The sequence below is a fragment of the Cryptomeria japonica genome, chromosome 10, assembly GCF_030272615.1.
Source record: "Cryptomeria japonica chromosome 10, Sugi_1.0, whole genome shotgun sequence".
In the NCBI taxonomy this organism is placed as follows: Eukaryota; Viridiplantae; Streptophyta; class Pinopsida; order Cupressales; family Cupressaceae; genus Cryptomeria; species Cryptomeria japonica.
Genome location: NC_081414.1, coordinates 311,725,988 through 312,014,345, shown reverse-complemented (window position 1 = coordinate 312,014,345; position 288,358 = coordinate 311,725,988). Strand labels below are relative to the sequence as shown.

Sequence of the window (288,358 nt, the reverse complement as noted above, 5' to 3'; positions counted from 1 at the left end):
AAGCACTGGGTAGAACCATCTCCAAGAAACAGTTAGAAGGCAAGATTTCAGGTTTAAAAGCCGCAGACAATATTCCTTTCGTTACTCACCAACAATTTGCAGACGATACCATTCTTCCTGGTTCCGCCAACTGTAATGAGGCTAAGGCCTACAAAGTAGTTCTAAACACATATAAGAAGGCCTCAGGACAACAAGTTAACCCTCTTAAATCAGAAATCTTCTTTATCAATACGGCCCATGATTTGGAAAAGGATATTTGTGATACCCTTGGTTATCAACGGGGCACTTTTCCGTGTAAATATCTAGGTATAGAATTGGAAAAGGGTCAACACTCTTCCAAACTTTGGAAACAAGTACTATCGAAGGTTCAAGATAAGAAAAGCTCTTGGAAAGGTAAATGGATCACTAAGCCTGGTAGATCCACTATGATTACATCAGTTTTGTCAGCTATCCCTTCTTATCATATGTCCATTCTTCCCCTCCCGACTAACATCAAGCGGGACCTAGATAAGATTATGCGTGACTTCTATTGGCAAGGCTCTACTGAGGATAGGAAATTGGCCCTAATCAAATGGGACAACTTATGCAAACCTATTTCTATGGGGGGTCTGGGGTTTAAAAACCTTACTTGGCAAAATCGTGCCCTAGGCGCTAAGTTAGCTTGGAGACTCTTCAAGGAATACAACTCAAAATGGGCTTCTATTCTATTGCACAAGTATGTTCCCGGGGCTGACCCTATAAATATTTTTAGAGCCCATTCACATGTCAAGGGTTCACGAATTTGGAACTTTATCAAAGACTCTATAGGCATAATCAACAAATTCCTCACTTGGGATGTAGGACTTGGGAATCAAGCTTTATTCTGGGAAGATTCCTGGGCAGGTTTTCCGGCGCTTAACACAGCGGGCTTCTCACCAAATTTCATTGAAATGTGTAAAGACACCATTGGTACTTATCTTAAAGATTATATTAGCCTTAACAACGATTATGATACAAATTTAACCTCAAGAGGAATATTGTTTAATCTAGAAAGTCAAAAGTTATTTAGTATCTTAAAAGATAGGAATATCACTATTAAAAATAGGCCCGACTCCCTTGTATGGGCTGGCTCTAATAATGGAGAATACACAGTTAAAGATGGCTATAAAACCATTATTCGAGACGAGAAAATGGACAATCTAGACATTCCCCTTAATTTATGCTAGAACAAAGCCTGTCTTCCCAAGGCTGGGATGTTCCTGTGGGCTGCTCTGCAGGACAGAATTTTAACATCTGATAGGATTCGTAAGATAGGCTTCGAGGGTCCTACAAGGTGCCCCTTATGTGAAAGTCAGGAGGAGGATGTGAATCATCTGTTGCTTAACTGTCCCTACACTCAAAATTGTTGGATTTGGCTTCAGCAATGTCTAGATTGGAAGACAACCCTTCCGTTTGACCTACTAAGCCTCCTAAAAGCCTGGCCTACTCTTTACAAAGATAATCTTTATAAGGATATCTGGACCATTTCCCCATGTATATTAGCATGGGATATTTGGAAGGAACGTAATCGCATAATTTTTACTAACCAGAAATTAGATTGGAAAAACATAATTAACAAAATTGAGGCCTCAATTACGGAAAACATCAATAGCAAACTCCGGAATATCTTTTGCTATGAGGATTCATTTAGATCTTGGGATAATAAGATTAGACTTAAATGGCCCTCTTTAATCATTCCAAATCTTTTTGGCAGAGGAGGCACAAAGACTCAAGTTGACAGAGCTAACTGCTCCTGGGTTCCCCCCGAAGAAGGTTGGGTAAAACTGAATTTTGATGGAGCATCCAGGGGTAATCCCGGAGTGGCGGGCATCGGTGGGATTATTAGGAACTGGAAGGGAGAATCAATTTCCAAGTATGCCCACCCCATCAAGCCTACTACGAATAACATGGCGGAATGCCTTGCCGCTCTGGAAGGCCTCAAAATCTGTAAAAATCTAAACTTGTCCAAAGTTGTGATTGAAGGAGACTCCCAGATTATCGTTAATGGTATCCGCACAAAGAAGACTCCTAATTGGATTATGAATTCTAAAATTGAGGAAATCAATCTTATCATAGAAACCTTTTCCGAGGTAATTATTAAGCACACTTACCGAGAGGGTAATACTGAAGCTGACTCCTTAGCAAATCTAGGTGCTAACGGCAACCACATTATGGAATGATTGCTTATTAGTTTCTTTTTTAGTTCTAATTCTAGCTTTCAAATATATTAATATATGTCTGATAGGTCTATTAATGTATAGTATAGGTATTTGTATACTTTGAGATATCATTTGGGTATATAGATATACGTCTTTATATATATACATAGAGTGACTTATATATCCTCAGCTATATCCTATTTTATTCTCACATTTGAAACACACATTTGGCTATATATATATATATATATATATATATCTTCTAGCTCTGTCTTTCCAGATTTCTTTTTATCAGACACATATATTTCTATATATATAGCTGAAATATATATACTGATATATGTTTAGAATTTTATCATGTAATCATTCATGCATCCTTCCTTTTACATACACATATGTTTATACAAGATTTATGTGTTTTCTGATCTGTATATTTCCTTACTTATTAGAACAGAGATAGATTTAATCTAGTTGAATGTTTTTTCATTCTAGCTGAGGTAAAGATTATCACTGAGTTCTAATTGGTAGCACATATAAATGTAAGGTAATAATGTTAATTCAGGCCCATTATGGCAAGCCGACTTTCAGAATAAGTATGGAGATCTGTAAAATAGGATTGCTATTATTTAAATTCTATTCTCTACTAACATGGGCAGATAGTGGATAGTTAATTAGAATGGATAAACAATCCATTGCTAATTCAGATATCTTGATGAGGTAATCATTTCTTTATCATTTTTAACTCATTTTTCTTATATGGGCTAATAGTCTCTTTAAATTAATATGCATCACTTTGTTATTGTGATAATGGCTAACTTTTGGAGGAGGAGACTTCTTGTCTGATACTCAAGAACCTTTCTCGACAAAGCAAGAGGATAACATTTATTGAGAATATACGGGACATAGGTATGCCCATGTATGAAAGCACAGATCTTAATGAATATCAAACCGTGGGTATGCCTACGGAAATTTTGTATTTAATAAATCTCGTCATGATACGAGTCATGGGTATGCCCATGTTAATTTTGTATAAGGACAGGACCTATGGTCCCAGGCTAGGCTGGAGGTTTTCTCAACCCCGCTCTTTCCTACCAGCGCCTGCAGCGAGTGGGGTCACACTGTAAAATATTTATTTATATTAATAAAAAAACTCTTCAGGGCTTCGGCCTTTTATCGATCAAAAAAAATAAAAAAATAAAAATGTAGTACCCTTTTCAATTAAAGTTTTTGTGATCATGACATTTTAGTGGGCCTCCATCATGATTTTAACTCTTTTTTTTTTTTTTTTTCTGTTTATAGTAATTCTAGAGTTAATTTTTTCAAAAATCTGCCCGCTGTTCTTATCAACACTAAAATTTCTTATTGAATTCCTTCAAACCCTATTTTACCTTTAATAAAAACAATAAATCTCTTAAATTCTCCCTCCACTCTGTCTACTCTGGCTCTACAGGCATAAGAGATTTTTAAAAAAATCAATTTATAGAGGCAAACTGTAAGAACCCAACTTGGCTCTCCTCTGCTGACTGTTTCTTTTGAATGCAATAGATTTGAATTTGTTTTGGTTTTTGAATGTTTATAGATTTTTTTGTGTTTTTTTTGGTAATAATGAGCAATGAAACAATACTGGAATAAACTCCTATGCTTAAAATAATACTGGAACAATAATATTACTACTGGAATTAATTTACGAAACTATCAAGGGAATGTTTGTTCTGTTTTATGGCCAATATGCCTGGAAAACAAATTCATTACAATGTAAGATAAAAACCTGATTTTTGCTGTCCCAGTAGTTGAAAAAAATCTGCCAACTGCAAATTTTAATTTTTTTGAAAAAATTACTGTTCACGCGGTACTGTAGCAATCCGTACGGCGGCACTATTCATGCGGTACTGTTCACGTGGCACTATAGCAGTCCGTACGGCGGTACTGTAGCAGCAATTGTATTTTGAAATGATTGCTTCAATTCTGATTTTTAATGGCTGCCAAATGAAACTGTAGGTCTGCAATTAATATATATTCGAAAATCTGCATACCCTAGATGTCTTCCCTTCTTTTTAAAGCCCAAATAGAACTCCAGAATGAAGCTCTCCTGAAATGCCAAATTTAGTGGATATTTCACCACCTCAAATGGTTGCAACACTGAAGAATTGTCGCTCTCCAATGGCTGACTGAATCAGAAACCCTTGGCTTCTTCTCCCAAGTTCATAACAAACAAATATCAATTCTCTGGATGGATGATATAAAATGAGCTCTTAAGTCCCCTTCTTATTCTTTCTTATGAGAGCTCGAACACTTTCTTGGCCAATGTGGGATTAAAGACATATTCACACATTATAATATTAAAGTGACTTTATTATTATAAAGTTACTTTATAACTTTATAATAACATTAAAATATTTAAATAAATCACTTAAGTCACTTTTAATTAAATTAATTAAATATAAAGTCACCTTTTTAAATTTTATTTTATTTAATGACTTAATAAGAAATTAATTTAATCAATTTCTCCTTATTTCTCCACTTAGCCTTCGGAGAATGTAAAGGCTAAGAACTCCAATGAGATGCTAAAAAGGTGGGGACATTACAGTCCGCCCTTCTTGAAATTGCTTGTCCTCAAGCAACTTCAACTCCGGATGCTGCAAAATCTCCTCATTCTCCCAAGTAGCATCCTCTACTGGCAAATCCTTCCACTTCACCAAATATTCCCGGATGTTACGTCTCCTCAAGTTCCTTTCTCTGAAATCAATGATAGCCTCCGGTATCAAAACAAGTTTTCCCTCATCATCCAGGGGTGGTAGTACTGTAGAAGGCACAATATGATGTCCTAGCGCCTTCTTGAGGCGTGACATATGAAAAACGTTGTGCACCTTGCTCTCTGCTGGTAAATCTAACTCATAAGCCACCTCTCCCACTTTCCTGATAATCCTAAATGGACCATAGTATCGTGGCTTAAGTTTCTTGGCACCACTCTTCTTGAGAGTGGATTGACGGTAAGGCTGCAACATAAGATACACCATATCTCCAACCTCAAAAGTCCGCTCAGTCCTCTTCTGATCTGCATACTGCTTCTGCTGATTCTGTGCCTTAGTTATATTATCCTTGAGAGTCTTAACAATGTCTTGACTCTCCTGTAACAAATCACCTGCACTGGGCACTCTACCGTCACTCAAAAGCAGATCCATAAAATTGGGTGCCTCATACCCATACAGGGCCATAAAGGGTGACATCTGAATAGACATGTGATAAGTGGTATTGTAGCAATACTCACAGAGATAAATCCACTTTACCCATGCCTTCTGTTGCCCTGCTATATAATTTCTGAGATATCCCTCCACCCATTTGTTCACTATCTCTGTCTGACCATCTGTCTGAGGGTGGTAGCTAGTAGTCGGAGTGAGCTCTGTCGCACACAACCTAAATAGCTCCTGCCAAAAGTGACTCATAAACCTGCTGTCCCTGTCACTCACAATGCTCCGAGGTAAGCCATGTAATCTGAATATCTCCTTGAAGAACAACTCTGCCACCTGTGTAGCAGTGTATGTAGCAGTGATTGGAAAGAAGTGTGCAAACTTCGTAAGGCGATCCACAACCACATATATGCAGTCCCTGCCTTGGGCTCTAGGCAGTCCTGTGATGAAGTCCATAGACAAACACTCCCACTTCCTATCAGGAATCGGAAGTGGCTGAAGTAAACCGGCTGGATAGGAGTGTTCTTGCTTATTCTGCTGGCAGGTGGGACACTCCCTAACATACTGAAGTACCTCTGCTTTGAGCCCTTTCCATGTGAAGCGCTCTCTTATCTGCCGGTATGTCTTGTAGAAACCAGGATGTCCTGCCATAGGTGAATCATGAAAAGATTTCAGAACCATCCTCCTCACTACTGATCCTAGAACCAAAAATATTCGCCCTCTGTAAATGATGAGCTCATTCACAAGGGTGTATCTGCTGTCCTGAATAGTCCCATCTATGAATCTAGCTGCCCAAGTATCCTTTGCATACTCTGCAAGGATCAAGTGTCTCCAATCCTCCGATATGTCTGTCAATAAGCTCAAATGGGGCCGAAGTGATAAGGCATCAACAACTACATTCTGTGTCCCCTTAAAATATGTAATGTCAAAGTCATAGGACTGTAACTTGCTCACCCACTTCTGCTGCCTATCATTGAGATCTCGCTGCCCCAAAAAGTATTTTAGGCTATTATGGTCGGTTTTGATACAAAATTTGCTACCTACCAAATATTGCCTGAATTTAGCCAAAGCATGCATAATAGCTAACATCTCCTTATCATATATGCTGAAGCTCTGCTCTGGCCCTCTCAATTTCCTGCTCTCATAAGCAATAGGGTGCTTCTCCTGCATAAGCACCGCTCCAATGCCCTCCCCGGAAGCATCACAGTGTAGCTCAAAAGGTTTGCTGAAATCTGGTAATGCTAACACTGGACAAGAAGTCATCAACTCCTTAAATTTCTCAAAACACTCCTGTGCCTCAGGAGTCCACAAGAAAGCTCCCTTTCTCATCAAATCTGTCAAGGGTGCTGCATGCCTAGAATATCCATCCACAAACCTCCTGTAGAAACCACATAATCCCAAAAAGCCCCTCAACTGTGTAAGGTTCACCGGTGAAGGCCACTCCACAATGGCACGAATCTTTTCAGGATCCATGCGTACGCCCTCTACACTGATGATGTGACCCAAGTACAACAACTCTGTCATGCCCAAATCACACTTCGACTCCTTTGCATACAAGGACTCTCTGCTCAATATATCCAACACCTTGTCAAAGTGAACCAAATGCTCCTCCCAAGATCTACTGTACACCAAGATATCATCGAAGAAGACAAGTACAAATTTCCTCAACTGAGGATGGAAAACCCGATTCATTGTTGCCTGAAAAGTAACAGGTGCATTAGTTAGCCCAAATGGCATAACTACAAACTCAAAATGGCCACAATGACATCTAAAGGCTGTCTTCTCAATGTCCTACTCTCTAACTCTGATCTGGTGATAACCTGATCTCAAATCTATCTTCGAGAAGAAGCAAGCTCCATGAAGCTCATCTATCAACTCATCAATCCTAGGAATGGGGTACCTATTTTTAATTGTCTTCCTATTAAGCACCCTGTAATCAATGCACATCCTCAATGTCCCATCCTTCTTCTTCACTAAGACCACTGAAGAAGCGAAAGGAGACTTACTTGGTCTAATGTGGCCCATAGCAAGTAACTCCTTTACGGTTTTCTCAATTTCATCCTTCAACCTCTTCGGATGCCTGTAAGGTGTAATCATGATGGGTTTAGCCCCCTCCTCTAACTCATTGATGTGCTCAATACCCCTGTCTGGTGGTCTACCTGGTGGAATGTCACTGAACACCTTAGAGTGTTTAACTCTAAGCTCCTGAATATCAGGAGGATATTCAATCTTCTGCTGTCCCTCCTGTGATGGCATCAACATGCACTCTACTGCCCACTCTACCTGATCATGTCGAATCAATCTAGCCATCCTCCGGAAAGAAACCATCCTGAGATCACTGTCCCTGATTGCCTTAAGAATATGTGTCTTCCCATTCACTTTAAACCTCATCTCCATCTCCTTGAGGTTAAGAGTGAACTCCCCAATATCATGCAACCAACTCATCCCAAGGACTATATCTGTATCTCCCATAGGCACAACATAGAAATCTGCCTTAAAGTCATAATTATTAACTTTCAATGGGAGTCCAGTGATCTTACGATCACATTTGAGGACATAGCCATCAGCTACCCTCACTCTAATTCCCCCAAACTCCTCTGTTTGTATGCCACGCTTCTCCACCATCCTAGCATCAATGAAATTATGAGTGGCACCTGTATCAACCAAAGTTATGACTCGCTGTCCAGCAAGCACTCCTCTCATCCGGAATGACCCTTCTTGCCTAATACTTGTGAGACGAGCTTCCCTAAGTTGCCCATCTCCTTCCCCATCATTGGACTCCATTTTAGACAAGTTTTCAGCCTTGTCTTCCTCTTTTTCACCATCTATTTCCTCTATATCAGACTGCTGGTCTGAGTTATCTGATTTTGATTCCTCATAGTATGCCCACATAACTCTGTTAGCTTTGCCCTTTGGTCTAAGAGGACAATCATGGTTTGCATCATATGGTCCTTTATAGTAGAAACATAATTTTTTCTTCCTCAAATCATTTAATGTTTCCCTGTCAAAAGGTGCTGGAGTTTTATCTTTAGAATCATTTTTAAAATCAGTCCTCTCTGGTTTTTTATAAAATGGTTTGTTATCCTTACTAGAAGATGCTCCTTTGGACTGAAATTTGTTTGTTGGGACTGCATGTTCCATACTTCTTGCCTTTTTCATAGCTTCCTGTAAAGAAATAGGATCAAATGCCTTTATCCAACCTCTCAGTGGTTCGGATAGGCCCTCAATGAAAAGAACTATCAATCTACGCTCTGAAATGTTTGGCACCATGACTGCCAACCGCTGAAATTCACCAATGAAATACTCCAAGTTGCCTGTTTGTTTTAGCTGTGCTAAGTCCCAGAAGTAAACCTCTGGATCTTTCTTGTCAAATCTTTCAACCAACCTATCCATGAAGTCCTGGTACTCTGTCACCTAATTATGTTGAAGTGTTACCAAACCATGGTACCACCAATCATGTGCTACTCCCTCCAAATGCAAAGTGGCGTATTTGATAGCTTCAATCTCTGTCATTGGCCTCAGTGCCAAAAATGTGTCAAGCTTATGAATCCAAGCTTGAGCTGTCATCTTACCACTCCCATCAAATGTAGGCATAGTAAGCTTGCCTGTAACTCTATGCAGCTCACTATTTTGACCTCTAGGCCTCCTATCCTTTCTGAGTGACCTGTAATGCTCTCTCCTCTGATTTACAAACCTCTCAAATGTCATCCTCTCTCGTACCTGTGGAGTTAATAAATCCCATTCGTCATTCGCAGCCATGAGGATATCTGCGAACATCTCCTCTCCTGGTTCTCCTGTAGGTGCTACCTCAGGCTCATCTCTAATGAAGGTAGGACGTGTAGGCCTGTCTGCTGTCCTGGAATGAGTCCTATGAGTTCTAGGTGACCCCACTGCACTCCTGTTATCCCCTTGCTCCTGATTCTGTCTGTCTTGTGGGTTCATGCGCTCAATCATGGTGGTGAGTGCCTGCAAGGCCTGAGCCATCTGCTGCTGTCCTGTAGCCATTACTCTGAAAAATTCCCTTGTTTCTTGCTCCTCATTCCTATCGCCTCTGGGTGGGCTACCCCCTTGCCTGTCACCCATGGTGCCCGGCTGCCTGTCTAATTCTTGTTCCCTGTCAAACAAAGCTCGCCTGCGAGTGTAATATCTGTGAGAGCCAACCTCAGGCGGCTGCATGTGATTGCTAAACGCTCAGGATGGCAGGATTTAGCTCTAATACCAATGTAAGAACCCAACTTGGCTCTCCTCTGCTGACTGTTTCTTTTGAATGCAATAGATTTGAATTTGTTTTGGTTTTTGAATGTTTATAGATTTTTTTGTGTTTTTTTTGGTAATAATGAGCAATGAAACAATACTGGAATAAACTCCTATGCTTAAAATAATACTGGTTCAATAATATTACTACTGGAATTAATTTACGAAACTATCAAGGGAATGTTTGTTCTGTTTTATGGCCAATATGCCTGGAAAACAAATTCATTACAATGTAAGATAAAAACCTGATTTTTGCTGTCCCAGTAGTTGAAAAAAATCTGCCAACTGCAAATTTTAATTTTTTTGAAAAAATTACTGTTCACGCGGTACTGTAGCAATCCGTACGGCGGCACTATTCATGCGGCACTGTTCACGCGGCACTATAGCAGTCCGTACGGCGGTACTGTAGCGTTTACTGTAGCGCAGGTACTGTAGCAGCAATTGTATTTTGAAATGATTGCTTCAATTCTGATTTTTAATGGCTGCCAAATGAAACTGTAGGTCTGCAATTAATATATATTCGAAAATCTGCATACCCTAGATGTCTTCCCTTCTTTTTAAAGCCCAAATAGAACTCCAGAATGAAGCTCTCCTGAAATGCCAAATTTAGTGGATATTTCACCACCTCAAATGGTTGCAACACTGAAGAATTGTCGCTCTCCAATGGCTGACTGAATCAGAAACCCTTGGCTTCTTCTCCCAAGTTCATAACAAACAAATATCAATTCTCTGGATGGATGATATAAAATGAGCTCTTAAGTCCCTTCTTATTCTTTCTTATGAGAGCTCGAACACTTTCTTGGCCAATGTGGGATTAAAGACATATTCACACATTATAATATTAAAGTGACTTTATTATTATAAAGTTACTTTATAACTTTATAATAACATTAAAATATTTAAATAAATCACTTAAGTCACTTTTAATTAAATTAATTAAATATAAAGTCACCTTTTTTAATTTTATTTTATTTAATGACTTAATAAGAAATTAATTTAATCAATTTCTCCTTATTTCTCCACTTAGCCTTCGGAGAATGTAAAGGCTAAGAACTCCAATGAGATGCTAAAAAGGTGGGGACATTACACAAACTCTTTTGAAACTTAGAAAAATATGTTAATCATGACTAAAGTAGAATAGAGGAGCACCAGTAGTCCACATTCAGAGGAGTTCTGATGTCACTGTTATGAATCATACATCAAGAAGGAAGAAACAAAAGAGACCCGTTAATTTTTTTAACTTTTCAACTTGATTGGTCAGAAGTTTTATGAATAACCAGTGAAAAGCAAGAAAACAATTATAGTACCAAAAAGAATCCAGTGTAATCATAGTTACTGAAGTAAAATCTTAACAGTGGTGGCTTCCTGAACTGTATTTAAAACAAGTTCAAAACCCATAAGACCTTTCTATAATTGCTTTGTCTCTTTTTGACTTGTTTCTAGGATTGCTTTGAAGTTTATGATGCTAGTAACTCTCTTTTAATGGCAAGGCCAGAAACAATATTCAACAAAATCCACAAAGCAGAAGCATAGGAAACTACAGTGACACAAATAACCTCTCTGTTTGATCAATGATCTTGAGTTCTACTTCAAGGGAAAAGAATTGAAAGTTAATGATCTTGAGTTCCACTTCAAGGGAAAAGAATTTACAGTTACAGAATAAATGCTGACAATGATCTCTGTGGACACAACATAGGTTCCATATAAGAATTATTCATGAATGAAACCGAACTAGCTCATCTAGAAATATTAAACATGCCTGATTATTGAGTACCAGCTTGATAATTCAAAGAGAGAGAAAGAGAGAGATCATCTGCAGCTCCTCCCTCTCCATGTGGGTCTCCACTTCCACCATCATCCTCTTGTTGCGCTTGAATTTGTGTTCCTATTGTTAGATTTTCAGGCTGTGGATGACAGTCATAGGAGGTTTCAGCAGCTTCTTGATTGAGTGCTCCTCTTTCTTGAGCCATCCCATAACTGGGAAGAGAATCTTGTGCACAACTACTTGATAGAGTGCCATGCTGAATCTCTGAGGCCATCAAATTTGGTGCACCTGTGAAAATTGGTGCACCTATTTGAGTTTGTAGCTGTGCTCCTGATGATTGCCCAGAGAAAATTCCTGGAGTTTGATATTGATATTGATTTTGGGAGCCCATGAAACATGGTGCACTTGCTTGCATTTGTGCTCTTGTCCTTGGCAACATACCAGGATTTGTTTGGGAAACAAACTCAGAGTGACTTGTAATTGTATTCTGACTTGTAATTGGATTCTGACTTGTAATTGGTTTCTCAGTACATATTAGTACAATCTGGTAGCTAAAGTGGGGAAAATGTGGTAAACTGGCAATTAATTGCGCTGAAGTCGGATATTGGCTTTGGGAGGCACCTGCTTGAGTATGTGCTCCTGATGATTCCTCAGAGAGACTTATTGAAGTCTGATATTGTCTTTGGGAGGCCATGAAACTGTTGCTCTTTGGTACTTTTGTCCTCGATGACAAGAAAGAAAAAAGATGATGTGTTGGCATACACGGACATACTGACTTGGCTGACATGTTAAGTGTTTAAAACATGTTCTTTGGAGCCATGTTGGTGACACAATAGCTCTGACTTTACATTAATGTTAATGACATCTTTGGTTAATATGGCTACGGTTTAAAGGGCATATTCCTCATGATACTTATTGTATCGAACAAGTTAATGTTTTTCTTGGAAGTTGCATTTGGCGTTTCATTTGTTTTGTTTTGGAGTCCGTCAAACCCTAACGCCGTGTGAGTCACAGTGCCGCTGGAGCTACAGAGCTCGAATCAGTTACAGAGAATGGTGCGAACAATTGTTTCATTCAAGAGATTAGCGGTTGACTGGTTAGTTTATTTGTTCAGTTTGCATTTAACAGGTATGGTTCTTGAAACACATGATTTAAGAGATTCTGTTTACCTTGGTTCGAATTTTTCAGTTATGCAAAATAAAAATAAGGAAGTGGTTGTGCTTTATTTTTGTTTTTCATGACTGGGAAATTAAAATGTCTTCCGTTGCACAGTTAGAATCAGTTATTTGTTTTTCAGTTTACAAATCTTGTAAGTTAACGGGTTATTTAAGATGAAAACGGGATTCTTTCTGTGTGTGCATAAAAACAGTTTGACAAATCAGTCTGTGAGAAGAAAAACGGAGAAACACAGTGCCATAGTTTGAGTGTGAACAAAGTTCTAACATTAAAACAGAGAAATACAGTGCCGTGTTTTGAGTGTGAACAAAGTGGAAGCGTTAAACAGTGCCGTAGTTTAACAGAACCAGCCGAGGGTTTCTTGAGAATCAATACTCTGTTTTTGTTACAGAGTATATGAGGCTTCATTGAATTGAAACCATATTATTCAGTGTTTATTGATTTGAAATCATACAGTACAGAGTATTTGAGGTTTTATTTGATTTGAAATCGTATTGTTCAGGGTTTGTTGATTTGAAATCATACTGTTCAGAGTATATGAGATTTTATTGATTTGAAACTATATTTTCAGAGATTGGATAGTGTTGAAGAATATTATTGCAAAATTTTCATATGTACAGACTGATAAAAATATTCTCGCTCCAATCCCTGATGGTTTTGTGACTGCAAGAATAAAGTGCATGCATAAAATCCGAGTGGTTGTAGCTCGAGTTGAAATATACATTGATAAGAAGAGGGGTTGGTGCTCCTTGAGGCCTTGTGGTTTCTAAAACATGTGAACTGAGTTGGTGCTCTTTTTTTTGAATTAATATAAGGGATCTTCCGAGTGGTTTTTCTACCCCAAGAGGGTTTTCCACTCATGCAAAATATTGTGTTATGTTGCATTGTCGTGTTTCATTCTGTTTACTAGTGTATGCTCTGATACATCATATTCTAGTCCTCTTTATCTCATACTCTGTTTAGTTGGATATATGTAATGCAATATTGAAAGTATTTTTAATGTTTCATGTTTGTGTAATATTTTAATACCATTTTGTTAAACAAGGTCTGAATCAGATGTTTTAGTTGGTTCAATGGTATACTTTATGCTGCATTAATGTACTCCTTCAAAGTGTTAAGTCTCAGCCATCTGTTCACACTGTGAATTAAAATTGTCAAGGTCCATAAAAGTATAACTCGTTAAAATTTTGTCACACTCTGATTCACCCCCCCCCTCTCAGAGTGTTTTCCACTTCCAACAGAAACTTGGTGCACCTGCTTGAGTTTGTGCTCCTGATGATTGCTCAGAGAGACTTCTTGAAGTCTGATATTGACTCTGGGAGGCCATGAAACTCGGTGCACCTGCTTGAGTTTGTGCTCCTGATGATTGCCCAGAGAGGCTTCTTGAAGTTTGATATTGACTTTGGGAGGCCATGAAACTCGGTGCACTTGCTGGAATTTGGGCTCCTGATGATTGCTCAGAGAGACTTCCCATAGTCAGATTTTGACTTTGGGAGGCCATGATACTTGATACACTTTCTTGAATTTGGGCTCCTATCCATCTCAACACCTCAGGATATTGAAAAACATCCCCACGAAAATGTGTACCTGTTTCCGGCTTATACAAAAATATGTAGGTAACGAAGGGAGAACCGGCAAATTGAAGGACTGGAGTTTGTACTTGAAAAATATGAGGGATATACCCAAAATGACTTCTTGGAGTTTGGATATATGGACTTGGAGTTGGGTAAGCGGGAAAACTTGTCGCACCCACCGCTTGAGCTCTTTCGAAGGGAAGGGCTTGAGTTTGTCGTCCTGTTGATTGAAGCATCTGAAGACTTCTAGGGGATAAATTCCCAGAAGAGCTTGCCGAAGTGGGGCGTGCAATTTGTTGAGATCTCGCTTGATTTAGCCGAAGAATTCTTCTCGCTTCCATCATCCTGCAATTCCCAACCAAATCTTGCCCACACAAATTTCTTGGGATGCGAGGTGGTAAATGGCGTTCCTCAAACTCTATTGGACCCACACTATCATTTGCCCTTTCTTGAAACATCCGATAGATGGCTTCAAAATCTTGCAGAGAAAGAGTTGGGGAAGCCGTGGAACTTGCAGCTCCTCCTTGAATTTGTGAACCTCCACCTCCTGCTTCAAACATCCCATAAATGCAAGCAACATATTCCATTGCACAACGCTCTTGGGCTTCCAAAACTCTAGTGGCCAAGCGTTTCGCTGAATCCACTTGATGGGGGTGAAGTAAAATAGGCTCCCCTGAATTGGACTCAAGCACCTCGAACCTGTTAGCAGATGTCCGCCTAATGGCAATAAAAATGTAGCTCTGATTAAATCGAAAGAAAACGACACAATCTTCAGATTTTAAATCCTTATCTTCAATTACTTGCTGCCATCCTCCTTTCAGGGTGTAATTTGTGGTACGATGCCTCGGACACAATCTATTTTTGTATATGATACGCCATGCATTCATTCTTTCATCCAGAAATACAACTTTCCTGGATTTAGACTCTTCATCAAACGCAGGGAAATGAGTCAATGCCGAATCTTCTGGAATTCTACACTGCTTTTTACTCACATCCGATGTCGTCATGCGTACGAAGAAAAGGAATTGTGGCTCATCGGCTGAATTAGGTGCTTGAAATGCCCTGCCACCTGACATGATGTAATATGTATGGCTCTTCAACTTGTCTGCACTTCACCTCTTTCACTGCCTGCAATATTTTCAGCTGCTGGAAATTCTCGCCCACTGACTCTTCTCAAGATTTCTTGATTCCTCTCTCTTCCTGCAATATGTCCAGCTGCTGGAAATGTCCGCTCACTGATTCTTCCCAAGATTTCTTCAAATTTATATGTACTCCTTGTAACATCCCCCCAGTCTTGATTAAGTTACATTTTGACAAAGACGAGTAACTGCTAACTACTAACTACTTTTTCTTGGTATTGTGAAGGCAACGATCATATTGTTTTTCCCTCCAAGATTCTTGACTGTTTGTACTCTTATTGTGTTGTGTCTACATATAGCTGGAGGTTTCTTTTGCTGCTGTGATTGATGTACAAAATAATAATTAATAAAATCATTTCTTTGCTTAGAAAATGGATGTAACATTTACGGTAAACTATTATAATTTTTTTTATGTAGTCTAGTTTTTGTTTTCTGTTTTATTTAACCTAGCTTTATTTCTGCAAAAACATTATTCCTTCTTTTGCATTTACACTTTTAACCTTTTTGTATTCGTCAAACATATTTTGGCTCAAACCAAACCTCACTCTTGTCTTAAAGAAAGAAATAAAGATTATTTTATAGTCTACGATGGATGCAATCTGTATATGGGTCTACATATGGTTTATAGTAATATGAGATCTTAAATGTGCTACAAATAAAGTCTTTACCTAAAGCAGTTTAAATATAGTATAATGGTACTCAAACCATGTACTCCTTGCAAGGGAAACCTAAATGTGCTACAAACAAGACATACATACCTTTACCTAAATAAAGAAGTGTAAACAAAGTGATATAAGTATTCTAACCAAGGCATTTAACCTTATAAGTATTCTAACCACGACATTTAACCTTGTACAAATTTCTAAGAATGATTTTAGTGAGGTAAGACAATTGTGGAGTGGTGTAGAGATAGAAAACATTTATTTGGCATTTCCTTCTAACATACATTTTTAGTTTATTTGTTTTATATATATTACAATGGTTTGATTTAATTATATAAGAAGGGTAAGGGCCTTGATCCCACAACAAAACATTAGTCCAAATCACAAACCCATTAGAAACAACAATAAAAGCCCAAGAATGGGTGCCAAAAAGAAAGAAAGAAAGAGCGATTTTTTTACAGTTTACAATGTTTGGCAGTCTATAAATGGGTCTACGAATGTTTTATAGCAATATGGGACTACCTTGTACTCCTTGCGAAAGGCACCTAACTGTGCTACAAACGAGGTGTACATAACTTTACCTAAAGGAGTGTAAACATAGTGATATAGGTACTCAAACCAAGACATTTAACCTTACATACAATTTTATGAGAATGATTTTAGTATGCAAGGCAAGAAAGTTGTGGAGTGGCATAGAGAGAGAAAAATAATTATTTGGCATTTCCTTCTAACATTTATTTTTAGTTTATTTGTTTAATAATATTATAATGGTTTGTTATGATTATTTGGTTTGCATATTTTTATAAATTTGCATTTATTTATAACATCTCAATTCTATTTTAATCTTTATTATCCAATCATCTTGGATGCTACTATGCTTGCAAAGATGTCTTTAGGATCGACTCGTGCAATAAACAATGGTCAAAAGTTACTTTTTTTCAATTCCAACACTTGCCTTTTTCACTCTAATTCACATTCCTATCATTTTTCAATGCTTAAACATTCATAAATGGTGATAAAACAATTTGTTTTAGAAATGAATTTGTTGCTTAAACATATACAAGAACCATATAGGAAAATGGTTAACCATGCAACTAGCAATAATTGGCACAACACCACATTAAAGCCATTACTACATATATCTCTAGATATACTAGCACACACTTACATCAAACATTACACATTTCTAAACAAACCACCGTTAGAATATTTTAAATATTTTGTGGGGCTTGATCATTATAAAGGAAGTTTTGTCATCCAATATCCTTAGGACAAGGCCTTAAAAGTGCATATGATGCCACTATTTCCCAAATCATAGGTTGTGATGTTAGAGAGAACAAACTTGTGGATGTATAGAACACTACATAGAAAAAAGAAACTATTGTGATTTTATAAACACCAACACTAGAACTCCAAAAGAGACATAAGCACATGTAATAACATCCTCTTGAAACAAAAGCAAACATTAGAGGAGTAGAAAAGATGATGCAAATTCCTAATGCTAACTCCTAAACCATCATAGTTGAAAGCATAACCATTTCGGTATTATTGTGGTTTAAGTTAATAATTTTTAAGATGTTAAATATTGATTAAATGCTAAGTAAATGTGATTTTGCATTTAAAATGCATTTTAAGATGGATTAATGATTTGAGTTTAATCTACTATGTTTTGAGATATTAATATTGATGTTAGAAGTAAATGATAATATATTTTGAATTAGTTAAATGTAATAAAGATATTTTTTGATGTACTATTTTGTTCAAGAAATTGCATGTGCTTCGATTATTTATATATAGGTGGAGCCGATACCCGATGCCTCTTATTCTTGAGTGAAATCTGCATAATTTCCACAATATGAAATGGCACAATCAATGTAGTAATGCACATGTTTCATTGGGAGACGTGGGTGGTGGTGATGGGAAAGAGAAAGTTTCATGTTCTTCTTGGCCTTGCATATCAATGCCTAGATTCATTGCCCCATTCATCAATGATGGAAATTGATTGGGTATCAAGGGAAGACTAAGATTGTCTTCCATATCCTCAACTTGGCTTTCCACCATGTTATGAGGTGGTTGTTCACATTTCACTTGTTCAATTGAATTAGGGTGACTATTTTGAGCAATGTTTTGTGTGACATCTTTTGTTGAATAAAAAAATCTCGATAGAGTATGTTTTCCACCACTAAAGCATCCTCACCATCATTGATTTAGAATGTGTTGTTGGGATACATGTCATCCACGAGTGCATGAGGATTGAGGGGCCATATCCTTGTCTGTCTAAACCTTGAAACAATGTTAGAAATTGTCAATGCATTGGTCAACAATTTGCTACCTAGTTCTACAATTTCTACCCTCCTGATTTCTATGTTCAGAAACCTTGCCATCCATGATGCTCGTTTGGATTTGAAGTATGTTTTGAAAGGAGAAACACACTCACATCTAGGGGTTGTAGTTTATGTGTGGTGTGAGCTGACAAGGTTAGTAAATTAATACCTAACATCCTTGTCTCCTACATGTTTGTGGGTGAAAAACCCCCAAGAAATATCATGCAAAGTGGTGCAACCAATTCATAAATAGCTCCTTTGCCAGCCATGCATGCGACTGGGTTGTCATTCAAGCACCTAGTTTGCAGTAGGAGATGTAATTCCTTAACTACTTCTTACTCTTAAACAAGTAAAAGCCTAGAATACTCTTCCCAGAAGCATTAACACAACATAGAATGGTAATCCATTCTCAACTCTTAGGAATAATGTACGAGACACTCCTACTTCCTCTTCTAGCTAGCATCCTCATTGCCCCATTTCTGTCCACTTGGACACCAATTTCATTGCAATTCTATATGCAACCAAGACCATATGGATTTGCAACATATGCTTTTGACAATGTCTCGTAGAAAGTAGAGACAACGACTAATTTGAGGTTGAGTGCCTTATCTTTATCAAGGCTTGCAACTGTTCAAAATGTGAGTTCTAGATGTCGACCCTTAAAACCCATCCACCAAGACTGTCGAGGAAGATCATTCTTGAAAGGTTTGGGTCTAGTTTGGAAAATTTAAGTGATATATGCCTTCAAGTTGACAATCTCAAGTCCATGACCAACTGCTACCATCTCTTTGCACCATTTAACAATCATATTTTCTTCATCTTTGGTGAGTATAGTTGGTAGACATTTCTTGGAGGTGGTTGTCAAACCACCTAACCATTTGGAGATTGTGGTTGTTGGGATTACCCATTTTTTGATGCAAGTATTACTAATATGCCATTTTCATCAACATCTTGGAGTGCCCTGTTCATGTCATATGTCGACCATAAATTCTACTACTTTGTTAATTTTGGAACCAACCTCTCAATTGTAGTATCCTCGACAACTGGTGCACGCCCACATTGTCAAATTGAGGTGGGGTTTTAGACTGAGGTGAATCTGACTCCTCTTTTATGAGGAGGCAACCTTGTGGTCCCTCTTTTCTTTGTAAGATGACCCATTATCCAATCTCCCTTCCTCATATGTAAACAATAAGTAGAATAATAATTCTCATATGTAACCTAAACATTAAAGTATGGTAGAATATGGGTAACTATGAAATGGAACAAACTAACCATGTTAAACATGTACAATGATGCTTGATAATGAATTTTAACAATGATGCTTGATGAGTAAGTGTTATCTATTTTCATATTCAATGGAAAAAAAGTGTGTAATATGATAGTGATGCTTGAATAGAAGAATTGCAATTCCCTATACATTATGTTTTTTTTAGTGATGCTTGGACATTATATATGTTAATATTTGTTATTTGTAACTAAGACTAGAAAAAAGTAAGGATGTAAAACAATAAATAAGGGTTTAAGAAACTAAAAGAAGAAGGAGGATGTAAAACAGTAAGGGTTTGGAAAACTAGGAAGGAAATGAACATCAAAGAAACAATAGAGAGAACATTTACTTAAGATAGTAAAATAGTAAGAAATGGTTTAATAAACTAAGCCTCCAAAATAGTAAGTGTTTAAGGAAGTAAAAAAAGGAGGATGTAAAATAGTACGGGTTTAGATATCTAAGGAGGAAATGAACATCAAGGAAACAATGGAAATAACATTTCCTTAAGATCATAAAACTGTAAGAAAGGGTTTAACAAATTAAGATTGGCAAAAAAAAAAAAAAAAAGTTACAAGGATGTAAAACAACGAGGTTTTGAAAACTAGGAAGAAATGAACATCAAGGAAACAACATAAATAACATTTCCTTAGATCGTAACATAGTAAGAAAGGGTTTAAAAAACTAAGATTATAAAATAGTAAGGATGTGAAATAGTACATGTTTAAGAAACTAAATAAAGCATGACGATGTAAAATAATAAGGGTGGGTTTGAAAAATTGAGAGAAGAAAATGAACATCAAGGAAACAATACAAAAAATATTTCCTTAAGAATGTAAAATAGTATGTAATGGTTTAACAAATGAAGACTATAAAATAGTAAGGATGTGAAACAGTAAGTAAGGGTTTAGGAAACTAAATAAATCATTAGGATATAAAACAGTAAGGGTTTAGAAAATTGAGAAGGAAATGAACATCAAGGAAACAGAAGAAAGAACATTCCTTTAAGACCATAGAATAGTAAGAAAGGGTTTAACAAATTTAAGACAGTTAAACGGTAAGGATGTGAAATGGTAAGTAAGGGTTCAATTAACTAAATAAAGAATTAGGATGGAAATAGTAAGGGTTTAGAAAACTTAGGAGGATACAGACATCAAGGAAACAAAATAAAGAACATTTCCTTAAGACCATAAAGCAGTAACACCAGGTTCAACAAACTAACACAATATGAACATGTACATGCACAACAAACTATTAACCGTATCAATTGTGCAACAAATATTCAAAAATGGAACATGAGTAATACCTGAAATAAGTATGTATCTTCTTCCTTCTCTTCAATGGTTGTTGTGTCTTCTTCCTCCTCTTTGATGGGTGATGTGTCTTCTTCTTGATTCGAATGAGATGATTTCATGTCTATTTGAATGTGTCAAACAAATGAGTTGTTGGCATGGCCTATTTAATGTTTGTACTTCTTCCAATTTGAATCTTGAATGGACATTGAATTGCAATGCTAATTTGATCTCACCATTTATTTCTGTGTTGATTCGTTTTCAATGGAAAATGGTGGCCTTGTTGGTATTTTGGATATGTTGATATGGTTTTGTCATTGATGTCAACACCTATTAACAACTTATCAACTCTGGCACTTGGAGAATTGGCAATGTTCACCGGCAAGCAAAGTGACTTATGCACAGTCACCGGTATCTAGTACACCGACAGGATATATTGTTCACCGACACTTGGAATGATATGGAAAATACTTGGTTATCTCGAAGACATCGTTTGGACACTTTGTCTTGGAGATTTATTCATTGGTATATTCGAGTTTGCATATTTGCTGTTACCGGCAAATAGGTCTAGGATAAGCACCGATAGGCTTATCTATTCTAGATCAGCACGACAGGCTATGGAGATGATTTTGTTGTTACTATAAATGCATTGAGCCAACATCATGCATCGGATATTGTTTTATTTGTAATTGATTTTATTGTAATATCTTTTAGAGCCGACCTACTAAAATTGGTCTTAGGTTATGGTATATATGTAAGATCTTATTTGTAAGATCAATAAGGCGAATGTGAGAAGGATTGTAACAAGGTATATGCGAGAATAAGAAGAGCTATACACACAGACATCATTTGAAGGTTGAAGGAAGGTTTTGTCAAGGCATATCAGAACTGAACCGGTACTGAATCCAGCATATGAAGATGCTATTTTGAGCAAACATCATTATTGGATTTAACCATCCAATTGTATTCAGTGTGACTCCTATTTGTGTTTGAGCAGTGAGCTCTAGGCGCTTGGCCTTTCTGCATGTGCAGACCCCATTTGTATACACATACTATCTGCAGTAGTATCATCTGATTGTGGGTAGGGTTTCCCACCATGGCTTTTCCCCTTACAGGGTTTCCACATACAAATATTGGTGTTATGTGTTGTGGATGTTATTGTCTTTCTGTTTCATGCATTAATCTTTACCGGTACTGCAATTAACTGATAAACTATTTACCAACATAAAGTTTGGTTTACCGATATTAAGCATTAAGGTTGGTTAAGTTGTTTTTGGTTTAAATTTATTTGACAACTGAGTCACCCCCCCTCTCAGTTTTCTCTGAGACCTAGCAATTGGTATCAGAGCCTAGTCCTCTTTTTGCAAAAGTTTATCAGCTTGAGGAGATCCAATGTCTACTAACTATTTCAGGAAGGACAGTCCTAAACTTGATGGAACCAACTATGGCATATGGAAGATCAGGATGGAGACACATCTGAATTGCATTGGAAAGGACATCTGGGATGTTACAAAGAATGTCTATACCTCTCCTACTCAAAGTCAACCTAATCCACCTAACTTGGCTAAAGATGAGGAAAATGATTGCAAAGCAAGGGAAGCACTTTTGAGTGCATTATCAAATCAGCAAATCATGGAATTATCAGATAGATCTACTGCTAAAGATATTTGGGACCATTTGGAAACATTGAATGAAGGAGATTCCACAATCAAAATTGCAAAACTTGAAAGCTTTTGGGTCAGGTATGAAAATCTAAAAATGGAAGAAGATGAAAGGATTTCTGCTTTTATGGAAAGAGTTAATGAAATTGTTTTGGGTATTAAATGTTGCAGATGAACCTTAAGTGAAGATGAAATTGTTTCAAAAGTTTTAAGAGGATTGCCATCGGGATACAAAATGAAAGTTATTGCTATAAATGAGTTAAGAACAATGCCTAATACATCAGTAACTAGGGACACATTGATTGGAAAACTTTCAGCTTTTCAAATTGAGGAATTTGGTCATGTTGCTACTATAAAGACAGATTTAGCTTTTAAGGCATCAACATCATCTACATCATCATTTGACAAATTTGATTGGAAAGCCTTTTATGCAAGAGAACTTGAAGAAAGCAGGAGAGAAAATGAAGAACTTGAAGCACTATTTTCAAGGAAAATGCCTAAAGGTCCAGTTGGAAGTAAATATGAAGGTAAAGCACCCTTTAAATGTTTTAACTGTAATAAGATTGGTCATATGGCTTCAAGATGCCCTGATAGACATGATAGATTGAGAGAAGAAGCTAGAAGAACATACAAGCCTAACCCTGAATATCAGAGATATAGATTTAAGAAGAATAAAGACAAGTCTTGTTATCTTGCTGATGAAGGAGTCACTGATGATTATGATGAGGATCCGACAAACAATGGATGGGTTTTTGTTTCTATAACGGAAGATCAACTGACACCTACTGTTCAACCGGTAGAGTAGGCCCTGGCAGCTAAAGTTGAAGTTAAGGATGAATGGATCATTGATTCAAGATGTTCACATCATATGACTGGTGATAAAGGTAAATTCTTGACTTTTAAGGAATATAATGGAGGTATAGTAAGATTTGGAGATGATAAAGCTTGTTTGATCAAAGGGAAAGGTACTATATCTCTTGATGGTAAGCATAATACCGACAATGTTTACTATGTTGAAAGTTTAAAGCATAATCTATTGAGTGTTGGTCAATTAGTTGAAAAAGGATTTCAGTTACAATTCAAGAATGGAAAATGCAAAATTATGAATAGAACTGGTTTGGAAATTGCAACTGGTAATCAAACTAGAGGTAATATCTTTCATTTGAATAACACTGAAAAGACATGCTTGATTGCACATATTGATGAAAGTTGGCTATGGTATAAGAGACTCTGTCAAGTAAATTTTGATTGCATTGTGAAAATCAGTACAACTAAAGCAGTTAGAGATTTACCCAAGATTGTTAAACCTCACAATCCGATATGTAAGGAATGTCAATTTGGAAAACAAGTTAGAGCATCTTTTAAAAGTATTCTAGAAAAATCCAATAATGCTCTTGACTTAATTCATATTGATTTATGTGGTCTGGCTAGATCTAAAAGCTTACAAGGAGATAGATATTTCATGCTAATCATTGATGACTATTCTAGAATGTGTTGGGTTACTTTTCTCAGAGAAAAATCAGAAGCACTTGGGAAATTCAAACTATTCAAGGTGATGGTAGAGAATGAAACCGGTAAGAAAATCAAATATCTGAGATCAGATCAAGGAGGTGAATTTACATCTAAGAAATTTAATACATTCTGTGAAGTGAATAGAATCAGAAGACAATTATCAGCACCCCGGACACCACAACAAAATGGAGTTGTAGAAAGGAAAAATAGAACTATCTTGGATGCAGCTAGAAGTATGTTATCAGAAGCAAATCTACCACATGTATATTGGAGAGAGGCAGTAAGCACATCAGTCTACACATTCAACAAAGTTCACATCAAAGGTGAAACTGGTAAGACTCCTCATGAACTATGGTTTGGTATTACTCCTACTCTTAAATATTTTAGAATATTTGAAAGTAAATGCTGCATTAGAAGAGATGAGTATATTGGCAAATTTGATCCTAGAAGTGATGAAGGAATATTTCTTGGTTATTCATCTAAGAGCAAGGCATGTAGATGTTTTAACAAAAGATTGCCGAAAATTGTTGAGAGTACAAATGTGAAAATTGATGAACAGTTTAGAGGAACTTCAAGGTATATAGACTCTGAACCGGCAACAAAGATACTGACAAATGAACCTACATTGAACACACCAGTACAGAATGAAGATCCAGTTACACCGGTATCATTTGAAAATTCCACTATAACTGAAGAACTGCAGCAAACAAAGACACCCCGATATGTAAGATTGAACCACTCTGAAAATCAGATAATTGGGAACAAATATCAAGGAGTTATGACAAGAGGAAGACTGGCAAATGAAGAGGTATGTCTTATTTCTCCAATTGAACCAGCATCAATTAATGAGGCATGTGAAGATAAACAATGGATCAAAGCTATGGAAGAAGAATTAGAACAAATTGAAAAGAATAACACATGGACATTATTTCCCCGGCCTAAAGACAAAAATGTAATTGGAACAAAATGGGTATTCAGAAACAAAATTAATGAAGATGGTAAGGTAATCAGAAATAAAGCAAGACCAGTGTGTAAGGGATATTCTCAGAAAGAAGGAATTGATTATAATGAAATCTTTGCACCAGTAGCTAGAATTGAGGTAGTCAGATTATTCTTGGCTTTTGCAGCACACAAGAACTACAAAGTATATCAAATGGATAATAAATGTGCATTTATGAATGGAGATCTTGAAGAAGAAGTTTACATTGAGCAACCTGATGGATTTTATTTGACAAATAACAAAGATATGGTTTGCAGGTTAAGGAAAGCTTTGTATGGGTTGAAGCAAGATCCAAGAGCTTGGTATGCTAGATTGGATAAATATCTTTTGAAGATTGGTTTTTCTAAAGGTAATGCTGACAACAATTTATACTATAAAGTGACTAATGATGACATATTGGTTATAGAAGTTTTTGTTGATGATATAATCTTTGGAGGAGGAGATGGATTATGTAAAGACTTTTCTATTGAAATGTAGCAAGAATTTGAAATGTCTATTATTGGAGAGATAAAATTCTTTTTAGGATTGCAGATTTCACAGACTGATAAAGGTATATTCTTGAGTCAATCTAAGTACTTGAAGGAGTTACTAAAGAAATTTGGGATGGAAAACTCTAAACCGGTAAGCACACCTATGGCTACAAATGACAAATTGTCACTAAGGGATGAATCTACACCTGTTAATCCGACTAGGTACAAATCTATGATAGGAGGTTTACTGTATTTAACACAAACAAGACCTAATATTATGAATGCAGTATGTATTATTTCAAGATTTCAGAGTAATCCTAGAGAAAATCATGAATCAGTAGTAAAAAGGATTTTCCGGTACTTACAAGGCACTATAAATCTTGGCTTATGGTATCCTAGAGATGAAAACTTTGAATTATGTGCATACACAGATGCAAATTGGGCAGGAGATGTAGATGACAGAAAAAGCACCACCGACGAAGCATTTTTTCTTGGAAGCAGATTAATTTCTTGGTTGAGTAAGAAACAAAGTTTCACATCTTTATCAGCAGTAGAATCAGAATATGTTGCAGCAACAACTAACTGTACATAGGTATTATGGCTTAAGCAAATGTTGAAGGACATAAAGGTAAAATGCAAGGAACCTATAACTATCTATTGTGATAACACTGCAACAATTGATATATCGAAGAATCCTGTACTACATTCTAAAATTAAACATGTTTCTATCAAACTGAATTTTCTAAAGGAGAATGTTGAAGCAAAAGAAGTAAAACTGGTTTATGTGAATACTAAAGAGAAGATTGCAGATATTTTCACTAAGCCTTTGCCTAAGGAGAGTTTTGAATATCTCAGAGATCAGCTTGGGGTCATACCCCCACCGATAAAGACTTAGACAGTTGATGTTTGTCATCAACCGACAGAACTAACAGAGAAATCTTTTATTCCGGCCTTGATGAGGAGAGCTACTTCTCAGGGGGAGTAGTTGGTATTTTGTATTTGAACTTGGTTTTTGTATTGCTTTGGCATTTAATGTCAAAGGGGGAGAGATTGATATGGAAAAACACATGTTACTCCTAGGGGGAGAGATTGATTACTGTTTGTACCTTAATTTTGATTTCTGGTTTTGATCTCTTTTTGGGAGATTGTTGGTTTTTGGTATTTGGCATTTCTGTTTTGGCACTTTGATGGTTTTTCCATCTTGTGTTGCCATCAATGCCAAGGGGGGAGATTGTTGGTATTTTGGATATGTTGATATGGTTTTGTCATTGATGTCAACACCTATTAACAACTTATCAGTTCTGGCACTTGGAGAATTGGCAATGTTCATCGACAAGCAAAGTGACTTATGCACAGTCACCGGTATCTAGTACACCGACAGGATATATTGTTCACCAGCACTTGGAATGATATGAAAAACCATTGGTTATGTCGAAGACATCATTTGGACACTTTGTCTTGGAGATTTATTCATTGGTATCGAGTTTGCATATTTGTTGTTACCAGCAAATAGGTCTAGGATAAGCACCGACAGGCTTATCTATTCCAGATCAACATGACATGCTATGGAGATGATTTTGTTGTTATTGTAAATGCATTGAGCCGACATCATGCATCAGATATTGTTTTATTTGTAATTGATTTTATTGTAATATCTTTTAGAGCCGACCTACTAAAATTGGTCTTAGGTTATGGTATATATGTAAGATCTTATTTGTAAGATCAATAAGGTGAATGTGAGAAGGATTGTAACAAGGTATATGCAAGAATAAGCAAAGCTATACACACAAACATCATTTGAAGGTTGAAGGAAGGTTTTTTGAAGGCATATCAGAACTGAACTGGTACTGAATCCAACATATGAAGATGCTATTTTGAGCAGTACATCATTATTGGATTTAACCATCCAATTATAGTCAGTGTGACTCCTATTTGTGTTTGAGCAGTGAGCTCTAGGCACTTGGCCTTTCTGCATGTGCAAACCCCATTTGTATACACATAATATCTGCAGTAGTATCATATGATTGTGGGTAGGGTTTCCCACCGTGGTTTTTCCCCTTACAGGGTTTCCACGTACAAATATTGGTGTTATGTGTTGTGGATGTTATTGTCTTTATGTTTCATGCATTAATCTTTACCGGTACTGCAATTAACTGATTTACTGTTTACTGACATAAAGTTTGGTTTACCAGTATTAAGCATTAAGGTTGGTTAAGTTGTTTTTGGTTTAAATTTATTTGACAACTGATTCACCCCCCCTCTCAGTTGTCTCCGGGACCTAACAAGCCTTACAAGATTTTTGCAGTGGATGTAGGTGGGAATGGTGGTGATATGACCAGTAGGTGTATGATGAAGTGACCAATACCTTTGTAGTAGAGTTGGACAAATGGGACAAAGGGTGCAATAATGTGTTAACTTAAGCGTGTCTTAGTAGGCACACGTAGTCTATGGAGCTATATGTAGTTAACTATGATAGGACTGATTTGAGTCGATGGACTTTCATGTGGCAGTATATTTTTGTTGTTGTGGTTTATAAGTAGGCTAGCAAGCCTTATATGACAATCAATATTTTGGTCTCATTTTGTCTATATGGATACGTTTAGTTTGATCATATGACCTAGTAATGGGTATGATAGATTGTGTTAGTGATATGGAAAAGTGTTGAATGATTTCATCCCCACTTGTTTGACAATTTACTTTTGTACTCAAATTATATGTATATGTATTTGTGTATGTGTGTATACACACATGCAAATACACATACATATACATACACACACAAACACATGTATGTTTGTATGTATATAAAACAAGTATTTACCGAAGTGTGTGGAATTTTTATCTGATTTTTAACTAGGTAAAAATTAGTAACTTTTCAATAAAAAACTTGACACATGAGCTGGGGGTTCAAGTGCACCACCGTGGCCCCCTCATCGCCCCAATACAATTGCTAGGACCCTACGCATGTATTGGCTCCTCTCCCCTAGTCTCATTATATTTGTAATGAAAAATCATAGAATATTGTTTAAATACCAATACCATATAAATATTTTAACTCACCATTTTATTCCTTTTATATTTGTCATGAAAAGAAATAAACTCAACCCAAAAGTTGTGATTCTAAAGGCACGACCTCCTTTGCATCAAGCTCTCACAAGGTGAAGTAAGGAGAACATAGCTACTTTTGCATGCTTATTTATTGTGTTTTAAATCCTTTAATAAGCTTCTCGTTAATCTTTATGCCCCCATGTTCATGCTTAGTTTTAATATTTTATTTTCTTGATTTTCTTGTTTCTTTTTCTTTTTTCTCCTTCTACTTGGTTTTATGTACAACCTCTCCTCTCTGGCCCTTCCCTCCCATCATACAAGGGATCTATCCCTCTCAAACATAGATGTATATTGTAATTTCATATTTATATCTCCATTTGTTGGGACATTTGTCACTACCCATTGAGCAAGTCACTTTGAAATCTACAATGAAAAAATTGTTTGTCAACAACTAGGAAGGATCTATGATTTTGAATATTATTAAAAAAAGGAAATATCTCTTGTCAAGAAGGTTTTTTTTTAGATCATTGATTTAAGACCCCTTGGGATCTTCATCCTTCGATTGTCACTTCCTATCCCTATCTTCTTGTCTTGAGTAAGGTTTTCTTGGAGGTAGGTAGGTATAAAAAAAACCATTTCAAGAAATCTTAGCTAGTGGGGAAAACTCATCTATACTTTAAGAAGCATTTGAGCTATTGGCTAGTGGAGGGTGATTTAAATGATTGGGCTATTCTTTATTCTATTTTAACAAATTGTTCTTGTTGTTCTTTGAAGAAGGATGATGCCCTTACTTGGGGATATAATCTAAAGGGAGTTTATGTGTTGTCCAATGGATATTGATTGTTAGAACATGACATAAATGGGTATTATATTTTTCATTGGTGGCAAAAAATATGGAATAATTACTATTGGCCAAAGTGTGACTTTTTTTTTTTTGCTTTTTTGTCAATGTGAATGTCTCACTTGGGGCAACAAAAGAAAAGAGGTTTCCAAGGTCCTTCCACACATGTTTTTTGTGAGGTTAGTGAGGAGTGTGCTTCTCATTTTTTCCTCTAGTGTTCATCTTTTTGAAGGCCTTTTGAGACAAAGGTGGTTATTTGGAATCAATCTTTTATTTGTGCTACTTCTCTACCTGAATTATGGGCTAATTTGAGTGACTTCCTACTTTGGCTTCAATTTTGCTAGATACTTAGGGTATATGTCCTTTTTTCATTCTTTAGCCAATTTGGTTGGAAAGAAATTGTCAAGTCTTCAAAGATTATTATAGTTTTATTGGGTATATTTGGCAAAAGGTTTAGGATTTAGTTAAATAAACTTTATTGGCTAAATGCTCTATGGAGGTTATCCTATCTACTTTTGATAATTTAATTTTAAAGAAGTTAGATTTGGGGTATTATAATATTCCTACTAATATTAGTTTTAGGATTAAATCTTCAAATAAGGTGAATACAAATAGTAAGTAGTCTCCTCCTCCATTGGGATTTTTAAAATTTATATTGATGGTTCTTCACAAGGTGATGTAGGTGTTGTAGGAATTGATGGAGTTTGGAGATATAATGTTGAGTCAGTTCACTTCTTTTTCTCTTCAACTATGGGCACTAATACTAATTATATAATGGAGGCTTGTGTTGTCCATTTGGCTATGGAGAAAGCTTGTGAACTAGGTTAGAAAAATGTTAGATGCGAGATAGATTCCATGATCTTGGCTTTCCTTTTAAATAATGAATATTTTTAATGTCCTCTTGAAGGTTGGCTTTGCATGCACGGATATAATTCTTTGCCTTTCACAAATTTTGATTCGATCTCTTTGATTCATAATCCTAGAGAGTGGAATGTTGTTATTGATTATTTGTTTAAATGGGTACCTGATGTTAATTGTAACTAGGATGTTGTGGAAAAGAGATCCCTATCTTCATATCAATCTCTTCAACTTTTAAAACTCCTTCAAAATGATTTGGGTTGATGGTTTATGTTTTAATTTGGTTGACTAAGCCTTTCTAATTTTGTGAATTCCTTTGAGTTCTTGCGGTGGTGGGTTTGTAGTATTTAAATTCCTCGGATTTTTCTCTATGAGCTTTAATAACAATAATTGTTGTTTGGAAATATTTTATGTTTTTGTTTATTAAATTTAAAAATCAATATATTTATCTTTTTTTCATTAAAAGAGAAAGACAATTGGATAGCAATATCTATGGAAACAAAGAACGTCTAGACATAAAAGATGAAATAAATACCAGGTGTATACAATGTATGAGAAAATGGATAAATTATGGTTGGGTATGTAGAAATATGTGTAAATGAGGATGAGTAAAAGTTGGGGATTAAGCCAAATTGTATACATGATTATATCATTTATTGATATGTGATTGTATTTAAATACTCTCTTAAAATAATCACAAAACCAAATAAAAATTAACATAGATATATAAATTTGACCATCACAACTATACATGATCACACCATCAATCAACTTATATATTTCTTATATGAAAAATAAACATTATATATAATATAAAATTTTTAATCTCATATGAAGATTTTAATCTCCCTCTATTGTAGAATTAAACCTAAAAGAACTATAAATAAATAACATATAATTTTTTTACTGAAATGGATAAAAAGAGTAACATTACATTGAAATGAAAGAGAATCCAAGAAGTTACCAGACAAATATATTAATTGGAAAGTCAAATCTCTCCCTATATAGTAACTAGAAAGTCAAAATTCTCTTGCATATAGTAATTGGAAAGTCAAATTTCTCGATCAAGAACATCATTAAGATTGACCAAATCTTAGGGAAAAGTAAATGGAGATTGATGACAATTTTGTCAAACCCATATATCTACATTTTATTTGCATACAATATCAGATGTTTCTACCTATTTGTAGTCCTTTTTCAACATTTTAACATTATATCTCATGCTTTTCAAAATATGACTCTCCAAAGATCATTTAGTATTTACATTTAGTTGTAGAATTGTTAAGCAATTTAAACTAAACTAAAATATTTGAACAATCACAAAAAAAGTGCAGTATAAAAAACTGAATAATCAATTAGCCACATAAATACTTGAAAAAAACACACATTCTTCAACTAGAATGACAACATATTCTCCTACTACATTAATTAGAAAGTCAGATTTCTCCAAAAAAAAATTGCCTGCTATCCTTATCAACAATAAAATTTCCTTCTACTCTCTCTGCTCCCAAAGAATCTACTCTGTCAATGCAGGCATAAGAGACTTGCAAAAAAAAGATCATTTTGTGAGGCAAACTCCAAAAAAATGTTAATATTACTTTAACTAAGCTTGAACCATGACTAAAGTTTTCCACGACTGAAGAGCACCAATAGTCTACATTCACATTATGTAAAAGAGGAGTTACATTATCACTGTTATCAATCATACATCAAGAAGGAAGAAATACAAGAAATCTTTTAAATTTTTTAATTTTTCAATTTGATTGGTTTAGTTTGATGATTTGGATCTGGCAGTGTTAGATTTTTTCATTAACGTTTTCGATTTATCTTGATTGGTGAACTAAATTGTCATGAACTGTGGAAACTTCATACATTTAACTTGATTGATGAAAAATTTCAGGCATTTAACTTGATTGGTGAGAAGTTTTATCAAGAAAACGATTATAATACCCAAAAGAATCCAGTGTGATTATAGATACCACCACAGTAGATATACTGAGCCAAATAGACAGGATCACCTATAAGAAGGGGACAAATTGTAAAGCCAAATCTTAACAGTGGTGGCTTCCTGAACTATATTTAAACAAGTTCAAAACCCATAAGTCCTTTCTATAATTGCTTTGTCTCTTTTTGTCTTGTTTCTAGGATTGCTTTGAAGCTTATGATGCTAGTAACTCTCTTTTAATGGCAAGACCAGAAACAATATTCAACAAGCCTTACAAAGCTCTGCATAGGAAACTACAATGACACAAATAACCTCTCTGTTTGATCAATGATCTTGAGTGCCACTTGAGGGGAAAAGAATTCACAGTTACGAAATAAATGCTGACAATGATCAATCTGGACACAACATAGGTTCCATATAAGAATCACCCATGAATGAAACATAACCTGGAGCTCATCTTGAAACATTAAACATGCCTGATTATTGATTACCAGCTTGATAATTCAAAGAGAGAGAAAGAGAGATATCCTCAAGTAATCTGTGATGTGATTTTTTAGGCAATGGCGTTTCATTCCTCTGCAGTTCCTCCTTCTCCATGTGGGTCGCCACTTCCACCATGATCCTCTTGTTGTGCTTGAATTTGTGTTCCTATTGTTACATAGCAAGTTTTAGCAGCTTCTTGATTGGGTGCTCCTCTTTCTTGAACCATCCCATAACTGGGAAGATAAAATTGTCCAGAACTACTTGATAAAGTGCCATGTTGAATCTGTGAGGCCATCAAACTTGGTGCACCTACTTGAGTTTGTGCTCCTGATAATTGCCCAGAAAAACTTCTTGGAGTTTGATACTGATTTTGGGAGGCCAAGAAACTTGGTGCACTCACTTGAATTTGTGCTCCTGTTGATTGAAACATCTGAGGGTCATACCCAAAATGATTTCTTGGAATTTGGATATATGGACTTGGACGTAATTGGGAAACACGCCCAGAATGATTTGTTGAACTTTGATTATATGAAACTGGGTAGGCGGGAAAACTTGGTTCACCCATTGCTTGAGTTTGTATTCGACTTAACTGAAAATTGCTTTGGGAGAGATGCCCAGAAGAGCTTGTTGAAGTGGGGCATGAAATTTGTGGGGCCAAATGCTCAGAAGAGTTTATTGAAGTGGGGTGTGGAATTTGTAGGGCCATGGAGGTTGCAGATCCCGCTCGATTTAGCCGAGGTTTTCTTCTTTCTTCCATCATACTGTAAGTTCTGTAAAAATCTTGCCCAGAAAAATTTCTTGGAATGCGAGGTGGTAAATGGTATTCCTCAAACTCTGTTGGACCCGCATTATATTCTGCTCTTTCTTTTAAAATCCGATAGATGGCTTCAAAATCTTGCAAAGAAAGAGTTGGGGAAGCCGTGGAACTTGCAGCTTCTTGTTGAATTTGTGAAGCTCCTGCTTCAAACATCCCATAAATGCAAGCAATATATTCCATTGCAAACCGCTCTTTGGCTTTTGAAACTCTGGAGGCCAAGAGTTTCGCTGAATTCACTTGATTGGGGTGAAGTAAAATAAGCCTCCGTGATTTGGACTCAAGCAGCTCGAAAGTTTTATCAGTTGTCTGCCTAATGAAAATAAAGATGTGGCTCTGCTTAAATCGAAAGAAACAGACACAATCTTTAGATTTTACTTCCTTATCTTCAAATACTTGCTGCCATCCTCCTCTCAGGGTGTAACTTGTGGAACCATTCCGACACAATCTACGTGTGTATGTGAAACGCCATGCATTCATTCTTTCATCCAGAAATACAACTTCCTTGGCTCTAATCCTCTCAGTTTCAAACGCAGGGAAATGAGTCAATGCCAAATATTCTGGAATTTTACAAATACGCTTACTCAACTCCGAACCGTTTATGTGTTTGCAGAAAAGGAATTCTGGCTCATCAGCTTGAAATTCTCTGCCCCCGGACATGCTGTAATTTTTTCTGGTTCTTCAACTCGTCTGCACTTCACCTCACTCTTCCTGCAATATTTCCAGCTGCTGGAAATGCTCGCCCACTAATTCTTGCCAAGATTTCTCAAAATTTTATGTACTCCTGGTAACATCCCCAAGTCTTGATTACGTACCATTTTGACAAGACGAGTAACTACTAACTACTATTTTTATTTTATTCTACTTAATTTTTTTATTTTTTTTATTGGTTAAACATCTTTTTGGCCCCAAGGTGCCCAATGGGACCCCAATCTCATCCTAAAAAGAAGGAAAAAAAGATTTTTTTTTTAGTTTATAATGTTGGGCGGGTGGATGACTTATAGCAATATGGGACTACCCCATACTCCTTGTGGGAGGCACCTAACTATGCTACAAATGAGGCATACATACCTTTATCTAAAGGTAAAGGGGTGCGATATAGGTACTCAAACTAGGACATTTAATCTTAGATACAAATTTCTAAGAATGTTTTTAGTATGTGAGGTAAGAAAGATTATTTTGATGGTGAAAACAAGCACCTACTATTGCGCTTTCATTTCAACACATAATATAATGTCGAGTGTATCCTATTCTCTCTTGAATAAGGATTAGTGTTTAGAGATACTAAGGATAATGACTGTAACGATTGGTGTTGTAGGTGGACAAATTTCAAATAAACTAGTTCTTGCTTAGGCAAATATGAACTCACAACTCTACAAGAATATTGCAAGCTCTAAGGGGAAGTAAAAGATTTTTAGACCATGAACATTCATTTGGATAGCCAATTTTTGCGCAATCCAAAAACAAACATTCACAATTGAACTAAGAGCAACAATAGGCTTAGACTAACCATACACAAAGACTGACAATCAGCAAGTCTCTGATGGTATGAACCTGAAATTAAATCAAATACCCTCAAACTTCACAATTAAGATCATTGAAATTTAGCTAGCTAAATGGAGAGAAACCATGTAAACAAGTTAGGACAAATGGCAAAACACCATATTTTAATGCTTTATTCATCTACTCCAACTATCATTACAATAATTTATTTTCAACAATCCTACTCTATTCTACCTCTAACTACTACTCCTTCTAAAATTCTAGTGTCTAACTACCATAATTCTAACCTTCTAACCCCTTTACAATGAGAGAGGCATTGGCCTTTTATAGACTTTACATTCTAAATCAATGGTCAGGATTTCATCCATCTAATGGCCTTGGTTCGCCCTCTAGAAGCTTTGACAACTATCTAGTTAATGATCTCAACAACCATCAACCACCTTTTTAGTTACCTGAACCTGTTTTCAATTAATCTCGCTAGAAGACAAAATTTCATTGGGCTCGAGGCACAAAAAGGTGAATCTGGTAGCTGGGAAATAACTAACTTGTGGCCTCCTTTTGGATTACATTAAATTGGGCCCACAAGTAGTCATTTTACAATAAAGCAATTACTTTTACAATAAATTTCCTTTTTGTTATTTCTAGTTGTTCATTCTCTATTTTTGCATGTCATGTATCATTCTATGTAAGCATTTGCCTTCAATCTTGTATCTTGGCTTTCAACTTATTGTCGGTGATGGTAGGGGTCCTTACTCGTCTAAACCCTCTTGCTTTTTCCTTGGGTCTACTCACTGACATCTTCAGGGTGCTGGCATGACATTCTCTCTCTGGCCTTATCTTGGGAATCCTCTGGCTCAATCAGTGCTCTAGATGGTAGTGCTCTATCCCAAGTATCTTCACATAGCCTCTTATGAGTCCTCCACCCTGCATGAATACACGGGTCTAAGATCAATCATCATTTCATTAGCTAGTAATTATCATCATCACACTTTCCCTATGCGCTTCACCTTAGTTCTTACTCATCCCTCGAAGGATTTGAGCATCACTCTGCTCTTGCATCCACTAGGGTCCTTTGGCCTTGAGGAAGAGATGGACTATATGAGCTTGGGATGAACACTTTGGAGGGCGAAGGCTTTTCCTAATTTCAAGTCTCCATCAACACTAGACTTTGGTTGGTCGAGGAAAGGCCTTTGATGCCTCCCAATATCACCTTTGTGATTTCAAACCCAATTTCGGGACAACCTTGGGAAAGAAGACTTGACATTCTAAGGATCACTTAGGACATCACTAAATCCTAATACTCAATGAGTAAGTCAAGCCTTTTCCTTGGCATAGGAAGGGCCATTAGAAACAAAGGCTTACTCTCACCCCCCTAAACACCGAAGTTTGAATGATATGCACAAAACTTGTCAAAAAGTTCAGTATTTCCTATGGAATTTGAAGACCAGAAGTTCAGAAAACATCAAAATCTTTATGTCTTGGAGGAACTTCGATGTATTTTTTGGGATTAGCAGGCATAAAGGCATGCAAATATTGATTTTTTTTCAAACATTGACCAACTTTGGTATTTATCTTGGGGTTAGCAAGTTGGAATTTTTGTTAATGCTGAACTTTTCTCTAGGGAAACCTCCAAACTTTCCTTAAGTTAGGCATGAACTTTGGTTGGCTAATGGGAAGAAGATGATCTTATTGAGGCCTGGTGTGCATTTGGCTTATGCCTTGTTTCTTTTTCATTTCCTCAATCCACATTCTTCGCAAACTCATAGATTTAATGGTTCAAACCTTTGTTCATACTTGCGAGGGGGGTCTTTGATGTCTTTTGCTTGATTCATCCTTTTAAACTACAAAGGCATGATTCTTGGAGAAAAACATGACTTTAGCCCAAACTTCAGACTGTTCTCACCTAAGACTCTACAAACACCGAAGTCTTGTCATGAATAATGAACTTCGGTGAAAATTTTGGGCTTTTCAAGGGGATTAGTAGGCGGAAAGGTTTGTAAATGCCAAATAATCTAAACTTCTTCAAACAAAACTCTGAATTCCCTTCAATTTTTAACCCCAAACTTAGGTTCTTTCCTAGGCCCCTTGCCAAGCAATTTGGCACATGCTTTTTAGCAAAATTTTGCAAGACAATCAAGCATTTCAGCCCAAAGCTCGACCCCCTTTTAATGGGATAAGGAAACAGAAAGGTCTGATTTTGATGCACATGTCCCAAAGCTCTCTCTCTCTCTCACGTGGATAACATATCAAAACAATGGGGGTCCTTGTTAGAGATGGGGAATGTGGGGCACATCACAACAAATGTCGACTTGGCTAGGAAATGTTCCTAAACATTCCAAGGATGACTATTAAGATCAAACCCAAAATCTCTTATTAACTCCCCACATACCAAACCAAATAACAAAAAGACAGATTCAAGGTAAAAATGAGGTTACAAACTGAGTCAAGTCACTGATCTTGGGAGTCAAGTGTGTGCAGTGAAGTTCATTCCAACTTAAAGAAAATTGAGACAACATTGTTCAATTATGGTAAGCTACATAGGACAAATCTAACTCCAAAAGCAACCCAGATATTGCTTCGCTATCAACAAGCGTTCATAGCCTCGATGAGGTTATCGCCCATAAGCTCATAGAGATAGCTCTATTTCTGGTAAATTTTCTTTTTGAGTACTGATAGAGGTATCCACACTCCCAAAGCTAAGAATTTTGATATTTCTATTTTTTTTCTTTCTTTTGATTTTTCTATTTTCCTTTTCATTTTCACATTTATTTTGGCCTACAAGCAATGAAGCCTACATGGGTTTGAGTGTGTAGTGGTCGCTGAAGTAGAGCTTCAAATTTATCACTTGTAATGACTTCCCTTTGACAAAACATCATGCTTAAGTAAGATTAAGCATAAGATGTGCAATGATCGCAATGTTGGTGAAAGGACACAAGAAGCAACGAAATTTTTAAAATGAATAAGCTTTAAACCAAATGATTTGACTACTGGGCAACCATCAATTAAGTACTCTACCAAAGTCGACATCCAAGAAACAAATTGAAATACATCCTAACTTCATACACCAAAGTTGGGCAAAGCATACATACCCTTGCAAAATGACGAAGAGACAACCCCTTCAAAATTAAACCTACACTAAAGTAAACACAACAAACCTAGCCTAAAGTGGAAAACAAGAAATCTAAGCTAGGAACAGAAAAGAAAACTACTCTAAAATGGAAAAAGAAAACTAAACTAACTATGTACGATGAGAGACTAATAGTACAAAATGCAAACTATTCGCATGAATCCCTGAACCAGGATGACTTCTTAGCACATACAATAATAATAGGGAAAAGGGCACAGTCGTAAGTTTGGCTAACTTGTCTTTGTATGGCGTGTGCAAATCAACATCCAATTCAATAGTAGGTTGTACAAGCTAAAAATCAATCCTGAAGTCAAACTCAGGAACATGGGGTATCATGCCTATCAGTATATCTTCATGTTGTATAAACCATGCAACCTTATGTGTTTCTTTCAGCATATCCTCAAATACCAAGGACTCTTTTGATAGCTTGATCCTCAACAACATCACCAATGAGAAACTGGAATGCATCCTCCATTTGTGGGGCTTTCACAAACTGTTCTTTTGCCATTGGTTATTCCACTACACTCTTGATCACTCTTTTCAAAATTTTCCTTCTTAGGTGCAAGACCCACAAGGCAATCCATTGTCATACTCTAATTGGTGGATTCATCTTGGCCAACAACTATTTAATCCTCTTTTTCATCCTGAGAGAGTGTGGCGTTGCAATGGTATTGCATTCTTTTGTACTTGTCAACAACGAGGTATGTGCTCCATAATTTATTTGTAATGCATTTATTTGGTGATTCTGACAGTCCCAACTAGTATCTGACTTGATTAACTACCTCCAAACATAGTGAACAAGAAAACTCAGGATGAGGAGTGTGATGATTTCTACACCACTAAGGCAACAACATGCTTTCCAAGCACATCTCTTCATTGAGACCAAACTGGTTCTCAATCAGACCCCTAAATTGGGTAAAATAATCAATGCATGATGGAGGGTTGGGACTATCTATTTGTATGAACACCTCTTATTTGGGAATATCCTAGAAAAAGATCTTTCTCTGCAACGCTACCTCCACTCTTGACAAAAAAAGTCAACCAGTTCAGCTCATCATGTTCAACTGTGTCGTGGATCTTGTAGTGCCCTTCAGATGCAAATTCAAATAACTGCCTAGGATACAACTATGCACCCAATCTCTCATGAAGTTGAGAAATGTTAGCCTGAGGGCTATCTCTATGAAGTGGCTACTCACACATCTCAACTCAATTTTTTATTTTTTATTTTCCAATTTTTTGCTTTTTTAGGCATTTTTTGGTCTTTTAATTTTTTGGGATTTTTCAATATAATAGAGATCTAAAATATCTCAGATATAGTATTCAAAAGGGCATAATAGACTCATCTTACTACAAAATCCTAAGCCCTCCTTCTAGTGCGAATTTTGTTGATAGTTAAAATAAGCACCTGTTGTTGCACTTTCGTTCAACACAAAATAGAATGTCAATTGTATCCTATTCTCTCTTGAATAAGGAAATACATAATGTTGTTTGGATTGATTAATTAACCCCAACCTATTCGATTGGGCTATTGCTTCTCTATAGGGTGTTCATGCATGTGTGGGGGACTCAAGAATTGTTTACCCCCCTCTTGCCCCCCCCAATATAGTAGTTCGGCTATTTTAGTGTGTGTGTGTGGGGGGGGGGCTAATATTCTAAGGGTAGTATGGGTAATGAACCCTATGATTCCCTCCCACCCATAAGGTCTAACTAAACTCCCACCCTAGGGTTCCAAAAGTGTCATAACTCGGTAAGGGGTTGGCTAGAACCCCAATGAATCAATTGTTTAATTGGGAGGGAGGGCCTTGGGAGTTTCTATAGTTTTTGTGAGGACTATACTATTCCAATAGGTGCTATTCCTCATGCAAGGTGGGGGGGACTCGATAACCTCAAGGTTCCAACTGTTAGGTCTTGACTTGCTAAGGATAACTCAACGGTTGATGTGTATTGCTAGTGAACACGAGGGGACTTATGCATTTCACAAGTTATCTTACATCTAGTATGGCTATCTAGTGATGCTTTGATTCTTAAAGTCAGGAAAATAAGTAACAAAAGGATTAGGGTTTAGAGATCCTAAGGGTAATTACAGTAATGGTTGGTGTTGTAGGAAGACAAACTTCGAATAAATTAGTTCATGCTCACCAAAGATAAACTCACAACTCTACAAGAATAGTGCAAGCTCCAAGGGGAAGTAAAATATTTTCAGACCATGAGCATTCATCTGGATACCCAATTCTGGTGTAATCCAAAACAAACATTCACAATTGAACTAAGAGAAACAATAGGCTCATACTAACCATATACAAAGACTTAGAATAAAGAAGCCTCCAATGGTATGAACCTGAAATCAAATCAAATACCCTCACACTTCACCATTAAGATCATTGAACTTTAACTAGCTATATGGAGAGAAAGCATGCAAACAAGTTATGATAAATGGAAAAATACCATATTTCAATGCTTTATTCATATGCTCCAATCGCCATTACAAAAATTTATTTCTATCAATCCTACTCTATTCTACCTCTAACTACTGCTACTTCTAAAATTGTAGTTGCCTAACTTTTTAACTCTAACCTTCTAACCCCTTTACAATGAGAGAGATGTTGGCCTTTTATATACTTGACATTTTGAATCAATGGCTAGGATTTCATCCATCTAATGGCCCTAATTTGCCTTCTAGAAGCTTTGATAGCTTTCTAGTTAATGATCTCAACAACCATCAACCACGTTTTTAGCTACCTGCAACTGTTTTCAATTAATCTCACTAGAAGAAAAAATTTCATTGGGCTCGGGGCACAAAAAGGTGAATCTGGTAGCTAGGAAATAAATAACTTCTAGCCCCCTTTTGTATTGCATTAAATTGGGCCCACAAGTAGTCATTTTACAATAAAGCAATTACTTTTACAATTTATTTACTTTCTGTTATTTCCAATTGTTCATTCTCTGTTTTTACATGTCCTATAGCATTCTATGTAAGCACCTTCCTTCAATCTCGTACCTTGGGTTTCAACTTATTGGAGGTGGTAGTGGTAGGGGTCCTTTCTCATTTGAACCCTCTTACTTTGTCCTTAGGTCTGCTTCTTGACATCTTCAAGGTGTTGGCATGGTATTCTCTCTTTGGCCTTATCCTGGGAATCCTCCAGCACAATCGATGCTCTAGATGATAGTGCTTTATCCCAAGTATCTCTACATGGCCTCCTATGAATCCTCCAACCTACATGAATATACAGGTCTAATATTAATTGTCATTTCACTAGCTAGTCATTCTCATCATCACTCTTTTACTATGCCCTTCACCTTAGTTCTTACTCATCCCCTGAATGATTTGAGCATCACTCTGCCCTTGCATCCACTAGGGTCATTTGGCCTTGAGGAAGTGATTTACTACATGATCTTGAGATGGACACCTTGGAGGGTGAAGAATTTTCTTAATTTCAAGTCCCCATCAACACTAGTCTTTGGTTGGTCTAGGAAAGGCCTTTGATGCCTCCCAATATCACCATTGTGATTGCAAACCCAATTCTGTGACAACCTTGGGAAAGAAGACTTGACATTTTAAGGATCACTAAGGACATCTCTAAATCCTAATACTCAATGATGAATTCAAGCATTTACCTCAGCATAGGAAGGGCCATTAGAAACAAAGGCTTACTTTCACCCCATTAAACACCAAAGTTTGAATGATTTGCACAAAACTTGTTATAAAGTTTAACATTTCCTATGGGATTTGAAGACCAAAAGTTTAGAAAACATCAAAATCTTTGTCTTGGAGGAACTTCTGTGTATTTTTTGAGATTAGCAAAGGGATTAGCAAACAGAAAGGCCTGAAAATGCCAAAAAAAATTCTAACATTGACCAACTTCAGTATTTTTCTTTGGGTTAGCAAGTTGAAAGTTCTGCTAATGCCAAAATTTTCTCTTGGGAAAACTTTGAACTTAAGTTAGGCATGAACTTTGGTTGGATAATGGGGTGAATTTGATCATATTGAGGCCTAGTTTGCATTTGGCTTATGCCTTGTTTCTTTTTCACTTTCTTTGTCCACATTATTGTTAAACACATAGATTTAATGATGCACTCCTTTGTTCATGCTTGTGAAGGGGGTCTTTGATTTTTTTTCTTGAAGCATGGTGGCACCCAATGAGGAAGACTCATCCCTTTAAACTAAAAACACATGATTCTATGAGAAAAAAATGACTTTGGCCTAAACTTCTGACATTTCTTCAAACTTTTCTCACCTAAGACTCTGCAAACACCAAAATTTTATCATGAATAGTGAACTTTGGTAAAAAATTTGGGATTTTCAAGGGGATTAGTAGGTGGAAAGGTCTACAAATTCTCTCTCTCTCTCTCTCTCTCTCTCTCTCTCTCTCTCTCTCTCATAGATACAAAATCAAAACAATGGGGGTCCCTGTCAAAGACAAGGAATGTGGGGTAGAGCACAACAATAAGAAATTTGTGGAGTGGTGTAGAGATAGAAAACTATTTATTTCGCATTTCCTTCTAACATTTATTTTTAGTTTATTTATTTAATAAATATTATAATGGTTTGTTATAATTATTTGAATTGCATATTTTAATAATTTTGCATTTATTCTTAACATCTCAATTATATTTTAATCTCTATCATCCAACCACCTTGGATGCTACTATGCTTGCAAATATGTCTTTGGGATTGACTCTTGTGCAATAACATCCACAATGGTCGAAAGTTACTTTTTACCAATTCCAACACTTGCCTTTTTCACTCTAATTCATATTCTTATCATTTTCAATGCTCAAGCATTCATAAATAGTCACTAAACTTTTTGTTTAATGAATGAATTTTAAAAAAAAACCATACAAGAACCATATATGAAAATGAAAGCAACAATAAGAAACCATGCAACAAGCAATAATAGGCACAACACCACACATTAAATCCATTACTACATATATCTAGATATACTAACACACAATCACATCAACCATTACACATTTCTAAACAAATCACCATTAGAAGATTTCAAATCTTTTGTGGGGCTTGATCATTATCAAGGATGTTTTGTCATTTAATCTCCTCAGGGCAAGGCCTCAAAAGTTCATATGATGCCACTATTTCCCGAATCACAGGGTGCAATGTTACATAATACAAACCTCTTGTGATCCTATAAACACTAGAATGCCAAAAGGGACATAAGCATGTGTGATAACATCATCTTGAAACAAAAACAACCATTAGAGGAGTAGAAAAGATTATGCAAATTCCTAATACTAACTCCTAATCCATCATAGTTGAAAGAACAACCATTTCAACGTTAATTGTGATTTAAGTTAGCGATTTTTAATATGTTAAATACTGATTAAATGTTAAGTAAATGTAATTTTGGCATTTAAAATGCATTTTAAGATGAATTAATGATTTGAGTTTAATTTACTATGCTTTGAGATATTAATATTGATGTTAGAAGTAAATGAAAATGTATTTTAAATTAGTTAAATGTAATAAAATTATAATATATTATTTCATTCATGATATTGTATGTGCTTCGGCTATTTATATATATGCACATGTATCATTTATGTTTGTTGAGTAGTTGCAAGTATTGAGTATCAACTCCACCTAGCTTCACAAGTCTAATCATACCCTCCTTAGCGGTGGTTAAATCAGAGATAGTACATTGGTCAAATTGTCTTTGAACTTTACCCATTGTACTTATTTGAGTGCAATTCCCCATTTGTATATGAGTATAAACTCGAATACCATGTTGGTAATGTTTGGAATACCCTATTCCTCTTTGTGGTCAACTAGTAAAGAGTGTATGTGTATTTGTGTTTATTTGTATATTATCGTCAATTTTAATTGGGGTAATGTATTTGTATGATTTTAAAAAATACTTCAAAAATAAATATGCCTTATGTGTATTCATTTTATTGGCATTTGCATAATTGGGGCATATGTGATTTTGGGAGAAATTAAATGTTATTTCCTTTATTTATTTTTATTATATTGTTCTTTTCTAGAAGATGTGAAAGGTGATCAATTTGTTTCTTTAAAAACTTATGCTCATCATGGGCGGGCCTCTTGCAGTAAGAACGATTGACCTTCTCTTTCTTAGATTGTTCACCTTTTGATGAAGAGTTCTGATTATCTGCTTTTGAAGTGGCCAGTTTATGATCTTTTTTCTTCTCTCCTTGGTTGTTTTGTTTCTTATTTTACTTACTAAACCCTTTATGTTCTTTTGTGCTTTGATTTACAACTAACGCATGTGACTTAGAGGTTTTGATTGTACCCATTTGAACCAATGTTTTTCTCCCTAGTGAGCTCTACAACAAATTTATCTAGAGAAGGCATTTTGAATGTGGCACCTAGGGCAAATTGTGTAGTATAAAATGTAGAAACAAACACTAAATACTTAGGACTAAGATTAGAAAGAATACTCAGGGTCAATTGCTTATCATTCTTCTTAACTCCACACTATTCCAACTGCAATCTTACAAATTTTCGTTTTGCAAAGAAGTATTTTGTAGTGTCAAAAAATTTTGGACTCAACCCTATGAGTTCATTCTCCAATTGATGACCTCTTAACTCATCTTGCTTACCAAAGAGGTCTTCTAAAGTGGCCCACACTCCATTTGGTGTAGTAGAAGATTTAATGTGAAAAAGAACCTTAGGGGAGACTAACATACATAGAGTACCAAAGGCTTCATCACATTTATCAAACCATTTTATCTTTTCAACATCATCTTGAGGTTCAACTTTGAGTCTCATTGTAACACGATGATATCTATGTCTTTTTAGATATATTATCATCTTAGATTTCCATTCAAAATAATTATATGGTGCTAAAAGAGGAGCTGTAGATGCATCCATGATAGCAAAAAAGAAGATTGCAAACAATATTAAGGAAAAGTTCAAGAAAGAAGACACACAAGACACCCCCCCTTTCCAGTAGTCTCAAAAATCACCCCCCAATTTTTACAAGGTTGACACTTTATAATTAGTGCATTTACAAGGCCTTTTATCAAATTACAATGCTTTATAGGGCTCCAATGGCCAATAATAGAAATTTTTAATACAAATAAATTTGATACAAACTCTAAAAAAAAACCTTATAGCTGTGTAATACTCTTAAATACCTTTCCAACGCTTATTGTTTTTTGAAAAATGAAGTTTTAAGGCGAAAGATATGGCCTAATGAAGAGAAAAACATGCAGTTGATTCAACCTGCAATATTAGATGGAAAAATGATAGATTTTTTTAATAAAAACTATAGTCACACAAATCTGTCCAGCTTAATTAAATAAATATTCACTATTTATTTGATTAAAAATCCACTAGCCATCAGCTAATTAAATTAATATTTAATTAATTCATCCCCAAACATTCTTCTATTAATTAAATAAATTATTCAATTTATTTTAATTAATTCATTAAACCAAATACAAATCAATTAAATAAATAAAATCTATTTATTTAATTAAATCCCCCTATTCCTCTTTTAAATAAATTAAATAAAACATTTATTTAAATCATTATCTCCCCCCCACTTGCATTTTCCTACAAATGCAACTTGCACACATTTATTGAAATAAATTAATTTATTTTAATAAAATCCTATTTTCCCTCACCCACCAAATCCACTTGCAAAATCTAATCCCCTTCTAGATTCTTCTAACCCCTTCCTAATTAGCCTAATCCATCCCCTAATTATTGTCACATTCCTAAGCAAAATGGAGTCACTTCTCAAAGACTCCAAAGTCTTTGAAAAGCATTTAATGCTTTGTGTGTTCAACAAATTAACCCCCAAAGTCTTCAAAGACCACTAAAGGCTCTTACATGACCATTTATGGCTCTTACATAACCATTTATGGTTATTTCAAACTTGTCTCCCCAAACATTTATTGTTTTGACCATATCCATCCATTTCACATTTGCACAAGAGTTTATCCATTGGATAAAAGCTTTATTCTTTGAATAAAGAGTTTATTCATTCAACCAACCTTGACTCTAAATCCCAAGGTCATATCAAGCATTTAATGCTTATTCCCTCCCCTCTCAACCTATCTCACATTGACACTTGTCATCCTGGGATTGGGTTGAAAGCCCTCACATGGATTTGAAATCATTCAATCCTGACCCTTGTTGAGATTGTTCAATCTCAACCATCCATTGCTCCATTTTTCCTATAAATAGAGCCCATTTCTTCATAATCCAGATCCTGAAAACTTGTATGCATTTAAGTTATAGACATTTTAAGAGAGCATTTTAGCATAGACAATCTAATATCTTGTTATTTTGGTTAAAATATATCATTTTAGCATCAATAGCACAGCATTAGCTTTTTATTTCACATTTAGAGCTCAATACTACAATCTCAATCCTCCATAAGCATCCATAGTGCAAAAAGCTGCTGAGAGCTACACTATTTTGGAACTTGGAGAGGAGAGGAACAAGGGAGAAAGGAACTAAGACCATGCTAAGAGGCATTTGGAGATGTCTCATTATCTTTGCTTCTTTAGTTAGATATATTAGCATGTTTTTAGTATCTCTCTTGATATGCCTTTTTAGATTAGTTTTTGATTGACTAACACTAACAATCTAATGGTTTTGTGTCTTTTTGTGTTGTTGATCATTTACTAACCTTGTGCCATTTAGGAGGGCGTCATTTGGTGAACCCGACGTGAATCAAACACTCAAAAATGCCATTTTTCATTTGCTAACATGTCTGATTATTGAAATTGCCACACAGGTTGCGCTTCGGTGCTATTGAACACGTTCTAGCGCTACCGACAGTTTCCATTTTAGCGCTATTGTCACTACAATAGCACTATTGTTAAACTTTCTGCGCTGTTGTATTTGTTTTGGCGCATTTGTTGTTCTTTTGGCGCTATTAAAACTCTTTAAGCGCTTTTGCCTCTCGGGCTTTATCCTTCTTTCATCGCTTCTGTTTAAACGCAGACTAGCGCTATTGCAACAGAATGTTGTAAAACTCACCTTGTAACCGAAAAATTGAAAATCTTAGGCTTGTGGAAGCCCCCCCTTGGACATAGATTGTACTAACTATTTATTGTTTTTGCAGGTTTAAAAACTCATCACTAAAATCACAAATTCTCCTTTGGTGCTCTTAAAACACTTTAAAACAAACATTTACTTCCATAGCAAGCTAGGATTCATCTTCATTTTGGTGCTTAAAATCAACACACAAATTTGCTTTTATTGCATCAAACTTAAAAATCACAAGCCACACTTCAATTTTTGAGCAAATAAAAAGAACAATCAACTTGTCTCAATTTTGCAAAAACAAATTTTACTTCAAGCAAACATGTATTTCATTAAGTTGACCCGGATTTTCGAATTCTAGATTACAAAACACATTGCCTTTGAAGTTAAAATGAACACCATGGCTGTTGGAGCAACATCTCCAAATAGTTAGATCACATTTGCGAATACTGGATTAAAAAGAACAAGTGTTTTACGTGTTTGGCACGCTTGTGCAAAAAGTCAGTCGAGTGGTCCTACCTCTAACACACACTATCCTCTCCCTTGGCTCTCGTGGTCCTAGGTGCAAGAGAAAAGTGTTAGTAATGCTCAAAATATTTAGCTTTTTAAGAGAGGCCTGCCAAGGGATCGATACTCTTGGGAACGACCTCGAGCGGTAAATCCTTCGAGTCGCTATAGAAATCAGGTGAGAGCGAAAGCTGTAGCCTTGGGTATAGTTGTTCCTACAGTGTAACTGGCTGAAAGGACAAATGGGCCCCACCACCAGTTACAAGGCTCTTAAGTGAGTCACTGCAAAATGAACTTATGTCCAAAAACATTGAACATGACTAAACACCTTTAAGTAGTAGCCCACCCATTCTATTGATTGAGAATATTTGCGATATAATTTAGTGCAAGAGCATAGATGGTTTTGCTCCCAAGATACTCACCATACATATTTCCTTGAGTAGAAACATAGCTTTTTGAAAAGTCACTTGTGGCTTGATAAAAGTGGTGACTCCCCCATCATAGGGATCATCTATTTGTTATGCTCGTGCAAGACTTAGTATATCACATCCTTACCTGCCACGGCGGGATTCATAAGGTGTGTAGTACCAAAGTCGAAGAAATATCAAGATGTGGGCTAAATTTATCACAACTGGCCATTTGACCTTAGGGATAAAAAGTGTTTGAAGTGTGTTCGTTTTAAAGACCAAGTGCAAATTGAGCCGACTTCAGGCTTTGGAAATACACCTTAAAACACATCTAAAGGAAGGGTCATATAAAAGTCCAAGGATTGGGTTGATCTAGACCCATACTCATTTGTGCCTTTTAGGCAACATTCTTGTGTTTGTGTGCTTGCTTTGTTTTCTTGTCAAAGAAAAATCAGAAAGTCAATCCCAAAAACAAAGTATTCATCCAACCAAACATCTGTCAAAACAACCCCAAAACATCAAAAACAAGGTACAAACAACAAAGAGTCAAAATTTTATGACCATTCTTCACATCTTGCGAAAGAAGAAGTGTCATCAGAATATCAACTTGAAAAGAAGACCATTGAGCTCAAAGGCTTTGATAAAAAAAAGGAAATTCTTCTATATCAATCGACAACTCTTTGTCTCCCATAGAGTCTTTCTACATCGCATGCATCTATACCTTCAAGGCAAAACAAACGAATTTGATTCCGAATCATTGAACCGCAGAGCTTTTATGCAATATAGAGCTCTGAGTTATCACAAAAATCAAGGAGGAAATATTAATCCCAATTTCTTCCCAAGCGTCTGCATCACCTACAACACAGCTCGAGAAATACCTCCAACACCTAAAAGGGAAGAGGTAGAGTTTGTCCCATTTGTGACACAGAGTTTTTATTGAAGTTGAAAAAATTTTCATCCATCATCTCACTCATACATCATTTCATCATCAATCCGTCCCAACTCTCAGAACATTAAGAGGTTATTGTTCCAAGTTCTCTTTTAGATATTGCTTGAAATCAAACACTTCACATCACTTTTTAGATTGTTTCTACATCTAGGATAAGCTCATCCTAAGAGACACATCTACGCAGGTTAAAACTAGTTCATGAGTGAATCCTCTCATTACTAGGTAGTTAAATCTGTAACACATCTCAGATTTCTCTACACCTTATCACATCAAATCTTCTCAAACAGACAAGCAATTCAAAAAAAGGAATTTCGGTAACATCTACCTTAAAAGTGCTAGAGATCCACGTGCAACACAATTCACCAACCATCAATCTCTCATTTCAACAAAAACTCATCATCATTTTCACACAACTTCAACAAAGACTCATAAAGCAAAAATGGCTCAAACCCGATCACAGTCGAGGCAACGAGAAATAGAAAGAGATGAAGAAGAAGAGGAAAATCTCAATGAATTTCAAGAAGCACTTGGAGGAAATGCAGATGACGAAAACCCAAGTACTCCCACTCCTGCAACAATAGAAAGGGCTCAACATAACCCTCTCTTTAACAGATTGTTTGACGAAATACTCAGGAGCAATGCGGATGCTCACTTCTTAAGACTCGCTCAAGAAGGAGCAAAACTCCCCTCTGACTTTGATCTTGCCCAATTAAGACAAGCATCAGAAAGACAAAGTCGCCATGAAGAGGAAAGAGGTAGAGATCCCATCAGATATAACATTCCTCGAGGCAACCCACCACCACCTCCTCCAAATGAAATGGAGATGTTGCGGCAACAAGTCGAGAATCTCGCCCAACAGCTTCATAGTGGTGTCAAGACTAACCAATTCTCCCTCAATGACATCTGTCCCCATCCTTTTGATAGGAATCTTTACATGCCACCATTTCCACACGGATTCGAAACACCCAAATTTGAAAAATATAGAGGAAAGGGGGATCCCCGCGATCATGTCCGAGAATTTCATTCCGCTTGTCTTGAAGTGGCATATGAAGACACCTACCTAATGCGCCTTTTTCCCCAAAGCTTGGGAGGAACAACCACATCATGGTTTTCCCGACTACCAGGAGGCATTAGAACATTTGAGGAACTCATCCAGAAGTTCCTAGCTCATTACTCTCATAACATTGAACGCGACATCACCATGGCTGATCTGTGCAACACCAAACAAAAACCAGGTGAACAATTCTTAGTATTCTTGCAACGATGGCGTCAAATGTCCAACAAACGTTCTCTTCAGTTACTTGAACGAGAACTAGTGGAAATATTCATTTCCAACTTAAACGAAGAAATGGAATTTCACCTGGATGTCAAAGACACAGACTCTTTTAATGATATGATCACCAAGGGTTTAAAATGTGAATGAGCACTCATCAAGAAAGGACTCATCAAAATCTTTAACGAACCAAAAGATGGTCCTCGCCCACGCTTCAACAGCGATAAACCAAACTTCTGGAATAAAAACAAGAATATTGTCAATGACGGGGTTGTGGATGCCAGGACTATCCAAAATGCACAACTTGTGGTTCGGTTTGTAGGACAAAATCCTCCACCTCAGAATAACACAAATGTTCCTTCCAATCAAGGTCGCATCACATCTCATGATGAACCTAGACCTCGTCAACAAAAACTGAAACGCACATACACTCCCTTAGGGGGACCCATTGAAACAGTGTTGCGACAACTCCTCTCTCAAAATTTGGTCACTCTACCTAAGCTATCAAACTATGAGCCTCAGGTCAAACCGGCATGGTGGAGAGATACTGAACACTGTGAATTCCATCAAGGAAGAGGGCACAAGACAAGTAATTTTCATCGATTAAAAGATCTTATTCAGGATCTTATTGACCGAGGAAAAATTGAAATTGAAGGACATGACCCAAAAACAACCAATAATGATCATCTGATGTTCAAAAATCCACTTCCATCACAAGATCAAAGGGATCCTTCCACTTCCAGGTGAGGCACTGATACCACTGATTATACGCAGGCTACATATAATTACACTGTAAATCATCTGTATGATGCCAATGAACAAGTTGCAACCATAACCTTCAAAAATCCCAACTCAAATTGCAATGTTGTTACACGTCACGGAAAAGTTACCATAAAGGCAGCTCCACAAGGCACCACCTCCATCCCAAAGCAGTACAATCTTGTGGAACAATTAGACAAAACCCCTGTGCTTATATCCATTTTAGAGCTTTTGCGTCTATCACCCTCTCATAAAACTATCTTGGATCAAGCACTCCAAGAGGTGTCAGTCCCTGCAAACCTGAATACAGACCAATTTCAAGCAATGGTTGGAAGTCTAAAGTCATCACCTCGTCTCACTTTTTCCGAAAGTGACAACTCTTCCTTCCAGCAACCTCATAACGCTTCGCTACACATTGAAGGCTTTATCAACCAACACAGGATCAAGCGAGTCTTGATCGATAATGGAGCAGGCATGAACATTTGTACACTACAGTTGGTCACAGCATTGGGCTATGCGATAGAATCAGTGGATCCTCGTAAGAAGATCACAATCAAAGCCTATGACGATGCAGAGCGTTCATCCAAAGGAGTTGTGGTACTACCAATCCGAGTGGGCCCCGTGGTAAAGCACATCATTTGTCAGGTTCTGGACCTTCCTCTACCATACAATCTATTATTAGGGAGACCTTGGATACATGCCATGCAAGCCGTTCCATCTACCTACCATCAATGTATCAAGTTCCCACATAACGGTGTAGAGATCACAATTCTGGGTGATGCAAATCCCTTTGCATATTGCCATAATATCAACCATCAACCAGAGATTACCGTTCCTAATAATAGAGAAGCCATTTCTTCCACATCGTATATAAGTCCCGCCTCTCTTGCCCGTTCAAACACCACTATACCCAAGCAAGAAAAGCTTAAGATGAAGATCACAGAGGAAGGTCCTGGGGAATACAACCTGAGTCAACTCTTTTGTGTGGGACAAATGCCCGCTTCTCCTAGAACTCATCGTAAACCACAACAGGTACTCTAGCAACCACTAAACATACCAGCATGTGCTTTGACGCCTTTCGTTCTTGGAAAGAGTCAAGAGGAAGAAACACAAGATGAGGACCTGGTGGAATGGATCTATAAGGATCCCATCACCACTGACATACCGCGAGTTACACTTCCTACGGACTAGTATGGCAAAGGCCTCCTCATTATGCAAAGAATGGGGTATGATGGTCAGAGTGCTTTGGGATATTGCAAACAAGGACGACATGAACCTCTGCTGCCGGAATTCAAGCCCAAAGGAAATACAGGCTTGGCTTTGAAAAAGAGATCTTCCCTAAATTAAAATTCAAAGGGAAACCCAGCAAACCCTTTTGTCAGCCTACTGCCAAAAGGCCACCTTTCATTATCAAAGTGGCATCAAGCACTATCCCGACTGCCCCACTGAGGCTCACAACCCCAACACAACTATCTCCAATGCCACTCATCCCATCAAACGAACTCGTCATCCCATCAGCCACACCATTAGTAGCAACAATTGTATCAGAACCCGCAGCAACATCTATGGCACCCGCAGTTCCAGCAAAAACCACTGAGTCAATACTACCAATACTTCCCGTATCAGATTCTTTAATCTCCATCAACCACCCTACAGCACCGATCATTACCAAGGTACATCAACCAATCACACCTGCAGTATTTAACTCAAAGGACATCCCAGTATGGTATAGTAATCGGATGCTGGAAAGTGATTCAGAGACCGACTCACATGAATGGGAATTTGATTCGGTACAGCTTAACACTTCAGATGAGGAAGACACATCACCGCCTCCACCATGCAAAGACATCCCTGTTTATGAAGAAGCACAGATAAAGACCACTTGGGTTCCTGAACTGGAAACGTCTTCCACAGACCCTACGTCTCATCCTACGCCTGATTCTTACAGGGAGAGTACCATTAATGACCTTCACCATAATGTCTTAACCCTCACTGATACATCTAATGCACTTAACCTAATCGATGAAGTAATGCCCATTATCCACCCTGAACTCATCGAATGGAACCAACCAAATCCCCCATGTCTTGACTTCTTCCAAAACGATGAGGCTATCATTGACTTTTTGGAATTAAGGGATAACCTACCAAGTGGGGATCACAAAGCTGGATTCGCCATTGAACTTAATAGCGCAGCATACTTCGGGGTGGATGCCAAACCTTTCAGCTGTAAAAATATAACAATAAAACATGGATCTTCTAGTGAAAACCACACTGTGGCACTGTTTGATCCGACAAAAGTAAAAAGAAAGAGCGTATCCAATGGTGAAAACCTCTCTGAGGCACCTGAGGATGAAGGGTTTGACATTCTCCCTGATAATACACAACAGGAACGATCAACAATTCTCATCGAGGAAACCAAAGAGTACAATGTGGGGACTCTTGAAAATCCTCATATCATACATCTGGCATCTCTTCTCACTCCAGAGGAACAACCTAAATTTATCGAGTTCTTCTAGAAGCGTCAGATCAACTTCGCATGGTCATATGCAGACATGCCTGGGCTTGATCCTGATTTAGTCATGCATCACCTCACCGTAGCAGAAGGAGCCAAACCTGTCAAGCAGAAGCTTCGTAAGATGCATCCTCAGATTGCAGTGCTAGTCAAAACAGAACTCAAGAAACTCCTAGACGTTGGTTTCATTAGACCAATTGATTACGCAGAGTGGATCTCCAATATTGTGCCTGTCGGCAAACCAAAAGGGGGCATCCGCATTTGTACTGACTTCAGAGATCTGAATAAGGCATGTCCTAAGGATGACTTCCCCCTTCCAAATATCGACATCATAGTGGATCTGACAGCAGGACATGCCATGCTTTCACTCATGGATGGCTTTTCAGGATACAATCAGATAAAAATCGCACCAGAAGATCAACATAAGACCGCCTTCACCATTCCATGGGGCACATATTGCTAGAATGTGATGCCTTTCAGTCTCAAGAATGCAGGAGCAACCTATCAAAGAGCAATGACCACCATCTTCCATGACATGATGCATACTATGATGGAAGATTATGTGGATGACTTACTAGCAAAATCACTCACCAGAGAATGACATCTCCACATCTTAGATAAAATCTTTGATAGACTGGAACAATATCATGTTCGACTCAACCCAAAGAAATGTGTCTTTGGAGTAACCTCCGGGAAACTTCTAGGATACATTGTCTCAAGCAAAGGTATTGAGGTCGATCCAGAAAAGTTAAGGCAATCATGGATATGCCACCACCAAAGAATATCAGCCAACTAAGGACATTACAAGGCCAACTTCAATCCATCCGAAGATTCATTGCACAATTGGCTGATAAGTGTCACCCATTTACACATCTGCTACACAAGAACATCCGCTTTCAGTGGGATGCCCGATGCCAGCAAGCATTTCAGACGCTTAAAGACTATCTCATGAATCCACCATTGTTGATGCCACCAGATCCAAGTAGACCATTGTTACTCTATATCTCGGCAACAAGTACAGCATTAGGTGTATTACTGGCACAACATAATGCAAAAGGCAAAGAGTGTGTTGTATACTACATCTCTCGCACACTGGTGGGCTATGAACTCAATTACACACCTATTGAGCAAGCTTGCCTAGCAGTAATCCTGGCAGCCACTAAATTGAGGCACTATCTGTTAACACACAAGGTACAACTCATTGCAAAGATTGATCCACTCAAGTATTTACTCAGCAAAGCAGCATTGACAGGCCGCTTGGCCAAATGGGTGATGATTCTGAGTGAATTTGACATCGAGTACGTGGACCGTAAAGCTATCAAAGGTTAAGTTATTGTAGATCAGTTGGCCGATGCACCCCTCACAGATGATCATCCTCTTATTTCCAATTTTCCAGATGAAGAGATATTCATGATCACAACAGCACATCCATGGAAATTATACTTTGATGGTTCATACACTAGGCATGGCTCGGGGGCAGGCATTCTGTTTATCACACCCCAAGGTGATAGCATCCCGAAGTCTTACAGGATCACATTTCCATGCACCAACAACATAGCAGAGTATGAGGCCTTGATCACAGGACTCAGGCTAGCTGTACAATGGAAATTACAAGAACTGCAAGTATATGGTGACTCACAACTGGTCATTCGACAAGCAACCGATGAATATCAGACTAAAGATGATAAACTCATGCCATATAAGCAAATGGTGGACAACCTAAAGACATCATTTACTACTATCACTTTTGAGCAGATACCAAGAGATCATAATCGAGCCACTGACGCTATGGCTACCATCGTATCTCTCCTAGATCTTCCACAGAATTCAACACGCTACGAGTTCTTGGTCGAACAGCTTTGGATCCCCGCTTATGATATCCCTGAATTCGAGATGATATGTCGCCTTGTCGGTTCCGAATCCACATGGTACGGTGAGTTCTACACCTATCTCCGTGATCACACCCTTCCCCCCAACCAATCAAATAACCAATGTAAAACCTTCATTCGCCAAACTGCTCGATATACCATTATTGCCGACACCCTATACCGATGCGGTCTTGATGGTACTCTCCTTCGATGTCTGGAACAAGATGAGATAACAAAGGCTTTGGAAGAGGTACATGAAGGAATTTGCAGGACTCATTCAAGTGGTCCATCACTAGCCAAGAAACTCCTGCGAGCTGGATATTATTGGCCATCTATAGAAAAAGATTCCTACTACTTTGTCAGGAAGTGCAAGAAATGCCAAGTTCATGGCGACCTGATACATGCACCCGCGCAGGAACTACAACCAATCACGACACCATGGCCTTTCTGTCAATGGGGCCTTGACCTTGTGGGTAAAATCCATCCATCTTCATCCAATGGCCATAAATTCATTGTTACTGCCACCGAATATTTCACAAAGTGGATCGAAGCTATTCCACTTACCCAAGTCACCGACAAGCAGATTGCCTCATTCATCCTCAACTACATCATCTGCCGGTATGGTGTACCCATGTCCATCATCACAGATAATGGTCTTCCTTTCAAAAATCAGGATGTTCGTGAACTTTGTGAGAAATTTCATATCCAACACCGCTTTTCCACCCCCTATTACCCACAAGGCAATGGTCAGGCCGAAGCATCAAATAAGAACATATTAAGAATCCTTAAGAAGACAGTCAATGATGCTGGTCGTGATTGGCATGTTCAACTAAATCCAGCGCTATGGGCATATCGAACTAGCATTCGAACCCCTACAGGTGCAACTCCTTATTCATTGGTCTATGGTGCAGAAGCTATCTTTCCTATTGAGGTCGAGATACCATCATTACGGGTTTCCTTGCATAATCTGATAGATGACAAAGCATATAGAGTGTCCCGTCTTCAGGACTTAGAGTTACTTGATGAAAAGCGACAAGCTGCATACAACCATCTCAAAGCCTATCAGTAGCGCATGAGCAGAAGCTACAATCACCAAGTTAGACCTCGTACATTTGAGGTAGGTGATCTTGTTCTATGAGAGAATCCTCGCAATCAACCAAACAGAGAACATCAGGGCAAGTTTGAATCAAACTGGCTAGGCCCATATGTTGTCACTGCTGTATTTGGGTCCGGGGCATATCAGTTGGCTACATCAGAAGGAGAACCGCTTGCAGATCCAATCAACAGCATGCACCTCAAACGATTTTATACCTAAGGTGTACAGAGCATCAGGCTCCCCTGCATACCAGAAAATACCAAAAACATTCAGAAAAATGTCCTGAAGAAATGCAAAAACAAAAACAAAAAAAAAAAGTAAAGAAAAATCATGCATCCAAACGGTGAACAACCACTCCGGTGGCACCTTGGGTAAGTGCGATGGTAAAAACCTGGCAAATAGGTGCCACTCGTAAAGGCTCTGACTCCATTGTCTTTCAGACTTGTTGCGATTACATCTACTTCATCCATACATCCATCTGTCCAAAACCATGGCTTGTTATTTTTCTACAAATATGATAAATACTTCATGCGTCTAAGCATCCCACTTTTTCATAGTCATGTCTAAAACTAGGGGCAATGCCCTTAACCTATTGATGGAAGTGGATTCTACATTGTATTATGATTCATTCAAGCTCTTCATTCAAAACAATCATCAAAATACCAAAACCATTCATAAATGTCTCAACACAAAATAAAAATAAAAACAAAAACAAAACAAAACAAAATTCAAAAACATCAGAAAACATCGAAAATCACACAAAAACATGGCAACACCTTGTACATACTCATCCGTAGATACCAAGATAAACATTGACAAAATACTCACACAAATGACCATTTATCAATCGACCACACAATCCACATCAACACTCAAAACTGTCTTCAACAAGGATGCATCCTTCCTTACCAGAACAAAGACAAAAGTGACATTTTCTTTGACAAGAAAATTATGTTAAGCTATCAAATACTTGGTTGATTTGTGAGTACAATCATTTGTTTATCTATATCGGGATCTTTTCAGCATTGTTTTGTTTTGTTTGTGCATTATTTCCGATGAAGTTCTAGGGCATGTACTAATGGTGTCTACGTGGGAAGTCCACTAAGCTATGTGATCATAGGCAAAAATACAGTCATAGATCACTACGGCTTGCTGACTACAGCATATACCTCGACCATATGGGCATGAACCATTACCAAGGATCCTTATTCTTTATTCTTTATGTATATACTGTTTGTTTGCAGGTACAATGCTCTTCCTTTGGTTCCTCCTACCTCATCCAAACTGGATAAAGGTTTTATCTCTTAGTACGGTATGCATTTGTCTCAGGATATGATCAGCCTAAGATCAAGGAGGATGATCCAAGTCATGCATGAACGAAGATAATCCTTGTCTGTTCCGCAAGCAATACTCTGGTCGACTTGACCCTTATATCAAGTCGCTTGTATTAACTTGCTATATAAAATCCATCTCAGGTCATCTTGAATCATTATGTCAAGATGCTTGTATTCTCTTCCAACATTTTAAAGCTCAATGATGAAAATAGAGCACTATGGATCGTCATCTCATCTCATCTGTATATATTGCATTTCATTGCATTCCACCCATCCATACATTCATAATAGCTACATATCATGCATACATAGTCATAATAATGCATACTCTATTTTCCTCTTCTTCCATAGGAATGAGTCATAGTTTCTCCATTTCTTCTATCTAACATTGAACCCCCCCCCTCACCCTCCCCATCTCGATAATCAGCATCACATACCCTACATCGTTTCTCAATCAACCCAATCAAGCCACGTTCATCACCATCCATCTCTAAATAGGAGGGATTGTGTTTCCTATGCTAAGTCATCCAATAAGCCAGGCAAGTTACTCTCTCTGCACAGGTACCTCGACTCACACACACCTAGACTATCAGCAGATACTCTGATCAAGTATCTTCGGGTCTCAACAGGTAATCGATCATGGTAATCCTAGACTACATCAGGCATTTATCATAATGGCCTAGTCTCAACGAGGCTGCCATGATTCCCCACAACCATCCATCACATGCACACACTATCAATTGATCAACCAATCAGACACAATCACATCAGACAATTGCATCAATTGTCTACGTCTCAACGAGTATTTTGCTTCATATACCTTGACTTCATCGGGCAATTACATCAATTGCCTAAGTCTCGTCAGGTCACTTTGATTCACTTACTCAGATTTTATCTTGTCCAAGCAAACAACTGACATCAACTGTCACGCTTTGACTTGACCGGGGCAATTAAACCGATTGCACCAGATTGTCCAACCAATTTTGATCAATTGTATAGCATCAATCCAAACCCCACACTACATCTACTATGTATCTCTTGCATGACCTTAGGGTACTCGCTGGCTTGTTGTTTCTCCGTATTTACTCTATTTTTCTTCCATTCTTTCACTATTGTGGCTAACTTCTTCTCTTCTACCACCCTGCCAATTTTCGTTCTTTTTCGAGAGATCGCCCGATTTTTCAAAAAAATTCGGCCCATCTCTCGAGGGGGCATACCACCCATTAAATTAACATTTTATGGGGCATTTCTTCACACCTATTTTTCTTTCTTTGAAACGACGCGATAAACCGCACCGTCTCAAAGAGGGGCAAATGTAGTCACACAAATCTGTCCAGCTTAATTAAATAAATATTCACTATTTATTTGATTAAAAATCCACTAGCCATCAGTTAATTAAATTAATATTTAATCAATTCATCCCCAAACATTCTTCTATTAATTAAATAAATTATTCAATTTATTTTAATTAATTCATTAAACCAAATACAAATCAATTAAATAAATAAAATCTATTTATTTAATTAAATCCCCCTATTCCTCTTTTAAATAAATTAAATAAAACATTTATTTAAATCATTATCTCCCCCCCACTTGCATTTTCCTACAAATGCAACTTGCACAGATTTATTGAAATAAATTAATTTATTTTAATAAAATCCTATTTTCCCTCACCCACCAAATCCACTTGCAAAATCTAATCCCCTTCTAGATTCTTCTAACCCCTTCCTAATTAGCCTAATCCATCCCCTAATTATTGTCACATTCCTAAGCAAAATGGAGTCACTTCTCAAAAACTCCAAAGTCTTTGAAAAGCATTTAATGCTTTGTGTGTTCAACAAATTAACCCCCAAAGTCTTCAAAGACCACTAAAGGCTCTTACATGACCATTTATGGCTCTTACATAACCATTTATGGTTATTTCAAACTTGTCTCCCCAAACATTTATTGTTTTGACCATATCCATCCATTTCACATTTGCACAAGAGTTTATCCATTGGATAAAAGCTTTATTCTTTGAATAAAGAGTTTATTCATTCAACCAACCTTGACTCTAAATCCCAAGGTCATATCAGGCATTTAATGCTTATTCCCTCCCCTCTCAACCTATCTCACATTGACACTTGTCATCCTGGGATTGGGTTGAAAGCCCTCACATGGATTTGAAATCATTCAATCCTGACCCTTGTTGAGATTGTTCAATCTCAACCATCCATTGCTCCATTTTTCCTATAAATAGAGCCCATTTCTTCATAATCCAGATCCTGAAAACTTGTATGCATTTAAGTTATAGACATTTTAAGAGAGCATTTTAGCATAGACAATCTAATATCTTGTTATTTTGGTTAAAATATATCATTTTAGCATCAATAGCATAGCATTAGCTTTTTATTTCACATTTAGAGCTCAATACTACAATCTCAATCCTCCATAAGCATCCATAGTGCAAAAAGCTGCTGAGAGCTACACTATTTTGGAACTTGGAGAGGAGAGGAACAAGGGAGAAAGGAACTAAGACCATGCTAAGAGGCATTTGGAGATGTCTCATCATCTTTGCTTCTTTAGTTAGATATATTAGCATGTTTTTAGTATCTCTCTTGATATGCCTTTTTAGATTAGTTTTTGATTGACTAACACTAACAATCTAACGGTTTTGTGTCTTTTTGTGTTGTTGATCATTTACTAACCTTGTGCCATTTAGGAGGGCGTCAAAAACATCATGGATGGAAATTGCTCATTTATAGCTTTCATCAAGTACTCATTTTCAAAAAAATGACATTCATGGAAAACGTTATGCAATTTTTTAAAAAGTTGCTAAATCTATCAGTCAAAAATAGCTCACGCCCTATTCAAACTCATTTTAAGCAAAATTTATTAATTTTATGGAAAAAAGAGGAGATACCTAAATGGTTTTTTATGTTGGGAAGTAGACCCAAAAATCATTTTTCCTGTAAATGAGTGGAAGCTAAAATTATAAAGCCAAAATAAAAACTCTAGTTAAAAAAAAAGAAATTTTATTCACTCTGATTTTTACTGTGTCCTCCAAACTCTAATTTTGGTGAATAAAAGTCACTTTTGACTTTCTCAAGACTTTTGGACCATCTAGAAATGCTTAAAATAGCCTTTGATATTACCAAAATGTTACAGTCACTCAGATCTCAAAGGAACACACACACACACACACACACACACACACACATGTCAACTAGATTAGCTAGAAGCTTATTTTTCTCTAAATTGTTATGATTCTTCGAGTCACACAAGAATTTAGGAGAATAGCATACTTGCTTTTTAAGGAAATTATTAGCTATTTAGTTATCTCAAATCTCTCTAAATTTTTTTAGAAAAACAATGAGCTATACCAGACAACATGGCTCTAATACCATGTTAGATCTCGCAAGAATCAAGAACCAAGCTAGGATCTAATGTGAGTCGTAGATCACATGCAACTTTAAGAAACAGATGATTGAAGATCAAAATAACTGAATGAAGATAAATTTGAAATGAGAGAATAATAGAGACAAAGAAAGAGAATTTTGAGAAGACTCTCAATACTCTCATGAGTTATCACTGAACTAGTGAAGGTGAGAGTATAGTGCTTATTATATAGAAAAATAATAGCATATTCATCCAAGAGGTGCATTAACTCACACTCCCCATTAAAAGTGAGAGGTTTTACCTACTTGGTAAATGTCAAACTATGTGACATAACCTCCTTACATAAAAACAAAAAAGGAGTTATAAAGGTGGCACATAAAGCTGAAAAAGGGTGAGAAACCCAACTATCCCATAACCCACTTAGAAAATGACAAAACCAAGGATATGAGAGGTGGCACAACAAGCCAAAAGAGAGTGTGTAACTCAACCACCCATGAGTAGGTTGGAGTTACACATGTAGATGAAGTATTTTGCCATGTGTCCTCATATTAACCACTCCTAATAACCTAAGCAAGCTTAAATAATATGTGTAGGAAATTAAATACCCCCTAGCATAAGGAAAAATAAAAAACCTACACTAACAAAAGACCCTCATAAATAATTGGAGATCGATTACACTAATGAATGTTTCATACAAGATCATTGCAAAAATTATTGCTCTGAGATTGGTTGAAAATCTACTAAATTTTGTAAGCAATAAACAAATAGGGTTTGTAAAGGGAAGATATATCTTGGAGAACCTATTGACAAGTTGTGAGGTAATGAGTTGGGTCAAGGCCTCTAATCAAAATGTTGTAATATTTTATTTTATTTTGAACAAAGCATATGATGGGGTAGAATGGTCCTTCTTGATCATGACCTTAGAAGATTTTTATTTCCTGCCAATTTTTATCACCTGGTTTGAACTCTAATGAAAGATGCATCTACTCAATTGGATTCCAATGGCTCCTTAATTGAGTTTTTTAATCTTTAAAAATATATTAGGCAGTGCTACCTCCTAGCCCCTTATCTTGTTCATAATTGCATCTGATGTTATATAGTATTTGTTCAAAGAAACATCCCTTTCACCCAAAGTCAAGGGCATTTTCCTCCCCAACATGGAGGATCTCTTAAACATTGAATTTGTAGATGATATTGATTTATTCCTTGAACTCAAGGAAAAAAATTGGAATCTCTCATGAAGAAGCTCAATATCTTATGTGATACATCTGGCCAAAAATATCTAATGCCAAGTAAATAATTCTAAGATGGATTGAATAACCCCCTTTGTGGTTTAAAAAATACAACTTCAAGTGGGGTGAACCCACCAAAAAACTGAGATACGTGGGTATCCTTTTCGCAATTAATCCATGCCTAAAAGACATGTGGTTGTGGATCAAAGAGAAAATTGACAAGCAGCTAGGAAGATGGAACGAACCATTCCTCTCATTAGCTAGCAAAATATAGGTTTGTAAAAACTTATTGTGTTCCCATAATTCTGCTACTCCTCAATTTGGTTCTTTATCAGTTATCAAGTTAACAATATTCAAAAGCATATAAGAAGGTTTTTGTGGTCTAGTGGAAAAGGTAAGAACAAGAAACACTTCATGAAGTGGCAATGGTGTTGTTTGGATAAGAGGTGTGGGGTATGCTTAAAAGATCTTAAGATCTAAAGGATTGCACTTATAGTCAAATGGATCTTCAAATCCCTAAAAGGGTATGAACCTTGAAAGGTGCTTGTTAGAAACAACATTAGCCTATCTGTCCCCAAGCAATCCAAGACTTGGAAGCTTATTTCTCTCAATGATTTATTACCTGGCAACATTCTAGTAGCTTTTGTTGGATCCACAATGTTTGAAACCATTTGGAAAGCTTGGGAGAATGTCAAAAGCCTTATTAACCATAATGGGATGATTGTAGATAATAATAGTATCAATGGAGAGAGATCCATATGGTGGACCCTTCTTCACAAGGATAAACCGCTTGCCCTCCTTTAAGGTTTCTTTGCTAGGAAATGGTACCTTAAGGGTATTAAGTGCTTTAGTGGCATTCTACAAGAAGGACAAATAAAATATCGGGCCTCATTGAGCCAAGAATTTAATCTTCCCCCCTCTAATTGGAGAACATATTTTATCCTTAGAGAAGCCTGTGCTCATCTTCTCCTTCCCACGTTTTTTATATTGGCAAGGATAGATTTAAAAATTATAGGTGGTTTGACGTGACTGCTTTGATGAAAATGAATACTAAGATAATTTATAATTTTCTTTGTAACAATGTTGATTTAGTTGATTATCTTAACCAAACTTGGTAGGTGAAATTATCTAACAAAATTTGGCATGATATTTTTGATAGATTCTAGAATAATATCATTGAGCCTAAAAATGCTTATTTTAAATGGTTTCTATTATTACAATTTTTTTAATTATAAATTATTCAATAATGATAATGTATTATGCAATGTTTAGGAATCCTGAAACTATTAAACATATCTTGTTTGAATGTTTTATAGCCAATTAGATATAGAATCATTTTTGTTATAATTTGGAAGGATGGAAAAATAATATTGTCCGTTCAATAATCTTGTTTGATATAGTACCTAGATTGAAGAAAGAATGTAACTTATTTTGGCTAATTTTATCTATTGAAATATTATGGCATAATTGGATATTAAGGAATGACATTAAAGAATGAGGAAAAGTTTCAGGAAATCAAAAGGGCACTTACTAAGCCTTGTAGAAGACTCATATATCTATCAATGTTGTTATGCAAGTTTTTGTAACCCTGAATATATCAAGATTCAAGTTTGAGAAACTAATGGAGGATGACACACATAGATTTAACTCTGCGGAAATATTATATGGACATGTCTGGGTGTACACTAAGGAGGATTACAAGCCCTTTGTGTGTGGGATACAAGACTATGTCAAGAAATACAATGAGCACAAGTGGGCATAAGAGAAACTCAAAGAGAAACTCAAAGAGAAACAACCCAAAGAAGCTAAAACAAAGAACAAAAAGAAGGGAAACAAATTTCACATAAACCAAGGAGAATGATCAGCCATTGAACTTGTGAAGTCAAATGAAAAAATCTCCAACTTGGACCCCCCCATTAGACAAAGCGATCTGGATCAGTATAATGAAAGCAAGAATTTCTAATGGCTATGGTGATCATGATACCCTTTTGCATCTTATTTTGATATATCTACCACAATTTGTATCTCTATATATGAAACAAGTTGGGTCTAGATGCTTGGACTAGACAAGCTACTAGTTGATAGATTGCATAACAATGTTGATAATGAAAGAAATGAATACTCAGAGGAGCATCATTTTAGTATACTAAATTTTGAATATATGCATAGGATAGAGCAAATTTAGTCTGATCTAAAGCCCTACGTGGCTTCCTTAGTGATATGGTTTTTTAATTCTTTTTGTGACAACCAAAAGTTGTCTTGATACTCAAAATGGATATTATGTTAATATTAGCTGATGACTAAGAAGGGGGGGTGAATTATCACTATATCGATTTGTTTCAGATTTTAACCTTAATAAAAAATCTTATTCAAACTTTAACACTTATCAGTATAAGAAGCATCAATAAGAAACATGCACACACAAAATTAAACACACATGACAGTCAAGATTTATCACGTGGAAACCCTAATGGGAGAAAACCGCGGTGTGAGTAGAAACTCACAAAATCTGTACTATTCTTAAGTACGCCCGATGAGGAGCCATCCTTCTTAGGAGATTACAAAGACATTGTTAGGTACCACCTGGTTAAGGGATTTTCTTCAAGGCCTGTTAGAAACTTTACCCTGTTAGAGGTAGCCTTGTTAAAGGACTTAGGATCATCATTTAGAATGTCACTTGTTAAAGTCCACCCGGTTAAGGGATTTTACTGTGTTGCAATTATTAAAGAGAAACAAGTCATTGATCTAATGATGACACTTTTCTGTCATATAGATCCATTCTATATCTGCTTCAAACTCTACTCGGTGATGGCTTCACCGATTCATGAGGAACCCTTCTGCACTTCGCTTATTCTGCACCTTTGCTCTAACTTGCAACCTCAATCCACTCACTACTCCATCAACTTGCAAATTCAACATGAAAAATATGTATATAGTTGTCTTCAATCTTGGCGCTACCTTTCACGAACTCAAAAAATCATTCTATGTGCTAATCTGTTCGTTCCTCAAATCTTGTTGATTATACTGGTGGGACTAGTTGTTCATGCCACAAGTCTCGCCAATTCTCTAACAAGCACTCCGATTTCAAATGACACTTTCTAATTTGAACATATCTAAACTTCACCATTGTGATATGTTGCCGATTGTTTTCTTTATATCGGTGAACCTTCTTTACTTAGCCTAATCTATCAGTTACTTCCTGTAAACCAATCTCTTCTCACCGGTGGAAGTCTTTAGTCCCCTGTTCCTTACCAATCCACTATAATCATTTTTTGATCGTTTATGATGACATCTGAATTGGTATTGCCATCAATGACAAATTATTAAGTACTCCAAACTTCATGATGCCAACAATCTCCCCCCTTTGGGATTGGGGCAAAAGATCTAGGCTGGATTGGACTGGATCTCCCCCTGTTCTCTACCTTCTCTACCTCTACCGGCTTGCCTTCTTTGCCTCTACCGGTACTACTAGTAATACTCTTCCTTCTCATATGTACAATCCACTATACATTCATTCTCCCCCTTTTTGCAACAATGACAAAGAATAAAGGAATCAAAGTATACAAAATAATTTATGAGAGTAAGTCAAAAATTTCTTTGAAATTGACCTTAGCATCCTCCAAAGAAGATTCCCATGTGGGCTTTACTTATTTCATGGTGATGATTTATCCAAGCAGGTGTGTGACCAAATATGTCATCCACTATCTTGCAGTCAAGTCTACTGACGAGACCTTCTGCTTGTTTCACATTGCCTTGTAATAGATCAATGAAAGGGGCAAGATAGCATTGCATCTCTAGCAGATTTAGAGCTCGTTTGTCTTGTTCCTCTTTCAACTGGTTGATTTCATGAGTCAACTGTTTGACTTTTCCACTGAAAGTTGCTACTGAGCTTGTAATACGATCAAAGGAACCTAGCAGATCTTGAATTTCCTATTGAGTCTTTACTCTTTTGACTTCAAGATCTTTGATGAATTTAGGGAAGTTTGAGAATCTCACCAATAATTGGCCAACTTCCTTTAAGATTGATTTCACCTCTTCAGTGCTGGTAGAAAGAGCAACTTTTTCAACAGTATCATTCCATTAAGTGCTCACCTCTTCTGGTTTCATACTGCCTTGCAACAACCTTCTCCAGATCGGTTGCCTCTAAACCAATTGCTTTGACAAGAGTACCCAATTGATCGATGATAGGTGCATTCTCATCAACAAGAATATCAAGAATGAGATCAGATAAGATTATCTTTGCAGTATTAAGAATTCTTGCCTTCTTTTTCTTTTCTTTAAGTTTGGCCTTTTCAGCTTGAATTCTCAATTTTTTTGAAACTTTTATTAGTTGTTTGGGGATCATCTTCTTGATATCAATTACTGAGTCTTCCCCTTCGTCCTCCTCTGTTTCTTCTTCTTCTTCAGCTTCTACCTCAGAGTTGGTTGAGATGGGAAGTTTAATTTTCTTTTTCTCAGTTTCCTTTTCTAAAACTAACTTCCTCTTTACCAGAGGAGTGTCCACAACTGGTTTCCGACCACCTTCAAGTTGACCAGATGAAGAATCTTCTATCTTCTTCTCTTATTCTGGTTCCTTGGTCTCCCCTAGACTAATATCGATTGTTCATGTTTCCTTCAACTCTTCGTTCTTCTTTTATGTTTCCTTCTTTTCTTGTTCCTTCTCCTCTGTTCCATCAACAAATGGTATTGATGAGTTTATCATCTTGGGGTTTTCTTCCTCTGCACCTTTTTCTGGCAAACGAGGTTTGTTGCGAGTAGAGTATATTGTGGGAATATTTATTGTCATTGGATGCCTTTGAGGTTTTTCCTCATAAGGGATGTCCTCAATTGTAACTTCATCATCTATGGGATGCTTGGTTTGATCGGTTCCCTTTGCCGGTGTATCATCAATATCAATAGTTTCAACAGTTGATTTTTTCTCAACCGGTGGCTTTGCATCCTTTGTCAGATTAGGAATATCTAACACAAAATCACCTATGATATCTTCAACTGAAAATTCATCAAACCCATCAGTGGTGTCCTTGTCTTTCCTTTGATCTTTTCTTGAGTAGTTGTATCTTGTCCTTGTTTCACTTCTTTTTCTATTTCCTCCTCAACTTCCTTTTGCTGGCTCATAATTATTTTCCACATGTCAACACCCTTGTCATGCACACCTTGCATGTCTCCTATGGCCACTCTCCCTTTTCTGTTCCTTATTTTGAAGCATTGTATACATGCTTTAGCCACTAAAGTTGCTTGATTATAATCCAAATCATGTTTCACTTCCATGAGTGCCTTTATTATGTGTTCCTTTTCAATTGCCAAGGCAGTTTTCCATCTCTCTTCAATGAGATTTTGTAAATCTAATGGAATTAATCCATGTAGTTCACTGGTGGTTCTGTAGAAATTATGTAGGTTCCAAATGAGTGCATCTTCAATTTTTCTTTTGTCTTCCTCATTGCAGAGGGGATACTTTCTCCCAACACCCGCTAAACCTCCATATTCTTTGATCCCATGGACCAATTCATGAATAGTTGGAGCTACACTCCTACCACTTCTTCTAACCTCTTTAATTACCACATCAGATTGAGTGTCAGAGTTATCATCCCCTTTTTTGTCCTTCTTGGGCTTCTTCTTAGCCTTTGTGTCAATTGACCTTTCACTCTTTTTCTTTCTTGCATATGTGACTCCTATTGGTCCACTTCTACCTTGGGAGGATGTAGGAGAATCTGAGTCCTTTTCTTTCATATATGCCATCGGTTTGCTGGATGCAGCACCCTTCGATCTTGTCTTGGGCATTTTCTTCTTTTCATCTGTTTGCTCTTCATTTTTGCTTGGTTTTGCCCCTGTTTTCTCAATTGCACTAGTGGAAGAAGTGGCACCGGATGCTTCACCTCCATATTTCTTGTCTAAGCTATCAATCATTTTCCTAACTTTCTTTTGAATGATAGGCTCTTTGAGTTCCTTCTTAATTTTGGATCTTGCCTCCTCATACGTTCCAAATCTCTTAGCTTTTCTGTCTATCGGTTTAAACAATAACATGTTTGCATATATTTTGGAAATTTATGCCCCAATCTCATAACCCATAGCGGGTACCCAGAAAGTTCTAGGTTCAACTGCTTGAATGATGCAACAATCAGTATCAACAAGAAAGCAAATAGTGTCCTTGTATTTTTTAACTATACCGGCCGGGATTATTTTTTTTGATGCATTCTAGTTTGGAATTCTTTAAAGCAACCCCACACTATCTCTCCAAACTTATCACCTAAGTCTATAATCATTTCATCTATCTAAACTATGATAGGTTTATCTGTAGACCACACTACATTTCCCTTACTGGGAAATAAATTTTGCACATAGAAGAAGATACATACCAATATTGAACCATACTTGAATGATTGCTTTTTGTCCTTCTTAATCGGTCCATGTTCACCAAGAATTGACTCTTTATCATGTCACAGATGTCGTATGTTTCATCCTCTTTGATGATCTGATGGGCTGCATGGATAGCACCTCTTGGCACACCGTTCATGCGGTTTGATTGGTACACTCTATAAGCTATTACTGCATATGCAAATCTTACTTTTGTATCCTCAATGTGAGTGACTGTCATTTCTCTCTTGTCATATTGGGATTGAGTCAACTGAGTGACCTCATTGGATGATATTGTCCTTAGGGTTAGTACTTCACCTATTTCGCTGAACCCTATTACTCTTTGGATCACATCCTTTGTGATTTTGATTGGAGCTTCAACTTCCAACCATAGAAATTGGTTATGTACTCTACTTAGCACATATCTGATCCAATCAACATGGAATTGGTTTGGAATATCAATAACATACAACAAACCCTTTGTATTCAGATGCATATGTTCTGCCTTCAATAAACCATTGTCGCACAAACCTTTGAATTCATCTTGAATAAATTTGTCTCCAAGATCTTCAAGCTTGCAGTGGATGAAGGAATGAACATCTTCAATCAGTAACACGCCGGAGCGCATAGATGATAGGGTATCAGATTTATCGACTTCTCCAGCATTCATAGGATCTAGCTTGAACTAAGGTTGTGGTTCCTCAACAACATGAACAAACATAGGGGTCAACACGGAAGTTGCCATGATGACTTAGAATAGAATTCACAGATTAGTTTCCTCTACTATTTCTGCTAGAGCTTCCGATCACCAAAACTTCACTGCTTGGTCTCTAAACTAACTTTGCATGTAATGCACTTAACAGGTTTAGAAAGCCTTAGATCGCACTAGGAGCTCTCAAATGCACAGATGAAAGCAAGGTAAACAAAATGAGCTTTCATTTCCTTATTTATAAGTTAAGTTGTTCAATACACTTTTACAACGATTAAGTTGTACAACCTCAAACGGTAACATTTTATAATTTACCGGTGTAACTTCCCTACTGGTAACAATACAATACTCTTAACATTTCACTGATGGATAATTACAAACAATATGTCAACTCGAATAAGTAATGCAAATAAGAATTACGTCACTTTGGTTACAGGGAATCAACTATGATTTTTCAATAAGTGCTCCCCCTGAGCATCAGTTTTTTTAGTTTGAAGAAGAACATTCATCACCGATGGATGATGACTTAGTTTTAGACTGCTTCTCTTCTTCTTTGCTTTCTTCCTTTTTAGTCCACATCCTTTTCATTTCATTATTTACCTCTTCAACTATCTTCTTTCCTTTTAAATCATTTGCCCCTTTATTCTTGCAAAACTGGTTTTTGTCTTCAGACCAGTTGTAGGATCGGTTCCTGCATTCTCTGGCCAAATGACCGATCTCATGGTAGTTGAAACATGCCATACCAGTTGTCTTCCATGGTCCTCCATTGTTTCTTTGACCCATTCTCATCCTGTAGTTTGCTACAACATGACCAAAGTTGCCACAAGTAGAACATATGGCATTGAGCTGATTACCCTATCTGTTAGGGATAATCGGTTTGGATGGAGATCTTGATGCATTTTTCTTGAACATGCATTCTTCAGCTTTGTGTCAAAATTTATTGCACGTGAAGCAATATCCATTAAAGATTATTTTATTGGACATGCTACTTGATCAAGGTCTACACTCATAAGTAGTGTGTCCATACTTGTGATAGTTATAGCAATAACCATCAAAAGTGAATGGCATCTTGTGACTGACCGGTGGATTTCTATAGACATCAGACTTATGACCCAATTTACCACAATAGTTGCAAGATGATTTAGAAAACTTCATATCTTTCATTCCTGAGTTTTTCCTTTTATCATCCTTCATCCTCTTGGGATTAGATGATTCTCTAGTTTCCATTGGACCTGTACCAAAGTAGCCAAGACCAGTTGTCTCCTTTGTTGTCCTCTGAGATTTTAATTGATCATCTATCTTCTCCGAGCTTTCATTAATTTTTCTCAACTTTTCATTTCTCTCATCTGCAGCTTTCAACTCATTTTTGAGTTGTTCAATCTCCTTCACCATCTTCTCATTTTCCTCTGTTTTGCCATGTAGATGCTCATACATAATTGTATTCTCTTGAGTAAGAATTCGGATGTATTCATCCTTTTCAATGATGATTGCATCATTCTCTCTTAGGGATTCTTCAACAAGCCTTTTGGCTCTTTTAGCTTTTGGCAATGCTTCATCTGCATATCTCTTTCTTTCTTATGATATCCTGCTGGTTTCTAGTATTTCAGTCATTCTCAAGGCCTGACTTCCATGCTCTCTTTTTAGATTTGTGATTTCTTCAACCAGCTTCTTGTTCTTTTCCATTAGCTCTGAGACTACCTCTTCTTCTTCTTTAGATCCACTCTGATCAGGGAGTTGATCTATGATATCTTGACTTTCATTAAGTTGTAGAACGATTTCCTTCCTTTTAGCAAGTATTTTTTTCAATCTCTCCTTCAGTTGAGCAATCATCTCATTAGCTTCATCAAGTTGCTTCTGATATCGGTATTCTTCCATGATCTTTTCCTCAAGTTGTTAAACTTTTATTCAGAGGACCTCAGCTCTGATACCAATTGTTAATATTAACTGGTGACTTAGAGGGGGGTGAATCAGCACTATACCAGTTTGTTTTAGGTTCTAACCTTAATCAAAACTCTTATTCAAACTTTAACACTTATCAGTATAAGAAACATCAACAAGAAACATGCACACACAGAATTAAACACACACGACAATCAAGATTTATCACGTGGAAACCCAAATGGGAGAATACCATGGTGTGAGTAGAAACTCACAAAATCTTTATTATTCTTAAGTACGCCCGATGAGGATCCATCCATGTTAGAAGATTACAAAGACACTGTTAGGTGCCACCCGGTTAAGGGATTTTCTTCAAGGCCTGTTAGAAACTTTACCCTATTAGAGGTAGCCTTGTTGAAGGACTTAGGATCATCATTTAGAATGTCACCCGGTTAAGGGATTTTACAAAGGGACCTGTTAAAGTCTATCCGGTTAAGGGATTTTACTGTGCTGCAGTTATTAAAGAGCAACAAGTCATTGATCTGATGATGACACTTTTCTATCATATAGATCCGTTCTATATCTACTTCAAACTCTTCTCGGTGATGGCTTCACCGATTCATGAGGAACCCTTCTGCACTTCGCTTATTCTACACCTTTGCTCTAGCTTGCAACCTCAATCCACTCACTACTCCATCAACTCGCAATTTCAAGATGAAAAATATGTATACAATTGTCTTCAATCTTGGCGCTAACTTTCCCTCTAAAACACGAACTCAATAAATCATTCTATGCACCAATCTATTCGTTCCTCAAATCTCGTCGATTATACTAGTGGGACTAGCCGTTCATGCCACAAGTCTCATCAGTTCTCTAACAAGCACTTCGACTTCAACTGACACTTTCTAATTTGAACTAATCTACATTTCACCGTTGTGATCTGTTGTCGGTTGTTTTCTTTATATCGATGAACCTACATTACTCAGCTTAATCTATTGTTTTCTTCATGTAAACCAGTCTTTGCTCATCGGTGAAAGTCTTTAGTTCCATGTTCCTTACCAATCCACTATAATCCTTTTCTGATCGGTTATGATGACATCTATATCAGTATTTCCATCAATGACAACTTATTAAGTACTCCAAACTTCATGATGCCAACATATTATATGTATGTTTAAAATACATCTATAATTAAAAAAACCTCAACTTGTTGGAGTTCAAGAAAAGATTAATGGATTTTAATTAGGAATAAACTAGGCCACATTTTTAGATTAAATTGCATGTATGAATAAGCAAGACAAGTTTTCTAGTTTGAGTAAAATAATTTTGTTTCAATAGGGAAAAATGATTTATAAGCAAAATGAACATGCAAATGATAGTACATGACAAATGTAAAACATAAAGGACACATGGTGGATTCTAATAGGTCGATGCATGGCACCTTATCTTGGCACCTTACCTTGGAGATTTCAATTGAATATCATAGTTTTTACAATTTATACCTTATAGGTTTATTTGTTGGATCTTTAGTCGTCACTAAACTTGTTAGATAAACTTGTACACTGAACTAACATGTACCTACCAAAATATTGTACTCGATATTATTAGAATACTTAAACACAAGTATATGTAATTATTTAGTATATGTTGTTCACCCATCCACTATTCTTGCAACCCCTTATTGTCTTATTTGAGTGTTTTTGCAACCAATTGAACAAACCAACTAATTTAGCTATCAACTATTAACATCTTACCAATGACAATTTAAATATTAACCTCTCACTTACTACCCTTTTATTGATCACTGACTATATTAATCATGAATTTATATATTTTAAACCTATTCAATCACTATGATTTAATCATTCTTAACACACTAGACTTCAAATCAACCTAAGTTTGTAAGTGAAATGATGCTAGAGATGAATACAAAAAAATTATATTTGCCATTTAACATCATTAATAAAAGTAAAATTACATACTATCAATCCAATACAAGAGAATATAAGATAACAATAGTTTTATTATATTAGATAATGTACAAAAGAATTTTTGATAAATGAAGCTTATGTGGCATCAATAGTTTTATGCTAAAATTTAACCTACTTTATAAAACCAAAAAATTATAACTAAATAGTTAAGATATTAAAGTTGCCCAAATGCCCTTAGTAAAATATTTTATAATGTACAACCAAAATTTATAATGCATTATTTAACAATACAATTAAATCAACTACATAAAATAGTTATTTCATTCATATCTTATAATAAAAATTAATGATAATCTTTCTATAAATTCTATAATAGTCCCTTCAATCCACATGAATGCAAAATGTCAATTGACATTTAACACTACTTGTAAAATAGAATCATACCATGAATATAGTTCAAAAGAAAATATAACGGAACAATAATTTTTTTGTACTAGGCAATGTGCAAAATAATTTTTGATACATCAAAGATATGAGATAAACACCTTCCCAAAATTCAACTTACTTTATGGGACCAAAAAATTATAACTTAACAATTAAGGCACACCCAAGAATCCTTTATAAGCAATTTTAACAAGATACAACTAATGTTTGCAATATAATAATTAACAAAACCATGACAAGTACACACATTTGTTTCATTTAAATGACACAATAGTAAATTATAACATTCTCATAACTTTTACAATAGTCCTCTATATTTTCAAGTAGAAATATAAGAAGAGGTTATGTTAGAGGCTGAGAAAGATGCAAGAGTAGTGGCTAAAAACACAACCCAACTTGGAGGTCACATAAAGCATTGTAAAAATCATTCAAATGCAATCAAATTTGGTTAGTTGTGAAGATCTTAGATTGTGCTTAGGCATCATATCATATAAGGAAACTTGACATAATGAAAAAATAATTTATGGAAAGATTTCTCAAGAAGATTATTATGTAGAAACAAAAAAACGTTTCATGTTAAATAGAAAAAAATGGGATAATAAAAGAAAAACTAAAAAGAAGGAATTAAAACTTAGAGATCTCAATAAGCACGTATGATTGCAATTAGAATATGAATTTATCACCTTAACCATGTTAGCAACTCCAAAACCATATCCTAAACATGAAGGCATCAAAGAATCAAATCAATACCTAACATAACAAAAATTTAAGGTGAAGGATGCAAGAACTAAGAACAAGGAAAAATATACAAAAGAGGTCCAAGTGAGGCATGAACAAGTAGTAATACATCAAAGTGAAAAGTTTACACTAATGGTGATTGGGTCACACTATGTAGGTACTTATCTACTTAAGAAGTGTTCAATGTCTTAGTGAAAACAAATAATATGAAGGATAAATATTTTGGGCCAACATAAGCACACAGTAACATAGTAAAGGTCTAAAGTATGATGCTAAATATCAAGCTTTTATTGAGCATGTAAAGCACACACTTGTAAAGGATTTTACTATAGATAACTTAAGCAAGATTGCACCCAAATTGGTCACTCCCCTCTATTGACACCCTAGAACGTGACTTACCAAACACAACACACTTGATTGAGTCTACAAAGCTATTAACATGTTTTAGTCTAATTACAATTCATTCATAAAATTGTAACAATGTTACACTCCCAAAACTTACAATTACCCATAGGTAGTCGCCCATCACCTAATTTGTCATGTTATTTACTATGTCATTATTGTCTATCATGGTCGAGTATATATGACAACTAACTACGTGCTACAAAATCCTCAATTGATTCTAGTATGAGTTCATAAGTACAATTGCAATATGTTAAGTTAGCCTCATTGGGATTAGGATACTAGAATATTTCAATGATGTCTTCTATAAGAGGTAGTGATTAGTTATTAATCATTATATTGTGAATCATATTTTTATTATCAAGTATTTGTGCAAATTTTTCTATTATATTATTCTTGTTCAAGTTATTTTATTACAAGTGGTAGTAGAGCATGATCCTAATATCCAAAAGATAATAAACTACAAAAAAAAACTATTCAACATATCAAATTGTAAAAGCATTTCTCTTTCAATTTGTATTGTTTTATACGATTTAGAGGGTTGGTCATAGACATATTAAAGTTGGCATAGTCTATGCTTGAGATAATTTTTTAAATAATTTTGAATAATTTCTTGCAAAATTGTTGTTTCTACAAAATATTCTCCCAAGGCCTCAAATTGATAAATTTCATGGAGATTTTTTCTAAAGAATGAGATATAAGCCTAGGTAAGTTATAACAAAAAAATTATATTATTTGGATTTTTTATGTAATTTATTAAAAAATCATTTTTCCTCATCATGATGGGGATGTCAACAAGAGGCAAAGGAAGGAATCCAATCACAATGATAAAACTCCTAACAAAGATTATGCTATAGTAGAGGAGATGCATACCATAACCATTATAAATGATGCAACCACTAAGTTTAAGGAGGAAAACAAGTTGTAAATGGCAGAGCATATGCAAGGGATCACTAAAGAAATAGCTTCCCTCAAGAACTTATTAGGACATGAAGCTTCACTCAATAAGACGAGATATTTATTTCCTACATGATTTGAAGCTTATTAGTTTGATATAGATTTGAAGAAAGATCATCAAAAAAATGATTCTATCACCAAATCTAAGTAATTCATTCTAGGGATGGAGATGTGCAAGTTGGATGGCAAGGATCCAAGGAAATAGCTATGCCAAATGATATTTTTATTTTATCTTCATCATGTTCTATGTCAACAAAAGGTTGCAATAGAACCATTATATTTAGAACCAAATCAATTCATCTATCATTGGTTATGTGACAAGAAGAAAAAGAATGGATGTGTTGTACATGTTCGGTTTTTCAAGAACTCACAAATCATTATGATAATAGTTTCATGGATAGTTACTTCAACTACATTGCTAAATTACGACAAATGAGAATAATTAAGGACTATGCTCAATAACTCCAATTTTGTATTCAAGACTGGAGCATGTTATAAAAGAAAATTTGAAGGAATTATATTTAGGAAGTCTAAAGGACCACATCAAATATGAGGTACAGATGTTAGATCCAAGCTTTGTCTTCCAATCAATGTTGTTCGAAAGGCAAGTAGAGAAAATATTTTTAGCTAAAAAAAAGAAGGAATACCTAGTAACAAATATTCAAGGGTCACTGCATCATTCCTTCAACCTATTAGATTGACACCTCAAAAATTAAAGAAAAAATAGCCAAAGGGTTATGGTTTAATTATAATATCAAATACAATAGAGGACATAAATGTGTTGATAAGAAATTTTTCTATATTGAGTGATCTAATGGTGAAGAAAAAGATGAATAGGAAGCATTTATGTTTGTGAAAGACTCAAAAGATCCCCCACCAATAATTTCTTGCTAATCATTATCAAGTATTAATGTCCCATAAACCCTCAAGCTACTAGATTTACTCAAACAAGACAAAGTGATGATACCGACTGGCTTAAAGAGTACTCACAACTCTTTTTTTATTAATAAAACATCATTAACTAGGGTGCCAACCCTTTACATAGTTGGAAACTATCAACAACTCAAATACAAAAACAAAGACCTTAGAAACTATCAACAACCCAGGCCCAGCTCAAGAGGGGTAGGAAGATCCGAGTCTTGACAAGGAGGGGTCTGGGGGCGGGGAAAACTTCCCCTTCTGCCTGTGACAAACAATCGTCCAGGCGATACTGTCATTGGGACCGTCAAGAGAGTGGTCAAGGGGTAAGGTCCCCGCTTGGGTACCAATAATAGATTTAGGAGAGTGCATCTGTAAGGCAGAAATGGTCTGTTGCAGAACAATAAGAGGTTGTTGTAGTCAACAACAGGCCACTGCAGAGAGGTGGCATCATGAGCAAAAGCAGAATGTGTAGAACGGAGTTGCAATCTGAAGGCGACAGGACTAGAATCCAAATCAGGAGCCACAAAGGTTGATTCCTCACAGGTAGTAGTAACATCAGTAGCAGCATCATCAATGGAGGGCGGCTCAACAACCAAGTCAATAGCATAAATATTCAAATGATCCAGGGTGGCATCCTTCCACCAAGTAGCCACCCCCTTGTGATGCGGGAGGGAGAAGTCCGACACTAAATGACCCATGGCGAAACATTTTTGCAGCGAAAGGGGAGGCCCCCAAAATCAAGTTGTTGGGTCCAAGGCCTGTCCCCAACTATAAGGACCACATCCCCATGGAGGGGGGAGGAAATCTCAATATCCACTAAGATTTGAGCAAAGGTGGAATGACCCATAGAAGTCGTGGCGTCATCAACCATCAAAAAACGGCCAATAGAGTTTCCAATGGCCTCATAGAAAGATTGTTCCCAAAAGTGGAGAGGAAGATTTGGAAAATTGTTCCCAAAACTGGAGAGGAAGATTGGAATGACCCATAGAAGTACTCAAAATTTTGTTAACAATAAGTTGGGAATAACATAAATTAATTTTTTTTACCCAACCCCAAAGTTTTAGGTTATAATTTGAAATGGGGGTACAATCAACTGTTTAAGGAAATACCACATAATTAAACTCATTATGGGATACCACATGTTGGATTGTTCTATGCATCTATTATTCAATGGTTAGATAAAACACTATTTTTTTAGTCCAATGGCTCAATATCCTAGTAATAATTGAGGTGAACATCAAGAATATGTTCTTGCATTTTCACTATGAGGGTAGAACATTTGAACTAAGAAGATTGTGTGCAAATTTTCTACAACTATTAAGCTTCACCAAATGTAAAAGATGTTTAATAAGGTTTCAAACAAGGGTATGACTCAATTATTTTTATTAAAAGTGTAATAGTCAAAGATTCCTACATCACTAGATCCACAATAATTTATATATAAACACTCAATAAATTTTGGGGTATAAGCTAAAAGATTTATCTCCTTAAATATATCATAACCTTGTACTAATTTATCATCAACCACCTCTTCCTTAAAGCCACACCAAAATTTAAATCAACAGAAGAACATATTCAACACCAATAAAAGGTACTCTCAAGTCTCAAGGAGAAAAAAAAATTGACATATAATAAAATTAAAAATCAAGTTAATTGAAAGAAATTTTCAACCCAAACTAAGTTAATAGAGATTGATGTTGAAGGAAAAATCATTTTGGAACTATTAGATTCCCCATATCAGGTACTTCCATGACAGAATGTATATTATATGGTGAATGCATGAATACCTAGAGAGAAGAATTACCTCTAATCAACCATTACTAAGGCATGGATTCCCTTTCCCTCTCCTCATTATCACATCTTTGAGATAAGTTGATAGAGGTATGGACATTCATCAAAGCATATGGATAAAATAAATTCATCGGATGAAAAAGAGGGTCATTTCAATTGCCCTTGGAGACATTTATGCAAAATGTGGAAGCATGGAGAAGGAACAACAATTATTATGATAAAATTCCTTAAATAAATTTATTTTAATGGAATACCATTATTATTGAATACCCACTAACCAATTTTTGAAAAAATTTAAAACTTTTAAGAAAACATAACTGGCAAGTGTAAAGCTAGATTCCACCCTTCATTGGCATCCTCCTTGTCTACATCAAAATGAGTGCTTGGGAATAGGTTATGTGTGCCCTATGAGAAGGATGTGTAAGGGCGTAAAAAATAATGTATATTGGAAATACAAGAACAAAAGGAGAAGCAAAATGTAAGTTAAACTAACTCAGTACAAAATAAATGTCTTTTTAGAACTTTAATTGTTAAGTGGAAGTGTAGTAAGCATTAATATTATCTAAATTGAGATGGTATATTTGGCATCATCCAAAGATGGGCATAGGAATGTCTTGGGTGGTGGTTTTGTTATCCATTCAACGAGTTGGTTTAGAAATAATACCTTGCATTTGATTTTCCGCTCATGTTTCTTGATGAGAATGTATTTGGCATCTAGTATGAAAACATTTTGGTAAATAGGCCTCTTGTTTGGATGGCTAATAGGTATGTGCATGTTAAAAATTCATTTCTTTCATTTGTTCCTTTCAAACATTTTTGTTGTGATGATAATATGGTTCAACCATCTTAAATCTCAAGAAGAAAGAATGAATAAAAGAAGTTTGTATGTAAGGGAAAAAGGGAGAATGAAGTACGTTATTTTCCAATTTGAATACACTAAATGGTCTTGAGCTTTGGTGGTTGTCACTATCTTTTTTCACATTTGTAATATCTGAATTCAATGATAAACATATTGCATATTCTATTAAAATTGTACTTATAAAGTAATCTGAAGAATTACTTAACATAAATTATTACAAGGTATTGTATGGGATTTATCTACTAATATAATAATAGGAACGAAACCTCCAACGCTACTTGTTTGTTTTTATTCTTATTGAATTTAAGATAAGCATATAGATACTCCACTTTGGTAGCCTCAAATGTTGGTGATAAGCTCCAATAATATTCATTTAAATACATGTTGTAGAAACAAATACTAGGGTTGATTCATTATAGTACAAAAATTCAAACCCAGAAACATATCAATCATACATGGGATCTTTGATGACCAAGATAGGGTATAACGAGTTTCAAGGAAAACTTTATCATTTTCATCTTAAAGATTGCTCATCAATATTCTATGTAAAATCAATATTATTATACCTTAAGGCATGAATGCATATGTGCAATCATGCATATAGGTAGGGAACATGATGTCATTGTCTAATGATAGTGTGTTGTTTGAAGTGTTTGAGAGCAATGAATGCTTAGTTTGCATAATTCTTTTCCAAGGGATATAAGATAGAGTTGTACTTATATAAATCTCGTTGATGTTCTCTTCATTTTTAGTTCATCAAAATAGTGATTAGCCAATATTTGGGTCATTCAATAGGTAGCATCATAAAAAAAAATTATTATTATAGTGTTAGTGAAGGGAAATGTTTATTTTGTTGTCATTTCAAAGTGAGTTATACTTATAGAATAGTGATGTTATGTGGCAATAAAATTTTACTTTTCCCTAATGCTAAATAATGAAAACATTGCCTTTATAGTAAAAACATTACATCTAATAGTAATAAAACCCTCACTTCTCATAGCAAGAAATTTATAGTTGGGAAGCATTGCCTACATGCCTAGTTTTAGCCTATTAATTGTTGTAGTTATATCTACTAGTGACCTATCCAAAAGCATCTATCAAATCATTAAGGGCCTAAATATTGTATTTATTCCTTCCTATTTTATGAGTTTAATATGTATTGGAACTAATGTTTTTGGTGACTTTTGTTTCAAGAAAGTCTTATGTAACATGCAATGTTTTAACATTGAGAAGAGTGAAATAAAAATTGTTATTTTGTAGAATCCTTTATTAAAAGATTATAGTCATGTTATGTCAACCATTTCATTTTAGAATTTGGTACTTAACAAATTGTTTACAAGTAATGATGCTAGATGTGGCTTATTGGGCCCTTATCTAACCCCTCATGTTCCTAATAATACTTCATGTACCTCAAAAATCATAATTATGTTGGATTATGTAGAGGGAGAATTTATTGGTTAGGGTTATGAAGTAGTCTTCTTGAACAACTCAAAGTTTTAGGTGAGTTTTGCTTCTATTCCCTATGTATAGTTCTATTCCCTTTGTATAGTTGTAAGGTACCTATAGGTGTAGGTGAGTGGAGCCATATTGGGGTTTTAGCATAATTGCTATATTGTGAAGATATTTGGCTATTGGTATCCTATGCTCTTTTATGATAGATTATTTTGTATCGACTATGTCGTTGTGCATAAATTTTGCCTATGGATTTCATCTAGACAACTTGTACTTATCACACTATTGATATCTAAGGTGTTTCATTTACAATGGATGGTATTTCAATACTCATTTAAGTATAAATATGGTCAATGATTTGGATCATTATAGGTAGAGGTGGTTCAAGAACCTTGTTCTAAGTAATATGTCATCTTAACATGTCGAAGTGGTGCATTTGGGTAAAATATTATATGGTTGTGATTTTTTTCATCTGCATGACCTTCCTTGGTTAAGCTAGTCTTCAACTTCTTTACAAAACTTATACATCAAGTTCAAAAATATTAGAGCTACTATACTTTGCTAATATGAGAACTCTATGGGACTTCAATCCCTTTGGGAAGTATGTAGGTATCCTTGGGTGAAGGATTCCTATATGACCCCAAGTCCACAAGGAGAGTTTAGGAGATAACTCTTGGGTGTGGGCTTGTTCTTAAAATTTATTATCTCACCATTTTTAGTATAATTTATCTATGGCAATGAACTCATCCTTCCAATTCATTAATCCCCACTACATATGTTTGACCAAATGAAAGGCAGTTGATCTTAATCAAGTCTATATACTCTAAGGTTTGCAGTATTCAAGTTTCCAGCCTTCGATGGACTTGTATAGTCATTATCATTGGGATTTTCTTCATGTGAATATATGATAATTCTTTTGGACTTTATTGAACTAAAATAATCAACACTTGTGTGCTAAAAACTACAACTTTTTTTTTTTACTCAAGGATATGTATAGAACGTATAAGTAGCCTCTACACACTAGGTAGGCATATCCTTCCAAGAAATAAGGACATGATAAACTTTTGCATTGACATGGCCATAAATGAGTTAGGAAACACTGCTAAAATGTATTTAATAATGATGTTGACAAGCCATTATAATTCCACTGTGTGAATATTTCTTATTATGCATGATCCACTTCCTCTAAATGTGTACTCGATTTTATATTGAGTTTAGGATGGAGTTCCTTAGGATGGGTTTACCAACTATGTGCAATTACTAGTATTATTGAATGTAGATTGTTTTTTTGTCTTTATATCTATTTGGTAGAAAATTATATGTTGATCTTTATGATTGGTGTTGTTAAAAAAATGTTAAGTACTAAAAAGTAGGATATTATTTAATATTACTATTGTGAGTTAATTTATTTCTAATAAGTGATGTGTTTTCAAATAGCAATTGAACAAAGAAAATAGACTAGATTACTATGAGTTCATATATGTTTATGTTTAGGTGTTTGAATATAGGTCAACCCATGTGGGCCCAATGTGTTTCTTAGCTATTGATAATTTGACCTCAAGGCCTATAGGATTCGATGTATAGGATTAGGGATGACTTTATGTAACCAAGTCAACTAAGTGACCAATATTTGTGAGTGCTTTTGGTAAATGGATTATGTGTACTTGACTATAAGATGACCCCACGTGTCAAAATTGAGTATGATTTAGTTGTGGATAGTTAATTACACCATAAATACCATATAAGTGATGGATGTCAAGTGTTATCCATCATATCCCAAGGATTACTTGGCTTTCACCAATAGCATGGAGATGAAGAGTGCCGAGAGCTATCCATGATATGATGCAAGAATGGTTTAGCTAGTTGCCATGAATATTGTACAAGTGACTAATGCCAAGAGCTAACTATTGCATATTGACATCTAGTCAACTATCTCCAATAGAATAGAAGTGAAAAATGGTAGGAGATACTCATGGTATGATAGGGCTTAGTTGGCTTTCACCATTACCTTGCAAATGATAGATTTCAAAATCTACCCCACACCAAGTTGGACTAACTTTTTCCAATGGCATGGAGGTAATCAATATCAGTATCCACCAACTTGAAAGTTTCAATAACCTATGAAAGTCTTATCAATTTCCTTATGTGATGTGTTTTGTTACACTTACACCTTATCTAGTGATGATTGCAAGTAGTATGTGATGTTTGTCCATCATAATAGTTGGCGTAGAGAACCAAGGAAGAGATTGGGACCCATAGTCAAATGTGGAATGCACGTAAAAGGTAAGTGTTAGTCAACTAGATAATGGAATATGCATGCATGCAATAGTGTCACATCCACTTCCTATTGTTTGTTGTTCACCATGTATATTATGTGTACTTAAGTAAAATGGTCTTGAAATTATCAATGTTGTTATACTTATGTCCTTGTCAATAATGACAACTAATAGTATGGGATGCTTGATCATAAGTGAAAGTGGAATAGGAAATATGGTGGGGCCCATGATGTAGTATGAAATGCATGGGCATTCTTTCTTCAAATGGGATGTACTTATGATCTTATGTGTTGGTCAACCAGGAGAAGAAAACATGATTGTGATAACATTGCAACTGCTTCCTTTTTGCTAGCTAATCACTATGTGAACTTGTGAGGTTGTTAAGTTTTTAATATTGTATTTATGTAGTGATTTCTTGAGCTAATCATGTTATGCATATGTGATGTGTGCACAAGTTACTATATTATATATATGTAATGTGTGTGTTTCATACACATTGTATATGTGGCATATGCTTAAGCTAGTCACTATTTATACATGTGATGTGTGTAGGAGCTAGTCACCCTATATGTAGGTGGAATACTTACGTTAATACCCATGTATACCTATGAGGTGTATAATAGCCAAACACCTATGTGTGTGTGACACAACAAGACTAACCATATCCATAAATGATGTATGCTTGATCCAATCACTAATAAACATGGGATGTTGAAATGATATGGTCCCTATGTAGTTTTGTGTGTTTTCGTACACTAATGGTTGGCATGAAACCAACACTTAATTGAAATGTATTTGTTATCAATTTATTGTAATTGGATTAATTTGAAAACATCAATTCAAAGAATATTTATGTTTTGAAATTGAGACCAAAGATCTCATCATATAAGACAATAGGATGAATTCTCTCTATCATTGATGTACAAATTATAGAGCCTCTAATTCACAAAAGGGATACATAGGTAGGTTCATCACAAATAAACCCTCAAGCATTAGATTTGGGTCTAGGAAAGACATTGACATTGAGAGTTTCCCACATTCTTGTGTGAAAATATGAGTGATGGAGTAGAGTTTTCACCACAATTATGGTTGAAAAGGTTATGAAGTTGGCACTTATAGATCAAATATGCTTGGTTGATTAAGTTAGTACTTACTGAGAGTTTTTTAAAATAGTAGTAACCAAGAGGAAATTATTATATGAACTTGAGGGAATAATTATAACACAAATGAAGTGATTGTGAACAAAGGAAATTATTATCTAAATCAAGTGGAATAATCTAGCTAGCAAAGATGCAACATGGAAGAATGAAGCATCCCTACAAAGGAATCCATAGATCATCAACATTAAGGGTAATGTTTCTTTTAAGGGGAGGGACATGCTACACCCTTAGCCTATAGCATATATCAAGATATGTGATAACCTACTATGGACCACATACACCTTAATTAATTCTATTAATGAGTCCAGGAACATAAATATAATATGCTAAATCAACCTCATTTGGGATTGGGACACTAAAAAATTCCAATGATGATCATATTGTGAATTTTATTCATATAAAATATTCTTGAGTTTTCCCCTTGAAGTTGCTTATTACTATCAAATATTTGCAACATGTTCTTATTTTGTGCAAATTATTTAATTTGCATTGTTTCTCTTTTTTTTCATACAATGGTACACCCAAATCGGTCAATCCCCTCCAATGGCACCCTAGAACATGATTTCCTAAACACAATATACTTCATTGAGTATAGGGATCCACTAACATATTTTAGTCTAAGTGATCAAGCCATTTATAGAAACATAATAGCAATACACTTCCAAAACTTGCGAGTAACCCAATGTAAACACTATACACCTAACTTATCATGTGATTTTTCAAGTGATTCATAAAGTGGTTATAATATTTATTTGTCTAGCTTTCTTTTTTTTACTCATTTTTAAAATAACTCAAGAAAAGAAATAATAAGAACACATGGAGACTATAATCTTTTACATTAGGGTAAGACTAGGACATTCTAACCTTACATTGATTAATTTTTAGTTAAAATTTTAAACACGAAAGGTTTTTCTTTTAATTTTATCCTAATAAGAATCTGATATAAAATATTGGATTGCCCCTATAATAGTAGGTTGTGTTAGTTGATGATAACAATGTGTTAGTTGATGATAACACTTGTATCCAATCATATATTTTTTACATAAACACTCTTAACTATGCGTACAACAATTATTTTAAAAAAAACTCTTTTTATAATTGAAAATATGTATTATATTTATTTTGAATCCCTATATACAAATTTTTACATGAATAACAAAATAAAAAATTCTCTATTTTTACAAATATAACTTAATTTTTATTTACCTAATTTTTTACCAAATTTTCCATGTTTTAAAATTGAGGAGTTGAATTTTACTCCATGGAATTGGAATACCATGCATAAAACAAAGAAGACAAAAATTGATCACCTCATTTCAAAGACTTTAAAACTACACTTAAAGTAGCCCACCAAGCAATCCTAATGACCCTCACATTGCAAAATAAATTATTACTTATGAACTACGGAAACCCTTTTTAGATTCAAGAAGTGTACAGTCTTTTATGGTCTCATGTAAAGACCTCATTAGTATCCATACCATAAAATCAAATATCTTCTATTATCTGATATAATCTTCAACTTTAATTATTTTAAATCTACATACTAAATATTTACTATAAACAATTTAATGTAATCAAAATGGATTTTGACATCCCTCCCCTCTAGGAAGACATCATCTTGATGTCTATCTAAGCAAACCAAAACTAAAATATAAATTCTGAAAATAATTGAGGAATAATTGTTGTATATCTTTAGTTTTCTCCTGTGTAGCACTTTCTACAAAATATTGATCCCATTGAACCTTGTTGGTTGGCTTCTCTATCACATAATGATTTTCAATTGAATTACTTTCAAATTCATACATAAGTAAAGAATCATTAGGCTAAATCATGGCTTGGTCATTAATGAAATACACATATTACAATTTAATATCTTTGCACAACACTTTGCAGTCATTATCTAGGAGTAAAGCTCAACATAATATAATATACTTATTCATACCATGTAAAGAGAACCTTTAAGATGTACCTTAATTTCAAATTTCAAGATCCCAACTTTCTTATCTCTTATCATGGTTTATACAACTAGTTTATCATGTCAACCTATACCTTTTCATTTAACAATAGATTGAAATATTGCATTTATCTTTTAATGGATGAGAATATAACTATCTTATTAAAATTTCATGCAATCTCACATTAAGAATAAGTTCTTATCAAGCACACCTTTTCATATGACACTATAAGTGTATCCATTTATCACTCACGACCACTCTTATGTGGCCTGAAGAGTCAATAAGTTCATCTCATTAATTATGTGACCTAGACAATATGTTCATATTGTCATTCATGCCTACTCTCATGTGACCTAAAACATATGTCCATCTCATCACAACATGCTTTATAGCATCTATAAATTGACCTTATATTCATGAAATGACTCAAGCTTGATCAAGAAAACATCAATGCACTAAAGCGAAGATACAATCAAATGTCACTCATCATCAAACACAAAGGGCATCCACACCAACTCACAATTAAAAGATTCACATGCATGTAATGGATCTCACAACTTCCAACACACTAGTCAATATCAATATTCACATCAATATAGGCCACTTGTAGCAAGCATTTCTTAATTTTTCAAAATCAATCCACAATATCCTCTAATACTCACAAGAAGCGGGAGATTTATTTCAATCACAATCCTAATACAAATCTAGGATTAGCACATTATCATCTATCTACTCCCTCATACATTTTATCAATGTTCATCATGAATGTGATAAAGAACAACATTAACACATCACAAGACCAACAATATAAAACACAAGCTAGCCACCACAAGGATTGAAATAAATCCCAAAGGGGGGAATAATAAATTTCAACTAAAATTCATAAAATGCATGCAAATTCAATAATAAGCAATGTGACCAAGTTCACAAAATAGGTAGATAAACAAGCTTGGTGACTAGACTAACATAAGAAAATTAAAAAATTTCAATGCCAACCCTTATAACAATTAAAAATTTCATTAATAACCAAAATAAACTAACAAACTTGAAAAAAACATTTTCATGAACTAAGTGACCAATGTTGGCCACATTTGAGGGAGTAAACGCTACATAACACCTTGGAATACAACATACAAAGTGTGTTGGAAAACATTCCCAAGCACACTACAAAAGTGAGTCTTCTAAGACTCTAACACAATGCAAACACAAACATCAATTTTCCTTAATCATGCAACCACACTCAACTTGCAAGCACTTACAAATTCAATGCAACACATTCACATCACTATGCAAGGAGGTATATGCAAGGGTTGTACAACATACACATGTTTTTTTTTCCCACACTAGGATTGGGCTCAATTGAAGCACTACATTCACAAGGAAAATTAAATTGCAAAGCCATGATGCACATGATCACCTTCAACAAACATTCACAAAACAAAGCTAAATTAAGGCATGTTCAAACTCAAAGCCAACAACACTTTACATAGTCACTCATGCAAGGAACAACCAGCATTCAATCATGCAAAGATTCATCATGATAAGGGACATGCACTTGCTTCATGCAACACTTTCACCTTGAATCCATCACTCATAAACTATAGTTCATAATGTTCAATTAGAAGTTTGATCATTCACGTACAATTCCAAGCAAGAGAATCTACAATCACACCATCCAAATAGAGCACAAAAGCACAACCAAGACCACTCAAGGATCCCTTCACTTTACACTTAATAGAAAATGAGACATCATGAAGGCCATTGCATATGAAAACACTTCTTGGCACACGAGGGTCTAACAAACATATCACACAGTGGAAAACAAAAAGTAGGAAACTAGAATCACTACCAATAACACACACATATGCACAAAGACCCAACACAAAGAGCAACATATTGGAGAGTGATCATTTTCATCTTTAAGGGACTCTCAACCAGAGGTATCTTCCTTTCCTTGATAGATGCAATAAGGTCTAGGAGGCACTCTTCCTCCTCTCACACTACTCGAGTTGATTCACATTGAAGCTTTTAAATTGACACCCAAGAAATCCAAGCAACAAGCCTAAACCCCTAACTCACAACAAGCACTTACACAAGCATGCACTGAGTGCCACTCAAAGGGTCCTATGAACGAAGAGTCGCAACTTAGCATAATAGACACAAGGCCCTAGTGTTGAACCCAGAGCTCTGATACCATATGTAAAAGCTTCATTAGTATTCGTTCCATAAACTCAAAATCAAATGTCCATAATATTCCATTGTTTGATATAATCTTCAATTTTAATTATTTTAAATCTACATTATAAATATTTAATGAGTGATTTAATGTAAACAAAATGGGTTGTGACACCTTACATGCCCTTAATACATAGCTTACTCAATACACATATTTGTTGATATCACTAATTAGAAGGAAATATTGATGTTATAAAGACAAACATGCTATTCACAATAAAAAATACATGAATATGGTTTATTGCGTCTTTTGCACTTTGATATGTCATGTTTTATTTTGCCTTCTCTTATATCATCATGGAATGTTCATGCTGCTATTGCTGAATTTCCTTAAAACATTGAAGTATGGCAAGCATGTGTGCATTCCTCCATGCTGTTCTGATATTAGTGATGTCTAAGTAGATCGTGCACAATGTGTGGCTGTCCAAGGGTAGATTTAAGCTATAACTTGAGTGTTGGATAATGGGTTTTATACAAAGACAAATTTGACAATGTGTTAAAAAACATTGAACCCTCAATAAATTGATATCAAGACCATGACATAATTGAATTTGATTGCAATTTAATGAAAAATAAATCCATTGTCCCGAACAAATGTATCACACAAATCATTTTAAAAGAATAGGAAGTCCCAAAAGTCAACTTAAGTGATCCTAAACTAGTGCTGACATCATGTGAACTAAGTTTCTTCAATCTTGCATATAGATGTTCAGCATTCAAATTCACCCAAAACCATTCAATGTCATTCAAAGGTTTGGTGCAAATCAATTTCTAAGTGTTGGAACTGAAACTACCCCACTAACATGAATATATGCTTATTACACATAAGCAAAAACTCTCTAAACTTAGAAGCAATGGTGTCAAAACCATTCCAATAGTTGTTATACTTCCCCTGCTTTTGATTTACTTTTTCTGACTGTAACATTAGTTCCCATTATGACTTCATTGGGCATTGCAATTTATTGACATTGATTCAATGGTGTACAGTCCATATTTTTACTTTTTAGTTCATAAAATTAAGATGGGGTACTATAATTCACTCCCAAGGATCCAATAAACTATGTTACATAATTTTTGTTTTTTAGTTAGGAAAATAAATCAGATCTCCTACTTATAATACATATTTACAAATCAATTACAGTTCTATTCTAGTTCAAGTGATATTATTGCATCGAGCCTTTTATAAACATCTTTTACATATTTAGTTTCATAAATCTCCAGACCTTGCCCATTGTCTCTACATAAACAACAGATTAAATACTAAAATAATATATTAATTCCTCCATGCTTCTTTTAGGGATCCCGTTTCCTCCGAAAAGATCCAGTAGCAAAAAAGGAAACACGGTGTAAAAACAAAAACACCCTCCACCATAATACCAATTAGTCAGCCAAAACAATTCTTAAGTTTCAGACTGCAAAGAAGACCCTGTAACACCCAGAAAGTCCCATTGAACATTAGGAGGTTAAAAAACCAAGAGACTTGAGAATAAAACAAACAGAGAGAATAAAGTTATACCTCAACATGCAAGTCATAATGAGAATGCACTACACTATAGCGATTTCATGCTCTGGGATGCTTGTTGAAGAGTTCCATTGCATTCTTTCAACTGCAAGAAACCATAAATGGAAAAACACAAAAGAAATTGGTAAGGAAGCCCATAGTTGTGTCCTATAAATGCAAAAACAAGACAATGAAAAAGTACGTGCCTTGGAAACAGCACTATTAGCATTGGGTAGATCATCTACTGACTTCCGCAATACTTCTAAATATTTTTCGTCCTTTTCATTTTGTTCCTGCACCTGGAGCACCCAAAACACCATATCTAAGTGGTACAAAATTTTGTTTGGAGGAAAATAAAGCAGTAAAGTCTTATGACTTGGCACTTTCATATAAAGAAATACAGCAAACTCATTAGCACTCTTAGAACCAATTACCTTCTCTAACATATTTTTCAAGTAATGTATCTCACAGAGTTTTCTCTTGGCAATCTCTTGTTTCACATCATTAACCGAAGTACTGTATTCCATAGCAACAAATAATTGATCAACTCTCCTGTTGTAAAAAGGATACATGTGCCTTGATATCTAATAACTAAGTTGAAGATATTAAACCTTTAATGACAGATTTGAAAATCATTAGAGAACCTTTCAAGAATGAGTCTCTTTTGACTAGAATTATGGGAATGAATCAAACCCAGATGAAGCAATTTGTATCCATAAAATTAAAATCTGATTTTCTACTTCATACGCTTCCCATACCTCCTACTACTTATCATAAAAAACCATCCCTTTCTTTGTAAACTAAATATGCATGGAACAAGAGATGCATCGAGGCATAATTCCAAAAGCAATTACAAGAACGAAAATATTCTTGAAAGGAGAACAATAAAGGAAGATACAAACATACTTATCTTCATGTAGAACATCAAACTTTTTGTTTTCAATCAGCTGCTCAATAGTTCCTAGTGCAGCCATTACCTACATGTTAACAAGTAAAACTAATGAAAAATCCATGATAATTTCTAGCAAACTATACGTTTTAAGAAATAATGAACAAAAACTTTTATTAAATTCTGGAGTGTCACGTGAGCGACAGTCTAGACATCCAAATGACATCATTAGTTCATACCCCATAGTCAACATACAACTTAGATGTTATAAATCTCAATCATTGCATGATTCTAGTCTTCAATGCGACAACCTTAATACAGTGAGATTGGCAGCGTACATGATTTCATCATCAAAAAAGTTTATTTATACAACTAGAAGACCATGTATGAAGACCAAAACACAATATCTGGTTTTCTACAGTTATTCCAAATTACCAATCATAAGATCAACAAACTAAAGGTACATTGATGTGTTTGATGTTGGAGTAATTAAGACACTTTATCTAATTATTTATAAAATTAGATCCTTTAATTACTTTTTCACTTAAGCTAACTTAGGTGTTTTTTGTTAATCTAGATTTTGCTTATCTAGATGTAGTTGAACTTAATTTAGCTCCTACCATGCATTGCTTTAGTTCTCCTAATTTTAGCATTAGGGTTTGCACCTACAATTTCATTCATCCTTTATAAGAATCATTCATTCACTATAATTGTATCTCCAATATTGTTTTGTGAAATAATAGAGAATTCTCTAGTTACAATCTTTGCTTGATCTCTTTTGTGTGATAGGTGTTTTGCTTGCAAATGATTCTTGACTCTTGTGGTTGATCATCAACTCCTACATCTGAGACTATAAAATATAGACCAGAAAAAGAACCCAAAACCCGAATAAAACAATAACTAGACTACAAGAGTAAATGTGAAAAGTGAACAAACACTAAGCCAACAAAAAGGTGACTTGTTTTTAATTAATATGGAGAAAGCAGCATTATATTTTGAAAAGGATGTTAGTAATCATATTTCTTTTTTTTCTTTTTCTTTTTTGAAAAAACTTAATAGTTCTTCCACCTGCTTTTCCATGTCACGAACTTCCATTGATCTTGTATTTACCAGGGCCAACTGGATGAAGTTCAAGAAGTGCAGTTAAGACTGATAGATGGATTGATGCAGAAAGAAGACGTTATCATGTTGGTGCATTATTTTATTTTCTTATATTTAGTTTATTTGATTTATCATACGCCTAGGATAGCATAAGCTAACTTAGATAGGTTATATTTGCATCATGTGACTTATACTTTCCCTATTTAGTGGAGATGTGCACACGTGACTACATCTTGTTTATGCCACATTGGTTTTACATTCACATCTCTTGTAATCTTTTGGACCATACCCACAATACATTTTTATGGGAGGGTGGGCAAAAGTTGCAGTAGGACATACCAAAAGTTGGAGAACAAAAAAAGTCTACCGTGCAGGAGTTACATGGAAAAAGGTCATGGGACATGTGAGAGTCTATTGAACAACTACAATATGAGATTCAACACCTCTTTCATTATGCATTTGAAGGACAGCAATATCAATCCAAAAACATATCAATGATCCAAAACTTACCCAAAGAGGGATATCAAAGGATACTTTGTTAAAAGCAAAAAGTCAAGCATAGTTGTATCCAGATATATGTCCTTGAAATATGAGGATTGCATTATGCAGAAGCAGCTACACATTAAAGATTAGAAACAAAATTTGGAAAGGCATTATAGGGAGGATAGAAACTGCCTGTAATATGTTTGATTGGAATATTCTCATCCAAGTTTCATACCAGAGCTGATCTTGAAGCACTTTTGGAATCATGTTAGCCAAACCATGAGCCCAATTTAACACACAAGGTATCTACTTTATCATATAACCAGGATTGTGTTCAACATAAGTACAAAAAGCTATATTCCGCTAGGTCTCTTTTGGAAAGGAGTGGGTTGTGATTGAGGAAAAGGAAACATAAGAATGCAAAAAAGGGACAACTAGATGAACCCCCAAAATACTATTTCAAACATTTCATGATGTTTTAAGACTTTGCTTTAATATTCCCAAGAGTATATACTTTGTGATAATGTCTTTTTGAGTTATAATGCTGAACATACTGTTTATATCCTAAAACTCTTATGGTGATGCTATAACAAGTTAATGGATGCAATATAAGTATATCTTTATCTTTGGATGATATTAAATCTTGTGTTTTAAATAATCATGAATGTGTTAGATTTTTGGTACGTTAACCTTGGTGATGCAACTGGTTGAAACACTCTAATGTTGCCGAGATGGGATCAAAGGCGATCAACAGGATGTGGCAGAATTTTGAAAGAGTCCTGAACAGCAAAGCAAAGAAGAGATCAAGACTATTATGATGCGGCCACCAGCTGTTAGTGTCACTTGAAGACTTCAAGGACCAGTCAAGGAGCAGTTTTAGTCTCGTTTGCTTCTTAGATTTTATGTTTCAATAAAAGCCCTCCTCCTAGATATTAGGAGTGGGGCAGCTAATATGGTAGATAGTTAGAGTTTAGTCATTCTATAAATTCTCTCTGTTCTTCTTGAGAAAGTTGAAAAAGTTGTGTTTTATCTTTATTGTACTGTTTAAACATATGATGTGGTTGTGAGAAATTAACAATCTAATTTTGTTGTTACTTGTTCAGATGACTTGTCCAAGGGGGCCCACTTGGTCAAGATTCTACATGTTTATTTTCTGCGCGTTCATTTTCTAAGTTAGCTTCATTCTATTTCTAGTAGACTTTCTGTTCCCGCAGCCACTAAACTGCAATTCTGTGACTATTCCTGCAGCCAAAGCAGAACAAAGTAGTTGTTTATGTCGAGCTAAGAAATTTATATTTCAAAATAAGGCATAAATAGAATTTCTTTGTATTAGGATATAGTTAGAAGTATTTCCTTTGTGAGAATTCATTTCAGCATTTCATATGTTCAAAGTTAGGATGAAAGTAATTCCTAAAAGCTCTTAGTGCACAAACTGTGCTGTCCCATTTCAAGTTAAACGTCCTTGGGTTGATAAGATATATGAACCTTAAAGATGGACTCTGATGGCTGCCCAGTAAAAAAATTCATGTATCTGAGTTATGGTGTAGTACCTAGTTATTTATCCATTGTTTAGGACCAACATTTTTGAAATCGTTGTCGGGGATGGTGTCAAGCTAGGAGTTTGTAGGGAGAGAATAATTTTTATTGCACTTCTGTAGAAATAAAACTTTTTGTTTTCATAAGCAGCGGAGTTAGACAGGAAGAAATTAAAACCATTATATTAATTCTTAGCAAGCACAATAGAAATTGAATTAAAATTTGCATGCATAGGAGAAGGAGAACGGATACTTATGGGAGATTCCTTCCGAATGAACCTAATCTTGAAGATCAACCAACAGACCACGAATTTGATCCTTTTGTTGCATATGAAATAAATCCTTTTGCTGACCTTTTTCGGGATTTGGGACTGCTTGAAACACCTCCTCAAGGGCCACTAGTTGAGCAATCCCTTGAAAATCCTTGGCCCCTTGTTGTCTATCAAGTGAATATGGCTGCCCAAGCTAATAATGCTCAACCTACTTTTGAGTTTCCTATTCCTGACCAGAATTGGCTTCTGAATCTCAAGAATATTCCTACTTCAGCGCTTCCCAAATTTTATGGTTTGGTAACAGAGGACCCAAATACCTTTCTGTTTGAATTTGATATCCTATGTAGGAACTATGACTACACTACTAATGCTCACAAGCTCAAACTGTTTCCTGCAACATTGAAAGAATTTGCTCTCAGGTGGTTCATGAGTCTAGGTGTTGATACCATGACAAGTTGGGATGTGATGAAGGAGAAATTCCTTGAGAAATGCAAAGATTAATGTAGAGGCAATGATATGTGTGGGGATGACATTTTTAGGATGTCTCAGAAGGAAGATGAAAGTCTAGAAGATTATGTTGAAAGGTTTTTGTTTGGTTTCAAGAAATCTAAGCATAATGCATTGAATGAAGAATCGCAAAAGTTGGTCTTTTTGAAAGAAATTAATGATGAATGCATGGATGCATTGGACCTTATGGGGGGAGAAGACATCACCCAAGCTGATTGGAGTGATATAAAGAAGATTTTTCAAAATTATTCCAGAGCTGCTCATAAGAAGACTAGAGGTTACCAACTCTCATCAAGTAAATCTAACTCAAGGGTATCAAAGATGGAATTGAGCAATTTACTGGAGAATTTCAAACAAAATATTATCCACATTATGGCTACACATATAGACACTCTCCAAACAAAGCAAAAGCATGAGGAAGCAAAGGCAATGATGGCTGAATTTTGTCCTCATTGTAGACAAAGGAAAAAGGATTGCAGATGCAAGAAGCTAGCAAGCATAGAAAGTAAATCTATGCAACTAGAATTTCGTCCATTGGAAGATAATGAAGGCCAAATTTTCTATGTAGCACAAGGGAGGCCATGGGATCCAAGACAAGGTATGCCTCAAGATCCTTTATCCTTCACTAGTCCATATTCCAATCCTTATGCACCTAATAATCACTGGCAATCCCAATACCCTCAAAATTTTGGTAACTATGGCACACAACCATGGAATAACCAGCAAAATCCCTGGCCTAATCCTCAAACCCAGTGGCAACCACCACCAACAAATTGGCAACAACCACAAGCACCGCCTAATCAACCAACCATTATGCCTCCTGCAACCACAAATGCTACTACACCTCGACCTACTCAAATACCAACTCAACCTGCTCCTAATCCCAATAATAAGCCACAACAACAATAGCAGCAACAAGTTTATTCTGCAGATTTCAACCAATATACTGCACATGTTGTGAGCTTAAGTAACATACACCTCCGTTCAAGAACAACTTTGCCATCACCTACTTATCTTGTTATCACAGAACTGCCTATTGAAGAAAAAGATCAAGTAGATACCAATTTAAACTCAAATGATTTTCCTATCCAACAAAATCAACCAAAATCCAACCAAAGTTTCAAAACCCCCATTCCCACAAAGGTTAGTATCAACAGAAACTAGATCAGAGCCAGCCTTTGATTTTTTGGATCAGCTTAAACATATATGTGTCAAAATTCCTTTATTCCAAGCTATTAAAGATGTTCCAATTTATGGTAAAGCTATTAGGGATGCATGTCTTAAGAAGCCGAGTAGGAAAAAGAAAGACCCAACAACACTTCATGTGATGAGTAAATTGGCTGATATAATGTTAGGCAAAGTAATAATGCCCAAATATTAGGACACCGGTAGTCTAGTAGTTGATAACCATAAATGGAATAGCAGTCCAGAATGCCCTCATTGTCTAGAAGCTGCTATTAATGTGATGACTAAAGACGTCATGCAACACCTCTTACAAACAAATTGTTGGTGTAAATAATTATTCATCTTGGATATTATTACACCTTACTTAAGTTTACTTAGGTACATGCATTTCATAGTAGTTTGGGTATGAGACACTTGGGTGTTTGTGCCACATTGGGATAGTGTGTGTAGGAGAATTTCCACCTTTTATGGTGTGATCTTGTTGTTACACTCCACATTCAGTGGGTGATCCACCTCATGTGGAATATTATATTGTTTCTCCTACCTACCCACACCTATTTCCTACCTACCCTTGTTTCTTATTGAGCCACATGTCATGTTTGTGTGCTTACATATCCATATAGCCTTGCCTATATAAGCAGGCTCATATTCATTGTATAAACAACAACGATTGATGATCCAGTTGATCAGTATTTTCATCTTGATAGAATACAGTTTATTTCTATCATATATTTTGTCTCTCTTATTTGTGCTTTCCATTGCCTCTTGATCTTGGCAAAATCTCACATGGTATCAGAGCTGGTTCATGTCTCACATGGTATTAGAGCCATTAGAGTGTCATTGGTTTGCTAATTGAGAGAAATTTGATGCTATTTGGGGTTGTGTATTTTGGAGTTTTCTATTGCAGGTTATTATTGAAGCTTGATGGGTCAAATCTGAGGATACCATAGAATTAAGGAGGTCCAAGAAAGTCAGTTTTGCCTTTTGTTTCATCCAAATCGGACTTCAGAGGCCAAATCTAAAGGCATTTGAATTTTGACGCTACGGCGAAAATTTTTCAGAAATTATAATTTTGCAGGCAATTTTCAAATAACGATATCTCACTCATCCGGACTCGTTTTTTCGAGCAATTTTTTTTGTTTTGGGGTAGAATTTCGTGATCGGTACAGTGGTGCAGAATTTTTCTGATTTTCGGATATAGGTTTTTTGGAAATCGTGAAATCCCGATTTTTACAACTTTGGAGGCTTCGTTTGGGTTCATATGGACTCCTTTTCAAGTGCCGTTTTTTTTGAAAGTGCATATTTTTTCATCTACTTTCATAATCTGTCATTTGTTTGAATTGATTTTAAGTAGAAATTGTACTTTCAGTATTTGGCCATTTTTGACATATTTGGTACTTGCATTTTGCTTGGATCTCAGTTTAGATCACTAGCAGTATTCGTTGAAGTCTCTTAGATCTCATTTTGAGAATTTGTAAATTGAAATCAGAAGTCCACTTTGCCTTGTTTTGCAAGTGGCCCATTGTATATGCACTAAGTATAAAGTGCCAAAATCACCATTTTGGGGGGGGATTTCTTGATTGAGTATTTTGGGGGGGTGTCTTGTGTGATTGTGCCTCTCTTTATCTTGTGTTTTTTCATTTTAGTGCTATGGGCTCTCCTAAATTTCCACTTTTAACTCCTCATAATTATGCATCATGGAAGATTAAGGCATGGAGTAAACTAATGGAAAAAGGACTCATTCATTATGTAAATGAAACTATTACAGCACCTCCTAATCCTAAGGCTGATCCTAATGCTCAAATTGAATGGCTTACTAAGAATGCTATGGCACTTGGAACTCTTAGAAAGTATGTATCAGATGACCTCATTTTTCACATTGATAAGTGTACAACAATTAAAGAGGCTTGTGATATTTTTAAGAAATTGTATGGTCAAGTTGATGAGATTAAGGGCTACAAGCTTGATAGTGAACTCACAACTTTGGATCCCAAGGATTTTGATACAATCCAAGATTATGTCACAAAAGCAACTGAGCTAAGAGCAAAGCTAAAGGATTGTGGAATTGACAAAAAGGATGCTCAATTGGTTTATAACTTGTTGGAAAAGCTTCCTTTAGAGTATGCAGCCTTTGTATCTAGCTTTCACACCCATAGGTTAGCTCAAGGTTCCTCATACACTTCTCCCTCATTTGATTCATTCACGGAGATGTTGATACTTGAGCAATCTAAGTTGACCACGATGGGGATTCTCAAATCTTCAAAGTCACAAGCTTTGGTGGCTAATAAAAGGAATCAAAGCAATCAAGGAAAAGGCAAAAATCAAAAGAAATTTAAGTCAAAACCACATCAAGATGGAGCACAATCTTCCTCTCCACAAGGTGATTCACCATTCTCACCTAAGAGGAAATCATATAAGGACAATCTATTTTGTGGATATTGCAAGAAGTCAGGACATGATGAACATCATTGTTATAAGAAGGATATTGATGAGTTGAAGAATCTTCTTGAGAAGAATAGAATCAACCTACCTTCTAGAATGTCTACATCGGATTCTTCTTCCAAGGATAAAGGAAAGGATCACTCTTTTGGGATAGATAAAGGAAAGGGACAAGCTCTTTGTGCTACTACAAGTCATGATTCGGGGAGATGGCTTCTAGATTCAGGAGCTTCTCATCATAAGACATCTTCGCAGTCTATGTTTTCTACATTTGAGCCTTGCCGCATGCCGCAGATTTTGATGGGCAATCATATATACATGGATGTGATTGGGAAAGGATCTATTGCCATTGGGGATAACTCCTTCGATGATGTGTTGTGTGTACCCCACTTGACAAATAATCTTCTTTCCATCTATCAAATCACACATGGGGCAACTAGGAAAACTGTGGAGTTCACACCTAATTCAGTTATCATTAGAGACTCAGAGAGTGGAGCTATCATTGCGACTGGGGTGGTTGATCATGCATCTCGGTTGTACTCTTTTTCAGATTTTGGTCCTATTGATAAGGTTGGTTCTTCCTATGTTGATGATTCATATTTTGAGGAGAACTTTGGGCATTTGAACTTGGGGATTCTCACATGTGAACCCATTCTTGAGCCTTGCATTTCATCTCCTTCTATTGATATCACACCACCTATTGCACCTGATGATGCAACTAGTGCGACAATTTTGCCTTCTTATGATTTAGTGCAGCAGGATATTTCATGTCTTCCAGCTTCAGTTGATTGGGATGCCTACTTGACAAACATTGCAAATTTGGGAGATACCATTGATGACATTCATCTTCTCTTTGATGAAGATGATCCTTCTTTGATTGTTGCGAGGGATCACTCTGACCCTCTTGTGCATTCTCTACATGATCAATCTTTAGAGGTTGACATGATTGTGGATACTTTTGTACAACACTTGGAGGAGGTCTCTTTATCTTTTGAGGAGACATATGAGTCTTTGGATATTGTTCTACATTCATCTCAATTAGCTCCCCCTCAATCTCTGGAATTCCTTTTGACTTCAGTTCTTGTCATTTTCCCTTGGTCGGTTTACCGCCAAGAGTTTGGTTTCTATCCTGCTGGATAAGCAAAAGGGGCTGGCTTGCCGCCCAGGCATTGTAATTTTAGTTTGATTATTGTTGCTAACGATCCCCGGAACACCGTATGCTCTCACCCTCCCAGTCTGGGCTCTCGGTGAACAAAAGGTGGAAGGGTTCCCTTTCAGTAGTTTGGATTATTCCTCTAACCTTAACAAGTTATTTGTTGTGGATGAATTGTTATTGGCCTAAAAAACAAAAAAAAAATTACTGGGATATTACACATCTTGTATTTGCAGAAAAGGACTCTTATCAATCATCATTAACTTTACCTCAAAATTCACCTCCTCCCGTTCTTCACCTATGTCTAGCCAAATTAGCTAATTTGATTCTTCATGTGGTTGAACGGGAGGATACAGGACAAGTTTCTTAGTACTATCTCCATTGGAAATGATCATATCTCCTGATTTGGATCCTATATAGGCATTTACTATGGCCAGCTATGGTCTCCCCAAGATTATTGGATATCCTCCTAAGGTAGCTTTACGAGATAAGATCATGAAGTCAGCTAGATACTCCCAAGAATCTAGAGTTACAACAATATCTTCTATAATCCCATCTGGCTTGATAGTTGAGCTTTTTGCTAATTGAAGGATAGTAGGGGTAGCTCACCACTGAAGTCAAAAGGAATTCCCACATCAAACTTGAAAAGTGGATTAAGAAATGTCCAATCAGCATCTGTATCAAACAACGGACTATCAACCTGTTGATTACTATCAAAGTCAGGTTCCACCCAAACATTCTTTTGCTCCAAAATCACTTTTTCAGATCTTTGGGGACAAAGAACAAGATCATACTCCTCCTGAATGCAATCAAGCTCCTCCATTATCTGATTGATCTCCTTGGCCATTTCTCTATTCTCTTTCTCTCTTAAATGTTTGAAATCAGCAAACTAATCTTCTACCTCCATTAGAACCAACTGAGTATTTTCTAACATGTCCTTTGTTGACTCAAGCTCAAGAGTAAGCTCTTCAACTTTCCTCTCTTTTCCTTGGAAATCACTAAGGATCTTCTTTGCTGATTCGATGGCATAATCAGAATATGTGATCAATTGTATGCACTCTGATTTCAATGTCTCCAAAGAGTCTTTGATGAGTTGCAGATTAGGGAGAGCAACTTCATCCTTAACTCCCTTCCGTCTCTCTTCCATTCGAGCCTTCCAATAGAGTTTTTCTATCAAACTATGTGTATGGTCAAACCCAGATAGAACTCGCACCTCATTCTCAAAGGACCTCATGAATTTATCCTTCCACTCGTGAACATTTAATGCTGGTGTACTAGTCATTGGCTGCAACTGAAAATCAGAACTTTGTTTCTTGTCTTTGCTGCCCATGAAGTTGCTCCAAGACTCCTTTTCTTCACCACCCACTAGCTGCAATTGCTCAATATCATGAAGAGGATCAGATTCTACTAAATCTTCAACTTTTTGCTTACTACCAACTTCATGAATGGGTGAATCAGATTTGCATTTTAGAACCTCTTTAAACTTTCCATCATCAAAAACCATATGGTCCTCTAACTCTACAACACAATCTGCTTTTTGAGCTTCATCAGGATCAAAGGGAAATTCATCCCACACAGGTTCCTTGTCATCACTAGGTGCCATCATACCCGGATCCCAAGTGCTAAAGGGCTGATTACTTTGTTTAGTTAAAAAGTGCTCACCATAGCTCCAAGTATCATCCAACTTAGATCTTGAATCTTCTCTTAATTTCCACACATTGTTATTCTCACCAAGAGCAATGCTAGAACCACGTGATGTTTCATCTTCCCACTCAAACAGTGGATTGTCATATGTTTTCACTTTACCCATCTCAAACAATGGGTTATCAACGATCTGGGAAGTATTTCCTTTTTCCAACTTAGACCAACAATCATGCTGTCTTAAATCTGAAAATTCCAATTTAGGACATTGCTCAAAGACTTTTAGAATTTGGTCAAGCTCATTCTTCAAACTACGAGTCTCAACCCCATTATTTTGAAATGCAATTTTTGATTGGTCCTCTAAATCTGCCCCTTGAATGTCATCATTTTGGTATTTTTTAAACTCCCAAAATAGGACAGCCTCTTGGTCACTAGGAACTTCATCATTAGCTGCAATATTTTCAGCTTCATAACATGAATCTCCATCCAACAATCTGTTAATCTTTCCCTCTTGTTTAACATCTTCAATTTTCATCTGCTCTTCCTTTAGAAGCACATGAGTGTATTCAAAACTATCACTATCTCCATAAGAAACATTAAGAGATTCATCATGCACAACCTCAAATATTGTTTCTTCTTCTTGAATGACAACCTCATCAATGGTAGGTGCATGCATCACCACAAAGTTTTCATGAAGCACTGTCTCAAAGTTAGGTGTCAAAACACCAACTCCATCATTTGTCTTTGTATTAAAGATATTGTTTTCAGACTCTTCCTTATGTTTGGATTTTGCAAGAACCTTTACAAACCCCATTTTAATATCTGGATCCTTCATCAAATTAATCAATCCTTGCATTAACTCACAAATAGACTTATCTATAGTAGACATCTTCCAAACTCTGATATGCAACCAAACAACCACGACCCAACAGGATGGAAGGGACAACTTGTGCTTTGATCAATTTGAACACACAGGCTGGCAGGAAAACCAGCTCTGATACCACTATAATATCCCAGTTATTTTTTTTTTGTTTTTAGGCCAATAACAATCATCCACAACAAATAACCCGTTAAGGTTAGAGAAATAATCCAAACTGCTGAAAGGGAACCCTTCCACCTTTTGTTCACTGAGAGCCCAAGCTGGGAAGGTGAGAGCATACGGTGTTCCGGGGATCGTTAGCAACAACAATCAACTGAAATTACAATGCCTAGGCGGCAAGCCGGCCCCTTCTACTTATCCAGCAGGATAGAAACCAAACTCTTGGCGGTAAACCGACCAAGGGAAAAATGACAAGAAACTGAGATTCAATCACTCTACCGCATATTTCAACAGGAGGACATTACATTAAGACATCACTCAACCGCATATTTTAGCGGGAGGACAATTGCATTAACTTATCACTCGACCACTTATTCAGTGGGAGGACTAAAAATTACAAATTTGCTGAATACTAGGCGGCAAGCCAGCCTCTTCCACTTATTCAGTGGGATGAGAGTTACAAAGATAGAACTAGTTAGTAGTACTACTACCTAACCTTACAATAATAGAGATGAAAGAAGGAGAGTAATGCAGATTTCTACAATAAGGATATAAATTTCTGTTACAACCAATCTGTAGGCTAAAAGTACAAACCAGTAGCCTATAGAAATACCAAAATACTCATAACTCTCTCATTTTACATCCAAATCAACTCAAACCAGTCCCAAACCCATCGTACATCATCAGCAATGACAACCAATCAAAACCACACCCCAAACAAACCCTTATTTATTTTGCACGCATCCCAATGCAAAACAAAAAACCCACGCCTAGCTTAAGAATTTTGATTTGGCATAATAAACTCAAAACTCAAACAAACGTGCTATAAACTTACAAATTTTATCGCCAGTGCTGGGAAGGAAGATAGAGCTGATACCCATAACCGTTAGTCGCTTCAGCAAAGAGGTGTGATCGAAAATATGCTTCAGCCATAGGCAAAACCAGCGAGCCTCCAGAATCAATTCAACACCAAAAATGTCTATGGTAAACTCTAAGAATGTAGGAGAATACAATGCACAACTAGCGACTGTATTTCAAGTACGAAACCGGGTAGCACTAGGGAGACAACTCCGAAGCCTCAAGTTCTGTCGCCAAACCGACAGCATAACATTACAAATTTTCAAGATACCAAAATGAGAGCCCAAGTCACTTATAACTTTATGCCAACCAAATTCAAATTCAAATGCACTTGAAATACGCCCAAACCAAATGCCATTCCATTTCATCCACATTTAGCATTGCATTTCATTTCATTTCCTTGCACAAGTTCGCCCTTTTTAATAAATATAAGTGTCATAAAATAAAGGGTAAAGTGGGCGCCCAACTATGACTTCCAAATAAAAAATATTACTAAGGCAATATACTTAGAAAATCGCTCATTTGCCTTCGAGTTATAATTTACTTATTAACACCATGACAACCCCCTTGAAGTCATATGCAAATTTCGCCCAAATAGACTTAGGATAAAATTAATATTTTCTCCCTTCCTAAGTCGTCCATCCATAAAATAATCAAATATTAATACGTCATGCCTAAGGTATTAATATATTAAAATACCTTCTCCTCAAATATTGATTATTGCCAAATTGAGCCGGAGACTGAAGTGCTGGAAATCACCAAAACTGAACTGAGTTGGGGCTCTGAACTGAACTGCCAAAAATAGTCATCTGAGCTGAGCCGCAGAATCCTTGCCAAGAATAGCACCAAAAAATGTTGGAAGACCAATTGCTCAAACTGACCTGCCGGAAATAGCCATTTGAACAGACCAGCTGACATCCTGCTAAAAATAGCATACTACTAAAAATAGTAAGTGTTTCCAAAGTGATTTTAACCACATTCTGAGTAGCCATCGCACTTACTAAAAATAGTGAGTCAGGAAAAAGTCACCCGATGCAGATGCATGTCAAACCATCTTGAAGCTCTCTGAAAACCCAGAAGGAATCCAGAATCCAAACTGTCAAACTCCCACATATACGCCCTGAAAACACCAAAGAATCCTCCTTGAAAATAGGAAACCCTAATTCTCCTTTCCAAATAGCCTACGAGTCTCCGGAATAGGCCAATGGACCACTGAATGCACATCACTGAGAAGGGGACATTACACACAATAGCAAGCCCATTGTATGGGTTGTTACTAAATGATACAAATTTCAATAGACAACAGAATGTGAAAAAGTATTCCAGGATTTTAAGATTGTTCTAACTCAAACACCGTTCTTAAGGGACCCAAATGGGCTCCTCCATTTCACATACATACAAATGCTTTTGATCACGTAGTTGGAACAATTTTGGGACAAAAAGATGGAAGTATTGAAAATGCAGTCTACTACATCAGCAAAAATCTTCAAGGTGCAGAATTCAATTATATTGTCACAGAAAAGCAAATGTTAGTTGTCATCTATACACTCAATAAATTCAGGCATTATATCACAAGATATCAGGTATTTGTTCATACTGAACATACAACAATCAAGTACCTAATGAACAAACCAGTTGTCTCAGGCAGACTTGCTAGATGGTTACTACTAATGCAAGAATTTGATATTACAAGCCTAGGAAAGCAAATGTAGTAGCAAATTTTTTATCTAGGCTAACAAATCAACCTGAAGAACCTGCAATTGATGACTCATTTCCAAATGAGCATTTGTTTTCCATCACCATTCATACACCATGGTATGCAAAAATAGCAAATTACTTGGTGGCAGGAAAAGTTCCATCATATTTTTCACCAAAGGAAAAGAGGATACTGATAGAAAAGAGTTTTCCATTTACATGGCTATCGGGATGTTTGTTTTACATAGGGCCAGATAATGTAATGAGAAGGTGCATTAGAGAAGATGAAACATATGACATCCTACATGCTTGCCATGATGAGCCTTGTTGGGGCCATTTTGCTGCTAAAAGGGCAGCTATGAAAATCCTCAATACAGGATACTATTAGCCTAGTCTTCATAAGGATGCTATGAAATATACCAGAAAATGTGATAGATGTCAAAGAATGGGATGGTCAACAAGGTCTGATGAAATGCCTCTACAACCTCACCTTGTTGTTACCCCTTTTGATAAATGGGGTATGGATTTTATATGTCCAATTGACCCACCTTCTAATGGCAAATCATATATATTAGTGTGCACTGATTATCTGACAAAATGGGTTGAAGTAAGAGCAATAAAACAAGCCAGAGACAATAAAGTTGTAGAGTTTTTGTATGAGGAAATTTTTACCCAATATGGGGTACCTAGAGCAATTGTTACAGACCAGGGGGCATAGTTCACATCAAATTTCATAGCAGCATTGGTGGAGTATAATATCCGGCATAAAAAATCTACACCCTATCACCCACAAGCAAATGGGCAAGCAGAGGTTACTAACAAAGAAATTGAGGCCATTCTAACAAAGATAGTAGCAATGCATAAAAGGGATTGGGCAAACCGCCTACCTGAAGCAGTTTGGGCCTATAGGACATCATGGAAAACCACTACAGGCTTTACTCCTTTTGAGCTAGTCTATGGCAAAACAACAATGATGCCGGTGGAATTTGAACATAAAACACTCAGAATTGCATTGGAGCTAGGGATGGATTTGTCACAAGCACAACGAGAAAGGATACTATGACTTAAGGCATTGGATAAATTGAGACAGACAGCTCTCCAACACACTACCTTACTCCAACAACAATGTACAAAGTGGCATGATAAGTATATCAAAACTAAAACATTTCATGCAAGTGATTGGGCCTTGTTGTATGACTCAAGGTATAAAGATAATCTGTGCAAGCTGCAAACCAAATGGCTAGGTCCATACAAAATTGAGGAAGTTTATTCTAATGGAGCCATCAAATTAGCCACTATAAACAATGTCAATTTGAAGCTATTGGTGAATGGACATCATCTACACCTTTACCACAAGCGAACAACCAAAGAGGAGTTCATGCAACAGTTTGCAGAATTCAAAACTCCCACTCTTCTTGCAGCAACACATGGTGATCCTCTAGATTCACCACGTGTTTAAATTGCATGCACTAAATCTCATAATAAAGATTCCACATTCGCGTGGAGTCCCTCTACCCATTTTCATTTCACGTCACTTCCACTTCATCTTCAACTGTCATATCACACATCGTTTTGCGGCAATGCAACTTTTTCAAATCTTCAACTCGCACATACCATACAACAACAACAACATGATGCACTATGTATTGTCTTTTAATAATGATATATTTAATATTACATTCATCAACCTACTCTCCCGCATGTGTGGACACCTGCGTCTCTTTAAGTTGGCGGGGGGAGGTAGTCTAAGGTAGTGATAGTCTAATTTGATAGAAATTTGCCACATGTTACTATGGGTCAGTTTCCATTAAGTCTAAAACATCAAATCAGGAAATCAAAATTTGAAATAAGGCTACGTGATTTGAGTATCATTCTTTTTTTCATATTTGGTTCCTTGTTTTTCTCGTTGTACTTTGGTGTTGTGTAAAACTTGCAACATAAGCCAATTCAAGTTAATATCTCTTCCACGAATTGAGCTCAAAAGGAGGGATTGTGTGATGAACCCTTGCTGGTTCAACTCTTCAACCTGCTGTAATTTGTAGATCTTCTTTCTAATTTTTTATTATTAAGATGGTCTTTCAGAAATAGACAGAAGTTGCAAAAGAGGGTTTCTTTAATTTGCAACACATATTGAATAATACATGAATTTAATCAACTGAAACAATGAATTGGAGAATTTAGAAGTATACCCGTAGGTCCTTAGCCAATTTATTGAAAAGAAAGAATAAATCAGCAACTTACAAAGTTCTGATTTTTATTCTGGAACAATTTAGATCTGCTCTTATTTAAATACTAAGACACCCAAATAGTGAAAGATGGTGCCAATAAATGAGCAAGCTGTGTGTTTGGGAAAAGAAGCCTCCAAACCACAGAAGAATCAACAACAAAACAGTAAATAGGAAAAACCCTACAACAAATCTGCCTTGTAAGAAGCCAAATCTACCCCAATTCAATTCAATTTGACTTTTGAATGAAGCCAACCAAGCTACAACAATTCGATTGATCTTTCACAATCTCAAAGCTACTGAATTCTGAAGAATGCACGCTCTCCAAAACAGGTCCAAACCCTAGCTGCCATAGCCAAGTGCTCAGAAGAAAATGTCAAATGCTCAATATCAAGAATGAGGTTTAATTTCCATCTTGGCTGCCTAAATACCCAAAAGGTGCGATTTTTGGCAATTAGGGATTAAAAAATAATAACTTGCTTTTAGGGTTCCCAACTTAACCCTAAAAGCAATGCCTAGCTTAGGAGATAATAAATTTTCACTTAAATAAATTTAAGTGATGCACTTTATGATTTTATATTGATATTTCATTAAAATATTAATTGCCTGTGGAACAACTTAAAAATTCATATCTCTCATTATTGCTCTGAAACTGAATCTGTCAAAAGCTAGGGCCACAATTTGCCATGCCAATGAAAATAGGACCATGTCTATTTTTAGCAATTTTTCCCTAAAAAATAGGAAATCCTCATAAAGTGTCAGAAACTGATGAAACGAAGACCAGAACTGAACTCAACACTGAACTAGAACAAATAGACAGACCACTCCTCAAGATATTGCATTACTGACCCCTTTATCCATACTTTGTTAGCCTACAAGGGTCCAAAAATAGGCTAACTCCTCAATCCCAAGTCCCTGACTAGGATGGGGACATTACAGATTGTGAAACTACAGAGGATTCAAGAGGTGCTTCTTGTAAGGTTGGGAATTTGTGTTTACAAAGGAGATAAGTTTACAGAGATGGGAGGTCCCCCAATTCGCCATGAACCAGTGGATCATACTCTTATTTTGCAAGATAGAGATTGTGAACCTCTGTATAGAAATTGTGGATGGATAGACTACTTTTTGAAGTTGCTTTGACAAAGGAGTAGCTCTTGAGTTTGCTCAAACCTTGAAAAATGAGCAAGCAGTGGTCAAGGGTTTAAGAGTGGTTGTTATAGAGGAGAGAATTTCACAAGCCATAGGGTTGCCTATGACAAGGAGCTGTATCTAAAAAGTTGGGATGCTAGGACAGCTAGGGCTCAATTCACAAAGCATGATGATCCCCCATTAGATGTTACCCATTAGGAGACACGACGATTATCTTTGCCAGAGGCATGGGCTCATAGAGTAACATATATAATAATGTATCTAACCTACGAAGGATGCCAATCCTAGCTACACTTTGTTCATTTCAAGTTGTTAGGTAATCTGAGACAAGGACGACTAATGAATGTTCCCAATTATATTTACCAAATGTTAAATCAAATGGCAGCAAAGGTGCAAAGAGGTAATATTTTGTTTCTTGCCACTGTTTAATTCAGTTGCTAATTGAGAGAACTTTAGAAGAAACAAACCCTAGAGTGACATGGGGTGACTTCCTGAACATAACTAGGGCTCAGCCAATAAACCAAAGACCTAGGGTTATGGGAACAGAGGGTGCCTCTACCTTCAAAAAAGTGCCTATTAATTCCTCTAGTGAAAGTCCTTCTAGACAAGCTAAGGACCCTAGTCCATCTACTGAAGAAACCCCTACATCAGCAACACCTTCGGGAAAAAGGGGTAAAAAGTGTAATATCGTTGAAAAGGAAAAAGCAAGAGGGAAAAAGAAAGCTAAAACCTCAGGTCTTGTTTAGGAGAAGTCCATACCAAAGAAACGGAAAACTAGGACACCTGAACAACCTGCAACAATGCAAAAATTGAAAGAAGTTGCTAAATCAACAAGCAAACCTACAAAAAAGGTGAAGAAGGTTATTAAGAAAACTCCGAGGAATCCTAGATTGAAGAAGGTATTTAAAAGCAAGAGTACAGCAGGCGACAAGATTATCATTCAAAGTTCTATTACAAAAAAAGAGGAGGAATAGTTTCTTGAAAGAAACTCCCGTCTTGCGAATGCCTTCTCCTCCATTTTCAAACTGAAGAAAATCAAAATGCAGAGAGAACCTCTTCAAAAGAAGATGAGGAGGAAATGTCAGTTCACTCTGATGAAATTCAAGTTGAACTGATCTTGAACCAAATGTTGTAAATATACAGAGCAAGAAACAACCATTTGATGAGGGATCATCTGCCACCAATTTTGATAAACAATCATTTCAGAAGGACCATATTGTTACAAGATTAGAAAATTTGGCAGAGGCAGTAGAGCAAGTCAACAATGCAAATAGAAAAGACAAGGCTACAGTAAGTATGCATGACCCACCTCTATTTTCATGGGCTGCATTTGCATTAGAATTATGGAAATCAATGGAAAATAAAGAAAAGGAGTGGAAAGCAGAGAGAGAGCAATTACAACAAAAATTAAGAGAAAAGGACGCATAAATTAATAGATTGGAGGATAGATTAGATAGTGTGGCCACTCTGGTACCACAAATCATTGAGTGCAGACCACCTCCAAGGGTATATGCTCTGCATCTAAAAGAGCTATATTTTTCCTATAAATTGTCTAAGGAATTGTCTTGTTTAAGCTCATCCCTCATAAGTCCTGAAGACTCTATGCATGCCTACAATACATCTACTCCTCAATTGAAAAAATTTCTATGCATGCCTACAATACATCTACTCCTCAATAGAAAAAATTTCTATGTGAAATTCTATCTCCACAACTATGCTATTCCTTGTAATTTACAGTGGAATCCATTACTATCGATTGGGGATATCCACCTTAGGTCATTCATGTCCTTTATTAAGAATGAGAACCATAGGGATGAACAAACCCATGAATACCAAGACATGGAGAAAATCATTCCATTGCCTCTTCGAGCAAAAGTAGAAGATCTTGATAGAATTTTCTACCACTAGAATCAATTCACATATTAACCTAATCGAAGGGAGAAAATGATGTCATTAAGGGAAGACGCTTACAAAGAATATGAAGAAGTGGTAGATACTTCAGCTAGAACAGTGTATGACTATCTTGCTCACAGGTGGAATTGGTTACCAAAGGATCTAAAGAGGGCATAATCCCACTTATTATGAAATTACCATGCAGCACTCAGGAGAGCAACCACATGCATACACATGAGAAGATCACAGCAAGAAAAATGAATACCTTTAATCTTTCAACCATAGTTGGAATACTCGCTGAGTTTTAAAAACCTTTAATCTTTCAACCATAGTTGGAATACTCGCCGAGTTTTAAAAAACTCACGAGTATTTTTCCCTAGCAAGTTTTTAAGACTTTCACTTGCCAGAAAAACTCACCGAAGTTTTTGCCAAAAACTCGGTGAGTCGGTGAAAAAAACTCACCAGCTTGTGAATAAAGGCAAAAAACAGCAAAAAATGAGTTTTATTTCATCATTTTTTGTCTTGTATTTTGCTGAGAAGGGGAAAAACACACTCCCAAACACTTGCAAACTGATTTCCATTGATTGTTTTTCAAGTCAGTCTCATTCTCTTCATTAGAACATATACATGAAATATAACATTTAGGTATTTAGGGAAAAGATACTGTAAGTTATATTTCATGTATATATTGGCAAGATGTTTGAGAGTGGTTTCAAATCTTTAGGAGTTATAATGCAAATTCTAGATTTTAGAAGATCTTTTAAATTTTCAGACAGTCAAATTTCAATAATCAGTATGCTCCTATCAACATTCTCTCGCTCTCTCTATCTCACTCACTTTATCTGCCCCGAATTTTAGACCTATCTATCTCCCTATCACTCTCCATCTATCCCCCTCTCTACCACTCTCCATCTCACTCTCCCCTCTCTCCCTCAAGATCTAGACCTATCTCTCTACCCGTCTCTTTCTCACCCTCAGACCCCTACGAGGGGTGCTACCCTCAACCTAATTTTATTTTGCAAATTCTTGGTGACGAAGTTGGGGTGGAAATACCCAAAATCTCAAAAAATTTGCCCTCAAAATCTTATGTCAGCCTTGTAGTTCATCCAACTGTGAGCGCAATTGGAGCTTGTTTGAGGCCAAGTTAGCTCAAAAACGCCTCAATGACCTTGTCTTTGTGCAATATAATCTTTGGTTGCGCATAAGGTAGGTAGAGGAAGCACTAGCTGGTCCAATTGATTTGGATGATATAGATCCGTACAATGATTGGACATCGCAGGGGCAGCCTCCATTGTTTACAGAGGATGACATCAATGATTTGAAGAGGCAGGCTATGAAGGAGGGGGGTGGATTTGGTTTCACACTGGATGACATTGAGAAGGATGAGGAGTCATTGTCAATGCAAGGTGCAGCTAGAGGCAAAGCTACACCCAAGATGGAGGACGATCCATAGCCTCAGCCATTCATACCGAGCGAGGAGGCACAATCATGCCCACAACAGACTTCAAGGACTAGATCTTCTAGTTCTACCTCTCCCCTAGTTTTTACTAGAGCTGGGAAGAGGATGTAATTATATGTATTTATTTACTTTTAGTTCTACAAAAAACTATTTACTATTTTTCTTTCAGCCATTAGCATTCCTCATGAGGATGCGGTTTTGCACCCACTTTGCATTTATATATATCTAGACTCAGCTTGTTTCTTTTGTATTCTCATTTATTGACTCATGTGATGCATCTTCTGATTGAATTTTGCAAAAAAAATGCATTTCTAATTAAATTTAAGCAATGTTTTTGCCAAGTATTAGCCAAGTTTCTCTCGAGTTTGTTTTTCGGGCCTTGGCGAGTTTTTGGTTTTGGCAAGTAGTTCAACTATGCTTTCAACCACCAATATTATGGTGGCCTATTCCACGCTAGGAAGAACTCACTTATTATGATGTTGAACAAGAAAGGACCAAGTGGGAAAATCTCGGTAAAGAACAAGGGTTTTATTGGAGTCCAATCGCAAAAACCAAAGGAGAAACTACTATAGGAGACTTTAGATTATTAGCATGGAAGGAAAACTCTTATGGTGTATTTTTGAGTTATAATGCTGAACATACCGTTTATATCCTAAAAGTCTTATGGTGATGCTATAACAAGTAAAAGGATGCAATATAAGTATATCTTTATCTTTAAATGATGTTAAATGTTGTGTTTTAAATAATCATGAATGTGTTATATTTCTAGTACGTTAATCTTGGTGATGCAGTTGGTTGAAAGAGTCCAATGTTGTTGAGATGGGATCAAAGGCAATCAGCAAGATGTGGCAGAACTTTGAAAGAGTCTTGGAAAGCAAACAAAGAAGAGGTCAAGACTGTTATGATGCGGCCACCAGCTGTTAGTATCACTTGAAGACTTCAAGGACCAGTCAGGGAGCAGTTATTCTTCCATTTATTTCCCATGTCTTCTGATGGAGCAGATTTAGGAAAAGATTGTAATCCAAGCAAGTTCGGAACAGAGTTCTATTCAGTTTCAGTCTCCTTTGTTTCTTAGATTTTATGTTTCAATAAAAGCCCTCCTCCTAGATATTAGAAGTGGAGCGGCTACTATGGTAGAAAGTTAGAGTTCAGTCATTCTATAAATTCTCTTCGTTCGTCTTGATAAAGAGTTGAAAAAGTTATGTTTTATCTTGATTGTACTATTGAATTATCTCTAAGAAAAGAATAAAGTTCAGCTTCATGCGTTTTAGCATATGATGTGATTGTGAGAGCTTAACAATCTAATTTTGTAGTTACTAGTTCAGAAGACTCATCCAAGGGGGCCCACTTGGTGAGGATTCCGCATGTTTATTTTCTGCACGTTCATTTTCTATGTTATCTTCATTCCATTTCTAGTAGACTATCCGTTGTCTGTTCCTACAAGCACTGAAGTACAATTTTGTGACTGTTCCTACAGCCAAGGCAAAACAGAGTGTTGTTTATGTTGAGCTAAGAAATTTCTATTTCAAAATAAGGCATAAATAGAATTTCTTTTTATTAGGATATAGTTAGAAGTATTTCCTTTGTGAGAATTCATTTCAGCATTTCATATATTCAAAGTTAGGATGAAAGTAATTCCTAAAAGCTCTTAGTGTACAAATTGCGTTGTCCCATTTGAAGTTAAACGTACTCAGGTTGATAAGATAAATGAATCTTAATGATGGAATCTAATGGCTGCTCAGTAAAAGAATTCATGTCTCTGAGTTATGGTGTGGTACCTAGTTATTTATCCATTGTTTAGGACCAACACTAGGAACAATATTTCAAAATAAAAATAATGTTGCAACGGGTAATGGAGGGTCAAGGATGCACCTCTATGGAACTTACACTATCATACATGAAAACATGAATCTAAAAGACCTCAAAATCATCAAACAGGTGTTTTTCTTATACCAACCAAAACTTCAGCGACATTCATGACATATAGTTAACAATCATCCTACCTACTCTGAGCAATTATTCATCCAACCAGCCACTAGTTATTAAAAAATTATATTCTTATCATAATAATCAATTGAGGAATAAAGAAAACCCATCCATGTGAAACAGAAAACTAAGATAAGTACACCCCAAGCTAGCTTTGATAAGAGGAAAACCGTATGAGAAATATTTGAGTATCACATTGAGAGAAAACAAGATTAGATGGATGGCTCCTACACATGGCATTTGCTTCTCAAGGACTATCTTTTACAACTATATCAAGAAGATAAGTAGATTCTATTTCATCAAAATATAGGAAAGAGTTTAGCATCTAGGAGAAGCAGAGTTGGTCTTGTGAGGCATAGTTTCTAAGATCTAACAAATATATTATTGTGATATGTTTTTATTCTCTTCATTTGAAAAGGACTCTCCCAGCCTTTGATGCAACATATAAGCAAAATGATTTATTCAATATCTACAAAAAAGATGATAATTTATTTGACATAGTTGCAATGTGTCGGAATATTTTCCATCATCTCATTCACAAACAACTTAAAATATTTGTCGATTATATAATTTTCCCAATTCTCCCCAGGGACTGTAATGTCCCCTACCTGATTAACATTATTAATCTATTTCAATATACTAAAATTGATTGAGAGACTAATCATGAAGCCAATCATTGATATTCTTCAACTTATTAGTTATTAACTAGTGCTTATTTATTTTCCTCATTAGATGATTAATTTAATTATTCATAGTTCTTAATATAGTTATCACACCCTACTACTACTTCAGATTTAAGGCAGAAGGGTCTATGTATGTTACCAAAACACTTAGAGACCAAATACAATAGGTTCTCTCAAAGTTTACAAATCCAAGCCCTTACCTATCTTGGGTCTTCTTGTGACCTATTTCACAAATAGCCTCATCACTGATGGGGACCCCCCTATTTTTTGCTTTTTAAGGTTTTGTCCTAGCTTTGCAATTCATAAGTCCATTGAGAGTTTTGAGTTAGAGTTTTGAAGTCATCCTGAGCCAAATAGAGGAATCAAGCTCAAAATCATGTTTGAACGTTGTCAAAATGCTTAGAAGGTCTGAAGGACGAGGATCACAATTGCTTTGAGTCATTTCTGACAACTTTATATTTTTAGGAATTTCTATTTTTTTACTTTTTTTTGCTTTTGCTTTTCTTTTGCATTTTTTTCAAAAAATAGAAAGTTTGATTTTTTGGCACTTCGGACACAACCCGAGAAGTAGCTTTTTGTCTTGCTTTTTGGTTTTTTGGTTTTTTCTGCTTTTTTGAAAGTACAACCTAGGTTTTGTTCCTCAGGTCATTTGGTCAGTGCCCATGTCTTCAAATTCGAAAATTTTTGCCTCTAAGTATAAAATGCAGGATTATGTTTTTTCTGCTTTCTTCTAAATTAGGGTTTTGATCCTCAGGGCATATCATTATTGCCCATGTTGTCAAAATTGGAAAATTTGGTCTCTAAGTGTAAAAAGTAGAGTGGAAACCCTAATTAGAGATTTGTTCTATAAGATTAGCCATATGATCAGTACCTATGTCCTCAGATTTGAAAAATTATGCCTTCTAAGTGCAAAAAGCAAGATTAGGGTTTTTGTTTCAGATGATCGAGGTATGAACATGGCCGGTCAAAGATGAACATGACAATTTGAATGAAGATGTTTGGGAGAAAAGTGGCATGCATATGAAAATTCGTCCAAGGGAAGACCAAGTTTGACAAGCCAAGCACATGAAAGAATGGCAGACAGAAGACAAAGTTCGTCTATGGTAGAGAAGAATGGCAGGACATCCATGAAGTCCGCCCAAGACAAGTGGCTAGTAAACATGGCATGACTTCTTCAAAGTCTGCCCAAGGTATGAGGAGAATTGTCCAAGGAGCCTCCAAGTCCTCCCTTGACAAAGACCCTCCAAAGTCCACCCAAGCAAGCATCATACCAACCCTGTCTTGTCCAAGCATGTCTAAAGTCCACCCTGCATTGGCACATGAAAGGTAGCACAAGGAAGATGAAGTCCGCCCTTGGATCAATCTAAAGAAGCATGAAGTCCGCCCTATGCATAATATCCAAGACCCCTTGAAGTCCGCCCATGCTAGTGTGGAAAGGGATAAAGGCAATGCAAAGTAGAAGCATGTCCAAGCTTCCTTGAACTCCGCTCTATCAAGTGTGTGGCACAAGCAACCCAAACCCCACCCAGCCATGAAGGGTGTCCAAACTCTTATGAAGTCCGCCATCTAGAAAAGAAAACACAAGTTGGCACAAAGCATTCCAAGTCTGCCTTGTCTAAGGAGACTCCAAGTCCGCCACAAGGAGGAGGATAAAAGCAGATTAAAGCATAATGACATGGCAAGCAAAGTTCGCATAACATAGGAGAAGAACAAGACATAATTGCAAGTAAAAAAAGAATGCCTAATACACTTCAAAGTTTGCCTAACCCAATATGCAAGATGGCAAGGTAGACATGAACTCCACCTAAGACAAAGATAGAAAAGTATGATGGAATGAAGCAACATGTCTAAGATCAAGAGAAGTCCGCCCTGAAAGAGATAAGGGAGAAAAGCAAAATAAAGAAGATTGTCCAAATTCCTTCCAAGTCCGCCATGAGGAAGTGTGTCTAAGAGAGTTCAAAGTCCGCCCAATTAAAGTAATGAAGGTGGCAAAGACTAAGCAAAGTCCGCCTTAGCCTATGAAGTTCAAAGTTCACCTAGACATGATAGGATGAAAACATGAAGAATTTGCCCAAAGGAAAATTAAAATTCCCCAAAGAAGATTGTCCAAACATCTTGGAAATTTGATCAAGACTTAGACATTCAACATTCAACCTAGGCATAAATGGAATATGTGAAGATCCCTAAGCCAGATGAAAATTTGCCCATGACCTGTGTGTAAAACATGAAGACAATCAACTTGCTATGATGAAAGACAAAAATTGGCTAAAGGAAAAATAATTTTGACAAAAATTTGCACATGAAATCAAGGGTCAATAAACGAATGGGTTGGAAAATAAAATTTGTCACATGAATATTTTCAATTATTTTCCAATGCTTAGAAATATTTTTGAAAAAATCAAGAAGTTTGGAAATTCAAAGAAAGATCTAGAAGATTCCTTAGCTAAGGATGAAATTTTGAGAGAGAAATAAACCTTTCCATTTTGGAAAGATTTAAAACATTAAAACACAAAAAAATAATAAAAAATTAGGAAAAAAAAACACAAAGAAGAAGCTTCTAAGTTTAAAAACCTTAAACTATATATTTTCAACTAATCACTTTCAAATTCATTATTCAGGTTGAGAATTTGGAGAGCAATTGAGAAGAAGTTTTCTCTCAAATTTTGTGAAAATTAATTTCTTGAAGAGAAAGTTTGAAGAAGTAAAATTCTTTTAAGTGTTGAAAGTCAAGAAATTAAGTGCTTTTTTTCTGATTTTCAGACAAATTTTTAGAATTGAAGGTGAATTTCAGTCACAAAGATCAATTTCCAAGACACAAAATCTGAAATTGACTGAAATTTTCTATTATCCTGTCTTATTTCTCTCAAATTCTTCACTTTCAGTCCGCTTTTTCGCAGAAATTTAACCTTTTTAACAAGCTGAAAGTGAAAATTCCAAGAAAAAGAATAAAAAATCAGAATTAAAACCTTAGAAATAATATTGAATTTTCATGTGTTTTGCAGGTTGATGACCACCAAAGAAACACCTTCTAGAAAAGTACCAATGAAGTTCACTAGTAAGGGAGTGCAGCCAAAATCCAAGATCAAATCTAAATGGAAGAACGTCACGAACACTGACCTTGGACATGTTGATTTGGAAGAATTCAAAAAGAGAATGTATGGGCATGATGGATACCTGCCGACACCCATTGCTTGCCGGATGATGAGAAATGGCATCATCCAAGCAGTTGGATTTCCTCCGACTAAGGAGTGTGCTAAGATGATAGTCGAGTGTGCTATTCACTACAATGCACCATCAAGAGAGATCATTGCGCCTGATGGAAGGGTTTTAGCTAATCTTTCAGAGTTAGCCATTCAAGAGACGTTTGGAATTCCAAACTACAATAAAACCTCCTACTAGACCAAAGAAGATACCCAAAGGATCTATGATAACCAGTCTGAACTTTGTGCAGCAAATATTAACAAGTCCTGGTCGGAAAAGAAAAGACCCCAAGGAAAAGTGCCAAAGTATCTGTTGCATCCATACTTCAAAGAAGAATATGGTGATATCATCCTAATACTGAATAGAGTAATGGGCTGCCCTCAGGGTGCACCATTCAAGACATGGATGTACTACTTCATAGATGAAATTACCTCGGGAGTCAAAATGTTCAATTGGTCCCGCATAATCAACAACAATTTTCATGAACTATTGATAAATTTGGAGAAGACAAAGTCATTCTACATGAGCTCCTACATTATCTACTCATTGGCCAGAAATTTTAGATATTCCGGACTGATCTGCAGAGGCATAGTTGGCAATGGAGAAAATGAATTCAAGTCTTATGACTGTTATTCTCAGCTACAACTTAAGGAGAAAACCCACTTCAAGCGAGTGAATGATGCATTCCTAATGTACATCACAAGGACATTACAAGGAGGAACTCACCTAAGGTTATCTCTTGAAGCCAAAAGTTTAATCAGCAAGTATGGATCCTGATTTATCCAATTTCCGAAATTTACATACATAAGAGTCCAAGGTTTTGACGGTCGTCCTTACCAACTTCCAATCTATCCAACCAACAGGATGGTCCTACTTGAAGTTCGCAGACAACTTAAAACATATCAAAGCTTCAAAAGAATAAGGCAGAAGGCAGCAATTACCTTTCCATTCTTTATTGGAAATATGGAGGAGTCTTGTCCGACAGCACAGGCAACTGAAAGTGTCAGGCTAGAGATGTAGTGGTATCCCTTTACATTCTACTGGTCCAGAGTTAACTATGATCCTCTCAGCAATATTGGATCAGTGAATGGAGAAAGGTTCAGACATAGAGTGGACATAGAAGATTATTGGGCAAATGTTGCAGATGAATTTGACATCAGGAAAAGACTATGTTCCAGACTGCCAGTAAGCTTGATCAGAACGACTGAACCTTTCCATGTACCGGATCAGATGGAAGATAATGCAGAATATACTCAACCAGGCTTTGATGAGCATGCACCTCTTTCTCCTATCAAATGGTCAGAACCAGAGCATGCAGACTTGATGACCTTGATGCAGCCAATTATGAAATATTCCAAGTGGTGGCTTGATCAGCAGTGTCAGATTAAGACGGAGAAATATAATCTTGACTTATGACCTGATGGGTGAAGCAGAAGGATATTCTTTAAATGAGGAAGCAACTCAAAGTGCCAAACCAATTGAAAGTGCTAAAAAGAAAGGGAAGGTAGTTGTGAATGAAGGGCCTACTCAAAAGAAACAAAGGCTAGAACCATCTCGTTCTACCACATTAGCGAACATAAATGATATATTGGCCATGGATAAGTCATTGGCAGAGATGGAAATTCCCTCCCCAGTTCATGAAGAAAACGTAGAGTCAATCCATCAAGAAGATGATCAGCCTTCGTCTCCAACCAACACAGAAGTATTGGAGTCGAACAATGAAATAAATGTTGAGGAAGGTGAATTCCAAGAACGAATGATTTCCGCCCTTCGGGATATCATGTGTGAAAAAAGTTGAAGCCGGCTGTAGGATAGTGCAAATTGTTGTGCCAAAAGTGGACAAGGAGAAGGGAGATATTGGTCCGCATGAATATGATGTCACTAAAATCAGTTTAGGACCAACTACCAAGAAGCGGGAAGTTGAAGACTTGGATAATACAGTCGCTTCCATGAAGGCAAGAGTGGACAAGGAAGTAGAAAAGAAGGAATATAAGAAAGAAGTTGAGCGCCTGAGAGAATACATTCAACACTTGACTAAGCCACTTAACCAAGCCACTCCAGAAGCTCCTCCACTCCCGAATCCACAAGAAACAGTCAGAAGTTCTGAGCAACAAGCAGTAACAGCCAAAGAGACCAAGTCATGGATGGAAAGCACAAGTAATGAGGCTGCCACATTTGTGGAAAGGTTAGCACTAACATATGGACAAACCTCCTCTTTACTCTCCAAAACTACAAGCATGGTAGAAGCATGGACTAACCTTCAAGACATCCAAGAAAGAATTATTCCATGCCTTAGAGTATTGAAAAGAGTTTCGAAGCAAGAACTAATTGATGGAAATGTAATAGAAGCAAGAGCTGCATATGACTTTAGCAGTTGGCACTGGACATTGGTTGCACACAGTGAATTTTTGGAGAAAGTAAAGGCAGATGCTGACAGGGCTGAGGAGATGATAAAAGAAATTCAAGACAAGGTTTACCTTGTAGCTGTAGAGATACTTGAAAAGGAAACTATCTGAGAGAAAGATATGAAGTTAGAAAACCTGAAAGACAAGACACAGGAAATGTTCTCTACTGGACCAGTCCTGAAGAAGAATCTGGCTAAGGCATCGAACCTTATATCCATCAGAGATGCTTTCCAAAAACAGGAATTAGATTGGGAAATCACTTTTGCTGTATGTGCAGATGATTTGGAAGGATTAGAATTCAGAGTCAGCGTACTGCCACATGTCACGATGGAAGAGGTTGATCAAATTGTGTCCAAGTTCATTGAACTTTCTGCTTCTCAATAGAAGGGGGTGAAATCCTAAAAAATAGCACCTTGTGCCATTTGTCTTGCGTGCACTGGATATTAATTTTATTTTGGGAAACCCTAATTAGGGTTAGGTTGTCTTAATCTCAACCATTGATCTTAGATTGATCTTGGCCTTTCATTTGTTTTCAGAAACTCTATATAAACGCATTCTCTCATTTCATTTAGTGTGGAGAGATTTATGAAATTGTTGCGTAGAGCTACTTGGATAATAAAAAGTTCATTATCAGTATTGTTTTGAAGTCTTATTGTTATCAAGTGGTTGCATGGTTGCATATTTTCTTCAGAATAGATTTGCTTTAAGTAATTTGCTTTGAAGTTGTTAGATGAATGTAGGATTGATAGTTTAGATTGGTGAAATTTTGCTCATACTTTTGTTGGATGGATGATTTTCATTCAACGTGTAAAGTTAGCCTGAGCTTTTGATGTGGATTCTTAACTTCTACTATGAGTAATATTGTTCAATTGTTGGTGTTATTCATGAGTGTGAAAATCTTAAGCACAACCCTAGAAGATTGCACCCACTTTGCGTAGTTGTCCAAGTATGGCGAAACAAAGTGTCGTTACCAATTTCACCCAATCTTTACCGTCTCTTGAGTTCATAAGAATAGCTTAGAAGTAGCATAGAATTCCTAAACCCTTATCCTTTTATCCTTTTTTGAAATCCCAAATTAGAAAATCCAAAAACAAAGAGCATTTATTGATAAATTCGCTTAAGTCCAGCTTGTGAATGATACTAGTTGTCAAGCGTAAGTCCCACTTGTATTTCAGCACACACTACCCAAGAAGCTATCCACATAAAGTCGCCCATTCGCACATATAGACCTTGGAGTCGCCTTGTGGTCTTTCTTGCAATCTTGGCACAAGTAGTGATTTTGTTCAGGAGAGGATAGAAAATAGTATCCTTGGATATTGTATTCTAATGTTTGGTATATGATAAAACGTACACCAACATGTCTATACCCTCAAGGCTTATGGGTCGTTGATCCCCACCCTATCTTGGAACTTAATGTATTGCTTGGATTTAGACTGCCCCTCTTTGGAACATCTCATTCCAATCTACTTATATACTGAAAGTAATAACATGATTTAGACTGTTTGTATACTAATTTCTTATGTATTATGAATATATATGAAATTGGAGGACTGTCATACATATTGCAGTCCAGATTAATATTACTATTTATTCTGGATGCGAACATTATCGGGCTTCATATATTAAGCATACTTATTAAACACATCTCCATGCATACCACCAATAACAAGGATGTTACCGGCTGTAACTTAATAACAGTTCTGATCTGATCTGATCCATGGTGCTGTCACTGGATGCTTTTGATTCCTTTCCTTTATATCTCTCAAAATGAGGGAGAGGTCACACCTCTTCATCATGTATGCCCTTTGGCAAGAGACACACCCTTTGAAAGAGTGCAACTCTTCATTATTTCTGCCCTTTGAAAGCGACACAACCTTTCACAATCAGACCTGCACTTCTTATTTAAATCAGATCCGCACTTCTCATTCCCAAATTATCTCCTTGTCAAATGAGTTCTCTCCTCCCTTTTATACCTCATATTTGGGGGAGTCACAACTTATCATTTCATGCCTTTTGATCATTCATTATCTTTAATCAAATCTTAATTATATTTAATTATATTCTTCTATATTTTATTTTTATTTTTATTATTTTGTATTTTAATTTTATTATTAAATTATATTTCAAAGTAGGGACACATCTCCTGCCCTGTCCCCGAAGCATTTTAGGGACTCAGAGATGCCTTAGAAACATCCTGGGGACATTCTTGAAACACCCCAAAAATGACAAAGGCTGGCTAGCCATCCCTAGGACAGCCAAGGGATGTTCAAGAATACGTCAACCATCTTGGGGACAGCTTGTTGTCGGGTAATTAAGCAATAAGACATTTAATGTAATTAGAGTTAATGACAGCAGTTAACCCGTCCGTTGTCAACAGTTCACACTGGGTAACTGACCAGTCACCTTTATATATTAGCGAGTCCTTGGTCATGGGGACGGAGTTAGTATGGTCATTGTCATTGTACTGACATTATTATGAATCAAGGAAGATCTGAGTTTCTTTATATTCTGTCATGTCTATTATTTCTGCAATGCATTGAATTACACTTTATTGGCAAAACATTTGGCATCGTTGCCTAGACAGACTCGGGAAAAGGAGCGGATGGCGTACGGACAAGATGGGCCTACCCGCGAGCGAGATTAACCCTGAGGCAGACGACGCGCGAACAGAGCTCTACGACGGAGAAGATACTACAACGAGGGAATTTTCAATCCTGCTTCAAGTGGCCATCGAAACCTACGTCTGAAGAGAGGCCACGGAGGCGGAAGTTCCAACAAGTGCCGTGTGGACCACATTGGAAGTTAGCCCTGCGGTGAATCAGTTGACAAACCACCTCCCTCGATTGCTCACATAGCGGGCTCGCCTGGAGGAAATTGCTTGCGAAGAACGATGCCAACAAACCCTCCTACAGTATGAAGAAAACAACCGTCGTTGGGAAGCGCAACAGGATGGCATGCAACGGGACACTTGAACCTTGAGCCGTACGAGGCGGAATAAAGAACACTCATTGTAATAATTATGTCATATTGTTGACATAGACTTGTATCCCACAGGATGAATGAATAAAAGTGTTCTACTTTTTATATGTCGTTGTTATATATAAAGCCGTATGGGAATTAATGCCCAATACATTGAATAAAGACAAAAATAAGCAATAGTATATAGATGAACGTGCAATAGCCCGACATGCCTTGATCCTTGAACAACAAGCGGAAAGGCGACAGAGGTATAAGCGAAGGGAGGAGGAACGCTCCGAAGGGGACGGTGAGGCCGACGGCCACACACGGAGTCGGGAGGAGTTACTTGCGGAAATCCGCCGTAGGATAGAGTGTACTAAAACTCAGTTGAGGGACTTGAGGGACTTGTCACGCACACCAGAGGCTAGGGAAACTCCACGGAGTGGGGAGGAGGCAAGGGAGGAAGAAGACACCGGGGCTGCCAGGAGTGTCGGAGGGACACCGGGGCACGACGGTCAAGCACCTCTTACAGGATCTAACCCATCCGAAGTAGGACAACAGCTACCAGTAGTAAAAAGACAAGGCATGGCGCAAAAACAAAAACTTCCAAAGTTCCATGGGGACGAGAAAGAAGACCCTGTCCGCCACTGTCGCACTTGTGAAACAATTTGGGGAGCGAATGGTGTTACCGATCAGGACGAGTGGGTAACACAGTTTCCCGCAACCCTAAGGGGCGTGGCCATCGACTGGTTCTACGATACGGAGAAGGCTAAAATTAGCAAATGGCCTGACTTGAAGAAGGAATTTCAAGCGGAGTTTTGTCTCCTAAAAGACGATAATGAGATCGTAGCCGAAATTTACGGCACGAAACAGAGGAAGAATGAGACGGTTCGAACCTACAGCCGGCGGCTCAAAGAGCTGCTAGGAAAAATGGAGAACCAGCCTGCAGACGGACTGAAAAAACGGTGGTTCGTGGAAGGTCTCAAGACGTCTCTTAGACGGAAAATGAAGATCATACCTCCCTCTTCATATATCGACGCCTATAATAGGGCAATGGATTTAGAAAGCGAGCAGAAGACATCCAAGAAAAAGAAAAATAAATCCTCGTCAAACGACAATTCCTCTTCTAACAAAAGCAGTAGCAGTGATGACGAGTCTAATCGGAAGGTACGGGCTCTCCAGAAAGATGTGGAGCGAATGATGAGAGAGATGAAGGCGACCAAAGGAAGCACAAGCAAAGCCGACGAAGGGGATTTATGGTGCACGGACTACCGCAGCGACGGACACACCAAGGGGTCTTGTCCGAAGAAAGCATTTTGTGATATTTGTCAGATTGTCGGACACCTTACCAAGGAGTGTCCGTACAATATGAGGACCCATAACCAACAGGTTCTCTTTACGGAACCGTCTGCGCCAGCCGGCACGTCCCAGCCTGCGATCAACAACGCGTCGTCTGGCGGCTATCGGAACAACAGGCGAGGAGGAAGAGGCAATAATAATAATACTAATAATAGAAGCCGAATCCAATACGACGCTAAAGGGCGGCCGATGATACAATGTCGGGCTTGCAACCAATGGGGGCATTTTGCCAGGGACTGTACAGCGGAGGAAGTGCCACAAAAACTTTGCAAGTGGTACGATCCGGGGGACCATGACGATGGCAACTGTCCGAAATTTGGAGTGAATTTGTTGAATGTAGAAACGGAGGATGTGCTCGCCATAACAAGATCCAAGACGAAAGCAGCCACTTACCCAGATCCTCGTACGGAAAAACGAAAGGCACTGGAGACACGAGTGGAACTGGAGAAAGAGATGTCGACGAACAAGGACGCACACGGGCTTGCAGGTACTTCTCGCTCTAAAGCAGAAACAAATATTATAAACCAACTACTACAGGTCGAGATACCCGTCAAAATGAAGGATCTCCTAGAAAGTATGCCACACTTGCGGACGGCACTTTTGCAATCTGTAATGATAACCCTTGTTGGCCGACCAACACATGGAAGGGACAACCTTGGCGAGACAGCGGCAGACCCATTAGCCCTGACGATCAACAATGGTAGACACCCAGCAGTGGTGGAAATGGGTATACTGGGCACCATCTTGACCGACACCATTATCGACGGCGGGTGGGGAGTAAATATCTTGCCAGAGGAAACATGGAAAAAATTTGGCAAACCTACTCTCTGGCCGTCCACCTTTAATTTATTGGGAGCAGACCAACACGGCATCAAGCTGCTTGGCACACTCATGGCGCAGCCAGTAACGATCGGAACATAGCCGTTCGTCTTGAACTTTGTGGTCATCCCATTGAAGAAGAAGGGATATGATGCCATCCTTAGCAGAGGCTGGCTGGTGGCGGCAAAAGCAAACCACAATTGGAAAAAGAACACCTTGTCCATGGAAAAGGCCGACAGAACATATATCATTGACTTCAAAACCCAACTGGTCAGTGAAGAGTTGGCACAGAGTCAGAGTCCGACGGGGACGACGATACGGACAAAGGGAAGGATGGCAGGGAACCAAATGACGAAGGCATCTTAGGAATTCAAGCCCGTTCTGAGGACGAGACGGATTCTTTGAGAGGGCTCTTCCATTGGCAAATGGAAGACTATGAATTATTGTACGAGTGCAATATGCTGGAGATCGAAGAAGAACCTGACGAGAACGAGTTCCCGCCAGAGTACGGACAATACAAGGAAGGGGATGCCCCTGTGGATGACGCACCAGCGCACCAGTTCGACAAGAGTAAGCCCATAAGGTACGAGGAATCCACACTTAAAATTACAAATCTTGGAGAAACTTCAGAACAGAAAAATATTTTGGTTGGCGACGACTGGAATTCGGTCTTGAAGACGACGGCATTCAAAATTTTCATAGAGTACAAGGATGTGTTCGCCTGGACGTATAAAGACCTCAAAGGGGTACCACAAGAACTTTGTGTACACCGGATCCCTCTGGTTCCCGGAGTCGTGCCTGTACGGAAGCGGCCATACAGGGTGAACAAAAATTATGCCGCTAGGGTAAATGACGAAATTGACCGCATGCTCGAAGCAGGAATCATCTTCAAGGTCCAGACCAGCGAATGGGTATCACCCATTGTGATATCCTTGAAAAAGGAGGCGGATCAGATAAGAATCTGTGTAGACTTCAGGTGTTTGAATGCTGTCACAATTAAAGACCCATTTCCCATACCATTCACAGACACCATCCTCGAGGAAGTAGCGGGCCATGAAATTTATTCATTTATGGATGGATTCTCCGGATATAATCAAATTTCCATTGCAGAGGAGGACAAATTGAAGACCACCTTTGTCGTAGAAGATGGCGTCTATGCATACAACCGGATGCCATTTGGGTTGTGCAATGCGCCAGCTACCTTCCAACGGATAATCCTCCATATTTTCGACAAAATGTCTATAGGAAACTTCAAAGCATTCTTGGACGACTGGTCCATTTACAGCACGAAAGAGGCACATCTCGCCACACTTGGCGAATGCATGGAAAGATGCCGACGAGCCTACCTCACCCTAAATCCCAAGAAATGCAGATTTATGGTGCCTCAAGGCAAGTTACTAGGGGACATCGTCTGCAAGGCCGGACTGAAGACTGACCCTGACAAGGTATGGGTCATTGTGGAGATGGAGGCGCCCGACGATGTCACTGGCATCAAGTCATTTCTTGGACACATTGGGTATTATAGGCGGTTTATTAAGAACTTTGCCCAAGTATCATACCCACTTGATATGCTGACATGAAGGGGGGAGCCGTACATCTGGGGGACGGCCCAAGAAGAGGCTTTCTAGGAGTTAAAGTCACGGTTGGTAGGTGCGCCAATCCTGACATATCCAGATTGGGACAAAGAGTTCCATGTACATGTCGACGCATCCAACTTTGCCATAGGGGCCACACTAGCGCAGGTTGGCAACCACGGGCTAGACCACCCAGTGTATTTTGCAAGCCGACTCTTGTCAAAAGCAGAAAAGAATTACAGCACGACGGAGAGAGAAGCCCTCGGGATGGTATACTCCATCCAGAAATTCCGACATTACCTATTGGCGACACCATTCACATTTTATGTGGATCACCAGGCGTTGATGTACCTGGTGAACAAGCCAATCATCCAGGGGCGGATTAGCCGATGGTTGTTGCTGTTACAAGAATTTACATTCAACATCATCGTCAGACCTGGCAAGAGCCATGTCATCGCCGACCAGCTATCACGGATCAAGTCTGGAGAGCCGGCCGAAGGTGTTAACGAGGATTTTCCGGACGCCCATCTCTTCCGCATTGCCGTCCTTCCTGCCTAGTACACGAGTGTGGGCGAATACCTGTCAACTTCAAAATTTCCTAAGGAAATGTCGTCAGGTGAAAGACGAAAACTTGTACTAAGAAGCAGAACGTTCCAACTTATAAATGGCCTTCTCTACAAGATGGGACCCAACCAGATCCTACGATGATGCGTCTTGGAAGAGGAAATCCCAGGAGTCCTGAGAGAAGCACATGAAGGGGTCGCAGGAGGACACATGGGACCGGACACGATGGCAAGGAAAGTCTTACTAGCAGGCTTATGGTGGCCGACAGTGCATAATGACGCCAGAGAATGGGTGACAAGTTGTGATACATGTCAACGGGCTGGATGACCATTAAAGAGGGATTTTATGCCACTCAACCCGTCGAATGCTCAAGAGTTGTTCGAAAGATGGGGGTTAGACTTCATTGGTTCGTTGAAACCAAGCCAGGCCCAACGATGTAGATACATTGTCGTGGCGACCGAATACTTGACCAAATGGGTCGAAGCGAGGGCCTTGGCAGACAACTCTGCCGTTAGTTTGGCGAGATTCATTTATGAACAGATTATCACCCGGTACGGAATACCTATACAGTTGACAAGTGATAGAGGAGGGCACTTCGTAAACCACATTATCCGGCTGTTGACAACCGAATTCAAAATTTTCCATTCTCTATCAAGCCCGTACTATCCTCGGGCAAACGGCTAGGCTAAGGCGACCAATAAAATCATGGTGTCAGTAATTTATAAGTCCTGCGAGGTTGAGAAGGAAGACTGGGAGAAGCGTCTACCGTCAGTACTTTGGGCGTACCGAACAACTTACAAGGTAACCACTGGGCAGACACCATTCCAATTAATGTACGGCCAGGAGGCTGTGGTGCCAGTGGAATTCATGGTGCCAAGTCTCAGAATTGCCATTGACAACAGGTTAGGCGACATGGAAAGCCTCCGGGAGAGACTATACGCCCTGAATAAGTTGGATGAAAGATGGACGATGGCACAGTGGGCGACAGAGACAGCTCAGCAACGACAGAAAGCTTGGCACGACAAACATTTAAGAAGCATGCAGTTCACCCTGGGGCAATTGGTATTGAAGTTTAATGGTCGAAATGAAATTAAGCCAGGCAAGTTCAGGGTAAAATGGCTAGGTCCCTTTAAGATTCGCGAAGTTGGCGCGAACGGAGCCATCAAGCTGTGGACGATGGACAGGATGGAGGTGCCTAATGCTATAAATCGCTCCAAGTTGAAAATCTATCACCAACGGAGGCAAGAGACGAAGTCCGCCCAGGCGGACAAGTAAGTGTGTGTAAGGAAGTTAAGTAGCGGAAACAACTTCCTACACTAACCTTGAGAGGAGGGTAATGCAAAACTTTTTCAGATCATTACAACAGTTACAGAAAATAGAAATAGATATAATAGCAATCATACCACAACACAATGATTTACGTGGGGAAAACCCTTTCGGGAGAAAAACCCCACCCTCCAAAAGCAGCTCAATATTTTATTCAGCAATCAAAAACAGATTACAAAATACTTGCAGAGCAAGCTCTTCGCAGGAGTAGCACTAATCAGAGATTCAGAGGCAACTCAATAGCCATAAGACTCTTACACACAACCTCTATCTCACACACCTCATAAATAGGAGATACAATACAAGAAACCGTCAAACGGTATTACAAAACCATGGGCTAAAACCACCCAATAAGGTGTAGCCGACCTTATCTCCCTTCTAGATGCCCTATGACATGTTAAAGCACACATCAACACGTGTCGCTCCCTTTTACAGCTCATTTATGTATTCGATACAAATTATTTTTCCTATTTCAGGAGTACAAACTTCCGGAGGCCATAACTTGAGAACCGGGTGTCCGATTGACGAACCGTTTGAAGCGCCAGAAAGCTCGCGAAGTGCTCTATCACCTCGTAACCCGCTTCGCCAGTTACGGCAACTTTTCAGGGCATTTCGGAGCCTCTAAAGTCCCCAAAATTAAGTTTAAACATTTTATTGCACCCCTCCAAGACGAAAACTTTAATATCTTCAAAACTAGCTGTGACCTTGCGACGAAACTTTACCGGAATGCTTATCTAGCCAACCAGAACCTTCAGGGAGAGTTTCGCACTATTTCGTGCTCAAATGAAAACTTACTATAAATAGTAACCTCATATAAATGCAAGGTTGAGACACCATTTTTCCCAACAAATCTCCCACTTGTCGAACACCTTGCATGAGCGAAAGGGAATGTCAACACAATGAATCAATTGCTAGGGGCCATAAGGCCCATAGACTCTGAACACCATCTGAACTTCTCTGTGCTCACAGCCTTAGTTAAAGCATCTGCAACATTCATCAAAGTGTCCACCTTAACCAGCTTCACCCTACCATCTTCGACCATATCTCTAACAAAATGATACTGAACATCAATATGTTTGGTCCGGGCATGAAATGTCGGGTTCTTAGCTAGGCTAATTGCACTCTGACTGTCACAGTAAACTGTCACTGTACCTTGTTTTATTCCAATATCCGAACACAGTCTCTTAAGCCAAATGGCCTCTTTACAAGCATGAGTAGCTGCCATATACTCTGCTTCAGTAGTGGATAAAGCAACCACAGCCTGTCGCTTACTCATCCAACTAATTGCACCACCAAACAAAGTAAACACATAAGCACTGGTGGATCTTCTGCTATCAATATCACCTGCCCAATCTGAATCTACATAACCATGGATATCAAGGGAAGTCATGTCTCCAACTGAATTACCATGATAACACAAAGAATACTCTGAAGTACCCTTCAAATATCTGAAGACTCTTTTGACTGCATCCCAATGAACTCTACCAGGATTAGACATATATCTAGAAAGTACTCCCACTGCTTGGGCAATATCTGGTCTAGTACAGACCATAGCATACATCAAACTTCCAACTGCACTCTGGTAAGGCACTCTGCTCATGTCTTCCATCTCCAATGGGGATGTAGGACAATCTGAAACAGATAGTTTCGTTCCAACTGTAAAAGGAACACTCAATGATCTACAATTCTGCATGTTGAACCTCTGTAACACTGAATTCACATACTTACTCTGGCCTAGCCATAGCTTTCTGTTCGCCCTATCTCTTCTAATTTCCATCCCAAGAATGTGCTTTGCTGCACCAAGATCTTTCATTTCAAATTTAGCAGCGAGCTGAGACTTCAGTTCTGAAATCATACCTTTCCCTTTACCAATGAATAACATATCATCAACATACAATGCAATGAATAAGAAATGATCACCATAAGATTTATAATAAACACAGTGATCTGATTTAGAACGTTCAAATCCCAAACTCAACACATATGTATCAAATTTCTGGTACCACATCCTAGGACTTTGTTTGAGGCCATACAAAGATTTCTTCAATTTACAGACCAAATTACTTTTGCCTTTCACCACATAGTGCTCCGGCTGTGTCATATAAATATCTTCCTCCAAATCACCATGAAGGAAAGCAGTTTTCACATCCATTTGCTCAACCTCTAAATCATAAGCAGTAGCAATAGAAAGCAAAAATCTAATGGATGTCATTTTTGCAACAGGAGAAAATATCTCACCGTAATCAACACCCTCAACCTGAGAGTAGCCTTTTGCAACCAACCTTGCTTTATACTTCTCAATGCTTCCATCTGAACCAATCTTTTTCTTGAACACCCATTTACAACCAACAGGTTTTCGTCCTTCAGGCAATGGTACAAGATCCCATGTATCATTCTTTTTCAAAGCTGCCATTTCTTCCTCCATAGCAATCTTCCAGGATTCTGCATCATTCATACCTAATGCCTCTTCTACAGATTTCGGTTCATCCACACTAGTATTCAGAGCAAAAATACATCTCCAATCATCAGGTGAATACCTTTCAGGTGGTTGTCTATGTCTTGTAGACCTTCGAACAAGCTGAGTTGGAGGTTCTTCCTCCTCTTCTGAAGATTCAGAGCTAGATGAGCTCTCCTCAAATTCTTGCCTATCTAGGGGTCTTGATTCAACTCTTTCAGGTGTAGAAGGAAGTTGAATCACATCTTCTTTTTTAGTCTGTTCTGGCTGCAATGTAACAGAAGGAGACTTAATTTCTCTAAAAATAACACTTCTACTGTGAATTACCTTTTGTGCAACAGGGTCCCAAAGCTTGTATCCTTTCACACCATAACTATACCCGATGAAGATACATTTCACAGCCTTGTTCTCCAACTTTGTTCGCTTCTCCTTTGGCACATGTGCATATGCCTCGCAACCAAAAACTTTAAGATGTCTCAATGAAGGCTTGTGACCTGACCATGCTTCCATAGGCGTTTTATCAACAAGAGCTGATGTAGGAGACCTGTTAATCAGGTAGCAAGCCGTGGCAACAGCTTCAGCCCAAAACTTTTGTTCAAGACCAGCACCACTCAACATACTCCTAGCCTTTTCCATCAGTGTCCTGTTCATTCTTTCTGCAACTCCATTCTGCTGTGGAGAATACGGAGTTGTCTTCTGCCTGTTAATTCCACAGTCTTTACAGAATCTATCAAAATCATTAGAGCAAAACTCACCGCCATTATCAGTTCTCAAACATTTTATTTTCTTTTCAGTCTGCAACTCAACCATTGCTTTAAATTCTTTAAAACGACTAAAAACTTCAGATTTGCTCTTTAGAAAATATACCCATGTCCTTCTACTAAAATCATCAATAAATGAAACATAATATGTGGATTTTCCAATCGAAGAGACATCTACTGGACCAAACACATCAGAATGGATAAGATCCAAAACACCACAAGTTTTATGAGAACTCGAGTAAAACTGAACGCGGTTTTGTTTTCCATAAATGCAATGCTCACAGAAATCAAAGTCAAGGTTACAGTCATTCAAACCTTCAACAAGGTTTTTATTTTTCAAGGTCCTTAGACCCTTTTCTCCAATGTGGCCAAGCCTCTGGTGCCATAACATAGTCTTTTCTGCAGGTAACTTTGCTTCAGACGAAAGAGCACCCTTAGGTACCCAAAAACCATTTCCATCTGCTGAAGGTGAAACCTTCAAATCTTCCAGTGAAGTATCCGCAGATTTACTCTTTACAGAAGTGCTATTACACTCAACAGTGTATGCTTCAAGCTTATACAAAGTGCCAAACCTGACACCTCTAGCAACTACCATAGCACCCTTAATCATCTTACATCCTGTTTCAGAAAAGACTACCTGCACACCTGCATCTATCACTTTGCTCACAGATAACAGGTTTCGTTTTAATCCAGGGATATGCAGCACACCATTAATCCTTTTTATTCTACCATCAGAAAACCTGATTCTAACTTTACCTCGACCAACAATGTCTAGTTGTGAATCATCACCCAAGTACACCTTACCTCCATTAAATCCTTCATATTCAGAAAACCAATCTCTATTGGAAGTCATATGAAAAGATGCACCTCAGTCAATTAGCCAGGCATCATTACCTGCATGAGTCGCCAAAGCCGCAATAAATGCATCGCCATCTTCCTTGTCGGACTCAGAATCAAAATCGAACTTTTTCTTTTTCTTCTTCTTTTCTTCTTTGCAGTCCTTACGGATGTGACCCGGTTTACCGCAATTCCAGTAAATGACTTTGGACTTTCCAGGAGATTTCGACCTCCCTTTGGATTTGGACTTGCCGCGCTTCTCATTCTTCTTGCCTTTCTCCTTAGGTCGTCCACGAACGGTTAGGGCTTCCTTTGAACTGATGGATACCTTCCTTCGCATCTCTTCACCGAGTAGGGCACCCACCACGTCTTCAGATTTCAAAACAACAGAAGTACTACCGATAGCCATAACAAGAGAATCCCACGAATCAGGCAAAGAACAAAGCAAGATCTGACATTTCTCCTCCTCATCCATCTTAACACCAACGGATACTAATTGAGCCACAATCATATTGAATGCTTCTAGGTGGTCTGCAATTCGTCCACCCTCTTCCATCTTCAAGGAATACAATTTCTTTCTTAAGAAAATTTGATTTAATAAAGATTTCACTTGATACATCTCACCAAGCTTAGTCCATAGCTTCTTTGCAGAGTTCTCTTCATGGACATTGATTAGAACAGAGTCTGCCAGGCACAGTCTGATTAGACCCTTGGCTTTTCGGTCCATAACATCATACTGAGCTGCCGTAGTAGGATCTGAGGGCCTTTGGACATTCGCATCAACAGCATCCCAAAGATCTCGATCTATTAGCAGATCTTCCATCTTCAGCTTCCACATCTCAAAATTACTTCCATTAAATTTCTCCACCTCTATTCTCCCTGACGAACTCGCCATCTGAATATTCCTGCAATAGGATCAAAAAGTGTCTTCTGCACAAGCTCCCACTCAAATCTGGATTAGTTCAAAAAACCCAACTGCCCACAATTGAAACCAAAGGTGATCAGGCTCTGATACCACTTGTAAGGAAGTTAAGTAGCGGAAACAACTTCCTACACTAACCTTGAGAGGAGGGTAATGCAAAACTTTTTCAGATCATTACAACAGTTACAGAAAATAGAAATAGATATAATAGCAATCATACCACAACACAATGATTTACGTGGGGAAAACCCTTTCGGGAGAAAAACCCCACCCTCCAAAAGCAGCTCAATATTTTATTCAGCAATCAAAAACAGATTACAAAATACTTGCAGAGCAAGCTCTTCGCAGGAGTAGCACTAATCAGAGATTCAGAGGCAACTCAATAGCCATAAGACTCTTACACACAACCTCTATCTCACACACCTCATAAATAGGAGATACAATACAAGAAACCGTCAAACGGTATTACAAAACCATGGGCTAAAACCACCCAATAAGGTGTAGCCGACCTTATCTCCCTTCTAGATGCCCTATGACATGTTAAAGCACACATCAACACGTGTCGCTCCCTTTTACAGCTCATTTATGTATTCGATACAAATTATTTTTCCTATTTCAGGAGTACAAACTTCCGGAGGCCATAACTTGAGAACCGGGTGTCCGATTGACGAACCGTTTGAAGCGCCGGAAAGCTCGCGAAGTGCTCTATCACCTCGTAACCCGCTTCGCCGGTTACGGCAACTTTTCAGGGCATTTCGGAGCCTCTAAAGTCCCCAAAATTAAGTTTAAACATTTTATTGCACCCTTCCAAGACGAAAACTTTAATATCTTCAAAACTAGCTGTGACCTTGCGACGAAACTTTACCGGAATGCTTATCTAGCCAACCAGAACCTTCAGGGAGAGTTTCGCACTATTTCGTGCTCAAATGAAAACTTACTATAAATAGTAACCTCATATAAATGCAAGGTTGAGACACCATTTTTCCCAACAGTGTAGTCATATGGAAATGACCGTACAGTAGGTCCGTGCAGTCGTACGGAAAAGGCCGTATGGTCGTACAGAATTGAGTTAAATAAAAATATTGCCCAAAAAAATCTGTACAGTCGTACGGAATTGAGTAAAAAAAAATTAAAGAAAAGAAAAGGAAAAAAACCGTATGGTCGTACGGAATTGAGTTAAAAAAAAAAAGAAAAAAGGGACGTACAGAAAAAAGTTAAAGTTATTTTTTTTGTCATTAAGTGTTTTATATGGCATGAATACTCTAGAAATTGCCAAGTTAGAAAATTGTCGGGTTATAAAGATGTCCATACGGACAAATCAGCTACTTGCCAATTAGAAAATTGTCGGGTGATAGCCGTACAATCAAATCAGCCGTACCACATTAGCAAGGCAAATCCGTACAAAACGAAAGACAGTTAAGACTCGAAACAGTTACAAATTGAACCCCAGACAAGCAATTTTTATTTTATTTTGATTAATGGCGACTGAACCTAGGGGATTGAAAAAGCTAGACTGGAGGAAGAAATTGCAGGAAAGAGAAGAGCAAACCAAGAAGGAAGCCAGAAAGAAACCTGTTGTAGCAATGGGCGACCAAGACAAGGGCAAAGCAATTGCACAGGATGCAGGAAAGGGAAGAGTTACGCAAGTCACCGCAGATACAATTCTATTTGAGGGTTTGGCTGGAACGGTGTGCAGGCAATGGTGGGAAAATGCCACGAGCCTGTCAAATATTGAGGTAAAAATTGAATTAACAAAAGCTAAGGTCCATGATGCTATTCAGATGCCCATTTTTAATATTAAGGAATTTGAACCCTGTGTACGACAAATGATTAAAACATATGATCCTGAACTTCGCACATCGTCATTCAATTTCCAGCACACTGACATCATTGTTTCATTTAACAATGATGATTTTGAGAGAGTATTTGGCATTCCTGACAAGGGTAAAAAGATTGAAAAAAAGGTAACAAAGTTGTCCGAGGAAAGAAGAACCCAGCTATTAAAAGAAATGTGTAGGGACAACTTGACTACAAAAGAATGGAGTCGCATCCTGGATCCGAAGGGAAGAGGTCTGAGGAAGACATTTTTAAAATCTGGCATCTGGCAATGTTTACTTGACGTAGTACAAAGCAGGCTGACTGGCGCCAGCAGAGCGTCGGACGCGGCAGTACCTATGATCGCATTGATGGCAGGACTTAGAAAGGGCACGGTGTATGATTGGGCCAGTCTACTGTCAAACAGAGCCCACGACTGTATGATGCTGAAACATAAAGTATTTTATATGTCACATCACGCTATCGGATTATTTTTAGATTCCGTGCGGGTACAGGTGCCACCACACCATAGAGGATGGCAGCCGCGGGATAGCATCGACTCCCTTAAGCCAGCTATATTTTATTGGTCAGAGCTGGATATTTTGACTACCGTCGAGGGACAGACTAGCAGGAAGAGGAGGAGACCGGTCCACGTAGTGGTGTTGGCCAGTGACACAGATTCAGGACGACATAGCACTAGTGAGGAGTAAAGTGAGGGGTCGGATGATTCAGAGGAAGATAGCACCTTCAAGCTTTCACAGACCGAGCAGCCAATACCGCCGCAGGAGACCCCCACCACTCAGACAGTATCGTTGGCAAGTGTACCGACGGGGCATCGTGGAATGCCTGGAGGGGGAGCTGGCAGGACCGGCCAGGTGGTATTTACTCCAGCATTCCTAACCGTTGGAGGAGAGGGAGGACCATTGGCATCATTTGGAGTCACAGTGGGTACCATCTCTACCATCCCCATACCTGGGTTTGGTCAGATGCATCCTCGGCCTCCACTAGTCCAGCCATCGCCAGTCACGGCCAAGATGACGACACCAGCGAGTGCACCAGTACGCATGCCCGTCATCCTGACGGAACCTAGGATGAAGGAGGCCCATAGGACGGTCGAGGAGAGGTCGGCGAGGGACGATGTCGATTCATCGCTAGACAAATATGCGGCTCTACCTTCATCCCTACGCAGGCAGGCACCACCCACACCTTCCTACCCTTGTATTCCTTCACCTCCAGGGGTTATCGACTTGGACAGTGGCACTAGAAAGCAGGGCGATAGAAAGACACTGCTGGTCAAGGAGGGGGCGGTATCACCGCAGCAACAGCATCAGGTTGGACGGATTGGAGAGGGGAGACCTACTGCCATGGTGCAGTTCTTAGCCAGGATGGAGGAGGAGGTTCAGTTACTGGTTGCCTCGACAGTAGAGGAGTCTATCAGACAGCTCACTTTGCGGAAACTCCTTGCGTTTGCTACATCTAGAGTAGCAGTGGCATTTCAGCAATGTTTTGAGCAGCATGGATGGCCGACGCTTGATCTTCCATAGATGCGAGCAGAGTGGCAGAGCCAGGAGGTGGCCGGAGGGAGTCAGACACAGTCTGTGGTCAGACAGATTGAGCAGGTTGTACAAGATAGGTATCTCGAGCTTCGAGAGACTCAGCTCAGGGCGGATAGGGCTCAGAAGGAGTTGGCCACTCGCATCCCTACATTGGAGGCAGAGTTAGAGCAGCAGCGCACCCATGCTAGGAGTACAGATGAGATCCTTGCCACCGTGAGAGGAGAATTGAGTGTCGTGAGGGCAGAGTTGGCAGTGCAGTCAAATGAGAGAGCCTCAGCAGAATCGAGAGTTGCTACCCTGGCAGCTGAGTTGGAGGAGAAGCATCAGGAATTGATGGAGGCAGTGTTTCGAGTGAGGAGTTCCCAGGAGCGGCAGTTGCAGGTTGAGCAGGACCTCCGATACCAGACCGACCAGGTGGTACAGCTTCGGGAGCAGTTGGCAGTAGCAACCCCAACCCCTCCACCATCAGGGACGCCTCCCTTACCCCCTCAGTAGTCTGTGTGTAGTTGTTATTTTGTGGGGTTTGTAGTTGTTATCTGTTGTAGGCATATCATTCCCATTTTGTTGTCTATTGTCAAGAGACGACATTTCTTTTGGGGGGGGATGATGTTGTCGGGTAATTAAGCAATAAGACATTTAATGTAATTAGAGTTAATGACGGCAGTTAACCCGTCAATTGTCGACAGTTGACACCAAGTAACTGACCGGTCACCTTTATATATTAGCGAGTCCTTGGTCATGGGGACGGAGTTAGTATGGTCATTGTCATTGTACTGACAATATTATGAATCAAGGAAGATCTGAGTTTCTTTATATTCTGTCATGATGTATTCTGTCATGTCTATTATTTCTGCAATGCATTGAATTACACTTTATTGGCAAAACACAGCTATGGCCCAACATTGTTTTGAATTGTTTTTTCTTTAAAAAGAAAACCACATTTTTAAATTAGGAAAAAAAAAGGGATAGTTGGGCTCACAAGGACCCTCCTTCCCCCCTCACCCTTTAAACAAATCTATTTAACTTATCAAAACAACCAAAAAGAAAAAAAAAACATTCTCATTTTGACATTTGCAAACTTGAGGTGAACAGCAACAAATGAAAGAGGAGACAATAGTAGTTGAAACAGGAAACTATGGCATCAAATCCACTCCATTAGAGGTAAGTTCTTCATTTTACATTGTTTTTTCAGTTTGTTTTGTATTTTTTCGAGTTTTTTTTCAATTTTTTTACCACATAGGAAGGGCATCGTGAGTTTATTTTTCTTTTCTTTGAACTTGCAGCTCTCTTTTCAATTCTTAACCAAAAAAGTCATGAGCAGCAACGAGAGTACTAGTAATGATAGTGATCAGGTTGAGGTTCAAATGCATGAAAGAAGTAGACCTAGAAGTAGAACTCATAGAAGTATGCCAGCCATTGGGGGTGCTTTAGGGAGTGGGAGTCTAGTAGGACCAGCTACTTCAAACCCTTTTGAATGTTCTTTTTAAGTCCTCAGAACCTATGCAAACAACCTATTTTAACCGCAACAAACCTCTATTACAATTTGCATCATGAGTTGATAAAAGAAAAAAGAAAAAAAAAATCAGGGAGGAGTAAAGAATGGCTTTGCCATTTGTGCAAAAAACAATATAGGGCAGCTATATAGGAGTTTATTGTCATCTTTTATGAATAGGTGGTAAAGGGATGAAAGGTTGTGAAACCATAGCTCTAGTTGAGAAGATTGAGGCAACTAGATTGCATATGAAGGGGGAGACAAAAAGAAAGGCACTGCATTGGAGAGTTTGCAGCCTAGCGTGTCATTGCTTAGAGGGTTTGTGGATGTTTGATTTCATGTGGGAGAGGGTTCTACTTCTACTAGAGTGTCATGTCCTCTCCATAAACATCCACATTCGCACCATCTCTAAAAATCGAATAGAAAATTGTCTTATCCTAAGACTTCACAATTTTCTGCAAAGCCGATCAGACCTAGACAATCAGCAAGGGAAGGAACCATCTGTCACCTATTAAGGCAGCAATCTGTTGGCAATTGGGGAGTGCATGGAGAGATGTAGGAGGGCCCGACTAGCCCTCAACCCAAAGAAGTGTCGATTCATGGTACTGCAGGGTAAGCTGTTGGGGCACATTGTGTGGATAAGTTTTATCAAAAGTTTTGCATAGGTGTCATGCCCTCTGGATAAGTTGACGAGAAAAGATGAACCATTCACGTGGGCAGCAGAACAGGAGGAAGCATTCAAGGAATTAAAATCCCGATTGGTGAGTGCACCAATCTTGGAGTCCACCTGATTGGGACAAGGAGTTCCATGTCCACGTGGACGCCTCCAACTTCGCCATCGGTGCCACCCTGGCACAAGTAGGTGTACAGGGGCTGGACCACACTATTTTTTTCGCTATCCATCTTCTCTCCAAGGCCAAACGGAACTATAGTACGACAGAGAGGGAGGCACTAGGGATGGTGTACTCAGTGCAAAAGTTCCGCCACTACCTCTTGGCAACACCATTCACCTTTTACATAGAACATCAAACCCTGATGTACTTGGTGAGCAAACCAATAATCCAAGGACAGGTAAGCCGATGGTTGCTACTACTCAAAGAATTCACCTTTACAATCATCGTACGCCTTGGGAAGAGTCATGTCATAGTGGACTAACTATCAAAAATCAAATCCGGAGAGCTTGGGGAAGGAGTGAATGAGGATTTTCCCGATGCCTTCCAAATAGCCATACTACCTCCTTGGTACGAGAGCATTGGCGAGTACCTATCCACCTCGACGTTTCCACAAGACATGCCACCAAGGGAACGACATAAGTTGGCACTGAAAAGTAAAACCTTTCAACTAATCAATGGCCTACTATACAAGATGGCACCAGACCATATCCTACGAAGATGTGTGATGCAAGAAGAAATTCCAAATGTACTGATGGAAGCTCATGACAGATTGGTCAGGGGCCACATGGGGCCTGATGCTACCGCACGTAAGTATTGTTGGCAGGACTGTGGTGGCCGAACTTGCACACTAATGCGCGCGAATGGGTGGTCGAATGTGACACATTCCAGCGTACAGGGAAGCCTCTTAAATGGGACTTCATGCCCTTGTTTCCCTCCCAGCCGCAGGAACTGTTTGAAAGATGGGGATTGGATTTTGTAGGACCTCTCAAGGTGAGCAATATGCATAGATGTCGGTACATTGTGGTAGCCACGGAGTACCTGAAAAAGTGGGTCGAGGCTAGAGCTTTGTCGGACAACACTGCCATAAGTACGGCGAGGTTTCTGTACGAACAGATTGTGACCAGGTTCAGGATTCCAATTCAAATCACAAGTGATAGAGGGGTTCACTTTGTTAACCAGGTCATCCGGACAATGACGACCGAGTAAAAAATCTTTCGCAACCTTTCAAGCCTGTACTACCCTCGAGCGAATGGCCAAGCAGAAGCCACAAATAAAGTGTTGGTGTCTATCATAATAAATCGTATGGAGTCGAATGGGATGATTGGGAGGAATGTCTACCAATGGTACTATGGGTGTACCATACCACATAAAACGTGACCACGAGCCATACACCGTTCCAACTCATGTACAGCCAAGAGACGGTGGTACCAGCGGAATACACCGTACCAAACCTACGAATTGTTGTTGACAACCAGCTAGGAGATGAGGAGAGTCTAAACGCTTGACTTATGAACCTCACCAAGTTAGATGAACGTCGGATGATGGCACAGTGGGCGACCGAAGTGGCCCAACGTTGGCGATAGTATTGGCACGACAAACATCTCCGGCGGACAAACTTTTGTCCCGAACAATCGGTCCTCAAGTATAATGGTTGCAACGAACTTTGTCCTAGGAAGTTCAAAGCTCCTTGGTTGGGGCCCTATAAGATCAGGGAAGTAGGGAAGAATGGAGCAGTAAAACTTTCCACCCTGGATGATAATCCAATTTGCAACCCTTGCAACGGCTCGAAGTTGAAACTGTATAGGGAACGTGATAAACCAGTCCTATCAATCAACATGTTGGGATATGCCACAAAGGGAGACTGGACCATTGGAAGAAGTAAGGAAGTAGAGGAAGATCACGTGGTCGCTGCAGAACCCTACAGACATGATGAAGATTGGGCTAAGACGCTCACATTCATAGAAGAAAGACTCGTGCCCAAACAAGTTGAAGGCATTGCGATACCCAGAATTCACAAGCACCTTACAAATGCCTACTTTAGTGATCTGGCAGTATGGATAAGGATCACAGGGCATTGGAGGAAAAGAGCCCCATAAGAAGGACTTCGCTAAGGCTATATTGCATACGACATTGACGAAGAAGCGGAGGCCAAATGAAAGGTAGAACTTGTCGAGAAGGAAGACGAGCCAATCAACCTGGAGGAGGTAGACTTAAAGGAGTACGGTGCAACTTTGGGACCGTGTCTGAAATGGTATTCAAAGCCTAAGATTTGTTTGTGATAGTGCTACAACCTGGCGAGCAAGAAGCCGGCCCCAATGCACTTTACCGAGTGATCCCTAAACCCGCGGGCCCACCACAGCTGGATGGCGAGAAAGTGACATGCTACCAACAGTATGGAGGTTGGTATATAGATGGCAGTTATAAAGGAGTGGGATCGGCACCATTGGTGTTCAAAATATGGGACCTAAAAGAGTGTTATAGGTCACTACTGCACGTATGTGCATGGCTACATGATTTGGAGATCAAAGTAAGACCTCAAGGAGATCCCATTGGGGTGAAAAGGAAAATGCAGGACCTAGACAATGAGGATGATGCTGACAAAGGACCGAGCAAGAAGATAAGGAAGGAATCTGCTATAGAATAACACTGGGGAAAAGGGTGAAATGTCGGGTGCAAAAAGCTAAGCTGCGGAAACAAAAGAAGATAGTACGAGCCCTCGAAGAACAGCTGGTAAAAGGAGGGGACAGGAAAAACAACCAGAAGAAGCAAAATGACAAGCTCTGCGGAAAATTAAAGGTACGAAGGCTACATTTTGAAAATTCTTGCCAAGTAAAAATATTAAAAAAATATTTCAAAAGAGGAATATTGAAGACAGAAAAAGCAAGGCAAGTATTAAAAATTAAAAGACAAGGGTTTAAAATTAAGGAAAAATTAAAAGAAAGGGTAGAAATATTAAAGTTGGGAAAAGGAAAATTGACTCAAGCAAAACAAAAGTTATTTTATAGAAAATTAATAAAATATGTTTTAGCAACCCTAATTTTGAAGGAGTAAAAACTCTATAAATTAGCCCTGTCGTCTAGTCCAAACCAACTGAGCAGCGCAGGAGAGGAGGAAGTACGAATTCCAAAAAGCCAAAGGCAGTCGTACGCTACCGTACCATCATTACAAGAGTTGTCGTACGAAATCACATCGAAGTGCAGGCAATTGTCGTACAAGTTCATTCGAAGGAGGCCAGAAAAGGACATAACTGTACAAACATCATCCACAGCAGCATACGAGCCCATGCACACAGCAGACAATCCATACGGCGAGCCAGTACACACAACAAACACTCTGTACGACCAGCCCGTATACACAGAAAACAACCCGTACAGCCAAGTACAGTCAGAGGAAGGTGAGAGAGGAGCATCGTACGAATTACCCCCACAATCGATGAACTCAGCATCGTACGGGCCAGAGGAGACCAACCTAGCAAGGTTGCATATCAGCCGTACAAATCTGTACGCAATATCCAGCGTAGAGGGCGACTAGAAGAAGACCGTACGGTAGTGGTAGGATACCGTACGAAGCGTGAAGGAATCAGGAAAAAAAATCGAGTATTTGTGCAAAGTTGGAAGAAATTCGTACCGCATTGGTTGAAGAATTTGTTGGCAGTCGTATATCCCATACCAAAGGAAGTAGTCCGTACGGTGAAGGAGTGGTTAGCAGCCCATACGGTGAAGGCGGATTTGGTAATGCCAATATGGTGAAGACAAGTTAGGGTGACCCCAACCGAACAAAAAATTCGAACCGTTACAATAATGGTCGAGGGCAAGAAAAGGACAAGGGAAAACCATAGAATCCTAAGCACACAATCATGATGGCAACAGGAGAACCAAGCAGCAGCAGAGCCAAGAAGGCCAAAGTGCGGCCAAGAATTCAACGAGACTAGTAGGAGAAAGTGACGGTAGAAACCTTGGCCTTCGAAAGTGTCACAAGGAGTGAATGTCGCAGCTGGTGGGATGAAACCCCTCCAGACTATGCACTGAAGAATTCTCTCAGAAAGGCCAAGGTAGACCATGCCATCCAAATGCAAACCTTCAACATAAAAGATTTCGAGCCAGTTCTCCGAACCATGGTAGCAAGTTATGATTCTAATAGGCAAAAATCTATAATAGAGTACGAGGACTGCACTATCACAGTTTCCTTCAAACCTGGCGACTTTCAAAGGGTATTTGGAATACCAGACAGGGGGGAATCTACGGTAAAACCAACTGCCAAAATGACCAAGGAACGGAGGACTGGTTGCTAAAATTGCTGTGTCGGAGCGATTTGACTCGTGCTGAATGGAAAAGTTTGTGGGCAAGCAGCAACAGCCAAGGACTGAAACGTTCCTTCATTGCCACTCGTGACTAGCAGATGTTGATGGTCATGGTGAAAAGCAAGTTAATAGGAGCAAGTAGGGCTTCAAACATAGCCATTTGGATGATAAGCCTCATGAATGGACTCAAACTGGGTCAAATGTATAATTAGGCAGAGCTGCTCTCGGAGTTCCCATGCAGTTTCCTCGGTTCGGTCTTGGAGTTCAATCAGATTTCTGGCAAGCAACCTTGGAATACTTCCGAGCAGATCAAAGACGGGAGTGTTGCCGGTGAGTTCACCACGTACCATGCCTTCAGAGACGGCTCTCTCCTCAACCTCCCTCTATACGTACTGCGTAACCGACACGTCCCACAACTCTACCAAGTATGTCGTCAACTGATCCTCTCATGCCTCTTCCGCGGTACTTTCTTCGTGTGTCACTGTCTACGACAATTAATTGTTGGTTGAATGGCCGACCCATTAATTCCTTCCGCCTACAGCCATAGTTATCTCTAGGTCCGTACAGGCAATGGCGCCAAAATGTTTAGTCCATACGGTGAGGTTGGTAAAGTCACGGATAAACAGAGATATTCCACAGTACCAACAATCCATATAACAAGAACATTAACATATATTAAAGCATAAATAACAATTACAGAACAGCTATGGAAGAATAATGATATCTTTATTGGATTCTCTAATATCCCAATACAATACTAATTTGCCAAGGTTCCATCCATACATTATATAGACTCGACAGTTGGCCAAGTTGCCAACTGTCACTAACTAACAACTACCCCACGGGAACCTCTTGGCAATTCATACATAACTAAACATAAACACCCAAACCAACTATAAACTAACATGTGTTATTGACCCCTAACAAACTTCCTACTGTGAAGAAGCAGATTCGAACTGAGCTGGAGGAGGAGGCTGCACTACAGAAGACCTGTATGGCCTAACAGAGTGTTCAGATGAAGGCATTGGAGGAGAAGATCTCGGTCCTGACACGTGAGGTGGAGCAGAAGGATAATGATTTAATGGAAGTAGCTCTCATGTTGAAGAAAGCTCGTGAACGCCAGCTGGATGCCGAGAGGAACTTACGGCTCTGCACGGAGCAACTGCAGCAGTCCCGGTTGCAGAATTCAAGTTTCACCACTCCAGGGACGTCTTCTCATCCCTCTCAGTCTTAGTTTTCAGTTGTCCAGCTCCCATTCTATCTTCGTTGTCTGGAAGACGACTACTGTTTGGGGGGGCTAATGTTAGGCGGTAATCAGGCTAATACTTATACTTTGCTAAGTCATGTTTTGTGTAATAAGACAACCATTAGTTCCCGTAGGGGTGAGTCGGTAGTTGTGACGGTTGGCATCTCTACCAACTGATGGGTGTCTTATATAAGTACAACGTAAGGGAACCATGGGAATGTTGTTGTTGATGTACTAGCTTTGGAATGCAATAAAAGAGAACTACTTTCTGGCATATTGTTGTGACCATTACTTAATGTTCTGAGTACAATCGTAGTTCATGGTTATATGTTTTGTGTCCATTTACTGTTTATTTCGTGAACTTGAACAACTCACCGTAGGGAGTAAATAGGTGCCATCCTTTTTCACCAACCCTAACGATGATGCAAAGGGACTAGAACCAAGGTGTTTGAATCCCATCTCCAACAACTCCTTATTGTATTTCTCAATTTCTTCCTTGAAACCTCTCGAGTGACAATATAGAGTAACCATGATTGGCTTAGAAACTACCTCAAGCTCTATGATGTGCTCAAATCCTCTATCAAGAGGTGATCCATGAGGTAAGTCACTAAACAATGCACCATCCCTATCCAAAATTGTTTGTATCTCAACTAGATAAGATCTCTTACCCTTGGCTGTGGAAGTATCCCTCACAAAGCACTATTCCACCTACTCTATTTCTCCCTTACGAAAGTTCTCCTCCATCCTCTTAGCTAAAATCTTTGTAGAATTTCAACTCCACGATTTTAAAATTTTAGGATATTTCTTCAAGGGAATGAAGCCATTGTACCCCTAATGCCAAATTTGTTTCCCTTATACCAATTACATACAAATCATTAGACATTTTGTATGAACCTAGTGTAATGTATAATAATTTGACCCTCAAAGGTGCATACATTAGCCATTTTGTATGAACCTAGTGTAATGTATAATACTTTGACCCTCAAAGGTGCATGGTATGGAATTTTCATTTGGCACCATGACATCGAATCCCTAAAATTCTTTTGCACATAACACCCTCTAACTAACCAAACTAAAGTAGTGGGTTGCCCCACTATCAATCAATAACATCACATTCTATCCCTTTAACACTCCACAAATTTTGAATGGGTATTGGGGTGCACTTGGTAGTGCAACTAAAGTGCTACTAGTAGTCCTCTGCACTTTGGGAACTTCTACCTCTACTTCCTCCCCCTTTGGTACTACCTCAAATTCCTTTGCCTCCTTGTCCTCAAAGGTTACCTCTATGTAATGAGCTTGTCCTTTTTGAAGACACTTATGTCCTAGTTCTCACACTCTTTGCATGAAAAGCAAATCTTCTTTCTTCGGAGTTCGCTTTTTTATTCCACTTCTTTAGTGGTTTTAGGCCATTCTTTGTTGTGGTGACTCTGTTGGGATGGTTTCTTCTACTGCCCAAATGTGGAAATCCTTGCTTGTCTATAAGGTGGTGATTTTGATTGATCAAGAGGTGTCATCTCTGCTACCCTATAGGCTGAAATCTACCCCTATTAGCTAAAGTTATGGGATACAATGCCTTCTGAAGCAGTCACCGGTGAGGAGGGACGTCAAGGAGATCAGTTCGGACCGGTTAGCAAGAGTAAACACAACGGAAACACATAAATATGGAGGCTATGCAGAACAGATAGTTTTATTGCATGAAATTTTATTACATCCAACTAGTGACAACCGAGTTACAACATACCGGCACACAGGCCTGGTAGAATAGGTCACAATCGGGACCCTGAATCGAAAGATCTATCTTCTAGGCACAGTCTATCTATTTGATACTCTGATTGATTCTAATTGATTACATTCTAAAGCACGATTTTTACAAATATATATATATCGATTCAAAGGATCCAGTCGGCCCAAAAGGGATCAAAACACGAAAAACAAGACCAATGTGCAAAATGAACAAGATCGGCCTCCGCCAAGAGATTCCTCCGGAAAATCGAAAGGATGAAACGTAGATCGCGGGAAAAGGTCGGCTACACACCAAGGAACATCGAAATCAACGCTTAAGGCTCCGCAAGTTTTGGAATGGGTTCTGATAGATCACCAGAATAGGTCTCAAGCTAACAAGAAACTGTCATGGAAACTGGTAGCGATATCTTGCCGGTAAGTGATCCAAATGAGATGCAGTCTAAAAGCAAGAAAAATGATCAAGTCTTCAAGTAGAATCCAACTCCATAGGATCCGGTGAGCCAAAACCGAGACACACAGAAAGGAAAACTAAACCTGCAAACTAGAAAACAAAATAGAAAGGAAAATGTTTTTGGTTGATGCAAGATTGTTGTGAATCGGGGATGCTTCTGCATCACATTCTTAATATCCTCCTATAAAAATATAGGATTGAAAGCTCTAACCAAGCCTCTAAGGGGTTCAATTAAGCCTTCAATAAACACAATCACTAGCCTCCTCTCCCAAACATCAAGTACCATAACCAAAAGTCTCTAAAAATCAGCCACATAGGAATCGATTGTATGTAACTATTTGAGCTAGGCTAGCTCACAAAAGTGGATCTCTGGATCAACTTTTTCAAATCTTTCAATCAACTTGTCAATGAACTCTGCATAGGAATGAATATGATTGTGCCCCAATGTGATCAACCCGTAGTACGTGCTAAATGCTCCAAATGAAGGGTAATGAATTTGATGGCCTCATCCGCCATCATAGGTCTCAATGATAAAAATGTGTCCAGTTTTTGAAACCAGGAGCCCACGGTACACTTTTTTGATCCACAAATGTAAGAACTGTCAATTTCCTCAATGCCTGTTTGAGATCCCATGGGTTTTTTTATTGCCTCCTATCAACTCTCTAACCACCCTTGTTTTTCTTCAAGCTCATAGAATTTGCAAATGACATGGCCTCCCTAATTTCAGGTGGAAAGAGCCTATACTTAATTTCTGTTGGAAGGAGTCTCTACTCCTCCTAACTGGCCATTATGTCATCAACTATTTAAGTTTGGACTTCTAGCTCAATGACTACCTCTTCCTTGCATATGAATTTTGGCTAAAAGGCCTTGCAGCAGAAACTACAACTATCCCTTGGACATTTTAGTGAACATTTGCTCCTAACGAGCTAACTTCACCAATGTGTTCCCTCAATATGTTGCTATTCTAACCAACTATGCCATCATACCTACTAACCATTCCTATCCCTATACAAACCTCTCAAACCGAACATCATCTACATCCATAATATTTTTGCCCATTACCTCCATGTCCTGTTGTCCTACTATGATTTTTGGAAGAACCGGATCTTTCCTCCTTTCTCTTTCGTAAAATTTTAATTCCCTACCACCTTCACACATGAAACTGGACCTGAAAATTTTTCACAAAATATTTTTTCCACATCTGGCAGTTAAAGTGGGTCTAAGACCACTAAAATATCCCTTCTCAATATTTACTGACAAATATAATATATATGTTTTTATTTTGTTTCTATTTTCCAGCAATTCTTAATATAAATAATTTCTAAAGGATTTCACTAAATTTCATTAGCAAAATGTTTATTCAATACTGATGACCAAAAAAATATTGTTTAATTTTTTTTTGCCAATACTCATTAAATATAAATAAATAAATAAACCTGAAATAGGTGGGTTGCTTGCTATAGTGGAAGAGCAGAAAAATACAAGCAAAAATTTTTAACTTATACCCTTCCTTTGGTAGTAATTCCTCTTAATGTTTCCTTATTTTCTATTCCCAGCCTCCTCTAACATATCCCTTATGGCAAGCAGCTGGCATAAAGGAAACAAGACTCAGAATTTGCAAAGTTTTAAATCCATCTGTTGACCTGTTCTACACCCTCCTAACTACCATGTCACCTTAACCCTGGCGGTTGTCCTTTTTTTTTGAAGTCAAATTAAAAAAGTTAAAACACACCATAAAATTTATGAAGCTTCAGCGCTCCCACTTTTCAACAATACAATCTTCTTTTTCTTAATAGACATTTCTGTAATATTCCCACTAATTTTTTTGTTTTTTTAGAGCAATATCACAATCACACCAATCACCCGTTAGGGTTAGAATAATGAAAACTAAACAAATAGAAGGAACCCTACACTTTTTGATCACCGAGAGCCCAGACTAGGAGGGTGAGAGCATATGGTAGCAGGGGATCGTTAGAGGTAAACTGTTGAACTACTGAAATACAATAACGGGTGGCAAGCCAACCCCTTCCGCTTATTCAGCGGGAAAGCAAGGAACTTGGCGGTAAACCAACCAAGAGAAGAACACTTCAGACACAAATCACTCTACCGCAATATTTCAGCGAGAGGACTGAATTACAAAACTACTCAACTCGACTGCTCATGCAGCGAGAGGATCATTACAACCAATATCACTCAAATCTCCTTCAATTCACTCCAAATCACTCCCAAACCAAAACACTAGACAAGCAGCAACTCACAACAAACCAAAGAAGAGCTACCAAACACTCCAAAACACCCTGCACACATCCCAATGCACTCACCAAAACCCACGCCTAGCTAGGATATTTCGATTTGCAATATAAAATCTAAAACTCAGAATATGGTGCTACAAACTTACAAGATATATCGCCAACAACAAAAAGAAGGATTGAGCCAGTACCCAGAATGATCAGTCGCTCAGGCAAGGAGGTATGATCAAAAACTTGCTTCAGCCATAGGGAAACCAGCAACTCCAAAAAACACACCACACTTCGAAAATACTGAAATATGCACTGAAAATGTCACAAAATACACCACACAGCTAGGTTCTATATCTCAAGTACGAAACTGGTAACACTAGGGAGTCGAACTCTAAAGCTTCAAAGTTTATAACTTTGAAGATAGCAAAATGAGAGCCCAAGGCTCATATTTATAACTTCATGCTCCCCAAATTCAAATGCAAATGGCGCCCAAACTCAACTCAAACTCCTTTCATTTTCATTTCAAGTCTCCACCCAACATGGTGCCCACTTCCCTTCTTCCTAGGCAAAGTTCGAACTTTACCTTTGGTGACGTTTTTTGCAACATAAAAAATATAAAACATGAGACGTTTTATCCTTCCAAATCACCACCAATATTACGCCATTGACTTAGGAAAATAACACATTGATACCAGATAATTATTTTCCCCCAAGTCATCTTCAAAACATTTAATCAGTAAATACAAATATTTAAATATTAACCTTAGAACAAGGAAATAATATTTAATAAAATCACTTATGAGTCCCATATTGATCGTCAACAAAACCAGAATGAAGCGGAGTAAAGAAGACCATAGAACTGTTGTAGGATCAGGACCCTGTCCACTGCCAAAAATAGAAATGCTCCATACTGCCACTTACTAAAAATAGTAAGTCATGAATTACTCCTCTAAAAAGCATGATCTTCGCACCCAGTGACAGAGCATGGAAATCTTAGTAAGACAGCATCAACCAAACAGCCAACCCCTAACTTACTAAAAATAGTAAGTTCTCGCTTCACCAACGTTTGAAACCTAATTCTCCATTCCACATAGCCTATGGGTCTCTAGAATAGGACACTGAAGGCACATCATTGAGAAGGGGACATTACAATTTCTCCCTTCCACATCACACTTCCAAGTTTGGCAATCTCTATGTTTATATTTTTTTTGAATTATTTTCCTTTTTATAGTAGCATCTGGATTTTCCTTGGTACGGTCAGCTAGCAGAAAAAATTATTAATGAAGTCTATCAAAACTTCTAGCATATCCTTCGCCATGTGCATTTTACTCGTTTGAATGGGTGACTAGCTATGAACCCCCCACATCTTTTTCCATGAATAGTGTACAACCTATCATTGAATTTTTGGTATGGGTGGTTTGAATTTATTTTGACAACAAATAAATTAAATTTCTAACTTATCCAAAATTACTAGAAACTGTAAAATCACATATACATCTTTCTTTTCTTTAAATTTTCTCACAGATCTGTTGCAACTTGGTAAAGCCAATCAATTCCACCTATAAGCCCAATTTTGACTTCTAGGTGAAGCCAACACTAAAATCCAGAAGATTTTCATCTCCTGATTCCCAAAGATTCAATAAGGTTTTTGTCCTCAAGGAAGAATGCTGAACCAAATGCTCTGCACAAGGGTTTTTGAAAATTTTGCAATGACAGAAAGAATTGTTGTTTTCAATCTTTTCCTTTTTTATGCTTTTTTGAGCCAACCCTAAAAAGTGACTAAAAAATACTTTTGATTTTATTTTGAATATCCATTCCTTTTATTTTAAATTATTAATTACCTTCAAGATAATCAATTTTCTTTTATTTGAATACTCAATATTTTCACTTCAAGATTTTTGTTTTCTTTTTGGCCCAAAGTAATATTAATAATAAATTGTCATTTTTCTTCAACGTTATAACTTGCATCCAAAAATTAATAATTTAATACTATATTATTCCGTTGTAAATCCTCCCTTCAACCTACAGGGAGTAAAGGTAGGCTTCGGGTCTAATAAATTGACTCAGTTCTAAAAAGGAGATATTAAAAAATTTGTTAGCTCCTTATTTCCATATGAATTTGTCACAACTTTATCTTGAACCAACAAGAAAATTATAGGCAAATATGGGGCCAAATTTTACCTTCACTTTTGACAAATATATAACTCCAAATGCACAGAGAGCAGGAATCAGAATTTTTCCTCCATTTTTACATGGAAATCAATGCTTGGGGTCCGTACAGAAATAAATTGTGCATTTATTTGTAAAAAATCCCACTTGAGATCATATATTAATCATTCTAGAAACATAATACTATACAACAACCAAGTGTTGTAGTGAAGCATGTTTTTGGAGCAAAGCAAGCTTGAATAGTATTGTAAAAGCGTTGCAAAACTCCCACATTGATCTTGAAAAATCAATTGAAGCAACTGGCTTGAAATTATTGCATTGTGATAGTGGAGATGAGGAGGCGTACCTCCAAACTTTTGGAGTTATCCCACATTAAGTTTCTTCTTGGCAAATTCTTGTGTTGATTCTCTCTTCCCATGTTTGTTTGAATCTTTTACTTAATTAATGTTTTCATTCTATGCAACTATTTCACAAAATTCAGCACTAAACCAACCATTACAACTTACATGAACAACTAATTGCAAGCATAATTCTTGTAGACAACAGCAAGTAGAAGTGGGATCAGTCACATACAACTTAACAAATCAGCATGCTTCTTTCTTACACCATTTAATTTGTATAAGGAAAAGACTCGCATGTTAGTAGCAGAATAAAAGGTGCGAATAATTGATTTTATAGCATTATGGGCATGTATTCAAGAATGCACACATTACAAATACAATTAAAGATGTAGATGGCAGCCAAAAAATACAACAAACATCAAATTGTCCACCTTCTGTATTGGTTTTAGTAGCATAGTACATCAGATCAGCACATAGATAAATTTTTCTTCCTGTTAAAGAATTGCATACTCCTACAGAGAGATCAAAGCCAAACAGTTTCCATAAAGAGAATTTCCCAATGCTCTCCCACCCTAAGCTTTGTTCAACTTTTTAGGTTGTGAAGCGATTCCCAAAAGATTGGTTATTGACCCAAACGAAACCAAACATGGTGGCACATCAAGAAATTTTAAAAATATAGAGAGAGAGAAAGAGAGAGTATGAACAAATTAAACCTCACTTTTGAATCTTGGGCCAAGTACAATGATATTAGACAAATTGAACATGAATGTATTAGAACAATTATTTTTCTCCATGGCCAACTTGAAAACTTATGAAAGTTAGTAACATCAAACCTGAGTCTCTTGGCAGATAGATTCAAATTCATCCTGCATTTTAGAAATTTGTGAACTATTATTATTAAGAATTGCACAATTCAAATGTATACATTAAAGTATTTGATAATGCATAGATGACCACACATAACCATCACATTATAGAAGAGACTATAAACTAGAATAGCATTAACTCTACTAGAAGATTATCTGATTTTGGCATTCCAATTATTGCAACAAGAAAATAGATCAATTCTGGTATGTTATAAGAGTCAAGATTACACCTCTAGAAACTGTGGAAGCTCAGTTGCAACAAAAACGAACCTCTAGCAAATGGTACTTGAACAACAAATAATGCAATATTATATTTTTTTAGTATTAATTTTCCATGGATATGATATTAAATTGGGAGAGAACTTACAATACTAAAACACCATGCACAATCTGTTGGTGTTGGAAATAAGCCACACTCGGACCGACGATGGACTGGTCCAAGAGGGGCCAGTAGCTCAGTGGTAGAGCACTCCAGCAGCATATGGAAGGTCCTAGGTTCGTGTCCTAGCTGGTCCATGTCTCAACATGGTATCAGAGCCAGGTCTAGGCTAGGGGCCCCAAGCACACGAGAGGTGTGGCTTAAGGGGGGGTGTTGGTGTTGGAAATAAGCCACACCCGGACCGACGATGGACTGGTCCAAGAGGGGCCAGTAGCTCAGTGGTAGAGCACTCCAACAGCGTATGGAAGGTCCTAGGTTTGTGTCCTAGCTGGTCCATGTCTCAACACAATCAAACTGATAGGTTTTCCTCCACAAATTTTATAAACATAGAGGGAACCCATTTGTTGCACAGGAACTTCATATGTGACATTATTCTTTCTTCAAGTTATCTTTACAATTTATCGATGACAAGGCAAAATTTTATATTTTAGTAATGAGTATGCATGTATTTTGTCCATTTCTATACTTAACCAATACAGTCAAGCACAAAAATAGTAGTTAATTATTTACGAGAACAATGCAGAGCAAAAAAGTACAAAAGATGAGCAACTATAAGTGGACATGGATAAAGATTAAGCAATTCGATTGGAAGGGGACAAGCACAAGCATACAAACTACCTAGGCAAAGGAAGCAAATGAACTCTGTTTCTGATTGGAGGCATCCCAACTTAACCATAGGAATAAAAATGCCTCAAGATTGAAACCAGATCAAAAAGTGGCCAAAACTTTCTAGCGTTATAGACAATCTGTCATTTTATGGGCATCTAGCTAGCAACACTTGACTTGCATAACTGGGTCAACTTTAACAAGCCATTGAAAATGTCATGTCCCTTTTTCAAAAATTTCTAAAAATAGTAAGTCAACAATCCCAAAATAGCAAATCAAGATCAGTTGACGGTTTGGGAAATAATAATAAATTTGATAATTTGGTTGAGATTTGAATGTTATTCAAATACCAAATATATTTAAATTTAAATATTTCCCACCTTTTGGCATGAGGATTTGGGAAAATTCACATGACTTGTCTGTTTGGAAATTAGTGGTTTTGACAATTTTGAGAAATGGAAAGTTTCTTTGGAAGTTGTAAAAGTTTGGAGAAACTTGGCAAAAGGAAAGTTTCCTTTCCTTGGGAGTGGGATTTTGGTGCCCAAACTTGCATTTTGAAAGTAATTTCATTTATACATGATTTTGGTTTCACTTCTCATTATTTTGGCTTATTTCTTCAATGGCTGATAAACCAATGGAGAAGGAGACTAAAGAATGAGTTTGAAAGTTTCCAGGTGATCTAAGGACAAGAATCAAAGGATTACCAAGTGATCTAAGAACAGGAGTCAGGGAATTACCAGGTGATCTAAGACGGGAGTCAAGGGTTACAATTGAATAATCTCATTTTGGAGGTCATCATTGTGCTGAATAGTTGAGGTTTTCTTCACTTTTGAGTTTGTATTTGTTGCAGAAGTTGATGGCAGCTAAGTTGCTATGGGTTTGCTGCAATTTAGATGCATTTTTGTGTTATTGGATATATATATCTTTATAGTGGAGTTTGTGTAAGTTTCCTTGAGTTTGTAGTTGTTGGAGAGTAGTTTTGATTTCAGTTTGGATATATGTTTATGAGATAAATTGCTGCAGATGTTTGCTGCTATTATTTGAAATATTAAACAGCAAATCTGATGCATGTCATGCTAGAAATCAACTTTAAACATTTAATTTAAGTTTCATGAAGCTTCAGTGCTATTTTTGTGAAGTTCGGTGAATAGCTTTGTTCACCCGATTGGCAAATTGTTGAATTTAATTGAGAAGTTCCTAAAAGTTTTCAAATATCAATATTTGATGATTTTGGAAAGATCAAGTAATTCCTAAATAGATGTCCTTTGCTGCAAATTGATTAAAATACTTAATAAATTTAACTTGGGACATTACAGAAAAACCCAACAAAAAGGCTTTTTGTTGTAAGATTTGAGAGCCCAAATATAAACATGCAGCTTACACAGGCAGTCCATGGTTATTCAAGAAGGTAACGATCTTAATCCATGAATAATTACCTGGACAAACCTCTGCCAACAAAATAAATTCTTGGAGGATAACTCACTAGACTACATCAGATTGACTTTGAGAATCTGCACTTCAGACTATACTGCCCCAAACAATAAACAATAAAGTATATCAACAATAACATTTCTCCAAACTAGAGACCCTATAGATTAGGAGGACAAAAGCAAAACTGCTTGAACAGAAACTCTAATAAAAGAAAGTGTCAATGGAGACCCAAACAAGCTATACCACAGACTCTGACCTAAGAACAAACAGCAAAGAACTACCTAAGAAGAAATGGAAGGCATAGAAATAGAAGAAGAATTGCTATGTTACCCTGAGCTTCCAGGACATGAACGGTAGGTGACAGGGGGATGAGTTTCGGGCATGGCTTTTGTTTGGGTCATTTTTGGGGACTGCAGGAAGCGGCAAAGGGGTCAGCAATATAAATATAAGGAAAATTTCAAATATTCATATGATAACATTGATAAAGCATTCATCCTATACATTGTAGATCCTTAATACATAACATTTGTGTTGAATTGAGAGTTCACATATGAATGCATAGCATTTTTCATAATACAAATGAACCACTTGATTGCTTTCATAATTCACAGACAATATGCCAATGATTTTATAAAATAGTATACAAGTTACAACAAAATGCTCAAAGGCTGCAAGTTTCATTTTCAAGTACAATATGACAAATACAAAAATAAAGAAAGTTTCATTATATTTCCTCCTCATTTAGAGCGAGTTGGGATGTGGAGGTCCTTGGCATGTGAAGTCAGTTTTCTTTATCTAGAAAAAAGAAATTAATCATCTACAAATAAATTCAAATCAAGAGTAGAACACAATCACAGAAGCTTTCATTAATTGCTTTGGAACACACAATTACATTGACCCTTGAAGGCTGTGGAATGCACTGAAATGTACATAAAGAAAATGGTAATACTGGACCTCCACCAACACTCCAAGGACCAAGAATACTTTACTAACAAAATATGTTTATAAAAGAAAATCAACTTTTAAATAATCAAAAAAGTGGGGATTAAAAAAGTTTTATTGTAGACAGCTTGTTATGCTTTGTCAGCATTAGGTAGTGATGTAACAGCTTGTGATTTGGTTAAAAGTTGATCCAAATCTCAGGCAGCTCCAAAGATGATCTTGTGTATTATCTGGTAATGTACAAGATCATAGAATATGTAAATGGAAGACAGAAATGCAAACCAAATACACATTTGATGCACAAATGTCTTATCATAGATATTCCACTTCACTTTAGAAAGAAAAGGGGAAACATTTATAAAGGGTTATGATGTGAATCTGTAGATTCCTTTCTAACTATACGTGATGTTCAATTCAGGTATTTATACATAATAATACAACTAGGCTCCAAGTGCACAGAAACCTTACAGTAGATATGCCATTTCTACTCAAAAAGAATAGGGGAAGTATTTATAGAGGATTAAGATGTGAATATGTAGATTCGTATAAACTATACATGATGTACAATGTAGGTATTCATACATAATATTACAACTAGGCCGCCAACCATGCTCCAAGTAGATGCTAACAAGTGTCCAATGCATATTATCATGTAGCATATGTGGATGAGATAACACTGTCAAACCCATATGGTGTCATATTTTATGGTGCAGACACTGCTTGGGGTTCTGCAAATATGGGCCAATGTCAAACCCGCATGGTGTCATGTCCTATGGTTCAGAGCTTCCAAGTGTTGCACATGTATGGTTGCATTTCATGTGGTGTAGACCACATGTGTCACACATGTATGGTCGATCTAGGCACAAGGATGTGCAGTGATAAGTAAGGTCATACTATGCACATTTGCGTTGTGCACCAAGTGTTGCATGAGCACTGCAAACACTGTGTTGTGCACATTGAGAAATGTTGAGCACATTGATAAAGCTAGGATCATACACCCCTTCTTAAGGAGCAATGTTTCCCATTGCATTGAGTCACTGAAAATGAGCAGAAGAAGTTGCACACACAATTGTTATAGGTCATACCACTTTGCCCAATCTGCAGAATTCTCGGTTTGACAATATGATATAATTGATGGGCACCATGGCAAGTAGGAATGGTTGATTTCATCCCTCCCCACCAGATGTGAATGCATAAGATTTGCATCTAAAGGCTGTCGGACTGCAATTGGCTCCTGAAAAGAATGAAACAATGGCTTAAGGAGTTCGGCATAATACTACATGCAACCCCAAGTATTGTGGAAGATCAAGAACAAAGGTGTTACCACTTGTTGCATGCAGAATGGTGTAAGGAACGTAGCACAAAGGTTTTATCTTCCAATGTGGACCCTAGGTGAAATCTATCTAGAAATGCATCCAGACTGTAACCAACTTAAAATGAGTGAGATGTGCAATGTGCATCATGGTGCTCTTTCTATTTCTATTGCTGGCATGTAAGTATCTGTTGCACTTGCTGGTGCACATCCTGAATGTGTTGTAGCTAACTTTTGTTCTTTGTCAACTTCCCATTCCTGTGCATGCAACTGTGATGTGGATGGTGCCAGTAGGATATATCAAGGGGTACCACTGGTTGGAACCTAGGACATGTCTAGAAAGGACTATGACCCATAGAACTGCGAAGAGCATTATTAAGGCATGTTGGATGCACATGAGATTAGCATCCCCTGTGTGTGGGTCTGCATCATTATAGATGCACAAAAGATACACATGTATGTTTGACCAACTTTGTAGATGGAAGATTGTACATGATCCAAAAAAATTGGTGAAGTCGACATTTGGGCTATCAAGGTCACGTCATTCTAGTTCATAGTTGTTGCACAACAGTTCTCAATTGTTGTGCAGCAAGTCACAGTTGTTACACATGAAGATCATAGCTGCAACATAACATCTTAGTTGTTGTGCACAAGATTGTAGTTGTTGCACAACATTTTAGTTCTACGGAAGAGATTTTTGTTGTTGTGCAACATCTTATTGACTACACAAGATGAATTATTGTGAGCAAGATTATGATGAATTATTGTAAGAAAGATTTTGCTGAGTTATTGTGAGCAAGATTTTAGTTACTATGCAACATTTCAGTGGCTACACAAAGTGATAGTTGTGAAAGTGAATGCTACAGATGCACGAAAGAACACTTTGCATTTTGTTGGGTAGTATTATAGTTTGTCTTGGCTGCACCTTGTATTCTTTGGGAGTAGTTCTTTGTGTCAGTTAAGACAGCTAAGACATTTCTTATTGGCAGACTTTTTTCTTCTTAGGCTGCAACAGTGGTAGTTGAAGGGAATGGCGCTTTGTCTTCCTTTTCCTGTGGCAAGAGACTTGATTCCTTTATTGACAGTCAATGAAGATCAGTTGGAGATCATTTTTGGCCTTCCCATGCAATGAAGGCTACCAGTTGAGCAGTTATCTTGGATTACTATTTAGTTGCCAAGAAGGAGCCATTACAATAGGCAAAAAAAAATTGGTCTTCCACGCTGGAAGAAAAAAAAAATTGGGCAGAATAGGTGTGATGTCTCCTATTAGGACTTAACTTAATTTGCCGTAGAATTCCTAAATGAGGTATGGATTAACACCTTGATTTAGAGCCCCTCATTTCGGATTCGGTTCAGATTTTTCCTTTGGCAAAGGGTTTTTTTATTGCCAAGTTTGATAAAGTGATGGATAGAAAGATCATTCTATGTGATCACTTTTTTGGGGAGAATCATTTCCCTTTGATGATTAAACCATGGAATGAGGATTTTAATCCATCATCTGAATCCATTTGTAAAATGCCGATTTGGGTTAGACTCCCCAACCTCCCACTTCATCTTTGGGTGGACCAATTCCTTGAGGAAGTGGGTGAGGCTTTGGGAGATTTTCTTATGGTAGATGCGGAGTCCTCTGATATCCACCTATGTTTGTATTTTGGTAGATATTGATGCTTCTAAGGGGCTACCTGCAGAGATCAAACTTTCAACACCCAAGGGTTTCTGGATTCAACCTTTGGATTATGAAGGGATTCCCTTCAGATGTAGAAGATGCTTCAAGACTGGGCATGGCGTGGCTAAATGTGATTTAGAAAAAGTTAAAGTGAAGAAGCCCTCTTCATGGTGGAAAGGTGCTTCTTCTCAACATTATATGGTATTCAAGAGCTCTTCTCAGACGGTTGGGCAGGATCTTCCCATCAATGGTTCTAAAGAGCCTGTGGTGGATTCTGCTGGATTTGTCCCCTTGGTCCCTGGGAAGGGATCTGCTACTCCTTCAGTGGATGTTGTTGATGGTGTTGTCCCTTCTGCTGATGTTTCAAATGATGTTCCTACTTTGATTCCTTCTGAGCCATTTGGTGGCCCTGATATTTTCTAGATTGTGGGTTTTGTCCCTGCAGTTGGGTGTGATAGGATTTTGGATGGTATGTCTGCTGGTGCTGCCCCTATATCTGTTTCTGTTTCTGTTTCTGTTTCTATTTCGTCTTCTGATGCATCTGGATCTGCTGGCCCTGTTGGCTCTTCGATGTTTGTTGGCCCCTCCTTGGGAGTTAGGTTTCCTGCGTTGGATTCGTTGGAGTGGCAAGCTGAGGCTGCTAAGGTTGAAGAAGGTTGGATTTCAGTTAAAAGCAAACATTCTAAAAGGTCTTCGCCCTCTTTTGACATGACCCTTGATCCCAAAAGAAGGGATCCAAAGGGAAATCCTAATCTTAGTTGTTTGCTCTAGGTTCAGGGGGCCTATTGATTAAAGCCCTTTTGGGCAGCTGCTTTTTTACTGCTCATTTGTTTCTCCTTTTGGATATCGGACTGCTTGCAGATTTCCCATGTTTATGCTTTTATTTGTCAGGCAGCTTTTCTTTTTGGAGGGGTCAGTCTTTTTCGATCCCCTTTCTTGTCTTTGTTCCGTCTCGTCTTAGCTTTGTTTCGTTTAGTGGTTATTCTTGAATATCTTTAGATGTGGGTTTCAGGTTCCCCCATTTAAACCTGCTTTGTACAGGGTTTCAGGTCTCTTCAAAACCTGTTTTCCCTTATTCAAAAACACCTTGATTTAGAGCCACAATAATTGATAAATATGTAGCTGCTGTTTAATATATATCTTCTGAGTCTGCAACTCTTATTAGATTGAATGCTTATCCTTGTTGTAGATCCAGAATACTCAGATCAGTATATAAATTGCTGCCTTAATTTAATAATGCTGAGACTGTAATTCCTTGCTTTTATAAAATGCTGATCTTTCTTCCTCAATCCTAATTAAATTGGTTGTCTTTGATATGACTGTCTGATTTCATTGGGTGAACGTAGGTTGCAGATTACAATGATGTTTTCCCTGATCGATGCCCTCCTGGACTCGCTAATATGTGGTACATATATCTCAGCCAGTGATTGGAGAGTCATGACTCTTCTACAGTCGCGTCCCTTCAAAATTTATCTTTTGCCTTTTCACACCTAAATCACTGTAGTTATTTCATCCTTAACTGATCTTGTGAAGCCAAAAATGTAGCAAATATACTTCTAAGTTGTAACAGCTGGTAAATGAAGGCATGAGAAGTTATACTCACTCTTTCTAGAGTTTTCTAACCACTTACAGATTTCTCCAGCAGTAAATGTCTGCTGTTTCAGAATTGTGTGTTTACTTTGCATCAAAGTCGCATGGATGGAGATACGATACGGCCATTTTTAAGACCCCTAATATGGATACGACTGGATACAACATTCATAGAAAACACAAGCATATTTTTATCGAAAGAAAAAATTAAGTTATTAGAGGAGATTTTCATTACTTTAAAAGCAATATAGACACATTACTGCTACATAAAAAATTATAAGTTGATTTAACAATTTATAATATACAAACCAAGACCTATAATTAAATTAACAATGATGTCATTTATATCTAAATTAAAATCAAATAAAGTTAAATATACTTAAAAAGAAAAATATCTAAATTTATTAAAAATTTAAAAATACAGAACTAAATAAACAATAAAAGTCTATACTAAAAAAATTAAAATTCACTTTCACATTAAGTTTTCTAAATCTTAATTAAATATTAAAAACCATAATTAAATATTTAAATAAGTAAACAAAAATTAAAATATTAATAAATTGTATTTGTTTATCCTGTGGGGTGTGTTATTAACATTGCATATCAACAGTCAGATGATAACCATAGGATAGAATAGTAACCAGAAACTCAGAGCAATGCTTTCATTAATGCCAAAACGTCTAGTACAATAATCATACTCTGCATCAGTGTATCCAACAACAAGTACAAGAGCATAAATAAAGACACAGTCGAGGGTTGCAGTTACCACCCGTGGGAAACCGTCATGCAACGGACAACTACCCTCGACAACACTAACATACTTAACCAAAGTAGCTTAACAAGTAGTACAAAGCCCATTTTACGACTAACATCATCCCCCCCCCAAATCGTCTCCGGATAACAAGGACAAAAATCCGAGACTAACACAACAAAATGGGGATGAAGTAAACTATATAAAATAAGAAAATCACTAAGAAGAAGGGGTTAAGGGGGCGTCCCTGAAGGAGGTAGTTGCACCGTCGATGAAGAAGATGCGAGAACTGCTGACGCCAGTCGAGCCTGGAACTCATAAACCTACTGCGTCCTCGCCTAAAAACCCTTTTCTGCTACCATCCGATGCTCAAGGGCGGATTTCACCATTATTGCTTCCGCAAGGAGTTCTTTTTTCCTTGACATCACAGTCCTCTTGTGCCTAAACCAAACTTGTCTGCAAAACACGCCTTTTAGTCTCAGTCTCCACCAGCTGCTACTCAAATGATATTGTCTCCCTAGCCAATTCGTCCTCGATAGCCACCCGCACTGCCCTCTTGGCATCCAACTCCTGGGTACGTTGAGCTAAGTCTCAAATTACTACTGCCTCCAACCTAGTGGTCAGCTCCTCCCTAGCCCTTTGTGCATCCACAAAGGCAACCTCACGTCCAGCCGAGACATACTCTAAGTTCCTCAAAGCATACCATTCATGCCTAGAAGTGGCCACAACCCTCTGGCAAAAAGGCTAGGAGACGCCTCAAATCCTCCATCACACTCCCCAAAGGCTGATAACTGAACTGAATAACTCCCTGGTGCCGTACGACTTCGCGTGCTTGCAATGCCTTCCCTCAAACTCTGTTTGTTCGCAACCTCCAAATCCGTCTCCCTTTATGTCTTATGGCTTCCCCGCCAATGCTTAGCTTCAGGCTTCTTTCTCACAGTACGAAACAACCCCAACACTTACCGTAACTTCTCTGATGCCCTTCGCCCAACTCAAAAGTGTATTGTAGCTCAAAAATAAACTGGGGGCAATGCCCCCAACGGGGTCAAGGGCAGCGCCCTCGCGGGGTCTGGGGAAGCTCGAGGGGCAGCGCCCCTGCCGCCAACACCAATTTACAACCTTCAGAACCACACGGAAGTCCATGGCGCACATCAATTTTGTGATATTTTAAGATGCCAAAAACCTTCTTCTCCACTCTAATTTTTCAGTGTCCTGGCTCCAGACTCCATCGAATGATTTTTCAATTTGATCGTTGTTTTTTTTTTTCATGCTTGTTTGAATGTTGGCGCAGTTTTCTTTTCACATGCCATCACCACCGTTTATCCCTGTCGTGTCGTGGTATTTTTCCTTTCACCCTTTTTTTAAACCGCCGCCGCCGTCGCCCTGCTCCTTCAGGCCTACAGTGGTATTCCACCGCCGGTGACCTCCGTCGACGGTGGTCCACCATACAGTGGTTCCACTGCACGATGGTCTCACCGTGGTGGTTCCACCGTACGGTGGGCCCCCTAACCGTGGACCTGTTGATGTATTTTTTGTACACGACCAAACACAAAATAAAATACCTAAAGGTACCTTATCCTGTCTTGAACAAAGTTTCCCAACTGCTGAAGATTTCACCAAAGGATCAATCGAGGCAACTCCAAGGTTCTTGTATGTAGGGTCTCTACGTGTGGATAAGCTCTTTGCAGTACGATGTGATTTTGCTGGAATCACAAGGGGACTTACATTTGACTGCCTGAGCATCTGATTTACTGGAACTCAAGTCCTATCTACTGGTTGGAAGATAAAGAAATCGCAAAAGGTACAGAGTTTAGAGAGTCTACTCTAAGACCTAGAATGCAAGAAGATGGATGAACGATTAGGTGGAGTCCTACTGGGCTGGGTCTCACCATCAAGCTTGAACAATCCGACACCAACTCAGTGCGATCTTCTGAGGGATGCTTCAAATATATTCAAATCAAATACCATCAGATACTAATTATCATTCAAATTAATGCATGAACAATAGACGTGTAACGACTTGAGATTAAGCTCATTCTGTGCCAGTTGACCACACAAGACACACTTACAGTCAGCAAGAGGCTAGTGGTTTGGACTAGGGGGATTCCATGCGAGTGTATTCAATAACTTCTTTCATTCAATCTAATCATTTATCATCTACAATGAAGATTCAACAAGAGACCTTGCATATTGCAAAGAAACGACACATTTCACCATATCTTCAATGAAAAGGGGGTTCATTTACAATCAAGGCAACAATTTCTTGCCTTCTCTTCCTAATCTACTCTAATTGCTATTCTACTACCTATTCTCTATTAATCAATCTCTGACTATTATCTATTAACCCTTACAAATGAGGATCCAGGGCTTTATATAGAGAACCCTTTACAAAAGAGACGACTTTGATTGATTTAGAATCAATGGCTAGGATTACAGGATAAAAACCCTAATTAGGGTTTGCTACAACACAAACTTCCTCTAGCCAATGAGAAAATTACATTCCAAGAGTGAGGACCAATAGGAAGCATGGCTAAGTACATCGAAGTTTGTGCTGCCTCTGATAGATTAGATACATTGAATCTGGTCCTGCTGAGGTGGACCAATCCAACCGGAGGAATGATGACTGGGATGCCACCTTGTCTAACACTTGTGACTTGGTTGATCTTCCTTCGTTCTTGATGTACTTTGATGAAAAGCGTACCCCCTTGACTCCCATATGCTTGATGAGGCCTCCTTACTGTCAAGCATATCTCGCCTTGAAGTGTTGGCAAATCTTTTCTTTGTCATCTTGTGGTTCCTTAGTGTGGCGAAGTGAAGGTTTTGGAGATAGGTGGCAACTCCTTGAACATGTAGTTTTGCAAGGCTTCAAAACACCTTGAGTCCTCCTCCATGCATCCGGGACATCCTTGATGGTGATGGGCTTAGAATAGGTTGTCCTTGTCCTGGCCTGATTTTCTTCCACCTGCAAAACAAACCAAAAGATGATTAAGTAGACATGATATATTTATCACATAGCATTTTCTACCTTAAATCATCAACAAAAGGCATTAGAATGAAGTTTGCTCAAGATCCTTCCCAGGGACAGGCCCTATAAGGAATTTCACTCTGGACTCTGGCCAAGGACAAGACCTATTTGGGATTTTTGCTCTAGACTCTCTGGAAGGGTCAGGAGCAAAATTCTTGTTTAAGCTCAAATTCCATCATTTTATTGGTTCAAAATGCCTCCAAGACAAGCATATGCTATCTTTCTCTTGTCCAAAGCCTAGGAATCCATGTCTTGACCTTCATCATGAGCAAGTTAGGTAAAATTGAGAATTTCGCCCTGGACCCTTAGGAAGGGTCAGGAGCGAATTTCTTCCCTTAGCTCAAAATACTTACTTCTTTCACTCACAATCCCCTCTAGGGCATGCTTGTGGCAATCTTTAAGCCCAATCCACCTTGATCACTGTCTTGGCCTAGCACAAACTTGGAAGAAAAGGACATTTTTGTGAACTTCGCCTTGGAGCGAATTTCTTGCTTTAGGCTTGATTTTACACTTCCTTTACCTCAATTCATCTTGTAAGGCAAGAATACCTCACTCCACCTTCAACCATGCCACAAGAATCAATGTTTTGGCTTCACCCAAGGAGAAAATGGTGGATTTGAAGAATTTCGCTCTGGACCCTTTGGAAGGGTGAGAACGAAATTCATGTTTTGCTTGTTTTCCCTCATTCAACTCCATTCTTCTCACTTTGTTCTTACTTGATTCTCACCTTTGGATCTATCTCTCAACATAACAACACTTCTTGACCTCAAAATGGCTTAAAAGGAGAAATTCGCTAAAAAGCATGGCCAGGGACAGGACCTATTTAGGATTTCACCCTGGACCCTCTGGAAGGGTCAAGAGCGAAATCCTTGTCCTAGCTAAAATCTTCATCTTTGATGGCCAAAACCCATTCCAGGACAATACTAGGGGCATCTCCCAACTTCTCTCACCTTGGCCTAGGCTTGACTTGACACAAATTTAGGAGAATAGAATAGGTTTTAGGATTTTTGCTCTGGACCCTTTGGAAGGGTCAGGAGAGAAATCCTTGTTTTTGCTTAATTCATTCACAATTGTTGATTTTTAGCGACCCAAAGTTATGCCCAAAGACATCTCCAATCCTAATTCATCTTAGTCCACACTTGACTTGGCACAAAATTGAGAGAAAAGAGTGGTTTTGTGAAATTTCGCTTTGGACCCTTTGGAAGGGTCAGGACCAAAATTTCAACTCTAGGCTTGACTATTCATCTTTTCAACTCCAATCTTCTTTGCAAGGTAAAAATACACCACTCTTTGCCCAACGAACAAGGTTTGGGGCCTAAACATGGAAGCAAAAGAGGTTTATCAAGAATTTGACCATCTCCAAGAAGAAAATATGAGTTTTTGGACAAAATCCTTCACATTTTTCCTAGCCTTGGAAGGGTCAGCAGCGAAATTCTAGTTTTAGGACAAAATCCTTCACATTTTTACATCCCATCACTTCAAAAGGCAAAGACATGTTATCTCACTTCCATCCACACCATAAAGACCAAGGACTTGACCTTCTCTAAGGGAAAAATAGGTGATTGCAAGAATTTCGCTCTGGACCCTCTGGAAGGGTCAGGAGCGAAATTCAAGTTTTGGGTTGATTTCACACCTCTTTCCTCCTTAACTAGCTTCAAACTTGATTTAACCAATTTCTTCTCACCACAATCAAGGCAATCCACCATCAAACTAGCTCCAAACAAGGTCAACCTAGGGCTTAAGGCAAAAAGAAGGTCAAATGGAGGATTTCGCTCTGGACCCTTTTTAAGGGTCAGGAACGAAATTCTCCTTCCAGGTTAATTTCCATCATTTTATTGCTTCAAACCTTCTCTCCAAGGTAAATATGCATCCAAGGCCTTCAAATCATTCCTTAGAAGCTCCAAACTTGGTCAAGTTAAAGAGCAAAATGGAGAAAAAATGAATTTTGCTCTAGACCCTTTGGAAGGGTCAAGAGCAAAATTCTTGTTTTGGTCAAAAATCCTTCATTCTTTCACATTCTATCACCTCAAAAGGCAAAGACACATCATTCTCCTCCCAACTACGCCAAAGGAACAAGGTTTGCATGCAAACAAAGAGGAAAAAAGGTCTTCTCTAAGAATTTCGCTTTGGACCCTTTGGAAGGGCCAGGAGCGAAATTCTTGTCTTGGACAAAATCCACATTTTCCAATGCCCTCAATCACTTCCTAGGGCTAGAACATACCAATTTACCCTTACCATGTCCAAGGAACAAGACTTTTAGTGCAAACAAGGATAAAAAAGGTGTCTAGGGAGAATTTCGCTCTGGACCCTTTGGAAGGGTCAGGAGCGAAATTTGACATTTAGGTCTTTCCGTCAGGATTCATGTATGGAATATAACATTTAAGTATAAGAAAGAAGAAAGATATAAGGAATTTCTTATACTTTAAGTTATATTCCATATATATTGTCAGGATGTTTGAGAGTGGTTTCGGACCTCCAGGAGTTATAATAAAAAATCTAGTTTTTGGAGGATTCGTCAATTTTCCAGACAGTCAAATTTCAGGATCAGGATGACATTCCAGACAACCAAATTTCAAGACATTTGAAGATCAGGATGACATTCCAGACTTCATCACTCACCAACTCGACCTAACTCAGACCTTCAAAGAGGATATTCACTCACCAAGCTTCATTGACCTCCTCAAACTCAAATAAGACACAATTAGCAACAAGAGCAAAACCTTGTCCTAAGGAAGACTTTCAAAGATGACCCTAACTCGGAGCATCCACTGACTCAACTTTAGCTAAAACAGAGCTTGCCATCTTAGTGATCCCTCTGGCAACACTCAGAATGCAAAGGCTAACAGACAAAACCCTAAAAGACCTAGAAAAACAAACTCCAGAAAGAAAAAAGTAGGGGTCCCTATTTGCAATGGGGCGATGTGTGAATACGTCACAACAGGTCCCACCGCACAGCGGTTCCACCGTGGCCACCAATTTTTATTTTATTTTTTTTATTTAATTTCCTAATCTAGCTGTCTAGAGAGTCTTCGGCTCGGGTCCCGTGCCTCTGGGATCGCCCTTCATCCTTCTCGATTTGCCTCACCCGAGACTCTCCCGCTTTGGTCCCGTACCTCTCGAGTCGCCTACCCCGCCTCTTGAGTCCCCTTCCATCCTCTCGGGTCCCCCTCCGGACTCTCGAGTGTCCTTCCGGCCTCTCGAGTCCCCTACGCGCTTCTCGTGGTAGGGTTTCAATTTGGACCCATTGATGGCAAGTCTATTTTCAATGGCCATCCGAAGACCTGGAACCATAAATTCTACAGGGACCACAATCTCCTTCTGTTGTGCGTTGCACACACCTCACCCCTTTGCTTTACAGGGGACCCCCATTTTTTTTGTTGTCTGCTCGTTTGAAAGTGAGAAAGAGATGGGTCTATAAAAATCACCATCCAGGCCGAAATTGGCAAAATGACCCTCCAGGCCAAAATTGGCAAAATCACCATCCAGGCCGAAATTGGCAAAACGACCATCCAAGCCGAAATTGGCAAAATCACCATCCAGGCCGAAATTGGCAAAATCACCATCCAGGCCGAAATTGGCAAAATCACCATTTAGGCCTAACTTCAATAATTCAAAAGTGCCTTCTAGGCCGAAAATCGCAAATATGAGGGAAGGCGTCATTCTCTCCAGCCTTTTCAAAATGGCATTTTGACTCGAAGATCGCAAAAAATGAATGGAAGGGCGTTTTAACTTAAAACGTTCCAAGGTGACAATTAGATAAATCACGGAGGTAAAGGTAAAACTTATAAGATAAAATCCTGCGCAGTTTGGTGTAAGTACCCAAGTTCGGCTAAAGAGACATAAAGCATTTAAAAGAAGTAAATCTTTTGCAATTCACCGCTCAGGCCGAATTTTTTCTAAATAGGAGAGCGAATCAAGAAGACAGATCGAACTTCATATAAGAAGTGGGAGATTCAAAAGATACATCTCACAAAGAGCTTCTCAAGGCCCAAACCCCACAAGACGAAGCCAGACGTTAAAATTTAATATTTGTTAAATTAAATTATTTAATTTTTCAAATTAATTTATTGAAGTGAAATCAATTGATTGTTCGCAGGACGTCATCAAAAGAACCAGGAGAAAGCCTGAAATGACACTAAGTGATTGAATTTCAATCCACTTCATGTGCACCTATCTTGAAGTGAACTTCGTGTGAAAGCATTTGGAGCGAACCTCATATGTACCTCTTGTGGAGCGAATTTTTTCCTAAAACTTTATGTTGAGTATGGCATGGCGCACTAAAGTTGAGAGAGTGAGCAAAAGAGAGCAAAGGTGAGTTGGAGTCTTCACTTGAAATTCACTTCATGAGCATAGCCTCAAGAGCGAACTTCATGACCATCACCTTTGGAGCAAATTTCCCTTAGAAACCTTGTTTGAGTGTGAATTAGAGCAATTTGAATGAAGATAGTGAACATGATTTCAATTTGAGATCACCTCAAGTACTCCTCCTTTGGAGAAAAGTTTACTTCATGTGCTCTTTAATAGAAGCGAATTTTCATTGTAGGCCCCTATGAGGTGAGTTTGACAAGTTTTTGTGAATGAAGGTTGAAAAAACCTAAGGATTGAATTGGTGAAACAATGAAGTGATTGAGGGAAAGTTTATTATTCACTTCATGTCCATGCCTTCAGGAGCAAACTTCATGAGCAAGGTGATTGGGGCGAACTTCATGAGCAAGGTGATTGGAGTGAACTTCATGTGCATAAGTCTTGGAGCGATTTTGTCTCATTTGCCCAAAATAAGATGCAAAAATGCTAATAGATCATTCCCTTGAGATGATTTGACATTGTTACATGCTTAGAAAAGAACAATTTTGAATTTGAAATGATGAAGGGCAGGTTAGAGGGTTACTTTATGTGCACACATCTCGGAGCGAACTCCATGTGTTCCACTCCCAAAGCGAAATTCTTCTGGATGCCTTCCCTTAGGTTAGTTTGACATGTTTTCATCAATGAATGGTTGAAAGACCCAATGTTAGAACCCAAAGAACGAAGAGAAGCGAGTGAAAGCAAGTTCAAAGATCACTTCATGTGCAGATAGAATAGAAGTTAGAATAGATTAGGAGAAGAAGAGATTGTTGTTAAAGACTTGTAAATGAGATACTATTTTCATTGAAGTTATGGTGAAATGTATTATTTCAAAAAGTCTCATGGTTTCTACTTCTCATTTGCTTTTATGTTGATTAGATTGAGTGGAGGAATTTGTTGAATGCATTTGTGTGGAATCTGTTTAGTCCATACCACTAGCCTCTTGCTGATTGTAAGTGTGCCTTGTGTGGTCAACTGGAATGATATGAGCTTAACTTCGAATTGTTATACATCCAATGTTTATGCATTAACTTGAATGGTAATCAATGTCAAATGGTAATGATTTAAACATCTTTGAATTATCCCTTAGAAAATTGCATTGAGCTTGTGTCAAATTGTTCAGGTTGATGGTGAAACCTCGCCAACTAGGATTCCATCTAATCATTCACCCATCTTCTTGCATTCTAGGCTTTAAGATAGACCCTCAACCCTTCATATTTTGCCTTTTTTTCAGCTCAAGCTAGTTTAGGATAAAAAGCATCACAAGATTGCAACATCAAATGATCAAGTTCCAGCAATTCAAGCATTCAACAATTCAACGTAAGTCCCTTCTGTGATTCTAGCATAATCACATCAAACCATTGAGCTTATCCACACGTCGTGACCTAACATACCAAAACCTTGGAGTTGTCTCAAGTGATCCTCAAGCTAATCTTCAACATTTGAGTAACTTTGTTCAAGAGAGGATAAGATAATTTGGGGTATTTTATTTTGTGTTTGCATGTGCATAAAAAACACATCAACGAGATGCCCAAGGGCCATCCCCGAGCCATCCCCAAGTCTCAGAAACGTCACCAAGACAAGGATGGGAGGATTCAACGTAGGGACGCATCCCCAGTAACATTGGTTTAAAGGCAAAGATTGTACAAAACAAAGACAAGGTCGTTAAGGCACTCTTCGATCAACCTATTTCTCTTCTTCATGTGAATGCTCTCAAATAGGCTCCAATTGCATTCACACTAAAAAGCAAAAGGCTAGGAAAAAACACCAAATGAAGAACTTTCACCTAGAGACTACACCACTACACACTTCTTATCAATCGGATAAGAAGTTTTCCAGAGACTCTAAACCTTTTCAAAGGTCTTCTACACAACACCAAAGTGCACCACCTCCCCCCAGGATCGATTGGGAGACTTGTAATGAGTTAAGGAGGAAGAAGATATGCTTCTTGTGTAAGGAACCTAGGGAGCCTAGACACAGATGCCTTGAGAAAGGCAAGGCACATCTCATTGAGGTTCATTCAAATGTGGATGACGAGCATATTCAGGATACAGATTCTGAGGGCAACAATGAGGAAGTTGTTGATAGTGATACACATGATGTTTCTTATGGCACTATTGCTACTATTTTCAGTGTTCCTAGGTATAAGCCTTTCGTGTTGGAAGGAATTGTCAAGGAACAACGTGTGTTATGCATGGTGGATAGTGGTGCTACTCATAATTTCACCAATGAAAGTTTTGTAACCAATAAGGCGCTAGAGGTAAAGGAGTTTTATGGATTCCATGTCATGCTAGCAGATGGTTCCAAGAAGAGTTGCACAAGAAGGGTACCACAATTATCTATTGCATTAGATAATTATTCTTTCACAAATAATTACTATGTTATTGGTATTGGAGTAGCGACAGATGTGGTACTTGTTAAGGCCCAAAAGTGCACCCGAAAACTAACTTATTAAAACCCAGCACTTTGGGATAACATGGGAACAATCACGAGTCTGTGGGTAAACTATTAGTATGATTGGACCTCCGAATAGGCCGGTTCCTGATACGGATCGATCACCTATTCTAACAAGACCATGAAAAACAACTTTTTGGGAAAAGGGAGAGCGAATAAATAAAGATGAAAAGGAAACTAACAACCTAAATAGGCTGATACACCACATGATCTGAAAAAATGACAGGGAAACTCTTCTAAATCCACCTGTTTTACACATATAACATCTCTAAATCTATATCACAAAAAATATTTCATGCAAAAGATCTTTACTCAGAAAAATTGAAAGCAAATGACCTTCTCAAACAATTAAACTGAAAAAAACACAATGCATAACCTGTGATTCATGCATGAGACAGAAATTTCAAAAAGGTTATTTGATAAATAACACAATATGATAATTACTATCAATCAGACAATGGAAAATAAGCTCAAAAATGTGAAGGCATAAACTGATATTTTATTGAATTCACTGTCAAAACTATAAATGGGTTACAAGAAAGAAATCTATGCAAAGCTTGAGAAAAAATCCAGAACCCCTCTCAAATGAAATCCTTGCTTCCTTTATGCAAAAGGCCTTCCAAAGGCAAGGATAAGATGACTAACAGTTAACTGAAAGCATACTTGAGTGATCTCCAAGTCAAAAATATCTCCAAAATACGAGTAGAGAAATAAATCCTCACAAAAAGGCTTCAAATTCTACATTAATGTGTGAAATCAAGTGCAAACTCTTGGTCAACTGAAAGTTGACCCATGAAACATTCAAAATCAAGCTTTAACTGCTAGAGAACTGGCTCAAACTCATGGATAACAGCATCTAAAACTCAAATCTGACCCCAAACTCATAAGATAACTTTACCTCTTTGGCATTCAATATTTTCCCTCCATATGCACATTGGGAACAAACATTAAAGACACAAATAACAAATACTAATTGGATTAATAAATTATCCAATTAGAATATTCATTTTACAGTTTTCATGTGTCTATGGGTGAAAAATATTGAATTCAAAAGGCTAAAAAGATGCAAAAAATCAATTTCCTTCAAGAATATTGCTAGGAAATTTTATTGTATGCAAAAATAATTAATTTGAATATTTATTGATTATATTAATGTTGCTAGAAATATGATTGTTTACAACATTAATATAATAAATAAATATTAAAATTAATTTACATCTTTTATTATTTAAAAGTCTTTGGAAGACTTAAGGGTTTTAAAGCCTCCCCACGGCTAGGTAAAGATATCTTAATACATAAGTGGGAATTTCGGGAAACTTCGACCACCATGTATCTATTACTTTCGCATTTCATAAATGAAATACAATCCCATAAAAATGGGCAAAAGCAAAACAAGGGAAATATATCGGCAGCAACTTAAAGATTATCATTCATTTGCATTTGTAACTTTCGGTGAAGAGGTATTCTGCCGAACTGTTAGGGTTTTGGACTGGAGATGACAAACGGAAGCTGCGTGATGACTCCCCTTCCACTGGCAGTTGTCCATGACTTGATTCGGTTTGCTCCACTCCTGGGATTCAGAGGGTTTTCTTTAAAAACCATGGCATTACTTCATTTGCAGAAAAAAGAGAGGTATTTCCTTCGAGCTGCATATTTTCGAAGATTCTTTGCATTTTTCACTTTTTTCCAACTGTAAACTTGGCAAATTTGTTTGTTTATGAGCTCTATTAGTGGGGTTTTTGTTTTTCGTTTTCCCTTATTGGAAAAATCTGCACTTTCTAAGGAAGAAATCTCTGTAATTTAAAGAGTTTTGCACAAATATCCTTCACGTCCTCTCACGTTTCATGTATCTCTGCAATTCGGACAGAATTTGCAGGTTTTGCTTGCATATTTCTGAAGAATAGAAGGAAAACTCTGCATTTTCGAGGAATAAATCTCTGTAATTTAAAGAGTTTATCTCTGTATTTTCCCCTTTGAATGAAACTCTGCTATTTTCTGCTTTGAAATGCAAAAACGGAAAACAGCGCCAATGGGGTTTCATTCACTGTATCTCTGGAAATTTCTCCTTCACGAAATGTTGATGGGTTTTTTACGAAACCCTGTCTGCAACTTTCTGGGTTTTTTTTTTTTGGTTTTTTTTTTCTCTGAAGAAGAAATCTCGGTTATTTTTCAACAGCCACCTTTAAAATTCTTTCTTATTTTTAACTTCTGAAATTTTGTTGAACTCTGAAAATCTATTCACAGTGCATGGCAACTCTATTGATTCTTCAAGAACAATTTTGTGGGTGGGTTTCAGTTTTTTATACTCTGGAATTTCTGCAATTTGTACTGAATTTATAGATTTTGCTTGCATATTTCCTTTCGCACAGCTTGTGCTATGTCTGTCCCATTTTCTTCACATATTTGTAGCATTACTTCTGTTGGTTTGAATTTGCAACGAATTCATGGGAAAAATAAAAATGAAAATAAGAAAACCCCATCAACAAAACGATTACACCGTTGGACCAAGCTCGAAACTTCATCAGTTGTGCTCTGTTTGGATTAATGATGCCTTTATCCCATCTTATGCATCCTTCCCTTCCTATCTTGGAATCAAAAGATCTTCTCCATACTACATCCTGTATATATCTACAAATACACTATGAACAATCATATAGTTTCTATGAGCTGGGCTCAACCCTTGTGGGAGCCTCATTTAATCCCACTCATAAATGAAACCCCTAAAATCAACAATTTTGGATTACCTGTTCTGCACATTAAACAAACAGTCAAAAAAAACACTGATTCTCCAAAGCAATGACAATGATCTTTTCTTCTTTGTTTTCCATGATGTTTATTATTCAGTCAAAAAGGGATCATGATTGAATAATACAAATGTATAGGCAAGATTAGTAGGAAATTAGTCATTGCTTGGATCCCTTGGATCTAACCTATACCACTTTTTTTATTTTTTCAGGACAAGGAGGCGACTAGAAGCCAAAAGACGTTGAGAATGCAGACCTACAACTTCAGAAATAGACTTATGCCAGCCATATACCCTCAGGCAATGACTGGTTCCCTTCTTATCTCTCCTATGCACTTGTTTTATTTAATTTTGCTTTTCCCCTCTGCATAGGAAAATAAAGATCACTCTCACGGTCTTGTATGAGAGAAACATTTATTTTGTAGATTACTTTCTCTTAATCTTTTCATCTGTATAAAATATAATAAATTGAAAACAATTGAAAGATTTTTCTGAAATTTTCTCATGTAATTGTAATCTTTGCCTAGGTACTTGAATTTTCCATTAGATTGTAATTATTATGAAAATTCAGTAACAATTTTGGTGACTTCTGCTTCATGTCTGCATGCTAGTCATAGGGAAACCAGTAGCCTAAACAGTCCATTGGGCGAATAGAGTCATTCTTAGGCTTTCAGCAGCAATAAAACCCCTTAAAACTCAGAATTACAACTTGACAGCAAAACATAACAGCAAACTAGAAAACTAGGGTGGTTTAGGCAAAACCACTAATGTGCAAGAGCACTTTTGGAAAGAAAACAACAACTCTCTCAAAACAAGAAACCCAGTTGCATTTTTTCCTCATGTATGACTATAAAGGTTTCACGAATAAATCATGTCCCTTTCAAGAGTCATTTTAGGACTTTGAAAACAAAAGAATCTATTAACCATTTCCCTCTTTGTTGTTTAACAATGAAGCTCATTAGGTAATTATAAGGTTTCAGAATAACAACCCTGTCCCTTAAATAATTTTGTTTACAAAAACTTCATATCTCTGAATCTATTCAGATCCAGTGTTTTTGCCGCATGATTATACTGATGACAAAGCGAGGCCTAACGTGAATAATTCATCAAATTACTCATTTAGCAAAAATCTGAATCTGAATGGTTTGAGGGGTAAAAGTAACAGAATTTTAAACACAAACGAAAGGCTTTTGCTGAAACAGAGACGAAACTAAAAAACTAGAAAACAAGCGAAAAATGTGCGAAGCACTTATTAGCAAAACCTGGATCAAAAGCATGCTTTGAGATGAATCCCATTGACTGGGATTGGTAGGATTTCCCCATCCATCTTTGAGAGCTGGAACGCGTTATGCTCCTTACATTCCACAATCATGAAAGGACCAGTCCAAATATTGTCAAATTTAGTATGGTGTCCTGGTCTGCTTTTAAGAACATCCCACTTAAGAACCACATCTCCTTCCTTAAAGCTTCTGAAATTTGCTTTCTTGTCAAAGGCTCTTTTTGTGAAAGATCCCCGATGGATCTCTTTTACCAATCTGCTGTAATTTTTATTTATTTAAATTGATTTTTCCTGCTTATTAATATTTTCTTTCAGAAATAGACAGAAGTTGCAGAAGGGTTGAATTCTTTTTGTATTTTGATGATTTTTCAACAAGTAAATAATGAAGTACAAGTACATGAACAAAGTACTGAAAATGAAGTTCATATACAGCCAAAACAAATTCGATTCAAGGCAGATTTCTGAATATAAAATCAAATATTTGACCAGATGAAGATTTCCAATAATTTCAGGAAGATTACAATCAGGAATAATTCCAACCTGGATGCTGAAAGAGTAACATAACTAGGAATGAAGTTGTGGCAAGATTCCAGCCCTCCAAGTGCTGCACGTGGGAAGGAAAGTGGCTGCCAGGTACAGCCGTACGGCTGCCAAGTACACCCAACTGGTTAGAAACCCCAAACCCCACGCTGAACTCTGTCAGAATTGCTGAACCTCCAGAAAGAATGCCGTACAATCTCCAAGATGCTAATAGCTGCAAACAAATCCAAACCACTGTATTGGGGGCTACGTCCCAAACAGGCAAGGCATTGGGGTTGGCGTCCCAGATGCTGAAAAGCTCTTCCAGAGCCAAATCTCAAATCCAAAATGTAAAATGTGTAAAAGATAATCATAGAATGAAGCTCCTATCCCCTTATAACCCCTCTCAATTGCAAATCGAACCCTAATTGTCTCCAAGTGGCGTGGTCTAGTGGAAATGTTATAATTTCTTATTTTAAAGTGGTCATGTTACTAGAAAATGACCTTTTTCCCCATAGACAGAAATCCGCTCACTGAATTGCCCTGAGACCAAAGAGAAAGATTTAAAGAATTTCAAGATCTTTCCAACGAGCTATCACACAATAGGATGCGCATCCAGATGAGACCAAAAATCCCCTTATTACTCCAAAATGGCTAACAACTTAGCCTTATTTAATTATTAAACGCTAACTTAGGAAATATTAAAAATATAACCCAAATAGCCACAAAATGCCTAACTGACATTACAAACCCTAAAATCATCCTGTCACCTGTCTGTGACTGAAGTCGGAAATCAAGGATTCACTGGTAGTCTCATCCCTAAAATCTAGGGATGTTCCTAAAATTTAGGAAACAAGCCCAATCTCTTTGAAACTGAAACCATCTAAAAGGTCATGAATAACCTCACGACTGGCAACTGTCACGACCTCCTAAAATTTAGGGATACCCCCTAAAATCTAGGAACTGCTCCAAACTGGCTCCAAACTGCCTGTAAAGCCAAAATCCAATCACTATATGCACTGAATGAGTCCCAATCAACCTCTGCTAGCCTACGAGACTCCAATTATAGGCCAACTCCTCCGTCTCCGATGTCCACTCTAGAAAGGGGACATGACATTTTGTCTGGAGTTGACGGTACTCCATTGTCCTGAAAGACCTCTCTCTTTCTTCCTCAAGTTGAAGCAATTGTGTATATCTCTGCTGCAAAGGGTCTCCTTCAAACAAAATAAGTTGGTTAGCAAGATCAAGTGCTAGAAACTCAGTTGAAATAGGCAGTCTTGCTTCTTTTCAATATACCAACATATAAGGAGAATTACCTATAATCTGCTTGGGAGTAATTCTATCAAACCATAGGGCAGATTTAAGCTTAGCATGCCAATCTCTTTGGTTCTCGTGTAATGTCCTTTTGATAATCCTGATCAGATTCTTATTGGTTGATTCGGCTAACCCATTACCTTGTGGGTAATAGTTAGAAGAAGTATTCAGAACAATGCCATTTTTTAAAGCCCATTCAGTGACTTTTGAACCAACAAATGCCAAGGCATTATCTAATATAATTGACTTAGGTATACCAAATCTGGTTATAATATCTTCATAAAAATTAAGGACAGCAAATTCATTAGCCTCCTTGAGTGCTATAGCTTCAATCCAACGGATGAAATAATATGTTGCTGTCAAAATCCATTTATGACCAGCACTAGAACTTGGATTAATGGGGCCTATAAAATCAATACCCCATCTTGCAAATGGCTGTTCAACTAAAATAGGCTGCAAAGGGAATGCAGCTAGTCTTTCCTTTCTTGCAAACATAGCACATTTTCCACTTTTTCTAACCCAAGAGTGAGTGTCCTTGAATAAAGTTGGCCAGTGAAAACCAGCCCTCCTAATTTTCCAACCTGTAGTTCTTGGATTATAATGACCTCCGGAAGATCCATCATGGAATTCAAATAGAATCTTATGAGTTTCAGCAGTATCAATACATTTAAGAAGCATTCCACTATAATCTTTCCTAAATAAGTTTCCATTGATTAAAACATAAGGAGTAGATTGGAGACCGAAATACCTTCTTTTTACTTTGTCAAGGCCAGCTGGACACTCTCCAGTCTGAAGGAAATTGGTCATATCCGTTACCCAGCTTGCTGATTCATTTTGATCAACAGGATCATCTTGAACCAAGACAGCTTCTTTACCAGATTCTGCACTTGAACCTTCCCCATCAGTCAACTGCATACATAGACCTTTTCCTCTTACCAACTTAGTAACATGAAAGCTGACATCATACTCCATAACTTTAGTAATCCAGTCTGCCCTCTTTTCATTTAAATCCCTGCTTAGTAAGAAATATTTGACACTTGGGTGGGCAACCATCAAATGAATTTTGTTATTAGAAACCAAATGTCTAAATTTCTTCAGACTTTTAACAACTGCTAGTACATGTTTTCCAACAAAACTATACCTTTGTTCATACTCTTCTAATCCTTTGCTAAAGAAAGCAATGGGATGTTCAAGTCCATCATCATTTTTTTGAACCAACATGGCAGAAATAGTGTCAAGTCCTCCATAAGCATATAAAATTAAATCTTTTGAAAAATTAGGATTTACCAATGTGGGGGCAACAGATAAGGCCTTCTTGATTTCTTCAAAAGTGCTCTTTCCCTCTTTAGACCACCTGAAAAGAGCGTTCTTCTTCAACATTGCTGTCAAAGGTTTCAACTTTCAACAAGTCAGCAATATCTGGTATAAAGCGCCTTACAAAATTAATTCTGCCAATAAAACTTTGTAACCCTTTCTTATGACTTGGTAAAGGCAGATCCAAAATAGCTTGAATTCTCTCAGGATCAACTGTAGTACCATATTTGGAGACCTGGTATCCCAGAAGTCACCCCTCATGAATAGCAAATACAGACTTTTTAGGATTTAGAGAAATACCAAATTCTCTGCATCTTTGAAGAACCTGTCTGAGATGATCAATGTGATCACCAGCCTGTTTGCTGTAAACAGTAATGTCATCCAGATAAACCAACACAAATTTATACATAAGATTATTAAAAGCCATATCCATAGCCTTTTGGAAGGTAGCACCAACGTTTGACAGCCCAAAAGGCATCCTCCTGTAAGCCATAGTGCCCCACTTTCTAGTGAAGGCAGTTTTGAATTGATCTTCATCCTTTACAAGGACTTGGTTATAGCCTGAATAACCATCTAACAAGGAGAACCTTTCTGATCCAAAAACAACCTGCAAGATTTGTTCCATAGAAGGTAATGGGTGTCTCTTTCAGAGAAGCCCTATTCAAGTCCCTAAAATCCACACAAAGGCGGAGCTCTCCATTCTTTTTCCTGACTGAAACTAAATTAGAAACCCATGAAGTGTGTTTGATAGGAAAAATGATGCCACTATCTAAGAGTTTATTCAATTCTTTAAGCATAAGGGGCTCTAAACTGGGATTGATGGGTCTTTGCTTTTGCCTAATTGGCTTGGCATTGGGTTCTAACTCAATGGTATGTTGGGTAAGTTGAGGATCAAATCCTTTCAAGTCAGAATAATCCCAAGCAAATACATCATTAAATTCTTGAAACAAAACAATAAAAGCTTCTCTTTCTTTTTGAGAATTAATCTTACCAATTTTGAGGAGCTTGTTTTTGAAAATTTCAACCTCTTCATAGTGCTCCTCCTTAATCAGTATGCTGGTTTTATTCCTTTTTGCTTGGTCATCAAGATTAAAGATTGTCTCCAAAGTGACCAATCCTCTTGGTAACTTATTTGATTTTAGTTGAATAATCTAATCACTGAATTGCTGGTTCAACTTGTTCTGATCAGCAATTGAAAACACATCCTCTTCCATGAGGAAACTTAAAATCTGCTCATCACTGTCAAAAACTTGCCAATTGAATTTGTTATCAGGAATTGAAGGCCTAACAACAATTTTGACATGATGTTGCACATTCTCTTTATTAGCATTTTCAAGAATATTGAATTGTGCACCTACAGCAGCAAGTCTATCAGCATGTTGATTCTTGCTTCTAGGAATGGATATAAGGTTAAATGCGTCAAATTCTTCTATAATATCCCAGACCCTATTCTTGTATAACTTTAACGCATCATTCTTAACAGTATGCAAACCTCTGACTTGGTTGACAATTAACTCACTATCACCGAACACCTGCAAACATCTGATTTCCTGTTTCTGGCCCACTCCAATCCTTGAATCAAACCTTCATATTCAACATTGTTGTTAGAACAAGGAAATGCAAAATGATAAGCTGAAAAATATTTCTCACCTTGTGGAGATACAAGCATTGCACCTCCACCTACCCCATTTTTGCTTTTTGATCCATCAAAGAACAACTGCCAAACTTGATTCTGCTGTTCTAAAACTTCACTTGTATCTTTTACAAGATTTGGCATAATGGAATCTGGTTCACAAATCATGTGAGTCCCAAAACCAGCATCTTCCACTTTGTTGTTTTGTGCATTATGAGCATCTTTTGCTGCCCATTCATCCAAAAGGATGTCTGGAATATCTTCGATCTGAGTATTAGGAGCTGAAACAGAATGATCATCATGTTCAAAGGCTAAACAGTTTGCATTTATTGGGCTGGGCACACAAGGTTCAATGTGATCCTTAGCAAGAACCTCGGATTTTATGGTGACCTTTGTACCATACTTGGTTTGGAAAAGCATATGAGACCAGTCTGATGAAAGGTACCCCCCAATTTTAGCTGTGAATTCCCTTGATAAACAAAGAGCAAAGTATGGGGTTAAATCAATCACATAAATGTCTTGAGATATGGAGAAATTAGGGCAAGCATGAAGGGTTAGACTTGCTCCTTTTATGAGACCAACTGTGTTAACAGATGAGCCACCTAATTGCACTACTCCTTTCTCAACAGGTTAATATTCTAATCCTAGCTGATCTGCTACCTTTTTTGGCATGATTGAGCTCGTAGCTCCCCTATCAACCATACAATTATGAACCAGCTTATCCCCAATGATTAAAGAGACATAAAATGGAGGAGGTTTCACATCTTTACCTTGCATTTTACTCCCTTTGTTGTCAGTGTTGAGAAGTACAGCTTCTTGATTGGTCAACACAACTTTGCGGGGTTCATTTGCAACTTGTTTAGAAGCTACCTCATCAGATAAGGCCTACTTCAATAGGTCAGTCTGCCCTGGAATGGCTAAAGAGTCACACTGACATGGTTACATTCATCTTTTTCATATTTTCAACTATATTGAACGGAACAGTAGCATGTGCCTTTGGCTGGACCTTAGCAACAGCAGGGTATACTTCTTGTTGTTGCTGCTCATGAGTTGCCACGGGATGAGTTTTTTGTAGAATATGTTGTACTCTAGGCACAGATGAGTTTGCTGCTGTTGTATCTTTATTTTTTGGTGTAGAATCATTATCCAAGGCTCTTTTCTTAGCTCTGTTGTATACAGCAACAGGAGGATCAACTTTGCCTATAGCACAGAACTCATCTCCTTGCCAATTTATGTAAGTAGCATCTGCTGGAATTATATCTTGTTGTTGCTCAGGTTCAGTCTCAGGCACATACTGTGAAATTGCAGTACCTTGAACCATTAAAGCTTGATTAATGACTCCATTTGAACACATAGCTTGGTTGTGAGGCTGGTTGCAAGGATAGCACCAGTCAAATTTTGTGGCTAGGTTGATTTGCGTAGGAACAATATCTCTGACTGCATTCAGAGGTGCAGGTGCATAAGGCCTATAAGGTCTTTGATTGACATTCTGCCTATTTCCAACAGCATTATTATTCTGATATGGCTGCCTGTTACCTTGGTATTGGCCTTGGTTTGGTTGCTGAAAAGGCTGACTTACAACTTGATTCTGAGCCTGATAAGGTTGCCTAGTCTGAAACTGCTATTTTTTAAGGTTTACAAGCTCATTGCTGAAAGTTTGTAGCAATCCTTCAATCTTTTGTTGGCTGTTCTTAATATCTTGCAGCTCAGGAGAAGGTCCTGCAACCACTATTTCTTGGCTAGGAAAATTTGGCAAAGGATTGAAGAGTGGTATACTTAATGGCATGTTAGACTAGATATTTGGGAAGATAGGCATTGGAGGCCTGGGTGCTATTTTATCCACTTGGATAAGACTATTCTCAGCTCTCATAGAAATACCAAAAGCTTGGGGCAAAGAGACACCCCCCATAGATTGTATCATCACTGATATATAACTATTCAAACTTTTCAAATAATATAAAAAAAGCATAATTAGCTGAAGGTCTTACCGAAACAGGAATCCTATTCCACGTTCTTTGAAAACAATTGTTGAAGTCCATCATCTGCTCTTGAGGAGCACGTTTGATGCTGGTCAGCTGCTCTACCAAAGACAAGTGATCAGATTTGTCTTCGAAATGTTTGGTAAATAATTCACCAAGCCTATCCCATGAATTAATTGAAGCTACAGGTAACATTCTGTACCACTCTAAAGCTTTACCCTTGAAGGATGTTGTCAATAATTTAACAGTCACATCTTCTTCAATAACATGATGCACACTACATAGGGAAGCAACATCCCTTGTATGATCAATCGCTATAGTCTAAATTTCACCAGTAAAGTCAGGCAAACTTTTCAGTGCTGCCAATGGCACATCATGATGTTGAACAAAGTTCAAGGGGCTGCCTTGATCAAAAGGAACAAATGCATGCACCCTTGGGAGTGCCATCATAGGAAAAACAAGAGGAACAACAGTTGTAAATGAAGGAACAGCAAGTGAAACAGGTGTTGTAACAGATGTGGTACTTACAATGGCTGTTGTCAATCCTGGAAATGTTCAAATGTGAGGATCAGATGTTCCCGATTTGCAAGTTGGACTTGTTGAATGCCTGTTTTCCTTTCCCTTGGATGATCTTCTTCTCCTTCTATAAACCTGAAAATCAGATGTTGATAACTGAAAACGATTCACAAGCTGAGCCCTTGCAAGTGTTCTTCCTCTTCTCCTGGGAGGCTCTAGCTGTAAATACTCAAAAGAACTTGAGCTCCTAGTCTGAATTTGTCTCATAAAATATGAAAAACACTGATATTTTCCACTCTTTTCACAAACAGAGTCGCCAGATATGCAAATATATCTTTACTACAGACAATCAATTTGCTGATGCATATCAATAAAAACGATAAAACCTCTGACCTGAGTAGAAAAAAGTCCCACCGGGCGTGCCAAAACTGTTAAGGCCCAAAAGTGCACCTGAAAACTAAGTTATTAAAACCCAGCACTTTGGGATAACATGGGAACAATCATGAGTCTGTGGGTAAACTATTAGTATGATTGGACCTCCGGATAGGCCGGTTCCTGATACGAATCGATCACCTATTCTAACAAGACCTTGAAAAACAGCTTTTTGGGAAAAGGGAGAGGGAATAAATAAAGATGAAAAGGAAACTAACAATCTAAATAGGGTGATACACCATATGATCTGAAAAAATGACAGGGAAACTCTTCTAAATCCACCTGTTTTACACATATAACATCTCTGAATCTGTATCACAAAAAATGTTTCATGCAAAGGATCTTTACTCAGAAAAATTGAAAGGAAATGACCTTCTCAAACAATTAAACTGAAAAAATCACAATGCATAACCTGTGATTCATGCATGAGACAGAAATTTCAAAAAGGTTATTTGATAAATAACACAATATGATAATTACTCTCCATCACACAATGAAAAATAAGCTCAGAAATGTGAAGGCATAAACTGATATTTTATTGAATTCACTGTCAAAACTGTAAATGGGTTACAAGAAAGAAATCTCTGCAAAGCTTGAGAAAAAATCCAGAACCCCTCTCAAATGAAATCCTTGCTTCCTTTATGCAAAAGGCCTACCAAAGGAAAGGATAAGATGACTAACAGTTAATTGAAAGCATACTTGAGTGATCTCCAAGTCAAAAATATCTCCAAAATCCGAGTAGAGAAAGAAATCCTCACAAAAAGGCTTCAAATTCTGCATAAATGTGTGAAATCAGGTGCAAACTCTTGGTCAACTGAAGGTTGACCCATGAAACACTCAAAATCAAGCTTTAACTGCTGGAGAACTGGCTCAAACTCATGGATAACTGCATCTTAAACTCAAATCCTACCCCAAACTCATGAGATAACTTTACCTCTTTTGGATTCAATATTTTCCCTCCATATGCATATTGGGTACAAACATTAAAGACACAAATAACAAATACTAATTGGATTTATAAATTATCCAATTAGAATATTCATTTTACAGTTTTCATGTGTCTATGGGTGAAAAATATTGAATTCAAAAGGCTAAAAAGATGCAAAAAATCAATTTCCTTATAAGAATATTGCTAGGAAATTTTATTGTATGCAAAAATAATTAATTTGAATATTTATTGATTATATTAATGTTGCTAAAAATATGATTTTTTACAACATTAATATAATAAATAAATATTAAAATTAATTTACATCTTTTACTATTTAAAAGTCTTTGGAAGACTTAAGGGTTTTAAAGACTCCCCACGGCTAGGTAAAGATATCTTAATACGTAAGTGGGAGTTTGGGGAAACTTCGACCACCATGTATCTATTACTTTCGCATTTCATAAATGAAATACGATCCCATAAAAATGGCCAAAAGCAAAACAAGGGAAATATATCGGCAGCAACTTAAAGATTATCATTCATTTGCATTTGTAACTTTCGGTGAAGAGGTGTTCTGCCGTACTGTTAGGGTTTTAGACTAGAGATGAAAAATGGAAGCTGTGTGATGACTCCCCTTCCACTGGCAGTTGTCCATCACTTGATTCGGTTTGCTCCACTCCTGGGATTCAGAGGGTTTTCTTTAAAAACCATGGCATTACTTCATTTGCAGGAAAAAGAGAGGTATTTCCTTCAGACTGCATATTTTCGAAGATTCTTTGCATTTTTCACTTTTTCCAACTGTAAACTCGGCAAATTTGTTTGTTTATGAGCTTTGTTAGTGGGGTTTATGTTTTTCGTTTTCCCTTACTGGAAAAATCTGCACTTTCTAAGGAAGAAATCTCTGTAATATAAAGAGTTTTGCACAAGTATCCTTCACGTCCTTGTTTACCCTCTCGGGTGAATAACTTAAAGCACACAGATAAAACACGTAATGCAAAATAATAACGCCATAGATATTAGACAAGTATAAGAGATATTATTCCATTCATAAGTGTTCCCCCGTTACAAGTTACATTGGGAAGTATATAAAGATACCGAGGGGGTGCGAGCGCCAACCGTCGCACAGTAACGACCACCCCTCGGTTGCCAACTAACCAAAACAATTACACATAATTAACTAGTCTTATGTTTGTGTACAATAATGCCGCTAACATCATCCCCCCAAAAGAAAAGAAGTCGTCTCTGGACGACTTAATACAAAATAGAAATGACATTAAACAGAACTATTGACGCTAGTCGAGCCCGGAACTTATACACCTGCTGCGTCCTCACTTAAAAACCCTTTTCTGCTACCATCATATGCTCAAGTGCGGATTTCACCATTAGTGCTTCCTTTGACATCACAATCCTCCTTTGCCTAAACCAAACTTGTCTGCAAAACACGCTTTTCAGTCTCAACCTCCACCAACTGCTACTCAAATGATATTGTCTCCTTAGCCAATTTGTCCTCGATAGCCACCCGCACTGCCCTCTCGGCATCCAACTCCTGGGTACGCTAAGCTAAGTCTCACGCTACTCCTGCCTCCAACCTAGTGGTCAGCTCCTCCCGAGCCCTCCGTGCATCCACCAAGGCAACCGCACGTCCAGCCGAGACATACTCCAAGTTCCTCAAAGCATACCATTCCTGCCTGGACATGGCCACAACCCGCTGGCACAAAGGCTAGGAGACACCTCAAATCCTCCATCACACTCCCCAAAGGCTAATAACTGAACTGAATAACTCCCTGGTGTTATACAACTGCGTGGACCTGCAATGCCTTCCCTCAAACTCTGTTTGTTCCCAACCTCCAAATCTGTCTCCCTCTACGGCTTATGGCTTCCCCACCAATGCTTAGTTGCAGGCTTCTTTCTCCCAGCTCAAAAATAAACTGGGGTCTAGGGGCAGTGCCCCCAGCGGGGTCGAGGGGCAACTGTTGACGGGAATAATCATTATGTTATGTTGGTATATTATGTTTATGTTGTCGTCGGTAATAATGAGTTACAGCGGTCAGTTAGTTAGCCGACGGGTAGGTAGTTGGAGTCGCGACGGTTGTGTCACACCCCTTCGGCTATCATATATTGTACCACCTCCGGGTGTTGGAGGACATGGAATGTGGACGACAGATTATAATATGAACATCTTTTGACATTAATGGAAAGCTTATTCTGGTACTTCCTTTGTAATTGCATTGTGCATTGCTGTTCAGTTTCTGTATTCTTCCTGTTTACCCAGTAAGGTAAACAGCAACGCCCCTCGCGAGGTTCGGGGGCAGCGCCCCCGCAACCAACACTAATTTACAACCCTCAGAACCATACGAAAGTCCATGGCGCACATCATTTATGTGATATTTTAAGATGCAAAAAACCCTTCTTCTACACTCTAAATTTCCAGTGTCCTGGCTCCAGACTCCATCGAATGATTTTAAATCTGGTCGTCGTTTTTTTTTGTTTTTTTTCTCTTCCTGTAATGTCCCCGATGGCACCCCGGCCATACAACCTCCCCGTACGGTCAACAACAGCACTGGCACCTCCAATCATACGGCCACCTTCTCGTGCGGTCAACACCCCTCCACCGTACGGCTGTGTTTGTTTGTGCGATGCTGCGTTTATGTCTCCATGCTCCACGCCTTTATTCCTTGCGGCAGCGATGGTTTCCACCGCACGGTGGTCCCACCGTCGATGTTGCCACCGCACGGTGGTGCTACCGTACAATGGTTCCACCGCGGGTGGTGCCACCATTGATGTTGCCGAGAATAATCATTATGTTATGTTGTCATATTATGTTTATGTTGTCGTCGGTAATAATGAGTTACAGCGGTCAGTTAGTTAGTCGTCCCAAAGGGCAATTGGACGCGACGGTTGGTCGCACCCCTTCGGGTATTATATATTGCGTACCTTTCCTTCATAGTGGCATCATAATAGTCGTATCAGATGTAATGTTATAAGCACTTGATGTACATGGACTGTTGAATTAATATAGAGACTGGTTATTTAATATATTTCCATTATGTTATGTGCATTTACTTTCTACATTTAATCGTTTACCGTACGTGGCAAACATTTGGCGTCGTTGCCTAGACGTACTCGGGAACGGAAGACACGGATGGCGCACGGACACGATGGGCCTACCCGTTGGTGAGGTAAACCCAGAGGCCGACGACACCCAAACAAAACTTTATACAGGAGAAGACAACGCAACGAGAGAGTTCTCAATTCTGCTCCGGTAGCCATCCAGACCTACGTCCGACAAGAGGCGACGAAGGCGGAAATCCCACCAAGTGCCGTGTGGACAGCGTTGGAGGTGCGGGATGGCGCCAGACCAAGAAGGAATTGAACCTTGAATCTTCTGTATTCAAATAAAAGTGTCATTGACACGAGTTGTATCTGAGGAAATGCATTGCGAATTATGGAAATGTGGGAGAGGGTGGCTACCGAGATAACCAGTGGGGAGGATGAAACAACAATAACAACACAAGGAGCCGGATCCAATACGACTCCAAAGGTCGATCGATGGTACAATGCAGAGCATGCAACCAGTGTGGGCACTTCGCCAAAGAATCTCCCGCATTGGTCCCGTGCCTCTCAAGTTGCCTGCCCGACCTCTCAAGTCCCCTTCCATCCTCTCAGGTCCCCCTCCGGCCTCTCGGGTGTCCTTCTGGCCTTTCGGGTCCCCTACGCGCTTCACGTGCTAGGGTTTCAATTTCGATCCGTTGGTGGCAAGTCTATTTTCAATGGCCATCAAAAGACCTGGAACCACAAATTCTACAAGGACCACAGTCTCCTTCCCGTACATAAGAAGAAGAAGAAGAATAAAGATTTTGAAAGCTCCGGCCTTCCACACAGGGTTCCAATCGTTGCCGACACAATTGATCTTTGGATTATCTACGTCACCGAGGTTTGGGGCGTCTCCCTTCCAATATTCTATGTATTCTGGTAGGTACACATCCTCTGTTACTTGCTCTGGTTCCTCTACTTCGAGCCTGTAGCTCTGGAATATTTCATAATCGTCCATCTGCCAATGGAAGAGCTCGTTCAATGACCCTGTCTCATCCTCGAAGCACTCTCCTAGTTTGAGAATCCCTTCGTCGTTGGGCTCCCTGCAGCCTCGTCCTTGTTCTGCTTCGTTCCATAGATCTCGGCGACTATTTCGTTGTCATCTTTCAGGAAGCGGAACTCTATCCCAAACTCCTTCTTCAAGTCGGGCCATGTGCCGACTTTGGCTTTGTCCATATCTGAGTACCAGTCTATGGCCACTCCTCTCAAGGTTGCTGGGAATTGTGTTACCCATTCGTCTTGGTCGGTAACACCGTTCGCTAACCATATGGTTTCGCACGTTCGACAATGGCAGACGGGATCTTCCTTCCCATCGCCATTGAACTTCGACAGTTTCTGTTTACTCCCCATCGATGGGGGTCGTCTTCCTGGAGGTGGTTGTGGTTGTCTCTGGGCCCCTGCGCCGCTCCCTCCAATCCCTCCGGTGTCGGTGGTGTGTCCTGCGTGGATGATTGGACGTACGATGTTTTGCCTGCCGAGTGTGGTACCTACCGTATGGTTATCCTCCCCTTCGTTGTCACCCATGCCCACTTCTGGCTCCCTTTGGTGATCCTCACTTTGTGGTGTAAGGGATAAGTTTCTGAACCGATCCTGGGTCTCTTTGACTAGATCTCTCCTTAACCTTGTTTCCTTCAGAAACTCTTCGTGGCTCCGCACCCTACGGTGTTCTGGCGACGCGTAGAAATTTCCGTCGGCTTCTACACCCTCTGTGACACCTCCTTGGTTCCCCTCAGGCCACCCTTCGGCAGGTCGTCCTTCGGCAAGTTCCCTCAGCCTCCGTCTACGTTCTACTTGCTGCTCCAGAATCAAGGCCCTCTGCACAGCCTCCCACTCGTCTGTTTCTGCTTTTTTATTTCTATCTTTATTTAATATATTGGGCATAAATCACTTCCGTACATAGCAAGCACACGCCATGTACAAAAAAACACTTTTCTTATTTTTCCTTTCGGCCACAATTTATCTCAACATTGTGCCGGGATTATTACAGGGTTCAATTTCCCCTTCGCCTCTTGCCATCACGCTCTATGTCCCACGATGATTGTTCCGTTTGCGCGTCGTCGGCCTCTAGGTTAATCTCACCGACGGGTAGGCCCATCATGTCCATGGGCCATCTGCGTCTTCCGTTCCCGAGTACGTCTAGGCAACGGCGCCAAATGTTTACCCTCTCGGGTGAATAACTTAAAGCACACAGATAAAACACGTAATGCAAAATAATAATGCCATAGATATCAGATGTAATATAAGAGATGTTATTCCCTTCCTCATTCGTCCTCCCCCCTCACAAGTTACATTCGGAAGTATATAAAGATACCGAGGGGGTGCGAACACCAACCGTCACACCGCAACTACCACCCCGCGGTTGCCAACTAACCAAAACAATTACACATAATTAACTAGTCTTATGTTTGTGTACAATAATGCCGCTAACATACATCATTTTGGTCACAAGGGCACCACTATGAAGCCAATGTCTATGAAAGAAGAATACGTGAAGGAAAACATATTGAGAAGATGTGCATAGGGGTCAAGGATATATTAGCAGCATGCAAATCTTACATCATGTAGAATATTAAAGAAGTGATCGGTAAGGTGGCTGACTTTACATCGAGGCAGGGAACAATAGTAATCACAAACTAATAAGCGGCAATCTCATACAGGATCGAATTAGTTTGATCATGGAGAGTGACTTCCTTAACTTTATGACATTGACTTTGTTAAGAATAAACAACTCAAGATCATTAAGAATCCTGCCGTCTTTATTGGAGCCCAAGAACAAAAGGGTTATGGTCGACTTTGTTGGTTGAATTTCTATATGCCCAGCAAGTGTAATATGAACACAGCAGTTGTATTAGATAATATGTGGCAGTGATAATGTCTGGAAATGCATCAATTCTATTTGTTAAGAGACAGTGCATCGGTTTGTTAACAGCCAACATAATAAGCCAGTGATTAAACAATGATTATTTTTGCAGCGATTTATTTAAGAGAAGCTACCTTGTTTAATGATGTGATTTGTAAAAGGTGAGAGGTGTGATTATAAGTGAGCAGTTGTAATTAGTTCAAAATAGAAACAAAGAACAGACAACCTTTCAATAATGGTTTCCACATTGAAGAGTCACAACTTTATATAAAAGAACATAAGAATAGATATATATGAAGATTGAATTGGAAGACGAGGGGGGCATCGAATCATTTTTATCTCTTTTATATATATCCTATTTGGATCACTCACCAAGAGCACCATCGTTGCAAGTTCATAAAGAGAAATCAGAAACAGCATAATATAGCTATAAGTGATATTATATATCTTTTCATATTCATCAAGATAAATCAAAAGCAGCAAGTCCACATAATCACTATAAGTGATTGGAAAGATAATTGCATATATTTAAGAAGCAAGATCAGACATAGCAATAGCACTGCTTTATGTGATATTGAGGACACTTGCAAATTTATAAAGTCAGATCAGGAATAGCATTCATCGCTATAAGCGATCGGAAGATAATTCATATTAAAGATCATCCTAGCATAGTTTGTTATCAGACATATCAGAGACAGCAGAGATAATCTTAATGTTGCATTGTACTTATTGCAGATATACTGATCAAAATCATCTTTAATAGCAGTAATATTGTTCCCCTTTATCATATCAATTGTATAACATAAGGACAATCATTTAGAAGTGGTATCATAGACTATTATTCTTACTTCAATCTTTATCATTTTAAGTGTTATTTGAGACTTTGAGAAAAGAAGTCACTTGCAATTGATTCTTTGAAAATTAATTGTCCCTATTTCATAAGTTTGAAACTAATGGGACATTACAAAACAAAATATATGATAATCTCTATTGATGCCATGAGATGTGAAAGGTTGAGCAACATGTTCCAACCATTAATTGAATTGTACAACTACAAATAGACCAATATTACTAGTTTTATGAAATATGATAACACAAGTACAAGCATCTTCATTCCATTCAATAAACTTGTACTATAGAGCATAAAGAAATGTGAACAATAAAAATAAATGTGATGCAAAAGCATACCTGTATATTCTCATGCATGGAAGCAATTATCTGTAGTTTAAGAACAAAAAGAGTTATATGTCTAGTAAAAAATTACATCATATAAGTTTCATAAGCTCTAAATTGTTGATTTTTTTATAAATTTTTCTAGATCAGCATAAGCTCTAAATTGTTGTTTTTTTTACATTTTTCTAGATCAGCACAGTCAAATAGAAACTAGAATCATAATGTCATTGCATACAAAATTGTTTACAGAAATGTATCGTGAGATAATTTTCTTAGATAAAAATTAACACTTCTCTATCAAAACAAAGAGAAGTAGTGAATCAAAAAAATTGAAATTTTGGATTCTTTCTCAACAGTTCAGGCGCATGCATGATTCACCTTCAAATAAAGCTGGTAAAGCGTTTCTTGGTAAGATTGTTTGAATGATGAGACAATCTTCAGGAATTCCTACAATAACACAAATGTATTAAAGAAAAAACATTCAGCCTATTAGCACATGATATCATACAGATACACTAAAAACAACTGAACTTGTACAATAGCATGCAAATTTAGGCACTCTAATGTCTATAACCAACAGCAGTTGACTCACATTAATGCTTTACTACAACAATGATCAGAAACTTCATGGGAATCTTTGACACAAGCAAAATCACTATGATTCAAGAGAAAAGTAATTCAATTAAAGATTCCTATACAATATGGGTATTAATATTCTACAGTGTGTAATACTTAATATTACTCTGGCCAATTATCATCAAGCAAGACTGAGTGGCCCAAGAACAAACCACAGCCCTTCTCTATTTCCCATGTTAAGATAAAAAAATGCTTCATATTTCAAATGTTGTGCATGTAGAGTCATACGCTATAATGTCCCCATTTTCATGAGGATCAGTTCGCAGAGGGGCTTGGTCTATTACTTGACCCTCATAGGCCAAGTAGTTGATAAGAGGGGCACTTGGGCAGTTGCTTGTGGCTTCACATTTCATTTTTATATGATTTTTGGTGAGATGATGTATTCTCGCGTATGATGTCACGTATGCTGCTAATTGCACTTTATATTATAAAGATATTTTAATATTTTCTAAAGTGCAATTAAATATTATTTTTAAGGTGCAATTAAATGTTATTTTATAAAAGGGAATCTTCTAGAAGGGAGGCTGATCCATGTGAGAAAAAGAATAAATAGGGGGTGAATCTCATTGTTTGGCATGGAATGTTTTGACACCTTTGTTTGATAGCTTGTGGAGCCAAGGGTTTTTGCAGTTAATCTTCAACCATTGGGAACGGAAACTCTCAATTGGTAATGCGATTTTGAGGTTGTGAAATATCTTCCGAATTATAGTTGGTTGTGGGCTCTACCTCAGGAGTTCAACTTGGGCTAAATTTTGTGGCCAAGGGCCAAATTTACTTGCAGACTTGGTGATTTGAATCCAGACAATAATTTAGAGGGGTTTGCTAGAGAGCTGGATATCCATATTGATCAATCTGATTTATTTATCAGACATTTCCAGTCATTAAAAATCAGCTTATAAGAGCCACGATTTGCACATTGCATCATCCTTGGCAACGATTCTTCATGGTGTTTGCAGCGCTTGATACAAGGAGGATTGGAGATGATTCTTGATGAAGTTTAAGGACGAATTGTGGCCTCAACAATTAATCACAAGGATCTGTTTATTTCTGAGTTATCATATCAGTCATCTTCAGACATTGCCATGGTAGAACCACGATTTTGTTCATTGAGACCCATACTTGCATCGATTCTTCTCTCCAACTGAAGCGCTCTCATCCTAAAGGGAGATCGAAGGTTTTTGGTACCTGAAAGAGGACCCAGCAGCTGCTTTCCACAACCTGAAGTGAACCAGAACAAGGGCGATTTGGAAAAGAGCACGATTTGGGGGTTTGGAAGGACACATTTCCTGGTTATTGCTTGCTTCTTCACTTTCAGCATTGGGCGATCCCCTACCAGTTTCTTTTTATGTATTTGTAGTGCATTGATGGTATATCAGCCATAGGGAAAATTGTTGTTGCAGATGTCTTTAATCAGACCGATCAGACCTATCTATGCAATTGAATTATGTGACTCAGATATTGAGAAGGATTCCTCCCTAGCCAAGAGGGAGTTTTAATGATTATAGCTTCAGTCGGATTCCTTCTATGGGCCGACATAGCTACTCTAAATGTCTAATTGGCTTATCGGCCTTAGACATTTTATAGGATCGATTTATAAGCATTTATGTGCACCGATTTATTATGTATCCTTGTCGACTTTGTATTTGTATTTGCATATATAACTAATTGTTAATCCCGCCACCCTTGGTGAAAAGATGGATTAGTTATAATGTAACCTGTTGTCCTCATTTTTGTTTTCAAAAATGAAGGACCATTACATAAAATTTTTGTGAAAAAATGAAAAAAATTACTCTATGGCACGCTTCCCGAGGCAGAATTTCGACTAATCCTTGAACTGGCTTAATCCTCAGTCCATCCTCGAACTACGTTTCGAATTTCATCAAATTCTGGGTTCATTTGCTATGTCTTTCCTTCAGTCGGGTTTTAAAACCCCAACTGCAGGTCGAGAATTTTCTTCAAACTGCAAGTTTTAATGATATTCATTGTTTTGGTCTTTGTAGGGGAATTTTTGACCAATTACATGTGCACTTTTATTTCAAATATGTTACTTGTAATTTATTTTAAATTTCCCCTTTGTTGTTTTTATTTTTTTATTGTTTTTTGGTCATTTTTAGTTAAAATAGGGATTTTTTGGCTCAACTGCAAGTAAACTTGCAGTTTGGTCAAAAAACCCCTACTTTAATTGTTTTCACATGTAATAGGGATTTTAAATCCCCATTACATATGTGCAAGTAAACTTGCAGTTTGGTGAAAAAACCCCTACTTTAATGGTTTTTGCATGTAATAGGGATTTTAAATCCCCATTACATATGTGCAAGTAAACCTGCAGTTTGGTCAGAAAACCCCTACTTTAATGGTTTTTGCATGTAATAGGGATTTTAAATCCCCATTACATATGTGCAAGCAAGTATAACTTGTTGTAGGGATTTTATTTCCCATTTACAAGTATTTAAAACTTGCAGTTTGCTCCAAAAAACCCGATTTTGCCTTGTAAGTGAAAAAGTGACAATTTAAAATTGCACTTTGGTCCAAAAAACCCGATTTTGCTCATAAAGTGCATTTTTGACATTTTAAACTTGCTATTTGGCCAAAAAATCCCGATTTTGCCTAACATGTTGAAAAAGTGAAATTTTAAACTTGTCATATCCTCCAAAAAACCCGATTTTCATTGTTTCATACATTTTAAACTTGCTATTTGTTCCAAAAAACCCGAATTGCAAGGAAAAACATGTTTTTTGAAGATTTTTAGCAAATTTTTGTGGAGATTTTTTGGGAGATAGAAGGCTTTGTGGATTCCTTCCTATTTCCATGCATTTTTAGACACCTTTCACGCCACATGGAGGTTAAGTTTGCTGGTTTTTACGTTTATAACAGCAAACACGTTTTTGCTAAAAAAACCACGTTTTTCTTCATTAAAAATGCCACGAATCAGCAATGTTATGAATCGTTTTGGCTTGGTATGCTAAGGTATTGAGGTTAGAAAGAGTCTTGGCCATTTTCCATGCCATTTCTCATGCATTTGCTGCCACGTTTTTCAGTTTTTGCCATTTTTTTTAAAAACGTGGCTAGGGTTTTGGAATACGGTTAATTTCTTTTTAAGAGATATTCTTCTTTATTTCAAAGATTGATTATCTTTTGGAGAGGTATTTTCACATTGGAGCAAGGTAAGATTTATTTTCTTCTTGTTTCTTTTTTCTTGTTTTCTTGTTTTTTTTTCTTTCTAGTTGTAAATTTGTAAATGGTTGGTTCTTCCCCAAAAATCAGATTTTGTGAGAGAGATTTTCCCTTTTGTAAAGCAATTTTAGAATTGCATTGTTCTTCCCCATTTTCCCTCTTTACTTGTATTCGGGATTTTAAATTCCGATTACAAGTTGGATGAAAATCATTGTTCTTCCCTTACGGATAAAAGATTTAACCATCTTTTTTTTGAAATCCGGGTTGCAAGTTGAAAGTTCTTCCCATTTTTGCATTGGCAAAGTTCCAAGTGATCTTCTTGAAATTCATTTTTACCTATCTGCTTCCAATTCCCTCATCCGTACATACCAATTCATCCACTCATTTCACACCTTCATTCATTTTCCCCATTTAAAGTCTACTTGCAGTCAGCCATCCAGAACCCGAAATTGGTCCAAAATGCACTCAAAAAACACTTGAAAATGAGTTTTAAAGGTCCAATTACAAGTGCAAACTTGTAGTTACCCATTACACATATGAAGTTGCATGTTTGTTCCCACATTTACAAGTTAATGCTCTTGTTTTCCCCACACATGTGATGCAACTTTCAAAACCCGAAATTCACTGGTGAGCCCGTTTTTGCATCAATTTCTCTCTTCCCTTGTCAGTCCGGTTTGCACACACGATCTACCAAATCAATGGATTAAGGCATGGGCCTTATTTTGCAAGCAAATTTCAAGAATGAAGGATGATACAAAGAAGAAATACAACAACAATTCATGGTTGAGAGCATAAAATGCTTTCAAGACAAAGATGGTCATGACATGAAAAGAGGAAGGCAGCCCGTTCCCTCTTGAAAAGCTAGTATTACCCCAAGCAAGAAGACAAGGATGCAAGTTCCCGTTCCGGTTCAAGATGTCTTTACCAATCCAGAATACTTCAAGTTCTAGCATCCTGAAGCAACATGAAGATCATCACAGACAAAGGATGATGCAGTTAGAGTCGTGTCTTTAGACACATGGAATAGTTTTAGTTATGCATTTGCAATTTTGTTTTGACAAGTTACATGTAAAAATATTTTTTGTAAAATGCAAGTTACACATTACTTGCACTTTTGTAATTACATGTAAGACAACTACAAGTTGTGTCCGATTAGGACTGTAGTTGGAATAAGTCTTAGTTAGTTGGAGTAACTCTTAGTTAGTTAATGAAGTCTCAGTTAGTTATTGAATGAGTCTTGGTGGTTGAGAGAATCTCTCAAGTTAGTTAGGATCCTCCCACCTTTTTCTCAAGGCTCCTCTTCTATAAATACTGGAGGAGTCTATTGTAATATTTATCTTTTTGAAAGCAAGCAAAAAACTCTGCCAAATTTACAGCAAGAAGTCTTTGAGCTTATGAATGTGAATTGAAGGTTTTGGAAGAATAATAAAGAAGGATTACTCAAGTTTTGAGTCTTTGAGCTACATGTTTGAGTTTGAATCTCTTTATTTCTTCTATGCAAAGTGTTTCTAAAGGAGCTTAGTCCAATCTGATTTGAAGTCTTTGAGCTGCAAGTAGAGAAGATTAATTAGAATAGGAAACTCTCTTGAAGGAGCAGCAAGTCTTTGAGCTTGCGTCCATTCTTAAAAAAAAATTATTGTTTGATAAGAAATAGCAGCAAGTCTTTGAGCTCGCATTATTTCTTGTCTTCGTGTTAAAAGAATAGATTATTCCAGTCTTTGAGCTGTTATCTTTTATTCGTTGTAAATTTTAGTATAGCAAAGGGTAGATAGGACTTCCAATAGTCAAGTCTTTGAGCTTGATATTGCTGTCCCGTCCCGAAGGAAGTGACGGAAGTCTTTGCGCTTTCAGGAAACTTCATTTCTTTTCTCTCATTTCACTTGAAAGTAATTACTGCTGTTCATATTCAATCGCTATCCTTTTCTGTGAAGAGAAAAGGATATTGTCTTTCTTAAAAAAAGAAGGAAGACTGCTGTCCCATCCTGTTTTTATTTCAGTTTTAGTTAGATAGGGGGAGCCTTCCCTTAATTAGGAGAGTTTTTACTCGTGTGCTGTGGTTGAAATCACAATTTTGTATATTTCCCCTAAGTGTACAAAATTTTCAACCAACATAACCGCTCCTTGATGAAGAGGCATGTTGATTTATGGTAAGCCGACTTTTGAAGAAGTCGTGTTGCTTGGCACCACCCATGTATGGGTATATAGATCCGTTCCCTCTCACTTCCAAGGCATCGAATCTAATCACCATCCTTCAGCAGTTCGGATTACACACAAACAGATCGTGTCCATTCATCAGCAAATCAGTATCCTTCAGCAGATTGATTCTTCCTTCAGCGGATCGTGTTGGCATATAAGCAGATCGAACTTATACTATATACATTTCTTTGGAAGTTTGGATTGCACTGCGATCTAGAGTGAATCAATTTGATCATATAGCTTCAAAGTGTGAAGCATTTGTAAAGACATCTTGCTAATATATTACAAGACATTTGTTGCTAGGTTTTTCACCTTCAAGAGGAAGGTTTTCCCAGGGTATATACTGTACAATTGTGTTTGAATTATCTTCTATCTAATCTGATCATAAAACTTAACATGGTATCAGAGCCATAGTGAAGTAGATCGTGATCAGATTTCCCTACAACAGCAAAGTTCTCTTTCATCTCTCACCTTTAAGAAGGAACATCGAAGCCTCGAAAATTGTGAACGGTCTTAAAGTCGAGGATAGACTTGAAGGCGCATCAAACTTCACTTAGTGGAAGTTTAGAGTGCTTATTGCACTTGAAGAAAATGATCTTCTTTAGTTTGTGGAGGAAAAGGACCTATCTGAGCAAGAAGATTAAGAGGAGAAACTTCAATTCAAGAAGAATGCCATAAAAGGGAAAAAGATATTGATTGACTCCGTGAGAGATCATTCAGTGCCTCTCATTTCTAAGATGACAACTGCAAGAGACATGTTCAAGACCTTGGAAGGCCTATATGAAATTAACAACACAAGTAAGGCTCTTGCATTGAGGCAACAACTTCATCAAGTCAAGATGGAGAAAGGAGAATCGGTCATGTCATTCTTCATGAAGATCTCTGAACTGAGGGATCAACTAAGCGCTATTTGAGATCTAGTGGTCGATAAAGACCTTGTCATGTTGGCATTGAATGGCCTTCCTCATTCTTGGGAGCCATTTATTCAAAGTATAAGTGGAAGATCCAAATTGCCTAAGTTTGATCATCTTCGTGCGGATTGCATTCAAGAAGAATCTAGATTGGCTGCCAAGGGAATTGTCAAAGGGTCTCAAAATGAAGACACTCATGTTCTTGCACTCAATCCACCAAGAAAGGAAGAAACTGGAAGAAGGGCAACATCAAAAGGAATAGAGATCAAAGATCAGATTCTGCACCTGATTCAAAGAAGAAGAAGAAGGATCTCTCTCACATCCAATGCTTTAGATGTGACAAGTCCAATCAATATGCAAGGGATTGTTTGACAAGACCTAAGCAACAAATGGCAAACATTAATGAAGTCTCAACTCAAAAGGAAGTTGAAGACAACTCCAAAGGATTCTTCTTCATATATGCCTTATCAAGTAATGTTCCCACAGATAGTGACACTTGGCTAATTGATAGTGGAGCTTCTCGACACATCACAGGCTATCGAGAACATCTTTCGGATTTGGTGGAAAGGGAGTCTAATCTCCAAGTGATCATTGGAGATGATGCACGATATTCAGTGAAAGGATTTGGTGCTACATCACTCAACCTAGAATCTAGAATTTCTCTTCATCTAAGTGATGTCTTATTCGTGCCAAGAATCAAGAGAAATCTTGTGTCCATTTCAGCCTTGGAGGATAAAGGTTATCAAATAGCTTTTTTAAAAGGGAGAGTTCTTGCATGGCCAAAGAACTCCAGCATCAAGACTGCTCGTGTAATCGGGGAATCAACATAAGAGTTTGTATAAGCTTTCCACTCATCCAATTCAAGCTCTACTACATGACTCTTCCAGTTCCAGTGAACTATGGCATAGAAGACTTGGGCAACTACATTTCAGGGCTCTTCCATCATTGGAGAAGATGGTTAAAGGTATTCCTAAACTTAGTCATGTACATGATGGTACTTGTAAAGGTTATGCTATGGGTAAAAATATTAAGAGTCCATTTCATAGCAGTGAAAGTAGGGCAAAAGAAATTTTAGATCTTGTATATTGTGATTGATGTGGTCCAATGTCAATTGCATCCCTAAGTAGATTTTTGTTTTATGTAACTTTCATTGATGACTACTCTAAGAAGACTTGGATTTATTTCTTAAGGTCTAATGAGTCTGATGAAGTCCTAGGTAGATTTAAAGAGTTTAAGGCTCAAGTAGAAAATTTATCTGCAAAGAGAAATAAAGTTTTAAGGTCTGATAATGAAGGTAAGTACACCTCCGGTAGCTTTCGTGATTTCTGTATTGAGGCAGGGATCAAGAGGGAGTTTTGTGTCCCTTACAACCCACAACAAAATGGGGTTGCGGAAACAAAGAACAGATCCATTGTTGAAGCTGCAAAAGCCATGATCCATGATCAGGACCTTCAAACCTTTCTTTGGGCAGAAGCTTCTAGAACAACAGTGTATGTTCAGAACAGATGTCCACATCGGATATTGCAGAATATGACTCCAGAAGAAGCATTTTCAAGGATTAAGCCTAATATCAGTCACTTGAGGATCTTTGGTTGTCCAGTATATGTTCATATACCCAAAGACAAAAGAACCAAGTTGGAACCTTCTAGTGAGAGAAGAATATTTGTGGGCTACAGTGAAACCTCTAAAGCCTACCGAATTTACATTCTCAGTCAGAAGCAAATAGAAGTGAGCAAAGATGTTACATTTGAAGATGTTGCATTCAAAAATCTAAAGGTTCATGCATGGAGATAGTTGATAAAGATCATGAGACTCCTCAAGACATGGACATTGATCATACTCCTAAGATTCAAAGGGAGTCCACTAAACCTATAGCACATGATGATCCAATTGAACCTTTGGATCCTTGTGATATCCCCGATGTAATTAAACAATAAATCTAATTACTGTGTTGTAAGGCCCAAATTTGATAACAAATATTTCAGGCCCTTTTATTTAATTAGATTAGGCAGGTTTTGGTTGGTCATGTCGGCCTGTTTGTAACCCTTCGGGAAGTTTCCCGGAGCCCATATGTTTGGCCATGTTAGTCATTGTTGGGGGTATGCGAATTTTGATATTTTCCTGTCTTGTGCGAATTCCTGTTGGAGTTATGGTTACCGCCATTTCGGAGGTGAAAGACCCTCCCTATTTGGTACTTGCAGTTTCGGTGGGATTCACCCCTCACCCTACTCTGTTCAGTGTTCTTGTTCCAAATCTGGCAAATCTTGAATTTCATCATTGTTACTTCTGCAGTTGCGTATTCGTTATTCTGATTTACATGCATAAAGGATTCCTAATATTTTGAATTCATCATTCAATACACCTGTGGGAGATTAACTCCCTCACAAGTTGAAGTCTACCGTACCCTTCCCTCACCGTACGGTTACACTCCCTCCCCACCACCGTACGGCCTGCTCCCACACTACCGTACGGCCAGTCTCACACTACCGTACGGCCTATTTTGCACCACCGTACGGCCTCCTCGACACTACTGTACGGCCATTCTCACACTACCGTACGACCCAGTTTTGCACCACCATACGGCCTCCTCGACACTACCGTACGGCCCTTTCTTGACAATCGTACGCCCAGTCTCCTTCACCGTACGGCCTTTACTCAAGCACCATACGACTGCTCCATTGTACACCCTTGCTTCCTTCACCAGTACGGTCAGGGAACATTACAATGGTATCAGAGCTTGTGATATTGCTAGCCTGTCGTGTAGCGGATGCAAGTGTACACCAGAAGGAAGTACTTTTCAGCCGATCAAATGGGCAAACCACAGGACCCTACAAGAGAAGTCATGGCACTATTAAGGGAGCTAACCAAAAGCCAAGCTCAACTCAACAACACCCTAACCAGAGGAGAGCAACGACAACAAATCATGGAGGAAACCTTACAACAATTGGCCTTGGGAAAAACAAATGGAGAACAGAATGGACAGGGCGATGATTTGGTCACGGAAAGGTCAAACGTCCAACGCTCACATTCACGGCCGTTGATGCCAACTTTTCCTCAAAAAATCCGAAGCACCACGGGGGGAGCCAGAACCCACCTTTCAAGAGATGCAAGCACAGTTGAGTCAAGATTGGAGGGATGCAAATCTCGAAGGGGACATATCCTTCAAGGATTATGTGGAGCTCCGGATGAAATACTCGAACGGCAGAAGTCGGGGCCATTATGGACACTATAACAATGACATCAAACGGAAGGTTGGCAAGATCAACCTGTCATCCTTTGATGGGGTCGGAGCGACCTCGGCACGTGCCTGGGTTCAAAAGGCAGATACTTACTTCCAACTCAACCCGATGCCTGAAGATGAAGCTATCAAGTTTGCAGCACTCCACCTGGAAGGGGTCGCACATGAATGGTGGCATCATGGAATGGTCACTCTTGGCCATGACCAGATAACTTCCTATGTTGAATTCACAGAGAAGCTTGTAGATCGATTTGACGGGAAGGACCCAGAACTCAATTTCAAGGAGTTGGCGCAACTAAAGCAATCAGGATCTGTGGACAGTTACATCACAGAATTCTAGAGACTATCTGTGTTGGTGACCGACATCTCAGAGCAGAGATTGGTGGTCTTGTTCATAGATGGATTGATGGAACCACTGAAAGGTTGGGTAAAAGGGTTCAACCCCAGCACACTCACGGAAGCAATAAAAAAGGCCCGCAACATGGCAACATCTTCCTTTTCCAAAAGTTTTGCACCTACCAAACCACCTTTCGTTCCGAGGGAGAAGGATAATAAACCCTATCCAAAGGGGTCTTCGCTCGATGAAGCCACAAGACAGGAACTCAGAAGGAAGAAGCTGTGTTTCACATGCAAAGAACCATGGGAACCAGGCCACCGATGTTTGGGCAAAGGAAAGATTCACTATATTGAAGTAATGTCTGACGGAGAAGAGGAGCATGAAGAAAGCAAAACCCCAAGGGAAGAATCGGCCGAAGAAACCAACCTAGCGGAGAGAATCTCCACATTGGTACGGAGGGGGGGCGTCATCGCCACACTAGCAGGTACCCCGAGGTGCAGTGTATTTAGAGTACGTGGTACACTCCAAGGGCAACGAGTTCTTGTTATGCTCGACAGTGGAGCCTCACTCAACTTCATAAACTTGTCACTCGTCAACCGTAGGGGCTTGTGTACGAAGGAACATGAAGGGTTCGATGTCAAGGTGGCAGGAGGCAATCTCCTATCATGCACTCACCTGGTTCCACATCTGAGTATCACCATGGGAAATTACACAGTGACCGATGATTTCTTTGTTGTGGATCTGGATGACACGGATGTCATATTGGGCATTCAATGGACGGAGACCCTCGACCAGTACACACAGAGCTTCAAACAGATGGAGTTCTCATTCGAGGTTAATGGCAGGAAGGTAGTTCTCAGGGGAATGTCAAATGGCGGCCCAAGGGAGATTTCCACCAAAAGAATGGAAGCCATCTTCAAACATGATGAAGTAGTCTGGGCAACACATTGCTTGATCTCAACAAAACCTGTGAAAGGGCAACCAACTTACTACCAGGATGAGGAACTTCAGTCAGTTCTGAATGGGCATAGTTTGGTCTTCTCTGACATTCCACCTGGTATACCCCCACACCGAGGGTTCAAGCACACCATCGAATTGGAGGAAGGAGCAAAACCCGTTATCACCACACCCTATCTCAACCCAAAGAAGTTCAAAGATGAGATAGAGAAAACGATCCAGGAGCTCCTAGATAAAGGATGGATCCGGCCCAGTTCTAGCCCCTTTGCGTCCTCAGTGGTTCTAGTGAAGAAGAAGGACGAAACTCTCAGAATGTGTGTCGACTATCGTGCTCTAAACAATAAGACTATCAAGAATAGGTACCCCATTCCCAAGATCGATGAGCTTTTGGACGAACTACATGGCGCAATCTATTTCTCGAAGATTGATCTCCGCTCCAGCTACCAGCAGATCCGTATGAGGGATCAAGATGTGGAAAAGACGGCCTTTCGTTGCCATTATGGACACTATGAGTTCTTGGTCATGCCGTTTGGATTAACCAATGCTCCGACCACTTTTCAATCTTGCATGAACCACATCTTCAACAAGCAGCTGCGTAAGTACCTATTGGTATTTTTCGATGACATACTCATCTACAGCAAGACCTGGGAGGAACATGTGGGGCATTTAGATGAAGTATTGGGGATTATGGAATCACAATCATTGTATGCCAAAAGATCCAAATGTGAATTTGGAATGACCGAGGTCCTATACTTGGATCACGTCATCAACGCCCAGGGGGTACAAGCTCACCAGGAAAAGATTCAGGCCATTTTGGATTGGCCTCCACCAAAGACTCTCTCGGAGTTGCGCGGATTTTTTGGTTTGTGCAGTTATTATAGAAGGTTTGTGAAAGGATTTTCACAACTTGGGGCACCACTGACAGATCTTACAAAGAAAGCATCCTTCCATTGGAATGCGCAAGCACAACAAACCTTCGACAAACTAAAAGAAGTGATGAGCATGTGTCCGGTTCTGGCACTACCAAACTTCACTCGCCCTTTCATCCTGGAGTGTGATGCCTTGAGTGAAGGCATTGGAGCGGTGTTGATGCAAGAGCGTCACCCCATTGCGTTCAAGAGCCGGAAGCTCTCAGGAATTGAGCGGTTATATTCCATCTACGACAAGGAGATGCTCGCCATCATACACGCACTGACGAAGTTTCGGCAGTACCTCGTCGGAGCAAAGTTTGTTGTGCGAACAGATCACAACAGCTTGCGATACTTCTTGGAGCAGAGGGATCTGAATGAACGACAACAGAAATGGGTGAGCAAAGTCCAAGCATTTGATTTCAACATTGAATATGTGAAGGGAAAGAATAACGTGGTCGCTAATGCCCTATCAAGAAGGCCCACCATATGTTCTTTATCTCAAATTTCGGCAGACTGGAAGGAATACCTGTTGGTTGAATACTCTAAGAACACTTTTGCCAGCGAACTAATGGATGGTCAAGTACAGGATGACCGATACAAGGTGGTTGACGACATCATTTATTACAAGGACAAAATCTATCTGGTACCCGAATCCAAGATGAAGGAAAAGGGTCTAAAGGAATTGCACGACTCCCCCTTGGCTAGACACCCTGGATACTTGAAAACCTACAGACAGATCTATGAAAGGTTTTACTGGAAGGGGCTTAAGGACGACGTTCTGTAGTATGTACAGGAATGCTCCACCTGTCAGCAGAACAAATCTGAGCATAACCTGCCGGCCGAACTGCTACAACCACTGCCAATTCCCGACCAGAAATGGGATAGCATCTTGATGGATTTCATTATGGGACTCCCCAGAGTGCAAGGAAACGATTGCTTTTTTGTCATAGTTGACCGATTGACCAAGTATGCACATTTTTTTGCCATCCCCACAAGATATCAAGTAGTTCAAGTAGCCGAGTTGTTCTTTTGTGAGGTGTTCCGCCTACATGGTTTACCGCGAAACATAGTCAATGACAAGGATAGCCGTTTCCTGAGTACCTTCTGGATGGAGTTATTTCGGTTGGCTAGAACCGAGCTATCGCCCAGCACGAGCTACCATCCACAGACAGACGGACAGACCGAGATTGTGAACAAATGGCTGGAGGGTTATCTCAGGAACTACGTCCCAGCACAACAAAGGGCTTGGGTTCGCTGGTTACATTTGGGTGAACATTGTTACAACACCACTTATCACATATCGATAGGCATGCCACCTTTCAAAGCACTGTACGGTTATGAACCTTCTTCATTTGTTGACCTGGCATTGGGAGATAGTCGTGCACCAATGGCCAAAGATTGGCTTCAGGAAAGTTTAGACATCCTGAGATCTCTCAAAGAAAACCTGCAGAGGGCACAAAACCAACAAAAGATGTATGCTGACTGACACCGGATTGAGTGAAATTTTGAAGTTGGTGATCTGGTTTACCTCTAACTTCAGCCGCACAGACAATCCTCCTTGAAGACAAGTGGTAAGGAGAAGCTAAAGCCGCGTTTCTATGGACCCTACAGGGTGGTTCGAAGAGTGGGCGAAGTTGTCTACGAATTGGAGCTTCCTGAGGGAAGTCGGATTCACAATGTTTTTCACGTGCCATGTCTGAAGAAGGCCGTCGGGCAGCGCGTCACAGTGTCCAGGGATCTACCACCCATCGACGAAGAAGGGAAATTAATTTTGGAACCGGCAGAGATCGTCGATGTCAGAGAAAAGAGGTTGAGAACACGCACAGTCAAAGAGTTCCTTATACGTTGGAAGAATCTACAAAATGAGGATGCCACCTGGGAAGGCGAAATAATTCTGGAGCATCCAAGTCTGCAATTGCTTGAGGGCAAGCAATTTTTGGCCAGGGAGGACTGTGATATCCCCGATGTAATTAAATAACAAATATTTCGGGCCCTTTTATTTAATTAGATTAGGCAAGTTTTGGTTGGTCATGTCAGCCCATTTGTAACCCTTCGGGAAGTTTCTCGGAGCCCATATATTTGGACGTGTTAGTCATTGTTGGGGGTATGCGAATTTTGATATTTTCCTGTCTTGTGTGAATTCCTATTGGAGTTATGGTTACCGCCATTTCGGAGGTGAAAGACCCTCCCTATTTGCTACTTGCAGTTTCGGTGGGATTCACCCCTCACCCTACTTTGTTCACTGTTCTTGTTCCAGATCTGACAAATCTTGAATTTCATCATTGTTACTTCTGCAGTTGCGTATTCGTTATTTTGATTTACATGCATAAAGGATTCCTAATATTTCAAATTCATCATTCAATACACCTGCGGGAGATTAACTCCCTCACAAGTTGAAGTCTACCGTACCCTTCCCTCACCGTACGGTTACACTCCCTCCCCACCACCGTACGACCTGCTCCCACACTACAATACAGCCAGTCTCACACTACCGTACGACCTATTTTGCACCACCGCACGGCCTTGGCACCACTGTACGGCCATTCTCACACTACCGTACGGCCCATTTTTGCACCACCGCGCAGCCTTGGCACCACCATACGGCCTCCTCGACACTACCGTACGGCCCTTTCTTGACAGTCGTACGCCAAGTCTCCTTCACCGTACGGCCTTTACTCAAGCACCGTACGACTGCTCCATCATACACCCTTGCTTCCTTCACCAGTACAGTCAGGGAACATTACAATCCTACTGATGGGCCTAGAATATTGTTGTGAATCGAAAGAGACCTCTTTGGGCACATTCAGAAAAAGTAAAAGACCATAGAGATTCTCTAGCTATGTTGCATTGATGTGTAATCTTATTGAGATTGAACCTTCCAGTGTTGAAGAAGCCTCTGTAGCGTCCAAAATTGTACGCACTTGCTAAAGTGGTACAATTTCACACTTGGTTTAGCTCCCGCCTTGGCCAATCTTGCACTTTGCATCGCATTTTCCTTTACCACTTAATTAATCAAATTAATTAGGTCTAAGGTCTTATTTCATCTTCTTCCAGTTGGGCCCTTTCATTAAAGTGTGCCCCTTTCATTTTATTCCTCCAATACATCATTTAATCAAAAACCCTAATTAGGAACTATTTTGAACTTGGGGGCTTGATTTCGGGGGTCAAAACATCTTGAAATCACCTGTAACTTCGGGATTCTCTCTAAAATCATCATATCCGACGGCCCTGAAAATTTGGTGAAAAGTTGTCGGGACCATGGCGCCCGGAGTGCACACGGTCCTGGACATTTTTCTCGAAATTTTAGGAGCGCAATCCAATCATAAAATAAAGCTTAACCCCAAGAAATTGGCGAGAGATTCAATCTCTAGGTCGGCCAAAAGTTGAAATTAAGACCTAGGGTTTCATATATAAGAGCTCTCTTTCTTCATTTGAAAGGATCCGAATTTTGGTTTGAGGGGCCTTCTATGCAGCGAAAGAGCAAATCTTTGAGGACTTCAACAACATTCAACATCCACCCATCAAGCATTCATCAATTTCATTCATCCATTTAGGGCTTTGAAGACATTGAATAGCAATAGGGGATCACCGACTGAAGATTGGCTTGTACCCCTCCCTTGGGGTTGGGTATGATTTCATGTTGTTTTCATGTCTTTGCATAAGCCTCATTATATCATTTGTATTCATGCTTTAGATCACTTTGCATCTTGATTTGGAACATTTACATTATCATTTACAAGCAATAAGGGTTTACTTTCTAGGTTGCTCTAGTTTGCTTACTTGCATTTTAGGATCTTGCACACACACAAGGTCTGCACACACACTACTTTTACAATACAACTTGGCTATTCGTGAAGGTGGAAATCACCAAAGCGGGGGTTTGACTAAGGCAAAACCCTATATAGCCGCCCACCATACCTTTTCAGATATAAGTGCAGATTTCGGGATTCGGACGACGCCGTAAATTGCAGATCCGACGGAAGCAGACAGAAACTGAGCCACACACCAAATTTCAGGACAAAAGACCAGGACAGGGGCATGGGGTGCCCTGGTCCTACCAGGTCCTTCTGTCAGACAGCAAGTTTCAGCATTTCCGACAGCTTTTCAAGTTGCAAAACAGCAGTTTCAGGAGCAGAATCAGGACAGTGGCGCCTGCGCTCCCGTCCCGAACATTTTCACTCAGATTTTAACCCCGGGTACGCATCTGCATTCTTGCCTTGTCCTTGTGTTTACAGCTTTCCATTGTTTAATCTCAATTCTGCAATCTTGTTATTAGTTCATACTTGCACTTTAAGGTTAGGAATTGAACTTGAATCATTTTATCTTTCAATTACAACAAAGGAATAGAAACCCTAATAGGTAGCCCGTGGCTCTCTCTTCCACAAGAAGAAGTAGCCAATTGTGTGATACCTCTAGGCTCTTTCGTATTCCACAATGTGTGTCAAAAGGTAGGATTAGGGCATGATAGCCTAGTCTCGCTTTTTCCCCTACACATTTTGGTGAAGCCGACGTGAACCTTATTATTGCTTTCTCTTGCATTGCATTTGTTAGATCTAGATCTAGATTTAGAGTGTTTCATTTAAGTTTCATTTTTCATTAAAAAAAAAAGGAAAAAAGAAAAAAAGGGAAAAGAAAGAGTTTGTTTCTTTGTTTCTTTGCATTGTGTGTTTAAGTTTTATGCAATGTTTATTTCAAAATGTCAGATTTTTATTTGCAAGATGTTCATATTTATGATGATGTATGCAATTATGTTGATTATGAGTATAGCCAAGATGAATTAGATGAAGCTTTAGATGAGTTTTTGAACCCTAAAGATACCAAACCGTCATTTTACCAAAAACTCATAAACATTGTTACTATGCCATTTCGTTGTGATGAGAAAGATAAGTCGAATGATTCCTCTCAAGGGTACATTCCTATCAACTCTTCCACTAAATCTACTAACATGGTTGTTTTCAATGATCCCCTCTATGAAGAGATGTCTCCTTTTGAATCAAAAGATAAACCTTTTAATAAATATGATCATGCTTTGTTGGATGATGCTCTCGATGACTTTGTGGCTTTATCGAAATCTTTAAACAAGAACAAAACTTCTAAATTAGTTAACATGATAAACCTGAAAGAGCATAATAAGCCTCTCTTTGAAGTCCAAGGTGCTTATCCTTCTCCCACCTTTCAAGTTCCTAAATCACCTCTCCTTACTATCCAAGGAGGGTATGGTCATGATTCCTTTCTTACTCCGAATAAACCTATCATCACTCTGCAAGGAAGAAAACCTATAAGTCCTTATAGTTATGCCAAGCAATTAACTAGAGAGAGTTATAATGCGGTTGCCCATACTTATAATACTAGAAATAATAGGCAGCCTAATCCTCCTCCTGTTACTCTAGTTTCTCTTCCTAATCCTCAACCAATTCTTCCGCAAGCTCCACGTATTTCACAAGTTCTTGGTAAGGTATATGATCTCATAGAACAACTTAAAGCTACCCCTGCTAAGATATCCCTTTGGGATTTGATCCAAACTTCTTCCGCTCATCATGGAATGTTACAAGATGCCTTGAAAGATTTGAATGTTCCTCCACCTAATACATCTAGTAATATAGTGTCTTTGGTTAACTCTATGATGAATCCTAAAGCTCAAATTGTGTTTACTCAAGATGAATTGCCTACTACTGAAATTCAACATCAATATGATCCCTTGATGATTGTGGTTATCATAAATGACACTGCTATAAGACGAACACTGGTAGATAATGGCTCTGGCCTTAATGTGTGTAGCATTAATCTATTGCATAAGATGAATGTGGATACATCCCTTATTGAGCCTGACTCTCGTCCCATTCGAGGCTTTGATAATGTGGCTAAGTCTTCATTAGGTATTATCACCTTACCCATCACGGTGGGACCTGTTACTTTGCCTACTCCTATCCATGTTATGTCGGGAAATCTAACATACAACTTGTTATTAGGGAGGCCTTGGATTCACAGTATGCAAGCTGTCCCCTCTACATTGCATAGACAAGTTAAATTTATTTATAACAATAAGACATATACCTTGATAGGTGATACTAATTTTCAAGCTTGTTTGCAAACATCCACTTCCAAAGGGAGTTCTTCTAAACCTTCCTCTTCTAGTGATGACTCTTTAAACAAGATACCTATGGACGAATCATCATCCTCTGGTAGTCAAAATTCTTTGGATGAGCCTGAAGTTCCTGAAGAAGATTCTTCTCAACTTGAATCTACACATGAAAAGGCTTTTGATCCTGAGAAGGTTCTCGCAGAAGACGATTGGGGATCTCTTGATTTTAATCCCACCTTTGTAGGTGAGTATAGGGTTCCTCCTAGAGAGCTTAAAGTTAAAAAGAAGGAAGAAACTAAAAATCAATCAATCTTACCTGAACCCATGAACAATAATTTTGTGGCCGCTTCTCAAACTTCTTCTCCTGACACCTCTAATTCTGAAGGATTTGATTCTTTGTCTTATGAAAAACCACCTTCTCTTTTTGAAATGGCTAATCGTTATGGTCATGGTTTTCATATTTTAGCTAAGTATGGGTATAATGGAAATGGTTGTGGCACTCACGAACAAGGGATAAAGGTTCCCCTAGGGAATATTCTTTATGATGAGACCTTTGGACTTGGTTATAATCCCTACAAGCGCACTAAAGCTTCTAAGAGACCATGTATTAGTGTTAATGTTATTTCTACGTCTCTACCAATGAGACACCCTGAGTATATTAATGGGGATCCTTCGTGTGCCTATGCTTTGGATGTCTTTCCTACCGATGATGCTTTAGTTGAGTTTTTAGGAGCATATGATACTCTTCCTCGTTATCATCACAATAGGGGATTTCCTTATTGTTTGAACATTGAAGCTTATTTTGGAAGAGAGATTGATAATGATGAGATTGTGAAAGAATTCCCTCAGTTAAAGGATACTCCTCAACAAAGTAATCTTCTCATAAGTGACACCATTGATGTTAAGATGGATCCTTGCAATGAAGAAAAAGTTATTAAAATTGGGAAGTGTTTGGATGAAGAAGAACAAAAACAATATGCAGATTTATTGCATGAATTCCCTGAGATCTTTGCTTGGACATACTCTGACATGCCTGGTATAGATCCTAAGATTGTTACTCATAATATTGTCTTAGTTCCCGATGCTAAGCCTGTGAAAAAAAAGATTCGAAAAATGAATCCTAAGGTAGCTTTGCTTGTTAAGGCTGAGATTGAAAAATTATTGGAGCCTGGATTTATCCGCCCTATTGATTATTCCCCGTGGATTTCAAATATTGTCGCTATGGCTAAATTAGATAATAAAATAAGAATGTGTACCAACTTTCGAGATTTAAATAAGGCTTCTTTAAAAGATGATTTCCCTCTTCCAAACATTGACATGATAGTTGATTCTACAGCAGGACATGCTTTGTTATCCTTCATGGATGGTTTTTCAGGATACAATCAAATTTTCATTAATCCTCAAGATCAATTCAAAACTGCTTTCACCACTCCTTGGGGTACGTTTTGTTGGGTGATGATGCCTTTTGGACTTAAAAACGCTGGCGCAACTTATCAACGAGCGATGACCCTTATCTTTCATGATTATATGCATAAGATTTTAGAAGATTATGTTGATGATATTTTAGCCAAATCCATTCTCCGTATAGATCATATTAAGATCCTTCGTCAAATCTTTGAAAGAATTCGTAAATATCACATGCGCTTGAATCCCCGAAAATGTGTTTTTGGTGTGGATAGTGGAAAACTATTAGGATTCATAGTTTCGCATCGTGGGATTGAGGTGGACACTAAGAAAATAGAGGCTATTGTCAACATGCCACCTCCTAGAAATGTGTCTCAACTCAAAAGCTTACAAGGAAAGATTCAAGCTATTTGTAGGTTCGTATCTCAACTTGCGGATCGTACTTTTCCTTTTACTCAACTTCTCAAAAAGAATATCACTTTTCAATGGAACGAAGATTGTCAGCAAGCATTTGAAGATTTAAAAGTATATTTGGCTAATCCTCCTATCCTTCAACCCGCCGAACCTTCTAAACCCTTTCTTCTTTATACAACTGCTTCCCCTCATGCTCTCGCAGCATTATTGGCACAAAATGATAAAGATGGTAAGGAGTGTCCGGTTTATTATATAAGTCGTACCTTACTCGATTATGAGACCCGATATTCTGCGATAGAAAGACAATGCTTGGCCTTGGTGTTTGCGACTTAGAAATTGAGACATTATCTCTTAAATTCAGAAGTCCACGTCATGGTAAAGTTTGATCCTTTGAAGCATCTTTTCTCTAAAACTGATTTATCAAGACGCCTAGCTAAGTGGGTTATGATGTTAACTGAATTTGACCTTAAATTTGTTTCACAAAGAGCAATTAAAGGGCAAGCGTTGACCGATCACTTAGTTGAGGCCCCTTCACCTTTCTCCTTCCCTAACCCTGAGTCTTTTCCCGATGACTTCATTCTTTGTATAGGGAAAGATGAAACTTGGGAGTTGTACTTTGATGGCTCTAAGTGTCGTACGAGATCGGGGGCAGGTGTTCTAATTTCTCCTACAAAGAAATCCATTCCCTTATCTTATCGTCTCAATTTCCTATGTACCAATAACATTGCTGAGTACGAGGCTCTTATAGCAGGAATAAAGGCAGCCTTAGCTTTGAATGTAAAGCACATACATATTTATGGAGATTCTCAATTGATTATAAGACAAGTAACAAGACTGTATCAGGCAAAACAAGACAAATTATCACAATATAAAGACCTTGCTATCTCTTTGTTACAAAAATTCGATTCTTATACCATGGAACCTGTTCTTCGAAAAGATAATCGACATGCGGACGCAATGGCATGTGTGGCTTCTCTTGTATCTCTAGAGGACCCTGTGGTTGATCTTAAATTTGTTATTCACAACCTTATTTCTCCAGCTATTGTAGATGATTCTAGCTTGGTAACATGTTGTGACTTTATAGACTCAGATGAATGGTATTCGCATATCGTAAGATACTTGACCGATGGTACCTTTCCTGATTCCGCCAATAGGAACACTAGGGCTAGAATCCGCAAGCTGTCCGCTAGATATATCATTCTTTCTAATGTTCTTTACCGAAGGGGTTATAACGGTCTTCTCCTTCGCTGTCTTAACAAATCAGAAATCCCTATTGCTCTTGAAGAGGCACATTCAGGTGCCTGTGGGGGGCATTTTGGAGGCGAATCCTTGGTTCAAAGATTGCTTCGTATGGGATACTATTGGCAAACTATGCAGAAGGATTCTTTTTCATTTGTTAAGAAATGTCATCAATGTCAACAACACAATAATCTGATTCATGCTCCTGCCCAAGAACTTCGTTCTCATGTAGCTTCTTGGCCTTTCTCTGCATGGGGGTTGGATCTCATCGGTAAAATCTCTCCTCCTTCATCTCAAGGACACACTTTCATTATAACCACAACAGATTACTTTACAAAGTGGGTAGAAGCTGTTCCCCTTCGCTCTACTACTGCTGAAGTGATTTGTCAATTTCTTCTAGAAAACGTTATTTCTCGATTCGGGATACCTTCCACTATAATCTCAGATAATGGGACATCATTTAAGAACAAGGACGTGAAGAAATTCCTTGAGAAATATCATATCAAACATCGATTTTCTACACCATACTATCCTCAATCAAATGGTCAAGCCGAATCATCCAATAAGATAATTGAACAAATTCTTCGCAAAACCGTGAATAAGCATGGTAAGGATTGGAGTACTCAGCTAATCTATGCTCTTTGGGCCTACCGAACGAGTGTACGAATTGCTACAGGAACTACCCCTTATAATCTTGTTTATGGTGTTGATGCTATTATGCCTTTAAAGTTAGAGATTCCATCACTTAGAGTTTCTCTCAAAGGCATAGTAGATGATGACTCTTATAGAGAACAAAGACTTCAACAGCTTGAGATGCTTGATGAACAGCGTATAAATGCTCTTAAGCATATTCAAGCGTATCACAAAACTCTACAACGAAGCTATAATGATAAGGTTATTCAACGTTCCTTCTCAGTAGGTGACTTAGTTCTCTATGAGAATCAGCGCAATGTGAATACCTTACCTGAAGAAAAGGGAAAATTTAGTCCTAATTGGCTTGGACCGTATATTGTTATTGAAGATTATGGATCAGGTGCTTACAAAATAGCGGATGTAGACGGTACACCTCTTAAAGAACCTATAAATGCTATGCACTTGCGTAGATACTATGCTTAATTCCTCATTCCTTATCTTTCATTTCATCTATCTTCTTTTCACTTCTTCAAAATTGCATAATATGTTAGCATATCTTTGTTAGAGCAAATAGAATTAAATGATATTTTGTTTAATCTAGATTGCTTTGTTCTTGACAAGCGTGTTTCTTTACTCTATAGTTTGTCTTGAATTCATTTATGTAAATTGCAAAAGATTTACATTTCCATTATGCTAGCATATTATACAATGTCTTTATGTGTTAAGTGGAATTGTATCATGTTGTGTTTAAGTTTAAATTAAATCACATTAGTTATATGATTCTTAGGCTTACCACATATTTCTTCTCTATCATCAATATAGTACTTGATTAAATATTTTATTTTAATTAAATCACACATGTATCAATTTAATCATGGAGCACTGAGAAAACAATCACATGGAAATTAAATTCAGAACATACATGTACATCTACCAAATGTATTAACTTTAATCAAAATATACATTGTTTCAGGCATTAAAGATAACACGTTTGAGACAAAGAGAAGCATGTATATATATATATATATATATATATATATATATATATATATATATATATATATATATATATATATATATATATATATATATATATATATATATATATATATATATGTGGATCATGTTTTCATATACAAAAGTAGGTCACTATACATCCAAAATGTGACCTATCCTACATCATGAGATCATCTCCTATCCCTAGGGCTAGTGGCTGGAGAGTGACGACTAGACGCTCCCTCCTGATCCGGCCGTGAAGGTGGACACATAGGTGTATAACGTGATATAGACTGTGAATGACTCCGAGAGGAACTCCTACGATCCCTATCCATAAGGATCACGCGATACGAGGTAGCCTCGGCCTGAGCTGCTGCTAGGTCACGCTGTGCCCGCTGAAGGTTCTCTGATAGAACTCTCTCTCTCTCCCTCCATATTTCCACCTATACTCGAAATGGGGAAAACAAGTCCTCATGCCGACCCGTGTTCCCCTGAGGCCTATAAGCAACCTGTGAGGAACTAGGGATCTGTGCCATCATGGAAATATCTGTCACTGCTTGCTGGATCAAAGAGCGCCACTCCTGCACATTAGTTGTAGCAGTAGAACAAATTTTATATTAGTACCATTCTACATCATCAAAACATTAATCAATCAATATAAACCTACTATACCTGGATCTCCCTCGCGCCAGTAGGGATCGTGATATGGTAGCATTTGTGACTGGGAACTACTAGGCTCCCCACGCTCAAATGATCTGTGCACGATGGGTACAGGTCTCCATATCGCCTCGTGTTCCCCCTTTTGGGGAATAAGAGGAGGATCCAAGGCTATGGTATCATCTCCTGAATGGTGGGGAGCTGCATCTGACTCCTCATCATCTCTATCCTCCTCCTCCGCATCATCCTCATCCTCATTTGCATCCTCACCTACATCCTCGTTCTCCTCATCATCATCTCTATCTGTGTCATCCTCCTCTCCTTCCTCCTCCTCCTCGGCACTAGGCTGATCTCCTATGGGTGGATCAGGATCTCCTACCTCCTCATGACCCTCTCCCTCCTCTGGCTCCTCCGATCTGGATCCCTAATCCTCATCTCGGTCTCCATGTCTCCATGGACCTGGATGGCCTGTCGAGTAATCTGGTGGAAAGATAGGCCCTGGGTATGTCCTCACAAACCATAAGAGATACCTGCGCTGTGCTCCGGGATCTGCGGAATAATCAGTGACCACATCCTGATCGGACCCCTCTATATCTGTAATCTCGATATCATCTGTCGTAGGTCTCGCTACTGCTCCGAGTCTGAGAAGGACTCGTGAGTGTCAAGTATAGATAGGTACATCGGCTGGAACACACTGCTCTAGCCCAAACTGCCTCCGTACTCGGTCAAAGTAGAATGGGACTATGATATGTGAGCATCGTCCTCTCAGTAGGCGGTTCCTTTGTAAGCATGCTAGCTGCCTCTCCATTCCATCCCATCTGTGCATCCGCAGATATGGTCTCCATACTGTCACCTCAGCTGTCAATCTATCGAATGTCACTCTCCAATATAGTAGATCCCCAAATCTCCACTCGTTGGTAAGTGGATGGGCAAACACCCTAGGTCACTCGCTAGCCGCACTCATCGGATAGCCGATGGGCCTGGTGCATGTAAAGTGCTCAAATATCCACACCTGCAGAAGTGTGCATGTCATCAAGCTACAACACTGTCCAAACACATACTCCTCAAGGTCGTGATAGAGATGTGCAAGCATACTCCGACCCCAAGCATATACTCTCCTATGTCTCTCCATAGCCCTGATGCACCATGTGAGACCCCCATGCATGTGCGTACCTCGCCCATTACGGCAGACGGCTAGTGCAATGATGGCAATCATAAGACGTCTCACAAGGGGCACCTCTCCTGTAGGATGTAAGAGCCAACTGATCATGATGCGACCTCGTCTCACTCGGCATGACTCTCCCAATGCAGTATATCTGCTCCCTCTGATGGTCCTCCGCTGACCAATCGGTCGCGTATGTCACGGTGGCTCCTCTGATAGGTAGGCGAAGTATGCGGTACACATCCTCAAGTGTAACCGTCATCTCTCCTACTGGGAGATGGAATGTACATGCGTCAGGATCCCATCGCTCCATAAGTGCCATCAACATCGCAGGATGGAATCGAATGGCCGGCATGAGGATCGCATACCATAAACCCACTATTGATAACGTATCCCTCTCTGCCTGAGCCAGCCGGGGAATCTGATCTCGCAGACTGCGAAGAATCTGCCCCGCAGTGTGCTCTCTCATGTATGGGAGACTCTGCAATGCAAAAACATCAGTATAATCAGTACCCAATCATCAAAATCATCTACGCGAAAAACGAAAACTGTCGAACATCGAAAGCTAACCCTGATACCCCTTGCCAAGTCCTGATTGGGACCATGGCGCTCTATCAAGGACCATGGCGCCCCACAAGGACCATGGCGCCCTTCAGGGACCATGGCACCCCACAGCGACCATGGCGCCCTGGGTGGGACCCAGGGTCAGATTCTAGGGCCCGCATTCGATCACAGAAACTCAAAGTCAACTCACCTCGTCCAGTGGCTCGTCACTGATCACGGCCTGTCGCATGATCTCCATCCTCATGGAACGCTCCGGTCGTCGTGAAGGCATGATGATGGCTATGTGGGCTCCGTTGCAATGAACAATACTCAGAAATCAACAAAGTGACAAATGCAATAGTCACTTTCGAGGTATATATTTTCATTCCTTTACCTTTGATTTCAAAACCCTAATTTTCCTCTATCACTAATTTCATTATAACTTGAGTTTGGGAGATGCGATTTTCGAACCGTTTGTTGTGTAGGAATCATATTTTCGTTCCCTTACTCCCTGGATGTTCCAAAACGTGCTCTGATGAAGCCTCTTCAGTGAACATCTCTCATCAATAATCTCTCACACAATTTGTCGCAAGTAAACATGCTATCCTGTTTCACCTCCCTAATAAGCAAGCGGAAACAGGGGGGGCATATAGCTACTAGCAAATTTCATCACTTTCCTTAGTAAGCATTAGGTGACTTTGTGATCTAACGTGTGTTTTGTAGGGTGCGGTTCCTAACTGTGTACTGCAGATACCGCTGGGGGCTTCGTTCGACAAACTTATGGATATATCCTTTTTCAAATAATGTTTACTTTCCTGTACTTTAGCTTGCATATGCACGTAGTACTCATATGACCACTAAAGTGGGGGCTAAATGTAGCCTCGAAAATTGTACGCACTTGCTAAAGTGATACAATTTCACACGTGGTTTAGCTCCCGCCTTGGCGCATCTTGCACTTTGCATTGCATTTTCCTTTAGCACTTAATTAATCAAATTAATTAGGTCTAAGATCTTATTTCATCTTCTTCCAGTTGGGCCCTTCATTAAAGTGTGCCCCTTTCATTTTATTCCTCCAATACATCATTTAATCAAAAACCCTAATTAGGTCCTATTTTGAACTTGGCGGCTTAATTTCGGAGGTCAAAACATCTTAGAATCACCTGTAACTTCAGGATTCTCTCTAAAATCATCATATCCGACGGCTCTGAAAATTTGGTGAAAAGATGTCGAGACCATGGCGCCCGGAGTGCACACGGTCCCGGACATTTTTCCCGAAATTTTAGGAGCGCAATCCAATCATAAAATAAAGCTTAACCCCAAGAAATTGGCGGGAGATTCAATCTCTAGGTCGGCCAAAAGTTGAAATTAAGACCTAGGGTTTCATATATAAGAGCTCTCTTTCTTCATTTGAAAGGATCCGAATTTTGGTTTAAGGGGCCTTCTATGCAGCGAAAGAGCAGATCTTTGAGGACTTCAACAACATTCAACATCCACCCATCAAGCATTCATCAATTTCATTCATCCATTTAGGGCTTTGAAGACATTGAATAGCAATAGGGGATCACCGACTGAAGATTGGCTTGTACCCCTCCCTTGGGGTTGGGTATGATTTCATGTTGTTTTCATGTCTTTGCATAAGCCTCATTATATCATTTGTATTCATGCTTTAGATCACTTTGCATCTTGATTTGGAGCATTTACATTATCATTTACAAGCAATTAGGGTTTACTTTCTAGGTTGCTCTAGTTTGCTTACTTGCATTTTAGGATCTTGCACACACACAAGGTCTGCATACACACTACTTTTACAATACAACTTGGCTATTCGTGGAGGTGGAAATCACCAAAGCAGGAGTTTGACTAAGGCAAAACCCTATATAGCCGCCCACCATACCTTTTCAGATATAAGTGCAGATTTCGGGATTCGGACGACGCCGTAAATTGCAGATCCGACGGAAGCAGACAGAAACTGAGCCACACCAAATTTCAAGACAAAAGACTAGGACAGGGGCGTGGGGCGCCCTGGTCCTGCCAGGACAGGGGCGCTGGGCGCCCTGGTCCTTCTATCAAACAGCAAGTTTCAGCATTTCCGACAGCTTTTCAGGATGCAAAACAGCAGTTTCAGGAGCAGAATCAGGACAGTGGCGCCTGCGCCCCCGTCCCGAACATTTTCACTCAGATTTTAACCCCGGGTACGCATCTGCATTCTTGCCTTGTCCTTGTGTTTACAGCTTTCCATTGTTTAATCTCAATTCTGCAATCTTGTTATTAGTTCATACTTGCACTTTAAGGTTAGGAATTGAACTTGCATCATTTTATCTTTCAATTACAACAAAGGAATAGAAACCCTAATAGGTAGCCCGTGGCTCTCTCTTCCACAAGAAGAAGTAGCCAATTGTGTGATGCCTCTAGGCTCTTTCGTATTCCACAATGTGTGTCAAAAGGTAGGATTAGGGCATGATAGCCTAGTCTCGCTTTTTCCCCTACACAGCCTCAAAACAACGAGTATGGAAAGATGTTATGGATGAAGAGTATCAATCCATTATGAAGAATGACGTTTGGGATATTGTTCCTAGACCTAAAGGAAAGTCAGTGGTATCTTCCAAATGGTTATATAAGATAAAGCATGCAGCTGATGGAAGCATTGAGAAGTACAAGGCTAGATTTGTGGCTCGTGGTTTCTCTCAGCAAGAAGGAATAGACTATGAAGAAACATTTGCTACTGTTTCTCGCTATACTTCCAGCAGGAACATCATTGCCATTGCAGCAGCTAAAGGATGGAAGCTACATCAGATGGATGTGAACACAGCTTTTCTCAATAGTGTGATTGAAGAAGAGGCCTACATTGAGCAACCTGAAGGGTTCGTGATTCATGTGAAAGAGTCTCATGTATGCAAATTGAAGAAAGCATTATATGGTCTTAAGCAGGCTCCCCGTGCATGGTATGAAAGGATTGACAAATACTTGATAAGTTTGGGTTTCTACAAGAATGATGCTAACCCAAATCTTTACTTCAAGGTATTCAATGGTGAAGTTTTAATCTTGGTTCTATATGTTGATGACTTATTTCTTACTAGGGAAGATCATCTCATCCTTAGATGCAAGGAGTTGACTTCAGAATTTGAGATGAAGGACCTAGGACTCATGCATTTCTTTCTAGGTTTGGAAGTATGGCAGAGGCCTAATGAGATTATCTTGAGTCAAGGAAAATACACCATTGACATCTTGACAAGATTTGGTGTGTTAGATTGCAACTCTATGTCTATACCGATGGAAATGAACTTGAAGAAATTGAGGGAATCTGCAGCTAGTTCAGATCTTGTGGATCCTACTATTTACAGGCAGTTGATTGGATCCTTGATGTATCTAGTTAACACTAGACCAGATATTTGCTATGTAGTGAGTGCACTTAGTCAGTTCATGTGCAAACCAAGGCAGATACATCTAGTTGCAGCCAAGCATATCTTGAGATACTTGCGTGGCACAGTTGGATATAGCTTGAAATATTCTTCCAGTGTGGACCTAAATCTGCAAGGCTATTTTGATTTTGATTGGGCAGGGAGTGTTACTGATCAGAAGAGCACCACTGGTTGTTGCTTCAGGTTGGGATCTACTATGATTTCCTGGTGTAGTAGGAAGCAGTCTTCAGCGGCATTAAGCACTGTCGAGGCTGTTGGCGGCAATATTGTACACGGAAATAAAACTAGTTAATTAAGTTGTAACTGTGTTGGTTAGTTGGCAACCGAGAGGTGGCAGTTGCGGTGCGACGATTGGCGCTCGCACCCCCTCGGTATCTTTATATACTTCCGAATGTAACTTGTGAGGGGGAACGATTATGAATGGAATAACATTTCTTATACTTGTCTGATATCTTTGGCATTATTATTCTGCATTACATGATGTATGCTTTAAGTTATTCACCCGAGAGGGTAAACATTTGGCGTTGTTGCCTAGACGTACTCGGGAACGGAAGACGCGGATGGTGCACAGACGCGATGGGCCTACCCGTCGGTGAGATGAACCCAGAGGCCGACAACGCTCACACAGAACAATCGGCGAAGGGGAAATTGAACCCTGTAATAATCCCGGCACAATGTTGAGATAAATTGTGGCCAAAAGGAAAAACAATAAAAAGTTTTTGTTTTTTTTTGTGTACATGGCATGTGCTTGCTATATACGGAAGTGATTAATGCCCAACTTATTGAATAAAGATAGAAATAAAAAAGCAGAAACGGACGAGTGGGAGGCCGCGCAGAGGGCCTTGATTCTGGAACAACGTGTAGAACGTAGACAGAGGCTGAGGCAACTTGCCGAAGGACGACCTGCCGAAGGGTGGCCCGAAGGGAACCAAGGAGGTGTCACGGAGGGTGCAGAAGCCGACGGAAATTTCTACGCGTCGCCAGAACACCGTAGGGTGCGGAGCCACGAAGAGTTTCTGAAGGAAACAAGGTTAAGGAGAGATCTAGTCGAAGAGACCCAGGATCGGTTCAGAAACTTATCACTTACACCACAAAGTGAGGATCACCAAAGGGAGCCAGGAGTGGGCGCGGGTGACAACGAAGGGGAGGATAACCGTACGGTAGGTGCCACACTCGACAGGCAAAGCACCGTACCTCCAGTCACCCACGCAGGACACACCACCAGCACCGGAGGGATCAGAGGGAGCGGCGCAGGGGCACAGACACAGCCACAGCCACCTCCAAGAAGACAACCCCCATCGATGGGGAGTAAACAGAAACTGTCGAAGTTCAATGGCCACGGGAAGGAAGATCCCGTCCGCCATTGTCGAACGTGCAAAACCATATGGTCAGCGAACGGTGTTACCGACCAAAACGAATGGGTAACACAGTTCCCAGCAACTTTAAGGGGAGTGGCCATAGACTGGTACTCAGAGATGGATAAGGCCAAAGTCGGCACATGGCCCGACCTGAAGGAGGAGTTTGGGATAGAGTTCCGCCTCCTGAGAGATGACAACGAAATAGTCGCCGAGATCTATGGAACAAAGCAAAACAAGAACGAGATTGTCCGAGCCTATAGTCGACGGCTGAAGGAACTATTGGGAAAAATGGAGAGTCAACCAGCAGATGGGTTGAAAAAGCGATGGTTCGTGGAGGGACTAAAGCATTCCCTCTGAAAGAAGATGAAAATCGTTCCACCTACATCGTACAAAGACGCATACAATAGAGCGATGGATCTCAAGAGCGAGACCAAGACATCGAAGAAAAAGACGAAGAAGGATAGTTCGTCTGAGGAGGATGACTCGTCACAGGAAAGCAGCAGCGACAGCGAGGCTGGCAAACGGGTGCAAGCGCTCCAGAAAGACATGGAGCGAATGAGGAGGGAGTTCAAAACTATGAGAAGCACCGATCGAACTGAAGGGAACATATGGTGCACTGAGTGCAAAGAGGAGGGGCATACAAAGGGTACTTGCCCGAAGAAAGCATTCTGCGAGATTTGCCAAGTGATGGGACACTCCATCAAGGAATGCCCATACAACATGAAAACCCGAAGTACGCAAATGAGCCAAGTGTTGTTCACGGAGCAGGCCACAACATCCGCACCAGCGGGTACGGCCTAGCAAACCAACACAAAGGCATCATCTGGAGGTTATCGGGACAACAGACGCAGCGGCGGAAGGAATAGCAACAATAACAATAACAGGAGCCGTATCCAGTATGACGCCAAGGGCCCGCCAATTATCCAATGTAGGGCCTGTAATCAGTGGGGGCACTTCGCCCATGATTGCACGAAGGAAGCCACCCCTCAGCACCTCTGCCAATGGTGTGGGCCAGGCAACCATGAGGACGCAAATTGCCCACAGGCAGGGGTTAATCTCCTCAACATTGAGAAGGCTGAGAAGACTGGTGAGAAAGAAGTACTAGCGATCACCCGCGCCCAGACGAAAAAAGCCACTTATCCCGACCCCTGTACGGAGAAGGAGATTTTACGGGAGGCAAAGGCCAATATTGAGCGTGAGATGACAGCCGAACGATGGGACAACAAGGTGGCGAGTACATCATCCCGTACGGAAGCGGAAAATAACATCATTAGGCAAGTACTGCAGATGGAAGTACCTATAAGGGTAAAGGACCTTCTAGAAACAATGCCACAGTTAAGAACCGCCATTTTTAGTTCCATACAAACCACTGCGCAAGCACCTTTGCATGCCACACGGGTGGAAGTTCCGGTCAACCCCTCGGCTGACCCAATGTCGTTGGCCTTAAATAGTGGTCAACATCCTGTTGTAGTAGAGATGGGAATTCTCGGGGCTATCCTCAAAGACACCATCGTGGACGGAGGTTCGGGGGTGAATGTACTACCAGAGGATACATGGAAGAAGCTAGGGAAGCCAACACTATGGCCGCCCACATTCAACTTGGTAGGTGCAGACCAGCACGGCATCAAGCCACTCGGCACCTTGATGGCCCAACCGGTAACCATTGGCACGCAACCTTTCATACTAGATTTTGTGGTAATCCCACTCAAGAAGAAGGGGTACGACGCCATCTTAGGCAGAGGGTGGCTGGTTACAGCAAAGGTGAACCACGACTGGAAAAAGAACACCCTTTCTATGGAAAAAGGGGGGCGGAAGTACACCATTGATCTGAGGACCCAGTTCTTGACGAGGAACTGGCATCATCTTCGGAATCAGAGGATGAAGGAAAAGGTGACCCGAGGGACGAAGGACGGGGCTGCAGGGAGCCCAACGACGAAGGGATTCTCAAACTAGGAGAGTGCTCCGAGGATGAGACAGGGTCATTGAACGAGCTCTTCCATTGGCAGATGGAGGATTACGTAATGTTCCAGAGCTACAGGCTCGAAGTAGAGGAACCAGAGCAAGCAACAAAGGAGGTGTACTTGCCGGAATACAGAGAATATTGGAAGGGAGACGCCCCAAACCTCGATGACGTAGATAATCCCAAGATTATTGGCAACGATTGGAACCTTGTGTGGAAGGCCGCAGCCTTCAAAATCTTTATTCTTCTTCTTCTTCTTATGTATGGGAAGGAGACCGTGGTCCCTGTAGAATTTGTGGTTCCAGGTCTTCAGATGGCCATTGAAAATAGACTTGCCACCAACAGATCCAAATTGAAACCCTACCACGCGAAGCGCGCAAGGGACCCGAGAGGCCGGAAGGACACCCGAGAGGCCGGAGGGGGACCCGAGAGGATGGAAGGGGACTCGAGAGGCCGGGCAGGCGACTTGAGAGGCACGAGACCAACGCGGGAGACTCTTGGGTGAGGAAAACCGAGAAGCTAAATTAGGAAATTGGAAAAAAAAACACACACACACACACACAGTACGGTCGTACGGGTCTGTACGGTAGATGGTCATACGGCTGGTAAAAAAGAAAGAAAAAACATCATACAGTCGTACGGGTCCGTACGACAGTTGACTATACGGCTAGGTCAAAAAAAAAATTTAAAAAAAACGGGGGCACGATGGTAACACCGACGGTGACCACCGTGCGGTGGCACCCGCAACTACAAAGCCCGAAGCCCGCAAAGACAAAACAATTAAAACGAAAAAAAAACATAACCCCCGCAAACACAAAAAGCACCACGCATGGGGAAAAAAAAAAAAAAGAGAAGGAACCCAAAGGGAGAAAAAGAAAAAAGAAGGCAAAGGAAACCCACAGCCATCACGCACGAAGAAAGACACGCAACCCAGCGCGCACAGCAACGCAGCCATAAACGCAGCACTGCACAAACAAACACAGTCGTACGGTGGACAGGTGTTGACCGCACGGGAAGGTGGTCGTACGATTGGAGGTGCTAGTGTTGTTGTTGACCGTACGGGGAGGTTGTATGGCCGAGGTGCCATCGAAGACATTACAGTGGAAAACAAAAAAAAATAAAAAACAACAACCAGATTTAAAATCATTCGATGGAGTCTGGAGCCAGGACACTGGAAATTTAGAGTGGAGAAGAAGGTTTTTTGCATCTTAAAATATCAAATAAACGATGTGCGCCATGGACTTTCGTATGGTTCTGAGGGTTGTAAATTGGTGTTGGTGGCAGGGGCGCTGCCCCTCGACCCCGCACCTGGGGCGCTGCCCCGGAACCCCGTGAGGGGCGCTGCCCCGGAACCCCGTGAGGGGCGCTGCCCCTCAACCCCGCTGGGGCGCTGCCCAGACCCCGCTGGGGGCACTACCCCCAAATCCCAGTTTATTTTTGAGCTACAGTACACTTGTTGGAGTTGGGCGAAGGGCATTAGAGATGTCACGGTAAGTGTTGTGATTGTCCGTACTATGAGAAAGAAGCTTGCAGCTAAGCATTGGCGGGGAAGCCATAAGCCGTAGAGGGAGACGGATTTGGAGGTTGGGAACAAACAGAGTTTGAGGGAAGGCATTGCAGGTCCGCGCAGTTGTATGACATCAGGGAGTTATTCAGTTCAGTTATTAGCCTTTGGGGAGTGTGATGGAGGATTTGAGGTGTCTCCTAGCCTTTGTGCCAGCGGGTTGTGGCCTCCTCCAGGCAGGAATGGTACACTTTGAGGAACTTGGAGTATGTCTCGGCTGGACGTGCAGTTGCCTTGGTGGATGCACAGAGGGCTCGGGAGGAGCTGACCACCAGGTTGGAGGCAGGAGTAGCGTGAAACTTAGCTAAGCGTAACCAGGAGTTGGATGAAGAAAGGGCAGCACGAGTGGCTATCGAGGACAAATTGGCTAGGGAGACAGTATCATTTGAGTAGCAGTTGGTGGAGGCTGAGACTGAAACGCGTGTTTTGCAAACAAATTTGGTTTAGGCACAAGAGGATTGTGATGTCAAAGGAAGCACTAATGGTGAAATCCGCACTTGAGCATAGGATGATAATAGAAAAGGGTTTTTAAGTGAGGACGCAGCAGGTGTATAAGTTCCGGGCTCGACTAGCGTCAGCAGTTCTATTTAATGTCATCTCTATTTTGTATTAAGTTGTCTAGAGACGACTTCTTTTCTTTTGGGGGGGATGATGTTCGCGGCAATATTGTACACAGAAATAAAACTAGTTAATTAAGTTGTAATTGTGTTGGTTAGTTGGCAACCGAGGGGTGGCAGTTGCGGTACGACGGTTGGCGCTCGCACCACCTCGGTATCTTTATATACTTCCGAATGTAACTTGTGAGGGAGAACAATTATGAATGGAATAGCATTTCTTATACTTGTCTAATATCTATGGCGTTATTATTTTGCATTACGTGCTGTATGCTTTAAGTTATTCACCCGAGAGGGTAAACAGAGGCTGAATACATTGCAGCATGTGTGGCAACTCACGAAGCAGTGTGGCTTCAGAAGCTCGTTGCAGGATTGTTTTGACAATCGTTGGAGCCTACAATTATTCATTGTGATAACCAAAGTTGTGTGAAGCTATCTGCAATCTAGTGTTCCATGACAGAACAAAACATGTTGAGATCCAATACCACTACATCAAAGATATGGTACAAAGGAATATTGCTCAGTTGAGATACATTTGTACTGAGGAATAGACGGCTGACATTCTCACCAAGCCATTGCCAAAGTGAAGTTTGTGCATTTTCGAGACAAGCTTGGTGTTGTGGAGAATGAAGCACTTGCTGAGAGGGAGTCTCAGCATCAATAATTTCTTGAGATGTACTATAATGCATTCTTCTCTGTGAGAGAAGTTTGAGGTGCAAGCCCTTGTTAATGCATTCTTCTCTGTGAGATTAGTTTGAGGTGCAAGCTCTTGTTAATGCATTCTTCTCTGTGAGAGAGAGTTTGAGGTGAAAGCCCTTGTTCCACCCTTTGGGAGTAGCCATGGTGGATCCACCCTCTGGGAGTAGCCATGGTGGATGTCATGTGAGAGACTCCATGACTTAGCACTTGTGTTTATTCACCCTGTGGGAGTAGCCATGGTGAACGTCATAATGAGATGATGACATCACTTGTGTTCTTTTGCATTTCCATACATGGGAGTAGCCATGATGGACCCACCCTCTAGGAGTAGCCATGGTGGATGTCACTATGTGACTCTAATATTGAGAAGGATTCCTCCCTAGCTAAGAGGGAGTGTTAATGATTATAGCTTCGGTCGGATTCCTTCTATGGGCCGACATAGCTAATCTAAATGTCTAATTGGCCTATTGGCCTTAGACATTTTATAGGATCGATTTATAAGCATTTATGTGCGCCGATTTAATATGTATCCTTGTCGACTTTGTATTTGTATTTGCATATATAACTAATTATTAATCCTGCCACCCTTGGTGAAAAGACAGGTTAGTTATAATGTAACCGCTCCTTGATGAAGAGGCGTGTTGATTTATGGTAAGCAGACTTTTGAAGAAGTCGTGTTGCTTGGCACCACCCATGTATGTAATATCCCCTGTCCTATAATGACTGCGAACAAGGAATATTTGCTGTCCAAACTGCTTGTTATGCGGTTTAAGAGGTTTGTGTGTTAGGATGTTTGTCGTCTCAGGAACTTTCAGATTGGTATAGAAGTGAACCATCACATATTTCTCATAAATGAACAACTACAAATGACTGTAAATGAAAGTATGATAGCCAGGAATGCATATACAACAAATTTATAGTGTTCTTCACCCAACTAGAGATATAGTCATGCACATACAGGCGGCTGACATTATAACAAACAGTTTGCATGAAACCTTAGACTAATATGAAATTAAAAAATGCAGTCTTATTCCTCCTTTATTGTCATATATAATGATTAAAGAAACTCATACAATGACCTTCACCAATGATGAGACATTTTGTAAACTAATACCCAGAATTTTCTGAGTACAAGGGCAGCCATGACTTCAAACATATACATTAACAAAGCTCATTGGAAACAATGCCAAAATGCACCTGGTTGGAGTGCCTTGATGTAAGGATGGAGGAACAATCAAATTTACAATTTTTGAAGCCTCCCTTTGTTGATGTGTTTTTTAGGCACATGCGAACACAAAATTAAATACCTTACCTTATCCTCTCTTGAATAAAATCTCTTGGATGCTGAAGATTAGCTTAAGGATCACCCAAAAAGACTCCAAGGTTCATATATGTAGGATCACTACGTGTGGATAAGCTTAGTTGGTCGTTGTGATTGTTGTTTCATCAAGGGGCATTTATGGTTCGAAAAGATTTAAAGAAGTAATTGGCAGATAGTATGCAATGGGATTCCTTCCTAAGACTACTAAATGATTATCAAAAAAAATGGCAAAAGATGAGGGTTTGGAGAAATTCTAAGCTATTCTAAAATGAATGGACGAAGAAATGACACAAGTGAAACTCAACTAGTTATAGCTTTGCCATACACAAACAACTCCACTAAAACTAGTGCAATCTTCTAAGGATGTTTGGAGATTTTAAAATTACTACTAATCATAGACACCATCAATTTAATGCATATCAATGATTTAGCAATAATCGAACTTAAACACTTTCAAATGTTCGAGTTGACCACACAAGGCTCGCTTACAATCAGCAAAAAGCCAGTGGTATGGATAACGAGTTTCACAATATATCAAATGCAACATTCCATCATTTAATCTAAACACAACTAACATCAAAGATTGACTTGAGATGACAAAAGAACCATGCAAAAAGCTTCATGGATTGAGCAAAAACACCATAACTTCAATGTTTTCTTGATCCAATAGCCAAACAACAACAATTCATCAAGTCTTTCTCTTGTCAATATTCTAACACTATTACTCTCTCTTCTACTCTATTGCTATTACTAACATCATTGACATTGCTATTAACTATTACAAATGAAATGAGCGAAGCTTATATAAGACTCCTAAATACAATGAAAGGCAAAGATCAAATGGAGATCAAGGGCCAAGATCTTGCCACCTAAACCCTAATTAGGGTTTGATACAAATGAAAACCCTATCTAGATAATCATCATCATGAATCAGCCAATAGGAAAATAGCATGTGCCAGCACGAAAACCGAGGAAGCATCCTCCAATAGGAACGCAAAATGCCACATGGGATCATAACAAACTATCTTCTAGAATCTAGTTCCTTTTCTCACGTTCCTTTCTAGCATATTCGATGAATCTAATCACAATCTCCTCTATTTCAGTCATCGGGATCTCAAGTAGAGATTTCAGCTACTCTTCCATGTGCATGACTTCATCGAAAGCTTTGATGATGGGATCCTCCCATTCAAGTTCGAGCTCTTGAGTTTTACTTGCCAAGACTACGAACTCTAGCATATCATTCATTTGCTCTTTAATTGTCATACCATCAGTACCGTGGAAGATAACCTTTATTCTTTCTTGTAACTCCTTGGCCTCTATAACTGTCCCTGGATCAATCTTCCTCCCCAAGACAATCTGTGCTACTCCCACTATCTTATCATGGATTCGGTGCATATCATCCTGAACTTGACTACATCTATTTCCAATCTCCTCGAAGATAATCTTCTTTGTGAGAAGCAGGCTACTCCATTATAGAAGACTAGGGGTAGTTCCTTCTCTTCTTACTTTCTCCCTTGATAGGACCTCTCTTGGTGTCTTCCTTATTACTTGAAGCACTGGGATGATAACTATTATCACAAAAGCTCGCACCCTTGTTGAGATATCAACTCAGCAACCTTGTGAAACATGGAAACAACCCCGAAGTGTGGGACCTTGCGCAAGGGAGTTGAATCTCCGGAGAAGGTCGGCTTCCTTCTTAATGCAGGTGCAGGTGTTGAACCAACTCAACACTGCAAAACTAAATCCTAGGCCTATCCTAACAAATTGCAGAGGAAAAGGGAAGAGAGAAATGCTTAAAATGAAAGGAGGTGATGCACCAAGATAAGAGATTGTTCCTCTCCCTATTTCTAGAGTTGATGTTCACTTTTGTGTATTGGAGGTTGGTGTCTCAATTGATAAGAGTCTGTCATAACCCCCCTTTGGACATTGGATTATGGTGATTAAATAAATACGATAATTAAAACATTTATTAATTAGCATTTAATAATATTGGAAAATCGTCTCATTTATGAGACTTCACGATTTTCCTCTAAAGTGAGAGGGTTGTCATAACCCCACATCCTGGTGATGTAATTAATTATTGATGTTAATAGTTATATTAATCATTCATTAATATAAAAATAATATTAATCATATCAATATTAAATATTATTTTAATACAATATCATACCCAAGAATGTCCAAGATTATTAAATGAATAACGGATTAGGGTATTAGAAGCAGTGTGATAATACGACAAGGTGGAAGTGGACAATAATCAAGGAACGAATGTGAAGGACACCTGAAAGTGGGTGGAGTATTCATAGGAGTTAATTATGTAGTGCAAAGTTTAGAGGAAATCCGTATTATCGAAGAGACCCAGTTTGATGTTCTATAAGATATCAATATTGAGCAAGTCAATTGGCTATAGAGGAAAGCCATATTTCCGAAGACAAGTGTGTTCTGTTACAGATCCTAGTAAGCCTATAGTATTATTTGTTGCAAATATAACTATTAGGAATAGACATTGAGGAATCAATATTAAGTAATTGAGGAGCCGAACATATTCGGATGATGAGATAAATGTGCCACTTTAGTAAGACCGATCAGCAAAGATTATGACTTGCGATTTACCTACTCTCCTTATCATAGTTTAACGAGGAATCGATTGAGGATTAATAAATCTGAAGTCCATAATTATTACCAGTTAAACTCTTAACCATTACTCATCAGTTAATGAAGAGCCACGATTAGACAAATAATAAAGAGGCCTGATTAATGAAAGGATATGACTGTTCCAAATTAAGAGATGCACCCGATCAGCATTACACGATATTTAATGGAGGTTAACAGATTTGCAAGGGGATATGAATAATGGATGGGATCAGAACAGAACTGTTATTTAGTTACAGGCAGTAGCATCTTTGTTCTTTGTGGTATGCACGGGAATGTGCTTAATATATATATTCATAATATATGGAGCCTGATATCATCATTATGTAGAATTTAATAAACTTAATAACTAATATAGTTTTAATAATAATAATAATAAAGCTGTAATTATAATTATTATATAGTGTTGATATTAGGTGGGAATATAACTCAAAAATTATTCTTTTAGACTGATCTTCAGCAGACTTATAAAGGAAATTCCCAAATAGGCAAATTACATAATATTAGCATAAGAGTGAAGTATATGTAAAGCCAATATATAAGAATATAAGAATGGTAGACCAGATCTGTTATGTGTCAGATCTGTCTGCCACATTACTATATTTACTTATTTATGTATCTATATAATTAGAATGATCAATGACGGATAACACAAAGATGGATAATAATAAATATTAATATAATAATTATAGTTAATATTAATATAATAAAAAGTAATTATTAATTAGTAAATTAATAAATATTTATTAAATCACCAAAACAAAGTATTTATTAATTAATTGATCATAATAAGTATTTATTAATTAAAAATTAATAAATGCGTAAATGATTTATAAATCAAAAATAGGATTAATTATTTAGTATGGTAAGATAGCTAGTACTTGACAAACTAAAGAAAAGGTAGAACATCCTAGGTTGGATTCATGTTAAGATAGTTTTGTCTCTTAATCGATTTAGTTAACTTATAAAAATATTGGAAATCGATTAATTACTGTTAAAACTGTCCTGAACCAAGTAGGAGACATTACAGAGTCAGTGCTCTTAGTGAGTTGGTGCTCATTGGGTTGGTGCCCATTCTATCAATGAAAGCTTTTGTGCCATGGTTTTTTACCCAAAAGGATTTTCCACAAGAAATTTGGTGTTTGCATCTTAATGGTTACTCTTTTTAAGTTTTATGTGGTTTTATGCTTCTAAAAGTTTTAAAAATTTGAAATACTAATTCACCACCCCCCCCCCCCCCCCCCACTCAGTATTTCTTGTGTGCTCTTCATCTATAAGAGACTATAGGAGTTGAATCTAAGACTGAGAGTACATATGTGAGTGGAGTGAAGCAATTAATTGTATTAGGAGTGCACATTTTAATTGCCTTTGCAAGTTATTAAAAGAATTTGTTGAGGTTCACTTGACTAAAAGTCCTCTTGCAAAATGTAGGGCAACATGGGGCACTAGGCTATGGAAATGTCAACTTTGTCAACTTAAATTTCAAGGCATCAACAAAAGTGTTAATGCACACCTTCTTCATGTTTGAGGCAAAGACATGAATGTCTGTGGAAAATAGTCACTCAAACAAAGGGCTGAAATAAATAGGTTGTCGGGTTGTGGTGAAGACAAAACACGTGGTGCTTCTACTCTACCACCGACAAATCCTGCTACTAGTACTAGAACTTTCCAAGAGCCATGATTCTTGCTTTTCCATATAGTTCAAAGGCAACAAAGCCTAAGCATAAGTGTGAAATGACTAGTAATACTGATGTTGCAAATGCAAGTAAGTTATTCAATGTGCAAAATAAGGATGAGGTGGTTGATGCCATTGGCAAATTCTTCTTTGCCAATAGCATTCCATTCTATGTGAGTCACTCTCCTTATCACAAGAAAGTTTTGGCAAAGATAATAAAAACAAAATCGTAAGAACTATTTCGAGATTAATATTCTAATAGAGAAAATTATTTGCCAATGACATCCCATTCCATGTCACTCGCTCTCCTTATTACAAGGAAGTTGTGGCAAAAATAATAAAAACAAAGACCATAAGAATTATTCCAAGATTAATATTCTAATGGAGAAAACTAAGGCTACCTATGTCACTAGTAGATGCAATATCCTCATGGATGGGTGAATGAACATCAGGCATCATCCACTCATCAACATCATGCTCACATGTACAAAGGGCCCTTACTTCCTTAAGGCTATCAATTGTTCACAGCACCGTAAGGATGCTGATTCATAGCTCCAAATCCTTAAAGATTCTATTGAGGAGGTTGGGCCAAAGGATGTGGTGTAAATAGTGATAGACATAGTATATACATGCAAAGTTGCAAAGATGTTGTTGCGGTGGCCTACAAGCATATTTAGTGGACTCGTTGTCTGCATGCCATGAATAAAATACTCAAGGTGTAATGTCCCGTATTGGACAACATTAGGATATCTGCAATTTTCCAAATATATGCAAGCTACAATGATGAATTAATACCTAATGTAGATGCCAAACCCTACTTAAATTAGTGTTAATCAGAAATATTACAATCTTGCAAAACTCTTCTCAATCAAAATACACAACTATGCACAACATATCCAATATCCCACAAGCTAATATGAATTTTAGAACCCTCAAGTGATGAAAATATGACAAGGTACTGGCAGATCTAATGTACAACAGTTGGTAAAATGCATGAAAGTTTGAAACCCTTAATAAACTTTCACATGAATCAGAGATTATTTATGACAGCAGATCAGACCTTTATAACAGAAAATAACCAATAACAAACAACTAATACAGCAGAAATTAAAATATGAATTGACGCACCAAATTACCAAATTAATCCCATGCTAAACATTTATCAGCAGCATGCCCTTGAACAGCAATTTACGAAGGCATCTTTTATTTATTTCATCAAACAAATTCACTTACAACAATTTGTACCACTGTACAGAAGGTACAAACACTCAAATTGGCACTAACTTGTACAGCATCAGCTAGAAGGCACTGAAACAAGTCTATTATCTTCCTCAAATGGCTGCAAAATGCCCATTGACAACAGATCTAGAAGGTAAACCCTAGAAATCAACAACATAAAGATAGTACGGAGGCAGCAATATTGTAACACCCCATTAAAAATCAGCAACAAATTGAAGTCAACATGGTACAGCAACTAGAAACATGATGTTTAGTGACTGAAATTGCCCACAAACAACAACAATATCTGAAACCCCTTCAAACTTGACAAATCTAACCCTTTTACACTATTGTACCACTGTAGCAGCTGAAAATGGCTTCAAATCCTCAATAAATCTCCAACAAATCAGCACACTTGTAATCCCCAAATCAAAATGGAATCGCCTCTAATGGATAACAGGATTTTCAATCCTCAAATTCAATATGAAAATCAAGAGGATTTTCATTATCTACATCTTCCACACAAACAGTTTTCATCCTTAAATAACCCAAACTCCAAATTGAAAGGAACAGCAAAATGACAAATACAGATGATTTGCTTTGAGCAATGCCTTTCTTTTACAGTTGTCTTTTGGGCCCTCTATTTGAATTTACATTTTCCCTCCAAGTATTTAAATAACGTTTTTCAATTACAGAACACACTTTTTGAATTATACTTTGAATTAAGTGTTAAAAACACTTTTTATATATTACATAAACCCTATAATAGTATTTAAGTTGCCCTTTAGAAAATAAAGAGATTGGGCCCACTTAAAATACCATTATTATCTCCCTTAGCTTATGGAAATAAAGAATAGGCTACGGGTCCTCAATTAATTCTTTTAGTTCTCAAAAGGGGATATGAAACAAGGACACAAACAAAATCGAATGGATTGAAGAGGTAGTTAATGATGCTAGAGATATGTAGATGTTTATTTGCAACCACCACATTACATATGCACTTTTTGAGACCTTCTCAAAGAGGGACTTTTTGAAACCTATAGAGACTAGATATGCATTTTACTTCATTCTCTTGGAGAGGATGCTTGAATTGCAAGAGGCATTGCAACTAATGGTCATAAAACAAAGTGAGATCAATGGACTAATTCTAAGGCAAAACAAGAAAAAAGGGTGAAGGAGGTAGAGAGAAGTGACTTTTTGCACTAATGCAAAAGTAAATTGGCGTTATCATTACTCTAGTCTTCAAAATCATTAGATATGGGGACACTAATGCACCTAACCTTGGAGAGGTGTATGAATGTATTGATAATATGCCTGGTCAAATGAAAGCCATTTTACAAGAGAAAGACCCCACATTGCAATTCTAAGATGAACATATTCAACCAATCATTCATCTTACAGGTGACTGCCTATGCATTGAACCCAAAGTGGGATGCACAAAGGCCTAGCAAAGTTGCCCCTATACAAGATGTTGAGGTAAAGGCAAGGTTCATGAAGGCTATTTGAAAAATATGTGATACTACAAATGCCAGCATCATTCATACTAAGTGGTCGAAATTTTCCACTCTTTAGGGATATCCAAAAGAGGCCAAGATAGATAGGGAGACTATTGCACATGAGAACCCAATTTTGTGATGGGTTATGTAAGGACCTACTACTTTGACAACCACACTAGCCATTCGTCTACTATCCCAGATTTCTAGTTCTTGTATTACTCAGAGAAACTAATCTACTCAAAGCTTCATCCAATATGTTAAGAGGAACAAGCTAACATTTAGAAGGGCAAACAAACTTGTAGCTTCATACATATTCCATCTCATTGACTACAACACACTTATGTACAAGGAGAGTCCAATAGCTCGGTAGGAAGTAGAGAAACGGAGCCAACACAAGTTGATAATGATGTGGCACAACAAGGTTGTTGGTGTTGGTTTGGAGGAGCTTAACCTTAAGGAATCCAGCAATTCAAGTGATAAATAGTTTAGCACGAGACTTTGGGGATGATTGGAGGCATGGGCCATTCACCAATTATATTTGAAATTTGAATGTAATCATTATTTTAAATATAATATAAATATACTGATATTTAATTTTCATCGTTCAATGCAATGTGCTTTGTATTTCAAAACTTCATTTGTTATTTTCTTAAAAAGTATAACTATTTTTTTATGCATTATGTATTTGCACCTCCACCCCCAAGACTTGTCCCTTGTTTTGAGACTCCATCGAACATAGGTTGTTAGATGTTGAAATTTAAGTCTTCACATTATCCACATTAATATTCAAACATTACATAATTACTTAGGATTTCAATAGATGTATTTTATAATTGAATTAAATATATATATATATATATAGTATTAGTCTAATATTTATCATATATATGATTAATTAAAAATGTTAACAACATTTGGCATAAATCTGTTTTAAAAATAGAATAAGTTAACTAAGAATAAATACTTTAATACTTGTAATGTCTATGTAAATATATAATTATAGATAACAGTTATTTGTATACTATTTATAATATATGTAATTAATGAAAGATGTTGATAATATTTGAAGATAAAACATAATTCAATTTTAAAGATTAGAAACAATTAACTAATAATAAATGTTTTACGTTTGGCATTCTTTGTAAACAAAAAAATTATAAAAGCTATGTCGCTATTGTGCCCTAGGTTCTCTACGAGAGCTCGATGGAGCTCCGAATCTTCTCCAAGAGGGCTCACAGGTAAAGTTGCTCCCTCCGCTCGCAGTGTATATGGAAAATGTTTATGGCCGGCAATTTCCAATGGAGTTGCGACTGGTGAAGCTAGAGGCGGTTTTGGTGATGCATTCAGTAACAAGGACACAATTAGAAGAGGAAGCTTTTGGAATGGTGAGCAGGTTGGGCGAGGTAGGTGTAAGGAGGGGACGCAAAACTCAGGGACTAGCTCCAAAGAAGTGTGATTGGTGGGCGATAGGAGTAATGGTATTTACATGGGTAATACTCAAAGTATTTCTACGGCAAACAAGCCGATGATTTGTCTAGGGCAAAAAATTGTAAGCGAAGTCAAAGAAAACGAGAAATACTTCTTAGCGTTGGGTTTGAACTTTGATTAGAAGATTTAAAGGTCTTTGGCCAAGTTTGTGTGAGCTTCATAAATGGATCACTAAGTTCTAGAACCCTACTCTAGATGGGGATGTCCAAATCTTCCCTGGAGTGAGGAGCTTTTTTGTGGTTATTTTCGACAGTGAAGAGGATGAGAAGAAGATTCTATGTGATTACCAATGGAATTGGGAGGACAAGTATTTGCTCCTTTTGAAACCATGGTACCCAGCGTTCAATCCTACCACAAAGTGCTTTGACAAAATCTCGACATGGGTAAGACTTCCATACCTTCCTTTGCGATTCTGGTTTGAATCTTGTTTTGAAGCTATTGGTGATTCTTTGGGCAAATCTCTGGGGGTGGATGATGGCTCCCTAGGATTTCAGCATACAACTTTTGCCCGTATTTTAGTAGAAATGGATTTGAAGAAAGGTTTCCCTACCGATTCACTTTTGAAATCCAGAGAGAGTAGTTGGCTGCAACTTGTGGATTAAAAGGGTATCCCCTTTAGATGTCGTAGATGCGTCTAGACAGATCACAATGCTTCAAGTTGTGATAAGAAAAAATCAATCAGACAGGGAACATGGTGGAAGGAGGTTTCAAACAAGCATTATGTGATAGAAAATGATAGCCAAAATGTTTCCCCAAGAGATTAGATGAGAAGGTTGTCAGTCATGAGTCACAGATCATAGATACCAAAACTCAAGGTAAATTGTTTAGTCCTAAATGTATAGTTGGTGAATAATCAGTATCTCCTGCACGTACCAAGTATTCATGGAACAGAACAATTGTACATCATAACATAAATGACAAATGATAATAATTAGACCAGAAAGTTATATCTTTATTCCAATGTTCAGAATTGTCCATACATAATAATCTCCCTGTCGAGGATCCAACCAAACGATATATAGACCCGACGGTTGGTCAAGATGCCAACCGTCACCAACTCCCAACTACCCGACGGGAACCTCTCGGCAACAACATAAACATAACATAACACACTTATAACTATTATTCTTACTAACATACGCTTTTACCCCTAACATTAGCCCCCCCAAAAAACATAGTCGTCTTCCAGACGACTCAAACAAGAAAACTGAATTATATAAAAAACATAGCTAAGACCAAGAAGAGGGAGGAGGCGTCCCTGTAGTGGCCGCGGTAGGAAGCTGTTGTCTGGCCTGGAGTTTCAGGTTCTTTTCTGCCATCAACTGTCATTCCCGTGCTTTCTTTACCATGTGAGCAGCTTCCAGTAGCTTTTTATCTTTCTATTCCAGCTGTAAGGTGAGCTCTGCCACCTGGGCTACAAATGCCTGTGCCTCCTCCTGCAAGCTGCAACGGGCCTCATAGGTAGTCATCTTCATTTCCATCTCCTTCTGCAAGCTCCTCTCCACTGTGGCCAACTGTTCCTGCTTCTCGCCTTCCTTTTCCAGTGTTGTTATGTACATCCGTTGGGCCTCTTTTTCCACCTGGTGCTGCCGCATCTGTAAGTACACCTCCCGGAAGGCCCTCTCCATGTTGCGGAAGGTGTTGCCCAGGGTGCCTGTGCCTCCTATCACGTACCTATGGGTCCAGTTCTGAACCATCTCAAGCGTACTATGGTCCGGTCACCCTTGCTGGTCAAAGTGGTGCGTGAACTCCTCCCTTCACCCCTCGGCCATGAAGTGACACAGTTGTGTAGCGTCGGCTGAATTCCCTGCCTCCATCTGTCCTGTAAGCTGAGCCATGCTGCGTGCAACATCAGAGAGCCCTTGTAACTCCTCTACGAATCGTCTGAGTGAGCCATCTAGGTCATTCGGGTCGGGTGGTGTGATATGGAGTCCTATGAGAGCTCCTTCCGGTCCACTGCTCTGCTTGTCCCTTCCCTGTTGTTCCTGATTAGTGGATCTCTCTCTATCCAGGTCTGGGACAGTGATCTCTCTATCTGTGGTCATGCCTGGCCCAATGGCCATGTTATGTGGTGCAGGGGAGGGGGGAAGGTGTGGGGCGAGTGCGAACTGCCCTAGCCATCCATCCAGCGAGGCGTCTATATCTTCATCTGTCAGAGTATCCAAGGCTGCCTCTAAGTTAGCTGGTACCGTATCGGTTCCTGCTGACACCGTACCGGTTCCTGCTGACATCGTACCGGTTTCTGCTGACACCGTACCGGTTTCTGCTGACACCGTACCGGTTTTTGTTGACACAATACCAGTTTTTGCTGGCACCGTACTAGTTTCTGTTGACACCGTACCAGTTTCTACTGGCACCGTACCAATTCCTGTTTCTGCTGCAAGTACAGCCAAGCTGATCTGTGGCAACGATACCCGTCGCTGTGCCGGCGATTCCCACTCTCCAATCTTCTGGAATAGTACCCCCACTGGTCGTACATCTCCCACTGGGCTGGCTACTGCAAGTGTATCCTAGCATGTTAATCCCAATCATAGGTTTATTTCTTTCCCTGTAGATCTTCAACTTGGAACCATTCACCGGGTCTCTGATCGGATTGTTATCCAAAGTCGTGAGCTTTACTGCTCCATTCCTACCGACCTCTCTGATTTTATAGGGTCTGAGCCAACAGACTTTGAACTTCCCTAGTCGAAGTTCGTTCCGACCGTTATACTTCAAAACTAATTGCCCCGGCCGGAAGTTGGCCTTCCGCAAATGTTGGTCGTGTCAATGCTTTCGCCGGTGTTGTGCCACCTCTGTTGCCCATTGTGCCATCAGTCTTCGCTCATGCAGCTTTATCAGACCATCAAGCCTTGCATTCAAGCTTTCTCTGTCCCCAAGTCTATTTTCCACCGCCACCCGAAGACTCGGCACGATGTACTCGGCTGGTACCACTGCCTCCTGCCCGTACATGAGTTGAAACGGGGTATAACCGGTAGTGACTTTGTATGTTGTACGGTAGGCCCATAGCACGGCTGGTAGTCTTTCCTCCCAGTCTTCTTGTTCCACCCCACACGATTTGTAGATTATTGATACCAACACCTTGTTGGTTGCTTCTGCCTGTCCATTAGCGCGGGGATAGTACGGACTGGATAGGTTATGGAATATTTTAAATTCCACGGTCATGGTACGGATTACTTGATTGACAAAGTGCACTCCTCTGTCACTAGTGATTTGAAGTGGTATCCCGAATCTGGTGACAATTTGTTCATACAAGAACCGTGTCGTACTCAGAGCCGTGTTATCTGGAAAGGCCCTAGCTTCTCCCCACTTGGTGAGATATTCCGTGGCAACTACAACATATTTGCACCGGTGTAGGTTACTTGGCTTCAGAGGTCCCACAAAGTCCAAACCCCATCATTCGAATAGTTCTTGCGGCTACGAAGGGAAGAGAGGCATGAAGTCCCTCTTGAGAGGTTTTCCCGCTCATTGAAAAGTGTCACGTCCGATTACCCACTCTCGGGCCTCGGTGTGTAGAGTTGGCCACCAGACCTGCGAGAAGCACTTTCCTAGCGGTTACATCTGGTCCCATATGTCCACCTGCAAATCCGTCGTGTGCCTCCTTTAGTACACCGTGAATTTCCTCCTCCATGACACACCTCCTCAAGATTTGGTTGGGACCCATCTTATATAGAAGCCCATTAATTAGTTGGAATGTTTTGCTCTTCGGTGCCAATTTCCTCCGTTCTCCTGAAGGCATCTCACTTGGAAATGTGGAAGTAGATAGGTACTGGCCTATCTTTTCATACCAGGTTGGTAGTATTGCAATTTGGAACAAGTGTGCATCTGGAAAGTCTTCGTTTACTCCCTTGGCCGGTTCCCCTGATCCGATCCTTGATAGTTAGTCGGCTATTACATGGGACTTCCCTGGCCGTACGACAATGGTGAAGGTGAATTCCTATAAGAGCAGTAGCCACCGACTTACCCTCCCTTGGATGATTGGTTTATTCACTAGGTACATTAGTGCCTGGTGGTCCACATAAAACGTGAACGGTGAAGCCAACAAGTAGTGTCGGAACTTCTGTACTACGTACACCATCCCTAGTGCCTCGCGCTCTATTGTGCTATAGTTTCGTTCGGCTTTTGACAAAAGTTGACTTGCAAAGAAGACGGAATGGTCTAGTCCTTGCGCCCCTACCTAGGCGAGGGTAGCACCAATTGCAAAGTTGGAGGCGTCGACGTGCACATGAAATTCTTTGTTCCAGTCTGGGTATACCAATATCGGTGCACTCACCAGCCGGTCTTTCAATTCCTTGAAGGCTTCTCTTGCTTCGTACCCCACACAAACGACTCTCCCTTCCTTGTCAACTTATCTAATGGCCAAGACACCTGCGCAAAGCCTTTGATGAATCTCCGGTAGTAGCCGATATGGCCGAGGAATGATTTCACCCCTGTTACGTTCGTTGGGCTTTCCATGTTGACAATTACTCCTATCTTCTCCGAGTCTGTCTTCAATCCTTCCTTACAGACGATGTGGCCCAGGAGTTTCCCTTGTGGTACCATAAACCTGCACTTCTTTGGATTCAAGGCTAACCTAGCCTTCCAACATCTTTCCATGCACTCCCCCAAAGCCTTCAAATGGCTCGCTAAAAATCGACTAGTCAAAAATGTGCAAAATTATTCGCTGGAAGGTCGCGAGTGCATTGCATAGCCCGAAGGGCATGCGATTATAGGCATACACTCCTTCCTCCACCACGAATGTGGTCTTCAGCTTATCTTCTTCCGCAATACTTATCTGATTGTACCCGGAGAATCCATCCACGAAAGTGTATATTTTGTGCCCGGCGACTTCTTCCAGGATACTATCAATGAATGGGATCGGAAATAGATCCTTGATGGTTGCTGCATTTAGGTACTTGAAATCCACACATATCCTTATCTGATTAGCCTCTTTTTTAAGGGAGATGACTATTGGAGAAACCCTGTCACTTGTTTCCACTTCGAATATAATCCCCGCTTCTAATATTTTATTGATCTCATTTACTTTGGCTGCGTAGTTTTTGTTCATCCTGTACGACCTCCTTCGTACCGGTTGGGCTCCTGGTACGAGGGTTATGCGATACACGCATAGCTCCGGCAGTACCCCCTTTAAGTCATTGTAGGTCCAGGCAAAGACGTCTTTATATTCCAGAAATATCTTGAAGGTTGTTGCCTTTAGCACGGGGTTCCAATCATCTCCTACTAGTATCACCTGTGGTTCTGCCTCATTTCCCAGATTAACCTTCTCCACACCCCGTTCCTCGTACTTGATAGGTTTATCTCGTTCAAACTGGTGGGCCGGCATGTCGTCCATTCTTGCCATTCCCTCTTGGTATCTACCGTACTCCGAGGGAAAGGATTGTTCTTCCTTCCCGCAGCTTGATTCTCCTATCTCACATATTTGCAGCATGTGACACTCTGGGTGGAAGACCTCATAGTACTCCATTTGCCAATGAAAAAGTCCCACCAGTGAACTAGTTCCATCCTCGAAACACCCATCTAATTCCAACACTCCTTCCTCGTCGGGCTCTTTCCCTCCTCTGTCTCCATCAAAACCCCACTCCCATCGATTTGAATCTTCTGAGTCGAAATCCGATGATGCGAGCTCTTCGCTAACGGACTGGTTCCTTAGATCAATTACATATTTATGGCCGTCGTTCTCGATTGAGAGTGTATTCCTTTTCCAGTTGTGGTTAGCTTTGGCCATGATCAGCCACCCCCTTCCTAGAAGAGCGTCGTACACTTTCCTTTCCAATGGAATAACTACAAAATCCAGAAGGAATTGTTGCATCCCAATTACCACCTTTTGTACCATGAGGGTACCAAGGGGTTTGATGTCGAGTTGATTCGCACCGACCAAGTGGAAGGTGGTGGCCAAAGTGTCAGCTTGCCGAGGCTTCGCCAAGTTCCCTCCGGCAGTACGTTGACTCCGGACCCACCATCAACAATGGTGTTTGTAAGCTTTTGTCCTAATATATCCATCTCTACCACTGTTGGTTTCTGTCTGACGCCCACCGTGAGTAGCATAGGGTTCATGGCATCCGTACCAAATTCCTTCACCGGGTCCGTACTAGATTTTGCCATCGTTTGGTGTTCCTGACCGAGGGTAGTGTCCTCGGTTACATTTGTCAGAGCCATCCTTAACTGTGGCATGGTTTGTAGAAGATCAGACACTTGTACGGGTATTGTGGTTTGTAACATCTGCTTGATGATAGTTTTCTCTGGTTCCGACCGGACTGGTGTATCGGCAGCCAGGTGCGAGGCCCTCTGCTCTCCAGCCATCGCCCTCTCGATATCCGTCCTTGCCTCCTGGAGCCTTTTTTTTTCTGTGCGAGGGTTCGGGTACATGGCTTTCTTGTTCTACAACCTTGTGATTGCCAGTACGTCTTCTCTTGATCCCTCCACATCAAGCACGTTCACCCCTTTTTGTTTTCGACAATCTATATCCTTGTGATTTCCTGGACTGCACCATTTGCATAGCAAACTTCCTGTATCACCTCCGTTTTGGCATTCTCGGACAAAGTGACCCCATTCGTTGCACTTCCTGCACTGAATCATGGGTCGCCCCTTCCCATCGTATTGAATTCTGTTCCTTGGTGTGTTATTATTGATCTGTTGTTACCCCTCCGATTATTTATGTACCCTCTAGGTGAGGCGTCAGAGTTTGTTGTTGGCTTCGGCGGTGTCATCGGCGGTGTGGTTTGGTCGGGTTGGGCGTAGAGCACTTGTGTGCTCCGTGCTTTCAAGTTGTACGGGCATTCCTTAGTGGAATGTCCCGTTACTTGGCAGATGTCACAAAAAACTTTACGGGGACAACTTCCTTTAGTGTGTCCTTCAGTCTTGCAATCAGTACACCATAGTTTTTTTCCTTCCCTACCACTTTCTTTGTCATCTTTTAACTCCATCCTCATCATATCCTTCCGGAGTGCTTGCACGGTTTTCGATCCCCCGTCGATGTCGTTGTATGTGTTGTCACCATCGCTGGTCCGTCGCTTCCCCCGGGATGTCTTGTTTTCACTTTCAATATCCATGGCGCGATTGTATGCTTCATCGTATGATGACGGAGGGACCACTTTCATCGTCCTTCTCAGGGATGGTACCAATCCTTCCACGAACCACCGCTTCTTGAGGCCATCTGTCGACTGGTTCTCCATTTTGTTAAGTAGTTCCCTCAGCCTTCTGTTATATGCGCGTACACTTTCGTCTTTTCCTTGTTTGGTGTTGTAAATTTCCGCCACAATCTCGTTGTCGTCCCATAGGAGTTTGAATTCTCCCTCGAAGGCCTTCTTCAGATTACTCCAAGATGTTTTATGCTGCGCATCAAGGTCTGTGTACCAATCAATCGCTATTCCTCGTAAGGTGGCTGGAAATGCCTTCACCCAATAGTCCCGGTCGTCCTGGCCATTTTGTTAAGTAGTTCCCTCAGCCTTCCGTTATATGCGCGCACACTTTCATTTTTTCCTTGTTTGGTGTTGTAAATTTCTGCCACAATTTCGTTGTCATCCTGTAGTAGTTTTAATTCTTCCTCGAAGGCCTTCCTCAGATTGCTCCAGGACGTTTTATGCTGAGCATCGAGGTCTGTGTACAAGTCAATAGCTATTCCTTGCAGAGTGGCCGGAAATGCCTTCACCCAGTAGTCTCGATCATCCTGGCCATTTGCTTCCCAGATGGTGACGCATGTCTTGTAATGCCGTACCGGGTTCTTTGACCCGTCGCCCATGAATTTTGGGAGTTTCTGCTTCTCCGAGTTGTGTGCCATCATTCTATTCTGTACGGTTTTATGCAATGCTTGGAAATGGCTATATGTCGGAAAGGTACTGTGTCCAGGAGGTACCGTACACTCCTGGTCTGGTCAAGCCCCTGCCAACCGGGCTTTGGTCACCTTTGCTTCTATAGTCCCTCCTTCCCGAGGTTTCCGGATCTGATCTTCCTATTTTGATGCCCTCTGACAAGGACAAATTTTTAATGCCCGACAACGTTGCTTCAAAAATAGTGGCGATTTCCTCATGCAGGTCTCGTACCGCCTCCTCTCTTGTTTGGAAAATTCCGATTGGGTGCTTTGTGATTCGGCTCTGGAGTCTTCTTCACTTGACGTAAAGTGTGAGGCCTGGTCGACGAGATATTCCTCCGCTACGTCTGGAAGTGGCAGGTTTCTGGCGACCTCGGCCAACTCCTTCCACGTACACGGTTTTTGCCTCTCCCGACTACGACTCCGACTCACACTCTGACTTCTGTTGTGTTTCTCCGGACTCCTCGAGTCGGCAACCTCCCTTAGTCGCCGTCTCTTGTCGGCCTGTTCTTTTATGTGGAGAGATCTCTGTACAATTCCCTCGTTTACTCCTTCGGTAGCAGTGGTACGTCTATCTTTGTTCGGCCGTAGGGGCATCAAGTGCCAGAGGTACGGCATCGACTAGCCTCCCTCTCCTCTTCCTCCCTACGACTCCGTTCCTCGTACCGTCGGAGAACTTGTTGCCGCCGAAGTTCCTTTGCCATTTCCTCCCTTTGGTTTTGGAGTGCAATCAAATTTCTGGCGAGTAACCTTGGAATACTCTCGAGTAGGTCAAAGACGGGGGTGCTGACGATGAGTTCACCACGTACCGTGCCTTCCGAGACGGCTCTCTCTTGAGCCTCTCATTGCACGTACTGCGTGACCGACACGTCCCACAACTCCACCAAGTCTGCCGTCAACTGATCCTCTCGTTCCTCTTCCGCAGTACTCTCTTCGTGTGTGTCGCTATCCACGACAATTAATTGTTGGTTAAACAGTTGGCCCATTAATTGCTTCCGCCTGCCGCCATAGTTATCTCCAAGTTCATTCAGGCAACGGCGCCAAAATGTTTAGTCCTAAATGTATAGTTGGTGAATAATCAGATAACACAGTATCTCCTGCACGTACCAAGTATTCATGGAACAGAACAATTGTACATCATAACATAAATGACAAATGATAATAATTAGACCAGAAAGTTATATCTTTATTCCAATGTCCAGAATTGTCCATACATAATAATCTCCCTGCCGAGGTTCCAACCAAACAATATATAGACCCGATGGTTGGTCAAGATGCCAACCATCACCAACTCCAACTACCCGATGGAAACCTCTCGGCAACAACATAAACATAACATAACACTCTTATAACTATTATTCTTACTAACATACGCTTTTACCCCTAACATAAATCCTTTGTGCCCTCTAGTAATGTTGGGTCAACGGCTATCAACAATGCTAATGCTGGTTGTAGTGCCGAAATGGCAAGTAATGGCAATATTCTAGATGCGAGGGCAAGTAATGAATCAAAAGTTGGGTGGTGTAATATAGGTTGGAGATAAATGCAGAACAAGATTGTTCAAGGAGCTCGGAAGTGAGGGGAAAGATTGCTATAATATAATCCAAGATGGGGATATTGCAAGCAAATTGTCAGGAGGATGGTCGGATAGAGGTGAAGAGGAAGAGAGATAAGAGAGCAAAGTAGGAAGGCTCTTTCAATATGCTCATTTGCTCACACGACAAGGGTGGAGCTAAATTAGAGATTGTTGACCTGTTAAAGGGTCTTGCACTTTGGTGCCTTGTTGATTTGGGGAGGAGGCTCCCTGATTGTAGCCCCACTTGGTTCGGGCCAGGTTTAAATCCCGATATTTTAATATAAATAAACAAACTTTACCAATTAAAAAAGACAAAAATTATAAAGGTCATAAATGTGATAGATGTTGTTGTCCACATGACTTCACATAAAAATCTCTAGTTATTATAGGGTCAATGTTCAAAAATAAAAGAATAGATAAATAGTAATATTCATTAAAAGCTCATGTCATCTCATCTTATCATTCAACATAGGGAAAAGAAAAATTTGTAATAAGAACTCAAACGATATATCCTTTAGTAATCCACACAAATCAAGTTATAAAAAAAATTACTTAACAAATTTGCCTCTTTTTAGATTGACAAGAATAAATATTGATATTGACTAAAAATGGTATTACGTTTCATTGGTTAGAAATTGAAAAACCAATTATAACTAGTTAAGAGCAAAAGTAAAAATTGATCACTTTAGTATCCTACCAAGGTAGAGACTAATAAGAAAATTAAATATTTGAATTAATATGCATTGTAAAAGCTATTGCAAATTCCAATTTAATAAACAAGTTATATGCTAGATAGTGTATTTCTGATTTTTGGTATTATTATTATGACAATAATATTATCGTCTTTCTTTTCTGCAGGTCTGAAGGATGAACATGTATCGATTTCAATGTCATCCTTTTCTTTTGAATGATGTATATATAGTAAGACAGCCACGATCAAGCGGCACCTTGATCGGACATGTCTTTTAGACATGTCCGACCAAGATGTCACTTGGTCGTGACTTGTCTACCAATTCACTTAGTGTTATGATAACTAATCGGTGTCAAAGCAAATGATAACAGATCGATATAAACACACCCGATAATGAATCGGTGTTAATAGCAAACAATAACAGATCGATATAAACACACTCGATAATGAATCGGTGTTAATAGCAAACAAGCCCGATAACAAATAGCATTAGATCGACGCTTAACTATGTTAAGCAGGTCGTCGATCTAATCCATCTTTATCAATATCATAATTATGATCAATGTTACAGTCTGATAAATATATTCAGTTCGGAAAGCATAAATCAAATAATCTAACAGCATAAATGAGTAAACCAAAACAGAATAGAAGAGATTAACGAGTTAGGAAAGTCTTATCTTGCAGAAGCTACTAATGCATTAACACTCCCTCTTAGCTTTGGAAGATAGATAAAGTAACCTGCATCACATTTCCTTTTTCATAATGTCAGTCTCCAAGAATATGTCATCTATACATATGATAAGAAGTATCATCAAGACATAATATAAAACATCATTCATAGAGTATCACCTAACCATGTGATATAAAAAATCATCATTCCATTATGACAAGATATCACCTAAACACGTGATATCAGTATTGCCTAAACACGCAATACTAAGGATAAACATATGAGGATGGTTAGATTCTCATCTTATCCTGTTTGTGATATGTGCACAAACATTTTATACAAATGTTTTATCACAACACCATCATGGCACATCCATGACATACCAGAGATCCAACATGATAACTGGTTTAAAAAATCATAAGATCGTCACCTTATGATGTCTACATACAAGTGTTCATAATCTGAGAGATCGTCACCTCTTAGATATGAACACAGGGGGGTGAAACCCAGAATGTCCCAACATGACAAAAGAAGTTTACACATTAAACATCGTATTTACAAAGCAGATTACCTTTCTATCATACCTAAACCTTTTCTGAAGTGATCAACCTTCACTCTGGAAAGTGGTTTGGTCAGAATATCTGCAGTCTGATCTCCTATGTTAACATATTCTAATTTGATCACATTTTTGTCTACCATGTCTCGCACATAATGGTATGGAATCTCAATATGCTTGGATCTGTCATGAAATACTGGATTTATAGAAAGCTTTATGCAGCTCTGGTTGTCACAATGGATGACAGTGGGTTTCATAGGTTCTCCAAATAGTCCCACAAGTAACTTCCTAAGCCATACTGCTTCTCGAGCAGCCATGGAAGCTGCAATGTACTTGGCCTCGGTGGAACTCTGAGCTACAGAAGACTGTTTTCTGCTGATCCAAGATATCATGGCTGATCCTAAACTGAAGCAACACCCTGAAGTGCTTTTCCTGTCAGTCACACTCCCAGCCCAATCTGAGTCTGTAAATCCGTGTAGGTCTAGATTGACTTTCTCATATTTGAGACCAAGGTTTAGAGTACCTTGTAAGTATCTCATAATGTGTTTCACTGCAATCAAGTGAATTTCCTTAGGCTCACACATAAACTAACTTAAGGCATTAACAGAATAACAGATATCTGGCCTTGTATTCACCAGATACATCAGAGACCCAATCATCTGTCTGTAGAGTGTAGGATCAGTGGATTGTGACTCTGTTGCTGCTTCCCTAAGTTTATGTAAATTTGTTTCCATGGGAGATGTCATAGGTCTGCAGTTATGCATTATGAAATTCTTCAAAATGTCCAAGGTATACTTTCCTTGGTTTAGTATAATATTGTCAGAATTCTGCCATACTTCTAATCCTAGGAAGTAATGAAGGAGTTCTAAGTCCTTCATATCAAATTCTTTGGATAGAGCATTCTTGCAATGATCTAGAAGATGATCATTTCCTATGATTAATAAGTCATCAACATATAAAATCAACATTAGCATATCATCTTTATTTCTTTTGTAGTAGAGATTAGGATCTGCATCATTTTTATAGAAGCCTAGTCTTGAGAGATAGGTGTCAATTCTTTCATACCAGGCCCTGGGGCCTGTTTAAGCCCATAGAGAGCTTTCTTGAGTCTGCACACATGAAACTCTACATCATAAATTTCAAACCCTTCAGGTTGCTCTAGGTAGACTTCTATTGAGATCTCACCATTTAGAAATGTTGTCTTAACATCCATTTGGTGTACCTTCCATCCTTTTGCTGCTGCAATGGCTAATACAGCTCTCACTGATGTATACCTGGCAACAGGTGCAAAGGTTTCTTCATAGTCTATTCCCTCCCTTTGTGAGAATCCTCTGGCTACAAATCTGGCCTTGTGTTTCTCAATACTGCTGTCTGCAGCATGTTTGATTTTGAATAACCATTTAGATGAAACCACAAATTTCTTGGTTGGCCTAGGAACAATCTCCCAAACATCATTTTTCATAATGGATTGATACTCTTCAGACGTGGCATCCTTCCATACTTGATGTTTAAGTGCATCTGATACATTGTTTGGTTCAGTTTTAGAAAGATTATTCATGAGCACAACATAGCTAGTGAATTTATTAGGTCTTTTGCTTTCCCTGAAGGAGCAGCAAACTTCTGAGCTTCTGCTACAGTCTTGGTGGCCCATAGAGGTCTCTTCTTGAGGTTTTCTTTAGGTGGGTTTGAAGTTTCACCTATGGTTTCCTCAAGATTCTCCCTCTGAAGCTCAGGAGTGGGGTCTTCTTCTATGTTAGGAGTGGGGATATAAATTTCAGGCTCTATTGTACTTAGGGCTCTTTTGAAGGCTAAGTCTTCTTCAAAGATTACATCCCTACTAAGTTCAATATTTCTCTGACCATGTATATATATTCTATAGGCTTTGGATGTTTCGCTATATCCTACAAGTATTCCCCTTTTTCCAGAAGGTTCTAGTTTTAGTCTTTTCTCTTCAGGTACATGTATATAAACAGGACACCCAAATATCCTAAGGTGGTTGATATCTGACTTTAGTTTGGTAAATACTTCCTCGGGAGTTTTATCTTCAAGATGTGAGTGAGGACATCTGTTTTGGATATACACAGCAGTGTTAGTTGCTTCTGCCCAAATATTGATATTTAGATTCTGATCAAGAATCATGGCTTTGGCAGCTTCTACAATTGTCCTATTTTTCCTCTTAGCTACCCCATTTTGTTGAGGATTATAAGGTATTGTTAGCTCCCTCTTAATCCCTGAGTTTTTACAAAAATCTCTAAATAATTCTGATGTGTATTCCCCCCCATTATCAGATCTTAGGGTTTTGATTTTATTACCTGAGTAGTTTTCTGTCAATGATTTAAACTCTTTAAACCTACTAAGGATCTCTTCTGATTCTTTACACTTCAAAAAGTAGATCCAAGTTTTCCTAGAGTAGTCATCAACAAATATTACATAATACAAACATCCTCCTAGAGAAGGAGCGGACATAGGTCCACATACATCAAAATGAACTAATTCTAATACTTTGCTTGTTTTCCTAGTACTATAATGGAAGGCACCCTTGATATTTTTACCTAGGGCACATCCCTTGCATGTCTCTGAATGATATTGCTACAACTTAGGTAACCCTGTGACAAGGTTTCCCATAGATGACAAAGCTCTATAATTCAGGTGGCCTAGTCTTCTATGTCAGACCTCATTTGCATTTGTTACTTCGTGAATCAAGGCTAGGTTGGGCTCTATGCACAGCTCATACAAATAGCCTCGTCTTTGACCAATGACTTTAGCTTTCTTGATGGAAGAATTTTTCGGCCAAGCCAACACCTTGTTCTCCATGAAGGTTACTCTGTATCCGTTATCTTCTAGGGCTGATATGGAGACTAGATTTCTCTTGATGTCGGGGACATACAGTACTCCTTCGAGTTGCAATGATATACCTGTCTTTAGTTTGATGGTGCAGGAACCAATTCCTCTAACTGGATGTGAGGAATCATCTCCGATGGTTACTTCCTCTTCATTATCCTCTGTCATGGAGTCTAGCACTTCTCTAAACCCTGTAATGTGTCTGGATGAACCGCTGTCGATCACCCAGGAGTTAGACTTATTTGATGCATGGCTTGTAAGCGCTGAGTAGAGGACATAGTTTTGGGAGTTATCTTCTCTTTTAGATTTTCCTGCTCTGGCAAATGTGGCTTGTTTGGCTCTCTCTAGACATTTTGCAACAAAGTGCCCGAACTTATCGCACCTATAGCATTGAATATGTGATAGGTCTCTCTTTGAAGTGTTCTTGCCTTGATGACTCTTCCTTTTCCTAATTGCTTCTTCTTGGTTGTCTTATTTGTGTTAGCATTTAGGACTTGAAGGTCTTCATCTATGTTCTTTTGTTTTACTCCCATCTTGTTCAATCTTGATTCTTCTTGGAGACAATCGTCCCTTAATCTTTCAAACTTAGGATATTTGGACCTTGCACTGATGCCTTGGATGAATGTACTCCATCCACTAGGCAACCCATCTAGAGCAATGAGTGTTAACTCTTTGCTTTTGATCTCGTAATCCAAAGTTGCTAGTTCATCTCTTAGAGTTGATATCCGCATAAAGTAGGCGTTGATTGTCTCCCCCTTGTTCATGGTGATATGATTTATTTCTCATTTTAATGCCAGAGTTCAACTTGCATTCGATATCTCAAATGTGCTTTCAAGTGCTTTGAACATTTTATAGGCTGTCTGATGTTTTCTTATAATGGGCATTATGTTGTTTCTCACCCCATCAACTATTATTTTGATGGCTTTTTCATTTCCTTCAATCCATGCAGTTTTGTCAGGTTCATTTTCAGGTTGATCGTTTTTAGTTTGAACAAATGAATCTACTTTGTTCTCTTTTAAGATCATCTGGATTCTGAACTTCCAGGCTGAAAAATCATCGCCACCTCCGAGTCTGTCTTCGAATCTGATAGCGCTGGCCATTGGAGAAATGTGATGTAGTATATAACCTTGTTCTTAAATTATTCACAAAATTGAATAGCCTCAAGTTCGATCAACTTGGCTCTAATACCACGTAAAAGTTATTGCAATTTCCAATTTAATAAACAAGTTATATGCTAGATAGTGTATTTCTGATTTTTTGGTATTATTATTATGACAATAATATTATCGTCTTTCTTTTCTGCAGGTCTGAAGGATGAACATGTATCGATTTCAATGTCATCCTTTTCTTTTGAATGATGTATATATAGTAAGACAGCCACGATCAAGTGGCACCTTGATCGGACATGTCTTTTAGACATGTCCGACCAAGATGTCACTTGGTCGTGACTTGTCTACCGATTCACTTAGTGTTATGATAACTAATCGGTGTCAAAGCAAATGATAACAGATCGATATAAACACACCCGATAATGAATCGGTGTTAACAGCAAACAATAACAGATCGATATAAAGTAAACACACTCAATAATGAATCGGTGTTAATAGCAAACAAGCCCGATAACAAATAGCATTAGATCGACGCTTAACTATGTTAAGCAGGTCGTCGATCTAATCCATCTTTATCAATATCATAATTATGATCAATGTTACAGTCTGATAAACATATTCAGTTCGGAAAGCATAAATCAGATAATCTAACAGCATAGATGAGTAAACCAAAACAGAATAGAAGAGATTAACGAGTTAGGAAAGTCTTATCTTGCAGAAGCTACTAATGCATTAACATGCATAAAGTAAAAAAAAATCCCGAAATGGGAGGTCTCATAGATCATATTGGCATGCTAGGCTGGTAGCTAAAAGGATGCCTTCACCTTAGTTATGATTGCAAAAGGTACTCTAAGGAATTATCATTAACAGCAAGCAACCAAAAATAATTGACATAATATGTTTTATCATGAGATTCCAGCCCATTGACTCCAGATAATTTCAAACATGTATAAAAATTGATCTTAGAAAAACAAACAATCAATCACTGTCGACAGAAGCTAAGGACCTCCTTGGAACAGGCTTTCAAGAGTGAATGTGTTGCAAATGTATATGATTGCCTTAGCCTTGAAACTCTTAAACTTTGAACTTCTTGTTTGTCCTCTTCCATGATGCTATGTAGCGGAAGCCTTAAATGCTGACAAGAGTATACTCCCTATCTGCGGCATTACATCAGATGTTAGTGCAGCAGAAAAAAATATTGATGGAGAAGAAACTCCTGGCAAAATACATTACATCACAAAAAGAAATACTGCAAAACACTTTTTAGTCAATGTCAACAATGCATCAAAAACTAATATAAGGATTCTAGCTAAAAACTTCAAGCAACAGATAGTTATTGGTGTGGATCCTCAGGTAACAAGTAGGAAACAGCATTCCAGCAAGACACTAGTTAGAAAAAGATTTGCTAAAGAAATGCAGGTATGTAGATTGTTAAGGCAAATACAGTATCCATTAGACAACTACACAGAGATTAGTGGGGGGATAAAGAATTACTAGAAAAAAATCCTTCTCTAGACTAATCAACAAACAAAAAGATCGAGATTTTTAATTTCATGGGAAAAAAACAAATTAGGGTAAGGGTTAGGGTTAGAGAAAAGATCAGAAATGCATAGTTAACCAGAAAAAAGGACTGATTAAAAAATTAATGGTGTCACAGTTAAGTCTCAATTATCTCAAATTCTCAATAATCACAATTTTCCCCAATTTCTGAAACTGAGGTCTACTACCATGTGGAGCTCTGTAAAAAGGAAATGCATATGAAAAAACTTTCCTACTATACTTACTAACAAAAACTATGAGAGAAAAATTACATTGCACCAGATTCATCTAGTTCAGTGCTTTCTTTGCTCTAACCGAGCAACCTGGAGCCACATGTGGTTGAAAACAGAAATCCTTAAATTGTTAGACAGAAATCCATAATTTTTTGTTAGAATGACACCATCACTCACTGCATTTCTCAATCCCATGATCAGTCTTAACAACACCCTTTGGTCAAGGCAGAAAATTGTGTCGGGTGGCCCCTAAGGGAGATAGCTTCAAGCACCTATCTAGGCCTCTATTATTTTTCCCCACTAACAGACGTCAATTACTGCTGACAAACTACTAGAATTGGAGCCAATGATAAGGGAATGGATCAGAGACAAAGTCTCGGACCAACCATAGCAGCCCAACTACAACAATCTCAAATGCAATAAACACTATGAAAACATGTCATTTTGCATTTTTTTGACCATCCAACCTGTTTGTAGCACAAACAATGTTTGTGAACAGAATATCTGTTTCTAGGACAAAACAACCACAAGGGAGGTCATGGGATAAAAATGGCTCCATTTTATGGCCATTACTTGTTACTGTGCAACTCCTGCAAATTCATTGCAGCAGACTAAAAATCTGTACTTTTCCAGTTGCTCAATGAAATATATATCCTCACCTTTTTGCTATCCTGCTACTAGAATTTATATTGACTACAACAACATTGTAATTGTCATAGTGTCCAGCCTGCTAAAGAATCACTGATGTGAGGATGAGGCTCCACAGGTTGTGCCAATAGGAATATATACATGCTTGTTTAAATTTAGGTCAATAACCAAAGGTCAAGTTAAATCAAAGTAACAGGAACTAGGCATTGCAATTAGTGAAATTCAGGGCCATACTATCTTAAACAGAAATCAGAAGACAATACTCGTCATTATATGTGAGATAAAGTTTGTTCACAAAAAATAAAAAAGGCATTTGAATAAGATGTTTAGATGCTAAATAATTACAAAACACCTAAACCAAATTTTAAAGCCAAAATATGAAGTTAAAAAAGTGCCCCACACACCTACCTATGTAAATAAAATTTGTTCACAGTTTGCCCAACAAAATAGGGGCACTTTAAAAAGAAGAAGAAAAGAAACAATTGTGATCCCTAACGATCATATGTAGATAATAAATTCAATGGTGAAACTCATTTTCTTCAAGATATTGTGATACACATGGAAATTTATGAGAGAGGGTGAAGGGAGTAGTGGATGCCATGGCAGAGACTGATGTTGGCATGAGGTTTGACCTCCCATCTCAAACAGAGGGCTAAGGATTATCGTCAGCGTAGCACTCAAGCTCAATAAATTCCCTGCAATGGCATTCCTTATAACCACAATGCATTCCAAATTGTCGAACATGTGCTTGATAATGTAAGGGATGCTCTGTTTTTCAGATGGAACCTTGTCATGCCAATAGGGCAGGGATGCAGGCCAACCTTTACAAAATACTATTAATATTCAAGTTATGGATGGTTCACAGTCATTAAGTATAAATCAGCACTATAACAGAGGTTATTCTTCTTCCAGTTTTATATACATATAAAAATCATAGCAGCATCCGAAAAGGCCAAGATTAAAAAACTTTGATGTTGTTAAAAAAAGGCCATATGCTATCAAAATAAGTAATGATCTGTAATATTTTCAGTGAATGTTCTAGAAGGGCCCATGGAGCCTTACCTTATTTGCAGGGCACAAAATAGAAATGTCCCAAGGATCAGTAACTGGACAACGATATTCACACATAAATCCATTCTCTCTATTTTATTTCTATATATCTGAAATGCAAATATCAAAACAGTGCTTACCCCACCTATTCCTGAGGTAACCAATTAATACCCTGTATGAGTGGTAATTAATTTATCAAACAAGAAATGACTTGTTTGGTGTATGCATTTTCAGTTATAATAATTTTGGGCTGTTCTTCGAGATATCATGGCAGACATATAGCTAAAATAAAAGATAGAACTGGCTTTATTATAGCCCAGCTTTTTGAACTTATTCAACACATATGCCTGTTGAAAGTCATATTTCAGTTTATTTGAATAAACAATCCTGACAGGAAAGAGCTGTGACAATGACAATAAGGTAACACAAATCAATGAAGAGTTTCAATTTACTAAATAATTATCACTCCAAATTACAGACCCAATCCAACTTAGGCACTGATAGAGAATCACAAGGCAATACAAAAGGCAGAAATCATAATAGGCTGATTTTGCATACCAAAATATGCTTCTCAGAATCCTTGGCATATTTTGTTGGGTAGCTTCAAAAAAATATAATGGCCCAGGACTACAATACGATTCATTCCACCCTCGAATCTTCAGCTCCAATAGATAATGCACTCCTAAATTTTTTTTTTCCTGCGTAAGCACTTCTCCAATGCGTATTTTTTGTGGGATACGAGAGATTTTCTTGAAAATCTACAAGGAAAAGCATAGGAGCTAATTAAGATACTAGCTAGCAATTGCACCCAAAGGATGTGTAATGATTATGCTAATAGAAAATTATTTGCTAGAGAGTACAATTTGACTTGTACATAGAAGAAAAGTGTGGCCAAGAGAGCAAAATGAAAATATTAAAGTCAAATTTGCACAAAATTAGGTCACTTATCAAAATATATCTCAATATACATGTATCAAAACATTCCCTTAAAATAAACACAAAACTAAATAAAATTAACATAAATATACAAATTTAACCCATTATATGTGTGTGTGTGTGTACATACATACACACACACACACACATATATATATATACACATACATATATACATACATACATATATATATATATATATATACACATACATATATATATACATATATGTGTATATATATGTATACACATACATATATCTATACATACATACATACATACATACATATATATATAGAGAGAGAGAGAGACACACACACACACGTATACATATATGAAAGATGCCAACTGCTGATTGGCACAATCTAGCAGATTTGTTTAAATAAGATTCTTTGACCAGCGCGTAGATGTTTTGGGTTTGAAGAGTTTTGAGGTTTGCTTGCGTGTTATTAACTTTTGAATGTTGCACAATGAAAGAAATATGCAAAATACAACTAATCTAATACTGAAAATTGAATTCAGACTTCTGATTTCTTTATTGCGGCAAACAAGAAAGACAAATAATAACTAATTTATTCCACACAAAGCTCAAATAGCATACCAAGTGTCCAGAGCTTGCCTAGTTGAGCTATTTTATTTGACTAGAATGCAAGAAATGATGATATAGGTGCTTCCAAGATGAACTAACAGCACCAATGAGTTTTATACGTATATGCTGCATAACCCACAAAGTCTCTAGGCAAGGGTTCCAAATTCTGGCACTTTCCCCAATAAATTGCTCAATTAATCCTCTTAGGCATTAATTCCACCTGAAAATCTTTGCGATCTGCAATTATTTATTGCTGACAATGAAATTTGTGACAAATCCAACTGCCGTAACCCTGTCATTAATTTTATTTGGTGCAAAGGATCTCTCACAGGGGTACGGCTTGCCGTACCAACTGTACGGCTGCGATAAGAACGTTGTGGCTGCAGATTATGACCTCCAAATGACCAAGAAATGGTCTCCACAAATACTTCTTGCTGTAAAAGATGAATATTCCTCAATCTGGTCCTCAAATGACCTGAAATTAATCTTCTATAAGCACCACAATGCTGGAAAATGACCAAATCTAACTGGGGATACGTCCAATCAATGAAGAAATGGGAGTTTTGTTCCCAATTCCCTGTGAATACCTTCTAAATTTGCAGACTTCCTTCCACAAGAGTTGATAAGAAAAAAGCAATCAAGAATGGCAAAATGAATGTCAAATGCTTCTTTTAAACTTCCTCAAACCCTAATTCGAATTTATTAAACATGTTAAAATGTTTCTTTTTATTAAAAAATAACTTCCCCTAAGTGGTTTGACCCATTGGGGGTCTAATTCCTCATTAAAAGTGGCCATATTATTAAGTTATAACTTCTAGGAAAATGTGCCAAGGGGCCACTTTATTGTAATATAAAGTGATTATATTATCAGTTTATTATTATTTATTTAATCCAACTTAGAAAATATTAAATATTTCCCAAATAATTCAAAAGCTGCTCATCTGGACTTCGAATCGAATTCTGACTGAAGCCCCCTGTGTCCATGGATAAACTCTGAGTGTTGCAGGCTAACTGGCAGTGATCCCCCTAAAAAGTAGGAATCCTCCTAGAAAGTAGGAAACTGTCTCCAAACATCTGAGTCAACTAGTAGTCCTCCCTAAAATTTAGGAGATGGTCTCAAATGATCTAGAATGGTTCCTAGACACCCCGGAACCAACTCTCAGTCATTCCCTAAAAAATAGGGATCCCTCCTAAAAACTAGGAATTGTCGTTTGAATGTCTGAATTGGCTCACAAAGCCCTCTGCAAGCTCCATGACTCCTGAATGGGTTCCCTCTTCACTACTAGCCCACGGGAACCAGATAATAGACCAATCCCTACTCAATTCCCTGTCACCTAAGAAGGGGACATTACTATATATATATATAACAAGGAAGCAATAATCGTTTGGGGAATTAATTGGCAAAACAAAAGTATAAGATTTTTTCAAAACATCAGGAAAAAATCAGATTTACAATAAAACGTAAAAAATTGCAGAAAAACAATCAAAAACTACTTTTTTGTATATTTTAGGGCATTTCCATAGCATAGAGATATTGTAGGCAAATAAAATAGACACTTCAACACATGAATTGCGGGAAATAGATTTTCGATGTTTATATTCATATCACTGATTATGTTGCACAAAATATGCTACACCATAAATAATATCTAGATGGTGATAGATGTCAAAATGTCAATTACAATATAGTTTGTGACTTTGAACAAAGTCAACTTGTAAACTAAGTACAAAATTCCAAAACATCAAATGTAGGCAATGACATGCTAGAGGGCAGGAGGACCTAATGATGAACCTCCCGAGTGAGAACCTATCCTAATTCGTTCAACCCATTGAGGACCAAAGTTGGCTTGCCTCATGATATCAAAATCTTCAGTCTCAAGTGGACGATCAGAAACAACATTATCATCATCATAAACATCATCATCATCAGCAGCAATCAACTCACACTCTGGATATATCTCATCAAGGTCAATTGGCAAGCCATCCTCAATAGTTCCTGATTTTGCCCATGTAGAAATTAGTGTTTCCCTTACAAGTGAAAAACACAATGAATAGTGAATACAATTTCAAAAACTGCAACTATATATTAATATTCTCACCTTGAGCTTTCCTTATCTTCAAGTGAAGGTTGTGATGAACAAATACCAAGCCATCCATTCGTTGTTGTGATAGGTAGTTGCGTTTCTTGGAATGTACGTGTTAAAAAACACTCCAATTACACTCACAAGCTGATGAGCTGCATGGTTGGCTCAAAATGCGCACTGCCATCCACCTTAAATTTGGTATTTCGTCTCCAAAAGAAGCCCACCATGCAGCTAAAAAACACATTATATGGAGATGATATTGTAAGACTAAGAATATCTTATAAGTGAACCTTATTGAGCATGTTGGCAAAATAAAGAGATTGTCAAAAGTTTATAGAGTCTACCTCGTTGAATGGTCTTTCTGCTTTGTATAGCAGCCCTAGAAGAGAGAAAACCCTTAGAATGCTTGTACGCTTCCAACTCTATCGTAGCCACATCAAATTTTCTCAAGTTAGGAAACATTTTTTCCATGCACTTGAAGAAGCCTTGTTTAATCTCAGCATCAATTTCCACGAACTCAATCTTATAGAATAACAAGGGATTGAGCAAGTATCCTATAGCATGGAGAGGAGTGTGCATCTATCCATCCCATCTCCTATCAATTATGTCCCACAATGGTGTTAGGGGTAAAAACGTATGTTAGTACGAATAATAATTATAAGTGTGTTATGTGTGTTTATGTTTTGCTATTGCCGAAAGGTTCTTGTCGAGTAGTTGGGAGTTAGTGACGATTGGCAACTTGGCCAACCGTCGGGTCTATATAGTGTTTGGTTGGAACCTCGGCAAGGGATCATGTATGAACCATTGGAGACATGGGAATAAAGATATAACTTTCTGGTCTGATTATTATCATCTGTCATTCGTGTTATGATGTACAATTATTCTGTTCTATGAATGCTTAGTATATGCAGGCACTGTTGTGTTATTGATTATCCACCACTATACCTTTAGGGCTAAACATTTTGGCGTCGTTGCCTGAACGAACCTAGAGATAACCATGGCGGCAGGCGGAAGCAATTAATGGGCCGACCATTTAACCAGCAATTAATTGTCGTGGACAGCGACACGCACGAAGAGAGTACCGCAGAAGAGGAACGAGAGGATCAGTTGATGGCAGACTTGGTGGAGTTGTGGGGCGTGTCGGTCACGCAGTACGTACGGCGAGAGGCTCAGGAGAGAGCCGTCTCGGAAGGTACGGTACGTGGTGAACTCATTGTCAGCACCCCCGTCTTTGACCTACTCGGAAGTATTCCAAGGTTGCTCGCCAGGAATTTGATTGCACTCCAAGACCAAAGGGAGGAAACGGCAAAGGAACTTCGACGGCAACAAGTTCTCCGACGGTACGAGGAACGGAGTCGTAGGGAGGAAGAGGAGAGGGAGGCCAGTCAGAGCCGTACCTCTGGCACTTGATGCCCCTACGGCCGAACAAAGATAGACGTACCACTGCTACCGAAGGAGTAAATGAGGGAACTGTACAACGATCCCTCCCCATAAAAGAACAGGCCAACAAGAGACGACGACTAAGAGAGGTTGCCGACTCAAGGAGTTCGGAGAAACACAACAGAAGTCGGAGTGTGAGTCGGAGTCATAGTCGGGAGAGGCAAAAAACCGTGTATGTGGAAGGAGTTGGCCAAGGTCGCCAGGAACCTGCCACTTCCAGACGTAGCGGAGGAAAATCTCGCCGACCAGGCCCCACACTCGACGTCAAGTGAAGAAGACTCCGGAACCAAATCACAAAGCACCCAATCGGAATTTTCCGAACAAGGAGAGGAGGCGGTACGAGACCTGCACGAGGAAATCGCCACTATTTTCGAAGCGACATTGTCCGGCATTAAAAACTTGTCGTTGTCAGAGGGCATCAAAATAGGAAGATCGGACCCGAAAACCCCGGGAAGGAGGGACTATAGAAGTGAAGGTGACCAAAGCCCGGTTGGCAGGGACCCAACCAGACCAGGAGCGTATGGCACCACCCGGACACATTGTACCTTCCCGGCATATAACCATTTCTAGGCACTACATAAAACCGCACAGAAAAGAACGATGGCACACACCCCGGAGAAACAAAAACTTCCAAAATTCATGGGCGACGGATCAGAGGATCCCATACGGCATTGCAAGACATGTGTTACCATCTGGGAAGCAAATGGCCAGGACGATCGGGACTACTGGGTGAAGGCATTTCTAGCCACCTTACAAGGAATAGCGATTGACTGGTACACAGACCTTGATGCGTAGCATAAAACATTCTGGAGTAATCTAAAGAAGGCCTTCAAGGGAGAATTCAAACTCCTACGGGACGACAACGAGATTGTGGCGGAAATTTACAACACCAAACAAGGAAAAAACGAAAGTGTACGTGCATATAACAGACGGCTGAGGGAACTACTAAACAAAATGGAGAACCAGCCGGCAGATGGCCTCAAGAAGCGGTGGTTCGTAGAAGGATTGGTACCATCCCTGAGAAGGACGATGAAAGTAGTATCTCTGCCATCGTACGATGAAGCATACAATCGTGCCATGGATATTGAAAATGAAAACAAGACATCCCGGGGGAAGCAACGGAGCAGCAATGGTGACAGTACGGACGACGACAGCGACGGAGGATCAAAAATAGTGCAAGCACTCCGCAAAGATATGATGAGGATGATGAAGGAGTTAAAAGGTGACAAAGAAAGCGGTAGGGAAGGAAAAGAACTATGGTGTACTGACTGCAAGACCGAAGGGCACACTAAAGGAGGTTGTCCCCGAAAAGTCTTTTGTGACATTTGCCAAGTAACGGGACATTCCACCAAGGAATGCCCGTACAACTTGAAGGCACGGAGCACACAAGTGCTCTATGCCCAACCCGACCAAACCACACCACCAACAACACCTCCAAGGCCAACAATAAACCCTGATGCCTCACCCGGAGGATACAAAAACAATCGACGGGGGAACAACAGATCCAATAATAGCACACCAAGGAACAGGATTCAATACGACGGGAAGGGGCGACCCATGATTCAATGCAAGAAGTGCAATGAATGGAGTCACTTTGCCCAAGAATGCCAAAACGGAGGTGATGTAGGAAGTTTGTTGTGCAGATGGTGTGGTCCAAAGAATCACGAGGGCATAGATTGCCCAAAACAAAAAGGGGTGAACATGCTCGATGTAGAGGGATCAAAGGAAGACGTACTGGCAATCACAAGGTTGCAAAATAAGAAAGCCATGTACCCAGATCCTCGCACAAAAAAAGAAAGACTTCAGGAGACAAGGGCAGATATCCAACGGGCAATGGCTGGAGAACGGAGGGCCTCGCACCTGGCCGCCGATACGTCGGTCCGGCCGGAACCAGAAAAAATTATCAAGCAGATGGTACAAACCACAATACATGTACAGGTGTACGACCTTCTGCAGACCATGCCACAGATAAGGATGGCTTTGACAAATATAACCATGGACACTACCCCTGGACAGGAACACCAAACGGTGGCGGACCCAAGGAAGGAACCTGGTACGGATGCCATGAATCCTATGCTACTCGCGGTGGGCGCTGGGCGAAAACCAGCAGTAGTAGAGATGGATATAATGGGACAAAAGCTTACTAGCACCATTGTTGATGGCGGGTCCGGAGTCAACGGACTACCGAAGGGAACTTGGCGAAGCATTCGCAAGCCTACCCTCTGGCAACCAACCTTCCACCTGGTCGGTGCCGACCAACACAGTATCAAACCCCTCGACACCCTCATGGCACAAAAGGTGGTAATTGGGACGCAGCAGTTCATCCTGGATTTTGTAGTCATTTCGATGGAAAGGAAAGCATACAACGGTCTTCTAGGAAGGGGGTGGTTGATCATGGCCAAAGCTAATCACAACTGGAAAAGGAATACGCTCTCAATCGAGAGTGACGGTCATAAGTATGTAATTGATCTCAGGAACCAGTCCGTCAGCGAAGAGCTCGCGTCATCAGACTCCGATTCGGAAGATTCCAATCGATGGGAGTGGGGTTCTGAAGGAGGCAGAGGCGGGAAAGAACCCGACGAAGGAGTACTGGAGTTAGACGGGTGTTCGGAGGATGGAGCCAGCTCGATGGCAGGACTTTTTCATTGGCAAATGGAGGACTATGAGGTCTTCCACCCGGAATGTCACATGCTGCAAATATGTGAGTTAGGAGAAGCAAGCGGGGAGACGGAGGAACAATCCTTTCCCCCAGAGTATGGTAGATATCAAGAAGGAATGGCAAGAGTGGATGGCACGCCAGCACACCAGTTTGAAAGGGATAAACCCATCAAGTATGAGGAACGAGATGTGGAGAAGATTAATCTAGGCAATGAAGTAGCACCTCAGATGATATTGGTAAGAGACGATTGGAACCCAATACTGAAGGCAATAGCCTTCAAGATATTTCTGAAATATAAAGATGTTTTCGCCTGGACCTACAAAGACTTGAAAGGAGTACCGCCAGAGCTGTGCGTACATCGCATAACCCTCGTACCAGGGGCCCAACCGGTACGAAGGAGGCCGTATAGGATGAACAAAAACTACGCAACCAGAGTCAATGAGGAGATCAACAAAATGCTAGAAGCAGGGATCATATTCAAAGTGGAGAGAAGTGACTGGGTTTCCCCAATAGTCATCTCCCTTAAAAAAGAAGCTAATCAGATAAGGATATATGTGGACTTCAGGTACCTAAATGCAGTAACCATAAAGGATCCATTCCTGATCCCATTCACTAACAGTATTCTGGAAGAAGTCGCCGGGCACGAGATGTACACATTCCTAGATGGATTCTCCGAGTACAACCAGATAAGTATCGCGGAAGAAGATAAGCTGAAGACCACATTTGTGGTGGAGGAAGGAGTGTATGCCTATAACCGCATGCCCTTTGGTCTATGTAACGCGCCCGCGACCTTCCAGCGAATAATTCTGCACATTTTTGACAAGATGTCAGTAGGAAATTTCAAAGCATTCCTGGATGACTGGTCGATTTTTAGCGATCAGGACACTCATTTGAAGGCCTTGGGAGAGTGCATGGAGGGATGTCGGAAGGCTAGGCTAGCTCTGAACCCAAAGAAATGCAGATTTATGGTACCACAAGGGAAACTCCTGGGCCACATCGTCTGTAAGGAAGGATTGAAGACAGACCCAAACAAGATAGGAGTAATTGTCAACATGGAAAGTCCAACGAATGTAACAGAGGTGAAATCATTCCTCGGCCACGTAGGCTACTACCGGAGGTTCATCAAGGGCTTTGCGCAGGTGTCGTGGCCATTAGATAAGTTGACAAGGAAGGGAGAGTCGTTTGTATGGGGTACGGAGCAAGAAGAAACCTTCACGGAATTAAAAGACCGACTAGTGAGTGCATCGATATTGGTATACCCAGACTGGAACAAAGAATTTCACGTGCACGTGGACGCCTCCAACTTTGCAATTGGTGCTACCCTCGCCCAGGTAGGGACACAAGGACTAGACCATTCCGTCTTCTTCGCAAGTCGACTCCTGTCAAAAGCAGAAAGGAACTATAGCACAACAGAGCGAGAGGCACTAGGGATGGTGTATGCAGTTCAGAAGTTCCGGCACTACTTGTTGGCCACACCATTCACATTTTATGTGGACCACCAGGCACTAATGTACCTAGTGAATAAACCAATCATTCAAGGAAGGGTAAGTCGGTGGCTACTACTTTTACAAGAATTCACCTTCACCATTGTCGTACGGCCAAGGAAGTCCCATGTGATTGCAGATCAGCTATCAAGGATCAAATTAGGAGAACCGGCCGAAGGAGTGAACGAAGACTTTCCAAATACACACTTGTTCCAAATTGCAATACTACCGGCCTGGTATGAAAAGATAGGGCAGTACCTATCTACTTCCACATTTCCAAGTGAGATGCCTCCAGGGGAATAGAGGAAATTAGCACTAAAGAGCAAAACCTTCCAACTAATTAATGGACTTCTATATAAGATGGGCCCCGACCAAATCTTGAGGAGGTGTGTCATGGAGGAGGAAGTTCGCGGTGCACTAAAGGAGGCACACGACGGATTGGCAAGTGGACATATGGGACCAGATGCAACCGCCAGGAAAGTGCTCCTAGTAGGGCTATGGTGGCCAACTCTACACACGGACGCCCGAGAGTGGGTGATCGGATGCGACACCTGTCAATGAGCCGGAAAACCTCTCAAGAGGGACTTCATGCCTCTCTTTCCTTCCCAGCCGCAAGAACTATTCGAACGATGGGGTCTGGACTATGTGGGACCCTTGAAACCAAGTAGCCTACACCGGTGCAAGTACATTGTGGTAGCCACAGAATACCTCACTAAGTGGGGAGAAGCTAGGGCCTTGCTCGATAACACAACTTTGAGTACGGCACGGTTCTTGTACGAACAGATTGTCACCAGGTACGGGATACCACTTCAAATCACTAGTGACAGAGGAGTGCACTTCGTCAATCAGGTAATCCGTACCATGACCGTGGAATTTAAAATATTCCATAACCTATCCAGCCCATACTATCCCCGTGCTAATGGACAGGCAGAGGCAACCAACAAAGTGTTGGTATCAATAATTTACAAGTCATGTGGGGTGGAACAAGAAGACTGGGAGGAAAGACTACCAGCTGTACTATGGGCCTACCGTACAACATACAAAGTCACTACCGGGCATACACCGTTCCAACTCATGTACGGCCAGGAGGCAGTGGTACCGGCCGAGTACACCGTGCCAAGCCTTCGGGTGGCGGTAGAAAATTGATTAGGGGACACCGAAAGCATGAATGCAAGGCTGGATGGGTTGGTAAAACTAGACGAACGGAGACTGATGGCACAATGGGCAACTGAGGTGGCACAACGTCGGAGGAAGCATTGGCACGACCAGCATCTACGGAAAGCCAACTTTCGACCGGGACAGTTAGTTTTGAAGTATAACGGTCGGAACGAACTTCGACCAAGGAAGTTCAAGGTCCGATGGCTCGAGCCCTATAAAATTAGAGAGGTCGGCAGTAATGGATCAGTGAAACTGGCAACTCTGGACAACAATCCGATCAGGGACCCCGTGAACGGTTCCAAGTTAAAAATCTACAGGGAAAGAACTAAACCTGTGATTGGGATCAACATGCTAGGATATGCCATGAGAGGACATCGGACCATTGGTCAAGACAAGGAGATCCAGGAAGATCCAGTAGTACAAGAGGAACCCTACAGGAGGGATGACGATTGGGCAAAGCCCTTAATGACCATAGAAGAACGACTTGTACCAAAAAGGGTGGAATGTGTAGCAGTTCCCAGGATTCACAAACATCTCACGAATGCGTATTTCGGAGACCCAGCTGTGTGGGTACGGGTCTCAGGATATTGGAAAAAACGGGCGCCATACGAAGGAGCTCGGGAAGGGTACGTCGCATATGACATCGACGAAGAAGCAGAAGCTCGGAGGAAAACTAGGAACCCACTTACAGAAGTGGAGCCGAGAGACCCTGAGGACGAACTCAACCTGGAAGAATATGGGGCAACCTTGGGACCATGTTTAAAAATGGTACTGAAGACAGAGGATCTATTTGTCATCGCATCCGGGGCAGGCGAGATGGAGGCTGGACCTAACTCATTATATCAGGTGATTCCCAACTCGACTGGACCACCGGAGATCGACGAAGAGAAAGTAAAATGGTACCACCAATACGGGGCCTGGTACATTGACGACCGCTACAAGGGTGTGGGACCCGCCCCACTGGTGAACAAAATATCGGATCTAGAGTATGTAGGGACCTGCTACGCCCAAGAGTGCTACAAAAGATTACCACATGTGTGTACTTGGTTGCACGACTCAGAAATAAAAGTAAGGACACCCAACAATACGCGAAGAGTGAAAAGAAGGAGCAATGAGGAGAGAGACCCGGAACCAAATAAGAAATGGAAGGAGGACAAGGGGAGGAATGACGTACTAAGGAAGGAATGGAGGAAAAGGTAGGGTAGAAGGTTGGGGAAAAGAAACCAAAAAAGACAAGGGAATTTCTTGCACGCAATAAACTCGATCAACCAGCTAGGGGTCCACGTCAAAAGGCACAAGCAGGCCAAGCTGTACCGAGGTAAACTAAAGGCAAGGAAGCTAATATTGAAAAAACTATGCCAGACAAAAGAAATAAGACGACTCGTAAAACAAGGGGTCTTAAAAGCTGAAGAGGGAAAATGCAGGGAAAAAGCAAGGAAGGCCAAATCTGCAGGCATTAAAAAATTGGAATGTCAGGCAAGTATAAGTAAACATAGTAAGGAAAAAGTAAGGTTACTAAAAAAACAAGTATTTTATGTCACATTAATAAAACACATTTACCTAACCCTAAACCTCAAAAAGGAAAGTGCTTATAAAAGTTGCCAGGAGACCCCATTAGGCACAACGCAGGAAAGAGAACCCACGAGCCAGACAGCATTGAGCAGAACTGCTGGTACGGACGCAGAAGGAGGGCCGAAGGGAGTGACCAATCCGTACGGTGTACGGATTACGTGGTCTGGAAGGCAAGAAAGACAGGGAGCTGGGCCGTACAGTGTACGGATTACCCAACAAGTTATACCGTACAACGTACAAATTCAAGACACGGAGGGTAGGAACCATTGTATGGCGTGTGCATAGTCTGGAAGGCAAGTTGAGCCGTACGGCATACGGCTTGCAGAGGTTCTACCGTACGACATACGAATTCAAGGCATCAGCGAGTTAAACAGGAACCACCGTACGGTGTACGGCACACGGAACACGGCTAAAGGGAAGACGTACTTGTACGACGTACGCAACACGAGGCACAAACTGATACTACCGTATGACATACGGCCTTCCTCCACCGTACGTGTATGACATTCAACGCATGGTGTTGACGAAAAATGGAGCAAGAACAAAAGGGACCCACCGTATGGCGTACGACTTGATCGTACGGACACTATACAAGGCAGAGGCACACCTTCACTAAACGGTGTATGGACAACGCAAACCAACGCATGCGGAAGCAAGGGAAATCCATACGATGGCAAACAAGGAAGTAGTACGACGGCAACAACCGGGCCATACGACAGGAATTTGACCGGGTAATCAAGGCACGAGGGTATAAGAGAGGAAGCGCAGAACACAAGGAAGGGACCGTACAGCGGGGAAACTGAAAGTAATACAATGGGCCGTACCAACTGGCGAGATAATCTGGCAGACGGTTATAATAAGGACGCAGGAAGGGGTTTAGTCAGAAGAACGAGGAAAGGCAATTGCAGTACAACCATAACTGCCACAGAGCCTGCCAGCAGCAGGAAAACCAAGAGCAGACCGAAGACAACAAAGGACCCGGAGGAACTCACCGCAGCCAATGTAGCATTCGAAAGTGTGACTGGCAGTGAATGTCGTACCTGGTGGGAGGAAAACCCTCCAGATCATGTGATGAAGGAATCACTTAAAAAAGCACAGGTCGACCACGCTGTGCAAATGCCCATATTTAACATTAAGGAGTTCGAGCCAGTCCTACAGACCATGGTATCCGGTTATAACCCTCACGAGCGTGCTTCGGTCATCCAGTTTCAAGGGCACACAATGCGGGTTTCATTCAAACCTAAGGATTTCAGGCACGTGTTTGGCATACCAGATAAAGGAGCAGCTACTACCAAAGAAACCAAAAACCTTACCAAGGAAAAGAAAAAATGGTTGATGGACCTGGTGTGCAGAGACGACCTTACAGAAGAACAGTGGAAGAGCGTCTGGGTCGATAGCAGAGGAATGAAGCGTAGTTTTATCGCACCAGGAGAGTGGAGGATGTTGATGGACCTGGTTAAAAGCCGCCTGGCAGGGGCCAGTCGGGCTTCAAATATCGCCATATGGATGATTGGGTTAATGAACGAGGTCAGATGCGGGAAAGTGTACAACTGGGGCCAACTCCTGCAGAACGCATCCACGACTTCCTGAGATTAGAACACAAAGCATTCTACATGTGCCATCATGCCATCAGTCTGTTCCTAGATGCAGTATGCCTACAGGTACCGCCAGAGGGTTGGGGGACATTCAAACCTCACGGACGGGTGGAACCAAATAAACCCACTATGTACTACTACATTCACCTGGACACCCTTGGCGACACAGCGTAGCCCACACGGAAGAGGAGGAAGCTAGACACATCTGTGGAAGTGGAAGAGGGTAGCAATACTAAAGGGTTCGAGGAAGCAGAAGAAACAAAAGAACTGGAAAGTGGGGATGAAGGGTTCCATTTGTCAGAACACACCACCGTAGAGGAAGAGGAGGAAACAGAATCATGCCAGCAGGAAGAAGATGAAGAAGAGGAGCAACAGGGGGGATTGCGGGCACAATGGAAGAGCACGAGGGTAAATTTTACGCCCTCAAAATTAGCCTCAGCACACCTGGTACCTCAGGAGGCACTTGCAGTCGCCAGCCCCGTAGGAGATGTACAACCTATGGGGGTACTATTCTAGAAGATTAGCGGAGGGGAGCCGCCGGCACAACAACGAGTATCGTTGCCACAGATCAGTTTAGCCGTACTGGCAGCAGAAACTAGTACGACGGAAGTAAGAACTGGTACGATGGCAGCAGAGACCAGCACAACGACAATAGGAACTAGTGTGGCGGGAACTGGTACGAGGGTAGCAGAGACTGGTACGGCATCAGCTAACTTAGAGGCAGCCCTGGGTACTATGACAGATGAGGATATAGACGCGTCGTTGGACGGGTGGCTAGGACAATTCACGCTTGCCCCACACCTGTCCCCCCTCCCCCGCACCATATAACATGGCTATCAGGCCCAACGTGACTCCAGATAGCGAGGTCACAATCCCAGATGAGGAGAGACCCACTGATCAGACACATCAGGGAAAGGACGAGCAAAGCAATGGCCTGGAGGGGACTTTCACTGGACTCCATATCACACTACTCGATCCGAGTGACCCAGCAGGCTCACTCAAACGATTCCTGACGGAGCTGCAAGGACTCTCGGATGTTGCACACGGCATGGCCCAGTTGACTGGACAAATGGAGGTTGGTAATTCAACCGACGCTACACAGCTGTGTCATTTTATGGCACAGGGGTGCAAAGATGAGTTCACGCAGCACCTCGAGCAGCAAGGATGGTCGGATAATAGTACACCTGAGATGATTCAGAACTGGACCCACAAGCGCGTGATAGGAGGCTCAGGTACCTTAGGCACCACTTTCCGCAATATGGAGGGAACTTTTCGCGAGGTGTACTTACAGATGTGGCAACATCAAGTGGAGAAAGAGGCCCAACAGATCTACATAGTAACCCTGGAAAAAGAGAGCAGGAAGCAGACGGAGTTGGCCACAATTGAAAAGAGCTTGAGGAAGGAGATGGAAATGAAGATGACTACATATGAGGCCCGCTGCAGCATGCAGGAGAAGGAGGCACAGGCATTGGCAGCCCAGGTGGCGACGCTCACTTCACAGCTGGAGCAAAAAGATGGAAAGTTGATGGAAGTTGTTCACATGGTAAAGAAAGCACGGGAACGGCAGTTAATGGCAGAAAAGAATCTAAAAACTCAGGCCGGGCAACGACCTCAGCCTACTACCACTACAGGGACACTTCCTCCCTCTTCTCAGTCTTAGCCATGTTTTATTTCAGTTTCTCTTGTCTGAGTCGTCTGGAAGACGACTACGTTTTTTGGGGGGGGATAATGTTAGGGGTAAAAACGTATGTTTGTACGAATAATAATTATAAGTGTGTTATGTGTGTTTATGTTTTGCTATTGCCGAGAGGTTCCCGTCAGGTAGTTGGGAGTTGGTGACGGTTGGCAACTTGGCCAATCGTCGGGTCTATATAGTGTTTGGTTGGAACCTCGGCAGGGGATCATGTATGAACCATTGGAGACATGGGAATAAAGATATAACTTTTTGGTCTGATTATTATCATCTGTCATTCGTGTTATGATGTACAATTATTCTGTTCTATGAATGCTTAGTATATGCAGGTACTACTGGGTTATTGATTATCCACCACTATACCTTTAGGGCTAAACAATGGCATATACCTATCCCTGTTATTTTCCAACTTACTCCTTATCACCTCCTTGGCCCTCCATGGCCTCATACACATATCCCATGGGGGGGTTTTCTCCATCCACTAGTCTCAAGACTTTTACTAAAGGCTCTGAAAATTCTACAATTCGTTTAATAGATTCCCAAAAGGTGGTAGAACACATACTCTGCCATTTGCTTGAGTTGTGAAGCCAAACTCCATCCACTCAGCTGAAACAAACATTCGCCTCAAATTACCTTTTTGTTCACATAATGTTTGTAATGCAAGGAAATATGTTGCAAATCTTGTCACCCCTTGTCGAACTAGCTACTTGCCTCCTGTGAAAGAGCGCATTATAGCCAAAACCCTCGTGTGATTATAAACAAATTTGGTAACCTTGTGAGCCTTCTGAAATGCCGCCTTAACCCATTCAATTTTTCCAATGTCCTCTAGGGTTAGATCAAGGCAATGTGCTGCACATGGTGTAAAAAACATGGAAGGGTATTTATCTGTCAGAAGTCTCCCTGCAGCAACACAAGCAGCAGCATTTTTTGGGATAAATTGAACCACATTTTGTGGCCCTACATCCATAACAACCACGTCATACATCTCAAACAATGCATTTGTGGATTTCATCATATTAGATGCATCCACAGATTTCAGAAAAACACTGCCAATCTCACAAGAGACAAGGAAGTTAATGAGAGTTTGGTTCCTTCTATCTGTCCAACCATCTGACATGATACTGCAACCAGTTCTAACCCATTGTAACCGATGTTATTTAACATATTGAACATCCTCTATTGCATCTTTCAGCATACCAACCCTCAATGACTCATAAGATGGGGCTTGAAACCCAAGTCAAACAACTGCAATAGCATCCACCATGGGTTGCAAATATGGATTTCTGGAAGCATGGAATGCCATGTGAGAGGAGTACCAAAAATTACCAATTGCCTTCTTTGCTTGTTTAGTGGCAGTTTTCCTTTATCCTGTACTCTCCAAAGTGGTTTGTGATCCTGGTGTAGTACGAGGTTGGAAGAAAGTATTAATGTTTCCTCCACCTGTGTTTGGTCCACGTGCTATAGAGTTAGGTGTTGACCCACATTCCCTGAAACTCCCATCTTCGCCATCTTCCTCATGCGAACAATTGCTCCTGGGATCTGCAGAACTAGAACCTAGTTCAGCCCCAATTCTTGCCTTTTTGGCCTTACTCTCGACAATCCCGTCAAGAGATTGCTTTGCCTGATACGAGACATCTGCAAGGCATTTTTTGCATATCTCGGTGTTGTTTCCTCGTTCTTTTGACAAATGCCATTTGAAACGATAAATCCCACCACTGATGCCCTCTAGACACCAATTGCACTTGACCTTCGTGCTACTTGGAACTGTTGTGCAGTGTGTCCACGCAAAGTCTTTTTGACGTGGCATTTTGATCAACAATCAGATCTACAAAAACATCACACTCAGTCTTTAACTTTTGAGTGAGAAAATCAAATTTTTGAGTTGATGATTTTGATGCAACAGGTTATGATGGTTTTGGCTTGTTTGAACATGTTAGAAAAATATGACTGTTTGCTGATTGCTTTGTTTTTCTAAAGTTCATTCTGTTAATGCATGATAGCTTCAGTAAGATAAATGATTGAATGAGAGATAAATGAAGTCTCTCATTCAATCATTTATCATATCGATAACTATGATAAAACCTTCAAGCAATTAATTCCTCTTTGATAGCCATTCTACATTTGCATATAAATAACCTATTCAGTTCGATCAAACCCTTAACATTGATAATCAAATTATATCTTTTGTTTATGTTCATCTATTTCTAAATCTTGCACTCGGATTTATATCGACTAACATAAGTGATAATAAATAAATGATTAATCAAGGCACCAATTAATATCGGGTTTCATATCGGGTGGCATAATAAAGGTTACCGATAGTTATTTGTTGTTAAGCCTACACCGATAGTTATCGGTTGTTAAGGCTAACATGCCGATAACTATCGACTGTTAGCATTGTGCAAACACCGATAGTCATCGGTTGATTAAGGTTAAGCATACACCGATATTTATTGGTTGTTAAAATATAAACATTCACCGGTTGACATTGGTTATTAATATGCACCGTTTGTTAGTTATATAATTAGCAAAGGAGCACGATCAAGTAATGTCTTGATCGGTCATGACCGATCAAGGCATTTCTTGGTTGTACCCCGCTTGCTATATATATATCGAATGGCATTTGTGAGAAAGGATATAGAAATTAATAAATGCTCAGCTCACCTGCCATACAAAAGAAGACAATCAGATTTATCATATAAATAGATAATACATAGATCAAGAAAATATAACTAGAATATATCTTGCACATTGAATTGAGAATTGAATATCATTTACACATTCACCATTTAAGAACATTCATATGAAACAATGCATTTGAAGACAATTTAAGCCAAATTGCATCGAACAGAAAATTCACTTTATTTCATGAGTAAGCACATCGCATACAATCTGAAATTGAGAATGCAGTTACAATTGCAGACCTGGAAATTAAGCCATTGAAGAAGAATTTCTGACCCACTAGAAACAGCAATACATTCTTCTTAACCTTATATATAGTTGAATTATACTGTTAAATTATACGTTTTGGGAAGACAAATTTTTGTCTAACAATAAAATATATACAGTATGTATTTTATATTCAATATATCTTTGAGTACTTATATATTTTAGACAGATGATTTTTCGATTTTAACAGTATATATTTTAAGAATATAGTTAGACAAATTTTAACAGTATATATTTTAACAGATAAATATAAGTATATACAGTAAAAATTTAACAGTAAAATGTATACAGTATACTGTTAGATTTTAACTGTATATACTTATATTTAACTGTATAAATTTAACAGTTAAATTTAATATATTATTAAATTAAATTTACCTTATATTTAACAGTTAAATTTAATATACTGTTAAATATATACTAATAAATTTAATAGTATATTAGTATATATTTAACAGTTAAATTTATTACTATATATTTAACTGTTAAACTTAATATACTGTTAAATATATACAGTTAAATTTAATATACTGTTAAATTAAATTAATATTTAACAGTAAAATATATACTTATATATTTTACTGTTAAATTTAACAGTATATATTTAACAGTTAAATTTAATATACTGTTAAATTAAATTTAATATACTAACAGTATATTAAATTTAACTGTTAAATTGAACAGTAAAATATATAAGTATATATTTTACTATTAAATATAAGTTAAATATATACAGTTAAATATTAATTTAATTTAACAGTATTTTAAATTTTAATTCTATAAAACAAAACTACTAGAAAAAATTTGTAAAACAAAAATATAATTTGTAAATACCTGGATGAATGTAGTGCTGGCTTGCCGCTTGGTGACCCCTGCGCTAAACCTGAAGAAACAGTCGGTGACCAATGACAAACAGGGACTTCCAATTGGTGATCCAAGGGACTTCTAAGTTCTATGTCTTCAATAATCAATCTCTATGACTTCTATGACTTCTGCGACCTGCAGACTTTGGATGAAAAACAACAAGGAGACGGTGTCCATTTGTAGATGTTTCCACAAAAATTTGGCGCCTTTTTCGTGTTTTTAGGGTTTTTGCACGAATATGTGCGATTTATTTTTTCCCCGATTAATCAGAAGACATTAATTGCGATTAATCATGTTTGAACAGGAAAAAATCATTGACCGCGGTCAACGCATATTTTGCGATTTTTAAAAGGAAAAAATCAGAACCCTCTATGATTCCCAATTAATCATTATCCATTGCAATTTTTTTTGCCAATCATTGCTTCTATGATATATATATATATATATTACTTTTTACTTTTTAGATTCTCCTTGACCTACATCAATTTAGTACCCCTAACTCTTCAATCACCTATTAAAATTTGACAAACCCTAAACACATATTGGCTTGTTCTCCTCAAACAATTATAGTTACAAATAAATTAGATATTAAAAGTATTTATTATTTGGATTTTACTCGTCCTTAAAAGTCAATAGGCTGCCTTTCAATAGAAATTGGAGGTTCTCATTGTTGGATAAGGTCCCAACTAATTCTCAATTGATGAAAATTTTCAAAAGATCATATACGTTTCTATCATCAATTGATAGTCTTCAAAAAAATAAAAAATAAAAAATAAAAAAGGGAATATAACAAAGCAAGACATAATTTATTTTCGTCCCTAATAAAAAATATTTAAATGACAAAGGGTGAACTAATGGGGCCAAAGCTGAAAAAACTGAAGCACATGCCTCATATTTTTGAAAATGGTGGAAACCTTTTGTGGTTGGAGATGTTGTTGAATATTTTGTCATTGATGTCAAAGGTACATTGTTTTTCTTTGCTTGGCTTTCTGGAAAGAGAATTGGAATGAAATGCTTATCAAGCTGCTGATCATTCATCAGATCTTCATCAGCTACTTGGCTACTTGCTTCAGTTGGTTGCTTACTTGCTTGAGCTACTTGGCTACTTGCTTCGTTGTTTGAGCTACTTGCTTGAGCTGGTTGCTTTCTTGCTTAAGCTACTTGGCTGTTTGCTTGAGCTTCTTGGTTGTCTGCATATGCTGGTTGCTTGTCAACTTCACCTGCTTGCTTGCTTCTGCTGTCAGCAAGTCTACCTTTCTGTGCCAAGTCAAATTGCTTTGTGTCAAATTCTTCAAGACAAGCGATTATATTCTAAAGGCACGATTTCCTTATTTAAGGGCGGCTACAAGTGCTGCGGTGGCCTAAAATAAATATGCATTCACTGCAATTTTGGATGGCTTCAGATTTTGATGCTTGGCGGCTTTATTTGAAACGAATTCATTCATTCATTTATTTATTTTTTGGTGCGATTGCTGCAGATGCTTCCATTGCATGTGAGTGGGGCGGCTTATTTCTGGCGACGGCTTTGTAACGTTTTTTTCTGCATTGAAGAGCCGTTTTGTATTTTTAAGGAAACGATATATTTTAGCCCTTCCTTTTCCTTGGTTGAATGTTATGGAGTCGAGCATGTATGATGAGAGTTGAGCTTATATAAAAATCATCTTTCTTCTACTATTTGCGATTTTCACCTTTGGCACGGGATATAAAATAGTAGTCTTTTCAACATGCTGGATTGTTATGAAGTTTCAGTGCATTTGAGTTGGTGCTCAAGCTGAAGTTGGTGCTTCAACTGAATGAAGTTGGTGCCTTGAGGAGGGTTGGTGCTCACTTATGTAATCTGGGTCGGTGCCTATTTGATTAATGAAAGCTATTGATCTGTCATGGTTTTTAACCCGGGGTTTTCCACGTGAAATTTGGTGTTCTCCTTGAAATTTGGTGTTCTCCTTGTTGATGTTTACTTTTTCTATTTTATTTTTCTGTTTTATGTGGTTTCATGTGTTTAAAACTTCAAAATACTAATTCACCCCCTCTGGGTATCCTCTATGTGCTCTTCAAGTGCCATAGAAAGCTAAAAAAAATTGACGAAATTGAAGCAAATGACCCATATTTTTACAAATAGTGGAAGTTCCCATGGCTGGAGATGTTGTAAAAGAAAAAAAGTTGATTCGAACTATAGCTAATTGATGACTATTTCAAAACTAATATCACTTTACAAGACAAAATGTAATTAATAGCTCTATCAATATTCTTCATCTTATCTTCCTTTTCCAATTTCAAAACCTAAGAATCCAACCCAATTTGCACTCGCACAATTCCCATTTCCAATTGAAAACATCCCTTTGAATTAAATCCTCCCTCTTGGTTTTTACAAAGTTCATCTTCATTAGATATAATAAGCTATCATAAAAAATCGTATATACATCCTAAATCTTTGTTGAGCTAAACTCCATATTGAAAGTTCCTAAATGTCATGAGAAGAACAAATTAAACCATAATGTAGCATAAACTAAATCTCCTCCATGCATGCCATTGGAATTATCTTAATCTTGATTAGTGGTTGAAGCAACAAGAGCTTTAAAATAATCAGTAACACTTACAGCAGTTTCAAATTAAACTTAAAATTTCAATCATTTTCTAAATTTCGAGAGTAATCTGTTACAGTTCCTCTTTTTTCCTTCTTAGAAATGAACCTTATACAAGAAAACATTATTTTTCCTGTACGTGCCCATTGTCACTAACTTTCAAGAATAAGATGAACCTCTTAATTGAGCAAAGAATGTATTAAGTACGAGACTAAAAAAATATACGAGCTAAGAATGTATTAAGTACGAGACTAAAAAAATATACGTGCCCATTGTCGCTAACTTTCAAGAATAAGATGAACTTCTTAATTGAGCTAAGAATGTATTAAGTACGAGACTAAAAAAATATAGAATAAAGTAATTAAATTCTAGGATAATATTCTACCAAACCTACATATCAAGATCTGTTGAAAAAAGTGCATTAAGCTTTGTGGTCCCATGGAGAGTGCATGCAGCAATTTTATGTGCAGGTGAATAATTACACTTGCATTGCAAACAGAATAAACAAATTAAACTCTCAATACCCCACTACTAGCTGGGGCTGAGATTAGTCTTAAGCAATCGCCACTCCTCAATTTTTTAAAATTCTCTTATTTGCAGTCTTGAAATGCAACAAGTTGCATATAAATGAATTAAGATATGTATAATAATTATATATTATTGACTGCTTTCCATAGTTTCATGGAGTTTCTTCGTGGAGATTCTAAGGGAAAGGGGAACGGGTTTCAGGGATGGGAGGACCAAGAGTCTAAGTTTGGGGATGGTGGGGGCTGCAGCAGGAGACAGCAATGGGGTGGTGGAAATACCCATAGTACTTAAAAATGAGTTTCAAAAAACATGTGAAGAATAAGTATAAGAATTGTAAATGAAACTTTGGTGTACTATGTAAAGTTTAAAAATTAAAACATGACAATTATTGCATTGAACATTAACAACAGTGGGCAAAGGTTTGGAACTTTGGGAGCATATCAAGAATAAGAATAAGAATTGCAAAGAAACTCTGTCATATTAAGTAATGTTTAAAATTATAAACATTTAAAGCATAGCAATTATTGCATTGATCAATAACAATGGTGGGTGGAGGTTTTGGGTAAGGGGCAACGCTTCTTGCGAGGGTTGCAAGGGTTTGGGGGCAAACCCCCAACAGGATCAAGGAGTAGTGCCCCTTGTAGGGATCTAGGGGCAAAGCCCCTAACGAGATTGAGGGGCAATACCCCCTTGCAAGGTCTGAGGGCAGCTCCCTTAGCATGCTCCATGTCGCACTACAAGGTGGGGTCAAGAGGTCGCACTACAAGGTGGGGTCAAGAGATAGAGCCCTCGCCAACAAACACATATAAGGCCTACCTTCACAATGAATGTCATTTTCACAATTTTATCACCCTTTTTGTTTTAAAATAGAATTTCTAACCGAGGGCCGCAAGAGACACCTTGGCATCCCCAAGACAATCAAGGAGTCCTCCAAATGTCCCAAGGACGTCCCAACATCCTGATGGCGTCCAGATGTCCCAACAGAAAGTGGTGATGCAGCAGGGGGCATTTCCCCAAGTCCCTACATCCCAGAAACGTGGGGATTTCTTTGGGGTGGGAACGTCCTTGTGGAACAATGCTTCTTTCCACACAGTAAGCAAATTAAATTACAAGCAGTTTACACCAAAACTTTTTTATGCAAGCAATGTATTTGCACAAAGTAAGGAGAATGCAAAGACTAGCAAGGAGTGACTATGGGTCCTCCTTTACTAAATTGCACACACCATTTTAAATTATTTTTATTTAGTAAATATTTACTATTGTAAGGAAGTTTACTTTATTTTCCACTCTTATTAAGTGGGCGATTTGTCATATTGAGCATAAATCTGGTTTTGTGACTAGCAAGGCACCCTGCTGAATTCAAACCTTGGCATCCTTTATGGGTAGTTTATAACCCTCACATGATTTTTTTTTTAATATTTTTTAATATTCAATGTTATTGTGGTAGTATTAGCATGCAGGCCCACGTGCTTTGGTAATTTTCCATGTAATCTTAATTTTAAATCATGTATTCTCTCAAATAAAGTAAGATCAGAAAAGGCCTTTGTAGAGAGTGATCCTAGGAAGTCTAAAGCCTTGTATTGACGCATCTACTACTGCTACATGATTAATGGCAACGGACTTTGTTAAGAGTATGGTTCTTTTCTAGGTTTCCAAGATAAAATGCAAATTGCTTTGAAAAATGAAAATAGTCCATCGTGTCCAAAAATATATAGGAGTGGATAAGCTAATTTACCTAGTGCTTGCAAGGTTACAACTTCAAAGTGTCCCTCACTGAGGTCGGCCTCCGAATGTTTTTTAATAAAGGTGTTTATTAACACCGCTTTATTACAATTAATTAACTTTTAATTATTATAAAATATAAATAATAAAATAATAAATATTAAAAAAAAAGTGAATTTCAAATTTAAAAACCTTGGGACCTAAATCTGGAATTAGGTATTTAAGCAGGTCCGATTGCCATTTTGGGATAGCTGGAGATTGGTATGATTTTAAGGAGTTTTCTCAAGTGGTGCAAGCTGGGATGCAAACCCCAGCTGCCCTCCTATGTTAGATCGAAAACCCTGATCTGGAATCTTACTAATTTCCTTTCCTTCTCTGTTCATTTGATCAGAATCCTACCATCTAACCCAGGTAATACATTGCCTGGTTGGGTGCCATTCTGGAGTTGGAGGAATTTTGTGATCAACTCGGTTGCAGGCCACTAAATCTGCTCATCTAGGCATTTCCAGCCGTGGCAGCTCAGAGAGTTTTGATGCTAGACATTGGAAGGAGTAGAACAAGAAATCTAGGGCTGTTTGGGCCCAGAACAAGGGTGATCTGCAGAGCGACCACGTACAAGCAACAAACAGAAAGATCTCAACATTGGAAACTTCAGAAAAAGACAGAACAGCAGTTTTATCAGGTCTACAATAAAACCAGCTATTAGGGTGATTCTAAGGTTGAGGATTAACAATTTCAATGACAACTGAAATGAAAGGATTCAGAACTTCAATTCCAGACCTGAACTTTATATTAGAAATCTAAATCAGTCCGATGATGTACAAGTTTTCCCTTGTTAAACGTGATCTAGTGTTTATCTCTCTTTCTACTCACTGTCAATTCACTGAATTTTGTTGATGTGTCACAAACTTGAGTTATGTTAAGAACCCTAGCCCTAAACTAGCAAGTTTGAGGTTGGTGAAAGAAACCGTAGCATTATTACACAAAGTGTTTTTCTAAAATGTACATAGAGTTTTGGGGGCCTATTTGGAGAGACTGAAGATTAACTAATAGCAACCTTCTGCTTAAACACAACTAATGTTTTGTACAACAAGTATGGACACAAGTTTCATATTTCTATCCACTGAATAATGAGCAGGGACCCAAGACCTGACAATTAATGGTTGTATGGTACCGAAGCAGATAAGACTAAAAGTAAAAATGCTTTAAGCAGAAAGTATTGAGTTGATTTGATTACTTCTCTTTTGGAGCTCATTTGTCAAGATAAGACTAGAGAAGCTAAGGATCACAGACATTACGTATGTAAAATGACATCAAGTAGAAATAATGTTGTGCACCTTTCTGCAGTGAAATGCAGCTAAAACCTTTTAGGGGTGCATAAAAAGCAGATTATAGGAGATTGCAATGGAAAACAACACTAGAAGAAGAAATCTGTATGAATAGAGACCACAAAAGACAAATGCAAAACTGTGCAATTTTTTTTTGCATATAGAAGACTTAGAACCGAATTTTCAGAGAGAATTCTTCCCTGATACTTTTAAGGATAGACCTGCCAGACACAATCATGTCTATAATTGTTTCTAAGAGGATGTTGAATCATTCCAAATTGATGTAAAAGCAAAGATGCTAGCTCTATTTGTGTGTGAGAAGATGATCTCTTAAATGCAGCACCCCTGTTTTTGTTGATGATCTCTCAAATGTAGAACCCTTGTTTTTGTTGAAGTAACATAGACACGTGATTTAAGAAAATAATGTATAAATATCAAATGCATATTGACATCCGATTGTACCACTGAGCTCTAACCAAGTAACCAACCATGTGAGAGGATGTAGAAATCTGGAAAACCAAGCTGTTTGTCACTTATTCAACCAATCTGTTTGTGACATTTAGTCTTTAAATAAGAAGAGCCAGTAGAATGACACAAAACTGCGAAGAAATATGCTGTATAATGTATAAGGTTTGTGAAGAAGAATGTATTAAGTTTAACAAATGAAGATGATCCAATATTCACTTTATGTAAAAATACCTCCAGCAACCATTGCATTCACAGCATCAGCAGTAGCTGGTATCCATTTAATACTAACTTAATAATTCTGTTAATGATAAGAAATTTTCATAATTCATAGAATGAATCAAAAGTTGTTTCTGGATTAAATTGTGTGCAAGATTTTTGAATCAACGTTTCGGATCACACTCCGTGATCCATCATCAAGATAAAATGATCCATTATCAAGATAAAGAGAGCCAAAAGAAAAATTTGACTCTATTTCTGAATTAAATTCCATTAATAATTCTGGCAGAAAAATTTGTCACAAAAATAACCTCAAGAAAAAGTAAAACAAAATAAACAAAACTTTGAAACCACAAAATAAACGCAAAATTCATTTCATGGTTCCTACTTGAAGAAACAGATAGGAAACTAAATATCATGCATTACAATATTATCGTATATGAAAACAGGTAAATATAAAATCACAGAACCAATGCCTTCATTTAATAGATAACAACAGAATTGTTTTCCAAACAACGAAAAAATGATCGGGCCGCGTACAGATTCCCCAAAAAAACTCATTGAAACCATGACAAGTGATTTACCTCAGATTCGTCAACGATGCCGATGAGACAAAATGGGCAGAGTTGCAGGAAAAATATTACGAAGCCCTCCAAACGCAGAATATTTTTTTAAAATGAGCTGCTTCTCCAATTTAAAATAGATCAAAAATATATCGGGGATTCAAAACTACTGAATACTGGAGCTCGAGACAAGATTTTTTGCAGCCTTCCAGACAAAATATTCGTTGCAAATTTAAATTTTTTTTCAGGTCCGTGAAAGTTGTTTTTACCGGCAGACAATTTTCCGGTAAAACCTGCTTCAAAATATGGACTATCGGTTTATGGATGAAGTAAAAAACAAATAAATATTTAGTACATTTTTTAGTCTACTTTAATATATGCTTATCCTAAACAGCAGTAGCTATTATGGCTCCAAAACTGCATTCCATGCCATGATGCGGTTCTAAAATCGCATGCCTTCCCATGATGTCATGAGACACGTTATGGGACCTGCCATTGAGCTGACGTGGAGGCATGTTGTCATTTTGTGGTTGACGAAAAGTAGTTGCACACGGCTAACATTTGTCGGTCACTCTCACGATCACGGGCACGAACACAGCTACAGTGTGTCCAAAATTTTTAAATGTCAGGCGTAAACTAAAGAAAAAGCCTCTAAAATCATTTTGGAGCCAAAATAGCTACGTTCGGCGAGGGAGAACCGAAAGGTCGAGAGAAATAATTTGGAGGTGGAGGTGGAGGTTGAATCACAGAGTGAGGGGAGCTATGGTTGCCGCAAGAAGGGCTTGCTATCTAGTCGAGGTATGTTAAACATGTGCATTGTATGAAATTTTATTTTTTTTAAATTCCTTGGGGTTTTCCTGAGTCTGCCAAAAGGTCGAGAGAAATAATCTGGAGGTGGAGGTTGCCGCGAGAAGGGCTTGCTATCCAATTGAGGTATGTTGAACATGTGCATTGTATGAAACAAAAAAATTAAAAACTCCTTGGGGTTTCCCTGAGTTTGCTAACATGTCTCCAGTTGTGTTTGTAGGGAGGAGGGATTGTATCACAAAGGTGTGCAGGAGGCATCAAAATTGGACAAGAGGCTTTATGGTTGCGAAGGTGAGGTCAAACCCACATGCATAATGTGAGTGATATGGTTTATAGATATCAACTACTAACATGAGGGTTTTTTTGTGCATGGAGGAGGGATTGTAGCGCAGAGGTGGGCAGGGGGTGTTAAGATTGGAGTGTAGGTTTTGGCGGCAACGGTAAGTTCAAACCCTAATGCATATCACAAAATTTATTTTTTGTATTTATGCGTTAATCCAGTTTTTCATCTTTTGTATTTATGTGTTAATCAACTTAGAATTAGATCTGGAATAAGCCTATGGTGGTTTGAGGCAGGGTTGTCATAGATTATGTAGAGTTGAGTAAACTAAGAATTTGATTTTGAAAAGAAAAATGTATTTTTGCAATTTTGTGTCCCATGATTCAAATTATGTCCATTTGTTCTATGATGAAGTGTAAGATGAAATCTTGGTGTATTTTTGTGTAGATATGCTTTTAATAGATTGGGTACATCAATAAAACTACGAGTAATTGATTCTAGCAGTAGTTATTAGTGTGGTTTTTTATGTTTATGATATATAGTGCAAGATCAAGATGTTCATCATGTAGTTTGTTACTAGTAGAGGCAAATTTTATAACATGTAAAGTGCTTATTAAGATTTTTTTGTCAATATGTTGCATTTCAGATTTGTATTTTCCTGAACAATATAAACTTCACTGTGAATCTCTTTATGAAATGGTTCAAAGATATTCAAACATTTATTGATGTTTTACAAAGAAGCTTTTATTAATTGTTGCAACCATTCATGGTAGATTCAAGTTCTTTTTAAATTAGCATACACCATTAGCTCTATAATGCATCATTATGGGTTCCATTTTTGGTGGAAGTATTGGCATGGGAAGCTGGGATCTTTTGCAACGTATTCACAACTAATTTTAGGTCACTTATTTCATAACTAGCTTTTTATCTATAAAGCTAAAATGCAGAGGCTTATTCCTATTGAATGAAATTTTTCTGTTTGCATAAATGCTTTTAGATTTGAACTGTACAGTATGGATAAATAAGCTACAATATATTCCAATTTGAATCACTAATTAAAACCTCTTGTATTTGAAAGTAATATAATTGACGTCGAAGCAACCTTGCACTCGTGAAAATAAAATTTGGCTGCGGATGATTCATCTAAATATTAAATATGTTTTTCATTTTAAATGTTATAATTTACTCGTTCTCCTCTCTAATACTCTATCAATTAAAATAATTTAGATTATATTTAATCCCAAAAAGGCCTCTTAAGAAAAATAGAGACCCCCTTGTTTCACAATTGGGGTTGAGTAGTTCTCCTCTGTTTTGGGTATACCAATTTAATAAACTGGAGGAATCTCCCTAGAAATCAATACTTACTCCTTGATTTTATATTATGTGGCTATAAATCAATGCGATGATGGATAGCCGAGTGGTGTGTTTTTAACTATCGAATTTGTTTATCATTTGCAGTGTTCAAGTGGACATGTCAAGAAACCAAGGTTTGTTGTCTGTGTGGTGGCTGGGTGAAGAAGAATCAACATGTATGTATATTTGCCTAATTATATGTGCTAGTTTACCATAGTGAGCGGAGTTGTGAAAGAGGAAATGTTAATTTTCTTTGTTTTCTATAGGTAAAAATTGAAATGGTTTGAAATCATCCAATGTTTTCTTGTGCCAATGAACCACAATTCCCACTGTTTAATTTGTTGAAAGGGTGCATGATAGGGTCCAATATGTTAAGAGTTAGAAAACAACAATAAAATATTGTAAAAGAAGTTGGTTTTATATAATTTGTTGTTGTTTGTGACGAAGGGCTTTATTTTCCATGTCAACTATGGGTTGCTTGCTTTCTTTAACTTTTCAAGTGTTGCAATGCATCACCTTTTTTAGTGTTCCATTTATTTAGTCAACCAATTGTGCATATGTTTGTGTGTATAGGTGTGTGTGTGTGTCACTCTCTCTCTATATATATATACATGCACACACACATAAACATACATATATACACAAAAATGTGTATTTATGTGTATATCAGAGATTACTTTAGTGGCGAATATTCACCAATGGTAAATTTTTCACGTCGGCGACTTGGGAAATGGCGAATATTTTATACCGACTGGGAGTGGCCATGTCACCAGAACATTATCAATTTTCGTCAAAGTCACGGCCTGATCACCATATGTTTTAGGCAATTAAATGTTTCTATGCAATGATTTCATCAATACAATATACGGTGGACACATAGTAAATTTAATTTTTTCGCCTACACTCTCTGAGGTTGCCTTAATAGACGACCATAATTCGCCTATAGGCATGTGAATATTTGTTAGCCAGGAGGACCCAAATCGCCCGACATTTTGCCGATGTGTGTCTCCATTCACCCCAACTTTCGCCAACTATATTGTATTTGCCAATTATTTGGACGACCTATAATCGCCTTGAAAATTACATGTCATGTTATAATTACGCGGGATTCACCAAATATTTGTATACCATATAAAATTCCCATGGAATTCACCATATAAGGATTGGTATAAATACATGCAAAGATCAGATCTATCTCAACACAATTTGGTGAGTTCTAGGCTCTTAATTCTGATCAATAGCGAAGTTTTAGACCAAGAAAAATCATTGTTGTTGACTGCATTAGCGACTGCTAGTGACCTAAAGGTGAGCAATCATATTTTTTAAGTGTTATAATATTATTCTAAATTTATCTATATTTGTTTGCATTGTTGAGTTCATTTTTATTCAATGGTGACCCATCAGTGCCAAGTAGTCAGGACTCAAGGGGGACATTCAGACCTTAGACATCTAGATTGTAGGTTGTAGGGCCAATGAAACATATATTATACATTATAGTCTAATATTGCTTCTTCAACAAATTGATATTTTTTGCCAGCCTTTATTTCGTTGGAGATGTCGAACAGGAAGAGGGGTAGGAAACCTGAATGTGGGAAAGGCCACGAGAGGCCAACAAAAAGCAGAAAGTTGTCTTCGTACTTTGGCATTGGAAAAGATTGTGGTGAAAATTAGGAAGGTACATCATCACAAGTACAAGTACAAAATTCACCAGCTACACCGCATGTTGAAGACGGCGGCGAACCTGATATCTCAGATCGGGATGATCTTGAAGAAGATTATCTGGTAGATGCCCAAGTTAGCTGGAATGATATAATTGACTTGGGTGATAATGCCATTGATGATAATGCACAGAAGGGGAAAAGAAAGGCCAGATCAAAAAAGGGTGAACCGCAATCAAAAAATGATCGGGAGTGGGATATGTCAGTGAGGAATTTTCAAATTAATTGGGCATCAAAGTATCCATTCATTGAACCAGTGGAGAATCCAATTGAAGGCAAACCTCCAATAGAATGCAGGTGTAAGTTTTGCACTTGGAAACATAACAAAGAAATTAGGTTGCAACTAAAATTTGACACCATAGAAAAGCATGTGTAAAGTTTATGAAAAATAAATGATAGACGGGGTTGAAAATCAATGATAAGATGGAAAACAAAGGAGGAATGTAAGCATGTGAGGAATGTCGAAGAGTATTATTTTCATGAGAAAATACAGACGAAGCCTGCTAAAGTTAAAGGTTCTATTGAAACTACTTTTGGAAAAGCAATGCAAATAGAACAACTGGGAAAAGTTGTTCAGTTAAGCGTTGTTTTTTATATTTTGAGAAGAGGGCATGCTATGACAGATTTCCCATCAATTAGTGGTTTATTACACTTTTTGAAAGTTCCTAACTATCCTAATAGACACTGGTCAGTAAACAGTGGATGGGAATGGGCAAGTTGTCTTGCTGAGGTTAAAAAAGAAGATGTAAATGAAAAAATAAGAGAGTCAAACTTTATTGCATTTTCTTTAGACAAAGTTACGATAGTAGACAATACTTCATGGATATACATGCATGTTTATACTATAGAGAATCATACCCGCCAACCTCATCTACTATCTGTTGCTAAAATGAAGGAGAGTGAGACAACAGAAAATTTATTTCAACTAGTAAAGAGAAGTTTAATTGAATATGGAGGTATGGATGACATGATGGTAGCCAAAAAATTGGTTTGTGTTGGAGCAAATGGAGCTTCAATAATGCAAGGTCATGGGAACAGTCTTTGTACAAAGATTGAAACTTAATTTGCACCATACATTACTGCAATTCACTGCATGGCTCAAAGAATGAATCTAGCTTTTGAAATTGTGAGCAAGTTTGCTTCGATTAAAAAAATTGTAATTTTAATCAGAGAGCCCTACTCACACTTCTGTCGAAGTCCCAAGCGATTTATGAAATTTCAACACTTTGTTGATGGAATAACTGAAGGGAACAATCTTCTCAAGGATAATGATACCAAATGGATCTCTTTGGATGGTCCATCACATCGAGTGTTTTCAGAATATCCATCCTTGATTGGACTATTTCACACAGCTCGCGATGAATCAGATCAACCAAAATTTTCTGACCTTCTTGGGAGGTTAAGTAATTTAGAGACACTCTTAACTTTAGTAGCTCTTCTGCCCATGCTAGAGAAAATGAGGAATATTATGAAGGCTGCCCAAAAAAGATCTTTGTATATTGTAGAATATGCTACGCTGCGTAAGATGACATGCATGACCCTCAACAATCTCTATCGAAATCAACCAACACTATCTGATGAAAAAATTGTTAAGTGGTGGACACTTTCAAATTTGAACAATCCTGATAACTTTTTACAAATCGGTGCAAACGGGGAGGTATATGCCAATGTACGGGGAGTTGAGATACCAATGCACTTCTATGCCACGGTCGACCCCGAGGAACCAGGAAAGCGCCCCAGGAAGCAACTAGCAAGAGTTACAAGGGAAGATTCCGACAAGATTGTTGAAACTGTAACTACTTCTGTGAAGAAAATTGTGTATGATCTTTCCTCACAAATTAGAAGCAGATTCCCTCCTGACAACCTTCTCGAAGCCATGTCTATTGTGTTTCCTCATTATTGGAGCCTCAACAATGCATCTGATTTTCGAAGTAAGCTATTGATTTTGATAAAACAATTTTGTACATCTAGAGAATTGAATGGAGTAACTATAAAAGGAATATTAGATGAAACTCATATTCGAGAGCAATCATCTCGTTTTGCATACACTATGAGAGAACAATATGCCAAAATAGAGAACCCCCGCGAAGAGGGATCAGTAACAAGGCTTTGGAAAACTATAGTTGATAACTTAGCGTTGCGTGATTCAATGCTAGAATATGTGAAGCTTGTTGATTTATGTCTTACCATGATATTGGGTTCGGTGGAAGATGAGAGAGTTTTTAGTGTTTTGGGGTTCCTAAAATCAAAGCTAAGAAACAAACTAGACAAAAATTTGGAAAACTGCTTGAGGCTCTATACATCTAGGTATGATGTCCACACTTTTCTTTACGATAGGGAACTGCAAATTTGGAGGTTCAAATGTGAAAGAAGAGGTTTGGGCAACACTTCAAACCAAAGTGCCAGTGGGACTATTGACTCATGTATTGGACCTACTAGTAGCATTGAGATGCAGTTCAACGAAGGTATGCAGACTTAGAGTGAAGAAACCACAAACAAGAATCAAGAAAGCTCTGAATTTGATGAGGATGAATGGCAACTGTAAGAGATTGGTATTTATTAATCTTATTACTGTATATCATCATTCATATTACAAAAGCATATTACTTTTTGCAATTAGAATTTAATATTGATTTGTAATTGTATTTTTCGACTTTCTATTTCCAATTTTCCAGATTTAAAATAGCATAAAAAAAAGACCATAATGTGTTTATTGATACAGAGATGTTTATTGTTTATTTAGACATGTTTGAGTCTCAAATCTGTGTGATACATTTTGAAACCATATGATACAATTCATTCAATAGTAATACACATGTCGAGAACTTAGATTTTCATTAATTCTTTCAAAATTTAGCCATATGATACAATTCATTCAATAGTAATACACCAATTTGTGTGATTCTCCATACAAATTGCAAAAGTGAATATAAAATTTTAGAACCCTTTGCAAATGACCCTGAATTCCCTTTTATAGAAACAAGAGAGCAACAACAGCTCCTGTGTGTTTCTCCAATGTCCATGCAAAAGTGAATACAAAGTTTCAGAACCCTTTGCAAATGACCTCGAGTTCCCTTTTATAGAAACAAAGGAGCAACAATAGCTTCAAATCGAATTGCAAGTTTACAACATGTGAAGATTCAACATCAAAATCACAAACTTAGCACAAATTTATATGGCCATCACAGGCCGTATTAGCAATTTAACATTTACTACATGTCTGATGTCTCCTGTTCAAAAAACAGAGCTCAAAATTAAATATTAATTCACGCCATGACAAATTAAATATAGATAATAGCAGTGCCTAAAACCTAGTAATCAGAAATAGAGAAATGCATAAATGTTAAAGCAAGGGAGAATTTGAGAATACAAATTTACTGGCTGAAATTTTGCTCTGTGCATCAATGCATCATAGTTGTGCGAGTGCTGGTTTTTTCCTATTCACAAAACATATTTATTTCAAGCGATGCCAAATTCCAAACAAAAAAAACATAAAACCTTGAAATTAAGAGTAAACGAAGAAAAGTGTGCAATACATACTATGATTGTTAATATTTT

The 288,358-nt window shown here is 38.7% G+C and overlaps 1 protein-coding gene across 3 annotated transcripts; it reads right to left on the bottom strand.

Moving 5' to 3' along the window:
• Positions 1-89,171: 89,171 nt before the first annotated feature.
• Positions 89,172-281,003, bottom strand: LOC131041778 (uncharacterized). Of its 3 annotated transcripts, XM_057974985.2 has the most exons (11): positions 280,664-281,003; positions 254,771-254,970; positions 251,749-251,899; positions 190,920-190,988; positions 190,557-190,586; positions 152,166-152,198; positions 90,839-90,909; positions 90,367-90,448; positions 90,139-90,231; positions 89,948-90,038; positions 89,172-89,857 (listed from the first exon to the last, which is right to left on the bottom strand). In XM_057974985.2, exons 3-10 carry the CDS (start codon positions 251,848-251,850, stop codon positions 89,982-89,984), a joined length of 537 nt encoding a protein of 178 aa, XP_057830968.2. In that variant the 5' UTR covers positions 251,851-251,899; positions 254,771-254,970; positions 280,664-281,003; the 3' UTR covers positions 89,172-89,857; positions 89,948-89,981. The 3 variants fall into 3 exon arrangements, with proteins under 3 accessions (XP_057830968.2, XP_057830967.2, XP_057830969.2); XM_057974984.2 differs by lacking the exon at positions 254,771-254,970 and having other exon boundaries at positions 280,664-280,998; XM_057974986.2 differs by lacking the exons at positions 254,771-254,970; positions 280,664-281,003 and adding an exon at positions 273,206-273,613.
• Between the last annotated feature and the right edge of the window lie 7,355 nt (positions 281,004-288,358).

Excerpts from the sequence above, each read along its gene's own strand:
- LOC131041778 (XM_057974985.2), bottom strand. The coding sequence starts at position 251,850 with ATGGAAGAGGACAAACAAGAAGTTCAAAGTTTAAGAGTTTCAAGGCTA. Across the intron at positions 190,989-251,748 it reads TGAAAGCCTGTTCCAAGGAG|GAATTCCTGAAGATTGTCTC; the intron begins GTCCTTAGCTTC and ends GTGTTATTGTAG. Across the intron at positions 190,587-190,919 it reads TTTACCAGCTTTATTTGAAG|ATAATTGCTTCCATGCATGA; the intron begins GTGAATCATGCA and ends CTTAAACTACAG.